This window comes from Lepidothrix coronata, unplaced genomic scaffold, assembly GCF_001604755.1.
Source record: "Lepidothrix coronata isolate B3197 unplaced genomic scaffold, Lepidothrix_coronata-1.0 Scaffold9, whole genome shotgun sequence".
Taxonomy (NCBI): Eukaryota; Metazoa; Chordata; class Aves; order Passeriformes; family Pipridae; genus Lepidothrix; species Lepidothrix coronata.
The window spans coordinates 9,938,597-10,218,784 of NW_016690189.1; the positions used below are offsets into that span (position 1 = coordinate 9,938,597).

General features: G+C 37.4%; 6 protein-coding genes across 29 annotated transcripts in view; 3 read left to right on the top strand and 3 right to left on the bottom strand.

Annotated features, from left to right (window-relative positions):
• Positions 1-105,644, bottom strand: part of ANKS1B (ankyrin repeat and sterile alpha motif domain containing 1B) — a 417,695-nt gene extending 312,051 nt beyond the window's left edge. For 3 of the 13 annotated variants that reach the window (XR_001873050.1, XM_017804295.1, XM_017804296.1), the window contains exons 1-9: positions 105,074-105,637; positions 63,721-63,801; positions 59,432-59,588; positions 50,390-50,686; positions 43,117-43,192; positions 39,965-40,066; positions 31,528-31,638; positions 28,243-28,418; positions 7,180-7,320 (exon numbers count right to left, since the gene is read on the bottom strand). Coding sequence is in view for 12 of the 13 variants with exons in the window: in XM_017804295.1 (XP_017659784.1) it covers positions 7,180-7,320; positions 28,243-28,418; positions 31,528-31,638; positions 39,965-40,066; positions 43,117-43,192; positions 50,390-50,686; positions 59,432-59,588; positions 63,721-63,801; positions 105,074-105,207 (1,275 nt within the window). In the remaining variant the exon portion in view is untranslated. Of the gene's footprint in view, positions 1-7,179; positions 7,321-26,336; positions 26,470-28,242; positions 28,419-31,527; positions 31,639-39,964; positions 40,067-43,116; positions 43,193-50,389; positions 50,687-59,431; positions 59,609-63,720; positions 63,802-105,073 lie in introns of those variants that run through there. The other 10 variants (XM_017804293.1, XM_017804294.1, XM_017804292.1 and 7 more) reach the window with 8 other exon arrangements.
• A 10,976-nt stretch (positions 105,645-116,620) lies between these two features.
• UHRF1BP1L (UHRF1 binding protein 1 like) lies at positions 116,621-175,200 on the bottom strand. 6 transcript variants are annotated; one of them, XM_017804286.1, is made up of 22 exons: positions 174,997-175,200; positions 167,634-167,780; positions 158,551-158,713; positions 157,351-157,389; positions 154,220-154,311; positions 152,512-152,701; positions 149,370-149,510; positions 148,668-148,838; positions 147,237-147,417; positions 145,778-145,861; positions 142,304-142,486; positions 142,080-142,198; positions 140,266-140,407; positions 139,341-139,534; positions 135,879-137,377; positions 135,271-135,446; positions 133,826-133,962; positions 132,371-132,521; positions 128,276-128,532; positions 125,979-126,087; positions 123,201-123,367; positions 116,621-122,503 (listed from the first exon to the last, which is right to left on the bottom strand). In XM_017804286.1, the coding sequence occupies exons 2-22, from the start codon at positions 167,654-167,656 to the stop codon at positions 122,378-122,380; spliced, it is 4,344 nt and encodes a 1,447-aa protein (XP_017659775.1). In that variant the 5' UTR covers positions 167,657-167,780; positions 174,997-175,200; the 3' UTR covers positions 116,621-122,377. The 6 variants fall into 6 exon arrangements, with proteins under 6 accessions (XP_017659775.1, XP_017659774.1, XP_017659776.1 ...); XM_017804285.1 differs by lacking the exon at positions 167,634-167,780; XM_017804287.1 differs by lacking the exons at positions 167,634-167,780; positions 174,997-175,200 and adding an exon at positions 174,439-174,508.
• Positions 175,201-179,973: 4,773 nt separating this feature from the next.
• Positions 179,974-188,369, top strand: ACTR6 (ARP6 actin-related protein 6 homolog). Its single transcript, XM_017804460.1, has 11 exons — positions 179,974-180,197; positions 180,832-180,949; positions 182,637-182,705; positions 183,002-183,125; positions 183,959-184,094; positions 184,184-184,240; positions 184,927-185,025; positions 185,213-185,291; positions 185,951-186,122; positions 187,022-187,160; positions 187,951-188,369. Exons 1-11 carry the CDS (start codon positions 180,130-180,132, stop codon positions 188,078-188,080), a joined length of 1,191 nt encoding a protein of 396 aa, XP_017659949.1. The 5' UTR covers positions 179,974-180,129; the 3' UTR covers positions 188,081-188,369.
• Positions 182,135-201,608, bottom strand: DEPDC4 (DEP domain containing 4). 3 transcript variants are annotated; one of them, XM_017804459.1, is made up of 9 exons: positions 201,475-201,608; positions 200,069-200,495; positions 199,388-199,536; positions 198,687-198,873; positions 198,117-198,343; positions 196,097-196,239; positions 195,751-195,876; positions 194,401-194,479; positions 182,135-182,383 (listed from the first exon to the last, which is right to left on the bottom strand). In XM_017804459.1, the coding sequence occupies exons 1-9, from the start codon at positions 201,605-201,607 to the stop codon at positions 182,265-182,267; spliced, it is 1,590 nt and encodes a 529-aa protein (XP_017659948.1). In that variant the 5' UTR covers position 201,608; the 3' UTR covers positions 182,135-182,264. The 3 variants fall into 3 exon arrangements, with proteins under 3 accessions (XP_017659948.1, XP_017659947.1, XP_017659946.1); XM_017804458.1 differs by lacking the exon at positions 182,135-182,383 and adding an exon at positions 190,867-191,992 and having other exon boundaries at positions 201,480-201,608; XM_017804457.1 differs by lacking the exon at positions 182,135-182,383 and adding an exon at positions 190,867-191,992.
• An 80-nt stretch (positions 201,609-201,688) lies between these two features.
• Positions 201,689-237,264, top strand: SCYL2 (SCY1 like pseudokinase 2). 4 transcript variants are annotated; one of them, XM_017804451.1, is made up of 19 exons: positions 201,689-201,836; positions 206,700-206,904; positions 212,891-213,048; positions 215,700-215,844; positions 216,478-216,627; positions 217,252-217,473; positions 218,341-218,457; positions 219,757-219,882; positions 221,398-221,574; positions 225,052-225,063; positions 225,197-225,319; positions 226,578-226,691; positions 227,184-227,316; positions 227,872-227,990; positions 228,598-228,698; positions 229,374-229,440; positions 229,572-229,661; positions 230,741-230,860; positions 231,412-237,264. In XM_017804451.1, the coding sequence occupies exons 2-19, from the start codon at positions 206,728-206,730 to the stop codon at positions 232,060-232,062; spliced, it is 2,802 nt and encodes a 933-aa protein (XP_017659940.1). In that variant the 5' UTR covers positions 201,689-201,836; positions 206,700-206,727; the 3' UTR covers positions 232,063-237,264. The 4 variants fall into 4 exon arrangements, with proteins under 4 accessions (XP_017659940.1, XP_017659943.1, XP_017659941.1 ...); XM_017804452.1 differs by lacking the exon at positions 201,689-201,836 and adding an exon at positions 202,360-202,473; XM_017804453.1 differs by lacking the exon at positions 201,689-201,836 and adding an exon at positions 202,372-202,389.
• A 10,758-nt stretch (positions 237,265-248,022) lies between these two features.
• SLC17A8 (solute carrier family 17 member 8) lies at positions 248,023-279,230 on the top strand. 2 transcript variants are annotated; one of them, XM_017804265.1, is made up of 12 exons: positions 248,023-248,156; positions 255,274-255,526; positions 259,488-259,606; positions 264,729-264,843; positions 265,436-265,523; positions 268,415-268,501; positions 269,432-269,571; positions 271,142-271,291; positions 274,090-274,222; positions 275,478-275,588; positions 276,999-277,126; positions 277,756-279,230. In XM_017804265.1, exons 1-12 carry the CDS (start codon positions 248,056-248,058, stop codon positions 278,092-278,094), a joined length of 1,764 nt encoding a protein of 587 aa, XP_017659754.1. In that variant the 5' UTR covers positions 248,023-248,055; the 3' UTR covers positions 278,095-279,230. The 2 variants fall into 2 exon arrangements, with proteins under 2 accessions (XP_017659754.1, XP_017659755.1); XM_017804266.1 differs by lacking the exon at positions 271,142-271,291 and having other exon boundaries at positions 248,056-248,156.
• The last annotated feature ends 958 nt before the right edge of the window (positions 279,231-280,188 follow it).

Sequence of the window (280,188 nt, forward strand, 5' to 3'; positions counted from 1 at the left end):
TACTTTTTAAAATTACATAAAAAGAAGTGCAGACAGACAAGATGATCTTCTGGAAGGCAGACATGAAATACATAACCCCATTAACTGATGCATCAGACTCCAAGCTCTAAATATTCCTATCACTGCCTATACTGATAAAGAAACAGTATTATATACAGTTCATCTCCTAAAAATGTAGTTAGGAGTCCACTTTCTCTTCCCTCCCTCTAAAATAAGAGGCATTTTGGTAGGAAATCTCTCTTCCACAGGAGAACATGTGACAAAGTTGCTAGAGTTCCTACCACTAGGAATCCTAGAGTTACATAAGCAGAATGTAGATCAGTCTTAGAAGCAAAATGTGAAGGTCTTCCAGAAGCCATTCCTTCTAAAAAGATGAAAATCTGACATTAAGCTAGAAATGTAACATTTCTTTAAATATTTAAGTAAATATTCCATATCTGGCTATAGTTTTGTAAAGAGCCATGCTTCCTGGCCACTGGCAACACGATAATTTATACTTATGGCTTTTAAATCAAAATCCAATTTTTCCATAGTAACTGCATTGGTCTCTTTACAGACATTATTTTTATTTTGTAATAGTTAGACAAATGAGGTGTTCCTAGTTGTCATCATGTCAAACACTGGGAATAACTGTTAGGATTTTTAAGTTATACATACAACACAATTCAAGACACAGCGTAGTTGAGCTGATCCATCAGCTTCCTAAATGGGACAGAGCTAAACCTGCCTTATCTCACAACTACTTTATATCACAATTAGAAAAACATGTTGGCACGGCTGTCAAGATTAAGATGTGTGAACTGGTTGCTTTAAACTGATAATACTGCAGAGATCATACAGGACTGCAGCACTCATCTCTCTGACACTGCAGACAGCCCTGTATTTGTCCCTGTACATCAGGCCCTGTTTGCCTGTTAGCAGAGAAATATTTAAAGCACACTATTCATGAAAAAGAAAATGTAATGAAAACTACAGTTCCGTATATTTGGAGTATAATGATTTATTCTAAAGTTGTATGTGGGTACTGATACACTTCATAAAATAAATATACTAGGAGTTGAATAGTAAATAAACCTGCACTGCAGAATAGATTATTAAGAACAAGAAATTATTTTATTACTGGCAAACAAGAGTGTTCTACACTTATTTACCACATTCCTTACACTTTCCTAACCTTGCCCTCCTTAACCAATCGATAAAGCAAACAAATGCCCTCAACCAAACTGATGTTTATTCAAATTGCTTCCCACTACTTTACCAAAACCTATGTTCAGGCAAGTAGGAGAGAAAGGACCCATCCCTTGTCCAATCTTCTATGTTTCTGCCATAAGGAGACTTTATGAGAGAAATGGCTGAAGTACTTTAGTCCCTTCACCTCCAGGCCGGAGCTGCTTAATGTTATTTCACATTTAAATATAATAAGTTACATTTCTGTCTTCCCCATAAGGAAGGAGTGAGAAACAGAAGCAGACTGACATGCACAGCACTCTCCATCATTCATGCTGATATGGTTTGAAGCTGGCTCCCTGCCAAGTTTCCAAACCTTACCACAAGAAGTCCCCGTCGTCCCCCCCCAAACCTCAGGGAGAAGAAGGAAAAAACAACCAAGAAAACCGAAATGAGAGACAGCTAAAGCAATATATATAAATACATTTACACTTATGTTACACTTATATACAATTGAAATATATATACAATTTCACAAGGGAAAGGGAAGGGGGAAGGGGAAAAAAGGAACAAAACCAAAATAAAATATATATATATCCTGATCAGTAGCCCGAGATCTAGCAACTAAAAGAATTAGCAAAAGACTATCTTACTACTCTCAGTGGGATAATAGAGAGTCACGCTGGAACGATCGCTGGCAACCTCCGTCTCCCAAGGTCGACAAGGCCTTACCAGGCCTCACTCCCCAACACGACAGACTCAACAGCAGGGAACCTGCACCTCCAAGCCGCCGGAAGGAAAGGGACCGAAGGCCTCTCCTCCTTTCTTCTTACAGCCCGGCTTACATAAAAATCGTAGGGAATACTGGGTAAATATGGGCCCTTCCTTGGTTACAAACTGGTCACCAAGGAAGGCCTAGACCAAACTACCACACATGCCCTACTGTAAGTCTGGTAATGCTTAGCTAGACCATTACAAGACATGTAAACCTTTTTTTTTTCCCCAAACCTGTCTGCTCTTGCATTATGCTCCATTGGGAATATTCCTGTTGGAATACTCTGTCTATACAAATGTCAGCCAAGATATACAGCTAAATGCAGATGAAATACGTTCACGCATATATGGAGAATCTGTATATGAAGTGCATACAAAGCAACCTAGTACATCAGTAAGTGTTCCTTCTTGGTCCTACTCTTTTTTGCTGCAATAACAGGTCAAGTAAGAATCATATTTCAACTCAGCTTCCAGTTTACGTATTTTCTTGCTTTTATCAGTATCTGTCACAGTGCTGAGTGCAGCAATAATTCTTACTGTCCCTGAATAACCTCACCTGGTGCCCTTACCCACATTGTGCACATGGGCCCAAGCAGTCTCATTTTACCTCAGCCTTGGGCCCTCAGTTCCTGGCTGAGACGAGGTGTATGAGAGCTCATCTCTAACTCTGCCTGTGTTGATCCAGGGACCCCAGTGATCCGGACTCTGACTTGCTGACTGGCTTCCCAGCCTACCTCATCACCATAGACATCCTGGTGATCTACTCCCGGTTCCTGATTAACCTTACCAGTCCTGATCCCAACGTCAATATGTGGACTGACTTTCTGGCTTGACATGGGAACTGCCTGAGCATCACAAACTTGCCTGATGTACTGCACTCAGAGTGGCCCTCAGCTGCTCCCCCCACAAGCCTGCCCTGCTCCCTCACAGAAGTGGGACAAGCCCCGGATGGTGAGGAACTGTGTTGCCACCCCAGGCAGCCCCTGTGGGTCCCAACACCGTCACTCCCAGGGCGTTGCCAGCCCTGACAACATCCACTTACTAAACCTTTTTTCCTTTGAATAAAGCAGCAAATGTGAAACTCTGAAGTTTTCATTCTATCTTGTCTTTTGTCCTATGTGCACTGAATGATCCTCTATCAAGGGGCAGAACTTGGTGTAGCTCATCTATACAAATACAAGAATATAAAAGCTTTGCTTGTGCTAGGACAGTTTGGCACCGCCTTCCTTATCTGAGCATTTCTCAAAGTTCTCTTAGTGAATTTTTCTCAATGTTAGTTTGCATTAAAGCAAGGCAGACCAAAATTCCCTGGAACTTTGTGAACTATCTAGATAGAAATATGCTATCTAGACAGAAGTACAATGTCTTCCTTAGGAATTTGTGATCTTCCTGTCCCTAGAAAATACATCACGCCCCTACTGGATGAAGCTTTTTCCAGAATGCAGTGGAAACTGATAGCTAGGTTTTGGTTGGTTGCTATGTTTTTTATTTTTAATCTAGGCTGCTAAATCCCAGAGGGTCATAATCAATGGCACAGTGTGTGGTTGGAGGCCTGTCACTACTGGTGTCCCCCAAGATTCAAAACTGAGTTGAGCATTTTTAACTTATTCATCAATGACCCTTTAAGGTCGATGCCTCCTCAGCAAGTTTGCTGACAACACAAAGCCAGGAGGAGGGGCCGATGCCCCAGCATGGCATGCAGTGCTTCAGAAGGGCCTCAACAGGTTGGAGAGATGGGCAGAGAAGAATTGTCTGAAGTTCAACAAAGGCAAATGTAGGTCCTGCACCTGGGGAGGAATAACCCCATGCACCAGCACAGGCTAGGGGCTGACCTGCTGGAAAGCAGCTCTGTGGAGAAGGACCTGGAGATCCTGGTGCACAACAAGGCTCTCCATGAGCCAGCAGTGTCCCCATGTGGCCAAAAAATGCCAATGGTATCCTGGCCTACATTAGGAAGAGCATTGCTAACAGGTCAAGGGGAGATGATCCTGCCCCGTCTGGAAGCATCCTGCTCTGCATCTGGAGCACTGTGTCCAGTTCTTGTCTCCTCAGTGGAGCTCCTGTAGTGGGTCCAGCAGAGGGCAACAAAGGGCAACAAAGATGATTAAGAGACTGGGAGCATCTCTCTTATGAGGAAAGGCTGAGAGAGTTGGGCCTGTTCAGCATTGAGAAGAAATGACTGAGAGGGGACCGCATCAATGCCAATAAATAATGCACAGAAAGTTCAACCTGAATATGAGGAAGAACTTTACTGTGCAGGTGACCACACACTCAAACAGATTGTCCAGGAGGTTGTGGAGTCTCCCTCACTGGTGGAACTCTGCCCAGAACCAAAGATTAACTGCAGAAAAAAGGCAACAGCCTCCATATTAACCTTAAATCATAAGCTACAAATGGAATTCAACTCTCTGCTAAAATAAGAAGATATGTTTAAACTCCAGTCTCCAAAAATCCAGCTGCGTATCCTTGCTCTCTGGATTTTTTCTTCTACTTTTTTTTTGGGGGGGGAAGATGAAACTAGTTGTTCGGTCCATTTTGATGTAGAATTGAGCACTTTCTAAAACTCTGACATTTTGAAAAGACACAAAGATTTTCCATCAAGCTCTTCCAGAACTTCACCAATTGTGAGACTGTAGAAGAGAGTTGCTTGTTCTGAGAATACGTGTATAACTGCTATGTCAGGTCAGAAATGATATCTGCAGAATAACTTACATAGAATTTTCTATAACAGCCCTTGCTAAAATGACACTTCCCAGCACAGTACAGACAGCAATGACATACTATATGCCAGAAGTACCTCCAGACAAGCTTTTTTCCATGACTGCAATAAAGAAACCAAGTTTGTCAAGGAGATAACTGCCCTGTTTCTTTGTCATATTGAAAACTGTTAGCTCACTATGTCCCAGATGGACATTTTCATAATCTCACCTAAAACTCACTTTCATTTTATCATTGTGCCTGTGTATACAAAGCAAGATTCAATTTTTACGTTTGCTCACCTCTGATGTGCAAACACAGTACATTTATATAACAGTAAAATCTATTTTTAAATAAAGGAAAAGTGTAAAACTGAACTTGTCATTTGTGTTCAAGAGTAATTGACAGACATTCTTCCCTATTCTTGGATCTTAAGGAGAGTATGGATTTTAAGACATAATGTCAAGTACCCTTATCTCATTGCTTCTTCATGATGAAGTCTGCACTTTCTGATATGTTAGTGCACTGGCATGAGTATCAGAAACACATTTTTGTACTTTTACCTAAAACATGCTGTTGTACATCGTATCTTTCATAATTTCTTAGACCAATTCAACATACTGTTCTTAATCCAAAAATTGAAGTATATACTTTGTGTTCTCAATCCCTTAGAACAAGATGTTCTCTGCTGCATTCTGAAGTAAATGTGAAAGATCCAACAGATTAGCTAACAGCTTGAAAGACTGCATACAGTGATGACAACGCTTTATAAACTAAATTCACTGGGTTTTAATTTGGAGATTTTTCACTACCTAATTTCTTTTCTTTCTCTCTTAGAAATAAAATCAATAAAAGACCAAACTATCTCTGTCTTCAATTTTTATGGATAGAAACAACCTAGAAAGGCAATCTGCCATATCATGAATGAACACATAATAAATATCTTTTAAAAAATCTTTTTTTTTACCTATAACTAAAAATCTAATTAGTTCTGAAAGCAAGGAAGATGAGATATCATCAGGTTGAGTTTAAAATTTAAGTACAATGAATAAAACTAATTCAGGAATCACTACCTTACAACTTACATTGTTCTTGAAATTAATCTCTCTTTATATATAGGAAAAAGAAACCAACCAATCAAGCTAGCTTGATTCTATTTTTCAAGGACATTTCTCAGTTTTATAACACCCTTTACATATATCTTACATTAAAAACAAACAAGGAAAACAAAAACATTTTTTAAAATTAGTAAATCACATCAAAATGCATTTTCATCATAAGAAAATTTAGCAATAATTAAACCATAGGTGATACACATTTAAAGACGAAAAGTTCCATTTAGGAAATATATTTTGAAATGAATGCTTAAAAATGAGAAATTACTAACTATAACACTCTTATTGTAAATCAGGATAATTCCAACAGCTCTGCGCTTTGCCAAATGTCTAAAATGATGGATAGTATGAAGTAGAAAACAGCTACTGAAAGGGGAAAGGAATATAAAAGCTCCTTATAAAAAGACAGGGCAGTGCTCATTGTTATTCAAGCACATTAGCTGCCATATCCTGTTTCCATTGACTGCAAGGAAAGCTTTAGCATTGACTTCAAACAGGTGCAAGTCCCATAAGACTTAAAGGGAATAAAACGTACAGTCACGATATGAAAGCAACAGTGTATAAAGTGTGGTGAGACAGGATATGTAATTCCAATCTGGTACACAAGAATCTGACAAAGCTATTTAAATGCAGTGCCAAGTAAGGATGCAACTGAAAAAAAACAGACTGCTAAGCCGAAATTTGGCAGGTCTTCATTCAATACTACAAAAAAAGCGGAGGAAAAATGCTACAGAAAGGAGAGTAGTAAATTATAGTGGAGGGAGAGAACAAGGGAGACCCTAGAAGCAGCAATAAGCATCATCCTGTTCTGTAGCGATACAGTATCACTTGTTCAGGACACAGCTGCTGGAAGGCTTCTGTGGACACTGCAAGCTGGTCTGCTCTGAGAATTGCTACAACGGAGACCCAAGTATATTACCTACTTTTATTTATTCTCTTCTGTATTACCATGAGCATTTGAAAATGTTTGGGGACTTCTTTTTTAATTTATATAATCTTCAAAGAGAAGTCTTGGGCTATATTCTTACATCAGCTGAGTTAAGCACGAAGCCCTCAATTCTATAAAGAAAGTAGCTAAAATGTCATTATATTAATTAGAAGCTGAGTACTTATCCAAAAGGAAACTATATGACTTCAAATTTCTTTTCAGATGGAGAAGAAAGCTATCCAACACAGCAACTAGATATCTAAAATAGGGGAAACAAACAGCAGTCTCAATATTAAACTCATCTGGATAAGTATTACATCAGGATGACCAAACCTCAACATTTAATTTTAGAACCAGATTTTGACATTAAAATGAAGACTGAAGGTAAAAATTTTGAAGGGAATCAGGCAAGACTAGACATGACTGTAAGAGTTAAGGCAAAGATTAAGCAGCTCTTTCATAGTTATAAAGTTTTATGATGAGAAAGTAAATATATACCTGTGTAAGCATGGGAAATCCAAGGTTCCTGCATCCATTACATGGTGTCAATGCCTCCCATAAACCTGAAGGGCCACATGTATTTTCACCTGCATCATCATCATCTTCCTCCCTTGGTGATAAACGCATTGAAGAAGGCCTCTGTGCATTAAAAAACAATACTTTAAAATTAAATATACTCATATATTGTAAAGAAACCTTTTACTTAATGAAAAGAACTTAAGAATGTTCCATTTATAAATTCCAAAAGATAAACTGCTATTTTAATACAAGGTTCCTACTCAACTGTTAAAATGCTGTATGAAAATCACACTTTCTAAGGAAGGTGCATAATGAGCTATCTGCAATTACACTTTAAAGATGAGTGAACATAATACACAGTAAAAGTATGTATTTATTGTCTTTATTATCAAGAAATTGGCAATTTTTATTTCATTTTAGTTTAAAATTTGCTGTAATATCATTAAGTTTAGGATATTCCACAGTGAACAAAAACTAACATTTTAAAAAAATAAAATACAATCCCCAAGAAAGAAAATATAAGATGAGAGGATCTTATTTCAGCCCTTTTATTGTGTTCAGAAAAGTACAGCTGTACTACACTTGCCTGTATGAGTCCAAGGTTTTTGCAGAAAAAAAAAAAAGGACTAAATCAATCAAAATATGAGGGTTTGATTTTTATTTTGTATTTATCAATAATAAATGCATTAGCTTATTTTGTAGGCAAAAAATGTATTTAAAAATGTCTTTGCTTCATTGTCTGAAAGGAATGAAAGGTATCATGAAAAGTCATTCAGATGTGAACATTGTGACTTACATATTGGCCTCAGTGATAAGGGGGAAAATCTTGAGTTTTGCTTAAACCAGTACCCTAATTTTCTAAGACAGAGAAGTAGAAAGATATAACAGTTTCCATATATTTATGTTATTTTGCTACACAGTATAGTCCACCCCAACTGAACTACAGGAGCAACTTTTATTCATTTCAGGAGAAGAAGGAGGAAAGTTAACCCAGCAATAAATGATTTTTAAAATCTCATGTCAATGAAAATTATTACAAGTTAAAAAAAAAGTAAATTTTACATCTTAATTCATTGCCCATACTTAAATTGGAATAGGCAATAGCTGTTCTAGTCTGCTTGACAGCTGCTCGAGCAGCCCACCTGATGTTCAGATACTAAATGCTGTCTTTAGGAATGCTTCTTTCAGAAGTGGTCAGATTTTTGTTCGACCAAAATAACGCAGTTTGAGACAATGGCTGACCACAACTATTAACCTCAACTCTAAAACACTGCTATGAGCCCCATATAAAAATAATTTTCAAAACCCCAACACATAAGTGTGGATTATTTTAGCCAACAGAATAAATAAATGCATGGAGTCTGCTGCCAGGAAGGGAATGGAGAAGTGAAAGAAAAGTAGAGGGGAAAGAAGTACAGAAAAAGCAGCAGTTCTCAAGATGAACACAAGCTGATGGAAACTGTAACAGAAGCAAAGCACCACACAGACAGGCACTGACTTAAATTGTGTGACATCTGAGGATCATTTAACTTTTGACTCTTGCTGTAACTTCTTAACACAGGTGTGGTTGGTATACCATTAACTGAATCATGGAAAACAGTTCTAAATTCTATTTCAGCTTGCTCACCAAAGACGAGAAACACAATATATCCATCTCCACTAGCCTGATTCCCCTTGGTTAGAAAACGGTTGTTCCCTTGCTGCAGATTTCATTAATCTAGCCGTATGTTCTACAGTTAGGTGGCTTTATTTACTTTTTATTTTAAAAGTCAATTTTGAAACATTCTTAGCATGATATTTCATTAGGTTATTTTGACACTCAAGTAGTACCACAGAATGTGTTGCTATAGCAACCAATATTCTCACACTGATTATTAAAAGGATTGGGTTAATTTTGCAGAGTGTGGGTTGTGAAAGACTATTATTGCTATGTATTTGCATAGACAAAGGAAGCAGACTACAAGCCTTTCCTCTCTATTTATGACGCCATCTTTCATGGTGGCTGCCCTACGTTTATATTTTAAATCTCAGAATTGCTGTACCAGAGAATAAAGCACTTCTTGCCCCCTGGAGCAAAAAGCAAAGAACTGCAGCAGTGCTCGGCCCAGGAAAGCAGGTAATAAATATTAGCTGTGACCTTACAAGCCAATGAAACTGAATGAAGACAAAAGTCACAGAAAAATGTCAGTGTACCTTCTAAAGGAAAAAAATACACACTCATCAGTAAGAATTTTTCAACACAACTAAAGGAAGATGAATAATGAAATTCAATATATTTGAATCACTGAAGGGAGAACATATGAGTATTTAGCCATTTCAGGAACAGAGTGAAAAAACCCCATACCAAATAATTACTGAATGATAGGGGAAAAATACACAAGCAGAATGAGACTTCTATTATTTCCATTAGATGTATTCTATATAAATAGACTGAGAATCACAGAAATTTAATGTTGATATGAAAGAGAAGTAGGAAATATTATATAGTCAGAACTCCTTATCACTCAAAAAAAAAATCAGACAGTGTCAGAGTTCATTACACACACTATTGGAATAAACTAACTGGTACTCCCATGCCAGTAGACAATCAAGGTATGAACATGATACAGGCTAATTTACAGACTACTGCAGAGTAGGGTTAGCTCTTGTTATACTGAATTACTTATACTGAATTTTCGTCTTGCTCAGATTTCTGCTACTGATAAAGCACTAAAAAGGAACCATTAGGGAAAATCTATGTGAAGGGTCAAGAAACAGTCATTGCTATCATTTTCTCACCCATCTCCACTATGAGAAGCCCTGTTCTTCCCAGAAAACAGGCACAAAGAGATACGTTGGATTTACTGCGGGGAAAGAGAGCTGCATTTGCAAAGAGCAGGGAAAGAGTTAACAGCTGTATGAGAGAAACAGGAAGCATAAGTCCCCCAAATTTCATAGACCAGGTTTGCACAGCCTGGGGAGAAAAAAGAGATACAGAAAGATCTACAAATCAACTCACAGACCTTAGACTGTCACACAAACCCATAAAACTCCAAACCCAGACCACTCTGTTTTCTGTTATCCTCTCACAGTCTTCATTCCTTTCCCAGAACTCCCTAATTTTTCTGTTCTGTTGCATAATTTAATTTTGCCTCCTTAGAGATCCTTTGAACATGAAAATCTAATTCCGTGTGTGCTGCTGGGAAGCCTTGAAATAGCCCTGAAGGGAAAGTTTTAGTGAAACCGAAGTTATTTATGCCCACTTCTCGGAAAATAAATAAATAAATAGAGAGGAAGATACTTCTGCCAACTAAAGAAAAATAGACACAAATGAGAACCTTTTATTTATGCCTGTTTTGAGGGGAAAAAAAGTAAAAGTTAACGTAGTTAGAAAATGCCCCCTAAATCACAGTTGCTCAATTAATTGAATTAGACATTATGAAATGGCAAAGTCGATATAAACTGCAATACTAACCTTCCAAAAGGCCACTTCTGCCTAAGTTAGAAGAGACATGAGTATAAGCATCATATATCCTCAAACAAAACAGACAGAAAACCCTACATGATATTAGATATGATATGCTAAAGGAAAAATTAGTAGAGAAACTGCAAGATATTAATAGGGAATAAAAGCTTTATTAAAAGTTTTAGTTTTTACTGAAACACTGCTTATAGTAGTAAGAGGCTAACAAAGTAATTTCTCTATGTATACGAGAAAGAGTAATAATAATGATATAGCAGTGAAAGAGTAGAAAGATGTAGTGTAAGGACATTGGACCACTACAATTAATGGCAAATTTTCTTCAGACTCTACTGGGCCTGACCCATTACCTCTCATTTTCATAACTCATGACCATTTAGATTAATTTGAAAATTTAGGTATGGAAGTCTTCCCCTTCGTGTCCCCATCTACATAAAAGGCAAAATTTGCCTAGTAGGATATTTTAGACTGAAGGACTCTTTATTCTATAAAGAGGCTATTTATTCTCTCAGAATATGTATGTACATCAGATTCGCTATCACAATAACTTGACATCTCTCTCCTGATCTAAGAGAGCAAGCCAATATTTATCAACAGAGACAATGATGAATACAGACAGAAAAAGCAGAAAAAGTCTGTTTCACTCTTAAAAGTCAACAAGAAGAGAAGGAGACAGCAGCTTTAATCTTAACCATTACTCACAGCTACCAAGTTCACAGCTCAGGCAGCTGTACACCATGTATAAAACATACATAAAGTTCTGGTCTCTTTTTACAGAGATCAACTACTTCCTGTCTACCATGTGACCTTATTATCTAGACAAGTTTTCTCTAGGAATACAGTAAGAGATAAAAAACCTCTTCTTTCCTTTCAGTCCCTGTTTTTCTCAGCTTTTAATGAAAACTGGTCTGCTTTCTGCCTTGACATTTGTAAGCAGCCACTGCTAGGCAAAACCAGACTCAATTCCCTTGTTTCAGGATATAGAGGAGACTTTCCTGTGTCTAGTAAAACTTAAAACCAAACATCAAAATCTTTACTTCTTGTATCTCTGCTTTTTTCATATTATCATGGATAATCAAATAGATATTTGTAGAAGTATTGCACATAACCTCTCAGACAGTATCCACTAGAGCAAGACAGCAAACTACTGAAGGTACAAAATAATAAGACATTTACCATTTGCTATTGCATCATAGTCCTGGACATTAACTTATTTTTATCTTGTAGCATATTGCATATTAAAAAAACGAGATTTTGAAATGGAGCAGCAAAGACAAAATCAGAATCCTTCCACTTACAGAAGACAGAAAGCAACCAGACACTTGATAAGCCAAATGCTAGCATTCAGTGTGTAACGACGAGGTCAGCAGGTTTCTTCTGAAGAAATAATTTCCCAGACATAGGGCCATGCAAGTATTTACTATGATCCTAACACAGGTATGCCTCTACTCCTCCTTTGCTGGCCCAAAGGACCCTACCTATGTCGTGAAACAAAAGTAAAAAATTAAATTTGTTGTCTCGTATTCTATTTCGACATTATGCTAAGAACTAATAGAGTGGGAAACTGCTCCTGAATGTCTTCTATAAATTAGAATGAACAGGTTGATCTCTGCAGCAGCTGTTTCCAGCAGCTGTGGCAGCAAAGCCAGGGACAGCGGAGCCAGGACAGGGTTCTGTGCTCTCAGTGCTCCCCCTGCTGCTGCCCAGGCTGCTCCCAGGGGAAAATGCCTGAGGTACGCAGAAGAGAAAAAACCACAGCATTTGGGTATGAAGTACAACACCATCGGATACTATTTTTCCACAACAGGATCCCTGCATTAAGCAAAAGTGCCCTTCTGAAATTCAGTAAGGATCCTGACAAGGAGGAGCCTCATTTGCGACTACATCCTGTGTCTCACAGACAAACAACACTGAAATGTTTTGGTGGCCTGGGCACACCTTTTCCACATCCCCCAAGGTGGCCTTCTCCCTGCTTAGTGTTCTTCTGTTTCCCATCCTCATTATCTTGTCCTTCACCTTACACTGCTCATCTGCTGCCATTCTTCCACAAACATGTTCTTAGTTTATATCTGGTTAGAGTTTCACTGTACCTCCTGTATTCTATCAGGGAGCTATCAGGAGGACAAGGCTAGTCTTGTACTTAAAGCAGCTCAATGTTGGAGATATGTATTCTGTACCTGCCCCTGTCATAATCCCTGTGGGATGCTGGGCATGTCATTTAAACTTCTCCAAGATGGTCTCTACATTTCAGGTCCGTGTCTGCTGGCTATATTAAAATGATGAAGGCAAGTTTGCAGACATGCCAGGCTACAGCAGGAATCACCTTGAGAGATTTTGTGACCATTTTCAGTCACATACGAGCCTAAGTGCTCTGAAAGTCCAAGTTCTAGCAGTTTCAGACATGCAGAATCTTGATCTCTACACCACTGCACATCTGCCCCAATGCATGTGATAGTATTTTCTGACTGGGGCTCAAAAAAAACCCACCTCATCTGAAGAAGTCACACACTTTGAACTCAAGAACACTGATGCCTGATTCTGGGAAGAAATTCCTGTAACATGAAGTCAGTAGAGTCAAGGTAATTGACTCTGTGTAAAATGTATTAACTGTAGGCAAACATGAGTCATTCACACACATGATGAAAACTACACAAATGTGTAGTTGCTGCCCCTCAGTGGGCAAGTGCTACTGACACCTATCGTGATGAGCACCCAAGAAATTAATCACTCTGTCTCCAGAGAGCGATCTGACCGTATACAGGAAATACATCCTGAATCAGATGGCAAGTACAATGCAAACTGAATAAGGTCAAAATTTTAAGTAAAAACTAGATTATAAAATGAGTACATCTGAATGTGTATTGAAAGCAGGGAAACGTATTCCATTTTTTTAATTCATTCTTGCATGTAACATAAATAATGACAATTAATAATCTTTGCACTACTCTCATAAAAGGATGCAAACATACATAAAACAAAAGTGTAGGATTTAAGAACCTAACAGGCTATAAATTAATCAGAAAATAACAGGCATAAACTGAAAAAGATACCTTTTCTTCTGCTGATAAAAGAAATTTTATTTTTCAAGTCTAAGATAGCTTTTGATTCGCTAAATAACCATAAAAGAAAAAATGACCCATCAATGGATAGTCACTTACTAATAAAAGGGTTAACTTTCACTAATTACTTTTTCACTAAACATAAAAGTGTCGTGATCTTCATAACAAGAGTATTTCATCTACACATAAAAGCCACTACCAGGACTCTCATATTTCATGATCTAATACTTTGTGAGTATACCTTAAGTGCAAAACAAAAGACACTTCAGTGTATTTCAGTAATGTTCTTTACTCTTTTCTAACTCCTGTTTAATTTTGCCACTTAGGTGAAGATTTTCAAATGACAGAAAATTCAAGGATTCAATAAACTGAAAAATTGCAGAGAATGGATGACTAAGTGGTTTTAGTAGTTATAATCTAACTCTAGTATTTTTTAAGAATTATGAAGTAGTTGGAGCCTATAGAATTTTCATTTTTAAGTATCTTGGGAAGCAAATACTGTGCATTTTTTTCAGTGTGAAATTAACAGCATGAAGTATTAGCTGCCTGAAGCTACAACATGCACTGTCCTGAATCGAAAAAGCACTTCGGGTATCATTCAAACTAGTTTCAACTGTTTCAAAGCAAGCATTTGTTAGAAGGTATTTGTTTAATCTATGGATTAAACTACTTCTCTTTAATGCATGGAAATACAAGCACTTCCATAACTTACTCCACTCTAGTATCTGTGTTTGGAACAGGACTGAACTGCCAAATTAATTTCTCTCTCTTAACATCAGGTAAAATAAAGTGAACTTCCATTTTAAATATTTGTCTAACTTTGAGCATGTACTTAACACTAATAAATCAGACTATTGCACACTTAGTATCGATTTTAAATGATTAGTATCAAAGCACTGCAAGTGCTTTACTTTACCAAGAAAAACAACTTAGCACATGAAGCAGAAAGCATCAAGACAATTCTACCCAGCAAGTCATATGGAGTGCAAGGACACTGTGCTACAGAATGTGTTTCTAGGGATGCCTTTCCATCCCACAGGCATTGTAGATTTGACCTAAGTTGGTATGCAGGAAGAGTATACACAAATATAGGTGGTGCAAAAAGGCAGGAGTTTGTTAATTTTTTTTTTTTTTTACTAATCTTGAAGTTTAAGCACATAAATAGCTCCAATTAAGTTAACAGGATTTCTCATGTTAATGACAGGCTTATGCGTCGCCCTGAAACAATATGCACATGACTCATTCCAAAATGTGACTCACTGAAAAGCTCACGTACCAGTTGAAAAAGAAGAAACTGACAATGAAAGGCATGGGAGCCTACAGAAAAGCAAAATCAAGTGTTAATAATTTCAGAAATATTAAATAGAATTAAAAGCTTCAGCACATTTGCTTTTGCATAAAGAAAAAAAGCATAATTTAAAGTAATGACCAGCATTTTTGGCTTTAAATGTATCAGAAAGAAAATATTGCTTAGAGAATAACTACAGAGGTATCTCTGCATTTAACAGCCCTATACTATCTGAATGTTATCATATAACATTTGAAAAACTCAGTGCAATGTAACTGCTACGCAAATCAGCTGTTAAACATGTATTTTTTCCGTTTTTAAAGTTGTGAAAGAGAGGGTGGATAAGTAGGTGGCAGTATGATGAAACCTATAGAAATTACATTATTTGTCATGAAATAGAGCAGAAGGAAGAGAAATTAAAGTAGGGGGGAAATCAGGTGGTAAGTGAGTAGGCAGAAGTCACCACTTCTCCAGTGCAGTTTTTTATTTAGCATTCCTATTCTCAGTAAAAGCATTTACTGAAAATGCAGTTATTATTCCATTAAGTTGCTGTTGGCTTGTATCATACCTGAACAGACAAATCCAATCTAAAGAAGAACTATATACAGCACTGAGTGAGTCATCTGAAGATGAATGCTGGTTAAGAGTGGATAATCAAAATGGCCTTGAAGAACACTTGCAGTAGAACCTTTACAGATCCATCAGGAACAAATTACTAGTGGTTTGCCGTATTGTCACCCAAATGCTAAACACAATATAAACACAGCACAGTAGAACAGCTGACACTTGAAATCTCTTGACAGGCTATAGAAGTTGAAGGCCTAACTGGAAAAGATCAGTCAAAGGGTAATCTACCTTTTGTTCTCAGTAGCACAAGCAAGAGCTCAGGCTCCTCTAGAGGTATTAAAAAAGGACCACACAGATCACACACACACCCACTCCCCATAAGAGGTGCAGAATAATATCAACTGGACAACAGCTCTTGATGCAGCTTGATTTACACAGTAGGTGGAAGCAGCATTCAAAATTATCTTCACTAGGAAGGCAATGGTTTTGCTATGGCTGGCAGGAAAAGCTGCCAGTGTGAAACTCACATACTGCAAGCTGCTGCTTTTTCCTGTCTTATATAATTAAACCAGTGACGTCACTGCAGTCATCTCAATAACCAGTACTACCAGAAGATTTAGGACAGTAGCTGCTTTTCCTGTGCTAGTTCATCTGTACTGTTCTTTTTGCCTGTGGTAGATTCCACACAAAATGTACAGATCCACCGCAACACAAGCACAGCTTTATGTTGTTTTCCAGACACACTTCTAAGTAGCTGAAGAGCTAATATTTAAATTCTTTCTTCAGCCAGTCATCATATAGTGTCTCAAAGGTCCTGTAAAATACAGACAAACAAGTCAGTCAGTAATACGCTTTCATCTATAACTCCTGTGTAACACTGTATTTCTTATCAAGTATCAATAAGTGATTATGATCTGTTAAAATTATTGAGATTCCTTAAAGGAAATACCATTTTGGACAGAGATAAGGGCAAGGTAGCAAATATTCCAATACTCATAAGTAAGTAACTATTAATAACTAAAAGACCAGGATAGCAATAAAAAAACCTATGTTTTAATATGATTTTTGTCTAAGTTTGACAGGCAGTGCTGAAGCTGCTTCTCTGTAGGCTGTGAACAGTCCATATTTCAGAGATATTGGGCAGAGCACCAATATCAACAGAAATAATCGCAGTATTATTAATGGAAACTGGTTAATCTCAAATAACCACTGAAGCAAATAAAATTGAAGAGTCTCTTCTGAGATTTTCCCTCATGGCACTAAACTGAAATTTATATTAAGTTTAGGGAGCAGAGATGCCAAGAGAAGAGAAATGAAAATAGATTATCAAAAACTGTGTAACTCATTCAACTCTCACATTTCTCTGGAAAAGAAACTGGTGTAAAAACCTATACCTGTATGGTTAAGTAAAATTAGTTTCTGATTCTTATCTCAATTTAAAAACTTATAACATTGAACTAAGTGAAGGATTTCATATAGTGAAGTCACATAAAAGCTAATGGGTGTATTTCCAGCACACTGTTGATATCCATGGGCAAACTTTTCTATATTAGGCAGTTGCCCTTTACTCTGAATTACGCGTGTATTTTATAGAGGTATAGGAATCTGTTTCAATATATTTTGCTGCTATTCATTTTCTACTTGCTGAGCTTATTCATGGGGACTGAAAAAATCTGTTAACAGAATACAATGAAACTCTATGTCACAAGTGGTCAACTACATCAAGACTTAAGGACAAAAATATTGAATCTTTTTTGTATGTGAATTATAAAATAGATCTGCTTGTTGCCATTAGGGTAGAATGAAAATGAAATTAAGCAACTAGTCCAAAGTGGTTACCCAATGTTCTACCCAATGTTCTAATCTCAACTACTAAACAATTGTTTATACAATTGCAATAAAAGGATGTTGTTCCCCTCACTACAGAAAACAACTCAGAGAGGCACCCATATGGGTTTTACTCCTCTCATGTGTTTCCTGTCAGATGGTGATCATCAGGCTTTACTATCAGTTCCAAGCTTAATGAGCTCATTCTTACACTAGTGGAGTAGACATGAAATCAGTGTTGACTTGAGCTATACACAAAAATATTTAATTTTTTTTCCCTCTACTGTTTGTAACTGATATGTAGGTAGAACACTCATTTATTCTGAGCTCACTATGTATTGCAAAACACAATCAAACCTGCATTGGTACCAGCTGACAACAGTGACAGAGTTCTACAAATCTTGCAGAAATTTCTATCTCTTAAACATGGAGAAATATCAAAACCTAAACGGTTCTGGAATTACGTATTCCTTGTTTAGATTTCAGGATAGAAAAAAGTACACTTTCAAGCATTCTTTCTTCTTCTTTCATCATTAACTCAGTTATCTTTTCCCTCAGGTAAATATCTACATATGACTGTGAAAAACAAATCTCCCACATATTCAAGCTCAGTCTTCTTAAAATCTATCAAAATTAACTTTGCAAGAGAGCAAAAATACATTTTCAGAAATTAAAAGCTAACCATACAAAAACATTGGTGAATTCCTTCATATTCCTTCTAGACTTCACACATTGTTACATACTCTATTGCTCAAATGTGATAAATCAAAAAGATTGCTAAAGACCACAAACAATTCTCAATCCTTAATGTTAAAACTCCTAATCTACTGGAGGGGTATTTGGATCTTGATTAAGTTGCCTTTGCGCTGAGGTCCAGTGTCTAACTTTGGGCACCTTGCCTAGCTTTTAACTGCCACTCCAGAACACTGTGACCTTCCAAGTCCTTTGTCACATCTGCCAGCCCCATGTAGATGTCTTGGCTGCTGACCGACCAGAACAGCACTAGATGCATATGCTTATGCAACTACATGAGGGCAACTACTAGTGATTCAGCTGCCAAGCACAGGCATCCAGTATCATTTCAGAAACTACAGGGTAGCTGTTGGCCCTTAATCACTGCTCCTGAAGGTATGACTAAGCCCACGTTAGTCCTATGTAGCAAGGCATCTCCTGCATCCACAGTGATACAACATACTTAATGTTAAGGCAGCTGGATCCCACCTTTGGAGTATCAGCACCCCTACTGGTGATGCCCTCATCAAATAGGGAGAAAATGTATTTTGAGAAAACCAAGCAAGATGAGGATGAAAAGAACTTTTTGTTCTCTTGTGAAAAAGAAGTTGAAATTCTTATTCTGACTGGAGCACTAGCAAACAGTTTGAGGAGAGGAGAAACCCAAGGGAAACGCAGGGCAGGAGTCCATGACAAATTTTTTTGGCAGAGCTCTAGGAAGGGTCAAGGCACAAGGGAAGCACCTCTGGTGACTGATAACTTAGTAATAGAAAAACTCATCAGTCTTCCTAATGATTTGGGTTTATAATATGACAACAAGAGAATTGATGTTAATATTGAAGTTACCAGTTTGGGTGGAAATCTCATGATATTGTCTCTTCATTCTGGTCTCTGAAAGAGACTGAAACTCTCTCAGAAGATCTCAAATGAAGCTGGAGACTGCAGTTTAAAAATGGACATTGTGCTGTACACTACTGAATACTCCCAGGAGGATGGGCACTGAGGGAAGAGACAGGTGTTCTGCCGTGCATGCCTGGCAACAGTGTCCACAATGTCACAGGAAGCTTCAGGGATGTTAAGAACAAAACAATGAAATAATATGGATGAAAAAGAAGGTTCTCTAAATCACTGAATAACACACACAAAAAAGATACTTAATTAAAGTACATATACTTCATATTGGGAAGTTGATTTTAGGATCAGTTCTGAGAGAGTCCTCAGATCTTGGCTAATCCTATTGATATTAGTAGATTTCTTTGGTATCCCTCTAAGTATAATGAAACAGAGATTAGTGTTCAAATTACACATATGCTCAGTATTGAACTAAAAATGTCCTTGTGAAAAAAAAACCAAAAAACTACTGTAGTCAATTAAATAAAACATAGCCATCCAACAGAATTTTTGAGTAGACAAAATATTACTCATCATTTCCAGAGCACCCCACATTTACACACAGCTTTATAACCATAAAGACAAACAAGCTCTTTGATCTGAAAAGCTTATATTTTAATTACTTTATATGGAAAAAATTCTAGACCCATATCCAAGATCCTTATGTAGAAGATTTAGCTGAGATGAAAGAGTCTGCAGCAGGGCAAGCAGAAGTGGTTGGCAGCATGGCAAGATTTACATACAAAATAAACTTGACAATGCTAAGATTACTTACTTAGGAAAAAGAAAGCTTTAAGAAAGAACAAGCCTGAAGTATTACAAGTTATGGATGGGTGCACACAGAGTATTTTTTCTTTTCTACTCTGTCAGATTTTACTATACAAGAATAAATGGAAGCATGTACTCAGCAAATAAAAGAAAATGCCTGTATATACAGCACCTGTTCTGCAAAACCTAGCAATACAGGGTCATGGTGGTAAACAATGTGACAGAGTGGAGCAAAAGGATTAGATTCATTTACGAGTCACCAGCGCAAGCTAAACACATAACAGCATTCAGAGAGATGCATTTGTCTGTAAGCTGTTTTCCTGCAAGCACCTGATAGTCAAGGAATTTGCCACATACAGACGTAATTGCACAGACTGGTTAAATATTCCAGAAAATCATTATAGTGGAAAAAGGAGTAGGTACTTTTTAGTGCGGATCAGATTAACTAGTGGCTTGGCCAGCACCTTCCCCTAGTTATACTTAACTCCACGTAGTTTAAATTATACTAAGTGCTGTCATGTTTTGCGATTTTATATTCTGAAGTAAGTGCTGACTTTCTCACAGGGTAGGTCTCTGCAGCACACTGGAGCATTGTCTAGCAATCCGTCTACCAGAAATCGCAGCAGCAGGGAGCTGCAGGCTAATTTACTCGGCTGTGAAGCATGATACCAGGCAAATTATTCTGCTTAGAGTGCCACATAGCTACTATCAGGACCCCTCTAACACAGAAATTTTTACAACACTGTGCTGAAGCATAACATAACATACAGATACAGAAAATAATCTTTCTTAATAGCTATAGAACACAGATTAGGAAAGCATACATTAAAAACGTTTGAAGTCCTCTCAGCTAGGTAACCTACCCAAAAGAGGGGACAAAATCTTATATCAAGTTGGTATGTTCCCCTCTGCTTCTTTGTAGTAACCACCTCATGTTTAAATAGAATTTAGAAAGCATTTTGTAAAGTAGCTTTCAGAAAATATATCATTCTATATTGACCAAGTGCATGTTTGGCACAGGATGTCACACTATAAATACCTAAGGAAAAAAAATAACAGCAACACCAGTTCTTCTCAGCGGGAAATACCACTGCATGTATTAGAAATTGGGACTAACAGATGGCTTTTAGTTGGATGGTAGCTTTTAAAAACAATTTTTGAAGTTATATAATCTTATCTTCAGAGAGTGGGTAGACCTTTGCAACAAGGGAATTTTAAAAAGTAATGTTTACATATCCTGGGAGAGATGGCCTTCATATCTTTACTTCTTATGGAAATAAGAGTCAGTATATGCTTGAAAAATAAGACTCTTTACTGGACTGGGTGCAAAAGAGCAACTTAATACAAAATTCTTGCAACATCAAAATTTGACAGTACAGAAATTATTTAACTCCATTATAAAAAGGGAATTCAGTAAAGCAACAATATTGCAAACGCTGTGTCTCAGTACAACTCTCTTCCCTTTTTTTAACACATCATAAATACCTGCAAAATACAGTGAAGCTTTATTATTGAGCAAGTATTACTATATTAAATAATTAAAATTTATGTGCTTCTGTCCATGGAGCCCCAAACAATTAGGCCTGATTATTTTACTATTCCTTAATGAATAAGTAACCAAAATTGTTCTTGAATGTGTTTTTAATGTATCCTCATTAGTAAGCAATTGTATATACTTCTTGCTCATCATCGCCATGTGAAATTTCGTATCACTCTCTCAATAATGCATGTATGCAAGTGTGTGATATTTTTAAAGGCTACCACGTTGATCCAAGACAGTAATTATTTTACTTCAGCATGTTTGGCTATTCTTAGCCATTATATTTCAGTCTAGCCATTATTTATTTGTTATATTAAAAGTAAAAACCAAAACAGCGTTCTTGAATAATGCTACTAAATTGTTTACCTCAGTATTCTTCAGTGATTATTATTTTGTAAAGTAAAGCTTTTTATCAAAAATAATTGTTCTTTTCCTTAGAGAAAAAAATTAATCAGAATAACTGACTTCTGAGCAACCATGCATTTTATCAACCTCTAATGTATCTATTCTTCACGCACTTCTTTCAAAACCATGTAATTCTACACTTTCAAATCTCCCATTAGATATAAACCAAACACGATTATATTTTATTGCCTTTATATTGCTTCATCTTCTTGATATTCTGACACGAGAGTAAAAAGTGAATCTTCTCTTTGAATACATACCATTACTGTTTTCAACAATGCTACTATATTTTTAACTGTATTTTTTTCCACTCTCTCTTAATGCGCACAAGTATCAACTTCCCTTTCTGGATGACAGAAGTGAGCAGAAAGTGACATTTATATGCCTGTGATGAAATCCAAATCTTTTTCCTGAGACTACACAGAACCTTTCCACATGTTTAAATTTAAATTACTGCTGCCAGCCTTTATTATCTATTATATAACCACATTAAATTTAATCAGATATACTACTGCCACTTCTGTGAAATATCTCTGTAGTGTAGTCACTACATGTTTTTACTATCTTCAGTTTAAAAAAAAAAATAGGGGCACCTTATAACCAGATTCTCAGTATTCATTCCAGGTAATTAAGTAAAATTCTTTAACATATACTCTACTGTTAAGAACATAAAAGCGTTCTGGAACTGTTTCTTTAATCTAACCTCACGTCACGAATCCAAAGACAGTAAGATATTGCATTTGTACTTGCAAATCAATAACATAAATTTCTGTATTATGCTTCTGAACACAACAGCATAAATGTAAAAGCAAACATTGCAAGCAACCACCAACTACACAAGATTAAAGGGACTGTTCTGAAGAAAATACTTCAATTTGGAGCTCCAGTTTTATTGAAGTGGCAGATTTTAAAATTAGTTTTAGTTCAAAAAAAATCTCAAGACTTCTCAAAAAATATGGAGAATAGTTATGGTTAATGCATGGAAAAAACTTTGAAAAGTAGTTTTCAAAGTAGGGACTGGAATAAATTTCTGAACACAAAGTAAGATGACGCTTTTTTTAAGAGTCAATTTTAAGAAAGTATTATGAAAATAAAAGATCAAGTTTATGAAAGAAAAAGATTAAGATTTATTGTATCCAACATGTACATCTGGCAAATATGTACACACACACACACACAGAGAAATATGGAAGTGCAGAAGTTCTTAATACCCTATTTTTTGCTTTGCAATTAGCAAAGCAAATAAAAAGCAACATATTCTCTGGTATCCACAAGATTTTTTTCTTGCAAGTATAAAAAGCCCATACTTCTCTTTTCTGTGTGTTTTTTTTTTAACATACACAATCTGCAAATACATTGCAATAAAGACAGCATATTTCTTTGTTTAATATCACATTTAGAATAATTTGTTCTCACATGAATACATACACAGGAATGTCACACCTGACAAGAAACTGGTAATGATCTTAGTATTCCAATGACAGAGGAATTTAAAGCAATTTACTTGCCGGAGCTCAGAATTCTCATAATATACACTTCGACATTCTTCTGTTCTTTTTTCTGACACACTTAATTTTTCTGGATCCCTGCTTTGCAAGTTATACCTATTTAAATTTTCTTGCTTGCTGTTCAATTCACAGAGATTGTTTGAATACACACTTGATGTGTAACCTCTTTGCTATGATACACCTCTAAATTTAGCCCTGATGTTTTAGTTTGTAGTTTAAATGGATGTCATGATGTTCCATAATTTTTTCTCCTAGAGAAATTACAGGTGTTCATTTTGAAGCGGTTTGTGCTATCAACCGTGTTAAAACACATGATTTTTACACAGCAATGAAAAAAGTTGGAAAACCCTTATATAAGATGGCTGCTTTTGTTCTTGAAACGACTGAACCAGACTGCCATCTATTGGAAAATAAATATTTTTTTTAATTAAACTTTTTTTAAAAAACTAAAACTGCTATAATTTGTTGTCAAAACTGATTTTGCTAGCAATCATACTTAACTCAGCTTGAAAAGGAAACACCTTAGTTAACTGAACTGTGATAAAATGAAGGCTTTTCCTGTATCTTTTTCCCACTCATGTTTTCTGGAATGTGTTTTGAAGCACAGCTCCTTTTCTGACTTGCTGAACAATTAAATTCTAGTTTTTTCTGGAAGATTTGTATTTAGCAAACATACAACAACTGTAGCACGTCAGTACTGAGCAATACAAAAGTAAAAAGCTTTCCCAGCTTGCCTGTGCAGCAACTGTCAGAGCCTTCCACGTCTTTGCATTCATAGGGGGACTAAAGAGTGTATTCAAGTCACAATGACCGAAATAGGAAAAAACAGAGACAGGAATTGGGAGTAAAAATCTGTAAAGCCACCGTCAAACCCCACCCAGCCTGCACATCTTTGAGAAAAACTAGGAATTCCAACTAAAATGATGCCTAGGTGTACGTAGGCCTTTTTGAGCTCTCTCTGAAGCAGAAACACAAAACTATGTCCAATCTGACCTTTAATTTCACGGAGACAATGAACAGGGAGCCGTTGCCTGGTATGTACTAGTAAACATGGAATTCATATTTTCCATGACAGCACATCAGAAGTACATTTAAACACAGCCAGAGTTGAGAAAGAAAATACTGAAATTATAAAGTTTCCAGTGCAGCTTTAACTTGACTTCCTTTAGTTTATTCCTTATAACGTACTCTTCAAATAAAAGATAACCTTAACTTACTCTCATCTAACTTTGTGCTATTCAGCAAACAAGCATTCAGTTTTCCCTCTCTTCATTAAACATTCTCCCCATTCAGGAAGCTAACACAATCTTCTTTTCCAGAACCCCAATGTTTTCACAGTTTTTCGTTCAATTTTTGGAATGGAAGTGTCCTGTGGGGTCTTTTTTTTCATCTCCAGATCTGTTTCTATTCATGTCTTCACTGTGGTGTCTCCTGCTACTCTCCTTACTTTTACTTACCACTCCACTACAATCTCCTCCCAGATTTTTACGCCTTCCAGTTCATAAGATCCTGACTTTCACTTTTCCTATTCAGCTCTTCCATGTCCTAAGGAAACTTAGGAGTCAGATCTGCCTAGTAATTTGGAACTCAGGAGACTATACCCAAAGTTGTTTTAAATTTTTTAATTTTTCACCTAACCTCAGAGCTGTGCAAACTCTGCTTCCTATTGACTTTAAAATACTGTGAGCACATAAATCTCTAAGGTTTTAATGCCTTATGTCACACATCAGACACCTGGTTAATAGAAACATATAAAGTAATAAAAACATGTAATGTTTTCGATGCAAATTTGATGAAAAGTAGTCCCTTATTCCAATCATTCCAGAACAACTTGTTGTGTGGTTGGATAACTAATTTTCTGATAACACAGCAAACAGAAGTATGGATTCAATTCTGTCCTTGACCTAAAAACTTCCAACCACAGCTTCTTCAAAAGAAAAGGTAGTATTCTACAAGTGCCATATCACTGAGCAACAAACAATGCAAGACACCTGAGACCAGAAAAGGTAAAGACTTTGCCTGTGTATAAGGCATCCAAAGTCCTGCTCTCTGGATTGCACTGGTACTTTTCCAATGGTTATACAGTTCAGAAAGTATACTAGATGGGATCATAGCCTGATAATCAGTACTTTATTTGGGAGACTATAAAACCAATGTTAAAGTTCACTCTTATGCCATGGAAAGAACTGAATGCTACTCTTCCAAATGAAGCTTCTTACTGTCAAGTTATTGTATTAAAAAGCAGGCATCCCCCCTACCCTTACACTAAACAAAAACAGTGAGCCCTGTTCTTTCAAACAAAAGAGTTTGGCACTTGAGACTCCGGAGAGAATTCCAGGCAATGGATCGTGGATAGACAGACACCACTTTCTGCAGTCCTAAACCGACATAAATCTTATTTAGCCAGAGCAGTATCACAGGTGGTTTTGACCCTTTCAAAAGAGCCAATTGCTATAAAAAAATGCTTTAAAATACGCTCTGCTTCCTGTTGCCTTCTCTTTCCCAAGCCCATGCTATGCTCAGGAGCTGGCTCCTGATGCTCATTGCTCCAACTCCCCAAGTTTCTATTCTGATAAAAAATTCCACAGTCTTGGCCTCCTATTTCTCTGAACAATAGCACAATGCAAAAAATACATATGTCTCCTAGCAGCCAGTTCCATTGCAGAATCTCCCTGAGGTCATGAAGTGTTATGGTCACTGGACTACAAGAAGGTGAAAAGCCTGCACCAGTCATCATCTCTGGAACCAACATCTGTTCAGGACATGGCATTATTAACACATTATCAGGAGGGATTTGATTACTACACCTCTTCAGAGCAGATGCTGGCACAGCCAGCAATGAAAGTTGGGGAAAAACTGCTGATTTGAACCTGAAGTAACTGCTCGCTCATGGAGGCACACCAGGTGCAGTTCTCAGCCCTGTGTTGGAGCTGGTAACAGAGAAAGGCAACAATTGGTCCTGCAGGCAAAAAGAGTTTGTGCTCCAGCATTACCACACTCCTGTGCTGCCCCTCCCATAGGGTCTTGGCATGTGCAGCAGAAACAAATGCAAGCTGAACAAATGCAGACATCAGAGAAAAACCCACTTTACCTACTGAGATTTTTACAGAAGATTCCCATGGAGGAGAAAACTAAAGTCAGAATAAGCTGCAAGAATCTTTCTCTTCTTTAATACATATCCAAGAAATCTATTTCTGACTCCCCACATCTATATACAGCTCCACTTCTTTCTCTTCGTATCTTCATGTTCTTATTGAAGAAACCTAAATGAATATTTATGTATTATCACCATACAGTCACATGTCTTCCATGACCATGCTTGCTGGTCCCACCCCCTGAGTAGTTTGGCAGCATTCACCTTTGTAACCATTTTTAGTGCTTCTTCCCAATTACTCTTTCATGGCTCCTTACAGTGCATGTAGGTTTTTGTATTACCCCTGCACTACACAGGGAGCCTAAACATCAAGGGAAGGCAGCACTTCCCCAAAATTAAAAGACATTGTGTCTTCCATTTTTTGATACAAGGCAGCCAACTGGCAACTGAACAGACTGAGTCACCCAAAATACACTTAAAAATTAAATGGATGCTTTAGAACAAACAGGAAAATCCCACATGACAACAAAGAGTCCTCTCCATATAGGCCTGTATAATTGGGTTTACTCTAAGGGAAAATATGTTTTGCCCTCCATCCTGACTTCATGTTGGGAATATGCACCCATCATCCTGATTACAGTTTTCTTAGAAAGAAAAGCTGGATGCATTAGGAGGAGAGCCCATAAAATGCTTTAAACAGTCCCCAATTTTGAAGATTTGTTTTTACATCTAGTTCAGTATAAAATAGATGAAATCTCAAAAAAATGTATTGCCTAATTTACCTTTGTATATCCCTGCTGCACATAAATTACAGATTTAGTGTCTGAATACTTTCTATTCACATTGTATTTCATTTAGGTCTGTATTTCATTCAGGTCTGTAAAAATTTCAGTCAGAGTAGACAGATTTATATGGAATACATTTTCTGCAAAACAGCAGCTGAGCAGATTTAAATAGCAGCTAGCACCTAAATTCAGAGAGACGCTATAAGAGTGTCTAAAATGTTTAAATGGGATTAGTACCTTGTTCAAACTGAGTTCAATATGAGTTATATATCTAAACATTCAAACATCTAGAAGGGCTTTACAAAAGTATCTACTGCCTCTTAGGGCAGCTAACCACCTCTGTACATCTCATTTTTTCTACATATACTGTAATAAATGCTCCAGAACACGAAGTCCATAACTTGCCATGGTTTTCCTCACATAGGAGAGCATAATTTTTCTTAATTTACAAACAACACTAATTGAAATTTAATGCTTAGCATTCTTCCTCTGTTCTTTCCTTTATTTCCTGGGCAATCCCATTTTCTTATTGAGGAAGAGAATTCAATTTAAAAAAAAAAAAAGGCTTATTACAGTAAGAAAAAAAACGCATCCCAGAGCACTTTATTCATTGTATTTGAAAATCACTGAAGTATCACAACCACAACAATTTTCAGTATTAGAGACTCAGTCTTCAATATCATTAGACTACTGAGAAACCTATATAGTAACAAAATATATAAGAATAACAACTGAAGATGCTCAGCTGCTTCTTTTGGGGGCACATCTGATCAGATTCTGCAAACATTTAGTATTCAATACAGTATTGAGCATACTGATTTCCATTTATTTTCAAAAAACACCCTTCCATGTCCTCCCCATGCTCGAAACAAGTAACCCAAATGATTAGTCATATTAGTGGTGTCATAAAAACACATTCTGAGGTGTGGTAAGCATTATCTTTGTAAAATAAGGGGAACATTACAGTCTAAATCTGTAAGAAGCACATGCTATATTATTTTTTCTATTATAATGTTAACCTTGTACTATTCTCACTCTTGCACTATTTTTTTCTTGACTGCATCATAAATAAAGCAGATGTAACTGAATATATTGTCTTTGTATCCAATCTTACTTACTACATTAAGCTTGGTTTGGCTTCCACTGGTCATAAGTTCTTCCTCTGATACTTTACTAAAATTATCCAGATAATGGTCTGATATTGTATGAGACAGATCTTCAAAAGAGTATTCCTTTTCTTGGCACAATTTGATTTCATCTAAGAGCTTTGATAATTCTCCAGTCACAGCTTCACCTTTAAAAACAGACACACCATTAGTCAGTAATTAGAATACCAGGTGTAATTAATGCCTAAAACGGAAATACACATTCCTTAAATTTATTATCTGTTATTTCCATGCCTTATCTTCTAGACAATAATCTTCATGCACAATTCTTCTCTCAAAAATAATGGCATCTGACTCCAGAGTTGGAATTTGCTAGAGGCAATCTACATACTTCTGCATTGCCCTATACCTTGCATTTAATTAGAATGAACTACAATATATACTTACCCTTTCTCTGTTTTCTAATCCTGAAAATTGTCTAGAAATAGCAACTATCCAAGAATGTAAAATTAATCCAGGAATCCAAAGTTTCTACAAACATAGAAAATCAACGTCCCATACTCTGCATCAGGTTCACCTTTGCTGCTGTAATCAATCAATACACTACATAGGTTCCATAAACGGTGACTAGGTTGGAACTCAGTTTCTAAGAATGCACATCTGTCCCATCCAAGTAGTATGCTTTATACACAATTCTTGCTCACTTTCCTAGGATTAAATGGAATCTTGGAAGGATATACTGGACAAACCCACACGTTTAAAACATGCCTCCCTGCAGCAGCCTACCAGAAACCTATGTTTAGTGCATTCTGCATTGTGTTTCACGGCTTCTCCTTTTTTTATCCAATATCTTTAGTTAGGAAATCTAAAAGAATAGTAAGGCAATGGGCTTTATATGTCTACACTAACTGAGGGCCACTATTAGAAACACTAGTAGTAGTAAGTACTAGACTCACACTGAGTGCTAACTATTCTGCAAATAGTCCACCGTCAGCAGCAAGACCTCCACAGACTAAAAAGCTACTCATTATGAACTGTGTTATGTTCTGATTATCTACTGCATGTGTGTTACACAGATACCTTTAGTAAAAGCAATGAAAATACAAATGAAAACCAAGTTTTTCCAGGAGCAAATAGGAAACCCCTTTTCTTGACTCAGTTTCCAACAGTCATACTGTTGGAAACTACAGCACTTAGACTTGATAAAATACAAAGAGTTCCATGTTACTCCATCTTTGGAAATAAAATGCTGAAAAGAAAAAAAGAGTGAGCATATTAAGCTCAGCATACATAAAACAGACAAATATATCCACATAACTAAAGAATCCCCTGATGAGACTGTATCTGGTTGGTCTAGAGCTTTTTTTTTTGTTTTTCTTCATAGTTACTGTTTGCTATGCTTAGTAAACAAAAATACTCAAAAAATATTTTTAAAATTACACCAATGGCCAGTTATAACTGAAATTTTCTGAGCCAAGAACAGTTGTTAATTAAAAGCATTTAATTGCCTTTTAATATCTAATTAACAGAAATTTTGCATTCAGAACTCGTTACTCTTATTCAATGGTAACTTCGCACAAAACAAGTAAATTCAGCAAAAATATAATCAAGTTTATTTATAGTCTGTTTTTTAATTAGAAAATTGAAATTAATCCAGATCAATATTATAACAACTAAAAATTGGAAGTAAAATACCTCAATATTAAAATCTACTCTAAAATCATGATACAGTGCCCTATACAGAAACAGAACTACTGCTTCCTACAGAATTATGTTCATGTTCCCAATCCCATGTTTTCCTACATATGGCCTGCAGTACTTCTTACTGAGCAAGAATGAATTCTGCGTGACAAAACTGGACTGACCTGTAAGTGAGAGTGCACTAACTGACTGGCTGATTGCTGCCAGAATGAATACATAATAGAGACAGTTTGCCTATTTCTTTCAGTGTAGGTACTTATTAAGGTCTCTCTCCTCTATCTAGCTACCTACTTTCATGAAAGTCACAGAAAGTAATTGATACTGCCATTCCTCTTCCAAATTTGGTTTAAATTATTTGAAATTAGATTGTAAGAGAATGGCAGGCAGATGGATGGGAAACACAATCAAGTACAATTTCTTTTCTTTAGTATCAGATTACACAATAGACAAGCAAAACCCAGCTAGCACGTTTTACATTATTTATAATTTGAAAGTGGATATAAAGAATGTGAGATCATGACCTTATCATTAAGAAGTAAAACATATTTTAAAAATATTTACTACTTTATTTCAGGACAAACACTCCTATTGCATATGGCAGTTGAACTAATCTCAAAGGAACTATTTATCTTCATATACCACATATCTGTTAAGTACCCCCATGGGAAATATGACTGGAACTATAGCATTTGTTCACTATCACCATGAAGACCATAATCTGACATGCAGCAGGAAGCTTAGTTTTATCATGAATGAAGAATCATGAAGATCATAATGTGACACACAGCAGGAAGCTTAGCTTTCTCATGAATGAAAACTCTCCCTGCAAACATGTTTAAAAAAGAAAAAAAAAGAAGAACCTAGAAGAACAACAACAAAACATCACCACAACTCACACAACAAAAACAAAGAGAGGCTTAGTTATTTGCCAGCAGTCAATTACATTCACTCTGGATGATTACTGAGGACAGAAGTCAGGTTTGGTTCTACAAGAGGATGATTTTCATGAAAGAGCGGGATGACAGTACACTCAGAAAATGCCCTATTTTAGTGGATGCATGTGTAAATGGTGAATCAGAACATAAAATGAAAGCACGTGCAGACAACAGTGATCACCACAGCGAACAAAAGCTGTGTGAGAAGATGAATGGAAGAACAGTACACGTGATCTTTGAAAGAGGCTTCCAAATGTAACACCATTGGAAGATGTACTCACTGGGAAAGATGAAGTAAATTCCATTTTTAACCCAAATGTGAACGCCTGCAGAGTACTTCTGATATATTTAGCATTTTTGTTTTACTTGAGTATGAAATGTGTAACGTCAGATAAATTAAAAAGATTTAAGATCAAATAATGCAACACATTCATCAGTGACTTGTCCTTTCTGAGAATACAATTCCTTGCTCTTCTATATGACATGGATTACAGTGTATGTAGTCAAGATAGCTAACTGATGCTAGAAAAAAGTTCCTTGATATCAGTAACTTCCTTATTTTTTTCATTTTGCATGTCTGTATCAATGTTTTAGTAATATAATTTTAATACTAAAGAGAAGTGCGGTACAGCTTTTGCATTCACAGAGTACATGTATTTACTTTTAGCCTTTGGAGATGGAGGAGCTTCTGGGGACAAAATGCAAGACTGACGTTCTGCGCATTCCAGTGGGCGTTCCTCTGAAATACTTGCATTTCCTGTTTCCATATATTCTGCAATTTAAAGATACACAAACGCTTAAATGGCTGAATTAAGGGGGTTTATTCCAATCTAAAAATATTTGCTACTTCATTTTTCATTAAAGCCTTTCTAATTTTTCATATTACAACCTTGTAATTATTCATAAACACTGCTGCAAGGCAATCATTTGCTGAAAGTATTGCAAAACACTATAAAGGCCAGGTCTCTAATCTGCTGAAACTGTTACAGAAATCTCATTGTAAGAGTAATGAATTGAGACTACTCCTGTTTTTTTCCTGTCTCCTTGAAATATCAATTGTTCCTTTATATTATTACTGTTGAAAGAGGCTTTTATTCTAAACTTGTGCAGAGTTTTTAGTCAAGATATTCAGGTATTCAGGATGCTCACAATAAGTACAAACATTGATGCTATTTAAAAACCCAAATATTCTGCTTGCATCACAGAAATAATATATGAGAAAAAAAAAAAGAATGCAAATTCAAAAATTTAGTTAAAACTAGCAGGCCAAAAAGCAGTGTGCTAAAATTTCTGTATTTTTCCCCCTTAAAACTTCCCTTGCACCACGTTCACAATAATGTTTATACAAACAGAAAAACATGAAAATATGAACTTCAATTTCATTACTGTTCTTTTCATAAAAATATCTACATTATTTTCATGTGCTTTTGTATACAGGCTACCTCAGTGGAAGACCAAGACCTAATGGAAAACCAAGACCTAATAATTAGAAATTAATTTATGCAATAGTGGCACTTTTTTTCCAGCAGAGTGACTGATTCTCAGTTCTGGCAGTTATTCTGCATCTGCATTTTCTTGGGTTTCTGAAGTTGCTTAAACAATTTCTTTCTGATACCGATAGTAACCACAATAGCACATGTTGCAACACACACAAAACCAAACTACAGCAACTGCTTTCATCAATATCACACTGAAGGACTAAGGAGTTTCTGGGAACTGAAATCTCCCTGATTTAATTTCTACAGTCAACAATGTATTTGTTTAGCTCGCTGTTACTCATGATTAAATAACAAATCCCAAAACCCAAATACAGTCTGTGATAAAACAGACATCCAAGAAATTGAAACTGGAAATGGCATAAAACAGCATGCAGTTTCAGAATGCTGTGCAGGTTGTTGGTTGGGTTTTTTTTTTAATGTATGATTTGAAAGTGCCATATATTAAGTTTGATGGTTGGCCATGGTCCCCTGGATAATGTCATACATTTCTTCATATGAAAATTTCATACTTCAATTTTTTTGTGTGGTACTGAAAGCAAAGAAGCAAAGATGAGCTGTAAGAGACCACGAGAAAACTAGCAGCATGACAAAATGCTCTGGAACGTTTTCCAGCTCTGTCAGCTACAGTATTTGTCAAGATAATAGGCAAGATGGAGAAGAAATAAAAAAAAAAACAGACCCAAAGAAAACAAAAAGAAAAAAGGAATTCAATTTGTGTCTGAAAATATTTGCTTGGTAATTATGCAACTGTCCAAAAGCAAACCTAAAATGAAATTCTATCAGGTGTGAGTGTTACAATTATTAGATCAATACAGCTATTATTAGGAGGGGGAATGAACGAGAGATTGTGAAGGACTTTAACCTTGCTGTCATCATACAAGACTGTGGGTTTAAAATAATTCTCTATTTTTATTCTTTGTCAGGCCCCACTTCCAGACCAATGCACTTACCTGCTGTAGGCTAGTTCCGAGGAGGAAATCGTAAGTTCAACATAAGTCTTAAATACTTACTTTTAAAAATGCAGAGTTCTTTCCAGAAAACCTCCACAAATGTCTCACACTAGATGTGGTGTGGTAAGGTAAGGTTTACAACAGGCCAGCAGCATGCCATCCTTGTAAGAGTGCAACCCTTAAAAATTTGGACACCTGTGGGACTTCTACTCCTAACTTTGTTTTATGCTATTGAAAATTCTACCAGATATGTACGAGACAAAGACAGGGACTCAGTTGTGAGAGGCTTTTAGTCTTGGCAAATGTATACTTACCCACAATATTGGCAGGGAAACAGACACAAAACAGCTGATCTATATTAAGAGCCAAAGACAAAGCACACACGAGCACTAGATGCTTTCACCTGCAGCTGATTAGGAATTCATCTTCAAAGCCTGCCCAAACTTACTGAAAAAAGGTGATTCTGTTACCATCGTTTGCTCTGGCTGCTGTGTGCTTCAGAGACTGCTCAGGTTGTATCACTTTTCCCAAAGCAAGAAAGACAATTCAGAACAAAGCCAAGCTTGGTGAATTATACCACTACATGACCAGAACAGTTTCCCCAGCTGTGCTCTCATAGAGTTTAAAGAAAAGCCTCTCATTCCTACAATACAGGAGAGTAAAGGCTGTTTGGGACACAACCTGTCATATTCATAATGGGAAGAATGGACTATTTTATTTCTGTTTACCCAAACAGCAGATTACAGTTCAGTGAGGATTAATACTAAGAGTTCCAAAAACTTTGCCTGCTTAGTAGAATTCCTTTTGATTAGATTTTGACATAGCCCCACTCAATCTAAATAGGGTCATGTGCACAAAAAGTAATAGCATAAAAAAGCGGCCATAGAGTAGTGGAAATAAGAACAGTGAAGAACACTGGAAATAAGAACATAACCAAAGAAGTTAACAAGCTCTGGAAAGTTCAAACAGTTGGAACTCCAGCTTTCTCAGTTTCTGTAACACTGGTTAGGCCAAAGCCAAGCAGAAGGGAAAGAATTAACATGTAAGCAGAGAAACACAGCTGCCTCTCCACCATGAAGAGAGCCACTCTCTATTGTCCAGAGACAGTAAAAGCAAAACTTGCTTTAATTTCAGCACCTCTTAGATCCCAAGTTCTCTAAGGTGAGAGGGTTAAGACTTTTGTTTTATTTACAAACCCTGGCTTTTAGAGTAATGGCTACATTCACCTCAGAGAAGTTTTTATTTTTAATGGAAAAAAGAAAACAACCAAAATTTTTTTTTATTTTGCTTTAAATGAAGCATGAGCTCCTTTCCCTTTTGTTTCCAAACACTACGTCAGCCATGCCATGGGTGGATTCACATAGAGTTCCTTCTAGAGCAATCTTCTCTAAGAGAGCAAAAGGCTTTTTAAAACTTTAAGAAACCAAAAAAAGGCCAAATTTGATTAGAATAAAAATCTGAACACTCACCTTTTCAAACAGAAGACTCTCCAAGTAACTAGATCAGAGAAATAAAACTTGTTTAGAAACCACTCCCCTCCACAGCTGATGGCCCTGCAGAGGCATCCTTACTCCTCCATCACTCCACATCTTCATGAAGAGCAGCAATCTTCAGAAAACCCTCTGCCCTCCCCAAGGCTCTTCCAGAACCTGGCTAAGGATCCTGCAGCTCCACTGAGTCCTGTCCCAGCCTGGGAGCTGTCAAGAATCTCTGCTCAAAACAGCTCACTTGGTCCCCTGGGAAGGAGCCCACCTGAGGCTTCATGACCCAATTTCCCTTCTCTTTACAGCAGCTGCAGTTACTGATTGGTAACTACTATTGTCAGGTGTGCTAAGGTGACAGACTTGAGCTGAGATGGAAGCTGGTTGACTTCAACCTCCTAAATTTCAGAGGACAATTCTGAATTACTCAAGTTTAATTTAATCCCAGAGAAACCTGAAATCAGTAGCTGGTTTTTGTGCATGTGTTCAGGGAAGTCAAACAGAAACAATCACTGAAGTACCACTATGATTCTGAGACAGTATGATTCGGAGTGCAGCTAAACTTTCAGTCGCCACAACATCAGCAGTTAAATTAATTCATAAGCATAGTTAATACTCTACAGCTGTTGCACAATAGCCCATAAAAGGAGATAAGAAGTCCTCAGGAAAAAAACAAAACAAAAAACCCCAAACCAAAACAAACACATAACTTAAAAAAACCAAAAACAATGAAGGGGGGCTGAGATCTCAATTATTTTCATCCCACACAGCTGTAATTAAATCCTTTACTGAAAACCTATTCCATCCTTCCAGTGAGGCTGGCCTCCTGCACTCAAGGGAATGGAAGATCTACTTGTCCAAAGAGCAAGAGAGAAAGAGTGAATGAGAATACACAAAAGAAAGCCAGTGCTAATGACACCAAAGCTATTTAAGCAGAGAGCAGAAGAAAGGAGTCCTGGTTCTGCAGCTGCTTATACATTTTCTGTTTATGAATAATTCGGTAACAGGTACAAACAACGTTAGGTTTCTAAGCAGCTTCAGCAGAAGAGAGGAAACAGCTTTCCATTGCATCTCCCTCCATAATGTCTATGCAGCGACGCTTACTGTGCCTTCCTGGGGCTCATGCCATTTTTCGTCTGTTTATCTACTATCTCCTCTTTTTTTCCATAACAACAAGAATTCTGCTTCCAGAAATAGTAAAAGAGCAAGATTCTAATAGAAAGCATAGTGGGCTGTGGAGAAAGAGTTGAAAGACAGTATAGCATGCACCTGCGTCACGTTCACATGTGCTAAAACTAAAACACAGCTGGTTGGTTTAATTTTAGGCCTACTAGCCTTGGCAACATCCCTTTTATCTTCAATGCCTAATTATAAAGTCCTAAGTGCCAATACTGTTAACTGCTTCAGCACTGAATGCTGTTGTTTCACTGCACTCATGAAATGCATTCAGTAGCCTGGCCTTACTTGGCACAGTATCCTAATTCTCTGCTCTTTGAGTACACAGTGCCTATACAGCTATTTCTTCCTTATCAAATTAAAAATCTAAACTCTAATAAGTGTTTTTAAGTGAGTTCAATGCAACTCAGACCTGAGCAAGACACTGAAAATGAAGTGACATGTTTGAAAGACATGTTTAGAATTAAAACTTGAACTGTCATTTCTATTAATTCCATCTATAATTAACAGGCAGTAAAAAAAACATTCAGGTGGCATATAGCTTACTCAGCCTTTTTCATGTTGCTCTTTACAGTGATTTTTTAATTTATTTTCTTTCTATCAGATAATGCGTCAACATCTCAAAAAAGATGGTAGACTTTGCAAACACAAAAAAAATATTTTTACAGAAACTTCCATTGCTATTTCCTCAGGATAGTGAGAAAAAATGTAAAATAAAGATCACAAAAACACTAGGATAATTTCTAAAACCTCATTAGCAAAAGGTTTTGTTTCTTTTAAACCCATAACCTGTAAAAAGTAGTTTTCTAAATATTCTTTTAAAAAGAGAGAACAATTTATATCTACAGTTCTTAAATACTGTGAGGGCATTCATTCACAGCTGGCTATCAGCCCTGAAGGTTTCAGGATCAGCTCAATGAATTTTGCATTACTGCTTCCATTAACTGCTTCTAAACATATAAATTACTTTATCTTCTTCAAAGAACTTTCTCATAAATATCCTCAAAACCACATTCTTTCTAAACTTTCCTTACAACTCTGTTAACCCTCTGCATATAGGGGTGAAGAACCTATCAGGCCCACTAGTAATACCAGACACATTATTTCCTTGGTAATTTCTGCCAGCCTGTTCATATGCATCTTTCAGCCTATGTGGAAAGCTAATGTTTTGTGGCAGGGACAAACATTGTGCTGTTAATGCTATAAACTGTGCAGTAACACTCATAACAGTGCAAGGGGTAAACAGTAAAAATTAATGAGAATGCTAGGTGATAAAAATCTTACTCTATCCTGGCAACAAGGTGAAAGAATAAATTCAATGACATTATGTCTGCAAAAAGAACAAAATTAGCAAGAAACTTACAAAATCTGGCCAGTAATTGTCTGACACCATTAATTTAATTTCTTTTTCCTGTAAGTCTACATGAAGGAGATACATAAGCTTCTCTAGACAATCATCTGAAGACAGCAGCTTTAATGGGAACGTATTTGGAAGCCACTGAATCTCTCTTTGTAATTGCCCTTTCTTTGCATGGAATTCATTACCCATCACCAAATTCAATTACAGTACATTCAGGATTGCCAAAATCCCAGTGCTTCACTGACTTTTCAGCTACAATAGGATAAATACCCACACTTTAGTGAAGAGTATACTCAGCTGGCTTTTTAGAGGAGGGAGGGTCAACTGTATCATCAGTAGTGCTAGTACTGAATCCTACCACTCCTGATTTTATTTTTCAACTTCAGTTCACAGTTCAAACTTTATCTTTGATGGACAAAGCTTCAGTGAACATTTTGCTGATGAAAATGAATCTAAGTGGGTTCTAAGGGAGTTCTGAAGGGGCTCCTCAAGTTGTCTTAAGAGTCAGAATGACATCTTTGTAACATTTTTCATCCTTGTACCTCACTTCTGACTATAAGGCAGACAGAGCAAAAATAAACAGCTTAATAAAATAAAAAGCACAGTTTTATCACACTAATATGAGCTGAAACTACTAAGCAGTCATCTTTATACTTTCAAGGCACACATTTGAAAAAGATTCTACATCAATGCATCAAAAAGCCTTGAAATTGATATATTTCTTTTGTGTGTGTGTGTGTGTGTGGTTAAAAACTGAGGGCAGGTACTGATCCATCAACATGAGAAACCCCTGAGAGGGGTCTGGGTGCTTTATTATTCATAGAGAAAGCGTACTTTGAAGAAACTGTTCATCAGTGGGGTTGAGACTGCAAGATTATCACACTAAGGAGAAAATGGAACAATAAAGAGATACTGAAATGAAAATTAGTTTAGTTGGTGATGGAACTGCATGATAAAACCTAGATTAATATCTGAAGGATGACTGATTTGGATGTCTAAGAAAGTGGAAGTTCTGACTGACCCTTTTCCTGCCACTGAAGAAGTTTCAGTATAACATTAACTCTCTTTTCCTCTACACAGTGGTATGTTCATGCTGCAGCTGAGTGAGGACATAAAGGTTGAAGCTTGAGTTTGAGTCCGAGTCTAATGAGGAACTCCCTTCTGCTGACAGGGGGAAGCCCTACATCCCTCACGCACATCCTCCTCCCCACTTTTTGATTCTGCCAGATACGTGGCACAGAGCTAACTCTAGGACCTGAATCACATAGAAGGCAGGTTCATTAAAACAACAAAAAGTATATTTATAATATTATTTCTTAATATTTTATGTACTATTAAATATATTTAATACAATAAATACATTTTTGTATTTTAATGGTTCATGAACTGTATCAGGTCACTGTGAAATCTCCTGTAAGTGGGGAATATGTAAGGGAACTGAGTAGGTGGAAGTAGAGGAGGAAGGGGGAAATGAGGGAAACAGCAAAGGAAAATAGGAAGGAGGGAGACCTCAGGGCAAGCTGTTAATTCAGTTCAGCTATAACATGAATCTGCTTCTTACAGGAATACCTGTCCTCCATCCTGCAAAATTTTCATTATACTTTTAAGAGCTTTGTATCTTCAGTCTATCATCTCACAGGAAAACTTTACTGAAGCTAGTCAACAAGTTTGGAAGCTATTCAGAAAAGAAAGGATGCAGCGTGGCCACATGACCTCATTTTCTCTAGGAAATGCTCTTATAAAATATAGTTATGCAGGAGACTGAAGCATGAGCTAGTTCATATGTAGAACCACCACTGAACTGATTAAAATGGCTTCTTTAAAGGTGGGATAATCAATACAGAGGGAGAGGCAGCAGTGATACCTGCAGGAACTCCTCTGTCAAACACAGTCAATGAAAGACTATTCTGAAGATGCAGGAAAAAAATTTCATAGAGGAGAATAAATTATATTTAACACTGAGTTATGCCCTAATTCATGTTTCATCACTTTACTGCCATCTTCTAGAGTAAAAACCTGAAGTAAACAATGGACTTCCAACAGTCTTACACCATGAAAGAAAGATGAGGAATGACAACAAAGATATGTATGAAAAAAAAAAGCATTATTTCTGCTGTAATAACAAGCAATACTGCCTGGTTTGTTTTTTATTTGTTTTGTTTTGTTTGGGGGTTTTTTGTTTGTTTGGGGTTTTTCGTTGTTGTTTTGTAGTTTGGGGTTTTTATAATTAAGGAAATTTAGAAAAATACAATGAAATGTTTTGGAAAAATATCATCATCTTTCAGTCATATAGTTGTTATTTATGAATGAATCAAGCATTTCAATTGTAGGTTATCACTACAATTTAATAGAAATGAAGTGAAACATTACAGTGGGTAATGAAGAGTAACTATTAAGTGACACACCATGCTAATTTTTATGGTCCACAAAAAAGAAAAGGTTTACTCTGAATTTCAGATACTGAACCACTTATTTTTGTTCAACTAGCAAACAAGAATTTTGTATGTTTAATTGAAAAGACTGTTCTTTTCTATAACAAAGTATTTAAAGACTAGAAATTACTATATGCCTTAATATTTCTCCATGCTATTCTGATTCATCTCTAACAAATGTATAACTGAACATGACTTACCTTGAAGTAGAGCTGCAATTTGAAGTGACTGCTGAGATGGATGTTCTTTAAGTATATCCAAAACCGTTCTACCCAAACTGTCCTTTATGTTGGTATCTATTCCTGAAAAAGAAAATGATCTGTGGTGGAATTTTTAACCCCAAGTGCTTTGGATTAGAAATGTAGTGTATCAGACTCAACTATCTGGCAAATTGAATGCAAGTGTTCTTACAACTGCAGCAGATTAACAGCTGCATTACAGCTGAAGTACACCAGACTCTTTAAAGCTTGAGTAGCCTAAAATTCACATGCTGACATGGATGGGTTTCATGTTTCTGTAACTCATGGGGATATAAAGTAAGCTTCTTAAACCAAATTTGGGATTATTTTAACAATCTGTTTCTCAGAAACAGGCATCCTGAAAAGAATATTTTATAAAACCAAGAAATTCTCTGAATGTTTGTCCTATGTTCCTCTCCAAACTGCTTTAATTCACTGGGACTTTCTAGTTGATAGTACAAATATGTGTTTTGGGAACAATACTGTAAGGTGATAGATAAGGAGAAAAAAAACTCCTGATGGTTTTCTGGAAGACCCCAGCTCCTGGGGAGACATTCCCAGAAACTAATAAGAGGACTAGACAAAGAAAGGAGTGATATGGAGATAGCACGGCCTTCATTTGCAAACCTCCTGCCAGATGGGAACACACAAAAACCCCCCTTGGGCCTGTGTCATTTGTCTATCACTCCAAAAGTAGTTTATTGACTATAGCCACTCAAATGCCTAAGAAAAAAGGTATAAAAAGAGATTGGACATAAGCAAAAATAGGGGAGAAATTCCATCAACACTGCGAGAGATGGCTGACAAGCTGGTCTTTCTCCCTTTAGTTCTGGTGATGCCTGGAAGGTGAGACGTATCTTAGGCATGCCAATTGCTTATACATAGCTAGAGTTTACTTTTGCTTCATAGTACTCTTAGTAAGTTGTTTTGCTTTAAAGTTTTTGCTTATGTTTTGCTTCCTTATTATTACTACATGGTTTAAATGTGTTTTTACAGTTAGACCCTATTCCAGACGAAATGAACCCTATAAATTGTCACAAATTTGTATTAATAAATGTGTTATTTTGCAAACTGTTAGAGTGAGTCTGTTTCTAGGTGCTGACAGTTTCGCTGACAGCGAAATAACTCACAGGAGAAACTTGCTAAGGGGTTTCCCTATCGCTATTAAGTGTAGTCTCTATAAAAAAATGTATCAAATGTCCCGTCTGTCTCAGCCAACCTGTTAAGCAACGGGTCTCACCTAATGAGACACTAACAGACTGTTTCGGACATTAAAAGGCTTTGATCTCCTGGAGGAACACTGATAGACAAAAATAAATTAAGACAGGTTGGACAGAAAATTTTTCTTTTCTGCCCCTTTTTAGCATGACAAATATGAAAAAGTTTTTAACTTTATGTTAATAAAGTTGTACTTCACGGCAACATTTTTGAAATTCATGCTCTGAATAGAGTGAAATACCCATGTGTAGTATGTGGGCATTGGGAACAGCTACAGCATCTCCTCACTGACTGTTCAGACTGCTGACAAACTAATTGACTCGAACTGTGAATGTAACCACTATGTTTAAGGCTTGCCCTGAATCAGAACCTGTTGTATGTGATACTTCATAACTCTCTACCTTTGCCTTGTAGGGTTACCTCAGAAATGTTTGCCTTATGGTAGAAGACTCAAGTTGGCTTTCAGTTTGGATGTACTTTCATAAAAAGTAAAGGCATGAAAAGTCCTAACAAAGCGAAATTCTTCTCAGGACATTGAACAGAGAAGATCAGAGGAAGCAGGATTTATAAGCACATTCTGAAAGCATTCACTGGAAAAGGCTGCAGTTCTAGTAATTTCCTAACCCAGTGGATAGTTTCCTAGTTCGTTTTGTAAGAAAGAGTTTGTTTTTTTCTCATTGAAAATAAAGCCAAAATATTGCTGGGCTAATTTAGCAGTGGCAGCTGACTGTAAGAGGCCAGACACACCAACTTACACCTTTCCTTCGCAGTAGCTACTTAAAACATCATATGAGTCTTTTTGAAGCAGAACTAGAGAAAAGGGCATTGTGAGGTAAAAAAGGAAGAAGGTGGGGAGTGTTGCAGAAGTGCAGAGCATTTGGTGTTGAAAGAATTCACCATGAAAATTCTACTATCCTGTCTTGTACAATTATATGCTGGCAGAGGCTGTAACATGTATTAATCTATAAGAGGTGTTCTTTTTCTGTAGTCTAAAGGGCTTCCTATGTTTCTGTGATGTTCTCCAGTCCTTCCTTTTTTAGGAAATAAAAACGAGAAGATCCCTTTCAGCCTCCTTCTCATTCATCCAAACAGAAAAGCAACTTGGAAGGACTTTTTTTTCTGAAAACAGTTCTCAGATCAGGCTGAGATTCAGATGAGGAGCTGTGATTATGACATACCTTCTTCTGCAATATATAAATAACCCCACAAGCACTGATAAGAAAGACGAATGAGATCCCTCGGGGTAACAAAAGTTCACGTATCAGCGAGAAGCTATTTCTAGATATTTTTATTTTTGTTGATCTCATTTATTTAAGATGGTTGTCTAGATGAGTGATTTACCTGCAAAAAAATTCTGAAACTCTTATTATGTAGTAGATGTGTAGACTTTATATCCCTGTTCTTCTGTCCTTTAAGGACAAATGCAATTCTCAGAGACACAGTGCCTCCCCCTTTCTTCACAGGGACTCAAAGTTTATTCAGGAAATGAAGGAGCAAGCAGGATAGTGTGGTTGTTAGGAATAGCTAACGGAAGGAAATAAATGTGAACATGAGTATTCTGGTCTCTACATCAAAGAATATTCTTGGCTGTCTTTCAGAGTGAATAACAAAATTTTATGTAGCCATTTTGTTCTCAGAATACATTTATTCTTAGAATACAGTGGCATACACTGAGTCATATACGGAATTTATGAGTCTTAGTGCAATCCCCTTTGTTCTCTGCATATAGCAATTTCTTATTCTAAAAGAACTGTGTTTTAAAGAGAAGTACATGTGATAAGATTTGCAAAGGCTGATAAAGATCAAAGTAATTTGTATAACCAAAAGTTGATGAGTCACACAGAGATTAGGAAAATTAAGAGTATTTTTCAGTGTTTCCTGTAAATTAGATTTACCTGTTTCAAGCAAAATGCGTACTACCTCCACCTTTCCAAACAGGGCTGCTTCATGTAGTGCGCTCCCTTTTTCTGTCTAGAAAAAGAAATATTGTGACATTTAAAATGCAAATTAAAATACCAATGAATCTTTTTGTAAAGAATACATTAAGAAAAGAAGTATTTCATTATTTTTTCCTCTCTATTTTATCTATACATAGAAAACACTGAATGGGCAAGAACAAATACTACCACTTTTTATTATTATTAAAGATAACAACATAAATGTTGTCAGTTCTACTATAAAATTAATACCTATATAAGAAAATATAGTAGGAATGTAATACAATTCCCAGTTAACAAGCCTGCATTTGTGTAAAATTTCTAGACTCCAGTGAAAATCTAGTCAATACCATCAGTATCATCAATATATCAGCTGCTCAGCAAAGTCAGACAGTTTACATGTGGATATCTACAATTAGAAGTTTTAATGTGGAAGTGGATCACACCCTAGAAGGTCAATTCAGTTGCACGGTGAGAGATGCCCCAGGATATCCCACCTGGCCCCCAGCTGATGGTCCAGTTGATGCTCACATTTGATCTGCCTCACATCTGCCTCATACAGATGCTCTGCATACCCTAAGGCATCTCCAACAGCATTAGATGCCTATGTTTATAACATTTAAATTCTACCTTAGATGTCTGTGAACTTGATTTTGCAGGTTTCTTTGACCCAAAAAAGACCAGACTCTGCTGAAATAAAATTTACAGTATTGAAAAACAAGATACCTCTCTTAATAAGCTACTTTTCTTAGTATTTTATCCTGATGACTGTAACTGAAAACTCTGAACAACACATCTTTCCATACAATAGCATTAGCACTAGCTAAGGCACTACTAAATCTCACTGAATATCTGGTGTATCTCCTTTTTTGGTAATAAATTTGATTTTGAGATTTATTTATGGGCAAATGTTAAAGGTTTTACTCCTTGAATTTGTTTTTTCTATATTTTATCCAAATGCACCCTTGTCATACTTGCTGTGGTGGAGAAGACTTCAAAGACACACACATACACACACATAAAAACTCGGAAAGAATACAGTGATTCATTATTAATTACTTGTGTCGGAATGCATCAGAATTACAGCAATGCAACTACAGGATATTCAGAAGTAATCAGAGATCCTGAGATAAGCTGTGAGCACACTGTAAGGGTATATATGCCCTACCAATTGAGCCTGAGAAGTGTTTCCTAGGTCCATAATAGGAAGGCTCACTTATTATCTTTCCTCACACTTAGTACATGGACATAACAAGTAGAGGATGCCCAGTGATATCTACATCCCATGCATCAGGTCTAGTGACAGTATAACAGAGGAGAAGGAAGTCAGTAGAGAATGAACATATGAAACACACCTCTCAAAACTATTTCTAATCTTTCCATTTTCAGAAGCAGTCCAGATGAACATTTACAGGCTTATTCTGAACAAGAAGACTAAATATTCAGATATACTTAGACAGAGTTTCAGAATCCTTTACTCAAACAATATCTACAGGATGTTTCCAGTTACTGCAGTTGACTTCAACATGAGCTAACTGCAATGACAGTGCAACCACAAAGGTACACACAGAGACTTAAGTGCAGCTCAGAGATTTATGAGAATAACAACAGTTCTCAGAAAAGTCATTGACCTAAATAGTTCCAATTACAAAAAGAGGCTTGACATCAGCAATCTCGAAAAATACTTTGACACAGCCTATTATTCTCTGTGTGTGATATGGCATTTCCTTTGGAACAGTCACTTATTGACATAAATAAACCTCAAAACTTTTAGCTGGACCTGTAGAGTTCCCTGTCATCAAGGAGGAGTGTTGACAGCAGGTCAAGGGAGGAGACCTTCCCTCCTGTTCACCACTGGTGAGTCCACACCTGAAATACTCTGTCCAGTTCCAGGCACTCCAGTACAAGATAGATGCAGAGCTATCTATGACTAGAGAGAGTCATTAAAATGATTTAGAGACTGGAACACCTCTTTTATGAGGAAAGGTTTAGAAAGTTGGGACTTTTTAGCCTAGACAAATGAAAGCTTACAGAAGGACCTCGTCAATGTGTACAAATTTCTGCAGGGAGGGAGTCAGGCTTGAGCACGTCCAGTGACAGAATAGATAATGGGGAAAAACTGACACACAGTAGGTTCTGTTTGAACGCAAGGAAACATTTTTTTGCTGTGCGGGTGACTGAACGCTGGTACAGGTTGTTCAGGAAGGCTGTAGAGTTTCAATCCTCTACTCAAAAGTTGCTTGGACGTGGTCCTGGGCAACTTATTCCATGGGATTCGGCTTGGACAGGGTGGGTTGGCATAGAAGACTTCCAGAGTTCCCTATCAACCTCAACCATTCTGTGATTCTGCCAGGGATAATAATTAGCGATGTATACACCAACAATGAAGTTCACAGAGGTTGTTACAGAAGGCCTTAGCACTAAATTTTAGTTCTGTGAGGATGAACTGCAGAGATGGAAACCAGCTGCACCTTGACTAAAATTGCAGAGGTCATTCTGTACTAATAAGGAACTTTCTTTAATGGAAGAAGTGGACATACTTTAATGAAAACAGCTATCTAGAATCCATTGCTGTAGCATGATCTGAGACTGAGAAAGATCAATGTTCTGGAATACTAAATCAACAGCTTTGAGGATCAGGAAGAGGATCTATGCTTAGGCTACTCAGTTAAAGGGTGGAAAAGATCCTGATATGATAATTGTCACTGGCAGCAGTCCTTTCTAAATCAAAATTCCCCACTGGAGGAAAGGTAAGCAGTATTTTCCTTGATGAAAGCACATATCTCAAAAGAAATGGAATGAAAACGAACATGAGAAGAGGAAATTTCCTGTAGATGTCTAAGGCAAACAAATCTAACTTGAAAGCCAGAAGACAGCTCTGTAACAATGAACTAAAAGCTCTGCTATGCATAAAGGAGTATAAAACCTTAAGCCACCTCAACATACGTAATTCATAGTGTTGGGAGAGGAATCCAAAGCCAACTGCCAGGTTTTTCCCTTATATACTTTCTTGCTTCTTGGTCTATTCTACCGTGATATTTCCTGTCATATCTGAACACAATCCTCAAATGCTTTACAGGCATTCTGCACTGCCTCGCATTCTGGGGCAGCCTATGCCTTACAACTGAGCTTTCAGACAATGCTAATGAATGTCATATCACAGAAATGAGATACATACTACAAACAGTCTACTCAAAAGAGGAATTCAAAAGGCACACCATATAAGCAGTGCAATGATCTGTATGCTCTAAAGGTGATTCTCTGAACAAGAGGGAAAATATTACCATGAAATTGAACTAAAATCAGTCTGAGAATATGGAGATTGAAAGCATACTTTTAAGATGTAGATGCGTAATCCTGCATAAGATGTCACAAAGATGAATGCTGACATAAATCTTAAAAGCCCTAGGCAGGATTTCACAGTAATAGTTAATAACTAACAACTGAATCAGATCCCTCGACCCAAAAACTATCCAGAAGGCAGAAATGTCCTTGTTACCAGAGAGAGTTCAGTTACCAAACTCCATTTTAACATAGAGAAAATGCTGAGCCTCAGGATGAACAGGGCCATGAGAAATTCTAAGGACCGGCTGAGTAGATATATCTCTCTTTGTAAATGTACATGTGGCTTACTACTTGAAGGTAGAAGTAGTTTGGAATGTTCTCTTCTTGTGCAGCAGAGCATGTTACACAAATCATGAGGATTAAAAATATAGTTGCAAATAATTTCTATATATTATTTCAAATGTGATAGAACTTTTAGGTAGGTCTTTTTCACTTACAATGACATACTTGTGCACTAATATACTCTTCTATACTACAGCAAGCGAGCTTAAGATTTATGGACAATACTCACTGCTTTACTTCCTGAAGCTTTCACTGGCTTGGATCTTATGTTTCTGGCAAAGTGAACACTACCATTATATTTGGAAATTCTTTCCCATTGATACTTAATACAAAAAATGCTGGCATTTTTCCATGAATACACTGAGCTAAAGTCTGCTTGAATTTGCATCAATGGCTTATATATTGATTACCTGCCATAAGTTTTCTGTATATGAAATACAGAGAACTGGAGCACAAACTGTGCTAAGCATATAACAAAACAGTACCTGCCCCAAGTAGCTTACAGCCAAATACAGGTACAGTGTCGCAGCTGGACACACAAAGCAAGCAAGTACAGAAGGACATTGTCAGCAGGAACACTAGGATACATAAATCAACTTTGCATATAATTTGCTCATATAGAAGCATTAAGGGTTTTAGTAATGACAAATTAATTTTTTTTAATCATGCAAATATGCAAAAGCTTTTAATTAGGCCACTTGTTTAGTCCTTATTTATGGGCAGTTTGCTATAGTTTTGATACTGATTTCAGACAGAACCTGAAAGACAGAATGGTGGCTTTGCAAACTGATTCACAGAATATCCTCCATACATAGTGACGTCAAAAAGGAAGAAGGGGCACAGCTTTTTGTAAGAGAACTACAGTGATAAACAATGGAAATTGCCATCCTTACTGTAACAGACAGGGAAGGCAAATAGGGATAGATGAAAGTTGGATAAGCAGAAGGGGACTAGTTTTTAAGGTATTTACAATTATTAAACTACTATTGCATGAAACAGACTGAAACTGTGCAGTACCTTATTTTACTAAGGGCCCAAAATCTATCACTCACCCAAAACCTCTGTATTTTTCAAGTGTTTCAATTTAAATGAAAACTTCAAAACATAAAGAGATGAAGCAGATTTGCCCAATTCTAAATAATTTCAGATTGCAGGATATTGGATAGACCTGGGAAGTAAATAAAACGTGTGATTAATTTATTCAAAAATTAAATGCTGTCTTTTATTAGCCCAAGTATTTTTTAACATTAAAAGTGCTCGGGGAGTACAGAAGAGAAAGATAACGTGGCTAAAGTAAACTTCCCATTTAAATAAATATATCTTTACAATTACAGAGTGATAGGAGACACTCTATACTACTTCTATAATCATCTCTCAACATTCTGAGAGCTCTCTACTGGTGATAAACTGAATTTATTTAACATGTATGAACTGTGTACAATTTTATTTACCACATAAGATGTTACTTTGTATATTATTTTTTCCCAATAAGTGATGCAGATCAATTTAATTAATAACAAAAGTCGAGTTCAGTTTTAAATAACAGGTTCATTGCATGTTCTGCTCAGTTTAATTAGCTGCCAGTAATCATCAACAGAATTTTTCAGAGGCTATAGAAGTAATAAGTCAACAATATGTACAGAGCCAAATTGTCAATATGCTAAGATGCTGAATGAAAAGGAACATATTGATAGAGAATATGTATATCAGTGAGAAAATAAATAAGTGATATTTCCTTACGGCAAGGAGGACAAACATACAAGAAACAAGACAACTGAGTGCAAAAAATAAAACAAAATAAAATAAAATAACTGCCCTGCCTCTAAATAACTACGAAAAAACCCAAGAACATAAATTCCTTAAAAGCAATTAGAATAAAAATAAATAAATAAACCAAGTAAGCCCTGTAATTTTAGTGTAGATGCCAAACATATCACCATTACTAAAAGAATCTCTTATTTCTTAAAAGAAGATTGTAAAAAAAAATTGCAGCCACTGTATTTTTTAAAGGCCAGTGAAAAACTTTTGATATAACTATAGATAAAAATGGCTTAGGAGAATTCACAGTAGTGCTAAAATTATCTAGATTACATAAGAGAAAGAACACATTTCATAAAAGCATTGCGTAATATTTTGCCCTCATGCAACCATCAGTCTGTAAGTTGCCATGACAGAGATTATTTTTCTTCAATTATTCTGTCTTAAATATCAATTCAGGCATCACTTTCTGAATTTTTCCTCATTTGCTAGAGATAGAAATTATACATTCAGAAACATGCATTTGAGAGTTCTGTAGCATTAACCTTTTCTAAATTACTGAAGATGTAGTAAAAGTCAGATAAAAAAAAAAGCTGCTTGTGTTAACCTTTGCAAATGTATCTCTTTCTAGTAAAGAAAATCAAAATCAAATTAAATTGTAAGTATAATGGTAGGCAAATACACAAGCAGGCAAACCACAGGAAAGTGTTTCAGTTTAAAATAGTTTGAAGCAAGTAACAATGCCAACTCAAAACATACTAGAGATAATAAAAGTCATAAAACAATTTTACCACATCTCATCTGCAAGGCACTTAAGAATATCCATTTTTAATCTTAAAATATGCTAATATTTTATGGTTTGCTTTGTTCTTTGTTTTTTCTTTTTTTAGTCTATTTTTTCTTCCCCACTTCACATTCTTTTTCTCAAAAGTTGAAAAACAGCACCTTGATAGAAGAATTCAGAAATGAAAATACATGGAATCCAGGCGCAATCTTTCTGTATAAAAGGGAATTTTATGTACAAAGGTGTTTGATTAAATGCACATAAAGCCTACAGTGGATAGAAAATTTAGTCAAAGTTTAGGCAAAGTTCCCAATATTTATTAATTGGTAGAGAATGCCTGTATGTGACTCTAAACTAGATGTAATTATGTTTGGTTTGTTTGTTTATCTGAAAATAGATATAAACCTGAAACAACCTTAATTCAAAGTATATTTTTATATATACATATATATATGTATATATACATATATATATATACAGTATGGCCAGTCTTCGCGAGCGAAGATTTGGGACCAAGAAATATATATATATATACCAAGAAATACATATAGAATTTTCTTTCAGTTTTAGACAAGTTAGAAATGCAGAAAATCAAAATGGTTATTACCTAGTAACTTTGGGTTTAGCATGGAATCTAATAACCTTAGGAAAAGGAATTCTCAGTCAAGCACTCTTTCAGATTGCTATGAACATGAAAGGTCATAGCTTTAGCAAATCAGTTTGGTGTCATTACAGCCACTGTTGTAGAAAATATAGTTACATACAACGACATGACCAGTTGATATGATTTGTGTATTTACATGTCTCAAGACAATATAAATATATGCACTCAGCTTTGAAGACATGCATCTTTCTTGAGTTACCCCTGTGAACACATCATTTGCAATGTAAAAAATAAATCTGTATTATATTTCACCTTGCAGCATTTCTAACAAAGTAAATGCAAGTGTATTTTAAAGAAAAAAGTAAGAAGTTATTTCATTTGAATCATATTCTAATGATAAAGGAAAGGAAGGAAAGGAAGAAAGTATGAAAGGAAGAAGAAAGAAATTACACACTAACTTGGCAGCTGACATCCATTCCAGCCTCCAGAAGCACCTGTACGACAGCTTTGTGGCCATTACGTGCAGCAAGATGCAAAGGAGTGTGTTTTCTTGTATTACAGTTCATCAGGTTTGGATATGCTTTAATGATCATTTTTACAACACGTAGACGTCCATAAAGTGCTGCCAGATCCAGAGGTGTTTCCAGTTTGTTGTTCCTTATTGTAGGGTCTGTCAGCTCTTCCAACAGAACAGCAACAACTTCTGAATGACCATACTGAGCTGCACAATGCAGTGCTGTTTCATTTTCATTGTTCTGTTAAAGCAAAATAAAAGCTTCAGAAATTCATGTTTAATCATACAATAGAACTGTTCAGCTTCCAGGAGATCACTACAGAAGCAGGGTTTCTAATATAATGTATGGTAATGTATGTTAAATGCTTCAAAATTACTCCACTAAAATTTTACTAATAATACATTATTACTTCAGCTTTGTGGCTCTCAAGCAGATCAGGTCCCTATGTGTCCACATTGCTCCCAATCCATTTTTAACAATGTGCTCCCAAAAACCTTGTAGGCTCATGATACACCAAAATCTGTAACTCTCCTTGATTCAACTGTTCTTGAAATCATGGGTGAGTCCTTCTCTTAGAAACGCTCTACACTGAAGTCTCTCTTCTCATTTTTGCTGGTTTTGTACCCTAGCAGTTTGTTACTAGAGAAGTGAGATTATGGAGAAAAACCGTGCAATGAAAATATATCAGGCACAAGGTTAGTTTCATGTATCACTATAAAAAGCTGCTATCAAGACAACAATTAAAGTTTGGAAGAAGGCAAAACAGCAACTGTAGAAAGACTTAACAAATCACTTAAGCAGTTAAGTCTTCTCAGGGCTCCAGGGACAGATATATGTGTGTGTTTTTTAGGGCACGTGAGTATGTGTATCCTGTGGACTGAATAGGTTTTTCCTTTATAAAGCAATGCCCCCCAAGTCTTTCCCAAAACACTATTCAATAAATTTAATTATAAATATTGAGGCTAAGCAGTACCTTCTTTAATTGTTTTCTTCCAGTTCTGTCTGTATACTTGCAATTCCAAAGAGACAAATAACTTCAGGCAAAGAGGAAGGAAATAATTTATACAGCTCTCTGGATTCTATATGCCATCTATATTACTAATATATTATATATAATCTCTATATAGCCTTAAAATAGGTTAGACTCTATAAATTTTAAAAGTATGTACACCAAATGCCTCTTCTGATACATGATTTATAAAATGTTATGACAGTTTATGAGATGTTGTAAAAGTAGAAAGCCAATAAGCTAACGTGTCATATAAAGAAATAAAAAATTAATCTAAATTCAGAAAAGATACTAAAGAAAGATAGAAATGTAATTCTAAAGAAAGGAGAAGTGATAAATCTGAATCCATAGTTCTATCTCTCAAGGAAACAACTGAAGAAACTTCAGAGGACAGAGAACTGAAAATAGAAAAAAAAAATTGTCTTTTTGAAAGACAGAAACAGTGAGAGATTTAGAGAAATGAGGCTTTGGACTATTACTCATAAGCCAGCGAGCAAAAGAATATCCATCCTGCGCAGTACAAACTAGAAAGATGGAAAGGGGAAAAACTTCTTGGTTATGGTGTTTCTAACTCTATAACCAAGAACTTAATGCTTGGGTTTGGGGTTTTAACTTCATTGCTGTCATTTTCATCTCTTCTTGTAATTTAAAGTGACTCAGATGAACTTGGGAAAGGGAAGAGACAGATAAATACATTTAGGTAAAACAATGTTGCAGTTAAACTTTTCTGGTGTCTGCACCACCACACAAAATCCGAGAGACCGGAATGTGTTTCCTTCTAAACTGCAAGACACAGGCTGGGGAAAAGCCAGGTAGAAAGTGAGAAGCTTCCATTGGCAGACATAGCTTGACGAATAGTAAGTATTTGAATCATTGTGCATTATTCAGACCACCATGTGCTCTTTCTTTATTACAAAGACCATAAATTCAGATTAAAAGACATCACAATACCACATGGCTGCAATGATCTATCAACCACCTGTGATAAGCTTTTTGTGCTCTAATGACTTCTAATGTATCTTTTACACAGGACTAGGCAAAGCAATTTTCTTATGTACAGTGGTATACCCACAAATCACAAGTACAGTTTATTAAAATCTATTTTTAGGTTTTCAACACTTCATGGACAGATAGAGGAACAGGCAATCGCAGCCTAATTTTGTGTACAATTAAGTATGAAAATCAGATAACTGCACATAAAATAGCCAATTATGGTAATTTTTGCCTACAGTTACTCTATATATCCAATGGAAATAGTTACACAAAGAAATTAGATGTATAAGTATATTCATATTCTGTGAGGTGAATAGCAAAATACATGCTTACAACTGTAACTATCTGTCCAATATCTGCTCATGTTTGAATTTTTTTCAAGAATTTATGGATATTACTTAAAGTATTTGGAATCTAATGCCAACGATCCAATATTGTAGCTTAAAAGTGTTCTGATTAAATGTTTAAAGAGACATAAAAATTAAATTTGCTATGGTCTTTTTCTCAAAATGTGGTGACAGATATAGACACATAGAGACCAAACAGTCCAAATCACTGTTGCTGAGTAGCCAACCGAAATTTGCTCCCTCTAGATAAAGAATATCCAGCCGAATTTTCATGCAAGGGCATATTTACAGAAAAGTATATTTTAAAACAGCATGGTGCACAGAGGTAACAAAATGTTACTATTTTCAAATATACATTGTTGAACATTTTTCTATGGTTTGTATTTACCAAATTAAACCTATATTTCACTTAATGATACAAAATTATAAAGAACTAGGTATCAGAGAAATAAAGCAGAAGAATTCAACCTGGGCAAACATGATAATTAAATTACCTACATATATGCTGTCAGAACAGGCATTGTAAATATTGTGTCATCAGAGCTGAGAGGTGTTACCTAATTAGAACTCTAATAAAACATCCTTCCCTCTTCAAAATGTAAATTAATCAAAGACAGAATGATTTTTAACTTTCAAAGAGTAAATTAAAACTTGTTTAACTGCCCTCTAAATTTATCTGCTTTGACAATTTAGTACTACTTATATAAATCACCTTGGAATCATGAGGTTTTTCTGAGGAGGGAGGAGAGAGGTTTTATGTAGGTTTTGACAGAGTCTGCCATCTTCGAATTTAGGAAAGACTAGAGAGACACAGTTGGTTCAGCATTCCCAGAGAGACCCCTAACATAATGGAGGCTCTAATGTGTATTTCCTGGACTGGAAGAAACTATCTTCCTCTTCTCACCCCTCAAGGAAAGATGGCCATGAATGTCTGTCAGCCTTATGAGTTTCCTCCTTAGGAAATTTGTTTAAAAAAGACATACCGTAAGAATAATAATTGAAAAAAACCTCCAACATATGAAGATATTTATTTTAACAATTTAAATGATGTGATTTCCCTGCTCCCACAAATGCTATTAGTTCTGATAGGTCTTTTGTACGGTCAAAGCTAACTCAGGTGTAAATCTATTGATCTGTAGTAGTAGTAGGTAGGTAGTTTGTCTTCATATCTCTAAAGTAACACACTATTTTGAAGCAATATATGAAAGATGTGAAAAAATATTCTTGAAGAAATTACTGATAATTTAGTACTACTGCCTATATTTTCAGTCCCAAGTGTAAACAACTGTTCCTGGAGTACAGAAAGTTTATGTGTTAACAGCCACGGCAGTGAGCATTTAATCTGCTATAAAATGTCTAAATGCAAGTTACCATTCTGTAATTAGAGCTTCAAATCTGATATCCAAGTGCTAAATAATACATAGTGCTGAAGAAAAAGATTAGAATTCTTGTAGGAATTTCAGATGCTTCATTTCATGTTAGAAACTACAAGATAGACCCTACGAATGAGTGATTCTAAGAACAAAAAAATTAAGAAATCAAAACCAAGTGAAGACATACAAAATGTAAGATAAAAAGACTAGACCAACATTATGCAAACACAGTGTAAAACAGAAGTCTCTAATATTCACAATTAATAATATTTTAACCAAGCAGCTACTCTTATGGCCCAGTGGACCTCTTTCAGAAATAAGGAAACCATTCTATGATTCAGCTTTTAATATTTTTTTTAATTTTCTTCTTCATTACTTGTTACATGGGTCTCTTTGTGAGCATGATCCTGACATTTTGTAGTCCTTCTCTAAATCCATTCTCTTCCACATGCAGCCAGAACTCATGCTTGTGTGGCTGAATTGTGCCTTCACAGCACTGCATCTCATCAGTATTGCAGGCTGTACTACAAACTTAGCTACTAAGAATGCATGCCACTGCCAAATGTAGAACATGTCTTGAGGTCTATTCATTAGAGGACAGATTAGCAAATACATTATAGAGACAGTTATTGTAGCTTGGCAGTCTGATAGTGAAGTAGTACAGGACATATCAAGAGAATGAATGGCTATCATGAATATTATATAGGCCCTTGTGAAGCCTCTATTAAACTGTGGGTAAATTTAGGACTTCTGTTGCATAGCTGTGTAGTATGATATTTTTGTCAAGCAAGTTTTAAAGCTCCTGAAGTCCATACAAGTACTGTACAACCAATAATGACTCAAGCAGTGATTTAACAGACCTTCTCAAAGAATGTTCAACTTCTTTATTATCAATGCATTTTGATGATGAACTTGAAAAGGAAGACTTCCTAAATCATGGAGCCATTTCTTTGTCACATAAGCCCAATGTCAAGTAACTAAATGAGACATTTGTTATGAAAAGCTTTTTGCTGTTTTCTCAGTTACAAAACAAGCACTTCAGTTAAAATTAAAGAAGGATGGAACAATGGGAGACTTTGAAAACATCTAACCGTATACTCAGTATACTCAAGAATAGTCAACTAGAGAGGGAAAAAATACAAAAATAAGGCTTTAATGACTAAATAATTAAACAGAGGAGAAAAAAAAAAGAAACAATATATCCAAGACAGAGAGAGGAATGATGTCAGGATGGTCTTACCATATGTATTAAATCAGGAAGACAGTTTCCTGAGAAGTTCCACCAATAAGTTAATCATTCTGAAAAAATAAAGGAAGTTTGCCTGCAAAGTACTCAGGGCGAATCAAAATCAAATCTACTGACTTTCAATTGAAATTCACCTTTACTTATGTAAAGATTGTATAAAACAGTAATCTAGTTGACTACGACGAAAAAATTTTTCTTCCAATTTATTTCTGCAATTGGCTCAAATCAAAAAGATGGCTCCTGCATATTTTGTCTTCTGAATAAAGTAGAGTAAGAGTTGCAAGGGAAATCGAAATTCATCCACATAGTCTCTAATTTTAGGGGAGGGGGTAAAATCAAATGCAGAACTTGAAAAATATTGGTTTTGCAGGCTATTTTGGAAATTAATTGTACTCCTGGAAGTCCTTGAGGTGTCACTGGGAGAAGCACATAATGTCTGTGCTTCATTTTGATGTTTTGAAGAAGTCAGTAAATAAGTTAGATGTTAGGTATTTACATATTATGAATGCATCTTGAACTTTTCTCCATCATATTTCAGAAGTGTCAAACAATATTAAAGAAATGGGAGTGGTTTCTGTGACCATTATGATTTGATGCACCAGTAAATTCTACAGTACACTGAATACATCAATTTAAGATAAAAGACATGCTATGTGCATAAAGAAAAAGAGAGAACATCACCAAGAAATTTCAGAACCATTCACATTTTTTCTGGTAAATTTTTCACTATTCATTTTCCGTACATATATATATACTAAAATCATACTTTGAGCTTTATGTTTATTCCTGATGTCACTCATCTTTTTTTTTTTTCCTGCAAAAAACCACTACCTATTGACCTGTATGTGGCTGTTATTTATTAACCATTTTTCATAGATTAGGATTTGTTATCAGTTATGTTAATTTATGATGAGAATTGCCATAATAAATCTTTGTGCTATCCAGATGTCCTTATATAAATAAACATGTAAGTAGTTTGACTGTGTTTTATTTGGTATTATTTAATAACAAGTCTTGATCTCATACTACATACTTGAAATTAATTCAATTGATAGTTTACATAATTTTAAGTCTTCATCAATGAAGTTAACACTTATATTTTTGTAATTTCACCATATTTTGTAATTTAAAACATACAACATACCTGTCAACTAAGAATCCTGTATTAAACAGTGACAGAATTCTTCTTACATAATTGTTATGCTGTAACCATGTTCTTTGTGTAGTTGCCAGTCTATATTCCACAACCCCCACAAAATAATTGTCCTTTAACTGTTTGACTCTTTACTGGTTTTTTCCAATTTTATGTAATAGAAACAGTAGGGGGCATTCAGAGCTTTAGATGCTGGATATGGCTCGATATGATCCTATGATGCTACTTAACTGCATTTTAGAAGTGTAGAATGCAGTTCAATCAATTTACAGTATACCATATTAAATTCATTATTTCATGTAATATACATTTAACCATCATGAGCTTGTCATTTACTTCATTTGCTGTTCATTACTTTCACTTAAGTTTCTAGAAGGATTTCATTTACACAGAATTTTAGTAAGGTAGATGAAAAGCAAACATTTATTACAAATTGGTTGCAATTATTTTTAAATCATGAAAAAAAATTATTTTCTCAAACTGAAAACAATTACGCTTTTAATGTGATCCTTAAAACAAACAAAACAACCAACCAGGAGAAAAAAAGACTGACTTGGGTACAGTATTTGCTGTGGTGAGAAAGTGTCATGAAAAATGGCTATCCTTCTCTCCAACTTTCAGAAGAAAAAGGAAGGAAGAAAAATAGGCCAGGATTTCTTATAAGCTGTAGCTTCAGTTCCACAGATGTGAGAGAAGTTATGAGAGCTATGAGAGTCACCTGCCTTATAAAGCCTATCTGTAAACAAGCAAAAGCCTCAGAAGCCTACAGGCTCATAAGAATGTACAACAGGTATTAGAGTGAGGATGCCACTTAGGTGTTATTTGAGGACATGTGGGTGGAGGTGGCTCTATATCAAGATGGCACTTCCCTCTTTTCTTGCTACAGATAGTATTCTCCTGCGCAGAGCGCTAATTAGCAGGGGAAAGTAGGTGCCAGCAAAGTAGTCCACATACGAAAGCTGGCCATTGTCCAGAGTGGAATACCAAGGAATTTACAAGGTCAGAAAAACTCTGTATGCTTAACTTCAAAGTTTATTATGATCGAGATTCCCTTAAAAGACTTAAGGTGTAACATTTCTTATGAGGATCACTCATGCATTTTCGATCATAAAGTTTTTGGGTAAAATTAATAGATGGCAGGATGACCTGTTTGAGTCAGTGGGGTACATAATCAGATATATCCCTGCTTATTTGCTCCAGTGATCAAACCAGAGACAGCACATCTAATGAAGTTCAAGAATATTCTAGAAGTCTGGATGTATATGTGAGACTGGGGAGAAGTAGGTTTGAATTTACATTTCTCTTTCTGATCTTACTAAAATATCTTTTTCACTATCCCCCTCTCTGAAGTTCCTACATAGCTTCCAGTTTTCTGTCAGTATACAATCTCTTCAAGAAATGGGTAACATGAAATCAGAAAGTTGCTTTTTGTTTTGTTGCATAAATAAAACTGAAAAAAATTCTCTCCTTGACAAAAAGTAATCCTACAATTCAGCTAGTTTCATCCTACATAAAATAGCTAATGAGAATAAGAAAGTTGAAGAAACTCCTAATCTGCAACTCAAAGCACAGAATGACAAATTTTGGGGTTTATGTTTTTTCTTGGATAAGTCAGAGTATTATAGGATTTCCCAGAAGACTGTCACATGGGCATATTCTATTACATTATTTTCCTATATTTCCTGCACTAATACTTGATATTCATATCATAGTTATTGTATGTATTCAAATGGCTAACTGTATAACCTCAGATATCAAATAGATTATTCAAGGTATGGCATCTCACACTAGTTAAGTGTTTGCAATGTAAGTCTCACATTTCTTATTTTCTAACCATTTGCCTTCTGGCCACACTAATATAGGCACTGAGAGTACAACTCATTTCTCAGATTGCACTTTACCATTTGAGGTGCTGTAGGTTACCAGGTGTTACCCCACCTGGAGTTCAGCACCCACTCCACCAGGACCTGTGTTTGGGCAATTGAATCCTGCCTTACTTTTGGTCACCTGAATAACCCTGTTGGCTCCTGTGATTACTGACCAGACCTCTGTGGAACCAAATGGTGCAATGTAGGCAACTACAGTTTAGATCTGAATCTAGAGCTGACTCCCACCTTTACATTCCAATAACTCCCTGATTACCCTGGCAAATTCAGTAGCTTAATAGTTACTACTTGTACTTCACAGCCTACTTCCAGTCCTTAAGCAGTTCAGCCTACTATAGATGGTGTCAAATTTTAATCACTTTCTTTCTCTTTTTAAATGCTGGCCCTTTGAATGGACCAGATAAAAATATACAGAATAAAAAGAGAAGGTGTGCCATATGTCTGACAACAGAATGCAACATACTTATACTGCCCTTACTCACTGTAATACTCTCATTATTTTTTCTTGGTATATATGTGTCCTTTCTGTTGCACATGCATAGATGCAGTCCATCTGGTTTGTCATTTATCTCTTCATATCTGCTAATTTACAGTACACTTAAAATATACCAAGGATGCTAATTTTATCTCAAAGGTTTTCAGGACTTTAATATTTAATACAGTAAAAAAGATGCAGAGTTTATGCAAATTTACATCCATAATTAAAAGATGCATAGAGTATGTCTTCACACAGTTTTTCAAAAACAAGCAAAAGGTTTTTCCTTACTTTTTAAATCTAATATTCTTTAGGTCAGTGCCTATCCATAATAAAGGTATTTGATATGCTTATAATGGAAGATTTTATCAGTCTTGGAGAAGAAATTACTCAAACAATGGAAAATAGACTTTTTTTTAACTTGGCTATAAATTTGTCAGACCTAAAGAATATTTGCTGCTCTTTTCCGTTGATGTACGCAAATATTTTTTATCACACTTCACCTGTTCATTCACTCGGGAGTGTGATGGTCCGTGATGGATGAGAATCTTCACAATATCTACATCTCCTCTCCAAGCAGCCAAGTGAATAGGAAAATAACCCTTATTATCTGCCACATTAGTTGATGCTTCATACTGAAGTAATTTGAGAACTATATCCCTGGAAAACAGGAGGTAAATCTAAAAATTGACAGAAAGCTTATTTTATTAAGTTTTTACATGAACATACATATTACCAAAATTTTTATCCTGGATAATAGAAAAAAANAGGTAAATCTAAAAATTGACAGAAAGCTTATTTTATTAAGTTTTTACATGAACATACATATTACCAAAATTTTTATCCAGAATAAGTGAAGACCAATAATTTCTAAAAATTAAATAGACAGTAAAACAGCCAAAATGTTATTAATTTTAGTGATTCTTACTTCTTATGAATGCCACCAATATTATCACCAGTTCTCTGAATCTGTTTCTTTCAGTAGGATCACCTGGCCAAAGAATCACTTTTAGAATTTGCCAGTCCAGGCAATGTGCATGTCCCTCAGACATTAAAGGCAGAGAAGTACTCTTGTCCCCAGCATTGCTGAGTTCTGGAGGCAGGAAGACAAGAGGGTAGTTTTATGGACATGATTCTCACAGTAAGGCTTAAGTAACAATTTTTCCTCTTCTTTAAAACATTATCTCAAAAGATAGTTAAAAAACAATGTAATGATGATCTAGCTAGATATATACTATCTTCTATGAAATAACTGCTTCTATTTTCATTTCCCACATGCAGCTTCCTTATAATAGTGAGGGAAGAAGTGACTTATTATCATTTTAATTCTTTTTATATTATTTTTGGTGTGACTTATCATACATTAAATGAAAGACTGGTATAAGTTGGTATGTTCCATCCCTGATTTTTAAGCAGTCTCCTGTACGTAAGTTCACAAGCTAAACATAAAAATTAACTGTGTGGTATGATAATGTTATCGAGTATTTCAGAAAGTAAATGAATTCTGTCTTATTGCTGCACTTGACGTCTCAGAGTTTGATATAGTCAGGCCTCATTAGTTCTTAAGCTAACAGAATCTATGATCCAGTGTGGGCAGTTCTACACACATTTTTTTACTGAATATGGAAACACTGACTTACTGATTTGGCTCAAAAAATCAGTGGGGGGAGGAAGCTCGGTGTAGCCTATGTTATGTCTAAAAATTAAACCTGTGACTACAAATTAGGACAGAAGACATATCTGAGGCATTAGCCCCTCAACCTTGATGGAACCTTATTTAATTTCCTATTGAGAAAAAAACATGGTGAGTTATGAGGGGCTATAACCAGGTCAAAAGAAACTCTCAATTAACTTCAAAAGATATGGAGTCATCATATCTAAGCTTTGAGGAGAATTTAAGCTGGATTTTGGTTATTCCTGACAAGATCAAATAACATGAAAACAACCAAGAAAGAGCAGCTCCACTATAGAAGGACTTTTGCTACACAGAAACTTCCAGGAAAGTGAATCCTGAGGGAAACATTTTAGCACACATAAGGTTTGAGAGACTTCTCATATCATAATAGTTGATGATGTAATAGATGGTCTAATGAAAGCTAGATACACAGTTGTTTGAAAGGGACACAAACCAAAAGAAGCATAAATTGAACTAAGTGGAGGAAAATTAGCAAAAAACCCTCCACAGCTGAAATCTATAGATAACAATACACAGGAACTATTGGGATGAGTCTATTGCAAGATTCAAGCTACAAAATAGAACATACATCTCCTTCATCCTTCAAGAATGCCCTGACCCACCACACTTATCTAGGGTGGTTCTTTTTTAGCACTTTGTCAGAACTTTTTCATTTTGCAGAAATAAATTTCAGAGCAAAGACTGAGAGTCCTTAGCCCAGTAACGTTATTGGGCTAAGTAAAATTATTTAGGGAGACTGAGATTCCAGTGATTGCCCCAGATATGATTTAATTACTTATATAAAGCAGAATAGTTTCTGAAGGAAAGAGAACTACATCAGAATAATGAAGGAAGAGGGAATTCATCACATACAGTGATCAAGCAGGGATTTGAATACTGGTGTCCAATAAGTATCCCAGCCAAAAATTATTGGTTGGGTCATTAGGTCTCGTGTTCTCACTTTTCCTAAAAAACTGAAATATCTCAGGTTCAACCTAATGTAAAGTGGGAAAAATTAAAACCCCAAAGATTTTAAAAGGACAAGAACATGCCCTAAGGGGGAAGATTCTTGTATCAAAAGATTGTACATAGTTTTGATTTTGAATATCAAGCCTGAAATCTGAAATAGAGTGTAAAGTTATTTATTTGTCATTTGTAGTGACTAACAAAATTAGAACCACCAGGTGTCTGTCCAATTCTCTTGCAGCAGGAGCAGTATGATGGCTTGGATAACAGGTCCTGAAACTTCATGATTCATCACGAAATACCTCATGACGTATTTCAGTCTACTTTAATATAACAAGGTATAAATGGGATATCAGTAACTGCTACTTACCCTGCTGTGAGTGTAAGGGGTCATAGCAGCCAGCACTGGACTTTTCAAAAGCTGCAGTTATATATGCAGCTAAACATGTCCATATTTTTAAGTCCTCCCAAACCTCAGGAGAATTTTGGCACACACTGTGTCTGAAATGTTTTGGTATTTTATAGTTTTTTTGTATATTGTATGGTTTGAGATTTTATAGTTTATATTGGTAGAATTCACTTGAAATCTCTGATAGTTTCAGTGTTTATAAAGTAGTATTTTTAGTTTGCTGCGGAGCTATTGGTTTGTTGCCAATATTAAACACACTAAACTCGGTTTTTGTCTATTTAAAACCAGCAATCTTTGCGAGCTAGCACTTCAGCTTTTGTCAGCCAAAAATGAGCAACAGCACAAGAAACAATCCATAAATTATGAACAAAAAGGCTGAGTTTAACAGATCATATTAAGGAGTTAGACCTAATTCCATGGAAGTAGAAATATATTAATGGATGATTCTGATCTTCCTACAGAGCTCAAACTTTGGAAAATGCATGGTATCTAATTTAACAGTATTTTAACTTCACATATTTATTTAGAGGCAGAATATCCTATATTCACCAAAAGATTAATCTTTCCTAAAGAAAATATGCAGGTTTCTAGAATATAATTAAAGACACATCCTAATGTCTCAATTTTTCCATGAAAGAATGCAAAAATGGTGCAATGAGTAAATTAAACACATAATTATTATTTATATCTTATGGACAGTCCAAAATCACATTAAAGTTAGTTCAAATCACTCTTAATTTCAGTTGGTTTTTGGGCAGTTCCTTATCTCCCACAGAGGAATTAACCAAAGCTTTATGTTAGAATTTTCTTTAGTGAAAATCCAGTCAGTGTTAATACCATCACTCTGCAAACAGGATAGTTGGACTGCATTAAGTGGGGCAGCTCTTCCCTTGGTTACAGCAGGGTCCACCCCACTAAAAATTTCTAGACTCCATTAAAACCTTTCTTTCTTGTTCTGCCTTAATAACAACATGCAGCTGGCAGAAAAATACCATGGAGGTAATATGTAGCAGGGGGAAAATGTAACAGCAGAGATAACATAGAACAAATAACAGGGTCTAAAACAAAATGCCTAGCAAGTTTCCAGATTTTTTTCAATGCCTTAAGTAGTTCACCTGTACTGGTGGGCCTGTGCAGTGCCCTTCAGTGGGGATTTTCCATGCCTTCCCCTAAAATTGTTGAGACATGCATGTGGCAGCTTGGATGGACAGCAGCACCTCGAGAAAAGCTGTAAGGTCCCATATGAGGTAATAGCCTTTTTTTTCTCTGCTTCCAAGTGTATAATTACTAAATATTCTTTTCATGCTAATTTGCTTTGATGATGATTAATCTTTACTGTTTTGTTTAACAAAATTGCTTCTTTAAACGTTCAACACACTATACGTGTATACATACACACAAAAGTATACTACAAAATTTTCTGCTGCAATTTCCCAGCAACCAAAAAGCACAAGAGCCACAACTAGTAACAATAATAAATGTACTCAAAATCGAGGAAGAATTTGGAAGAAAGAGTACATAATCAACAGCTTATAAACTGCATTTCCCATTTGTCATTACCACGTGCTGATATTGATGACAGTGTCAAAGCATTCTATATTAATATATCCCATGGGAAAAATGATTATTTCAGTAAGTCAAAGTTTGTCAGCTTTCAGTGAAAACCTCAGTGCGATGTTATATATTTCTATGTTACACAGCTAAATACCATTCTACATAAAAAACAAATGTGAGGCACTTACTTGTGTCCGTTTAAAGCTGCATGATGTAAAGCAGTATAACCTGAACTGTCTGTGCAGTTTATGTTTGGTCCTCGCCAGATGCTGCAAATAAAGCAAAATTGTGAAGTTAATTTTTTGGCTTGGCAAGTACAGACGTGTCAGAAATCTGATGTACAAATACTCAAAAGACCTCTGCAACAAGTGTGATTAAACTTTAAGAGATTAATTACCTTAAAAAGAATATAAAATAGCAAATGTCATCTTGATATCAATATAATTTATTTATAAAAATAATTTTACACATTCATTTTTAAAGTAGTCATGAACTTTATGTAGGGCAGTCTTAAAGACTAATGACTCTTCTGTCATTTCAATTAGATCTGTTCTCCCCCTATTACTCTGGTAATTACACTGAGTTTATAATCTGATTTTGCACTACTTTTTCACAAGTTTTCATTGACTTTAGGTCAGTTAGTCTGGAATCAAACAAACATAAGATTAGTGAGAACCCTTTTAAAGGGGCAGTAAATTTATTCTTTTTGCTTGACTTGATATTTTAGCTCCCACTTTAACTGATTATATTTTTTTAATAAATTAAATATGCCTTTAAAATAAGTTCATTAAATTATGTTTCTTCCTTTTTTTTTCCCTTTTGTTATCTTTCTGTATTTTACAGTCAGCTTCATTATATGTCCAGTGTAAACACTTTCACCACCTATTATGGGCTCTTCAAAAACCACTAAAGGAGATATTTTGTTTCAAAGTTGAAAAACATGGCTGCTAATCTACCAAAACCAACAACAAAACCAAATAGTGGAAATTGAATAACAGAGGCATATTGAATACCCACAGGTGTTTTTCTAACCAACTACATTTGAAACTAACTGTATCCTTTGTAGAAGCAATTTATTCTTCTGCATCACAGTTTCCAATCATTAGTATTAAAATTTCCAGGACACAAAATTATGAGCCCTGAATTACAATTTGTTTTCTTTAGTTTCTAATACAGTGTTAAACAGTCATTGGCAAGCCACATTTTTGCTTCACTTCGTACCTTAGAATCAAGTGCTGTAGTTTAAAGAAAATAAGCTGAAGCTAATAGGGAAAAGGAATTCTTCACATTGACATTTTTCATTATCTACATGAATAAAATGACATGGTATGCTTAACATATGTCTTTTAAGAATTATATACTACAGAATCTGTATTTTACTACCTAGAAAATGGAATATATGCATATACACACACACACTACGGAATACTGATGTAGACTGGTCTCTTTTTCATTGTGTGTGTTTGAATGATTCATTAGCTCATAAACTTAAGCACTTGTTTTTCTGCAAGTAATACTGGGTGCATACAGAATTATTTGGGTGATACACTGTGTTCTGCAGTGAGTGTAATTCTACATAATGCTAGGTATCTCACCTCTCCCTGCAATTTAATTTCTTGGAAGAACACAACTGAATTATTTTCTTGGGTGCAAAGAAGAAAAAAAATAGGTAACTTTTTTAAAAAAATCTGCTCAGACACTTACAGATGTTCTTTTCTACAGAAGGCAACTTCCAGCTAAGAAAAGTCACTCTAATCTTTTCAATTCAAGGAAATTATTTTAACTTCATGAAATAGTAAAAACTGAGTCCTCGAACTGATAGCTTCTCTGTAATAGACAGATGTGATTTATATGCAAAGAAAAACTGTCTTTATCTATTGGAAGGAAAGAAGTCCTTATCTATTGATACTCTATAACCTTTCATACTTTTGCATAATTTTTATTCATTATTTTCTGATCTATTGGATTATATTTTCATCACTTTATTTATACCAAGTAATAGGAGAATGAAGAAAAAAAAGTGGTATAGAAAGTAGCATTTTAAATATTAAAAAAAACCACAAACAACCAGAATAAAATTGACTTGTTTTTTCTAGCTTGCTTGCTTTGGCTTACAGTTGTTAGGACTTGTCTGTTGGTTGTTTTTTCAAAATGCAAGGGATCTATGAGTTCATATATTATTCATGATGCACTGGGCATCACGAATAATATTTTTAAAAAACATTAAAAAAACTCAAAGAAAAACTAAAAAAAAAACCATACCAAAACACTGCCCAAAAATCTGCATTCTTTCTCCCCTATTTTTCTACTTTAATTCATGCATTATTTAAAACATTATTATACTTCCTGAGTCTGGTCTTAGGAAATATTTTTCAACTGAAAGTATACTGATTTAAAAAAAAAAAGTCCTCTGAAACTTTATTAGTGAGTATATAAATGCACCTATGTGAAACTCCTCAGGACACACAGGTTGGGAGGTTGAGAGACAAAGGACAAAAGACAGTGTCACCGATGACTCAGAGACACAAGACAGGATGGACAAACTAATCACTGTCAGCTTCCAAGCGGTACACAAAGACATGCTCAAAATCACAGCTTGGTTAACAAACTAAAGAACGCAGCAAACGAGAGCAGGACTTGGCTACAAGCACCTCTTTTCCCTTGGACCGGTGCAGAAATCCCCTCCTAGGTGGTCTCGTATTCTACAGTATTGCAACATTATTTTCTACAAATGGGATGCAGGTCCAGTATACACAGGGCCTATTTATGCATTAATAACTGAGAATCAAATTCAAATTGGACAGTCTGTGCACGGAAGTTCTTACACTCTAAAAGTTCCGGATTCATCTAAAGCTCTTCTCTTGCAATCAGAATACAGCAGGGCAAATGTCCAGTCGTATATTAGCTCTATAAAAAGCACCTGACTTCAAAGAAAAGTAGAGTGCAGACTGAGAAAAATCCTAAAGAGCCCTTCATTGATATCATAAACATATACCATTCGTGAAGAATTATCAAATATATTGATTTATCTGTGTATTAAAACACCTGCAAAAGTAACTCTAAGGAGAACCTGGCACAAAACAAATACCATTCAACCACCAGAAAAGGATATTTGTTGACAGAAGATTAGCAGCTCTTTAGAATACTGTTAATATTGAATGTTCCCAAAACCATGTTTTTTCTAATTCTTTGATGTGGTCAATAATCAAACTTCTTAAATTGGCATGCATTAGTAAGTTAGGAATTTGTTTTCCTATGTACATCAGTAAGTTAGGAAAATCTTCCTATCACTTCATGAATTTTACTAAAGTAATTGAACCTACTTTTTGTGCAAAAAATCAATTTTTATTCAACAATTAATTAAAACATGATTATCAATTAGTTTCTTCCATTTGATCTTGCCAAAGTAAAGCACAAAGAAACTGAAGTCTGTTATGTTATTTACATTATTGCCAAAAGCAGAGACCTCCTTATTACAGTCTGCTCTCACTGTGGACAAAGAATACTGACCTTTTGAACTGACATCAAATATTAATTGAAAATACTCTTTACTTGGTAAGAAAATTAGTATTTTTTCTTTCTTTTTAATGAGCTGAAGATAATTACATATAAAGAGTAGTATTTCAAAAGAAACATGAAAATAACAGACTAAAGAAAAAGATGGTCAGTTGATTTATTTTTTATTTTGCTACACTTTTTGCCATATGGAAAGAAATAATTATGAAGTGGCTGTTGTTAAGCACATACAGACACAAAAGCAAGGAAATCAAAAGTTAATTCAGCTAATCATCACACAAGCACACTCCCCATCGACAGTGTAAGAACTATGCATGCAAGGGATGCATAATTTTTCCATCGCATTTCCTCTCTGTTCATATATCTTCATCATATTATTTCATTATCATTGTAGTATATCATCACTATTTAGTTATCCATGAACTAATAGTTCTGGTCTTTATATGGTAGTTTTGCTAAGGTGAAAGGAAAATATTTCTGGTAAACGATGATAACAGTCTTTAAAAGCCTTAGAAGGCTGCCTGATGACATGAGTGCCTGATGACATGAGTGTCTGTCTGCCCATTGGTTTCACTAAACCTTCTCTGATAACTGACTTGTAACTCTTTGGAATTTATTTATTCTCTGAAATGAAGCAGCAAGGAGGAGGATGACACTGGATGGAATCAGTTCCTCCAGAGAAGACAGATAAAGTATGGTGTTCAAGCCTGCATACTTTAGGATCTAAACCCTGTTGAGGGCTGAGAGGCTCACACAGCCTAGTCCTCATCCTTCCCACTCCTCTCCTCACCTTCTCTCCTAGGTCCTCAGCATTTCTGGAAGCTCTTCCTAGAGACACCCTGGCTCTTCAGTTCAACAGAAGTAATGAATCTCATCTTGCCAGGTCAGTTTTAATAGCGGGAAATTCTAAGCTTCACCCTCTTTCCATTGATGTTGGTGGCAAACACCAACCAGATATATCTAGTTTCCTTATTGTTCCTCTGTTCCATGGAATAAATACATATTACAGGAACTTGTGTTGTTCTTTATATTACAGGAGAACTTGTGGAACTTGTGTTGGGCCAAAATCTTCCAAAATTTCCATGTTAACTGTTAACCTGGACAGAAACACATTGGCTAAAGTTATTTGAGCACACAGCCAGGCTACTATATTCACTAGTGCTCTGCCTACATTCATACACATGGTCAGTTGTGTAAGGTGAGCTCATACAAAGCACATGGACAATTTTACAGAGAATTTTTGAAAATGCAAACTTTTACACAATAATATGTATCATCATTCAGACACACAACAATAATGGTACTTACTGTGAACATCAGAAAAATAGCTCCCATTCTCTATTTTATGCACAAGTACACCAAATTAACAACTATCTTGCTCTAACCTATATAAACTAGTATTGTTACTTATCGAATATAGAAGAGTATCATTTCAGTAAATGTGGTACAAGATCTACAGGTATGGCCTATGTTCCGTAAGTTTATCACGGGAACATAAAACTACTGTTGGATGAAGGTATTACAGGTAAATGGAGGTAATTAAAGGTAAATGCAGCTTCCACTCTTCTTTGCAATGAAGACTTACAGAGCTAAAGGAAATTCTCCCATGCAGCATATGTGTAAGATACAAAGATTCTGCTCAGATATTTAAATTCCCTTACCATCAAGGAATTATGGACTTCAACTTGGAAACTTGAAGAAATAGTTGGGACAAGTTAACAAAGGAGTATATATATTTGATTCGTATCAAGGAGTATATTTGATCCCTCATTAGGGAGATATAGTAGACATTCACAAAACAGTACTTCTGGGATGGTTCTAAGGTGTCTATCTGTAATTCTATGCATCTCTGAAAGGCAGAGAAGGTTTCTTCCGCTGTTGTGGAAGCGTCCAGTATACATATAGTTCCTTTTGAATGTTAACTGGGAACAGAAATGTGAAGAGAAATTAGATAGTGTCAATCATTTCCATCTAGTATACCTAAGTCATGAGGATCAATAGCTACCTAATAATCTTCACCTTAACAGAACATTCCTGTTATGATCGAATTCAGAATTTCGTTTTGCTTTTGAAAACCTGCCTAAGGAATTACGTGTGCAGTAATAGTAATATCCGTAAAGACAGATATCAAGCAGTAAAAAAAGGAAAAAATTCATAAACTCACGTTATGAATTTAGCTACTATTATTTTTATCTTCTGTGTATCATTCTTCTTTCCTATATGAAAAGCTACAACAACAGTGTGTTAGAAAGAGATCTTTTTCCAAATATACAAACAGCAGGATCAGCACTTGAAGGCATAAGTAAAAAGGGTAACTTAAGTAGTAAGAAAGGGTGATTTAAAAAAGCATGTGGAAGAAAGGGATCATGTCCAACAATGTAAGACTCAAAACCCAGTATCTCACCAGTAATTATTATTTTTCAATTTTTGTAAAATATCACTGCTAAATGAGCACTGATAGATTTAATAGACTACACCCGCCCAGACTAAAATTTGGAGTAGGGTGGAACCATTTAGAACTACACAAATAATCTTAATGTCAAATAGATAGCCTAATATACTTGTCCACTGCCACTCTCACTGTTACTAACCGCATTTTTTGTTGGAGAAGGATGAGACTCGTACAGTCAGTAGTCCAATCTGTCATCCATAGTTTATCCAGTGGAAGGAACTATGAAAAGGCTGATTATAAATTAGAGAAGTTCACCGTGTGGTTGAGGAGAGGAAGAATGCCAGACACAGAGATACCCAAGTCCTGGATATCCAGATATTCAGATGCAATGAGTCTTGCAAAGAGTCATTGTGGCCTTATCCTTTGAATAAGCTCAGGATAAAAGAGCTGCAATTGAAAGAAAAGATCCTACAAAAGCATATTTTGATAGAGTTAGGACTTAAGAAGCAACTTGAAAGGAACTTCTGAGGCAAGAAATTCCAGAACCTTTATATGAGGAAATTACTATTGTGAAGTACCCAAAGAATAAGTCAGAATGGTATTGAGATAATTGGAAACTATACAAATTTTTATACATATGTTATGTGATAGACAGCTCCCGTGTACATCCACAAAGGAACACAAAGAGGTAATAGCAAGGAGGAGAATCAAGTAATACCCTAGTCCAACTACTCTGATGTTCATCACAGAACCATCATCAGTACACTAAAGGGTCATCTCTACGAGTCCAGCAGAGAACAGCAGCACAACAGCAGGCAAAACCACACCTTGCTGGGCTCCCTCTCCGAACTGTACTGTGAGAGCCTCCACCCCACTGTCCAGAGGTGACACACATCAACATGAAGCAATGCTGGGGAACACTTCAGGCTGAGAGAGACCATGGGTCAGAGGACCTGTGTGTGCCCATGGAGCCTGCAGCTGTAGGGCGGGTATGTGAGACAGCATATGATTGCTAATGAAGATCGAGCTGATCAGCCAGCAAGTAGGTGAAGTAGCCTGGGAGCCAGCCTGTGTCTGAGGTTGAGACTGCGCAAGAAGCTCATGTCACATGAGCTCATGTCACATGAAACTAGGGTGAAAGCTAAATTTTGCAAACCAAAAGATAACCAGCAGGCTTCTGTAAAAATACTAGAGAACTAGTGGTCTAGTATGGCTGACATAGGCCACTGGGAAGTGTGTTCTAGAAGTCTGCAGATTAGACAGTCCATGCACATGTAACTACATGCAAATTTAGGTATGTTCAGTTTGGGAAAGAATCTATCTAGAAAAACATGTTGATGAGCACTCAGTTTCCCCATTTAGGTACTCCGTATGGTAAAAACCAAATAAACTAAACCTGAACAAAAGTAAAGTGAACTAGTTTAAATGAATTAGAACTGTGATAACTTGAAGCTAGAATCAATTTCCTTTGAAGGTATATAATTTTATTCTGACAGTCTTAATACTTACATCAGTTTAAATGTTGCAAAAAATCAGTTGATATGCAAATATGCAAAGGAGAAACACATTGACTTCATGATGATGTTACACAAAGGAAAAGGCAATCAATTAGTCGTGGTTTATTTAAAAAATCTGTCATATATAAGGTCACTTTGCATTTGACCTTCATCTAACCAGCTTGGCTTCTTCATTCTTTATGGACTACTCATTTGGAAGTACACTGGCTGAGGATACTACATAACACCGTGGCTATATTCAGAAAGCAATATGTTCCTGACTAGTACTGGTTAGCTTTATTTTTACAGTCAAGACCAATTTGCCTAGATTGGTTAGAAGACAGAAAGCTTTCATCAGCTATGACAGCAGAGTTCCTCTGTATTCCATTTGTCTATAGGGACAAGCTGGGGTTTCACAGAGAACCATAGCAACTCCAGCTTGTCAATGATGAGTCAGACAGATCTTTGGATTCACTCCAGAGTTCTGTCCTTCAGAATCCAGTCATCCCGACTGGAAAAAATGTTACCTCTTATTTGGCATCATCCTGCACAAGAACACTGTAAGAACCGCTACTAAATTATGAAAATATTCAGTCCAAAACCAGATCAGCAGGCAATACCTTTACTGAGTAAAGTCATTCATGTTTAAGCAATGTGAATCATGTTCTAAAATCATTGCCAATGATATCTCCATATATGATCTTATGTGATCTGAGCAATTTACAGGGATGCCATAAGGCTAATGCTGGAAATCAGTGCATCAGATTAACTGTTCCTTTGGAGGGCAACTCCACACTCTTTGTATCATGAGTTTGGTCTCCCTACGTATATGAGGAACATGGGCTTGTTATGAATCAGATCTATCTACTTTGTATAAGATCTGTAGATTATCAAGATCAACCAGGAACACAGCTCCACCTTGTTAGATAATATTAGGCCATAAAATAAAGACAAATAATCAGACATACTTGATTATATCTTTTTTCAGTGTATATATAATACTTATATACATAGGTACATACATATATGGAACTCCTTTTATAAATAAATGCTGGACTCTTTCAGCTCTTCCTAGACAACTACTATTTAGTGACATTATATAAATAATCATTATTTTTCTGTAAGCCCAACAGAAGTGTATCTTCTGAAGTGTTGTGAAAGTCCTTGCATATCTCATGACTATAAGTGCATCATGTCGAGGAAGGTGATTGTCCTGGTCTAACTCTGCACTGGTGTAGCCTCAGCTTGAGTCCTGTGTGCTGTTTTGGGCACCACGATATAAGAAAGATATTAAGCGCTTAGAGTGTGTCCAAAAGAGGGCAATGAAGATGGTGAAGGGACTTGAGGGGAAGCCATGTGAGGAGCAGCTGAGGTCACTTGGTCTGTTCAGCCTGGAGGAGACTGAGGGGAGACCTCATTGCAGTCTACAACTTCCTCATGAGGGGAAGAGGAGGGGCAGGCACTGATCTCTTCTCTGTGGTGACCAGTGATAGGATGTGAGGGAATGGCATGAGGTTGAGTCAAGGGACATGTAGGCTGGACATGAGGAAAAGGTTCTTCACCCAGAGGGTGGTTGGGTACTGGAACAGGCTCCCCAGGGAAGTGGTCACAGCACCAAGCCTGAGAGAGTTCAAGATGCATTTGGATGATAGTCTCAGGCACATGGTGTGATTTTTGGGGATGGTCCTGTGCAGGGCCAGGAGTTGGACTTCGATGATCCTTGAGAGTCCCTTCCAACTCCGCATAATCTACTTTTTTTACGATTTTATGATTCTATACACTTACATGAATATATCTATGAACACTGAAGTATATATACATCAGTATTTTCTTTTTATCAGAAACAAACTGAAGCAAAGTCCTATTTCTCTTTCTCTCAAGAATACAGATATGATGACATATTTTGTTAGGAGAGATATTCCCTTAGCCATTTTTTTCCTAATGTAACTGACCTTGAATCTTCAGTAAGAAAAGTTAAAGAGAGTTTTTTCCACAGTACATTTTTGGAGATCCAACACAGTATTCCCATCCATCATAAATTCATGGTGTTTGCAATTTTAAATACATTCTTATCGCAGACAGGCAAAGTCAATATTTACTATAAAAGGAGATTTTAAAACCTCTAAATGATTAATTATGCATCCTGAAACACTTACTGACATTTGTTTAAGTGGAATAAAAATTCCTGAAGCTCTGGCACTGAAAGCAGCACTGGGAAGCGTAACAATATATATCAAAAAAAAATTAATATGGATGCTGTTAGATCTATGACCTCATTTCAGTATTAAAGATTGTTCATCCTAGAAACCAACCTGAGATGAGACTCTGTTATAGCTCTAGGACATACAGAACAGAGCTTGCTATATATAGAGTCTGCAATTCAGCTGGCTTTAATACCTTGCCCTTCCTCATCTGGGTTTCCTCAAAAGTAGAGTAATTCTATCAGACACCAGCAAAATAGACACTAGAAAAAAAATACATGACTCCATTTCCTCTTGATTCTTGAAGGCCACCTCACATCTCAATTTATGGTGAGAATTGAAAAGGAGATTCAGAAATCAACCTATAGTAGTATTAATTCCTGCATCAATTAAATTAATCACTAGCTATCTTGACATATGAGAATGTAACACATGTAAGAGTCTCACATCTTATGTTTGCATTCACATGGTATCAAATCAGTCATCCACATGATTCCCCATATTCTCAATTCAAAGTTTCCATATCTTCATCTCACAACAGCAACACTATCTTGAGATATTAAGGCTCTTGAAGTCTATCGATGACCTTTAACATATGTAGAACATGTACACAACATTCGTACTTTCTAGTAGAATATTTTCTCAATTATTCAGACTCCGTAGCCCTAAGCAGGCAATGAGCAAGGTAGAGAACATCAGAAGCCTGCAACAGTCCATTTTTGCAAGATATAAGGTAACTGAAAGTAACCTTGATGAAAATGAATTCAAAAAATTATTAAAACCTTTTCCTATCCCTAACATAAAATATTAAACAATTTGAGTCTGCCCTCTGGAGAAACACAGTTTTAAAGCAGAGGTGCATTTATTGTGTTTGCTAGAATGCTAGCATGAAGTATCTGCATGCTGCCTAGCTCCATCCAAGTGCTAACATTCATTCTTTCCATCAGCATCGTATTAACTTTGTTAACAAGAACACAACCTAGAAAAGACATATGAAAGACAAATATTGATATGACAAATATATGATAGAAATTATAGTTACTGCACAGAAAAAAAATTAGCACCTGTTCAGATTACATCAATATTTCTTTCTTCTCTTAAATGGATTAACAAGTTAAATAAGGAAGTCAATCACTGTGAAATTAGCTACTGCAGAAAGTACAACTGGGCAAAACCAATCCACTGATCAAGTTTTCTCAGAGACTTAAAGTGAATGATGGCTGTATCAGACATACTGAAAACCTCAAACAGAATTTTTGCAACACCTAATCTTTAAAACACAGAGCTATTATAATGTGATATGTTCGGATGTTTTTGGCATTGTATAAAAAATCTGATTAAGAAAGATACTGGATGAAGCTGTTGTCTGGTACAAAAATTATCAAATCAGAAAATGTTATTACTTGAGAACAGTTTGAGCATAAATCCTCTATCCTGTGCTCAAGGTAATTGGTACAACAGGACAAAAAAAAAGCTTTCCAACAATAAAAACACATAATTAGTGTCTTAATTTCAGCAACATGTCATGTTTGAAATAAATAATATCAAAACAGAAGTGTGCTACTGAGCACACATTTCATTTGCTGTGCTTTGCCAACAGAGGTCAGAATTACCTCAGCAGCATCCGAAGCATTACTATGATCATGACTGGAAACACTTTTATCACCACAAAATTACTTCTGCAAAGACAAATAACATACTTTAACTAGAGAGGCTGAAGTTTCACAGCTACATATTACAAAGGTCTTCCAAACTTTCTGGGTATGTAACAGCAATTTCACCACTTAAAATTTACAGAACACTGTTACTGAAAAACCTACAAATGTCATATTCATCACATCACTGACAAAATATTTGGTAAGATATAGTAGCAATCACTTGTATCGCTAAGAAAAAAATAAATTCATCATACATAATGCCTTTTATCGGACAAAATAATTTATGACACATAGCTTAGAAGGCAAAATGCTATTACAGTAAGAATATTCAGTAAAACTGCAGTCTATTTATGTTAGAATTCCCTATTTAAATCCATTAGAGGTTATTGTTTCGATTCTATTTAAAAGCCTTATCCAGTGTAGAAAGAAGCTTCTACAATAAAAGGAAGATCTGACTGATGAGAACAATAACCCATCACTTATTTCTAGATGCATCTAAAGTGAACACTGTGTTTTATAATTTTACAAAAACAATTAAACACTAACAAAGAAACATTCATTGTACTTTAAATAGCTTTACTGTTGCATGTTTTCTAAAAAATGAACCTGTCACCTACTCCATAAGCAGAAAATTGCAGTTCTATGGAACATGAACTTTTCAGCAATACTAAAATAAAAATGCTAAATTTGGGGAAAAGTATTTCAAGAACGTTAACTGAATTATCTTGGCATTTTTCTGCTCCTTTAAAAAGAACTGATAGGATACCCCACAAAATCTTTTTTGGCAAATACCTTTATGTAAAATATATTATAGGACTCAGCCATAACAGGAATAATTTAATGTTTTTTCTGAACTGCCTGTTTGGTAAGAGATATCTGGAGAACCCAAAATTGGGTGCAAATAGTGCTCCCAATACCACAGATTTTTAAAAACATTGCAGAGAAAATCCCAGTTCTACAATAAGACACCATCCAAATAATTCATTGCAACTCTCTCTCTCTAATCTACTGTCAGCACTACAGTACCTGCAGGACTCATGAAACAATTACTATGATTTGTTCAGCTGTGTTTAATGCAAATAGTGTTCCTAAACCATTATATAATATAGCAGTAGAAGAACAATCTCTGACTAAACACCTTAGGTACAAAACTAAATGTAACATGCAAGGATAGACTGGCCTACAAGAAAAAAGGGGGAATTGATACACCATGTGTGGATGGCAGATTCCATCTTTCTTTCCTTTACTGGACATATAAATCATATTTATTCAGTTGTTTTACATTAAAAGTCATATATTTTCAGAGAGAAAGGCATTTTTGTTTGTGAAATCTCTAGAAAGATGATGGAGATGGAAGGCCTGTGACACACATATGGGATAGGTTATCTAGAAGCTACTTAATATTAACTATTAAAGGAATCCAGACCCCAAAACCCCTGAAAGAGAGACCTCAATTGAATTTACCTAATACTGAATTCTCATTAAATTTCAATTATCTTTATCTTGGAAAGAAAGATCTTCTACATCTCATTCTAAGGGCACTTTTCACAAGTAGATTTGATAGTTAATTCGATCTTGACAGTAAAATTATTGAGTTAAATGATGAAATGATCATTTCACCAGAGGGTGCACAATCTGATTTCGAGTAGTAAGAAGAGGAACATTTTCCTCCCAGGTGCTCAAGCCTGGCCAAAACTACACTTGTCATATTTAGAGTCATATTAGAAAATACTTATATATCCTTCTAGTGGAATTAAATTTTAAAAGCGGCCAAGGCTTCACCCACAAAAGTATTAAATTGATCTAATACTTTGTTTAGGTCAGCTTTCCTGAGTAGCTGGATACTCATCAAGAACTACAGAAAAAGAGATTCATTCCTCAAACTGCCCTGCTCAGGCCTGACTAGTTGGTGGTTCATGGCTGGCTTCCCTCGGTCCCACTATCGAAGTAAAGAACCTCATACAGATGTGTCTGACATAGCTTAAGTTAGTGCAATTCCAGCAACATTTCTTTCCCAGAGTGAGGGGGTTGTAGTAAAAGATAAACATTTGAAAACCATTTAGTTACTAGAATATCCATCTCCTCTGTATTTTCAAGAAGCCAGCTGAAAAGAGTGCAAAGCAACCTGAAGGAACTTGGCATCTTAAAAGACATGAAAGCTCATCCCAGATTTATATGAAAGACCTCTGTTGACAACACACTTATGTTCTGAAAAAGGACTGTACCACAGCATTACTGATAACTGAATTAATTGGGAGTACATTATTAGCATAGAGATTCTATGCAGCCATGATTCCATACGGACTTTGATCATGCCAGTTCAGACTAGTTTGAATGCACAGAGAATATGTAAATATTTTCAACAGAAGAATAATCAAGCAAAGCTGAAAGGTTAATTTCTCCTTGGGCACAGAAACAGAATACCACGATGCAGTTTCTGGTTGTAGAAATTTTAAAACTATACCAAACTACAAAGCCAGAAACAAAACTTTCGAACATTATTTGTAAAACAGAAAACTTTAATAGTTCAATAACCAATGAAGGAATAGATTCTCATTACAGTGAAATACAAATTTCAACCTAGTTGATACATAGTTCTGCCACATAGAAGAGAAAAACTTAGGAACAGAGCAGGGCATGAAATTATTTCAGAACAGCCTGAGGGCTTTTTTAAATGGCAGAATGAGTTTTACAACTTCAGTTTTTTAGCCACCAGTTACAAAAATCTTCACATAAAGGTAAACTGATACAGGATTGTCTTTTTAAGTTTGACAAGGGAAACTGGTTTTTGGCTTTCCTATATTCCCCAGTGACTGAACAATCTAAAATCCATAACAAATTCTCCAGATAATCATGTTTAGACAATGGAGTTTTGTGTACTTTTCTTCCATGTAACAGAGGCACAATTTTTTCAGTCCTCACTTTGATTTGCAAAATGGCAGCAGACAATCTGGTATCTAGAATGTTTATATACTGTTGAGATCCACGTACAGTCTAGATCATTAAAACTACCTGACTCTGCTTAGCTCCATCATGGGTTGTATGCAGGTTAGGACTCCCCATTCTGCCAGACTCTGAATGACATGTCAGTTCTCTTATCAATAGTCTGAACCACCTAGGAACTCAGGCTGCACGAGCAATAGTAAATAAAACATATTTGGAACTATTTTCTGGCATTGAGGTCCTATTGGCATAGAATGCTCCATGCCTACACAACTCAAACCTCACGAACAGGATAGCTGCATCCAGATTGTCTATGAGGCCCTAGGCACATACTAATTCTTCAGCTGTGCCTGGTAGCTCATTCCCTGGGACAATGCCACATGGCACGTTCCAGTACCCAGAAATGTTCCCTGGCACACTGAAGTTAGATGCAGCTTCATACTCCTGTCATAAGCTTGGCAGAAGACAGTCTCTCAACAACAGCATTTGTAAGCGCAGAGGATACAAGAGCACCACTGTTTGAGTTTGGGTCGAGACAGATGATGATGAGCATCTGTCCACAGTTCATGTCCGTGTTTTTCCCTTTGATTCTCCCAGCAGAGGGAATAGAAGGGGGGAGTGCTGGTACACTGCCCTCACCTCCTTTCTTGCCCTTTGCCTAACTCCAGGATAGAGGGCAAGGGGAAAGAAAGCTGTAGATGTGAATATCCCAAACAATAAGCTGCTACTGTTAAGTTAAATTCTTTGCTTCTTTTCTCCTTCTTCACATGCACACTCACACTGATGGAAATTCCTAGCAGTGCATCCATAATTGCACATACTACCTGCAAGGCAGTCTAGGAGTCTCATTCTGCTAACAAGCTAAGATAGGAATCCACAATGGACTCAGTGACCTTACTCCAGGAAAAGATTGCTAATGGCTACAGCGGCATGAATCTCTTCAACTTTTTCGCAGAAAGAACACCTACCAAAAAAAGCACTGTTTAGAAAATGGTTCAGAAAAGAAAGTAGGCATAGACCTGAAAAATTTTCACATGAAAAATACCTAAATTTAAGTTCTATAAACAGGGGCTCTTGGAAATAAACTCCCAAATTGTATGGGAGGAAGCCCGAAGTGACTAGATGGGAAAAAAGAATTAATCCCACCAGTACAAAATGAGCTGAAATTACAGACAGCCAAAGCCCTTACTAAACTGGCAGATTTTTCATTTCTGACTTCCTAGTCATCTCATATCAAGGAGAAAGAAACCTTCTTAAGTGAAAGGGACCTAGTTAGACACCGGAAAATTGTCCCACTTATCAGAGATGGTATTTTCCGTAATTAATTAAATGGTCTCTCCAGAAAGAAGAACAAGTTTCTTTCTTGTTAGAACAGGTCAAGGATGAAAGTGAGAGTTGGATATCCAGACCCATGATGAAGCATATCCTGGAACTAGGCACTTCCATAGTCCCTGCCTGTCACACTGTCTCTGCAAATCCCTAAAAAAATGGAAAAGAAATGAAAGTATAAATCGGGGCGTTTATATAGAGAAGGAGACCTCAAGGCCTTACCACAGTTAAAGCAGGGTAGGAGACACTTTCTATTGATCTCTGAGACAAAACAGCAGCTTTTGGAAGGCTGAGGTCATAAAATCAAATTACAGAACATTGTCCTAAATCACCCACTCAGAGTTCAGAAGCCTAAAGTAGGTCGAATTGTCTGATCGTGTATTCACAGCTTCTAGGAATTCAAATCTTAGACTGGATATACTGATCTGAAAGATCAGCCAGCTCCCAATATGGCAGGTAGAATTTTGTATCTCCTTGTTTATATATCACATTGTGGTAGAGCTACATTTTCACATCTAATCATCACAGTGAGGATAAAAAGGCACTCCAGTCCCCCTGAGAATGAGAAACTGTCACTGAAGTCACGAAGAGTCTGAACTGTAGAGTTATATACTGGAATTGTTTATAACCAATTTTAAGTAAAGGGTATTTCTCACAGATAAATTAAATTGCGTAAAAAAATTATCTTACAAAACCAAGAGATACAAATTACTCCTGTCAATATAAACATAAAATAGCATTGAATTTTATCATTTGAACTCTTCTTTAAGTTCAAGATGGACTCTGTTTTCTTTCAAACTTGAAAGTGGCTTGTTTACCATTGGTTTCTTATGCAACAAAAATGGAAATGATTTCTTGGCCACTGTCACGCAAAGTTGAAGGAAAATGGGAATGGTTCTGTACAGTAACAGGGCTGGGAGGAGACACTCAAATGGATGTTTTAACCAATGCCACTACGAAGATACACAACAAAAGTAGAGTCCTCCTATTCTAAACGTAACTTTGATAAATTCAAAGTGAATTCTATTATTATTTCTCACTATTTCTGGGGGGGAAAAAAAGGATATGACAGTTTCTTAGTCTACTAGCCATATAGAAGCATTTTATGCTTCAAACATTGTTGGCAGTTTGGCTGTGCACAGAACCACAAGGGAATCTTATTCTTCAGTGTCCTTCCTCATATAGGCAAACTGTCAGCAATGTTTGTAGCACAGATGTGTATTTCCCTGACCCCATGCACTAAAGAGCAACATTTCAGACGTATGAGGTTTTCTTGATATGGCACTTTCCTTGTGCTGATATTCTGTAAATTGTGAGCTTTGTAATTAATGAGACAAGTTTTCATTCATTTAACCTAGGGGATCATCCATTTAATATCATAATTGCCTGAAAAACTCCAGTATTAACATTTTTGGCACCGACAACTAAAAACTGGAAATACTCATACCTCTTCTTGTGGACACAGGTGAGCGCTGTGAGTACATCCTCAGCCTCAGCATTAAGAATTACTATGGTAAGTCCAGAATTCTTACTGCTTTTCCCCAGTATCCTCTATACGCTGCAACTGCTCAGAGTAGCTGATAAGAGATCACTGTCCTGACCACCATGCACATTGGAAACATGCTCCTAAAGACTCCTGATTTCTTTTTCTCAAACTGTGAAGAGTTCACAAAAGTGGTGTCACTACTTGGTTTTAATGAAAGAGATCTAGCAGAAAGAGCTGAAGCTTTTACAGTTCTCCCTTCCCTTCTGATGACTTGAAGCCCTAAAAAATACAGAATGGATACAATCTAAAACAGTTCTAAAAAGTAAATGCAATTAATACTGTGTATTAGAAATAAAAATAAATACAACACAAGAAAAAGGAAGAAAGAAATTTATTTGAACTGAGCTCCTACTAGTTCACTCCCGTAATTACAAGCCTTAAAACACCACAGACTCGCTAGCTGGCTGTACCATCTTTTTTACACTTGTACACAGCAGATGTACTGAACTACAGACACTGCTTGTCAAGGAGTTCTGATTTCAGCTGCGGGGACATACATGTGCAGAAATCAATCAACCACAAACTCGTGGTCCACCACAAGATTAAAAATAATAAGGAGAACTCAGTTACAGTATAAAATTCATATTATTTTGTTATTCTTTTTTTACACTTTCTACACGGTGAAATAAAAGAAGTACACAGTTCTAAACTCAGATTGCAACCCATGGATCTCAAATGAAATATATGAGAACAATGACAATACATATATATACAATCCACAGTTAGAAACTACATATCTCTTGGCACACTGCATAATGTAACCTTATTTTAAATTGAAATAATTTGAAATACAGTTATTGCTATAAGCAAAGACAGATATCTGCAAACACAGGATAAAAATAATCTTCTAAATGCTACACACTGTGAACGGGTTTGTAAATAAAAAATATATACACATACTATGATTATTCACTTCTTCTCAAGGCCATTTCCCTTCTTTGGAAATCATTTTCATACTTAGACATTGAGCTACATCAAGCAGAAAACATATATGTAATGTACCTGAGGAAAAAAGTTTCATATTCTCCAAAAGAAAATATGTGGATTTTATCTTTACAAAGGTGAACCAATGTAGTCTTACTACGCTGAACACAACCTAAGAGTTGAATGAATAAGATATTATACCAAAGTCAACATAGTTACTATCAAATCATCATCAATATTTCAGCATTGTAAAGACAGCAATATAAAATTAGTTTTTACTACAACATTTGCTACTATACTATAAAACATAAATTATGCATAAAATATTTTGAAGTTGAATGAGCGAAGTTACATTGTCAATAATTCAGGCAATACAAGAACAGCAATTCCCCATGTATAAGTGCTTCCAACAGCACTTGGTTCTATTTTTATTGCTTCTATTACTGTTTCTTTATTCATGTAGTTAAGATGAAAACATAAAATGAGGATAAGTTATAGCTGTATAATACATGAATAAAACACTGATTTTTTTTTTCCCTGATATTTTCCTGAATTCTTTTACGTAAAGGGATAAAGCTGCTTTAAATAAAGCTATCTTTACAGGATAAAAGAAATCAAAATAAAAACATTTTACAAATTTAAGTCAAACCATCAGCACAGTTACTTTCCAATTGTTACTGAAAGAAAAAATAATTTAACTTCCAAAACCAAGGGACTGGAGTATCTTTCATAAAAGTAGAAGCTGAGACTTCTGGCACTGTTTAGGCTAGAAAAGGCTTGAGGAGGATCTCATCAGAAAGTATCTGGAGGATGTAGAGAAGACAAAGCCAAACTCCTCAATGGTGCCCTATGACAGGACAAGAGGCAACAGAAATTAAGTTCAACATTCATAACATCTAGGCTGCTTTTGGCTGTCCTAGAGAGAACCACAGGAGATACGTTGAACTACATTCAGTACTGCCATAAAGTACTCCCAGTAATCACTGGGATAAGAATTAGAAGACTGATCAAAAGTTGGTCACGTGACTTGCAATAAAAATAAGACCACAATACATGACAATATCCAAGCAAACTTCCAACATACTTTTCTCCTGAAAATATAAATATTTGGGGTCTGGATGGTAAGCCAATTTGAACAATTTCATCTTTTCAGAGTGGTTGTGACAATGCTGGTAATGGGCTGACTGGGAAAACATAAGCTCCCCCCAAGTAAAAAATAATTTTCAGAGGCTGAAGGAACTTCTAGGTACCAGAACTGCTTTACTGTGAAATAATTTGTGAAGAATGCCACCTTTAACAATGACAGATTTTGCAGCAGAAAACTAAGGGAACACGCATTCACCTTTACCAACTTTCAATGAAAAAAGTAATAGATGAGGAAAGTTACTAAATCAGTACACCTTAAACTAGTTGATAACAAAAAAATACTATCAAAAAGATAGTTAGGGAGGAGAATAACACTCCTGTCCAAGAATCTCACTGCTTAAGAAGCTGAATAACAGTAGCAAGCATGATTGATCATGATCAATCCCATAACCAACATTAAGCATGAAAAGAACTTGGCAGCTGCAGATATTGTTGCCAGAAAAGACAGAAAGCTTACGGAAAGAAAACACATTTTGGAAATCACATGCATAGAATGTAACTGTGAAGACTCACAGAATATACGAAACGGACCTTTGGAATCATCTGATTCAACCACTTTTTCTGAGATGGGAACCAAATATCAAAATGCAGACATCTAAAGAACTTCAGACATATTCTAAATAAATAAGAACTACTTGCCCACACTAATAGATGTGAGAAAAAAATCATAATTTTTGCAGACACTTCTTTTGTAGCCTTGAGAAAAAACTGACACAAAATACTGGGGGAGTTTCTATTACTATGGCTTGCCTGTGCTTTTGTATAGTAAACTGGGATTAGGAGTGTTCTTACTGTATGTTGCTAGAGAATTTAGGTTCCCTGAGCTTTCTTGATCTCTCAATCCTTTTGATAGTATAAACAGAAGTTATCTGTATAGAGTGGTTATCTAAAGTATCTGGTAGCAACTTCTCCTTACTCACTATTCTTTATATACTCTGTCTTTATAATTTTATCTGTGTTCCTAAAAATATTCTTCACTTATCAAAATGTTTAATTGTGTTTAACCCATTCCTGCAGAATTAACAAGGTTTTACTATAGTCTCTGTTTTATAATATATTTTGCAATAGTTTCCAGATTTTTCAGCATCTGTCAATTTGACTAATGCAATTTTAGCTTCTTCCTCTGAAATAAAAATACTCAGCAGAATCAAACTTTGGCGTGTCTCTAAGTGACAACTTATTTCAAGACACTGAACAAAGGAAACAAACAGGTTGGAGGAACATGACAGCTTTCATATCAGACTTTGTTGAGGTTAATTTGGGAATCAGCTACATTTAAATGCATCTTCCTCTTTGTTTTACTCTTAGAGTAACCCTCTAGCTTCTAACCTTAAATTTTGGTAGAATAAGCTACCATTTATAGTCTCTGTGTTTAAAGTCTCTTATCTAGTAAAACTTTAATCCTTTATAACATTCATATTCAAGCCAATGCAATGTTTGCCTTTTTCATAATTAAGGTTTTAAGAATTGCATATAATTTGATTTACTTAAATCCAATTATATATTTAAAGTAAAAATGCTGCATATTCTGTATTCCTTTCACTATCCAACCTTATAATTCTATTTTAGGATGGAACTTAGTTTTTAAGAAATTATGCTTCTAGATAATTAATGGGTTTTTTTCTTTATATTCCACATTATATGATAGTAAAATATTATATTAGACTTATAGAAAGCAATATTTATGATCATATTTTTCTTTCCTGAAAACTACACACCATAATGCGGGATGATTTCAATTTTCAGAATTTCTTTAAAAAAAGAATTCTCAGATGTGGCAAACATTTTCAAGCGAATATTCTTAATAAAATAAAACATCCAGCCTATATAATAAAAAAGTACTTAGGCATCATGTATTCTGAAATTTGCATACTGGGGGGGAAGAAATATTACAAGGTCTTCTCCCACTGCTCATCAATCAAATACTTTGAGAATGTATCTTTCATAGTCAAGGCTGATTTATAAAAGTGTTGAATGTACTGAAATTCTGAAGATAGTTCTCTATCTGAAACATGTCACCAGTGCAGCAGTACTGCTGTAACACAAAGTACCTCTATCAGATATATATATATGCTGGATGGGAGCAAAACAGTGCTTTTAATGGCATAGAGGAATTCTCCCATTCATTCTCCAGAATAACTAGTCAAACCAATAAAATTAACTTCATTTACTGAGGGATTTAATTTTTTCTTTTAGCTATACGTATATATACACACACACATATAAATAAATGCTCTTTCTCACCCTTTCAACCAAAAGCTCTTTGATTCACAGATTTCCTTGCATTTTCACACATGATTTTTTGAAAAGGCTCGGAAATCTCAGTATTATTTTCAGATTTCTAAAACTATTTCCATACTATTTGATTACAGCATTCCCTTCATTCTACTATAACAATCAGATTGTCTTTTATAAACAGTAAGTCCCTTGAGTGTACTATTTACACACTAATGCATTCTAAGACTCTGTTCATCCTACCGTGCACAATTAAATAAATCATGGTCTTCCGTAAAAACCATGCTAAAAAGTTACTGCCTATCAGTAAAAAGCAGTTTCAGACATGTTCTTTCTCTGGCTAACTCTTCTTCTCTGTGGACAGTAAATTTAGTAAGTGCCCTAGTAACACTGCCTCTTCTTACACATTACATCCACTCCCCAGTGTAAAATCACATTTTACTCTGCTTATAACTACAACTGCTTTATTTAAGTTCAAATTTCACGTCAGATATCTACCTCAGACTAAAGAGTTCTAAGAAAGGAGATCCAGAGTTGTAGGAGAAAATATGGCATTTATGAGGGCAGGAAACAAGAGCTAGAATGTGAAGGGAAAGTCCTAGGAAATTAAAATAAAATTAAATGAGAAGACAGAAATGAGGACCCAACTCACACAGGCAAGACCAGAAATTTGGAGAGGGGGCACTGAAATAGTTAAAATAGCTGAGTAAAAAGACTAGAAGCATTAGCCTCCAAGGGTAAGACTAAGAGATGTGAAAGGACACAAAGACACACAAGGTATTTGGAATAAAGGCTGAAGCTAGGAAGACAGCTAGACAGACTAGAAGAGTTGAACTTTCGTCTAGTGACCAGAAACATTTGTTAGAACACATTTTCCTAAAGTGAATCCCATGATAACTGGGCAAATGTGAGCAACACTTTCAACAAAATAATAATTCATATCACCACTGGCTACTCCTACCAAGCATTCTAGTAAAGCACACAGAGTTCTGGGCAGCACATCTTGAAGTGCCGTCTCTTATTGACCTACATCAGGTTCATCCAGTTAGTGACTTACAAGCTTGATCAGGCCTAAAAGCTGCCTTCTTTGGTCATGAACACTTAGGGTCTTAGCCCCAGGAGATGCTACCATGCAGCTGGTCAGCTGTGATGCAAAAATTGCACAGGCCTAATGTATCTGGGTGTTGATATCACAAATATAATGGAATTGCTAATTTATCAGTTCATTCTTAAAAAAGAAAAGAAAAAGGAAATTACAGAGATATAATTATATAAAAATATTATGACAAGTCACACTGAAAAGTAAAAAAATAGCACAAATAAAACTTTATTATCTTAATTCAATTCCTGATTATGCATGTATTTTTTTTCTCAGTAAACCTGCCTCAACCTGTCTCTGTAACCTACTCTAAAGGTAGGTCATGATTCTGTACCAACAGAGCCTGCTAAATGTAAAGTTAAACAGAAAGGGAAATATATTCTGAATTAACTAGATGACTGCAAGGAGAAAAAGAAGAAATCCATATGCAGGGTAGTGCAATGTTGCCCTAGAGATGTAGACTTTTCATACCACAGACGGTTTTTTGACAAGAAGAAAGTTTCTTAAATCTAACTTTGCAAGAATGATCACTGAGCATGTAACTTTCAGGGTGCTCATTTCATAGCCTGAGTTTTAACTGTAAAAGCACTATTTGCAGTTGCCCTGGTAGTCAGGGGAAATTGTGCTTTGCACTTTCAAATGGTTTGTGATGACAAATATGCTGCAAAATTGGAAATCGGGTTTTAAGTGTTTTGCACCAGGCATCTAAAATTACTCAATAATGTTGACCTTAATGTCTCATGGCTTCACATATACATTTGTAAAATGGAGTAATAATACCCTGCCATCAAACGAGGTTGTTTTTGAAAATAAATACATTATATTTGCAAAACTCTGCCGTGAAATATGTGAGAAAAAGAATTCTCTTTACAAAAACACATGCAAACACTGCTATAAAGGCATTAGCTCATCCTAACAATGAGAAAATAAAATACTAAATAACAACTAACTAAGGGAGCATCATCCATCTCATATGATTAAAGAGCAGTGAATTTTATCTGAAGAATGTCATGTGATAATGTGCGACATTCATTGATACATACGACATGCCATCAGCGTGCATCCCACGTGCCCCAGTTCATGGGCAGACTATCTGCACACAAATATGGGTACAGAGACATAGGGCTGTCTGCAAAAGCCAGTTTGGATCTAACAGTGCCTCTTAGCCAACTGCATGCATTTATAATGCTCCAAGCCAGCTGAAGTCTGGAAGAATTGTAGCCACATTTGCATGACACTGAATCTGAGCTACGAAGTCCCGCTAGACTCAAGCTCGCTCTGTGTCATTACTCCATGTTATGTGAATCTAAACAGAACCATGTATAGATTATTAGCTGGCTCTGTTGATCTTGACACAGATAATGTCATCCGAGATAACACTGCTGAATGTTACCTCACCATGCTTTCTAAGTCTTCTAGGTCTAAGAGACTCTAAATCTGCTCTTCCCACTTCTATGGCTCTGTGCCTAGACATAAGATCTTTAAGGAGAAAAATAGGATTATGAAGTGGACTGCAGTACATGACCTCCATCTCTGCAAGACAGCTTTTTCACCCACCTTTTTCACGTGAACTACCTCAAGACTATTGCAAACTGACTGTAAATTACTTCCCTTCCGTATCTTCTTTTTATATCTCCTCTTAATAGAATATGTTTGTTTATGCTTATGTTTTAACTAACAAAATCATCTCCAAAATCTCTCCAGATTTTTATAAACCACAAAACCAGCCAGTCACTGTACTTTTCCATAAAAATCATTACTTTAATTATCTCATTCTTCATGCTTATTCCAAAGCAGACCCATTGTAAATCTGAAGCACTTGAGAGTTAAATCGTTTTGTTTACAATACATTATAAAGGAAGGCCCATCCAACACAATCTAGTAATATCACCAAAATCAATTAAATGTGTGTGAATCTAAAACTTCTTTCTTTACTGCCAGGAATCCCTAGTCACACTTTTTTATCTTTTAATTGTCATCTAAATTATCTGGGAAAATATATCAGACATTCTCATCTTAAGCTCCCTTCTCAAGTGCCTGAAGTACTTCATGTTCCTATAAGGTGTTTCTCCACAGACTTTTATTACTTCATGAACTTATATATAAGTCAAATACTCCAACAGTTCTTTAGGATATTTGCTATTCTTATTATGGTAAGTCTCAGTTCATGGAAGAGCAGATTTCCACATTCTAAGTAAAACTTGTCTTCTCTATTTCACTCTTTTCCTTTTTTAATTTTGGATGGGATTATATGTGCCTTGTCCTGTTTTAGTCTAATCATACTTCCCATTGGCTCATGCTCAGGGAGAAACACTAATTTTTTTCCTAAACAAAGACATCAATTTCTCTCTTTTCAGACTACTTTGTCACTATATCCTTCCCTCTAACTATGGAAGCCCAATAGGCAATGCTTCCTGATTTTTCTTCTTGTATTATTTCATTTCAGGTGATTCTCTTTATGATTTAAACTGGTGGAGAGAGAGAAGAGAGAGATGGGTGAGGTGGAGGGGGTTGGGGAGACATGGTGAGAGAGGACAAATGGAAAGGTAGATAATTGGAGAGAGAGTGACGGAGGAGAGAGAGGCAGAGAGGGGCACACAGTGGGAGAACAGGTGGGCAGTGAAACTAAGGGAAAGAGATGGGAGGAAAGGGAATGAAAGAAAAGGAGACATTAAAGAGAGACCTCTATGTTCCAAATAGATATATTTCAGTAATGTAATACTTTAGTGAATGTATTTTTCTACAACAGTTTAGCTAGAAGTCATATATGAATAGTAATTACTTCAGCAGGTGAAAATTATTGTACAAATATAAAACTTCACCACAGACAAGAATGGACTGATGATACCCATCTAAAAAGGGATCAGTTTTAAATCTTTTTAAGTGCCTAAACAAATCAAACCTACAATCCATACATGAATAACTGCATAGTTCTTGCTAAGTCTCTAAAAATATAGTTATAATACTCTGAGAAGTTCGAAGTTCTGTACTTCGAAGTCCATGTCAAAGAGAAAACTGCAAGTCCGGTTCAAATAGTGTTAACAATTCTGAAGCTATGATCAATGCTGTAACACATTTCAAAATGTCACACAAAAATAATGGAGTTGAGAAGTGTGGTTTAGAAAGGATTCAATACAGAACAAACAGAACACTCCCTTACTTTCCAACATATTGCCTTTAGAATCCAGTAAAGTATTTGACTTCCAAATTTTGAGCTTCTGATAATTCCACTTTCCTATGTGAAACTTAAACCAAGAATCATTCTGAAGTGTCTACTTTTTTGTGTCCACTTTTTCCAAACAGGAAAGAATAGAACGTGAAACTCAACACTGCTGGGAAGATTAAAATTCAAGTAAGACTGCACCATTGTTCTGTTTTCCAAGCAAGTGTCCTGACCAATATCACTTGTATGTTTTGGTTTTAATATCTTTAATCTATTTCAATATTTTTATGTAACTATATACAATCTTTAGACCAGGGAAAAGTGTATGTTGGGTAAACCAGTGATTACAGAACTCTCTTGGGATAATGACAGAGCAGAGGCTTGAACCTGAGTCTCCAATCAGAGGTGAGTGACACAGTTGTCAGCTTTACTTTTTCAGACTCTGTTACACTCCATGCCATTTCTATGCTCAGAAACTTAGATCACTACAACTATCGTAAAAACTAGTGCAGTTCAAGGGGGAAAGCTGGTATTTCTTCGTTAAATCTGGCTTTTTTAAAAAAGAAAAAAATAAGAAAAGAAAAAAATTATCCACTTTAATTTTACTACCTGATTCAGTAGGACTAGCTCCTCTTCACAGCTATGTCAAACATTCATGCACAACTACAGACATACAAACCAACACCTCTACTTTCTGGAAAAAAAAATCATTGAAGGGGAAGAGAACATGTACCTTCACCGTCATTGTATCATTTGAGAATGTGTGCCTCTAGGGAAAGGAACTTGGCTGTTTTCACTGAAGCATTGGTCTATAAAACGGACACATAACTACCTAACTGTGACTGAGCTCTTTTCAAGATTTTTCAAGGTTTCCTCTATAGGCAAAACACCACTCAAATTTATTTGCAATATTTCTTCAGTATGTTTTCTCCCACTTGCATTATTTTCTGGAGGATGGTGATACCCAGGCCTGTCACATCCGTATTTAAGTAACATCCCTCAACAGAAAAAAAAGTGGGAAGATAAGGTAAGCAGTTATTTACATTTAAGTTTTTAAGCTGTAGTGGAAAATACTGACCTACTGAGAAATTGATAGGCTAGCTCGCTATTGATCAACAGTGAAACACATAAACACAACTTGATAGTGTTTCAAATGGAAAAGAGAATCTAATGATCAGAGCACTAACAGAATTTGAGATGTGTCATATTTAGCGCAGTAACACTCAGTTACACGGTACCATTAATATGTTCAGTGTCTAGTTACAGAAGACATTGCTGGTAGCCAAAATACATTTTCTTCAGTGGGAATGTGAACTAACGTTTAGGTGTGCAAGTCTTCAGCTGTTATGTTAAACATAAACGATCACAGTTTAAGCCTGAAAATCCATTTGAAGGGATACAGGCAAAGCTTTCTTTGGATACTGTAATTGCTATTCAGAGCATATGCTTAGTGACCAAAATATCTGCTCAAAAAACAAACCACCACTTGAATATGATGGAAAAAATCAGATACTGTATTACAGACAGCCAACTTCAGCACAGCAATGCAATACCAAATTAAGAGACGTATCATACTTCAAATGAGAAGTTAAAGTCAGGCCATTATTTCCTTTTCTGACAATTTTTAAGGTGTGTTTCAAATCACTAATCTTAGTCTTGTGCTTGTTACCAGGTTTCTCAGCATTTTCAAATCTAGCTAAAAACTCTTTGCAAAATGCCCATGAAAACTAAACCCAAAGCACCTTTGGAAAGAAAGAAATTCTTCATATATTAATGAAAAGTGGTTTAAATAACAACTTTAAATGAAAAGCAACCGTTTTAATCATTCATATTATTGTCGAGTTTTGTATGTGTGGATGTGTAATAATGTGCCCTAACGGAGTTGCAAAGGGAAAGAGATTTGTCATCAAAGCTATAGTGGGTTTACCTGTGATGATCTGAATATTAGGCCATGTGACTAAAACTGCAGATGATTAGAAGCATGCCCTGAACAGTGCTAACACAGTCAGGACAGCCTTCTTTGCTGCTCTGATAAATCTGCTTTCGTTTAAAATAGTTCCTCAAAACACTCCATCTGAGTGTCAATTTAACTGCTTTGAACGGTATCATCTGCCTTTAGTTAGAAAATAAAGCAATCTTTTGCAGAGTTTCATATGCTTTATCTGAGGTTCATCTGATGCCTAGTAAGTTTGGTAGTGCAATACTCTGAAGTGAATCTGGTATATAGATTTCTTTCAATGGAGCTGAGAAAGGAAATCCCCAAAGATCCAACTTTTCGGGAATATAATGAATTTTCAATTTTAGCAAAAGCTTTATTTTCCTCAGGAAGATCTCAACTGTATTCTGGACTTTTCCAAGAATCCCAGAAGACTGTAACAATGCATTCTGCATGACAGCTGCTGAAACTGCTGACAATGCCACAGCCATTCACAAGTGAGATGGGTATTAGGAGCTGACCTTCTGCAATAATTGTTCTTAATTCTTCTTTAGGAATTGTCACACCCAGAAATGGTGACATATCGTGTCATTTAAGAAAATCCTATTTTCAAAGGAGATTGGGTAATTAGGTTCTATGAAGACTACCCAGAGTAGTACACTTTCTTTGAAAGAAGTCTAAACATTCTGGCTCGATCCTTTAAAATGTATCCCCGAGGCCTGCTTTCTCATTCTCTCCTGAGTTGATTTTAACCCAAGAACACATTTAAACAGAAGTACCACAGCAGGACTCAGCTCCTTCCTTCAGCTTTTTTTCAGAGATAGTGGTTTTGGTTTTGGCATTTTCCCAAGCAGCTATTCCATGTGGTATAGGTCTCTTGGGCAAAGACCAGACAACATCCAACTATCTCCATGTATTTTCTTATCATTCTCTAAATAAGTTTATTTGCCACTTCTTAGTTTTCATCAGTCTTGAGGAAGGTTCTGAAAGTGGATCTCTGCCTCTGTCCAGAAATTATCATGCCCCACTTTGCAAATCAGTCTTACGCTCAAAAATCCCTGATCTTACACTTTTGTCCAGCACTGTGTCTGTTCTTTCAAGCTACCCAATGAATTCTGCTCTGATTATGTCCAATTTTTTCCATGCTATTTTCAAACCCAGTGCCTTCTGTATTCTCCAAAAGCATTAACTTAGATCTTCTTTCCCCCCCCCCCATACTGGACTCCCTGGCCTTAGGGTGAGTATCTGCAGCAAGGTTCTCTTTTTCAAGGCTGGCATAAGCAACCTCTGGATTCTTCACATCCTAACTTTTCCCCCCTTTTCAAGCTGGCTATCACAGTTATACTAGAAAAAGGAGGGATGATGATGCGAAAAAATTCTATGGTAACAATATTTAGTTACTGAGAGAAGAGAAAGAAAGCTCTGTTTGTCTTTTACCACCATCATAATTAGCTGATTTATTCCCTGAAGGTTTTCTACTGAAGTAGGCAGCCTAACAAGGGAGGATGCTCCCTTGGCATTTTAAAAAGCAGACATTTCTTAGCAACCTCACTTGCTTTTCCCAAAACTTATCTCCTCAGTCTGTGCCCTGTTACAATCAGGTGAGCTTTAAGGCAAGACAAGGAGAAGCAAATGTTGCAACAGTTCATGTCATAGCAAGAACTATTCCTGCACTGCAGATACATGACAAGATTTCTGTTGCTTTTACTCTTTTTATGCCATTTATACCTATGTAACTGTTTCTTCCTTGAATGACAGAGACGTAAAGGCTCAATGCTGAAACTTCTCTGTTTTGGTTAAACAGAGCATGGTACTGTTGGACCAGGAAAGGCTGCATTTACTCCTGAAGTAACTCATTAATTCCAGTTCACCAGTTTAAGTGGGAAATTATACACATCTCATTTATGCCTCAAACTATTTTTCTAGGGCATAGGAGGAAACATCTTATCACTGGGTAATGACCTTGCTCTTTCCACAATAACTTCTTCCCACAAGAGAAGAGAGGAAAATAACATCCTTCCCCTACACATGGCTGTTTCATTTCATCTTCACACATTACTTTCAACAATTAAATTTTGATTTTTCTTGCCTCATCTTTGCTCTTTCAGGTAATGTAATGGGAATCTTGTTCAAATTCATATCATTACTTGCTGAAAAGAAAAAAAAAAAGGAAAAAATATCCTCCAGCACCTCAAATTCTACATAATTTTTAATAAGGATATTAGATACACATCGGGAGTTGTATTAATTAAAAGTTCTTAGAGGCATCTCCAAATTCTTTATGTTCTGTTCACCACCATACAGGTAGTTTACATTCTCAAAAGAAATGTATTTTTCTGTGGAAAAAAAAAATTCTGTGGAAATACATACAAAACTATATATAGGAAAGTGTATTAAAAAGTGTTGAGATTGCAAAGGCAAGGATTAAAGTTCTGGTGCTAAGTCATCCTTCTTACAAATACGAATTAGCCTTATTAATCACATGATTTCCTATTATTGAGCAATGAATGCTGATCTTGGAACAGTTGAAGGCCTATCCCCTAGAATGGGGATGATAGAATAAGAACTCTATTCTTTTTGAAAATCAAAGGTATTAAAAGGTGCAGTGGTATTTACTAAATCGATTAAACAGCAGTGTAATGCTGCACCACAGAACTGAATTCTATCCATGTCTGTACTTCAGAAACAAATTTCTGAACATCTGAACAGATTTTTATAAATTTAAACGTATAAAATGCTACTTAATTTATAGAGAATGTTCTTCAAATAATACTTCATTAAGAAGTGAAACCCGTGCTGTGAGATGCTATTAATGCTAAACATTTGCATTACTTCAAAGACCAATTGAACAACATGGAAGAAAAATCCACCAGAGGTATTAAATACAAAGACAATACATCTGTCTTGGAGAGCTGCTGTAAATTGTTAAAAGCTGGGAGAGTACACTAGAGAAAGTGTTACTTACTATATGCTTGTTTTGCTATTATATTCTTCTAAGATCAGGCTCTTAACTCCGAGTCAAAACTGGAGAAGAGTACTTTGCTAGACAGATATTCTTTCTGATCAAGAAGAGTCACTCCTGTGATTTTACACTAACTATATTAATACTGTGAAAAATGAAGTCACCAGATAGAAACACCAAGTCAGTGTATACTTGTCATTATCTAACTGTGCTTCAGTCAGCACTTGTGAAGTGAGATATTAAAAACCCCTACCCAGTCACAGAAGTACTGGGACAGTAAACTCATTAATGCTGTGAAGCAGTCAGATACCATAGTGACAAACACCACCAAAAAAAAAAAGCCCAGGAGAAAAATTAATCATTCTTTTTCCAGAGAAGAGTTTGAATTGTGTGCAGTAAAGAAGGCTCAGGGCTAAATATTAAATAGTAAGTAAAAAGTGCTGAATAACTGCTTATTTAATGAGCACTGTATACCCTGGGCCGCAACTGAGGTAAAAGTCTTGTGAAAAAAAAGACTACAGGACTGAGTCATTAAAAAAAACATGCAATGCCTACATTCAAGGGGCTACATAAAAACTGCACTGGCAACCTTATTTTCATAACTAACAAAAAAGCAAACTAGAACTCCTGAAATTTCACCATGTAGTGTCATCTTAAACTAATGGAATGACTAGTGGCACTTTATTAACCACTATTATAGTGGTTTATTTTAACACTGAAAGAAAATGACAGTTTGCAAATGCATTTCACAAATACTTGTTATAGCAAGTAAATATAAAAATGTCAGGCTTTGAATGAAAACTATATTTCAGTGCACATACATGTTCTCTTTATTCTGCTGAATGAATTTGTCTTTATTCTGTCTTGTTTGTTGTAGCTCATCTCCTGAACTTGCTTCACTCTCCTCAGCAGTGCTAACCTCCCTGGTCAATCAGTCTCAGCTCTTATTCCTAGTCTCAATATTTATATCCATTTCCTTTACCAACTATTTCTAGCATTCCAGCCTTTTCAGACTTTTATATACAGCCTACTTGCCAAAACACTCCAAATACCTCGATTCAGATTTCTCTTGCTCCACCCATCTTCTACCCACATCTCCTCACACAGAACACATGCCTATTCCATACTTTTAGAGGCTTCATTTTCTGCTTATGTCATGACTCCTATGCCTCTGAAATCAAGACTTACACAGACTACATGAAAGTAAAAATAGAGGGGATAGATTTAACTGCCATGACAGGCAAATAACAGGATTTGCAACATATACATATACTACATGCTGTATGCTTTATTTCCACAAATTAAATACTTCGTTCTCTGAAATGTTACTTGTGCACACTCTGTGATAAGATCCCTGGCAGATCATTTCCACTCGGTTATACAAGATACTGCTCTGCAACAAATGTGCACAAAACAGGAAGGAGAGTGATTGCAAATCACTTATGAGCATATTCTGACAAATTAACTATACACATGACAAGGAGGATACGGAAGTGGATAAATAATTACTCAAGAAAACTAAAAACTAAAAATAAGTGTAAATTATGTTCTTAGGAAACCTTACCAACGATGTAATTGAGATTATGGGGTCGAACCGCTAATATTAATATGTTGGGGGGGTTAATTTGAAAAAATAACCTAGATATAGAGATCCACTATTCATATCTAGTGACACTTAAAAATAGAAAACAATGACCCTGACAAGTCAGTAAGTAAACACGAAACTCAAGAGTTAATTCTCAGAACTACCAGTAACAACGACACTAGAAAGTTATACAGGGGAGGTTTAGGTTAGATATTAGGAAGAAATTCTTTACAGAAAGGGTAATCAGACATTGGAATGGGCTGCCCAGGGAAGTGGTGGATTCTCCATCCCTGGAGGTTTTTAAGATGAGACTGGATGTGGCACTTAGTGCCATGGTCTAGTAACCGCAGCGGTAGTGGATCAAGGGTTGGACTTGACGACCTCAGAGGTCCCTTCCAACCCAGCTGATTCTATGATTCTATGATCATGAAGGTTTGAAATTCAAGCAATATGCAGAGGGAAAATACCTAGTCCAAAAGATATTCCCAATTCTGATTTATAAAACTCTTTTTTTTTTTTACCTTCTCCAAAAGGCATCTATTTCCTGGACACTTCTCATACTGTGACAACATGAATACTTTACAACTTAACCTATTTCAGCACTTGTCCAGGCTACAAAGGATTAAGAGAAAATCCACGCACCAATCACATCATTCTTATAGGAGAAAGGAGTTACTGATGTGTAAACTCAAAGACTAAATGTGAAATTTGTGGTTTTGTAATGGTAAATGCATCAAAAAAAGAAGTAATACACAAAAAGTTGTCCAACTCCAGCATAAGGGTCTGTGGTGGTGCAAGTGGTTATTCACTTCCTGCTGAAAGGCTACACGACATCTTTGGCTGATTTCATGAGGCTCCAATGAGGCCATTTTTCCAGCCTGTCCCTCCTTATGGACTGCAGCAATTCCTCATATGAATTGTTTCACAACAATTTGGTGTCATCTACAAACCTGCTATACTTGATACATTACAGTCAATACTGGCCCTGAGGAAACCCTCTAGTATACACCAACGGTTGGGTTTTGTACTGTTGATCACAACCCGTCACAGCCATGCAATCCAGCCAGGTTTCAACCCATCTTATCATCCTCTTCTTCAGTCCATAGCTCACCATTTTGACTGAGACTGCTCTAAAGTAAAACACCATTCACAGTTTTCCCCTTGTCCATAGTGGCAGTTACCTCACTGTAGAAAGCAATTAAGGTTGGTCAGGCATGATTTAAGATTAGTAAATCCACACCGGCTGTTCCCAACCACATTCTTATCTTTCATGCAAGCAAAAATTCCATCCATGAAGATATGCTCCGTAACTTTCCCTAGGATGAGCATGATGACACCAAAACGTTCCTTATGCTCTTTCTGAACATGGTGTAGTGGGCTGACCCTGGCCAGATACCAGGTCAGTTGTTGTTTCCGTCACTTCTCAGGGAGAGGAGTCCTTCCCCTGCTCCCGTGGGGTCCCTCCCATGGGAGACAGTCCTTGATGGACCTCTCCAGCATGAGTCCGTCCCTCGGGCAGCAGTTCTTCCCAAACTGCTGTCCCGTGGGTCACTCCTCCATGGGGTGCAGTCCTTCATGAATGAGCTGTACCGACATGGGTCCCCCATAGGGGCCACAAGTCCTACCAGGAAAAAACCTGCTCCAGCGTGGGCTTCCCTCTCCACAGGTCTCTGTCAGGACCCCGCTCCATCCTGGGCCTCCCACGGGGCCACAGCCTCCTTCATGCATCCACCTGCTCCAGCATGGGCTCCTCCATGGGCTGCAGGGGCACAGCTGCTTCACCATGGTCTGCACCACAGGCTGCAGGGGCCACAGCTCCGGGGCCTGGAGCACCTCCTGTCCCTCCTTCTGCACTGACCTTGGTGTCTACATTGTTCTTCCCATGTTCTCACTCTGCTCTTCCCTGGCTGGAATTTCTTCGGCACAACAATCTTCTTTTCTTAAATATGTTATCACAGAGGTGTTACTATCATTCCTAATTGGCTCAGCCTCGGCCAGCAGCAGGAAGCCCGTCCTGGAGCCGGCTGGCATTGGCTCCACGGAACAGGGGAAGCTTCTAGCAGCTTCTAACAGAAGCCACCCCTGTAGGCCCCCACCCCTGCTACCAAAACCCAGCCACAGAAACCCACTACACATGGGCATGACGTTTTCCTTTTTCAGTCATCAGAAACTTGTCATGTTTGACATGATCTTCCAAAAATTGACAGTGGCCTCACAGTAACATTGGCCCCTTGAATTTAAGTGTTCCCCTAATCTTCCTCTACACTGGGCAATGTTTCATTGCCACACAAATTTTCCTAGCAGGCTCAAGAACCTGGCAAGTCAAAGTTTACCACCAAAAAAAACCAAAGCAGAATCCTTGAGAGTTGAAGTTAGGTCAAGAGGCAGAATCCTTGAGAGTTGAAAATACTGTCATCAGGAAAAAGTAACTAAAATTAAAAAAGTCTTCCCACAAAGGCTATAAGGTTCAAAAAAAATTCTATTCCCTATTTCCCAAAAGGGTCCATGTACATGAAAATGTCATATCAGTAGGCAGAAATTAACACTACTTACTATGCCTTACATATTTAACATTAAAAGCTGTCAAAATATTTTACCTTGAAGTATCAGTATAGGATTAGGATGTGTAGTCTGACTGGAAGTGGCCAGCAGAGAAATTCCTTGGCAGAAGGGAATTCCAGCTGTGAAACTCTTGTATAGGTCACCTCTCCAGATGAGCAGGCTAAGCTTGCTGAAGGAAAGGGACTGTAACTGCACTCTACATTACACTGTCCCTTAGGGTTTATATACCAGTAGCATAAATTAAAGCAGTTTACAGATGCTTCAACTAGTGCCTGCATCACGACAATAAGAAAACAGCCAAGAGCTCTAAGCGTTCCTTAACAGTTCATCCATGAATGCCCATATAAACTGAAAATGAGGCAAATAAAAGAATCTACTATAAACTTTTAAAAACATGGCTATGTTCCGGATCACTAGTGCACTGACTATGAAAATGCTTGTCCTAAAAGCATCCATATTTGCTCTTCATAATGTTTTCAACCTTCACAAGATAGCAGACTTTTCAGATAACATCATTCTCCATTTTATTTATTTCCCCTTAGTTCTGCTATAACATTACCACTTAAAACCAGCAATATCATATGTAAATTTTAAGATATATAAAGCAGCATTAATTCTATTGAATTACTGAACTACTAAAATCAGAAATGTTAGACAAGAGGAAAAAGAAGGTGGTGATCACAATGCATTTATAGGGTCCTCTGTGGAGTTAGACAGTAGCCATGTAGTGGCTAAGAATTCTAAAAGAAATGTTTTAAGTTACAGACACTTCAGCTTCCTGAAGGCTTTTCCTTACCTTCTCCTTTTAACGTGTTTGTAAAATTTCTCATACTAGTCTACCTGACTCCATCATAAACTCCAGCAGTCCTCCCAGTGCTGTTACCACATCTTGATCCTATGTATGAGCAGATAAACATGAGCTTGGAAGATTTTAGCCTAGATCTAGCGTTCTTGCTGGTCATTTTTTGCATTTACTCTAACATATCAGAAAATTAATAGAGCATACACTTGAACAATACTCAGGAAAAAAGTTCTGGAGTAAGAAATGAGAAGTTTACCCATAGAGATTAACTACAGAACTGTGAATCCAGCATCACACTCAACTCCTAGGGATGATTCACTACACAGACTTTGCAAATTGCCTTGCCCTTAACAATCTACCAGATGTCCCGGACTCTGCTATGTTGCTACCTTTACATATTGTAAATATTTCAAACTTGCAAAGAAATCTAAGGAATTCCATACATAAAATGTTGTCTTAACTTTGATTGAAAGCATTTATCGAAAATGAGAATAAAAATAAGTCTAAGAAAAGTAGAAAGTAACAAAATGAAGGTTAAGAGAAGCTCATACATTTGAAAGGGCAAACATGCAGAGCAAAGGCAGCAATTAACTATCACTAATACCAAACAGCATAAACTAAGTGTTGTCCTGACCATTAATTTGCATTCCAAACTGAAAGACAAAAGAAGAAAAATTAAACATGTCTCCAAAAAACTTAAGTTTCCTACTCTAAAGAAGGTTAATTGGGGAATCTAGGAATGCTGGTCTCTGCTTAGGACATCACTACAAACCTCTCAATCTATTAAGTAAAAGTAGTGTAACTAAAATTAGAAATAGAGTACCTGAAATAGACTAACCGGATGCCCCACTGAACTCTGTAACAAATACTTTCTGTTTTATTATCTGTGCTGCTTGTCTGAAATAAATACCTTCTAATATAGAAACAAGTGACCTCGGAATTATGTGAGCTCAGAATCCTGCTACTTCAAGTCTCACATAATGCAATCTCCTTATAAAATCAACCTAAGAAAGTTTCCCTTACTTTAAGCAATGCTATTTGTAATGAAGAACAGAACTAGTTGCCTTAATTTTGTTGATAAGGTGACCCGTTTGCTATTTAAATTATAACACGAAAAAAACTTTTTAAAACTGTTAAGTAAAGCTTCATAAAGTATTCCAACATTTTAAATACTTTTTGCTCTACAAGCCATATCCAAGAGTGATCTCTTTTCGCAAAGAAAGCTGAATGAATCAGAGGGCTCTGCACAAGGACAGAAGAGGATCTGTGTGGTTTTCAGCGTGCACTGAGGCCATCAGGCTAAACTGTGGCTTTGCTACAAGCAAGACATTGCTCTGAGAAAACAGATGAGGAAACAGATTGCAACTCGCAGACTGACAATCTGCTTGCCGCATTTCTTATACTTTTAAGGAGAAATAACTTGGGCCAGGCCTAGACATAGTGTAGCTGCACTAAGTAAGGCTAAGCAAAAAATTGAGCCATTCCCTGCCACAGTCTGCCAAATGTAGAAAAGGAAAAAACCAGCTCCAGGCCGGCTGCTCCGCCTTCCCATGCTGTGTAATGGCAGCAGCCAACAAAGAGCAAAAAAGGGCCAATTCAACCTCCCCTACTATGTGTGCCAGTGCACATTAATTAATATTCAATCCCACAGTCCTGTTAAAAATCCAAAGCTCTTTTAACGTGCACAGTTTATAAAAACTAAAAATTAGCATCTAGTCAAGAACTATCCAGTCTTTAGCTTGTAACATATTAGTAAGGTAAACAGGTAAGTACATGACCACACGTGGCAAAATGAGATAAGATCTCTGAGAGACATTAAAACCTTCAAAGTTATTTTTCCTAATAACACTGAAAGAAATGAAACCTGTCTCTATCCAACAATGAAAAACTAGTTGGTCAATAAAAACACGTTATGTATACACAGGTAATCAAATTAAGTAAATCAAAAATACCAGGTTTGTTAGAAACATTTTACTCTTTTTATGTGTTAAATCCTTTAATGTGCATTTAAGAATTTGGGATACAAGAATTGAATGATACATTCTGTTAGAGGGACTGTGGGATTTTACTGTCAAGTTTTTGTGTTTACATTGAAATAATATAAAAGCCAGTGAAATTGTGTAAAAATCTGTGAAAGTTGTCTTTGCAATCTAAAAAAACCCCCCTAATTCTAAACTTAAAAAACTTTTTTTTTTTAATATGAAGCATAGTTAATATACCAATGTATGACAGTTCCAGACAGTGGAATCCCAGAAGAAACAGAGAAAATAAACTTATATTTCAGTCTTCTAAACTCTGAATGTTTTATGAGGCATCTCAAAATATTCTTGTTTCATAGCAAAAGATCCCAGTCCTGCACTAATGTTTGGGGTTGGGGACTGCAGACAACACAGACGTAACAGAGCTTTAGACGTCCTAGTGTATCACACCTGAAACTTAGACAAAACTCCACAGTTCGTGGCTCTTCGTTTAATTCCATCAGTCCAATCACATGCCTCAGAAACTCATGGGCATCTAAAATACCAATAAGTACCCAGGTTTAAGCAACTAAATTACTCTATTCCAAGTGTTTACTTAGGTTTCTTGCTCTAAGAGGTTGCAATGCCTTATGCTGACTTTTGCACCTGAGGAATTCACCTTCAGTATATTCACCCCCAATCTTTATGCTACAAAACAAAGTATGGAAGTAGGGGAGCACAAACTGACCCAGAGCCTTTCAGTGCTTCTCCTGAACTGAAACAAGTTACAGAGTCCACACAGTCAAACATCATTGATTTGTTGTCATTGTTTTAGATAAATCAATTTGGGCATGAGGTATTATACAGTGACTATTGCAGATATCTGTGTGCATATGATGTCTTAATTAAGCATATGTAATTTTTATGCTCTTAGCACATACTCTAAGCATGTGTTTAAATCCTCACAGGAATTCATTCATACGTTTATACATGTGTTTAAATAGCCTTCTGGAACAAAGCTGTTTTCCTGAACTGTTGTAATAATTTAATACAATGACTTAGGAGTTAGAAACCAGCCCTTTAAAAATTAGATAATTTAGCCTGCAATTATCATCAATTAATAGGTCCAACTACAGAACCATACAAAGGTTTGCCCTATTTTCCCCCCAAGGAAATACATTAAGTAAAAAAAAAAAAATGTTATAAAATTGTAAATAGGTCACCAGAGCTCAGGTAGTTTGTTCCTTGGTTCAGATAACAGTCAATGTATATTTGCCAATTCATGAATATTAAATTTCATTCACAAGGCACATCATTACTGCAAAGCCAGTTTCCACCAAAATAGGCATCTTGCCATGGAGAGTTCAGCCACACAAACTGAGTTGCCTCTAGCACTTTGAAGAAATCCAAAGGGAAAATGTACTACTACTATGTAAACCAATGTATAAGGCACAGTATAAGTCCATTTGTTTGCTGAAAAAGTTGGACTTTTCCAACCTAATGCTAGAAACAGCATTGCTAAAAGGAGAAAGAAAAAGCAACATGGACCTTTCTCACCATGATGGGATACATAAAGTTCTGCGGAACCATTTTAGAAACTGAGCATTAATTACAACCACTGAAAGAGCAGGAGATATTATCAAACACAATGACTCCTAAAAATTACATAAAATGAAGAAAAATATGTTCCTGTATTTTTTCTATTGCTTTCTTCTTATTATAACTTTCAAAATCAGTTTTTACTCTAATAAACTGCATGCAAAAATACCAGTTAGCTCTACTAGTAAGCTTATTCAATAGAAGATTGAAGAATCTTCTTCTTCAGATCCCCTCCAACCTCAAATGCAAACTTTTATACTCTACATTTATGGCTCTTCTACAACTTTACTATTTTCAGCAAGTGTTGATTTCCTAAAAAAGATCAAGATGTTAGTATAACTCTCTTTCAGTACCTCATTTTGTTTCCATGTGTCCTGTACCAAGACAGACCCAACCTTAATCTTGCATGTCATTCTGGACTTAATTCATCATTAATGGCATTAGTTAGATCAGGGAACATCTCCAAAATAAAAAGGTATCTTAAAATACCTGGGACATATAATTCTTTCTTGAAAACACTATAATGCATAGTAGTTTCTACTTTGAGCACTCCTGGTGAACCCTCTCAAAGGCGTTATGTTGAATAGTGTGTTAGATTGTGAACATTTATGCATCAATCCATTACTGAATTCTAAATTCTTTCTAAATTAGAAATACTTTAGCATACAGCTGTAAGCAGCACAGCTAAAAGTTCACTTTTAATTTTTGAAGTTACATTAACAGAAGCCATAGACATTCTTTACAACATTTGTAAGAAATATCATAAATTTAACAGTACATGTTTTATTTTGCTTTACTTCTCTTTAAGCCAAGTGCACTTTGGGGTAGGGTGGAAAGCCAGTTGACTTTACAACCTAAAACACTTAAATTCTGAGTAACAAACAATGACTGTCGTGACCCATCTGTATATACAAAACACATGGCTCATGTGTTCCATATACACAATGTAAACCACTGCTGTTTAATAAAGAAAGGAAAGCACAAGCAAATACATTCCCTCTGGATATACGGAACTTACGATACACAACATGAAAGTAACAGAGCAAGAATACAGCACAAGCACCAGCCCTGAAGAGAGTCACTACACAAATCATGCAGTAGAACTGGATTATAAACAGCTAGTCACTGTACTGAAGTGAACTTACTTCTGTACTTAGAAAAATGGGTATCACATTTTAAGAAGACTCATATTTTAAATTCAACCAACTATCTGGCATACTCCTTGCTAAGCAGCCTATTTGGGTACAGTACAAAAAGCGATCACATGGTGTGTTTTGATTTTGGTCAATGGGTTAGTAATTCAACAATGATGCAATACCTAGTTGAACTGGGACACCACAGAACTTTGGTAAACTATGAATATCTGAACTGTTGTTGTTTACAGCACTAAAGCCAGCTTTAAAGTAGCAAGACGACTTTATAATAGAGTTTAAACATGTATACTTCGGACAGTTAACACTAAATTTTCCCTGACAGGGGACACAGAAATAATATAAAAACATTGACAAGAAGGCACTGGCAATAGAATCATAAATATATTTTTGTTTAAATCCATTTCCATTGCACTAGGCCTTTCTTTCTTTACCAAATAAACAACCAAACCAAACCTCCAATTTATTCAAGTTCTAGGTCAACAGTGTTTTGGTTCATTTTGTCTTCTTTTGCTATGCCTAATGTAGTGTTGAACACTAGCACTGGACTGGGTCCTGCAGACCTTCTCTGGCTTGAATACAGTCAAATGTCATAAATGATTGTGACAATGCTCTGACTTAAGAGCATGATGAAACCTAACATCCAAGCTATGCTGTAGATCGCCTGAGATATGACTAATAATGACTAAAGTTAAGCCCTTTCACCCAATATGGCCAGTAACCCAGTTTCACTCCACTAAACCCAGGTACCTTGAAAGTAATGCTGCTCTTACCTAACCTGCTCCATAAGTTTTACATCTTCTCGGCCTCGATGATTTATCTCCCACAAAAAAGAGATCCCCTTTGTTTTGTAGGCTCATTACTATGGCATGCCTAATTTCTTCTGCAAGTGAGGGCTGCAACTATGGGTGAGGGTATGGGGTGAAGCTACGTCTTTTTACACAGACTTCCACAATGCCATGCCTTGTCTGTGATAACATTTTCATCTGTGATTACAAGGAGCAATTTGAAGATGGAAATATCAAAGGAAAGGTAATCAATACATCGTACATATTAGCACAGCAGTCAAAATATAAGTTCTGCACCACAGCTAGTAACAGAATGAACACATGGACCTTTCAGACGCATTGAAGGCAGGAAATTCAGTACCACTATATCAAGAAAATGACTGCCTGTGACTTTAAACACTGGCACGCTTGTACTTGGCGAGAAAGTGAACCATTTATTGTTACTATGAAGGATGCGGGAATGGAAATGAAGATGAGAGGGGCAACGATGATGATGATACAGAAGAAGAGGTTAATATCCCCAGCATCTGATGGGGAACGATGTCCCTACCTCAGTAAGCTGGATAAGGGGATAGCTCCAGATCCACTGCCAAGGATCCCTCCTTTCCTCCCAGAGAGGAGTTTCTCCACCAGAGCCACATTCCCAGTGCGAGCAGCTTCCAGCAGTTCCTGATCCTTCCCCATGGTCGGAAACCAAGCAGCCCCCCGCGAGAGAGCTGTACCCCGGGCCACAGCGGCCCCCTCCCTCCACAGAACGACCTCCCCTCCCCAGACCCTGCCTCAGAGCAGAGCACGGCAGAGATTCCTGCAGTCCCTTCCAGACCAGCAGGAGCAGCAGCAGGAGGGAGGAGGAGAATCACCTCCTCCCGGTTTCACTGGATCATTTCTGGGTGGAGTGTGGAAGGTGAAGGGGGGCGGCGGGAGGGAGGGAAGGAGGACGAGGCCAATAAAGAACCTCCCCCACACTGCCATGCACACACAGCCCCGGCCCGGAGGATGGGGCGGGGGAAGCGGGCAGTGTTAGCCGCCGTGCCGTGTCGGGCTGACGAGGACAACGACCCTCCCGGACGGGCGAGCAGCCGGGCGCACGGAAGCGGAGAGGGGCGGCCGGAGGGAGGGAGGGAGGAGGCGCAGCCCTGCCTTGCCAGGCCCGTTGCTGGGGAGACGCGCCTGGCGCGCTCCCAGTGGCTGCCCGGGCGCGGCGCCCCCTCCGCCCGCTCCGGCGGCCCCGGCGCTCCGCGGGCCCCGCTCCTCCGCCCTGCTGGCCCCGCCCGGCCCGCGCCCCACTGCGGAGCCGGGAGCGCCGCCCGCCCCGCCAGGTGCATCGGCCGCGCCCCCCGCGGCGGCAGCGAGCGCTTGGCGGCGGCGGGGCAGCGCTGCGGAGGTGGCGCCTCCCCGCGCTGCGGAAGGTGACGGGAGGCACCCGGTGCCGGGCCGAGGATGGCTGGGGGCGAGGATGGGGGGCGGCCTCGCCGACGAGCCCCGGGGGCGGAGGGCGGGCGCTGAGGGACACCCGCCCCGGGCCGAATTGGCGGCAGGTGCGGGCGGGGTTGGTGGGGTCACGGGGCTGTGTCCGTGTGTGTGTGTGCGCGAGGAGCTGGCTCGAGCAAGGATTCTTCCCCATCCGGGGACGCGGCGGGACGCTCCGCACGGACACACCGGCCGGCTTCCTTGAGCGAAGCGATGTAGGCAAAAAGGAAAACCCGCGCCCCGCGGAGGTCAGGAGCGAATCGGGCAGGCGGGGCTGCTGGCACCGCCGCAAGCCAGGATCGTGGCTTTTCAGTATTTCCACGGACGGGAGGTATAACTGAATATGTTTGGTATCAGATCCAGTCATCCCTTCTGGAGTTTCTGGTTCTGTTACAGAGACCTTTTAAATTCTATGACTTTTCCAGGCACCAAAATTAATCATTCCTTGTGGATACTGGTTTTTTTCAAGATATGCTGAGAATACTCGGTGCTGGCCAAGCCATAGGCACATCCTTGATAAATGCATCGTTTGACACTGTGCATATGTGAAACCCAAATTACAGCCCCGGGTTCCCGTTTAAGTTTAGTGATTTGAGTAGGTAGGACCATAAGTACAACAGGCAAATAAATTATCATCCCTTACTGTTCCCCCACTGGCATCAGTGGCATTCTCCCATGAACTGTGCTCACAAGAGGTAAAGTCCGACAATGGCAAAATAACAAGGATTTTAATGTTATGTTTTTAGAGAGTGTTTATTACTACAGACCTACTGTACATTTGAGGCAGTGGAAAGATTCTTGTTGATTTCACAAATTATTTGTTTTAATCCCTATCAGTAACACTTCTACAGATGTTTTTGTGTTTTTATTAGCTAATTAAAAATTTTTAGTATCTTATAAGTAGAAATTTCTTTCCGGGATCTGATTTTCTCTTACAAAGGATAAAAAAAATAATCCTTATGGAGACCTATCATTCCAGTACAGTTGTCCACAGTGAAGTATATTTTAGCTACAAAATGTAATTTACATAGTTTGGAATTTTCAAGACATGAAATTATGTCTTCTCTGATATTGTCAGCAGGACACAGAACTGAGCACATGCATAAAGTTATTAGGTGGAGAGATTCTATAACTACAGTCTTTCTGATTGAAAGAGTTTGATATAAATAACTTTAAGTATATAAATTGTATAAATTTATATACTTAAAAAATAAGTATAAAATTACTTGATATAAGTAATTTTAAGGCCTGATTCTGTGATCACAAATGTTTTATTATGGTTTAAATAAACAAACGTATAATCACAGGAATTAGGATTTATAGTTTAAGTCCTTTGTCACAGCAGAGTCACAGTGGAAAACAGTAATTTAAAACTTGACCAAAAGGTTGTATCTTGTTACCAGCCACTTGAGCTTTAACTAGTTCCAAAAAAGTTAGCCTTAAACTAAGAAAACCCCTGCATTCTGAAGCGTCTTGATGTCCTCTGTTAAGGTAGCTGTAATTTTCCTGTATTTCTCACTTGCTTTTGACTTTGTGTGCAATCACATGCATTGCTTGATAAATACCTTCTGACATGCGTGCTCTGCATGAACCGATTTCTTCAAGTTTGCTGAGAGCCTCTGAAGAGGTGCCAGTATTCCATGAAGAGCTAATCATAAGGCAGGAGTATGTGCATAAACCTGCACATTTAGGAAAAATTAGCTTAGAAGCAGATACTAAGGAAAGACTCGGGTCTTTAGGAATTTGTATTGTTGATGTGGTTGGATCAGCAGATGGCAAATATGACTCAGTATAAACGTTACATAATTCTTCTTGGGGAAAACAAAATCTCAAGACTGTGCTCTAACTGAAAAGATCATCCAGAAAGCTGTTGAAGAACAGTATGGAGAATCGGGATAGAAATATCAATGGAGCAGATGCATGCAGTAGCCAGCAAATTGAGGAAGATTTTTATGAATGTAGTGAGGCTCAAAACATACCCCAGTAAACTCATCAGCCTAGTGTCCAACGAAAAACGGCAAAGGCTAAACAGAGGATTTAGTTTCATTAGCAAATAGAGCAGAACACAGTTATTCTATCAATGCGAAAAGGAAAAAGGAATGTAGGCAGCACTGTTTAATGGAAGGATTAAACATGGATAAATTCTAAGGGCTACCAAAGCAAAGAATTCAGAACATGAGTTGGTCTGTTTCCAGAGATGAAATTGATAGTGGACTGTAGTAAGTAAAAAAAAAATCAAGACTGAGTTGAAGGTAAATGGTCAAACCCATTAGATTAAGTAGGCTCCTTTGTGTTTTAAGTGTTTTACATTCTTTGTTCCTGGCAATATCAGGACAACACTGTGGAGAGTTAAAAATTTTTTGTATGATAAATATATGAACTAGACCTAGAAAGTGGAGACATAGCTTTATAATTTGCAGCAGTTACAGATGAGAGAAATAATTTGTAAAACAACCAAGAGATCTTTCAGAACATTGTATGCTTTTTGAACGGTGCTGTTCCATACCATAGCAGAATTTTGATTCTATGATTTTAGTATTTTTGAAGACATTTTAAGTTATGACCACTGCAGCTGTCAGTGTCTAAGTGGCATCACACTTTCAATCTTGAAATTCCTCTTAACACAACATATGCTTTACCTTCTGTTTTCTTCCATTTTCTAAAATACCAGAGAGAGTAGTTAGCCTACCTAGAAATTCTTTAACTGGTTTGTCATTTGAAAGGACTGGAAGTGACTGTAATAAGCAGGGAGTTTCCTTAATGTTTTACAGTGCAACTATCAGTTAGCTTTGTTCTCATACGGGGGTGACAACTTCTTCATTTCTTCCTCCTGCAGTCTCCCAGACATAAAGGCAAATTAACTCCCAGACTTTCTGACATTCTGTGACTTTCCCCTCTCTATTTTCAAGCAGAAGCATAGGAGTATGAAAAACTGAGTTTTCAGTTTTGAAAACTGAGTTTTCAGTATTGAAAAAATCCTAAATTTGTGATATTAAAAAATAGTTGTGTAGAATAGCAAATATACTAACATCTTATTTCAGGACTATCTATTATCAATTCACACTTGTAAAGATTAAGGAAGGTCTAAGATTCCTATTACAAGTTCTGAGGGATATTCTGCAAGAGAGCTCAAAATGCTGGAATACCATCAGTTCTGTTTGATGGTATAAAGTAAATTAGCATTAAATAGGCCTGATTATTATTCTAATTTTTGTACACCCATGGTAAGTCAGGGACAAAGGCTGCAAAGTGCCCAAGAGGAAGTACTATTTTTCATGCACCTAGATGGCAAGAATTTTTCAGTCTTGATATTGCCTTTTGCTCTTTATGGTATATATATATATAGTGTAAAAAAGAAGCTGTGAACTTGAAACAGCCATGACTGTATTTGTGTTTGCACTGCTTGTCTAGGAGATGTCTAAACATCAGTCTCAGAGGCTAAGTCCAAAATGGAGGTCCCAGGAGCACATCTGAGCTCTTGAGGCCAGGTGTGATTGCCCACCATGTCCTGGTTCCCTGCCATGGTGAAACCCAGACACACATCAGCCTTCCTGAAGGCCCTCCTCAGGGATAGGCTCAGAAGGGAGATGGCACAGTGGGCATATCTTCGGTTTAGATAACTGGGACGCACCATAATACTCACATGATGCTTTGTTTAGCTCTCACCACTGAAATATGCAAAAGGACTTGCATCCTCCCCCACTGTAAAAGAAAATTATAGAAACTGAAGGTACTAAGCCTAACTCACGAGGGATATAAAAACATCAAGGGTGCTATGGTCTCAAAAGAGCACGTGGATTCTTGGACTCATGAGGTTAAGTAGAAGCTAAAGTAGCGTGTAAAGAAAAAGCCGTTTTTGATGACTTACCCGCAACAATCCTGTCTCTGACCATACAATTCTGACTAGATCACGTTTTCTCTAAACACTTACTTCCTTTCAGGCATGTTGTAAATTTGCAATGGAAAAGAATATGCCAGGAAATGGTCCCTTAATGACAACAGCAGGATGCTGTCTCAGCATGTGTGCTGACCCCACAACATCATTCTTGTGGGGCTCTGAACACACTAAAAAAGGGCAAGAAATTAAACTGCTATTTTGTCATGCCGCCACTGACCTATAGAGTCATCTGAATATACCATGGGAAGTGTGCTGCATTCCCAAGGGCTGAAATGTCCCACTGCTGGAAAGTCACAAGTACACACAGACTGCAGGTTGGGTCAGCACTGGAGAGCCGAACCTCCAGGATATGTGATGGGATAGTACTGACAGTAAGGCAGATTCATCTGCCGTGCCATTTCCAGTGCGATTGCAATTTTGCTCTGATGGCAGATGCAAAGGTTAACTCGTATATCTATACATATCTTTACATGTATTTCTTGTGTGACAGCAGGTGGGATTAGCAGTATGATTATTCATCCAATCCTTCTGCTCTGTGCTAGGTTTACACCAGTTTGCTATCAAAATATGCCTGAGACTATTTTTCATGCATTAGAGAGAAATGCACAATCAAATGTGAATACAAGTTGAGAAGAGCAGCATGCTGATTAGATGCCCCAATCCAGTGTGTGCTGACAGATATAGAACAGTATTAAAGCTTTGCCTGTGCTGCTTAATGTACAGCTTATTGCATAAAAAAATAACTTGTTTCTACCTTCGATGCGTTGCAACCCCTTTCGGACTTTAAAATATTTTCCCCTTCTTATCTTCCCTTTGAGATGTGTACAACATTGCCTACACATCAGATTTTGACTGCCTGAAAGAAGGATCATAGAGAAGTCTCAGCTGCAACATGCAAGTGATGAGGGACCACAACTGCAAGTACAGACAGCTGTTAGAATTGTGCACAAGTGTTATCCTTGCTCTCTGTCAGCATCCAGGAAAGCACCACCAGGGGACTGGTGCACTGTAAGGCAGTAGCATAGCTGGAGGTATTCTGCCAGGGAGTTCCATTCTGGTTTTGTCTCTTCTAATAGCCATTATGTATTAATATATAGTGGTAAATCACTTCTCATAATTAATATAAACGGTTGAGCAAACACTCATACATCATACATTCTTCGGGTGTTTGTGCTTGTGGATACACATTGTGATGACCGATAAGGCAGGATGTATTTGAAATTTTAACCATGCTACTGTGCAACACAGAGCTTCAGACCTCACTGGGTCCAGAAGAGAACGTGGTGAGTGGAAATGCATGGTGCACGCAGAAAAAAATAAAGTATATATAGGTAACGATCTGGGAAGGCTCATAACTGTCTATATATACTTAAAAGATGTAACTGTCAGACTGAGAGCTGGGCAGTAAGAGGTGTACAACTAGGAAGAATGGGAAGATGTTTGAAAGGAGAAATATATGACAGATAAATTTATGATTAATATCGCAGTGGGAATTAACAGGGAACCAAATGGACACAGCACTCTTTTTTCTCAATATCCAGTGGATATAGCATTGTCAGATATATGAGGAAAAAGAGTCTTCCACTGATTCTCTTACTAGCTTTCATTTACCAAATCCTTGCAAATTCTAGCTTTGATGCTTATTCTTAACACAAATGATGCAGGCAGCTAACTTTGCACTGGATTCTTGGGTCTGGCCAGGTTTTTTTCAGTCAACATAACTATTTGTGGTGGACATTTCAACTACCAGGCCAAGTCCAAGGTGTTAACTGAAGTTACCATCCCATAAGAAAAGGGTTTGTTGAAGCAACTAACTAAAGAAAAATAACTTGCCTGGACCAAATTCAGATCGCCAAATACTCTGCAAAACCTCAAATCTAATACTCATGAAATTAAAATGGTGAGGTGCAAGCTGTTGCTTCAATTGGCCTTGGCACTAGATGAGTGGAAGGTAGCAAATGTGATGCTAATCCCTCTTAAGGAACTTGAAGGGGGAGTTGGAGAACTACTGAGTCTGATTTCCTTGCCTGGCAAATTGGTAGACATCTTCACAATAGTGAAGATTCAGTACAGCTTTTGGAGAATCAAGTCATGTCTCATGTTTCTATTAGAGTTCTTTCATGGAGTCAAAGAACATATGGAAAATTGCAATTCAATCAATAGATTGTATTTAGCTTTCCAAAAAGCTTTTGACAAGGTCCTTACAGAATACTTTTAAAGAAACCAAATTGTTATTAAGAGGGACAATTCTCTTGTGAATGGACAATTGGTTAAAGGAGGGAAAGTAAAAAGGAAGAATAGCCAATTTTCACAATGGTGAGAGGTTGTCAGGACAGCCATGGAGAGGTCTCTCCTAGGACCTGCACTGTCCAGCAGGCTCATAATAACAATTTGCTAGCAAAACAGCAGGTTTCAGAATAGTTTGGACTAAAACTGAGTATGGAAGAGTACATTGTTATAGGAGATAGTAAAACAGAAGGTGGAATTCAATATTGACAAAAGAGGAATAATTCTCTAGTGGAGGGAGATTTTGGATTCCTCTTTTTCAATTCCAAAACTGCTGTTACATCTCCGTCATCTTGACTTATTTGGGACAGTTCTATAACGATGTCCATTTAATGCTATATGGTAATCAAAATGGCAAATAAAATTATTGGGAATTGCTAGGAAAGGACATGAGCATGTATAAAACCACTGAGTTTGTCCCGTATCAAAAACATTACATCCGTACTAGGCAAGGTAGAGTAAAGGAGAAGAGGTATAATCAGATGTATAGTATGTACAGCCTTCATAAAGCCTAAATAGACTGCGCCACTTCAGGTTTACAAAAATTATAACCATAGGAAGATAGAAGTATATAAAATAAGTGATACGAAAAAGTTAAATATAAAACAATTATCCATTATTTTTCCTAAACAAGAACTAAGAAATCACAATGGTGAGGAGACAGACTTAAACCACATTAATGTACTGTTTTCACTGAAATATTTTAATTTAGAATAGGCTTAGGGTTGCTTTGTATTCCACTTGGAAGCGTGTGCTCTTATTTTGATAAATGATATTTTAGCATAGAGACTGTTACGTATGTGTGCACACTGATAGCAACACGGCACAAATAATAGGTATGTAAGCTTTGCTTATAGTCTTGCTAATCTGTCTTATCTCAGGTTACTGCCTTGTATAAGAATGTAGTCTTCATATGTAAGTTAAAATACACAGCACATTTTTTACTGTGCAGTACATGTACAACCACACAGTGACTCTGATGTTAAGAGGACTGCTGCTATCTGCCAAAAGGAACAATTAATATCAAATTTGTCAGAGATGGCTATTTTGTGAAGCTGATACTTTGCTCCTAGCACAAGATTAGGGTCCTTATATATTTTATTCCGTTAGCCCAACAGTAAAAAGGTTCTTCATTCTTAATTACTTCTTCAAGCCCCACAAAACAAAATTCTAGAGTGTTTATTAAAATTTGAAAGCTACTCCTGCACTGCCTAGGGAGAAAAGTTATTGCTTTTTTTTTTTGCATGAGGATGTGGTTATGCAGTGAAATTCTAAATCTCATTTACCTCTTGTGTAACTGGATTACAGAGGAAAATATTAGCATGAGTAATTTGCTTCCTAATATGCAACTCCCTCATTTTGAGCCTTCTAACAATACAATAGATTTTGATCAAAAATAATAATTGGTAAAGTCTATGGCTAAACCAGCCAATTCATTTAACTTATGCTTATTATTTATCTGAACCAAAGGTGACTATCAACCCCAGGCAAAAAGCCCTACTAATTTTAATTCAGCAGCTAAGTTAAAGCTAATATCTCAGAGGCAGAACCATGCACAAAAAAATATTACATGTAAGATTTATGTTTTAAGAACACAATAGCATATTGACCTACCCCAGAGCATCAGTAGCAAAGGTAGCAGAGAGGATTACAGGAAGATCAGCCTATCTGTGACACTCTTCTAACTGGAACCGATTCAGCAAAACACATTTAGACATTAATCTGGATTCTTTTACATTGGAAGAAAACAGCTATGGCTATTCATGATAGATGTTCTATTTCCATATTGCATTAAGAAAATAGAGTACAGAGACACCCTCTGCTGTGGATATGCAAATAGGCTGGCATCATCCTAGAAAAATATGCAATAATTAATGTAAAGTAATTTTTAATCAAATAATTAAGTATAGCACAAATTGGAACTAAAAAGATCCACCTCCAGTAAAGAGGTGCGGGATAAGGGGAGTGTATTAAAGAAGGTTGAATAACTAAGGTAGGATGAATAATTCAAGTAGGAAAATCCTGAAGTTGCATAAATCTGATAACTGCTGTTTTCTTCCATTTGTTTCTCTTTTCACACCTGTGGACCTGCTGCACACTGTAGTTTCTTCAAAACAGATTTTGTGATGGCAAATCAGTGAGCTTCTGTGACACTACAGTTTTATCACATATCCCTTTTTATGTTGAAGATACCATATAACATTTTTAAAATTGAAAAATCAAAATACGGAACTGCCCAGTTTTATTTTGATGTAAGCATTTTATCAAACTAATGCTTCTCTGAGCAATATCCCAGTGAAGACACTACCCTGCATAAGCCTAATCCCTTTTCATAGAAACATTCAGGTTGGAGAAGACCTTTAAGATCATCAAGCCCAACCTCTAGCCCAGCACTGCCAAGTCCACCACTGGACTGTGTCAGATCTACACGTCTTTTAAATACCTTCAGGGATGGTGACTCCACCACTTTCCTGGGCAGTCTGTTCCAGTGCTTGACAACCCTTTTGAAATATTGAAATATTTTTATTGAAATATTTTTCCTAATATACAATCTAAACCTCCCCTAGTGCAACTTGAGACTGTTTCCTCTTCTCCTATCACTTGTTTCTTGGGAGAAGAGACATTTCCCCACCACCACCATTTGAGCAAGGAAAAAATTCAGATTTGCTGTAGAAGCCAAGTCGATTTCTTTTGTTTCAAGTAGGATTGTGTTTACATCAAATCACATTTTACAGTTATTTTGAATGTTTTGATACATTTTGTAATGCACCTGATCTAATGCACAGCGTGTATACAGTACCTAAACATTCATAGCACCTGATTTAGTTAGTATTCAGCTTCTCTTTGTTTATTGCACATTTCTCTCTTGCCACAATTTTTAAACTTCTTTTCTTGGAAATTCTTAGTCTCTCTTTTCTACTTCCTTCTACAATATAATACAATCTTTCTCACAGGGAAGATTACCCTGTTAGGCTGGTTGTAGTGAAAACATACATCATGCCTAGGACATGTTTGTGTTAGAGCTCTGCCTCATCCTTTTTTAAGTATGTGCAGCTTCAGTTAAGTTTTGACAGTAAGTTCACCTCCAGTGCTTCAGTCTCAGACTCTTCTAGCAGGCCCATTTCCAGTGGATATCAGGGATGATACAGTGGGTGAGATCTCATGGTAACTAATATAACTATGTCTCCTGTTATTCATAAATCCCACTTTATCTAGGTTCTCTTGATTGGCATAAGAAGTGTCCAAGTGTCCTTAAAGTGAAGGAACATCAGCAAAGTGGAGATTATGATGGTGTTTGTCAGTTAATAGCCAGCTACTACATACAGTAAGATACTGCTCCACATACAAGTTTTATCACCAGATGGAGAAGAAAAAAATAAATCTGTTACTGCCTATACTGCTGCTAGGTAAAAACATTGCTTTTGACTCCAGCAGCTGCAGATTTAAAGGCAGCCACAATGACATTAAGGATGACAGCTATTCAGCCACACAGGAACACGTTTTCATGAATAAGGTGCCCAGAATTTGTTCTAGTGTATCGTTTTCCCTATGCTTATTTCAAATACTTTCCTTTTTTCCTCCTTTTTGACAGCGGTGACTTACAGTAGCTAAATAAGGGACACGTTTTGCATAATGAGAAGGCAAAAGAGATTAACTCTAGGTTGTCTTTGCCTGCTGAAATATTTTGCCAAGTCCCATTTCAAGGAGTCTTTAAATCTTCTTAACGTTATGACTTTGAAGGAATACTTTCCTGTTGCATAAGCTGAAAATGCTTCTGATAATTGCAAAGGAAGGTTTAAGAACAGCGTTCAGGTCATGACCACTCCCAGATATATCTTCAGATGAGTATGAGTTGGAAATTTAACTTGTAGTTTTCCATGAGTTACATTGCCAACTGTCAGTGATTTGAAAGGATTTAGGATCCAGTTAAAGCAAATAGCTCTGATACTGCTTTAAAGAATTTCTCAGTGACTGTTTGCAACTTACCGTGTTTCTTACATTACTTCTGGATAGGAAATGAAATGCTGGAAGTGATATATTTTATATAAGTTTTTTTTAAAAAGCTGTTGTTTAAATATTTCCACATATGTATATACTCAAAAATCTGAATAGATTTTTTTTTTTGTGAATATTGCAAAAATATCAATCTCATGTTTTAGAAGGAAATGATTCTTCTGGAGTCTTCTTGCTATCTTCCTGCTAAGTTTGAGCAGAGAAGCCTCATTTCTACATCAAAGTCCGTTCAGGTAAGTGGCTGTGATTGTGTTGGTGTCCAGTATATTGTCGTATTCTGCAACATTTTGGTATGTGGCATTGCAAGATGAGACCTTAAAAAACTCTCCATCATACCTATCCTGAGTTGCACTCTCTTGTTAGAAATATAATTAAAAAGTGGAAGGAACAAACCACATCAAGATTCCAGAGGAATGAAGAGACAGCTGCTTTCTGTGCTATTTTCTCTATTTGACAAAAATAAAGCGACCCCATTCCTACAGTAAATTTTATATAGAATGCTTTTCTCTCTGCTTAGTCATTCTGCCTGAAAGTTTTTGAATAACCAAACGGGATATAAAAAGAAGTAACTCCAGATCACTTACCACACACTATAGTGTTAATATAAAGTATCTTGTTAGATTACCATCTGGTGAAGGTAAGCATTTGTAAAGCACTACATTTGTTTATTCCCAAAGAAATACAGAAAACCTCTCTATATGCTCAGTTTATTAAAAATGGGGGGTTTTTCCTAGTTAGCAAGAAAATTGAACAAATAAATTGTTGATATCACGGTGGAGTTGTTCATCTGTACAGTGACAGGAAAACCAGACAAAATAATCCAAACTTTTAACAGATAATGACAAAGAACAACAAATCTGGTAAACATTTTACCATAAAAGGGACAATATGTACAAAAATAAGCTTTTAGAATTTATTTAAAGCTAAAGGGGGGAAGAAACACTAACACTGTTCAGGCAGTTCATGTGATTTGTTTAAAGAGGAAGTGTGCCATAAAGGCGGCAGTAGAAACAGTGATAAGCCATCCATATTAAAAGTGAAAAAAAAAAAAAAAGCCTGGTTTAAAATCATGTTATGAGATTAAGCATCAAAAATTTATAAGAACTCGAGGTTCTCCCCTGCCATTTTCCAGCGCGATGCGGCTGTTGCTGGGCGAAGGCGCCCGGCGCGCTGGTACCCACGGGGACGTGAGGCCGCGAGTGACTCCCGCACTGCCACCGAGCGGCGGCGGCGGGACGAGCGCTCTGCACCAGTCGCGGTTTTAAACGAAAAACTACTAAAAAATTCGCATTCTGAGAACTGGTTAAGCGCGTTTTTTCTTACTAGTAAAACATTAACCATCCTAGACTGCAGTATGGTAATTCTCACTGCAAAAGTATTTTTCCAGTGTTGAGAAACTTCAAGTTACTAGAACAATATAATTGCACTGCTAGAAGTATTTAGGGCAGTTGCACCTTCCGTGGTAATGGTGTACTGAGGCTTGTAGACAATATGAAGATATCCGGATTTGTTCCACAGATAAGCTGCTTAGAGGTTGCTTCTTTATTCAGTGCTTGCTGGCTCAGACTACCACTTCTGAAGTGCTCATTTGTTCATGTCTCTGTCAAATGTTTAAATTACTTACCAATTATCTTAAATTAAATCATGGTGGTTTAATGGTAGGACATACTCTGTCCTAGGAGAACTGCATTAACCAGTTCGAGCATTATGCTCCACACACTCACTACCAGCTTTACTCTCACAGAAGATAAGGCATAAGTGCATCTTATTTTTACTTCCAAAACGATGCTCTCAGAAATTAGACAATGCAAGATTTCATACTGACATTACATGATTGAAAGCTTTAGGAAATACATATATTCCACTTCTCATATGAAAATGGGTGATGGCAACTAAAGGGAAGGCAAGAGATAGTGGAAAAAATAACAAAATACAGATACTGTAATGTAACTGTTTAGGGATGGCTTGGGCAATGGTAGATAAAACCAAAATAACCTTTTAAAAAAGTTAATATTTACCCATTTAAGTAGTGGCAATATGAAAGATTCATCTCTTTGGGATGCAAAATTTACCCCTTATTTTGGGAGAGAACACAGGCTATTAAGAGTACAGGTTGATTTTTGAAAATTCAATTCCTGCAACTTGTTTCAGCTAGCAAGTAGTGTGACACATAGTTGCGAGACATTCTATAATATTTAAAAGCTGTAAGTTGCAAAAGTATTTTTTAAATATTAATTTTAAAGTGTTAAAAATATATTTCATAATTAAAATTGTTCCTGATTTTTAAGTTTTTATATAAGCATGCTAAAAATACCTAGAACTGTAACTACACAGCTTCTATTTACCATTGATCTTATGATTAACACTTTTTCTTAATTTTATCGAGAAATAGAGCTTTGTTCCTTCAGCAAAGACCACTATTCCTATACAAGTTTTGCATCCCTTAATACTGATTAGCGTGATCTTTGTGCTGTTCTTGCTTTCAGGTTCCATACTAAGCAGTACAAGATGAGGAGTGGCACTGCCACAGAACTAAACACAGCATTAGTGCCTGCACCACTCGAAACCACGTGTTAGCCTCAGGACATGAGAGATGTGCTTCAGCACTACAGAGCCTGCCAGTAGGTTACACTGACAGGTATCTTCACCGAGGCAGAGGAAAGGGGGCTGCTATTCAAAAGCTAGTCAGCAAAAGTGAAGTGGCATGGGTTGGAATTAAAAAAAGATAAAGTTGTATTGCAGGGCTGTCAAAAATTCATTTCCCTACTGGGAGGGATGAATTAGTGGATTTCACAGCAAGTGCCCACAATTTCATTGCTACTTAACATACTAGCAAGGTCATGTTCTGTCCCTACAATAGATAAAAAGACATTGAATTGTATCAACAGCTGAATTGGAATCTGAAGTGCTCTTTAAAATTTGCAGATGGCAACAGTGAGCTGAAAATCTGCTTCAAGCATTTTTGAATGAATGTTTTAAGAACTAGACAAGCACTTTTTTTTCATACAGAAACCATTTTCCTCATCATTACTTACGTGAAATCTGGTCACTGTGGAGAGTTTGCTTCTGCAATACCTTACATACATTTTGTACTCTTGGAATTGTAGATGCTTGATAAAGTCTTTTCCTTTATTATCACATTCCCCTTACATTTATTGTAAAATTATTTTGAATAAAGGTAACCATTAGCATGTCAGATTGTAGGAAGTGTTCTATAGCTAGCAGTTATCCTTTAGAGATCAATTGTGATCTCAGTTTAAGACTCCCAAGTAAATTCCTAATCAAGACAGTGTCCAAACAGACATTGCTAATGGGACTGGGAAATAAAGGACTTAGGCAGGAGGGGGGAAAAAAAAGGCAGTTCCCTCCCAGCCAGTGCCATGGTCCCTTGCACCAACAGCCATGGTGGGCTTAATCCAGGGAGCAGGGACATCAGAGAACAGGCATGATCTCCACAAAGCTGCCTCTCCAACAGGCCTTTTATAAGTAATACTGTAAGGCCACATAATTTTGATTTAAAACTGGTGCTTCCCAACAACGCTAAGAGTTAGTGAGAACTGGAACAGGGTGTGCCAGAATGATTCAATGACCGAGCCTGGGAAAGGGCACAGCCTCTTCAGGGTGAGCTAACATGAAAGCTTCGTTAGGCATTAAAACAGTATTTCTAAACAAGCTAACAAGTGTTCAACTGTAGACCAGTTTAAATTTCCATAGAAAATAAAAATAAAACTTGCTAACAGTTTGCCTGCAGGACTTCTGGAGTCAATTTTCAGTATACACTGAGGTTCTCCAAGTTCTTTGCAGAAAAAAAGCAGTGATTCATTCAAGAAGCTCTACTGATTGCACAACATTTCCTATCTAGGAGGTTCCTATTTAAGGAGGTTGTGTACACTGGCAGAGCCTGAGGATGAATTAAGCCTCTTTTTTGTTTTTAATCTGAGTCTTTTCATAGCTATGTTTAGTATAACCTAAATGCACTTTCAAAAGTGAATAAATTGACTTTCCCTCTGCATTTTTTTCAATAGCAAAACTCATTTCAGAGTGACACAGTACTATCACTCTCAGTGTTGTCAAGCTCACAACCAAACACACCTATCTCTTCTGAACTGTGCACATGTGATGCTCATTACTGCAAAACTGCCATGAAGTAGAAATGTATTCAGTTATAACAAAATGCTAGGAAGTGATACCCTGAATTTCAACATCTGAGAAGGGCTGGTTTGGGCTGTTGTTTTGAGTTTGATTTGTGTTTGGCTTTTCTCAAAAGAAGCAGGTACTAGCTTATGCAGTAATAAAGACAGGCATTTGATATTGCTATTTATTTCTTTTTAAAAATTAGACAATTCTCAATGTAATATTCTAGCAACATGCTACTAAGCGCTCTGTACATTCCTTTCTTCAGAATAATTCTAACTAGATCTTGGCAAGGATAAACCAAGTAAGAATTACTTTAATAGTACCAACCAGATTTAAACCAGTGGAGAAATACTCCCCTGAATCTGACATTGCATTTATGTGAAATTGCTGTATTGTCTTAAATAACTGTTGAAATACAAATATTTAATTTCTCTATTAGAAACATTGTATGTATATTTTTTCATCTTATTCAGAATAATAAAATAAAAATTTCCATGGGCATTAAGGGGAGTTTCAATGAGGGTTCATAAGGCAGGCTTTAAAATAGTGCCTGAACCAGTTCTTCCACAGAGTTCTTCATTAAAATCTACACAGTTTCAATAACTATTTTCGGCAGTGCAAATTATGTGTCCTCCAAAAAGTTTTAATGAAAACCATTTTAATTAAAACGAGTTTGACAGCCTGCATATGCAAAGTCAAACCATAGGATACTAAATACTTTAGGAAATTTGCCTGCATATCTACAAATAAAACTTCCCTCCAACATCCAATGGAGCAGAAACAATTGTGGTAGCAATTAAAAGATTTTAAGTTGTCAGATTCAAGGTCACTAGTTAAATTATTCAGTCATTTTTACTTCTAGCAAAGACAATCTCTTACAGGCATCTATAGTTTTATATGTTGTTTCCTAAATTGTTTAAAAGCACACTCTTATATTCTCTATTTTACAGTGTTGTGCTTTTTTACTTATCCATCTGTACCAATTTTTAGCTGAAAGTTATTGTTCAATTTGTACAAATCACCCATGATTTAAACTGTATAATTACATTTCATGTAATCTCACAATTTCATTGGGTAATTAAGTGATTCTCTACAACTTTTTTATCAAAAAAAACAATATACAATTAATAAATCCCTGTAGGATTTTCCCCCCTCACGAGCACTGACACTACATATTTAAATACATTGAACCGAATCCTTGGGCATGTCTGATGAGTTGTGCAGAAATCAGACATGCATGCAAAGTGGCTCCAAGCTCACCTGTCACAAAGGGCTGGATCCTAGTGCAGGGCTATATCCTCATCACAGAGAGAGGAAAAATGAAGTGTGAATGTCTAAGTTACATCAGCTGTACAGATACAGTGGACCTTCATGCAGAAGGAAAGCCCAGTAGTATGCCCTCTTACTTAAATTCTCCAGCATTTACTGTGGTATTTTAGGAGCACATATGGAAACGGTATAGGGAAGTCTATAGCACCAGAGGATTATTCTTAAAATCCTCTCTGGGCAAATTACACTGAATTTAGGGCCAGTTTAGGGGCTGGTATTTTAATTTTCAGTAGCTATACTATTCTAGAGGATCTAGCCCATATCATCATAGTGCAAATGTAACATCTTGTATGGATACCTTCTGGTAACAATCAAACAACAAATCTTTAACAAACAGAGGTACAGTTTGTTAGTGAGGTGTGGTACATGTGGTACACCTTTTTTCACAGCTGAGCCATCCACTTTTCAGAAAACATTTTAAAAATAACATTTCCTTTGATAATATTAAAAGTAGATGATATGACTTTTTCGTTTGTAAATTAATAAAGTACAGTACAAACTGAGTTTTCCCAAGTCAATTCAGTTTAAAATGAGCTGAAAAAAGTTACAATGTTTAATGAAAAATTCAGAATAGTACCTAGTTCACAAACATTTTTTTGTAATGAGAAAACTTTGTCTGTGACCAAAAAAATAACCACATCTTCAAGTGATTTACAGACAGTATTTTAGATGCCACCATCACCTGAAGTTCTGATGTTCTTGCACTGCCAGAACACTGTCCTACTGATGATCAACATTCATCTTCTTCATGTGATGAAGCAGGGCATCTTTTTCCATTTGGACCTCAGCAAGAGCCAGTTTGGCTTTGGCTAGTTCCCGTTTTAGACATTCATTTTCTTCAATAAGCTAAAGTGATCGGTTGAGAAGACAAAGCTGTTAGTATTCCTGCATACTGACAACTTTTTCCATTACAGTAACTTTAAAATACTATATGCTCACATTCATTCCTGGGCGGAGGCTTGCTGGGACTGAGTCAATCGCAACTGATTCCCAGTTAATGAGTGCAGAACACAAGAGAGAGCTGATGCAATTAGCTCAAAAGGCAGGATAGCCAGTGTTTTAGCTATGCCATTTCTATTCTGGAGTGGAGTGGAAATGACCCACGGTTCTGAGCTCCAGGAACGGATTCTTACGCAGTAGAAAAAACAACCAAACTGATGTGTGGATGTGTTCTGTCCTCATCGATTCAAAACCCAGGTATGATTGATAGATTAGTAAGGGTCTGACTAAACAGCCTAGTCCCTTGTGTTTGTACAGGGATGTGTTGTACAAGGATGAGGGAGATGGGGAGAAGAAAACTCCCTTATAAAACTCCCTCTGATGTAAAGGAAAAGAATCAGTGTGCAGTGTATTACTACCCTATTTAGAAAGCAGTATTAAATTGCTGAGCCATACTGTAATATCCGTGATCCATATTTTCCATCTCAAACAGATTTCTAAACAGAAGTATATCCCACCCCCAGATAACCTAACAATTATGATGATTAAGGATTGTAACATAATTTTGAGGGGGCAGAGGGAAGTAAAAATCAATTCTAAATACCTCATTTTTAAGGAAGTCAGCTGAATCTCTGCTTGATTTAGAAGGTCTGGGAATTTCACAAGTAGTCTGTGTGGCTTGGTCCTTTGTTTTACGTTCAACAGGTTCCACTGTTTGCTGCAATGCACTACTTGAATTCATCTTTGACACATCATTTATTTTTTGATTATCTGTATCACAGAAATAGGGCATAGGGGTTTTGTCAAAATTTTTTAAAGGTTGGTTCTTATCAGTACAAAATTAAAAACACCTAAAACAAATATATTTATGATATTAAGTACTTTTATATTAGCCTCTCAAAATCAAATTTAACAATAAAAAAAATTAACACTCATAACCTTTTAGAGAAAAGGAGGGAAGGAGCAATATGTAACTTCCAGCCTGAAGGAAATAAACACATTTTTATACTGACCAATAGCATCACCACAGAATATGCACTCTGAATAATGAGAAGTTTGAGAACCATTAATATTTCTATTAATATACTGTCTACAGGTCTCTCTGAAGACTGCATTTACATTTGAAGACACAGTGAGATAAACCTGCTGGATCAAGTTTTTAAATTAGATAATACCTTTAATTACTTGGCATTAAAGAAGCTTTCTAGCATTTGTAACTGAAGTGCACTATAATATCTGTTAAAATATACTGTTGTACACCAAGAGGAAAAGTGAGAGTCATGGTTCTCAGTAGTCTAAAAAATACTCTGCGACTGTTTTGTTTTTTAAACATTTCCTTCTAAACAAGAGTTTTCTGTTCATTACCCCCTCCTCTCACCACACACACTGAGGACTCTAAAAATGTAGCACTACAAACATGTATCGCTGATGTGCAGATGGCATTTAACCTATGCCTTTGAAGTCACTGTACCTGAGCAGTCCAAGACATATATAGGGATCAAAGCACTTCAGCAAAAAGGGAAAAAAATACAAGCTGAAAGAAACCTTAAAACTATTTTCTAACTATATTACTAAACTTTAAATGTTTAGTATAAAAAGATGACCAAAATACATTGTACATCTTTAAGAACTCACACAATGCATTAGATAACGTGCAAAAATTAAAATACAAGCAAATCATGCCACAGCACACCTCTGAGAAGTCTGGTCCATCCTTGATATACCTTCCCATCAGGTGGATGAAGGGGGCATTAAGATCACCCTGCAGCCTCTCAAGTCATCCAGTCTCAGCCTTCCTCAAGTCATGCAATACATTGCATATTGCTGGATTAACATATTCAGGACCTGGATGAAAGGGTGGGTGCACTCTGCAGTTTTGTGAACTCCACCAAATTGAAGGGTAGGTGACTGACACACTGATGGGCAAAGCTGTTTTGCAGAGGAACCTGGACAGGCTGGAGAGATGGACTAACTGGAGCCTCATGAAGTTGAGCTGAAGCTACTGTGAAGTCCTGCAGTTGAGAGTCAATAACCTCTTGCTCTGCTATAGGTTGGGAACCAACTGAACAGAAAGCAAAATTGCACAAAATGACCTGTAGGCATTGGTCAACAAGCTTTATCATGAGTCAGCAGTGAGCTCTGACAGCAGAAACCAGGGACATTGCAGGCTGTACTAGCAAGGGTATAGATAGCAAGATGAGGGAAGTTATTATTCCCCAATACTCACACCGGTGAGACCACATCTGGAATACTGGATCCAGTTTTGGACTCCCTAGTGTGAGAAAGTATAGATACTGACAGCAGAGGACCACCAAGAGAATTGTGGCCAGGAGCACATGATGTACAAATGAGGGGCCCAGCAACATGCACTCATGAAATTTGAAGAGAAGACTGTGGAGTGATCTTAATGCCACCTTTGCCTGCCTAGTGAAAGGGTATAGAGAAGATGGACCAGATGTCCCTGAGGTGCTTGACAAGTGCTCAAGCACCTCTGTCTGAGAGGGTAGACAGGAGGCAATAGACACAAGCTGCAACAAAGGAAATTCCAATTACACAACACCAAAAAAAATAACCATAAGAGTGGCAAACACTGGGACGGATTACTTATGGTAGGTTGTGGTATCCTTTTTTGATGCTCAAAACTTGCCTGGACAGGGCATTGAGCAACTTGATCTAATCTGCCCCTGCTTTGAGCTAGGAGTAGGACCAGATGACCTCTAGAGGCTCCTTCCAACCTAGATTATGATTCTTTGACATATCTGTGAAAGACAACAGTAAAGTTCCAGCTCTATATGTATTGCCTTGTTGTGAGTATTTAGTATTTGCCCATGCATTTAAAAAAACCCCAATCCTGTAAGCACATACATGCTTCATGAAAAGTAGAATGTTAAATCACTATTCTAAATGCAAATCTCAGTGCAACCTGCTGCCAGGACTGCACTGTGATACACAGAATTGGAAATTGCTACTTGCACTTCTTAAATAGTCTTTTATTTACAAAATAAATATTACACAAAACCACAAAGATGGTAACCATCCTGGTAATCTGTAAAGAAAAGCATTTTTTTTGTTTGGTTTGTACTCAAAGGAACCTTAAAATTACCATGATGAAGTGATAGGCACTGATGAAACATTTCCTGACGATGTTGTATGCATATTTTTATTTCTTTCAGGCCGATTCAGCCGTGGGTTATCACAGCCAGTATACTATTCAAAAAGGTAATTTTCCTCTATGTGACAACACTTAGAATTAAGGCATATGGCAACAACAGCTTCCACAAATTATCATCAGTTATCTTTTCATTATTAGCCACATGTACGCACAAAGGAAATAACAGTAAGATTATAAAACTGAGATATCAAGGTGCAGGATTATACAAACCTCTAATGACAAAAGTGCCATCATCATTTCTTTCTATCCAGAGTATGTCAATATGCAGTTTTATGGGTACCACCTCAGATGCCTTGAGATTTTCACGTGGACTATCATCCTAAAAAATACATGTATTTGAAAATGAGTTTACCAGGAAATCAAAATAGCTAATTAGGATGTTCATTTAAACATAAGTGGATTTAATGAAACTTGAAAGGGAACATTTCAAAGTAGAATTTTCTAACAGGATCTTCACTAAACTTTGCCTCCATTTTTTTCCCCCAGGGATCGTATTAAAGGCTCAAATTTATCTGTGGAATAAGTCTGCTGAACTCAATATATAGTCTGACTAAAATACTTCAAAGTGTTTTCACAGGCATCTCAATAAGATTATATCCCAACTCAAGACATTCTTTAGCTCAGGAGCCTTCCAAGTCAGAGATAAGAAGCCTGCACTACATAGTATCTGATTTTCTCTTGAACTGTTTTAAGGATTGAATGGGTACAGCTATCATTCTTGAGCAGATTTTGTCTTTTTAGAATTTAGCTTGGGATGCCACCAGCTGCATTTTAGTTATATTACTGTACTCAACAGAAGAGGAACTTCACAAATTAGTTCTTTGGGGACTCCTCAGGAAGTCTTTATAGTTCATTACCCCTGTCAAGCAGAGTAATGCAGCCAGTATAATCACAAACTATACATATCAGCATTAAACACATACCAACAAAGATATTGAGATATAACTTCCAAAGTTTCTTGAAACAGCATCGAGATTGCAGTAGAAAATGCAAACAAGAAAATAATCTTTCTTAAATTCTTCCCCTGCCATAAAACACACTGCATCGTATCATTCAGAAACAATAGAAGAACACACTACATCAAATAGGCAATGCAGCAAACATTTAAACCATATCCTCTTGTTCCTTATTACCCAACAACTCTATAGAAATGAAACATTTGTATATCAAATTTGCAGTTTCTCAACCATCATGAATAACTTCACCATGACTTGTGTGCACTGCTGAGCGAGCACTTCAGTGCTTTTGCTGCCAAGGAGACTCTTGTTGCCAGTTTATTAATGTACATTCCCCACCTCAAGCAGCTGCTTTCTCAAGAACATTTTGCTTAAGTCTGCCTTCTTGCCAATAACCCAGCACAATCCTGGTTTTAAATGCAAATGACTATATGTAAAGACTTTCCTATTTGCATTTGGGCATCCACATTTGTGATACACTGAAATCTGAGGAACAGATCCACAGCTCTTACACAAAGTATTTGTGCTAATCCTGTAGTAAAAACAGCTCTACAGGAATGTCTAAGGATCCTCAGGGGATGGAAAGGCTGTATCACTGAGGGAAGGAATACTGATGCAGTTTGAGTAGAACAAGATAGAGATAACAATTGCCCTTCCAATCAAGAATGATCTTGGTAGAATCAAGGCCTTAGCCTCAGATGTAGAACTGGAGCTGCTCTTCCAGTCCTCACTCTTTTCAGACTTTATACGGGTGATTAATAGTTTCCAAAGCAATGGTACAATTATTGTTAAGTTTCTTTGTGTTACTATTGCTCCACACCCCCCAAAAAAGTGTCCTTATCTTTATATTCAATGGTTGTGCAGTACAGGACTCATTATCTCCTTTACATGGCTGAAAGAAAATCCCCAAGGAGAGTTTAGCAGGAGTGTCCTCTTAATGTTACTATTTTAAACTACGGTGGTGAGAAAAGCTTGCATTATTTAGTATCTGTTTCTAGGTGGAGCAGAACATGAAATCTGGGTTGTAAGAAACAGTGTATAAGTGATTTGAACTGGAATTCTATAACCTTTTTCCTTCTTTTGTACTGAACTTTCATTGCATGGCAAGTGCTAAGGATAATTTCAGTTATCCTCCAAGTAGGAGAGAGAAATAACCGTTAAAATCCGTGGTTTGTAATTAGAAAACCATTACTTTGCTAAGCAAAAAAGCCCAACCAGGAAAACCCACATTGTGCCTCTAGAAGCTTGGTATACCTTGCATTTAAAATTACCAGACACTGTCACTCTACAAGAGAGACTCAGGAGAGGAGGAAAAGGTATAAAATGTTAATTCATACAAATAGCTTGGTCATGCAGATAATTCCCCTCTAGGCATACCACAGAGCTAACCAAATCTATGGATTTTTAAATTGTTTTAGTGTTATCTAAAGACCTTCCAGAGTACGATAGCAATTTCTTTGAAGTTAACTGTATCCAGATTAGTAGTTTATCATCAAAGAAACAAGAACACAATTTCTTTTAAAGCAGCCAAATATCTCATTGTTAACGTACTTTTAAATTAATCCTTGCATTAGAAACTTTTATCTTCATAGGCATCACTTCTGCAACAGTTTCATCTTCTAGAAAATGCTGAATGTTTGTGAGGGAAGATGTTAGAAATTCAGCACTGAAGTTCTCCACGTGACACTGAAGAAAACCATTTTTCACAGCTAGCAGTGAATGTACAACAGCACTAGGACCGTTTTCCCATCTCAGACTAATCTCAGGTGATGAATTAAGAGATCCAGTCACAGATTTACAGTCAGAACCTGTTGCAAAAGGAAAACAAATTTGCATTAAAATTTAGCACCGTACAAAAAACCAATTATGATGTAATTTTTTTTGTCTCTATTGTCCAACTGATTGTCCAAAAAGTACCTTAAAAGTATTATCCACAATAGGCAGCATTACAAATACACAACTTCAGAGCAAATTTCCAAGTATATCACTTCAAAGTACAAAAAATAAACTAAGAATACATACAAGGACTAGTACCTCACTGTGACAACAGAAAGGACAATGCAGAAGTATCACCATCCACAAAAAAATTTGTGTTTCCTCGGTGCCTTGACAATGGAAAACCAACTATTTCACATACTTTTCCACTAACTGCTTGGAAAGGCTGAGTTTCCTAACTCAGAAAACATGAATAGCAATGCAGTAAGATGGAGAACGTGGCTGCATAGTGCTTCCATTTTTTGAGTGGCAGTAGATTTGAACCTTAAAAACCCCTGGCAGTTTCTTCTTAATTTCATTAGCTTTTTAATCAGTAAGGATAACTACAACATTCAACTACAAAGTTCTAAAAAACATTTTAAAAAATCTGTTACATTATACGTTAGATAATAATTTAAGGTAACCAGATTGTGGGGGGAGTAGTATCCATTTCTTGTACAAAAAAGCGGGTTCGCTGCCAGACATAACTACACCATGAGATTCTCAAGTCATCTGATCGCTATGATGGCTAACCTGCAGAAATTATCTGTAAGACAAAACTCATAATCGCAGTAACTATACAAAAGCAAGCACTGAAACTTGAAAGACAGCTCAGGAAACTAACCCAAGTAAAATCAACTGAATTATGTCAGTTCAACATGCAGCAGACGCTGCCTGGACCTACCGCAGCCTGACAAAGTAATTAATTTGCTTTCCTATCTGTAGATTAATTGAGTTCCTCTTTCTGTATAGTGCCCAGTTCTCATGGACGACCTGGCACAGCAGTAGAGTCTTATCTACTGGCACTAGAGTGAGAGCAGATAGACACATTGTCAGTCTGGGCTGACAAAAAACCAATGAGAAGAACTGTAAATGAACATGAGAATTTTCAGCCTCTGTTATGAACCAGAATCTTTCCATTTGTTACCTCTGTGAATAGAGGTTTCCACAACACCAGCAGCCATGGCTCCATCCTTCAGTCGTTCCAAAGTTTAAGAACTGCTAAAACTCATCTTCTTCCTCCACACCCCCCCTCCAAAACAACAACAACAAAAAAAACCCAAAAAACAAACAAACAAAACCAAACAAAAAACACAAATAACCAAACAAAAAAATACCTCCACTGCAAGTATTAGCTACCTCTTTTGGCTTTAGTCCAAACAGAAGCAAATAAGCTACCAACAGTCCTGGAGAAAAAGAAGAAGGGCGGCTCTCCAGATGGGAGAACAATGACCACTGTTCAATCTCTGCAATTGGTTTGGGAAAATTTGTTTCCCTCAAGGCTTTATATTCTTCCCACAAATACAGATAAAGAAATAAGCAGTATGTGCATTAAGCATTTCTGCACCAGAAAATGCCTGCATTATTGCTGGAAGAATCCAAAGTGCAGAAAAACAGCAGAGGAAAAGACACACATTCAATCTCAGCCATTAAGTCAATTTTAGTTATCTTGCAGATATTTGAAAGAGGCAGAATCAAGGGAAGATGGAGTAAAAATTTCGTTAAACAATTTGGAAGCTGCTATGAACTGCTGTTTCCTTCTCACAAGCATGTCAAGCATGATAAGGTCTCAGTAAAATCACTGTCCTTCCCACAGAACCTCTGCCATATTCCATCCCCCCTTCTTTTGTTACTCCTGCCAGAAAAGATCTGATAAAGGCATAGTCCTGCATCCAGGCCTGCAGGGAATTGCACAGCTGCCACATTGCCCTCAACTTACTCTAGATTTTAGGCACATTTTTCCCTTTCTACATCTACTGCATTAACAGTATAATAGGTTTTAAATGGTTGTTTTCACCCAGAACACCTTCATAGACTGTAATTATAACTTGAGTATTCGCTGCTTTGCATAGTTCTTCAGTTTACTGGTTACAGCTGTTAATGTAGCACTTAAAGTTTTATTAAAGGTCACGGAGGAAGAGTTGCCTCTAGTGGGATATTATCGTACACGTTTGCTCACTTGTTCTTTTAGTGGTATTTTGTTACTGTTAACTCATTTAAATGGTTTTTTTTGATCCGATTCTCAAGCTTTTCCCCCTTTGTTCTTCTAATAGAATAAATGTAGGAGGTGGGAAGCAGCAGTGGCTGCAGAAGATTTCCTGACTCAGTACAGAAAGCATAGCCCTGCAGTGGAGGGATGTACATTACAGAATCAGAGTGACTAGCAATGTACAAAAAAAGTGGTATGGGCCCACCCATTCAGGTACTCATCAGGAAGAGGAAGGAAGTATTTGAGAATCCCAATCATGTTTTAACCTTTTGTCCACAAAATAATCAACCAGTGCATAAACCTCTCATAATCAGCTAAACCAGAGGAAGCAGGTTCTAGTTGTAGAACACAACGTGAGAGCAGGAAGGTGATATGTTCATACTGTTTACTCCCTCTGGCTTTTACAAAGGATATGGCAGATAACCAGAAATCAATTTGCCTGCTGTAAGAACTGAAGGTCAGCCATGAGTCTTCCCTGCTAGACCTCCTACTTGCCTTGATACTTGAATACAATATGGTGGAACAGCTGCTCCAGGCAGCAGCTGCTGGCAATGGCTCAGCTGACCAGTAAAAAAGTAAAGGGGTTCTTTAGCCTGGGCATCAGAGGCTGTGGCACCTCTGAAGCTGAAGTACAACCTCCTGAACAAAACCCATGCTGCTAGAAGGTTGAAATAAAACATAGCAGCCAACAGCTGTTATAGCTATTTCCCAGGAAAGGAGATGAACCAAAAGCAGGAAGCAGGTGCATCAGGGATCTGCCCAAAAACCCTATGGCACAGCAGAGCTGGCATCCAGCAATCCATGTGGAAGGCTGGCAGAGGGGAGCAAAGAAATGTGACATGAAGTGGCATACCAATACTTCATGCCAAGGAAAGAACCTCACTGTATGAGAAATTGGTTTTCTGGCAAAGAATGTATGTGTTGCACTCATGCCCAAGAAAAGCTCTGACAATACACTAGTTGATCTAGTTGTGCAAATGTCTGGCATGAAACTACACTCTGTTTCTATCAAGCTTTAAAAAACAAACACCACCAACACCACCACCAAAAAAAAGGTGGTCTGTCCTCACAGCTAATCTTTCTTAATAGAGAATAATTTTTAAAGTTTTCTTAAACCAAATATTATAAGTCTGTTTAAACTGTGGGTGTAATTTAATCTAGAAAAACAGATCTTGAAAAAAAAGAACAGCCCTTCAAACAAAGGTACATTAAGCAAAGTGTTATTAGGGACATAAGGGAGTTCCACACAGGGCTCACTCACTCCCCCACCAGCAGGACTGCAGAGAACTGGAAGGGTAAAAGCTAGAAAACTCGTGGGTTGAGATAAAGACAGTTTAATAGGGAAAGCAAAATCCAAAACATAGTCCCATACCAGCAACTACGAAGACAATTAAGTCACCCCAGCCAAAACCAGCACATAATGCAACTAACTTCATTTTTTAAAAAGCAAACTAATGACCAGAATTCAATATAATGCCTTTTTTTACCCACACAATCATAAATGGTTCCATTTATTTGTTATCTTCCCTTTTAATGTACCGTAAGCAGGAAAGAAATCAGAGTTCTAAACCAGCATAAAAACGGATGCTATTGAACTGATATAAAACTGTGTTTGCATCTTTATTTACTTAGAACAAATATTTCCAGCTTCAGTTTCACAACACTGAATTGGTAGTTCTTACCAACAGTTCTGTTGCACAGATAGTGTCGAACACTAATGTTTCCCAACTGATTTGGTATCACTTGGTTGACCTGTAGGCATATTTCTGTGTCTTCACCCCTGATGTCGATTTCACCATTAACACCAAATACTTGAAAAACCACAACAGACATCTGTCAATAAAACCAAGATAAAACAATATAAGATTATAAGATGAATTTATAGTGATTATTGTTTCTAGGATCTGTTTAAACCTTTTCCATACCATAAGCACAACCAAGCATTTGTGGTGCTGAATCAGACCAGGTTAAAGAGCCAGGAGAGGGTACTAAACTTTAGCTATCTGCATAGTAGTCAGCCCTTTTTATCTATTTATTGGGTTGCAGTATTTTTTTAAAAAGAAGTAGAAGCCAGTTTTAAATCAGCTTTGGTATCAGAAGGTGTGTGTCCATCATCATTACTGCTGTTTTGGGCTCATTTTTCTAATGACTTTTAGTTACAGTCTACAAGTAGAAAAATATGCTAAAATGTATTTGCATAAAAATCCGAATGAATTATGTTTTTCCATATTACCTATATGCATAGGTGATTGAGAATTTACTTAAAAGGAATCAATAATTCAAGTGAGCTGCTTTTTTTTTTTTTAAAAAATGAAGGCGATCCACAAATATTTTAAAGCAAAGGTAGGATTACATGACTAACATTACTGAAAAGGAAAATACATCAGCAAGCACACAAGATATTTCAGTAAATTCACTGTCTTCTTTGGGCCCATATTGTCCTAGGTTTCCAGTTCATGACCTTAACTGACAGAACACAATTTGAGAAGCATTGATTAGGACCAGGATCAGCATGGAGTAAGTACACAGGCAGATGAAAAAACTGGACCCTGCATCGTGTCTCAGGCAAGGAGTCTCCTTCTACATGTGCTAGTCTTATAACCTTCTCTAAACACTGGGCATGGTCCTGACATAATCCTGGACAAGAGGCATCTCTGATCTGACCCCGCAGCACACTTATTACAGTGTATTTGAAAATTCTACAAAATGCTACCAGTGCTTAGGAAATATCTTCATATTAGAGATGTCAGAGTTATGGTGCTTTCTCTTAGCTATATGTGATAATGATGATGAAAAGCTCATTTTAAATATCAGATTCAACAGAGTATAAAAGAATGTGATGGTATTAAAAAAATATTGTTATATACTAAAGCATAAATATTTTCTGACATTTTTAAGTGGCTGCTGTCATTTCTCAACAGTGGCTATAGAGAAGATAACAAAGAGAATGCTCAGCGGAACTTGGATTGTAATCTTCATTTGTACTTAACACAAGTGCACTAGATCTGTAAGCTTACATAATGCACTAACAAAAGCTGCCAAAATTAGTTGAAAAATCACCTCTAAAAACAATCATTTTAGTTCTATTTTAAGGTTTAATTTACTGAAGCATGTATTCTCATGGACTACAATATTACCATTTCTTCACTGGTCTCATGGGCATTCTCTGAAGCAGCGCTCATGGCATCTGGAGATGACCCATCACAATTTTCAATCACTGTGCCTCCTTCATGGGCATTTTCTGATGGACTTTGATAGTTTGTGGCTGTAATACCTTCCATATACACATCAGAAAAAATGCAAAGTTAGCATTTGCACTCCTACATTAAGAATAAAGTCAGTGTTTGTTACTGTATGCATACATAAATTAATTTTTTAAGATGAGCTGAATGGTTTATTAAACAAATATTTGTGATTGAACTGCCAAATCCATTCCTCTTACAGAGTTCAAAGTTCTAGATGCTATACAAGTAAAGCAGAATATAGTGACAAAACCAAAACAGCAGTCTACATGCATTGTTAAAAAATTGTGAAGGGCGGTTTTTAATCTTCCAAATCAAATATAAACCTGATCAAGCAGAAAAAAAAAGGTTACAGATTCCAAGTTGTGTATCTAAAATACTGCACAGTGCCTTTAGAGCAAATGTTTGTGGTTTTATGTTTAGAGAAATAAGCTACATATATTTTCATTAGAGCAATCATGATATTGTTTCCTTGACAACTAGAAAGCATAGAGACTTAACCTGCAGTTAAATACTGTTTAACAAGCCAAAAAGACATATAAAGTTATTTAAAATGAAAAATATATTTTATGGCATACTCCCACATAAGCACATACAGGAATACTCCTACAATTCAAATATATAACAGGTTTGCAAGTGAAGCAGTCTTCTCATTATTGCTCTAGACTGAAGAGAAATCCTACAGAAAAAAAGTAGTCATTATTTATTCAAAGTAGAATTTATCAGAAAACAGCTACCAATAAGGTCTTCTTACTCTATTTCCTGACATTAGAAAATTATTTAATCAGTATATGCACAGATGAGCAAAAATTGGACAAATACATGCTGTTAGACAGTCAACAGCTAGGAACTGCTCCTTAAGGAACAAACTGCAAGAAGACTACCAAATCTATCTGCCTGGTAACTAGCACAGTGAGTATTAGTGAAAATCCATTTCTTTTTCATCTACTTTTAAACTGAAAGCTTCTTTACCACTTCAAGCATAATACTGATTCAGGGTACAACCTGTAAATACTTGCAGCCAAAACAACAGGTTTTAAGTAAAGCAGGGAACAAGTTCTGCTTAATTCAAAGTTGCAACACAGCACTTCAATGCTCTTACTTTCCTCAAGAGAGGAAAAAAGTAAGTAGTGTTAAGTACCACTGTTTAAGTAGCACACCTTATTTTCCCTTGAAACGATGTTTGGTGAATATACTTAGTATTACTGACTGGTGAAGGCAAGAGAAATAGTCTCATAAAGTATCCAGGTTTTGCTGGACTAGAATCCTTTTGAGTATTATTTTAGTTATAAACAACATTTTCATGTATTGCTTAAAAATATTTTGTTAAACCTACTTACCTTTCTCCAGAAAGCTTTGGCTGTCACTTCCATCACTCTCTATCAAATGATCCTCTAGCATCATACTATCAATAGAGATGGTATCCAGAGAGACTTGTGATGGACTTCTCTTCATATTTTTGTAAGAAACAGAGAATGCAGGGAGGTTGGATGAGCAGCGTTCCTTAGGCTTAGCACTTTAAAATTAAAGATATTAGGAAATTATTATTTCAAATTAAAGGAAAGACATAGAAGTTACTTTAAAAACTTGCTCTAAACTAGGCAAGATATAAAAAAAACCCCTCTGATTATTCAATAATCCTTTGATAAGTAAAAGAACTAAATGTAGAAACGACATGCATTCCTCTGGGTATTTGTGTCAACACTTTTCTCAATACATATTTTATAACATTTGAACTGAAAGTAAATAGTTTAAATCAATTAACTAACACTTCCTTTTAGCTTTCACTGAATGCTGGATACTGCTTATCTTTCCATATACTTTAAAAATTTTCATCTACTAGATGTTCACTTCCAGACTGCTAAAAATACTAGAAGTATGTGGCCAACAAGATTGCTAAATATTTTCAAAGAGTAGGAAAACTGATTTAGTATTAAATCTTCTATACCTTGATGAAGACTGGGATGCAAACATTTTAACTGAAGTCACTTTGTCTTTGTTGATTTCAAGCTCTTCAGATTCTAAGGCAGTTTCTGTTTCCAAGTCATTGACTTGGTTAGGACAGCCTTCAGTTGTGCCTTCCTGTTCATTTAACTTATTTGAGAATATATTTCTGTCATCCTCTTTATCAATGAAAAATTCAGTAGAATCTTCTCTCTTATTCAGAATAGACACTGAATCCCTAGGATTCAAGCTACTTTTCTCACTTAGAGGTCCACAGACCTCTTCTGAATCACTTCTACTAAAGAGTCCACTGCTTCCTCCTTCACTTGTATCTCCCAAACCTTTATCTGATGCATCATCTGAAAATGACATTCCTTTCTGAAAATCCGTATCACTGTCTGATTTAAACAAAAGAGGATCTATTAAAATTCCTTTATTAACTTCAGCATTCAGAGGCTTGCAGTCATTTACATAATTAAAATTAGTAATACCAGCTTCCACTATCTTACTAGCAACTAATTTACTCTCTGAAGTAAGAGCTTCCCCATTTCCCACAGGGGAGAGTTCTGATGCCACGGGACTTCCTTCTTCCACAACAGGAGACTTACAAGGGTTTCCCTGAGTCACTGGATGGAGTAGTAAGGCTATTTCTGCACTTTTCAGTAGGATCCCAATGCAGACATCTGTTTGCTTTGCAGGTTTTCCTGTCACTGCTTCTACGTCATTCCTTAAGTTTTCCAGGAGCAATACAAGAGATTCATGCAGAAAGAGCAAAAAAAGATACTGGTAGTGATTGATCTGCACGCTTACATGTTTTTGAACATGGACAAGAACATGTACATCTGCATCAGAAGAAGAGCTTTCAGAAAGCGCTCCTGAAGTCTCAGACATTTGAATGCCATTGGTCAAGGGCTCTGTCTCAGTGCTGTAATATTCCTTTAGAAGTTTTTTACGTTGCAATCTATTAGCAAGATCACTAGATTCACTTCTTGGAATGTTCAAAGCTGTCTGATTATGCGATAAAAGCTCTTTTTGTGACTTCGCAAATCTTACAGGCTGGCAAATCCAAAGTGAAAGCGGGAATGAGTCCACAAAGCTTATTGGTCGGCCTTTCCCACTTTTCGTTCCTTCATAATCTATCCAAAACTGGGAAAAATGCAAAGCCCAAACATCAGTAGCTGCAGATGTCTTTAATGCATATTTATTCAATTTTGGGATGATATAACCTTTATAAACATCATGCATTTTAGTGTCTTGTTCATGAGCATGTCTCTGGAAGATTGGATGCAAAAGATTAAAATTTTTCTGGGACTTAGGAAAACTGGTGAAAGTTCTACTAAAAAATTCAGAGTCTTTGAAGTTCTGAAACAAAGCTTCTAGATCAGAGTGTCTGCAGTTTGGTGAGCATCTGGTGTTCGTAGCAATCATCTCTGAACTTTGAATGGAAAGTGCACGAGGTTGATCTTTATGAATTTCAGATTTGTTTTCAAATGGGATGATGATCTGCAAGGGAGAAATATATTTGTCTAGTTAGAAATATGTAGCTTAAGAAGGTATACAATTAAAGAAACAATAGCCACGACAACTAAAACGAAGTAATATAATTTTATGAGAGCAGGGATAAGTCAGGCTCACAGTCTATGATTTATGTTTCCTCTAATTTTCAAGAAGGATGCTGTGGCATCTAAACCTGAATGTTTGTACAGAATGTAGGGGTCTCAGGCTTTTCTTATCTGAAGGTCTTAAATTTAGTTCAGCTACATTAGGCTGAAGTGTCTCATTTCTTCAACTCAGAAACAGCTTGGTAGAAAGTTTCTTCAAGTGTTTCAAAAATTTATAACTTTGAAAAACAGAGAATTATAATTTGGAGTTCAATTTGATTTGTCAAATAAGGTTTTTCACTACACTGAATACTACAATATTTTATGTCTATATTAAGGTAAAAGCAAACACTTAAATGTGCTAATGCAGCTAATGTTCCTAATATTGCAGAATACAGAATAGGTATTTCTGACAATTATCTGATAATAATAATACATTTTTTCATCATGAAAATAACAATATACTCCAACTCCTAAAAGCCATCAAAAGAGTTCGGTAAACTGTATTTTATTTAACTTGAGTATTTTTAGTGCCAGTTTTAACAGTAACACATTTTATGCCACATCCTGTATCTGATGTTGTTAACATGGACCTTGGCCACACTAGTTTGGGTACTATCAGTGATACTACCTTCTGTCACATCTCCATGCTGAATCTAGAAAGCAGGAGTAAAAAAAAAAGTCATCTTAATGACACTTAAAGACGGGAGTAATGAAGTTTCTTCAAGTCCATACAAGGACTCAGAACAAAATAAAAAAATGAAATAATTACTATATGATATATACACGTCGAGCACACATTAAAATAGTAATCATTTGCTAGATTAAAAATAATGCTCTTAATACAAGGATGATATAAATAATTTGAATCAAGGGGTGAGGAATTTAAGAATACTTTAACTTCTCTTAGTTTAGTAGGCTATTCATAACTAATAATTCAATATCAGATCAATCTATATTTGCAGTTGTCCAGCTGTTAACTCTTAATAACTACTTTTATTCAGTACAAACCATGTCCTTTTAAAGTTCCATTAAGTATGTACCAAGAGCCTTAAGAAGATAAAGATCTCTCCATAAACCAACTTTTTAGAACCTTTGAAACCTCTCCTGTGAACACCATTGAAAAAACTCGTTTTGTTCACCTCTGAACCTTGGAAACCATGCAGTGAAATGCCCAATGCAAACGGGGGATGAGGGAGGGTGGGAAGTTTATCTGCTCAATGATTCTTTTTCTACAAAGAAGGAAAATACAAGGGAAGCAAAAATTTGATGTTCAGTTGCATTAACAAGCATCACTCCTCTGGAATACAGAGAACTTGTGTACCTGAACTACAGCCAACAGCCAGCATGAAACAGAAAACAGTGAGAATGGGTTTTGGAGAAGGAAATAAACCTTCAGATGAACTGCTTTCTTTGCTCCAGGCTCTTGTTCTTTTACTCTTTACTCTTGTTCACTAACAAGATGAAAGAGATGTACTACAAGCAGAGGAACAAGAGAGGGCCCTTGCATTAATATGGAGTAAAAATACGACTTTTTTCACCAGTTACTTTTACTTTAGTGCTCAATATTTTTTTCTTCTGCTATGTCAGGTTCACCAAACACAGGGAAATATTTTGTTAATACTCCCATTCAGGTCTTCAAATACAAAACCAAAATACCCCTAGGACATAGATGAAGTAGTACAGATGTCTGTCTTCAAACCATCATATTCTGGATAGTTTTTGAGAGCAGCGTGGCTTATTGCATGGGCTGTTTGTTCATTCATTGGTGTATTTATTCCTTAAGTTGTTGCTAATAGCTTTTTAGAATAAGAGAAAAAACATTTTTCCAAGAAACCACAAAACCTTCCTCAACGACAGCGTACCTTTAACATGAGTCCATCCACTCTAACATCAACATGTTCATCTGATTTTGAATTGTCATTTAGCTTGTACATGGCCATGAACTGAATAAGACTCTGTTTCAAATCCAACACAAACTGATTTAGCCAAAGAATACTTCTCTCATCCAGGGTGAACTGTAAAGCATTCAGCTGGCCATACAAATTCGGACATGGAACTAAAAGAGAAGAGAAAACAAAACTATAAGAATAAGTAAAATGTTTCTGGGTCAGGTTTGTTTGCTTTTTAAATGGGTGCGGACTTACATTTTCACCAGTATTTTTCATCAGAGAAAGAACACAAACCCACTCCTTTAGTCTCACGGAAGAATAAATTGTTAGGGGAGACCTGAAGTGATGCTTCTTTCTCTCACTTCCAGCAAGTGACTGAATTTTTGAATGTAAAAACTAATATTAGAATAGAATCAAGTCTGAGAAGAGGGAGAGAATGTCCTCATTACAGAGGAAGGGCAAGACCACAGAGATTTGTTGTCCTCAAGTCCCATTCCCAGGAAATCCACTGACATTTCTGTATATAAAACAGGGCCAGCCCCAGAACACATTCCTACAAATAACTCCAGCAGATCTTTGTTGCATCTTAGATACTACTGCAACAGTTTGAGTTATTTTATGTAGGCAGACAGTGAAACTGTAGAAACAGTATGTGGATGTTGGAGAATGAATAATTAATGTGCCAGTAAAAATGCTGTGTTTCCACACTTACAAACCATGTTTATAAAAAAGAGTATTACTAGGAGTCTGCCAGGAGCAAGCACTGAGGAAATGGAACAGTGTTGTGGGGTTTTTTCCATTTTAGAAAGCTACTACTTATTTCCAAGCTTTAAGCTTCAAAAAGGTGAAAGTAACACACAAAATTTATGCTTCAGTACAAAAAAAAGAGAAGTCTTACTAGGAAAGTCCTTTCCATCTGGATAGTAATATTCAGTAAATTCAATATGAATAGCTGGCATTTCTGGTGGAAGATAAAGGGACTTTTTATTGCAAGAGATCAGAGCTTTAGGGGAAGAACGACACTGGTCTGCTGTCGAAACCTGTAAAAGATAAAAGATTAATTTCATTAATATATTACATTTTTATGAATCATTAGGCATTTGTAGTTGCAAGGTACTGTCCCTAACAGGGTCATATTCCACTGCTCTCAGCTGTAGATCCCCAACTACAACACACAGTGCAAAACACCTAGTTGCCTTGTAGCAGAAGCAATCCACACAGAACACTTTCACAAGAAAACTATATAGTTTTAAAGGTATCAGATCCCCTTCCTTCATAGGAGGCAGGAGGTAGCAGGTCACTTTCAAAGGTGTTCAGTAGAAGCCTAGAATGATCTGATTATCTTTACTGCAAACACTACAGCTCCTGTTTAAGCAGTTACGCTCGGATTTAGTGTGTTTGCACACAGTCTGTCCCAAAGGATCCCATAACTAGATAAGGGATAGATAAGCTAGATAAGTTTATTACACACATATTAGGAAGTCCTTGTACTGTTGTAAGGACAGATTCCAGTACACAGGCCAACTCTCAAATATGTGCTAGGCAAGGTGTTCAGCATGCACCTGGCAGAGATATGTGTGCTTCGATATGCCTGAAGGGCTACTTCACAGGAGAATCAAAACACCATGGAACAGTAATCCTCCATTCCTGTCTCCTTACAATGTAAATTATGGGACATGGAAAAAATCACAATTTGATATGTATTAAATTTCTTTGAATGCATCCCAGTTTAAAAAGAATGTTGTCAAAACAAAGCTCTTTCATTCAACAGTTAGTAGGTCAAACTGCTACTTTGAAATTACCCAGCATATTAATATTGAATATATGATGATGCCTACTTGAATGTTTTCACTGGAAATTGCATAGAAATAATGACAATTAAAAAAATTGAAAATGTGTTTCTGTAGAGGAGGAGGAGATAAGCATCTGAAGAGTAGAAGGCAAATGGAAACACCAACAGTACAAAACAATATTATAAAACCACTTCAAACCCAGATGAAGGCTCCTAGTAGCAAGCTGCAACCCCTCACAATACCAGAAGTGATATGGAAAAAATGTGTTGAAAACTGGAACAAGAGCAAGTAGAAATCACAATTACAAAGGGCACACACTAAGCATTTTTGTTAGGACCTGAGACTTAAAAGTAGATCCTCCCATATCCCTACCATTCTGCCTAACAAATATAGTCCTTCTCTACTCCACTCGCCTCAAAAGAGTGAATCTGGACCACAACCAGCAACTCAAACTACCCCCTCTAACAAAGGGGAGGGGATGGAAATGGTTAAAGTGTCTACTCAAGATATCACAGGGGAGGGAGGGGCTGAAGAAAAATTTTAAAAATTTAAAAATCCTCAACATTTTTCAATGTACTTTGAAAAATATAACAGTAAAGCCTGGTATACAAAACTGCATATTAAAATATTGGGTACCTAACATAGTACAATGAAAAGATCAATTTTTAAATTTCAAATTCATAATTTGGGGAACAGTAGAACTAGGATCCAACACATCACTGTGATAGTGCCACAATATAAAGTCAATGAGAAAATATCCACCAATTTTAACAAAGCAGAAACAGGTCCATAAAGGTCTAATCCAATAATGAATGCATAGTCTCATTAATTTCAATGGGCTTCATAATTGTCCCTTAAAAAACACAGATAACAGTGAAGGGTGAAGTAGCCCAAGTTTTACTAACTGTAAGAAATGTACCTGATATATATTGAAATCTGCAAGTCTAACCACAATAGGACTAGACATCAGTTTGCCCTTTGGTTGTTGGGAAGATACAGAGGAAGCCCTAGATGCTCCTTTTGGTATCTGTTCTTTGCCTGTAGGAAAGAATAGTGATGGAATCATTGAAAAGAACACTTTTTTTTTTTTTAATAGTTTTAACATTTCATGGAATTAGAGCATTAGTGATGTAAACAAAGTACCTGTTTGTAGGTTCTGGGGAGATACATCGGGTGGTGATTTGGGAGGAGAATCTACAACCTGATCCTTCACAGCCTGCTTAAGCAATTCAACATTGCTTTTGAATTCATTTAATAATTCTTCAGCCCATCCACTTCTGGTTTTAGTGGCATCACTATAATGCATCCAGTGGTCACAGCTGTCTCCTGCAAATAAGAGGAATGGTGAAAATATTAACTCATTTGAAAGTTTGCTTCTAACAGGATAACAAGTTTGCACTATTTCACAATTCTTCAAAATATAAGCTCATTGCATGCTGTAATTATAGAACAGAAGTCATAACAGACTTTAAAACAGAAGTTACATATTACATAAACACAAGTCTCAGTACTTCACAAAATCACTCAGAATATAATATTACCACCTGCCTTTTAACACCACTAACACTCAAAACATCATCAAATATTTGCAGTTCAGAGAAATTTGATGACACACTAATGTCATATGTGAGAACATGCAAAAAATGTTTAATAAAAAAAAATAAATGAGAGCAAGTAATCACGGTCACTTTTTCCAAGCTTATCTTTCCTGCCAGAACTATGTCCTAAGAAGTTCCTGGTCCCTTTCCAGAAATGTATTCTTTTTGTCTTAGTTCTCTAGCACCTTTATGGCACACAAACAAGAAGGTAAGTTCAAGCAGTGCTGCAGCACACACAGCCTTAAAAATCAAGCCAAATGGAATTTTTTTTATTCCTTTTTCCAATTCCTGTTCCAATTCCAGCATGTCTGTTGGTCAAGCATTCAAACCTCTGAAAGAAATTGAGATATCTTCAGTCTCTGTAAAGACATTCTACTAACCTGTTCAATAATAAGGATGCAATACAAGTAACTTGTACCAGCTGGTACATCACTCTTTAAATACCACCATGTGAAAATTTACTTTATTTGGGACTTAATGAGCCTTTGGATACTTACACTGAGGATGAGTAGATATGGTTGCTATTAAAATAGGAAAATGTTTTCAGAAAAAAATGTGACGTCAAGTCTAAATGCAAATATTTCAGCATGGAAGAAACTTTTAGGGAGGGGCCTATCACAAGACATGATATTTTTCCCCACCCTACTACCTCACAGATATCTTTGGTGGTTATTCACATCTTTATAGCTAAGGAAGAAGAGAAAGGAACAGGGAAGAAACCAGAAAGAACAAAAGGGTGAAGATGCATTAAACTGAAGCCCATGAAGCTGGGATTCCCCAAAACAGGACTAAAGTGGGGTCACCCCAAGTTTATGCACACAAACTCTGAAGTACCTACAGGACTTCAGTACAGCAACACCACATACCACTCTCATACCGCTTCTCGGAAGTCAGTTTGGGCAGCTGCCTCTTTGAAGTGCTTGCACACTAACACGTGCAGCATGAGCTACACGTGGGAGCAGGGGGAATTACAAATCTGTATGCAGTTGCAGGGCTGTGATCTCACTGGGGTCACAGACATGTGGCAAGACAGCACACACACAACTGAAGTGCTGCAAATGATGAATACAGGCTTTTGGGAAGCACAAGTCAAGAGAGAAAGGAGGGCAAGATCAGTGGAAACTGAGCTCAACCTTGGGATGGCTTATCAGCCAGCTGAGTGCTTACAGGTTGGGATTAAAGGACAGACCAACAAGGATGATGATTTGATGGATTTCTGCTCCAGACCATCTGATTAGAAAGATGATGAGGCCCTTTTCACACAACTGAAAGAAGTATGATGTTCACAGACTCTGGTCTTCGTTAGGAACTTCAGGCACACCACCATCTACTGCAGGGACAACACACCAAGACAAGCAATCCATGCGATTTCTGAAAGTGCATTGATGACCACCTCCTAACACAGGTAATCAAGGAGCCAAAGAGAGCACAAAAAAAGAAAGAACTGGTCAGGGATATGAAGGTCAGGGGCAGCCTTGGCTGCAGTTACCATGACATGATGGAGTTCAGGATTCTGAGGTGAAGGAATGAGACAAATGACAGCCCAGACCTTCAAGAGAGCAGCCTCTGATCTCCTGAAAGAATATGCGATATAAACATGGACAGAAGCAGAGTTCAGGAGAGCTGGGTGAAGAATTGCCTCCAAGCCAAAGAATGGAAAAGCAGGAAGTCTAGAAAATGTTCAAGGAGGCCCATGTGGATGAACTAGGAGCTGTACAACACGTGGAAGCGGCATCAGGTTACCCAAAAAGAATATGGTGGATGGTGGTTAGGAAAGCCTACCTGGAGTTCAGTCTAATAAGAAGCATTACAGGTGTATCACAAGCAAAAGGAAGAGCAGTGAAAGCTTGGACTTGCTGCTGAATGGACGGGGGACCTGGTGAAAAACAACGTGGGGAAGGCTGAGACAGTCAATGCCTTCTTTGGTGACGCTTGCCTTCAAGATTCCCAGGCCTTGAAAACTTTGGCAGTCTTCCCCTCAGCAGAAGAGCATTAACTTAGGAAACATTTGATCTGTTGATCAGACATCCACCAGTCCCTAGAAACAAGTGCTGAGAGATGTCAAGTGCTGGCCAATGTCATGAGGAGGCCAGTCTGAATTATCTTTGAAAGGAAATGTTTCTGAGGACTGGAAGAAAGCGAACATTATTGCTATCTTCAAGAAGGAGGATAAAAAGAACAACAGACCGGTCAGCCTCACCTCAAAGAAGGTAATGGAAGAAGGTAAAGAGGGCAACAGACCAAATAATCCTGGAAACCATTTCAAAATACACTAGTGACAGGCAGGTAATTGGAAGTACACGTGCATGGCTTTATGAAGAAGTCATCCCTGGGGAACTTTTACAGCCTTCCACTATGAGACAAGTGGCTTGATGGATAGATAGGGTAGAGCATTGTTTACCTCAGCTTTAGCAAGACTTTCTCCACTTTCTTGTCACGTGCTTTGTAACATGTATCTTGTCTCTTCTAAATTTTTTAGATTTATACTAGAAATTATTTGTAAGAAATGCTTCTTTGGAAATTGCTAACATTTGTTTAATGACATTTCTTAACAAAAGGACAAAAACCTCTACCACACTAGGATTCTTGTTTAGCAAAATAAAAAGAAAAACACTGCTCAGTTATGGATGTAAAATAATAGACTTGTTTATGTGAAAAAATCTAGCAGATGGACTCTTGCAAATATGCAGTTAGTGAATTCTCAATATGACATACTGCCTTCCTCTGTCAACACACAATTCTTTTCATGTCAGAAATGTGTAAACACCATTTTGCTGACCAAACAGAACAGTGAAAAGTGTGTGGCCTCAAACAGCTCATTCACAGAAATTAAATTGGTTCCCAGGTTGTTGCTTTTGTTGTTTGTTTTTGCATACAGAAGGAAATAAAAAGGTGTGCATTTCAAATGCTTTAAGCATTATTATCCAAGCTGAATATATACAGACAAACACAATTTTTTTTAGTATTCAAGCAAGACAGTTACATTCAGAGGTAATGCACAAAATGTTCACTTTCATACCTGCTTTGTGAAATGGATAATAGTCCACTGTTAAATAGCTGAAGGAAAGCTGCATGGCCCCTCCTGTAACACGTCTATTTGGGTCTGTAAAATAAAGCAATGACTGACTCTGCAGGTTGCAGTTAGCATGCTAGTTCTCAATTGCTGCAATCCTTTAAACACTCAACAGCTACTTCTTCCTCCCCTTTACTGTCTCTCCTTACAACCTCATTATCTTCCCTCAAAATTTTCGTTCAGCTAGTCTTCACTGATTTCTAAAGATCAACTCACAGAACTCTGTGCTCAGGCACTACTAGCAAATTGCGTATTGTTCTAAATGTTATTAAAAAGACAACATGTTCAACACGTATCACTGTGGTTTTTCTGAAACAAAACTTTTTACACTGAATACGACTATGATCAGTCATTTGAAGTCAACATTTACATTAAAGAATACTGTAAATATAATATATTTTTTTTGACAAATATTGCAGTGAAGAGATCTTCTGAGAGTCTTCTGTTCTGATTTTTCCACTGTTCAATTTAAGCATCATGGCCAGAAATAAAGGACCAATAAAGAGACCTCACTAGGAATGATAAATTCCAACTGTAGTGGATAAACAGCTTGTAAGGAAGTAAGTCTCTAGCCAGTGAACCTTATGCTCTGCTGCTCTGCAAGTGCCTTCCCTAATCAAGGAAACATTTGCTAAAACTTCAGTTTTTCACACTCTTCTTCAGCAGACCTTGTATGTTTCCATAATTTTTTCAGTAACTAGCCAGTTCCTTGGATATACACCAGTATGTCACTCTCTTCTGATGACTTTTAAAACACATGAAAGAAGTGTCATTTGCCTTCAGTTTTTCTGATTCTAAATATGGCTACATGCAATAGCCTTTTGTTAAAAAAACCCACAACATATCAAATTTACAGACAAAATTTTAAGGTCATGGGACACTTGTTCTATTCTTTCCATGTCCTGCAGACCATACCAAATTGTCTAAATTAGTAACACAAAGAGGACTGCTCTTTTATTAGTCTGTATTTATATGAGTATTACAGAAGTAGATTGTATAGTGACCCTTTCAAGCCATGGTAACGTTGCCACTGCATTCTTCATAACCCAGTTAACTTAAAAGAAAAAAACCCCAGCAGTAACAATCAGACTGAGAGGATCAGTTTCTAGAAGACAGAAAAAACACAGAAGCTACTAGCGCTCTTAGCACAGTTACTGCATTTATTCTAAAATAATTACATTCAATAATGACAAATTGTCCTGGTAGAGCCATCTAGATAATTTTACATGTGTCCACAGACACTGGAGACAATTCTGACTATTCCACTAAAATAAAGACTCTTGATTAACATTACTGTATTCCTCAAAATGTCTTCTAAAGATGATTATAATTTGCCATTTTTTTCACAACATCAAGTCACTTTTGGCTTGTGTGTTTAGGTATGATTCTTAAAAAAAAAAATTACCTTTTTCTTTAGAATGGATATCATCACATATATGTAGGTCCAAATGGGAAATTACTAAGTGATGAGAAGTTTCCTTAACATCAAAATCATTAAATAATTTTACTATTGCATCATTTTGATCAGACGCTGCTGTTGTCTGGTGCATTTTCACCTGTTGAGAGCTGGGTGCAGGGGCAGAGCTCTGAAAAAATATTTAGTTGTATCAATTTATGATGGTTATAATTTCTTTCAAGCATAAGTATCCAGTTACTTATACAAAACAAGCCTTTGAAATAAGGAAAAATCTGCATGATGTACATTCACCTTGGATCATTACTGAGGTTTAAGTGTACTGTTTTAGAATAAAGCTAAGTTGAACTAATGGGTGTGCATCATAAAGAGGAAGTGCCAGTGCATCCCCATTCTCCCTGTCCTCCCTACTTCCTTACACATCTGTCACTTGCAGCACTGGTATTTTTCTAACTTTTGTTGCAAGCTGTTCAGGGAACTAAACCAAGAGTGGGCTCCCTTCTGCTACTTTAGCTCCTCAAACTAAATCACAATAGGATCAAACATAAGTTGGTACCAGTACCAGAGAACTGGCAAGTACAGGGCACTGAAGCATTGGAACCTCCCTGCTCAAGAACAGCTAACCATTAGATTGCTGTGGCTAAACCATCAAACCACATTGTAAGGCATTGGGACCATCACAAGAACTGAACTCTCCATTACAGTACATAACTGACGGTAATCAGTCTTAGTAATAAATCATGTTTTATTTTTATAGCAGTGTCTTTGACCAGTGTATTTGTCCTGCTTCTTCACAGACAAGAAATGCCTCCCCTCAACACTCACAAAGCCCAGTTGGTCTAGTCTGCTGCATTTGCTGAAGACCACCAAGGTTTATATGCAGCATCAGTAGCACGGATATGCCAGCAGAAATATGTTTAAAGTAGAATCATTTTTCGCTATATATTCCAACGAGAGCTGCATGAGAGTAAGCTCTTACCAAAAGCTAATTTTTCAGTACCATGAGAACAAACTGGACAAGAAATTTAAATAATTATAGTAAGCATATCTACCCACACACTAAGGTTACCTTAGTGTGTCTTAATTATTTAAATTCATAACCAGAAAATATTCAGAGAACATTCATTCTTAATTATTTAAATTCATAACCAGAAAATATTCAGAGAACAAATTTACTAAATGGTTAAACAAGGGTTAAGTAAATACAGAAATCTAAATACTCTGTACATGAATAAAGAAAGAAAATATTTTTTTATTTTCTGCAACTAAAATCAATACGCAAAATCTTGTAAAATAATTTTATACTACGATTCATTCCCAGGGTAATTCAAGATGTATAGCTGAATGAAAATTAGTAACTGAACATTCTCTAAAATAAATTACCACTTGATAATGATATAGTGAGACACTCAATTCTCATACCTGGGCTGTTTCAGAAGCCAAGCTTTTCCTCTGTTCCGTTGATTTCTCTATAGCTTCACTAAGAGATTTGGCATACTGCACCATGGCTTTCAATTGGGAATCAGTCAAAACCCACAGCAAATCATCCAGAATCAGAACCAGTTTGGATGCCACTACATTACAATCTTTTAACTGTAGAATAAAAATTTAAAGAAGTTGAATGGGCTCATTAAGTACTTAAGTTTCTTATATACATGGGGGGGGAAAAAAGCAGAATGCAAAAAGCAATAACATTTTTTAATTTAAATTGTATTGCTCTCATTAACTAAGAATTACCTAAGACACAGTATATTTATGCCTCACTTTATGTGTTTGGCATGCACTGGATATTAAACTGCTGCATTTCTCTAAATATAAGCAATGTAAATATTACCTGAATCTAGAGAGGTAAAACAACGGGCATCATCATAAACAAAGTTCTGCAGAGCAAACAGTTTCATTGGTAGGACCTGTACAAGGTCTTCATTTTCAAAATCTGCCTGCAGTATTTCTCATAAACTCTACAGTCTTACCAATCATATGTTATTAAAAATTTAGTTCAGGGAATTCTACATTTTGTACAGTCTAAATTTAAAACCTTTACAATGTGTGTGTATGCATTAAGGGCATGAGTTACAAATTAATTAATAAAATAATAAAAGATTTCAAACTTTTCAAGTTTACCCTTCTTTTAAGCGTGACCCTAATTTTGGATTGGTTCGTAATGAGTCGAACTGGAGCACTCATGATTTCATGCTTAGAACTCTGGATTGCATCAGCTTCTATTCTGATCATCTGCCAGTTGATTTCTTTAAAAGTCAAAACCTTTAGAGAGAGAAAAAGAGAAAGAAACGATCTTCATGCAATGTGATGGTTTACTTGCACCTAACCATGTGCATGTATATATCTGTATATATATATACACAAACTCACATGAGCTATATGAACAGAATAAATACAAGTCACTTGTTATTCCACTTACAGGTGTTGGGAAGCAAAGCCCTGACCCTTTCTCACTACCTCCAAAATGTCACAGAAACGTTTAGCTACTTCCAAGCAGGCCAAGGTAACAAGTAGCATTTAAAATATTCGGAAGAAAATACAGGTCACAACTATCGCATACTAGGCTGCCTTTGGGAGAGGAAAAAAAGACTGTGTAGTTTAGTTTCAAAATGTTAAATCATAGTATATAGAAAAAGAGCAGGGAGGGAAGCAAAGCTACAGGATGGGAGAGGGTTTTTTGGAGTGTTTTATTTCAATTAAAAGAGAAACTTAAACATTGAGCACACTGCATGCCATGTAGATTCCCACAAGCTTTGAATCTACTACATGGATTTCTAGAAGACACAGCAAACAAATGTAAGATTAATGATAGAAGAGCAGCAAGTACAGCTGGACACTGAAAATCAAACAGGGAAAAAACAGTGACTGTCCAGCAGCAACATGATGGAGAATATCAAATGAACAGGAGGACATCAATAGGAAGAAACAGTAATTCTAGTCCTTCCTACATGGTTTGGATGAGGGGATCGAGTTTACCCTCAGTAAGTTTGCAGACAACACAAAGCTGGTACGGAGTGTTGATTTGCTGGAGGGTAGGAAGGCTCTGAAGAGGGATATGGACAGGCTGGATTGATGGGCCAAGGAAAACTTTATGAGGCTCAAAAAGGCCAAGTGCCAGTCCTGCACTTGGGTCACAACAACCCCAGGCAGCGCTATAGGCTGTGGGAAGAGTGACTGTCCAGTTCGGGGCCCCTCACTTCGAGTCAGACATTGAGGTGCTGGAGCAGGTCCAGAGAAGGGCAACAGAGCTGGTGAAGGGTCTGGAGCACAAGTCTTATGAGGAGCAGCTGAGGGAGCTGAGGGTGTTTAACCTGGAGAAAAGGAGGCTCGGGGAGACCTTATCACTCTTTACAACTACCTGAAAGGAGGCTGTATCAAGGTGGGAATCAGCCTCTTCTCCCAGGTACCTAGTGACAGGATGAGAGGACAGAGCTTCCAGCTGCACCAGGGGACGTTCAGGTTGGACATCAGGAAGAATTTTTTCACTAAAAGGGTGGTTAAGCATTGGAATAGGCTGCCCAGGGAAGTGGTGGAGTCACCATCCCTGGAGAAGTTCAGGAAATGACTGGACATGGCATTTAATACTACGGACTAGTGGGCATGGTGGTGTTTGGTGAAAAGTTTGACTCAGTCTTGGCGGTCTTTTCCAACCTTAGTGATTCTGTGATAACTCTCTGAAGAAAAAAAGATCAGCCATAAGAAAAGCACAAGAAGGAAGAGTTTGTTTGGTATGCGTCTTATTTTTCATCAGCCATTCTTTTCTTGTTAATTTGAAAATCTTAAGGCATACGTCCTGAGAATATAAGCAGAGACTTAAGTAAAAAATTCCCAATATATCTGGGAAGGAGACACACACAATCAAGTGAGCAAGATGGAAAGGCCCAGTGCAAAGTATCCTGAAACACTATTTGAAGAAAAGCAGAGTACCTACCCTTCTCATACAGGAGATGCAGTGTGATTGAAAGCTTCTAGAAAAATTCTAAGGAAATTCCTTTTCACATTAAGAGTATAGCTACAGTGCAAAGCTACAGCACAAGTTATCTTCGTAGTACAGCACTTCATTTGTTTTTTCACCTTCTCATGTAATTTACTGCTAACAAATCATTCACTGTAATTTCTAAGAATTTATGTTTACAGAATTCATTGCCCTAAAAGGAACATTCCCCAGGGAAAGCTCTGTTGTGTATGGGGCAACTGTTCGGAACCAAATTCTTCCTAAAAAGCAAAAAATATGCCAATTCAAAATTCCATCTGGTCAAACTTTAATTCTTCCTCTTTAGACTTCATTAACACAAACAGCTGAGCTATAGGAAAGGCAAACTGTTAGAAAAACACTTTTCAACTTCTTATTTTTGTGATATTTTTAACTGATATTGTCTTGGGCTTTCTTTTGCTATATAAAAACAACTACCAGACTTCTTGACTCTGAGTAAACTCTATTTCTTCTGGAATAATCATCTCTAAATAGGCAATCATGGGCAAAACTTAAAACACCCTTTTATCCAAGGCCAGATGTATGATGCTAAAGAAAGTCTCTCTGAACACAGTATTTAGAATCAACCTTGCACTCAGCATACATTTTACTTTGGTTACCTGGGAGAAAGCCAGGTAACCAATGGTGTACATCACTCTCAGACTTCCACATTAAATTCTCCCAGACAGTAGAAATGTATGCACTTTACTGCTATTACTTTTTTGCATACATATGATTTAGCTATTCCAAGAAAATTATTTAATTCTTGCACAAGAACTTACCAAAATTCATTTCAAACTGCTTTAGGAAACAAAATCCTCACCAGGCAAACCTTCACAAGCAAATAACCAGTTGAGTCTTTAAAAATAATAAAATAATACCAATACCAATAATAATAATAATAATAAAACCCAGCACAACACCTTATCCTTCCACATTTAATATACTATTCTTTTTTCTTTCAGTACTTTTCAAGTCTGGCCCAGTTTGAATTTTAAAATAGTCATGAACTCGGGGAACGTAAGAGCGACACAACAGTACACCTGCTTTCCTCGGCCTTTGTTCTTCCCTAAGCATCCACTTCGGTCACTGCTAGAAACATGACATTTGATCTGACTCACATCCACCATTTTTACATCTTTGGCTTCCTAGAGGACAGCTGAAACTATTGAGCACAGAATGCCTCCATTTCTAGTAATGGCATGTTTCCTACACTGTATAAGGCTGCAATTCAACTTACTCCTTTATGACAAAAACAAGGGAAAAAAGTTAGTAAAAGGTGTTCTTTACCTCTCCGCGCTGAGTTTCTTGTATTCTGGTAAATCTGAGGTCAGCATGTTCCCAGTTTGCATTTACACTATATATTCTCAGCTGGGAAAGTTCAAATGAGGCATTAAAGGCTTTTGCACCAATCCTTATTATAATGGAGTTCACAGAAACTGAAATGCCTTCTACCACTTTTTCAGCAAAGCCATATTCACTAAAAAGTGAAATGCCAACATATTAAATACATACCCAGGGAAAGGGACCAAAATTAAGCATATTAAACATGTGAAATAAATAATGAAACAGATGTTAAAATAAATTAAGTTCCTAGCGTATTCTCCAGTGAGCAATTTTTACTCAATATACTTGATCTAGTTTGTAATAATTTCCACCCTATGATCCTAATCTCTACATAGTGATTAGAGAACATATACTTGACTAAGATCAATCTACACGAAGTATAACAGTTAATGCGATCCTTCTATGTTAAATATTTTATACATACATATAAATGTATAAAAATATATATAATACCTATATAAGAATAGCAGTCTACAGCATTATGTAGAAATTTTACTCTTTATGTATACATAAGGAGTAATTGACAGCAAATTAATTACTTGACAATTCCAGTCTGGTTAGTATTTATCTCTATAAGTCAAGTTGTTCCATCCATTAAAAATAATACCTTTCATATATTCAAAATAGTATAAAGTATTTGCTTTGTTTCATTCTATAAAACAGTAGTGGTTATGCTCTTACAGCAAATCACATGCATTCCAGCATTAAAAAAGATAAAGCAGTTGCAAGTACTTTTTTAAAGAAAATCTTATATGTTCTGAATGTTTTAGATTAGTGAATGGAAAATTATATTTTAAATATTATTTTAACATCTAAAATTTTTCGCCTTTTGTTGTTTTGGGTTCTTTTCCGCTTGTTTTAAAAGTACAGTTTGTGTGGTTTGTCATTCCTTCTCCTTTTCATAACTTGCATTCTACACAGAATCTCTATGGCAATGGTTTTCAAGCTATACCCCAGGAGACACAGAGGTCCATGGACTACTTCTACACATTACACAGAAGTTAAAACAAGAAAAGCAATTGTATCACCACATTCATTTCTCTGTATATGGGTCACTGTGACCACTGAAAAATGTTTTGTGTCCATATAAAGGAAATGACTGGGGGTGTGGCGAGATGGAAATCACTGATGTAATGCTATATTGTCCTAGCAAATTACTTGAGTTTTGGGATATACAGTGTGCATGAAATCTCTCAGTAAGATTTGGCCAATACAATAAAGGAAAGAGAACTTGAAAACACCACACTAACAAATAACCCTTAAAACTGCTTTTTAGACAAAATAAATAAAAAATAAAAAATTTTAAAAGCCACATCAACATTATATATGTTTTCTAAAAAGGCTGAAGGCAAGATATTGTTAATTTTAAAAAAACTTAACAATTACACTTGGTAAATATCTGATACAGCAGTTGCCCCTACATGAAACATGCCTAGGAAGCTCCATACCTAGTTCACACATTCTCTAGGCTTGGGTCTGGATAGTTGCATTAACACTAAACCACTACATGCACAAGTACTAAAATAAAATTTTGCAGAGATGGACATGGCAAGCTGGAACCCTATATACTTCTGCAAATTTGCAGTTGATCAAACTGTTTTATAGTAATCCGTTTTTTTTTGACCGATCACATGTAGGTATCATCACTGACCTCTGTCCAGATGCAGTTGCTATAGGAGAGGGTCCATTAGGGGCACGTGGCTCTTCACATGTGCTCATTTCCATTATGACTTTATCCAAGGACTTGAAAAACAAAACAAAACAAAAAAAATTGGACATCTAAGAGGTAACAAAGTAAATAGACAACATATGAAGAATAGAAATTGAAACAAAAAAAAAATCACTTGAGAATTTTTTCTGAAATATACATAAAACATTTCTTACCATGTTGTTTTTTCCATAAACTTTTGTAATGTACCAGAATTATCTTTTTTAACTTTTTTCATGTTTTTTAATTTTGTGAATTCTAGCAGACATCTCCAGACAAATAGTGTATCACAAAATTCTTGATCCCTGAGTATTATTTATCCATCACACTCATTTTCAAAAAATTGCATTTCAAAATGGACTTTATTGTAGTCATCTGAGTTTTCTTTCCATATGGCTGTGTTTATAGTGGGATACTTATACTTCCTGAGTTTCCTGAATGGTTCAGTAAGTTCAGAAAATTTTAACAGAAAATATTTGAAACTAGTCCACTGAAATTCATGACAGTCCACGAAGTTTTGTGCTGCATCTCTGAAATAAAACCTGAATAGAATACACACTCACGTATATATATATGAATCTTCAGTACATCTAGTAAAACAAGTAATTTCTAAACAGATATATTGTAGTATAATTTGCAACACGTTATATTGTAGTAAAATTGTATTCTATTTTTGCATTCTTTGTACTTGAAGAGTAGCTGTTACAAATGGAGCTGACAATTAAGGGAATGAGACATCTAAATCCTGCTTTAACTAAAGGCCCTATTTAAGTAGCAGAACCATAACATGCATATTAACAGAGGTTGAACAGAATGGGAACAAACCAAATGCAAAACCATATTCCTAGCAATTGAATTAATACAAGAATCTCCAAACTTATATTGCAATATTTGTGACCTAAATTTACTATTACAACCTGGGAAGGCTCGTAGGTTAAAGCTTATAGTCCTGAAATTTTGTCCCATTGGATGCCCATTCAAAACACAGCAGTTAAGATTATGTCCCTGTCTAATTCTACTTTCTACTACCCCTTCTGAATTCCTGCATTTATGCTCTTAGGTCAGACAAAACATAATAAAAACCTTTGTCCTCAGTTTTAGATTTTTCATGATTCAATCTGCCCTAGCTACTAGACTTTATTATTATATTGGGTTAATTGTGCCTGTCTTCATAATCTGCTTGCTTCACAAACATTTTCCTGTACTATTCTTATCCATGAAAACCTAACTACAATTAAAAATCCTAAACTCTCTAGTCTGGATTTACTTATACTTCACTATATTTTGATGGTTAAAGGGAAGCATTAGCTGTTAAAAGTAAATGTGGACATTTTAAAATTATTTTCTCAGTTGTCTCAATGATTATCTTGCCTCACAAAACAATAACAGAGGAAAAAACAAGAAAAACCTAATCCCATAGTTTGAGGATGGGGGGGAAACCAAGATTTCTCCTGTTATCCTAACATTGTTGGGTGTTTGACCATTCTTTTTAAGGTTTTAAGAATTTCCTTCACTATGTGACTAGTGTAAAGAGCAGTAGGAAGGACAGTGATTCAAGGAGTTCGCAGACTATAAATAAGAGGTAACGAAGATGCAGATATATGACTTTTCTCACTGGTAACTACTGTACTTTGATAGAGCAAAAACTTCTGCATAGCATCCTCAGAGCCCAGATCACTCCTCTAAAGTATCTTGTTCATCAATTATATAAAACCAGAAATTGATTATTACAAAGATAACAGTATGTGCCACTATGTTAACAGACAGATTCTCACAAAGGGCAACTCAGCTCAATGAAAGGACCTTTGGCTAAACACGTGGGTTCTAGTCACCTCCTAAGCTATGCAAACAGAGGATGCTATTCCAACTTAATTAAACTCCCAGTAGCAAAAATATGCCCCCATGCCCCCACAAATTAGTGGACGTTCAGTGATGTAATGAAGGGCTGAAGTTTGACACTTAGGCCACTGAATTCACTTTCCTTTAGAAATCAAGAGGTGTTGTATATTCTACCATTGAAGAATGAAATGAACTTTTGTTACCAATTTAATGAACTTGTTCAAGGAAACCTTTAGGTAAAAAAGGTTACCCTGAAAATTATGTTAGCCTCAAAGATTTCTAATTTAAGTTCAACAGGAACAAAGGAAACGATGCCTTGCTACCACAGATCAAAGTGTGTAATCTTTAAGAATAGCACAGCTTAAACCGATTTCCTAATTTGGCAGTTGCATCATAGAGCCAAGAGGTGGAATCATCCCACCTCGGCATTACCAGATTAAGTTCTGGGTGTCAAGAAGAAGCAGTACAGACATTAGTACATTACAACTGGGTCACCAGCAAATGCTGCAAATATTTAAAACAACACGTCTTTTCTAAATCTGATTCAGAACTAAGGAATTACAAGCACATTCAGAAATCCACTGCAAGACTGGGAAGCATGACAGTTAAGGGAATATTCACTCTTAAGCAAATACAGCTAAGGAAGTTTAGTCATCATCAAGTAAAGTACTTCAAATGCTACAAAATTCTTAGTGTACTTAAAGAACAAAATTAAAGAAATGCAATAATTACCGTTACTTATAATTGTTGTTGAGTTCTATTTACACATTTTCATCCTATTTATATCCAGGCTGAATCCTAAGGTGTTACAGAAGCCCTGTAAATGCTATCTGTATCAAACCTGCTGAGGCTGAGAACATCAGGTAGAGTACAGATGTAGAATAAAGAAGTCCTTAGAAAAGACAGCTCCAACAGACAGGCAGGAACTTTTAAAAGGGATTAACTGGACAAATAACTACCCTTCAGGTGAACCCAAATTAACATGTAATGACTGAAAACTTGACAGAAGTAGCTAAGGGTCAAATATTATAGTGACGGCATCCAAGCCACAGATTAAGAAAACAAACATACCAAGAAAACATAAAGGCATTTTGTCTTGATCTGCTGCTACCCAGAGGACATTAAGTAAAGGCCTACTGATGTTTTAATTATTTCTAGCATCAAGTCAAGAGAACTATATAAATATTTAAGATTCTGCTACACACGGTATATTTAGAAGTTATTTCAGAACTCACCAAAGAGATGGGATGTGTTTTCAATTTTGTCCATGGTATCTGCAAGAGAAAACAGTATTCTAAAGCAAAGTAAATATTTAAAATACAGTAAAATTAAGCATTTGTTTAGAATGCATTTTATGTATAAAAATTATATTTCTAACTTTTGAACTTGGAATAATATTACTTTCAAAATATCAAGTCTATCTGAAAATACCATATAGTAACTCTACACACATGCTAGGTCTTAAAAAACCCAGAACTTCCAAATCTACTTATCACTGATCAGAAAAACAGAGGAACAAAATAGAATCTGTCTCTTTAATACTGGTTGTCAAGTATCACAAAAAGCAGCACTTTGTTACTCATTCTGTTCTTTCAAAGGAAGGAAATTCCACATTCCCTTTATTGACCTTCAGCTAATTGGGTGCCTGCAACAAGGTACCAAGTTCACTACCTTGAGAAAAATCAGGACAATGTCCCACCAGGCGTAAACAAAAAAAAACCCCACAATAACAACAAAACAAAACAAACCCAAACAAAACAAAACAAACAAAAAAAAACCCCACACCACAAAAAAGCCACAAACAAACTTCTCCAAAAGACTGAGGAGGTGTCAATGTTTGACCACACTGTAACTTCTGTCAAGAACAAGCCACCGCTTAGTTTCTTACTCCCACATCAGTAAAATGTGGGAGGTAATGATATACATTGTTTCAATTATTAGCAGCCACACTGACCAAAAAGCAATGTCTACTAGCTTTAGAGTGTTTCCACATTTCCCAAAGACCAGAATCCCTCAGAAAGGTATTTTTGGAAATGAGAACACAACACAAGGGAAGGAAAGCAATAAGCAGAGAGGAGCAAAGAAAGAACACAGAAAAAAGAGAGGAGTAAATATGATACATTAATTACCAAGGACAAATACAAGCTTTTACCTCTACCTGGTTTTCAGAACATGCAAGAATAAATTCTACTCAGAAATAAAAAATAATAATTAAAAAAATGCTGCTTATTTTCATCATTTCCATATGTATTTCATATCATCACGTGAGAAACAAAAATTAGTACAAAATTATTGCTGGTAACATCTTTGTCTTTAAAATTTTATCAAGCACTTCTCACAATTTTCTATTAATACAAAGTTGCTTGAAAGTTTACAGAGACAGAAGGAAAAGAAACATTTGGTGAAATACCATTCCAGTAAAATAAAATACTCACCCTAATGGATGCTTTATTGCAAAACACCTTGTTTATAGCCAGCCATGTTGGAAGATCCAGCATATTCTGAAGTACCTCTTGATCCAGCTCTAAATTGGTCAGCTGACCTTCCCCCTTTAATGTGCTCAAGTTGATCTTGTCAGGGGACAGATTTTTGGTGAACCTAAAAACAAAGACACACCTTAAGTAAACACATATAAAGCAATCAAAGCTGTCCTATCTGTCGGTGACAACTTAAAGCAGAGGTCTGGAGCTGAGGAAATCATCTTAGATGCAATCGTTCTTAAATACAATTTCATCCTAAAAAGAAAATGGTATGATGGAAATTATTTGTTCCTCTAAATTTTTTCATCTCGTTAACTCAATTTACAAATACATAAGCAAAAATATATTACGAGATATCTTCTAATTTTTGCATCATCCACAATAACAAATCCTTGATTCAAATTATTGAACTACTTATTTTAAGCTATATAAGGTAAAATTGCATCTATTTCAGTCTTCTTTCATTTTTCAAAAGGAGAAAAAAATCCAAAACCTCTGCAACTCACTGTCATAAACAGTACCTTTCTACATACATTTAGTTAAAATCTTAAAAAGTTTTATTTACAATATTAATTAGGTTTACTCATAGATTTTAATGACATAAATTAGAAGTACACATACACATACATAGCAGCATGAGGTACATAAAATATTGGGTGAAAACCTGAAAGTTCAATGATATCCACGGGCTAAAAAATGTGACTATTTAAAGGAGTACATATGCAATAAATTTCATTCAGTATGATTTGCTGATACAATAGAACAATCTATGTGACTGTTTCAAATGGTTCACATCTTTGTGAGACCATGTGACAGAACCCATAAAACTCTACCCTAAAACCAACAGCTGCAGCATTTTATCTACCACAGGGTAAGAACAGGATATACTTAACCACACTTTTAATCTGCCATGGAAAATTGTTTCTGCTCACGAATTGAGTCTAATTTTACAAGATTAGGTAACAGAAAATACTACGATTGGCATTATGTTTTGTGACTTTTCCCATCGGAATCTTCCGGTGCTGCCATTCTGCAGTCAGAGACATTAGAATGTCCCATTAGTAACCGCAAAATATAAAGCTTCCTATCTCAGAAATCATTGAGAAGTCTCATATGACTCAGCTCATTCAAATTTCTAGAAGAAAAAAGCAGCCATTGTGTGTTCACAGTTGCATGATAGTATCTCTCATTCTTGACTTTCTAGATGAGAGTCAACATAAGAATTACAAATTGGTGTTATTTTATAGTCACATTTATAGAGCAAATGCCAAAACATTCTGCCATTACATACACACATATACATACAAGTCTGCTAAGACTCATGTTCTGTGAAAGAAGTCCCCCTCAGAGTTCCCTGTTGCTCTGCCATATCAGAAATGCCACTCAGCATGGAGAGAGATCTAAGCGTTACCTTGGTCCCAAATGCAGACACAGCACAGTGGAACACAGAGGATCTACAGGAACAGGTTTTCAAACTTCACAGCAAGAAAGACACCAAAATACCATTAAGGAAGAAAGTGCAAAGCCAGTTCTGAGCTACTTCCAATATCCTTCAATCAGACAAAATATGAGCCAGTCTCTCCCAACAGGGAACAGAAGAACAGGGAAAGAAATTTCAAAAAGGACCATCGCTTTTCTATATATATTTTTTAAAAAATTCTTCCAAGAGGGTTGCTTTGAATTTATTTCGTCTCCTGCAGTCAGCAAAAGTAAAAATGCTCAAAGTGCTGCTTCATTCAGAACAGACCGACATAAGAGGATCTCCACCTATTAAGACTGTACCCTTCACGTCAAGAGCCGCAGAAACAAACTCTCAACAGGTGAGCTGTGAGAAGCTATTTCAGGCATAGGGACCTCTAGCAGGTCTCTTCATTCCACTTCCACAGCTGGAATGCTACTGATGAGCGGATGCTGAGGAGACTGTGGTGTTTCCCCAAAACCCATAGTAACTTCATAATACACGACAACCACATCTGCTTTATCCATCTGCTTTGTCCAGAGCCAATTTTCCACTGAGGATGCCAACACTTTACTCATCTGTGCCAATTGTCTGCTCCTTCTAAATTCATCTGTTCCACAGAACATACTCTTGTTTGTCTGTTGGATAATTTCAGCTCTTTAGAATTGTTTCATACTGCTTGATATAGTAGGAAAACCTTTTACTTTTATACAGTGGCCTTTGACAGAAAAAAAACCCCAAACAAAACAGAAGTTGGTCTATTTGTTGCAAACACAAGGCAACCATACCTGTTAGTTAGACTTTGTAAGAATTCTGATCTTTGTGCATAAAACTGAAAGCACAGCCAGATGACAAGTACAACAGTGTTTTGAATTAAAAATTTAACAAGTCCTTAGGGCAACCACTAGTCTTCAAATGGTACTGCTCCAGGACCCCATGGTACACCAGACCAGGACATGCTCCACTGAGCCAATGTGCTTTGACTTTTTCTTCTGGTGTGCTTCACATTCAGCTAACAGACTCAGGGAGATGTACCACAGACACACTGCTGTGAGTCAACTGCAAGTTCCAGTGAACTTGCCATGAGCTGGAATAATCATCACTGTTACCCATTGAAATTGTTACTCAGATAAAATCTGCAATTTAATATTTTAATATTATTAACTCCTAATTTTTTTATTAAATTAAATGTTAATATTATTCTAAATATTATGGTGTTGGAGACTTTTTCAAATATTTATTGTTAAGCAAAATCTAAGGAGGAGGCTTTGGAGGTTGGCAAGCTATCTCTGTATCTAAAGAACTACTGTGTCTCTTACTACTGTAACCTACAATGCTTAACTGCTTAAACTTGGAGAACTTATTAGGCTATCATATTTACCATACAATTTTTATGTAAAGCAGAGAGGTGATTCCCATAAAGTTAGTGTAGAATCATATAATTCTGAATATAAAGTAATTAGAAATCTTTGGTTGTGTCATGATGTTTCACAATTAGAAGTCCTTGATTGGGCAAAACCATTTAAAAATTTTTTACAAGCTTTTCATGTAACTACTCAGAACTAAAAATGTCACCAACTTCATGACATGCACAAACTCTTCTCTCCGACCAGGCACACCCAAACAGCTTCCACACAGCTTGCCATTTGTTTTTTACCCTGGTGTTCATTCCTTAGAATGAGTTAATTACTCCTCAAAAACTGGGTCAAGCTGGGAGCAGAGGCCTTGACAACACAGCCATTTATTTCCCTGCACAACATCCCATGAACTTGTCACTGATGCTTCTTTTCTAGGGAACAGACTAAGTATTAATATCCACTACTCAGTACAAAAAGTGAATAAAGCAGAACAGAGAAAAGTAAAAGGCAAGGGCAAGAAAAAAGGAAATAAAGGCCATGGTTGAGTTCACCAAAGCTTTCCATCACTCTGTTTTGCTGTGTCAGTAAGACATCACTGTTACTGAGGCAATACCCACTTGGTTTGCTAATACCATAAAATATCCTTAGCAAAACCGTTTTCATAAATAGAGCTTCAATTTCACAAACCACCCTTCCTTTCTCAAAACATATTTGAGGTTTGAATTACTGTGGGATAGCATGAACTTCAAATACCGTTTTCATACTGCATTCTGTAAGTAGAATAGTGCTGCAGATATTTCACTCTAAATGCAACAACCCAGAAATAGGAAGTTACAAATATAACCAGCAGCCTGACATAGCTCCCTTGAGTACATACACACACATGCACTAATTATTACTATGCAGTTATAGATAGATGGTTCAACTTCAATTTACAAAGTACAGACTAAGAGTTTAGTGAAAAGTGTAAAAGACTGCACAGTAAGAGCAGAGTATTAAGAATCATAGAGCAAAATGTTACAATCATTATATTTTGTCAAGACCACAACAGTTCTTTTAATTCTTTTCCTTCTAAAATAACTAAAAATCTACATAGAAGATTCATTTTTTTTGCCTGAAGTATTTATTTTCTAAAGGCTTGTTTGTGACACTACAGGCTTAGAGCTCTGAACAGAGCACTCCACCATGCCTGCAGAGAAGACAGCCAAGAAGTGAAAACAGAAACAAAAATCAACCAAGAATGAGTAGAGAAGACAGGGGGAAACAATTCCCTGAAGTCACAAGCTTATGGGTTGTATAATGAAGGCCACAGACCACAGGAAGCTTACAGCAGCGCTCCATAAAGGTATGGAGTGAATACCAGATGCCTTGTCAAGTTTAACAACAGAAACTTCAACCTCTGGATTTATAAGAAAAATAAGACAAGTTTGGATCACATTTGGACACAGGAATCTCAGCTGTTTTGCAAATCTCCTGAACATGCAATTGCTTACCCCAGCTCTACCATGTGTCTTCCCTGCTTTTTAAATAAAATTCCCTCAACTATATGATCCTACATGTGTGCTCTAATCATGACAGACTATTAAATCATAATATGCCACATGTTTTTCTCATCTCCTTGTTATGAACTCAAACTGCTTAAAAAAATGTATGATTGAAAACAACAGGCTCTGAAAAAGGGAAACATGACCTACCAAGCACTGGCAACTGTATCAATAACAAAACAACAGAAATGGAACACACAAAGATAACTGGCTTCATTTATTTTACTGTCTCACCTGGATGAATCATGCTATTAGATCACTAAGGAACAGTATATGATTTCTGAAGCAAGAAAAATGGTCTTTTTCAACCTAGTTTCACAGGAAGATATTTGCTTCCCATGACTCCAGGTAACAGAGAGAAGGAGGCCTACTATCACTCTGCTCGCTGCACCACTTCAAATTTTAAGATTTCAAGTTTAAGTAGAAGAGGAACAAAACTAAGTCTTTGTCAAATTTGCCACAGAAACAAAGCATTGGGATCAACAGTGTGTACTGTTATAAGCAAGTTCCTCTCATCCAGTGTAACACCACAAACCAAAGCTGATTTTCAATAAATCTAAATCCCTCCCAGCTTTAAATAAGAAAATGAAAAGTTACAGCAAATAGCATGCTGCAGGCAACATAACAATTTCCTCTCTCATATTTTCTCTCCTGTAGCCAAAAGAAATATCAGTGTCTCAGGGAAAAAAATACCACCTGCACATTGTGAGTTCAGGAGTATTGCTATACTTTTTCCCATGGTAGCACTTCATCATTCAAGTCCCAAGTACCAAGATCCTTAGACCTATTTAGAAGGCAGCAAGTTTTATATGAGAAAAAGACAGACTCCCCAGATTAAAATACAGCTCTATGTACCAGTAACATTACATACAATGACATTCAGAAGAGTTCTTGGTAGCATCCCTTCTTGATCCAAGTATGACAGGACAGAAAGGGTGAGATCCACTACAGCCACGCAGAATTAAAGATTTGGCTGCCACTAAATAAATGGCAGACTGGCTAGACAGTCTTTACAGATGCAACATATGCTTGACCTGTATTTAAAACGTAAGGCACTAACAAAAATTTTGCAAGGACATGATAGACCAGGGAAAAAAAACCCAAACAAATTTAAAAAAACAAACTTCTGTAAAAGATGTCTATTTTAATCCTTAAGACAGAAGAAATAAGATTAGAATCAGGCAACTGATATTTTCCCTTGGTATTTTAAAATATTTCAACCAAAAAGCATCATAAAAGATGCTATAAAAATAACAAAACAGTAAAGGCTTAACGTTAGTATTTGTCAGAAGACTGCAAGAGCAACATTATCTCACACCTCACTGTCCAAAGGATATGCAGAAAGCCAAAGGCTCTGAATATATTTAGTAATGCCCTAGAAAAAGTTGGTGAAGTACCAGAAACCTTTGAGTGAATCCTGGCTGTCCTAGGGATGTTCTAATTTTTATGAAGTGCATTAAAGTAGTATTTCCCCCAGCAAAAAAACATTAGCTGTGCTGTATCTAAGTTTTGGAATAAAAAACTTTTAGCTCCACAGGTTGAGTTAAGTAGCATAAAAGTTACATTCATCAAGTCCCCAGAAAACTGTCCTTCTGAGGAACACAAGACAGCAGCAAATGGCTTTGCAGCAACAGCTGACTCATCGCTGACGCAAGATACTGAACATCCAAAGATATAATTCATGGAAACTACTGGGTTCCAAGTGAAAGGTACATTTTTAGGCAATAAAGCTGGAAGATAAGAGACAATTGATGAAAAACTGCCTGAGATACATAAAGTATCTGAGTACTTCTATGTATAAAAAAAATGAATGGTAAGTAGTACTAAATATCACCACAAAATATGATGGCACGTCCCCATCTTGGACACTATTTCTGTTTCTTAAAATATTAATATTTAGAAATAAAAATTACAATTTTTACTATAAAAATTAGCAATTGATGGGGGTTTTTTAGCACAAAGAGTTAATTGGATGCTCATTTACGTTAATATAAGAACACATGAAACTAATGAGAACACTTTGAACGCAAGCAAAAAGAAACTAATTGCAGAACATTGTAATGCCCATGAAAACATCAGGACAGAATACAGTACCAAAATCAAAAGCTCAAAAGAATTTTAAAAAAAATTAAAACTTAAGGCACTTGGGGTAGGGTTTGTGGGGAGAGGCATCACCTTTTATGTTTACAATATAGTAGGATTAATTAGACACACTCTGACACATAAACGCTTAAGTTCTTTATTTATGAATATACATTAAGTTGAAAATAAACACTTGTGAGGATAAATTTTATTATTTTTGGACAAAAAGTCCTCCCACAAACAGTGGCACTCTCACTTTCTGCACCAGGAAGAGAGCATTGCCACAGCAGCACTGTAAAATCTCACCACAGTGTGAGCCAGTGAGTGAGCAGTACGCAAGGCAAGAGTGGACACAACTCCGGTGGTGTGAGAGGCCATCCTCCAGCCCGTATCCAGAAGTCGTGTGTATCAGCCATGTTGTGTCCTACATGGATTCCCAAATACCATGCCATTTTCTCCCAAGAAGCCCTGTCAGAAGATGAACTGCAAGGACTACCCTTCCCTCATTCTGCAAGCTACAGGGAGTCACAGGGGACTCCTAAGTGACAATACCAACTGCAGAAATGCACCTCCACCAGACCTTTCAAGTACACCCCTCACCATCTATGATACCCAACTGGCACCCTCTTATAACCTCCAACATCAGTTTGTACAAGAGAAGGGTATCACCCCTTTACCCAAATGCACACAAATGCATGTATGCTCTGTTTAATCACACCTTGAACTTCTGCAGCATTGTCAGGTGTGTATTTGTTGGCTGAGTGCAAGATGGAGAACCCTCCTTGGCCTGTTGGATGCCCAGCATGGAGAGGATCTGCATCATTTGCTACAAAGCACCTTGTGAAGGTGCTCACAGCCCAACCCTCTGTAGCAGGACAGGGCATTCCCCTGTTCACACACCCAGCCTGGACCTACTACTCTCATCTGGCCATGAGTTATTGCACAACAAACAAGTACAAAACACTACCTACACCCCTGCAGATTCAGGTGGGACTTTTAAGGCTACTATACAGAACCTAAACCATCTAACACTCATCAGGCTTTTTGAGTTATCATAGTCTAAAGATAGGTCTTCCTTTCCAGGAAAATTACTTATTAGGACCCTGGCTCAACAACCAACCCATACTTGTGTAACACCTCTGGTGCAGTTTCACACACACCCCCCTTATCTCTCCCATCCTAGGAGGTGGAGGGCTGAATAGTACATCTGTTTGCTGACACTTTCCAAGTAATTGCTTCCATTTCATCACAACACAGAAGGACTTCAGCATGGACTTCTACTCCAGGTGACTTCCTAAAGGCATCTTAGTACACTCCTACTTTCTCAAATACTGACATCCCTACCAAGTCTCTTGACAGTATATAAAGCTTCCCCTAGTTAATCTTGTAATAACACATATAGGAAGTTATTTTCTTCCTATTTGGAAAACCTGTATTGCTTGCCTTTTGGGTACAGGCAGAACTGAGACAGCTGCTGTCATCAATGATTATTATCTAATTATGTGTCATGCAGCAGATCTGCACAGACACGGCCAAGCCCTGTGCATAAATGAAGAGCTTGCACTGCATGAATGATAATCATCTTGCAAGCAAAATATTGCTCAAGCAATTTATCTTTCATTTATGATGTATCCTCACACAGACCAGTATTAGCTTTTGTATTCCATGAGTCTTTTCACATCAAGCGTAGAAATGGTCAATATGACCAAACCCAAAGAACTTTTTTCAAATGTGTCAATCCTATACGTGTCAGGCCTTAATGATATGTTGAGGACAAGAAAACATAAAATCCTTAATATATTAAACCACATGTGGCAACGTATATGCAACTTGCACACTGCAGGCAGGGAAAAACCACTTCACATTTTGAGAATTTGCTAATACTTGATAATTATTAAATTCCACTTAAAATACAACATTCTGTAACTAATGCAAAGAAAAGCCATTTGATAAAAAATAATTTTAGAAATTTAAAATCAAGAAATAATGATACAGAGTAAAAGCATGACAACATCTGCCTTTTGGAAACTGCATCCTTTATTTATGTGACATTAGGAGGTATCTTTTTTAATGCTAACTGATCAGATCTCACACGAAAATAAGATCTTTTGATAGGACATTAGCTATAAGAACTATTTTAATTTTAAAAAATGAAATAAAATCAGCTGTTTTCTTTTGTAAACTAGGTAAAAAGCTGACCGATCCTTCAAATATATCATTACAGAGGTAATAAACATTGAGTTATGAAAAGGAATTAAGTAGATACAGATGATAAACATCAAATGTCAAATAGCCTAAAGATACTGAGAAACACCTAGATTACATTTAGAAAATACACATTAAGGTATTTTTATGATGGGATGGCTGATTTACTTCATAAATCAGTTTTGCAAAGTTAGTTTAGGACTTATAAAAACCCCAAAGAAATCAGAATACATAGCTGCATGGCAAACAATTACTTTTTGCAGAACTGTAAGTTACAAAAAGAAGGGAAAATCCAAGTAATATTTTACAGAGCTCATTTCACTCCCAAATTTATATAAATGCATACCACCTCTTACATTTACTCTACAAAGGTGGGAGAGGGGAAGTTACCTGAGGGCAAGGTATTCAGACATAAGGCCCCTACTCCTGGTGAAAGTAAGTGGTCAGTTGCCATGGCTTCTGAGAAGCTTCTGGTACTCATTTTGGTAGTAAGGATATTCACAGCAAACCAATCTCCACCAGAGCCATCTGGGATCGCTGCAGGGAATGGGACACAGGGAACACACAAGGGATCAAGTTCAAAGGGAAAAAGGAGTGATACAATAATGTAAGAGAGTTTTAGCTGAAGATAACTACAGTTACAACAGTTTGTTACACATCATGACATTACAGAACTCAAAAGGAAACAGACCTATGTAAAATACTAAATTCCCATAAGAATATCCCTTGCTGTTTGATACTGCAATACTGCAGCCCCATTAAATGAACAGCTTATGGAGAAAATTGTAACTATGTAGAAAAGAGCTATATAATATAACCAAGTGGTTTCAGAGGTATATTTTCAGTAAGTATATTTGGAAGATGAGAAGGAAGATAGCCCAGAGATGCAGCATAAGAGGGTTTTATTTTATTTTTAAATGGGATGCAACTTTTCAGTTTTGTTTTGCCTATCCTAAGATTTCTCATCCCACATTATTTGTTCCTATTCACAGTGTCTCAACCTCAGCTATACAAAATTCACACTAAGAAACCTCATCTTGCAGGGACTTCTGGATTTGTTTTTGTATTTGGGGTGGCGCTACAAAAACCTGCACACATCTGACATTCTGATTTTGCAGGCTACGAAATTTTAGCAAATATGTTTCTCAAAAAAAAAAGTTTTCTGTTAACTGTCTTCACTTTGAAGAGATGTCTCAGCCTAAATATAATTAATTCCAACACTTTTGGGTGCAATAAAATCCAAGCATTTGGACAGTGCCCTTGGTAGGCAGTTTTCTGGGATACTTGAACAGCATTTAAGAGATTTATCACTAAAGTGAATTACAGACACTTAGCTACAAATTATTATTTTTCTCAGGTTTCCAGATCTCCAGCAACGGGAGAAACTACAACATGAAAACTGCCCTAGAAGTAAGCAACCACATAACTTTCACATTCCTGAGTAGCTGTATCCCAAGGTTGCTTCTTAACAGAAGCAGCAAACAACTCTGAGGAAAAAAAAGCTCTGGTAATCTCAAGCTATATGGTATAGCTGCATGGCAGACCTGCCACGAAATCCATGCTGGGGACATGCTTCCTACAGCAAGGCTCATACATCCACCCAGGGGAGGCTGGAAAAGCCACAGCCTCAGCTGAAGCTCTTTCCTCTCCTGTTTTTTCTCATGAAAAAAAGGGACAAAGAAAAGATCTGAATCCTGGTTAGCACCAGCTCCACAAAGGTACACAGAACTCCCACATAAATTCCTGGATTGAGAAACCCGGGTTGCCTCGCAAGAAGCCAAACCTGAGATATGTTAAGCAGTTACTTGTTAGCAGTTATTCTCGTGATTTGCAAAAAATCTGTGAAGTAAATCACTTTGTGTAGGCCTTTATAATTCCATTAATGTTTCACCAGAAATTATCTAATCTCCTCTATCCAACCTGCTTGTAGGAAAAAAAAAGCAAAAAATAAAACAAGACACTTTAACAAGCACATCTCACTCTGCAAGTTTAGTACATAATTTTATCTTCCTTTGATATTAAAAAAACCAAAAACAAAACCCAAAAACAAACGCACCAAGGCTTTGGCAGGAGAAATAACACATTTCAACAAAATGTAACTGTGGCCTTTGTTTTGATTCTTACATACTCAATAATCACTTGAACTTAAGAGACAATTTTATTCCTCACAGGCTTATTCAAATATCTTTTTTTTCCCTGAGAATGCTTCATACTACCATGTCAGCTACTTGAATACAGTGATCTTCAACATTATTTTTGATGTGAAACTTATTTCCCACTAAAACTATTCTGAGAATTGTTTAAAAAAAATGATTACAGACATGTAAAATGCTGCTGATTAATTCCGTTGATTGTGCAAATGCACTAATTTGTATTACGTGTACACAGGAGTTGTCCAACTTCAACAAAGCTTCAGCAGAACTTTAGTTGTACAAATACAATGTCTGTAGACTCAGCATCCAGATTTATAATACATTTGCAAAAATAATCTAAAACAAACTGAAAAGTAGAAGTCAAATTCTGTCAAATACTGAAAGCTTGAGATCTATCTGAGATGTAACAAAAGATTCAGTATCAACTCTCAATAAATGTAATGATTAAGAATTCTACCAGAAAATACATTATTGCCTGTTTACCTCCAAAATACCTTCATAATTTCATAAAGCACCATGGCAATTTCAGTTTAGATCATGGAAGATATTCTGTCACAGAAGCTTAAAACACAATATGATGCATGAAGCTACCAACAAAAACAGAAGAAAGTGAAAGTTTTCTATTTCTCTTGAAAAAAAAAAAAAAATTTACTGATTCCTTTACACTCATCAAAACATTACCAACACATTCACACAGACGAAACTGTTGGTATGAAATCTCCACTTAAATACTAATAGTATTGAATTTCAAACATACGGAAATTTAAGAGATACAGGATAATAATGAAACTTTAAATTGCTCTTCCTCCTCGTTCTCTTCTGCTGTCTCAAGCAGTTCTGCTTTACCACCTGTTGTTTTTCAGGCTTGTTCTTTCATTAAGTGCAGCACTTGTTTAAGACAGACATAATGCTAACACTCTCCATAAGCATTCAGATTCAATACAGATTCATTCAGGACAACATAGGTTGTTATGCCTACATTGTGTTCTGCAATTTTCCCACATACTACACAAGCCAGTAAAGTCAGTCACGTAGAATACACTCTGTAAAATCACTACAAGCAAAGAGAGAAGTGGCAAAGTACACATTTTGTGTTCTTTGGCTCCTAAATGAAGTAGATAACTTCCACAAAACTAAAGTGACATAGAGGTGGAATACACAAAACTGAAAATAAGCAAAAAACCCCTCTTATTTTGCTACTAGCAGAAGCTTCAAAGTTCATCCAAACAACTTCGGTAATTTACTTACAGGAAGGATTCTAGCCAAATACACTCTACGTTCTAGCCAAATAAAGGTGTTACACCGGCATATTCTAAAAGGAGTCACCTCAGATCTCTTGAGATGGCAACATCCCTCACCAATCAGGCATGTCTTACTGGTATAAAAGCAGGGAAATATGCAGGGCAAATATTTAGGTAAGACATATATCAGTGGAGCTGTACCAAATCATGTAGGATATCACTGCTTATATCAGGATCAGATGATCCTGATATCCACATAATTAGTATGCTATTCTTTGTAAACCCAACATTCATATGAGCTTTACAATGATTTCCTGACTATGAAGTGAAAACAATTGTCACAAAATTCATGCAATTTTTTTCTATTGAAATCTCAGTATGCTCACATCCTTTGCTTCAGGTGAGCAAAAGCAAAGGTCTAAGTTCACACAGAACATTAACTAATGACACAACTGAAAACAATTTGGGTTTCTGCCATACCAAAGAGTTTTAAAGGTCTTACTGTTTTCTTTGTGAAAATAGTAAGTAAGACACAAAGAAAGAATGGAATTTTAAGTTGAACTATGTGCTACCATCGATAAACTTAAGAGTTAATATCTAATTGAGGTGAAGAATGTCATATTCAGTGAGGCTACTTAACATAGAGGCAAAGTTTGTAAGCTGAACTCCATGGTTCTTAGACATATTTTGATAAACTAAACTGTTTTTCACAGAAAGGCATGGATAACATGGATAATGCAGATACACAGAAGAGTCAGACTGCTCATTAACTAGAGAGTAAATTTCAGTGATACTAAAAGTCAAAACCAAAAAACCACTTGGAAATACCCTCATACAAGTCTGTATTAATAACACCTGATCTCTGTCTATATCCTGGATACACACAACTCAAGATTCAAAGCCCTAACATAGAGATAATCCCCTTATAACCACAGACAGTATAACAGTAACACCACAGTGAGCTTGTGTAGGGCAATCTAGATTCCTATTGGAAATCTTTAACACCATTGTTTCATACAGTTGTCCACAAAGTCTAACTTTGTGGAAAAAAGAAGGAATGCCGAAGGATATCTGCTATCATCATAACAGATGATATCATCATAACAGAAAAACTTGCAAGAAAAGGTGCTGAAATCTCTCACCCATTGAAAATATGTAACAGCATACATGAAGATTCAACACAAGTTTCAGTTCACTGGGAACTCTTCACAAAGTAATGATCCCAACGCTACAGAGAAGACTTTTCCTAGGCACAGTGTGTCTTTCCTACCTTTGTAAAGGATGATGCCATTATCCAGACACTTGTTTCATTTTAGGGCACATATATTACGAAACAAAGACACTCCATCATCCGCATTCACCAAAACCTCACCTAACACAATATGGAGCTGACAAAAATTCAAGCCTCCTAATGACAAACTCATCTCTACAGTTTAGCTGCTAAATTTAGTTTCATATTCCACAGCATGCACCACGTAATCTGAAGAGCAACAAAAAAACATGTATTTTATTCCTACCCCTACCCTCCTTCTCATTTTCTACCACAGCCTTGGAAAAGAGCAGTGCATGTCAAAGATAGAGGACATTTTAAAAAATTTTGAAAGGCTGAGAAAGCAAAAAACTCATCACCAGATCCTGACATAAGTTTGTTACAAGTTGAGTAAAACAAGCTTTATTACCTTCACTGTTCTTAAGATGTAACATAGCAATAAGTAAAACCCTTTATAAAGATTAAAAGTAATTTAGAAATCAAAACTGTTTCAAAATGCAGTTTGGGTTGTCTTCCTCTTCTTGTTCTCAGATCCTAAAGACTCATACCTATGCAAAATTTTTCCTGGCTAACAAATGTAGAATGATAAGGCTCCTTCACAACACCAGAGACCATTATCAGTTCATCTAAAAGCACTGTGAGCTGCTAAATGGAAACTGCACTACTAAATGACACAATGCTTTTAAATTTGCAAATACAGTATCTAGATATTAAAAAAGCTGCAAATTGTTAACATGTGATTAACTGATATTGCAGCAATCTTCATGGGAAACATTGCAAAATCAATGATGATTTTGGGGGAGCTGGACAAGACCTCTAGAGAGCCCTTCCAACCTCAACTGGTCTGTGATTCGTGGCATAAAATGAAAGTACTTCTCTGTAACTGAAGGAACAAGTTCTTATCTTCTACTTGTTCTTCGAAGTACATATTAGATTTGTCTTTGTTCAAACATAAAGAGAAATACAATCATTAAAAATTAAAGTAAATTGAGGTAACAGGGTAATTCTTTCCACTATTCCTTCTTTCAATAGATTGTAATCCTGTCACTAATACCTGCTTTGTTGAAGATGACAAACAGGCAGCAGTTTCAAGGAACTATGACAATTGCAGAACAGAAACCAATAGTAACAGAGTAAAAAGTGAAAGTGTCTCTGTATTGCAGGAAATTCCTTATGCATTTGGCTCCATAATCCTGTTCTTACAAAACATATTAAAGAAAATCCTGAAATAATATTATCATTTTTGTTGAAATACTGAACTCCTGAAATTTAAAAAGCCACCAGATTTACAGGTGCTTGTGTCACTTGAATTCTGTTTTTCTGAGCAACCCACTTCTGCAACCACTGAAGCACAGTGAAAGAAAGCAGAAAGAAAACATTATCTGATCATGTGATTAAGAACACTCATAACAAGGGGCTTAACAATGCTGTCCGTATTTTAGGTAGCAAACACACTCTTTCAATGTCAACACAGTATGGATCATGAGCCTCAACTTCAACTTGGAAACCTCAGATCATCTGTCATATTCTGTAAGCTCCCTAAAAGTGATGAAATGTGTCATAATCACTTGACATAGCCTTGTTGCATAAGCATTACCACAACACATGAGAAAGCAAACACAGATTTATCAACACAAAAAAGTACTTAGTTCTAATCTACTCAGCTGTTTATTTGAAAAACTAGACAAAAAACAGCTCATCTTACTGCTGCCTAGGTCCCAGGCACATTTCAGAGTCTAACCTGTAGTGCAGAGTCTAGAGTTCACTCCTCTTTCCATACAGCTTGCTATACAGCACTATAGGACACAAACTTAAAGTCAGCTATTCTGTGCACACTTCTGATTAGAAAGCTGACTCAAGGCTGATGACATCTTCACACTGCACTTCCATTCACACAGTGCTCAGCTATTTTCATGTGAGGACAAGATTTCTTTATCAGCATTCCCAGCTACATAACTCACGAATAGGATGAAGAAGAAAAATTATTCTACTACTGCTTCATACATCATGTTTAGCAGACAGATATCAAAGGATTTGGAATGAGAATTGTGTTTTTCCATGTGCATCAACAACAGATTAGTCAAATGACAATCTGTCAATTCATTTGGTTTGATTTCCTCTATAAACATTTTCAGAAATACCACACAAAAGTAGAATAAAACATTTCAGAAAAAAATAAGCAAAAAATGGAACAATATTTCAGGTTATATGTTTTAAGATACAAAAGTAAGCTCTGAAGAATTAGCAACGCTGTGGTATCATGATATATCAAGTACCTAACAGGTTTTTGCCTCTCTTTAGAAAACCTTGAGAAAAATGTGATGTGGCTTTTCAAAACTGTATCAGTCAGATTGTGTACTTTCTGCAGTTTCTCCATCTTTCAAACACACGACATTGACAGCCACATAATTTTACCGCAGGTTTGTTTGGTTGGTTTTTTTGCTTTAACCCGCGAGGCACGTTAGACATGATTTCAGTCACACAGAAAACGACGAACTTATTTTCATCCCTCTGCGTGCACCCGGACGCACCTTTATTGTCGCCCGGCTTCACCTGTGCCTGCAAGAGCTCAGATGTCGCGACCTGAGCTGCAAGGACACAGGCCGATCTCCCTCAGCCCCCGCCAGACAGTGCACGGGGGCAGCTGCTGTAACCTCCCCCGCCTCGGAACCACGGCGAGGTTCGGGGTGTTCCCCGCTCCTCTCCCTCTGCACACCTCGAGCAGCGGGGGCGGGCACCGTCTGCCCGGCGGGGAGGCGGCCGGAGCCCGGCGGTGACTCACTCGATGACTCCCTCCTGCGCCAGGCACACCGACCCCCTCCCCGCTCGCCCGCCGGGCACCGGCTGAGGGGGCCACGGGACACCCAAGCGGCTGTCGCCGCCGGACAGTCCCACACGAGCACACGGCCACCCCCTCCGCCTCCAAATCACTGCGAGGAGGCGGCTCCAGCTCCACCCTCCGCGGGCAGAATGAAGCCCGGTCCCTCCGCCCCGCACTGGCCCCGGGAGCCGCTCTCTGGGATAGGGACCCGCCGCCACCCACGCCCTGCACACCTCTCAGCCTGCCCAGGGCATGGCGCCCCACTGACCTGGAGAGATGCTTCAGGATCTGCTTCTTGATAATCCCCGCCATGGTGTCTCTCTGCCCGCGCCCCTCACGACAACCAGCCGGGACCAGGAACGCGCCTCATCCCTCTGCGCGCCCCTGCCCGAGGCGGGGAGAGCGCCGGGAGCGGAGCCGCTGTCCCCGCTGGCGCTCACTCAGTGCCCGCCGCCATCTTGGCTGCAGCATCGCCCGGTGACGGGGGCGGGACGGGCCCGCAGCCCCCGCCCCGCGCGGGGAGAGGCGGCCCCGGCGGGCGGAGCGGGGCAGGGTCGGGGCAGCGGGAGCGGCGCCTCCTCCCCTTGCTCGCTCGCAGAGCTTGGGCAGTGCCGCCGTCCGGGCTCAGCGCCCACAGCCTGTGCCCGCCCCAGTGCCAGTGCCAGTGCCAGTGCCCGCCCCAGTGCCAGCGCCCCCCTTTTCCCCGCTCTCCTCCGCCAGCTGTTTCTTTCATCCCTCTTCAGCCTTCCCATCTCCAAAACTCTGAAAGCGTCTCTTTGCGTCCCCGCCTGTGGCTCTATCCTTCCTCCGGCCTGTGGAGCGTGTCCCAACAGCCGCACACCTTTGCATGGGCCTGATCTTGGCCGAGCTAAAAGACAGGATGGCAGCAGCTTCTACAGCACCAGACAAATGGAACATGGCAAGGTGAAGAGCTTACTGTCAGAAACTTATAAGGCTTTGGCAATAAATTCTTATATATACACACACATATATTTCCCTTAAGCTGAATTTCTCAAACCCAGAGACTTGTAAAATCGTGTTTCTCCGATGCTTATATTTCACTGGGTATCTGTGGCAAGTATAAAAACTATGAGTTATTTTACTTCTGAAAGAACAGCTTATCATGCTGTAGCAAAATCTCCAACTTAGTTAAAAAATAATTGCCTTGTATTAGTTTTGTTCATCCAGTAACCCTCTTGTGTGGTGGTCCCTCATTCAGAAAAGGTATCTTGAAGAGTTTCAGTGGTAGGTAACCAAGGACTCTAAAAAGTAGTATTAACTGGGAAAAAAAAAAAATTATCAGTTAGAAAACTAAGAAGCTTTTCAGATGTGACCTCCATATGAAGGATGGCTTGCTGCCTCTGTAATAGTCTAGAGCTGCAAAGGAAAGACATCAGATAGTATTTTCTCTGCTTCTCATATGCATAACATTAATAATTTACAAGCAATGAACCAAAACCCCAAGGACCTTTAAGTCGGAAATATGAAGCAGTAATAGAAAAAACAGGTCAGGAGATGAACATTTTCAATTGATTTTTCCAGACATTTAAAAAACAGTCAGTTGTGCAATACTGACCTCATTATATTCTTAAAAGAGATTTATAAAGTAGAAATGAGCTGTGTATGAAAGCTAACACTTTATGCCTGTTTTAAGTTCAATTTTCTCAGCTAGGAAAAAATCTACCAGTATCATGGAGAAACAATGCTCATCATCATGATGGATCAGCTTCTTATCAAGAGAGAAAATATGAGGGGCAAGGAAAGCAGGACCCATGCTGCGTGTTCTCTTTCAAATGTCTTGCAAGCATAGCACTGACAGAACGGGGGAAGTCCTGAGGCTCTTCACCAATGTCAGAACCGAAAACCAGAAATATTTCTGTGCAGCAGGGCTAATCTGAATTGTAACCTCATGTTATCCCTCCCATCTCCTGGAGCACACTGAATGGAGGAACAGAGGAAAATGCACAGATCAACACAAACCACATACCACATTCTCCCCACCGCCTAGGGAATTAGAAGGGCACCAGCTTTCCATGTTGATTTCAGACCTACCCAGTCACCATGGACCTGCCTGATGATCTCTGGACTATGTCTGATTCTTACTCATCCCACTAGTCCTGATCCTGGCCCTGACTTGAGGATTGACTTAACTTGATGTTGGACCTGCTTTATCATCAGCTTGATGACCTGGGCTCTGGGCTTCGCTCCCACCCTTGCCAGCCTTGTTCCCTGGTGGTGGGACAGGCCCTTTCTAGCAAGGTCCTACCCTGCTGGCCACAGTATCCCTCCCAGCTCCTGGCTTTCCTCCCTTATCTAGCAGCTGGCACTCATGTTACCAAGAAAGAACCCCACTTGTGAGTGTGTCCAGGATACTAAAATGATCTCAAAGAAAAAAATTGTCTTATGCTTCCCATAGGTATTTTCAGGGCCAAATTGCGAACACTTTTAATTTAACAGAAAACCCAAGAAGGTGCGGATGTAGAGTTTTCCATCAGGTAGTCACCTCACCCATCAACCTGCCCCTCACTGTCACCTAAATAAAGGTAGAAGGATTCGAAGTCCTGGATAACGCCCTCTCTGTCAAAGGCTGCAATAACTTCTTCCTCAAGGGCAACTTCCTTTGGATGTTCTAAACAACCTGCAAATTCTGTACGTGGCACCATTCAGTCATTCTGAGGCTGCATGTTCCCACAGAGCAGAGCCAATAAGCACCTGTGGTTTGTATAGGGTGTGCAGAGGGAGTTTGACTTTTCATGTGGTCATAGGGATTTCTGAATGGAATTGAGAGGAAAAAAACCACAAAACCAAGTAGAACTCAAGCAACTTCAGAAACATGAAGGTCACAGAATTAGCAAAAAAAAATTTGTTTTTTCCCCTAATAAAGGAGATGTGGTTAAAAAAAAAAACCAAAAAACAATAAAATACAGCAAATTAAATGTTACCTAAGTTTCAGTGAATGCTTTGTACCATACTTGCAGAATGAGAAATTTGGCATGGCTTCATATGGATAATGCAAAAGATAATGGTCTGTTTTCAAATGCAGATGTGCAAGGCTTAGGTAGTCTGACAGACCATTATTCAAAGAGCATCACAAAATATCAATTCTCACTGTTGTAAGGGGCAAGGTACAAGGTTTGCTGCTGCATGGACTTTTGAAAGTCCTATTTATGTGTCCTTCCTGTGTGGCTGACTTTGTTACGTACTCTAACAACAACAACAGAAAGTATTATCAGAAGTGCCATTGCAATATATGAGTGAATGTGTAAACAAACTCAATAAATATGTATGAATTGCCCTCAGGTAGCAGTGACAGTAAATATACCAACTTTAGTTCCAAGAGATTTTAAATATTTATGTATATCAACCACTACACATAAATCTAAGTGAACTCTTAATAGCCTGGCACTTGTCCTGTAGGTCCTGAAAAAAAAAAAGAAAGAAAAAAGTGAAACTAACTCTGAATCCAGCATAAGTCATTGAATGATAACAGATGAAGTTTCATAGAACTGGAGCTAGTATCTAGAAGGGAAAAAGTAATTTACAGAATTCTGGCTTTCACCTTTCTTTTTACAAGGCAAAAGTTAGCAATAGGTATTATTTTTTGAGTCTAAACTATTCTTCTAAGAAGTTTCTATGAGTAAAGGGATGAAGTAAAAGTTATGTAATTTTAACAGTAATATTGTATGTTTCTCTCTAACACTGAATACTTAAATAATTTGTTACTATTCTGCTTTATGTATTTTGGATTTTAATTACAACCCCCAAATTTACTATTACTATACCTGTCAGTAGGCAAAGAAGGAGAACTAACAACACTTTACAGTGTTCTTTAAATGCACCCAGAAACTCCAGAACTGGAAAAACAGGCTTTTGATAATTCCTCTGACCTCTCCTCAAGAACCAAATAATGTGTCTGCTAGAGTGAGGATTAAGGATGCTGTCCTTAAGATACACTTCCTTTACAAGCACATAAAGAGGATTTGTCTAAAATCAGATTGCTGTGCGTTCCAATAAGCATCCTGGCTCACAGAAAGACATTTGATATTTGTTAGGGTAAAGAGTCATCACAGAGAGCAGCAGTTATTTTTAAGTTCTCATATTTACAGGAGAGTCAATTATACACAGATACAAAGCAGTAGTGCGCTTTTTTAACTGGATAAGAAAAAAGATAGTAGTGATGGTAAGTAAAACATATAAAGACAGGAAAATTCATCAAGAGAAGTGCAAGGTACTGCACTTGAGACAACATACACACAGAGCCCAGTGCAGGCTCAGACCTGTGTAGCAGGAGGAACAGCCTTGTGGAAAAGGATCTGGGGGTCCAGGTGGACAGTAGGCTGAACAGGAGTCAATAGTACACTGCTGCAGCAGCAAAGGCAAAACAGATCCTGGGCTGCATCCACAGAGAACTCCAACACTGCTTTTAATATTATTTATAATAAAATAGTGTTAATCACAGCATGCTTAGAACACCTCCTTTCTACTGAAAGGCAGTTGTAGCCAGGTGGGGGTTGGCCCCTTCTCCCAGACAACCAGCTACAGGGCAAGAGCACATAGTCTTAAGCTGTGCCCGAGGAGGTTTAGGTTGAGCAGTAAGAAGAGTTTCTTCACAGGACAGGTGATTAGGCATTGGAAATGACTGTCCAGGGAGGTGGTGGAGTCACTGTCCCTAGAGGTGTTTAAGGACTGGATATGGCACTTGGTGCCGTGGTCTACATTATATGGTGGTGTTCTTTCACAGGTTGGACCTGATGATCTCAGGTCTTTTTCAAGATAACTGATTCTGTGATTCTGTAACATTAAAATAATGACGGTGGGATTTAAAGAGTCGTCTCTCTTTTCATTTTGTCACACTTTTACAGAGCGCAACCCCGTGTTGCTGCTCACTTCCCACATAACGTGATTATCGAACCCTTCTCCCCGAGGCGCGAGTTTCCCGTACGGCAGCACCCCGAACTGCCAGGAACACCCGAGGGCACAGCATTCCCTCGACCGCGCGGTAACTGTAACACACCCCCGACCTCAGCTCTCGCCGTGACGGCCCCGCCCGGTCCCCAGCGGTCGCTGCCGCCCCCGCGGGGCTGACGGCGGCCGGGGCAGGGTCTGTGCGCGCAGGCAGGCGCGGTGGGCGGCAGTGACGGGCGCTGTCCGCGGTGACGCCGTGTCACCGCCCCGCCCGCCCCTTTGCCGAGCGCTGCCGGGTCACGCCCGGCCAATGGCGCCGCAGCCCCGCGAGCGTCACCGGCACGGCGGGCGGCCCCAGGCGGAGGCGGAGCGCTGCCGCCACCTCCGCGTCCCGACGGGCCACGCGCGCTGCTCTTCCGCTCTATGGTCACCATAGAGATCCACGGCGGTGGCGGATCAATACTGGGACGGCGGCGGCCGTGGCGCCGTGGGGAACATGGCGACGCTGGTGCTGGATAACGGCGCCTACAACGCCAAGATCGGCTACAGCCACGCGAACGTCAGGTGAGGGCCCGGGGCGGGACCGGGGGGGCGTTGCGCGTCCCCTCATGGCTCCCGCCGGCCCCAGCGCGGATCCGACCCGCCTCTCGGCCCCTCAGCGGCCCGCGCCTGCGCCCGCCGCCGAGAGGCGCGGCCTGGCCCCGCCTCCCCCCTGCGGCGGCTGCGGGCCCCGCCCCTGCGGCGCGCGAGGGTCTGTTAGCGGGGCTGTCCTGGTGTGTCCCGCCGTGTCATGTTGTACCCCAGCGTGTCACACTGTACCACGGTGTGCTGCACTGTGTCACACCATGTCCTGGCGTGCCCCGCCGTGTCACACCATGTTCCTTCGTGTCACACCATGCCCCACCGGCCAGGGTGGGAGAAGAGCCCCTGGCACTTTTCTGATTGTACTGATGGCCGGGGGATGGTGGTTGCAGCTCAGCGCAGTGGCTGGGGGGGTTTGTTTTTCGAAAAGGTGTCTTGTCTGCACTGGAGGTGTCAGAAATTGGAGATTTCCCTCGTAACTAGCTCCAGTAAATGGACTAAACCCAAAATACAGCAGCAAAAACATTATTGAACGTATACTATTTATGCAAGTGGCATAAAGACAATGAATGTGTCTCATACCATGTTGAATAGGAAACTTCCCAATCTTTTCCAGTGTTATTCCCAACTGTCAGTTCAGATCAAAGACTGCACGTTTGAAAACCTTTACAGCAAATCAACTGGATGAAATTAAGGATCCTTCTGGTCTTTTTTATATTCTTCCCTTTCAGAAAGTAAGTAAGTAATCCTCAGTTTAACATGAAAGCTAAACGTAAATTTTTGTAAGGAATAGTTTTCATACAATATACCACAGCTGCAGGGTTGTGAGTGGTATTATCCAAGAATCCAAGTCAATAGTGTGAAGTTTAAGAGTCATGGAATTGTTTAGGTTGAAAAAGACCTTTAAGATCATCAAATCCAACTGTTAAACCTGCACTGTCCAGTCCATCATTAAGCCATGTCCCTAAGTGCCACATCTTCTGAATACCTCCAGGGATGGTGACTCAAACAATTCCCTAGGCAGCCTGTTCCAGTGCTTGACAGCCTTGTTGGTGAGAAAATGTTTCCTAATAGCCAATCTAAACCTCCCAGGGGCAACTTGAGGCCATGTCTTCTTGTACTGTTGCTTGTTACTTGGGAGAAGAGGCCAGCCCCCACCTCACTACAGCCTCCTTTCAGGTAGTGGTAGAGAGCAATAAGTCCCCCCTGAACCTCCTTTTCTCCAGGTTAAACAGCCTCCTTCAGCTGTTCCTCATAAGATTTGTTCTCTGAACCTTTCACCAGCTCTGTTGTCCTTCTCTGGACTCATGTCAGCCCCTCAATGTCTTGTAGTGAGGGGCCCAAAGCTGAACACAGGATTTGAGGTGCAGCCTCACCAGTGCAGAGCACAGGAGGACAATCACTTCCCTGGTCCTGCTGGCCACACTATTTCTGATAAAAGCCAGGATGCCATTGGCCTTCTTGACCACCTCGTCACAATGCTGGCTCATGTTCAGCTGCTGTCAACCAGCACCCCCAGGTCCTTTTCCACTGGGCAGCTTTTCAGCCACGCTGCCCCCAGCCTGAAGCCCTGCATGGGGTTGTTGTGACCCAAGTGCAGGACCCAATACTTGGCCTCATTGAACCTCACACAACCGGCCTCGGCCCATCAATCCAGCCTGTCCAGATCCCTCTGCATAGACTTCCTGCCCTCCAACAAATCAACACTTCCATCCAACTTTGTGCTTTCTGTGAACTTACTGAGGGTACACCCAACCCTCTTGTCCAGGTTGACAATAGAGATAATAAACAGGACTGGCCCCAATACTGAGCCCTGGGGAACACCACTGGTGACTGGATGCCAACTGGATGTGGCACCATTCACCACCAGTCTGGGCCCAGCCTTCCAGCCAGTTTTTTACCCAGCAAAGAGCACACCCATCCAACCCATGAGCAGCCAGCTCAGACTTGACTGACTTTACTAAAGTCCAGGTAGACAACATCCACATCCATTCCTTCCTCCACTCAACAGGTCACCTTGTCAAAGAAAGAGGTCAGGTTAGTCAAGCTTTAATAAACCCGTGCTGACTGGACCTGGTTGCTTGTTTGTTCTGTACATGCTGTGTGATGGCACTCCAGATAATCTGCTCCATAACCACTTCTGGCACCGTGGGCAGACTGACAGGCTTCTGCCAAAGAGAATAATGCATACAGAAAACACAGTTTACATTGGTTTTGTAGTGTAATAATTAACATATCAATGAGGAATATTTATAACATACTTTATGCTATATAACATTTACTCCTTAGCCTAGAAATGCAAATTTAAACATTTTAACTCTCCAAACCTTTTATATTACCAGTCTATCAACCATTTGACCTTTTTTTAAGTATGATTTTATTTTTTCTAAATAGTGAAAGTTTTTTTCTAAATTCCTACAGGGTTACTTGGTGAACTGGGATGTCCAGAGACAGGTTTGGGATTATCTTTTTGGAAAAGAAATGTATCAAGTAAGAGCCTTTTCTTGATTACTTATTTTGTGTAGATTAAATACTGACTAATGAAATTAACATAAGTACCTCAAATATTAAAATAGAACTGGAGAGCTTACTGTTCTCTTTGAAAGTGTCTTCAATTAGAAATCACAGGGATTTATGTTTTTGCAAACTGAAGAAAAACAATAATCACAGACAGATACAGTGTGGTTTAGAGATCAAGAAATATTTAATATACAAGAGATGAACTAGGTCAGTAGGCCAAAATATATTGGTTTTATGTAATGACAATCTTAATATATTTTTCATAGGTGGATTTTGTAGATACCAATATTATTATTACCGAACCTTATTTTAACTTCAGTTCAATACAAGAATCTATGAATGAAATTCTATTTGAAGAATATCAATTTCAAGCAGTTCTTAGAGTAAATGGTGAGTCTGTCTCCTTCTAGTTTGCATTTATATATCTTGAAGCTTAACCCTTTTAAAATAAATAAATAAATACATACATAAAAAGCATGCATGCGTACGCAAATACATATATATATATTTACATAAAGATAGCATAAAAATTCCTTAATTTCCTTCCTGGCTCTTGAGTAATATACTTGTACATGTACTCTTAACTGTATTAAAATTTTTATAGTTATTTATTTTATAAATTCCAGCTGTACTATTGTACTATTTTCTGAAGAGAGTGTCATGGTATGGAATTACAAGAAATTTGAGGAGAGTAAGGATGACAGAAATATCAGATGGATTTTAAAACAGGATAACATTTGAAAAAGTCTACCAAAAATTTGCATGAAGTCTTTGGTAGCTTTCTATTTTTGGGGGCCTGAGGTTGGTTTTTTGTTTGGTTTTGTTTTGTATTAGCAAATCAAATGCAGCATTACAATCATGAAATATATTGTATCTCACAGGGAATATGTAAATAACATCGCCACCCTTCTGAAAGGTATCAGGACATGAGATACTCCTTTATATATATTTGATAAGTTGTGACGTGAGCAGTGTGCTTGGACTTTAGGAGGGGAAACCGAATGTGGACCAGAATTCCTGAAAAAGATTAAATGGGGCCATATACAAAACTTAATTTTATCCACTGTCAAAATGAATTCATGTGTTGACTGTAGTATTATGTATTGAGGTCTTAGAAGTCTGTCAAAGGCATTTAAAATATGAAGCAAGTACACTTTCATATCACTGTAAATTCTGAAAGTGTATATTCACATAAAAATTGAATTAAATTTTCTGTATTTCAGCTGGAGCTCTTAGTGCACACAGGTATTTCCGAGATAATCCATCTGAGCTGTGTTGTATCATTGTGGATAGTGGATACTCTTTTACACACATTGTACCTTATTGTAGAAGTAAAAAGAAGAAAGAGGCAATCATAAGGTAAACTGCAGTATGTATTTTCTAGAAGAATCGTTTTCATGCCTGAAGTTAATAATGACAGAATGCCTTGTGTTACTCCTTTTCTGTAGGATTAATGTTGGAGGGAAACTCTTAACCAACCATTTAAAGGAGATCATCTCTTACAGGTAAAGCATGCTGATCTTCACTATGAAACTTGGTATGAAATGAGCTAAAAGTTCATGGGGTAGTCTTCCTGGTTCTATGAATTTTAGATTAAATGCTGTTTAAAGGAGAAGGGAATTTTTGTCTGTTATAATCTGCTAGCTGCCATCTTGACCTTCAGCTCAGGATGAATTAAGATGAGCTTAAACTCTTTGAAGAATTAGGCTGTTATTTTTCAAAGTGCCCTCGCTTTTGAAGTTGATGAGGTTAGCTGTGTGTTCACAATTATACAGGTCTTTACATATTTTCTGAGGTGTCTCAGTAGATCATCAGTCAGTTTGCCAATTATCAATAACACAAATAAAATTCAATAGGGTCAACTTTTCACTGGGATGCTTTAGCTTAGAACTTTATCTAGGTCAAGGTCTTTGCTAAGAGAGCTAATTGCAGTATTATGGCTATGCTTGTTAGGAAGACAATGGGCAAATGCAGATTAATATTTGTATTTACTGAACTGTGAAATAGGAAAATACTAAACTCCAGTAGGCCAGGAATGCATTTGTAAATTGAATACGAGTTTTAGGTACTGAGGCACTAGTTTTCTGTGACATGAAAATGATGGTTACTCATCTCCAGTGGAAAACTGGACAGGAAATGGAAGACTTGATTATTCTCAAACTTCAGTGTTTTTGGTTTTTGGTTTTGTCAGACAGCTACATGTTATGGATGAAACGCATGTAATTAATCAAGTGAAAGAAGATGTGTGCTATGTTTCTCAAGACTTTTACAAGGACATGGACATTGCCAAGTATGTATGCAGCAGTACTAAATGTAAATGTTGGTACTTCTGAATAATCTATTTGTACAAACAAATTAAAATATACTCTTAATCAGAAAATTTTCCAGTTAAATGAAAAAAAGTCTTGTTAGTATAAAATAGTTGGAATTTAGAACTTGTTCTTTATTCTGTTGAATTTTTCATTCTTCTCTTTCAGATTGAAAGGAGAGGAAAACACTGTAATGGTAGATTATGTTTTGCCAGACTTCAGCACAATCAAAAAAGGATTTTGTAAGGTAATAATAGTTTTGAAATTTTTTTGGGACTGTTCCCCTGCACAAGTCTAGTAGGGAGGTTAAAAATACTCTATTTTTTCTAATGCTGTAACATCTTTCATTGCTATGCATTAATTGGTAAAGCTTTTCTGTAGTAAGTTGAGATGAAAATGAAATATTGTTTTTTCAGCATAGCATTTTATGTTCTATTATTTAACAGTTGTAGCTTTCTATGCTTGTGCTCTGTCATACAGCCTATCCATATGATTATTGTTGGGGGTTTTTAACATTAAGTTAAAAACGCTCTTACGCTTTTTTGTCAGTCTCTCTGAATTTCATTTAAATACCCTAATAGGTAGAAAGTTCAAAGTCATTTTATAGAAGAGCCTGAAGACAATTTAACAGTTTTATCTCATTTACTGTGTTGGACATAATTTTGAAAGTAGTCCCAATATTTTAAGGCCATTCTCATGCATACCCGTTCTGTTTTCCTTCCGACAAAACTGCGGTTAATAAGAGCAAAGTCACTTCAGATTTAATACCAGAGTATGTATTATTCTTAAAAGATTTGTTGATAATATGACTGCCTACCTCTGCAGTACATGAAATAGATTAGCTGAATACTCTAGAATGTGATTGCTTTTCTTAAGCAGTGGGTACTATTCATGTCTTTAATGTAGCCGAGGGAAGAGATGGTGTTAAGTGGAAAATACAAGACTGGGGAACAAATACTTCGTCTAACGAATGAAAGATTTGCAGTTCCAGAAATACTCTTCCATCCTTCGGATATTGGTATTCAAGAGATGGGAATTCCTGAAGCCATTGTTTATTCTATTCAGAATTTACCTGAAGGTATAACCTAAAAATATTATGAAAAGGATGGGAGGTGGGGGAAGGAGGGATGTTGTGTTGGGTTTTGTTGTTGGTTTGGTTTTGTATTTCTTTGTTGTTTTGTTTTGTTTTTAAGGATCCAAATAGTCTTAGAGAAGCTGAAACTCTCAATATGCCAGTTAAACAGTTTGGTGAACTGTTCTGTCTTTTGATGCATTTTGTATACTCTAGAACTGATTGTCTGCAAAAGTCTGTGTTAGGCTAGCCCTGATTTTTGGTGATTTATTGATAGGTTTCTACTCTTGAATCAGCTAATCTCTGTAGACTTAATTCTTCTTAACATCCTTTTCTAACATAACCTGTCTGTCTTTGACACTAATGGTGGAATAAACTTGAAATTAGTTTTACTTATCTTTTAAAATATCTTTCTTTACTGGAGGAAGAGAAAAATCAAACCGATGAGAAAAATGAAAGTGGCCAAATTTAGTAATTTAAGCATCAAAGTATAGAACCTTCCTGACTGCTGTTTGTCAGAAGTAATACTAAAGCTTTCATTTTATACATGATGTACAGCTGATTACTGTTATCATACCACATAAGTATGGCAGCATTTAGGCTATTAATGTATACTCTTTAAAAATTGTGTTATTTAAAACCCCTTTTGAATGGGGAATTGTGTTGGCAAACATGAAATTTAACAGACAGTGTAAGAAAACAGTAGTTATCAAAGCCAAATTCTACAATCAGGAAGAACATAGGGTGATGGATCACTTTCTTGTATTTAACTGGTTAGATGATCATAAAATTCTTCTATGCATATTTCCTACTTCTGTTCCAATTCATAACAAAATTGGAAAAAAAACCCCTTTAATCTTTAACTACACAGTCTCTGACTACAGATTTACTTATTTATTTTACAGAAATGCAGCCTCATTTCTTCAAGAACATAGTTCTGACTGGAGGAAACACCCTTTTTCCAGGCTTTAGAGATAGAGTTTATTCGGAAGTTCGATGTCTTACTCCAACTGATTACGATGTTTCTGTTGTTCTTCCTGAAAAGTAAGTTCTAAACTTCTAAACAGAAGGCTTTATCTTTCTAGTAGAACAAACTATAAAGTAGGATTTCTTTTGCTGATTAAAAAGATAGACTGAGTAAAGGTGTTAATTTAAATATTAAGTGAACAAAAATTGTACAAAAAGAATATTTTAAATCAGTGTATTTTCAGACAAACCAAATAAATTAGATACCACCTGCTTGCTCTGTACTTTGGCTAATAAAGTTAAGTGTTTTTAGGATCAGCCTTTTTATTGTAAACAGATAAATAAGACTATTTTCATTAAATGGATATGCAAGTATGCAAGATTAATGAATTTAGACTTTCACTTAGAAGAATTTTCAGCATCTGAATGCTGTCATGTCATTATTAATGTAGCTACTTCAGGGATTTGGAAGGGGTAACATCTTTGCAGAGAGAGCTGAGACAAAACAAATATACCTTGAAAGTACAAAAAAATCTCTACTTTTTAAAAAGTATTATGAAAGAGTATTTTTAAATATTATTAAAGCATCATTATCTGTGCATAGTAAATACAAAGACACGTCCGTGCCATTCCCTCTTCACACATGCTTCCAAAGAGGCACTTTTTTAAAAAGGAAAGTCAGCTAGCCCTGCTAAAATTTCAGACTTTGTCTCATAACTTCTCAGAAGCTGGATGGTTTGATTTAGCAATCAAAAATGTATTTCTAAATAGATATGATTAAATGAAAGTCTTGGAAATCATCACTGCATACTTCTATTCTAAATGAACTTACAGATGATGAGTAACAATAACTTTGTTCATTTTTCAGCCCTATTACTTATTCTTGGGAAGGTGGGAAGCTCATTTCTGAAAATGACGATTTTGAAGACATGATAGTAACTAGAGAAGATTATGAAGAACATGGACACAACATCTGTGAAGAGAAATTTGATATATAGGTAGCATAGTTGGATATGTTGTTATTCCATTGTTTTACTCAGAATGGAATTCTTTGAACTACAACCTGTTTTCCATCAGCTAGGATTGTGTTTTAGCTTTCCTGTATTTAATTGGGTTGGGAAAAAATCATTTCAGAGTTTAAAAATAAAGTTTTACAAGCCTAATACTATGAAATAATATGTTACTTGTCATTTCATAATGTTCTCATCTTTTACTGATGAGCTTCATTGTATTCTTTATTGCAGAAAACCTCAATCCCTGAGATAATAAAAATACCAATTGCTTGTACCAGTGTGACACTAATACATAGTGAGAAGAAATGGTTTGGTTTTTTTTTTTAAACTGAATATCATTCTAAATCATGCATGCAATTAAATAGATGTTAAACACATCTCAAAAAGAGTCTTTGAGATTGCCTATCTTGAAAAGAAATACATGAGCTTTATTTTTCGTTATTTTAATGAATAGTTATGAGAGGAATATACTTCTAGTGTGACCACTCCTATTGAAACTATGCTTAGGCTTTGAGAAAAGAGTGATTTGAACAATTCCTTTTTTTAAAGGGATTTTAGGTTGTGGGGTTTTTTTGTTTGGTTTTTGTTTTGAACAATGGCTCGGCAAATAAGCTTTGTGTCACTCCTCTCACCTTTTTGAAAAGGTGACATCAGAAGCAGCCACAAAGGTGAGAAAAGCTTGCAGCTGTGTCCTAGCTGATAACCCATCTGTGTCCTCTCCATGCATTCTAGATAAACACAAACACCCCCTACTTTTTATTTCTGGCATCAGAAGCTCCGTCACTGTGCCATCAGTCTGTGCAGCGTGGCTTGCAGGAGGAGAAAGAGCACAGCATGGGCTAATAGCCAGATAGAAACCTGGGAGGGCCACGCTAGTTGGGGGTGTCCCACCTGGCTTGCTTGCTTGCCAAGACTGAGATGGTCACTTGGACAGGGTGGATAATAGATACATGGTGCTGACACTGACCTTGAGCTGATACAGCTCACTGCAGCAGGGAAATGGCCTCTTTATTAGGTCTGGTGGTACTCAGTGCTCTCAGATTTGCAGAGGAGTACCCTGCTCTGTCTCATTCCCTCTGCTCTCTGCCCTGACATAATACCAGTAGGTATACTCACACAGTACACTTACCTGGCTGCCTTGCATAAGGGCAACACAGAAGAGAAGCCAATGCTTCAGAGAATGAGAGATGATCATTCTTCTTGAATATGATCTTTATTACTTTGGACTGCCAGCTCGTGTTGGCTTTCCTCTAGTCTCACCTACTGAAAGGAATGAAAGAGGTACCCTCCTCCTGCTGCTAACAGGTATATGAGCCACAGAGGAGGCAGCTGGGGTATGAAGGTGTGAGACCAACACCTACAAACTGTTGGACACAGCTTGTATTACATTGTGTAGGATGTGAATAAGTCTAGTCCACTATTATTTTGATAGCTGTATGTAGAGGCCCAAGCTCTATTTTTTTAACTAACTGCTCCACGCAGTTGTGAGCATACTTTAGCTAGGACTTTAAGGAAATGTACACATTGTTCCCATGAAAGTACTAATGAACCTTTTCCTTGGTAGGAGCAAACATGAATGCTCTATAAATAGAAGTCTTCTCACTTTGAAGGTGGCATCACTTGCGCTTTGGTAAGACTGTACTGAGAAGTACCTATAGACTAAACTTTCTGCTCTGGAAATTTTCTACTTCAAACAAACTTATACTGGCAATTAATTTGATAGCTCTATGCTAGAAATCATAAACAGAAATGAATGAGATGTCCCAAGTTTCTCTACCAGGTGACTCTGTGTCAAATATTGTTAAAAATATGTCACAAAACTTTCTGAAGTCCAATAACATTTTTCTAATTTTGGAATTTAACTGAAAGCGTTACAACGAAAACCAATAGTCTATAGTTCACCAAACTTGTTCTGTTCAGCAGGCCCTCACAATTAAATGTAAAATATCACATTTCTTTCAACGCAAGATTAATGGTAAGTAAATTCTCCTGTCAGGATATATGAATAAAACAGGGCTTTCAAAAGCTCTTCCTTCTCTTCCCAGAACTAGATCAATCTCGACTTCTTGTCCCATGAACTGATGGGAACCACGTGGCAGCTATAAATGCCTGTTTGGAACATCTCCTTACTACTTGATACCTGGATCTACACCCCCTTAGCTGCCTCTTCTGTACAAATGGACTATGAAATGATAGATTTGTCACTTTTTATACAGTTCTTTATTATCTTCTTTAGATTAGCACAAAAAAATTCAAGTCACAAAGTGCAAGAGTTTGTTTTTTAAAAATACAGTTTTCCTTGAAGCAGTTCACCACTCATCTAGCCCACAAATCACCATGTTATCACCCCTCCCTGTTACCAGGTTTAGTATTTTGAGTAAGACCCAGTAAAAGGACTGAAGACAGAGAGAGAGAAGAGAGGAAAAAAAAAAGCAACTAAAATCCCTTTCTCCCACTACTCAACACCAAAAGCACTTAACTGGGAAATACTTTCCTTTTTAAAATTCTCAATAACCTGCTTTGTACATGCTCCCTCTTCTGGGAGAATGACATAGGGCTAGAAATCCCACAGAAGGCTAGGAAAACAACACATGGGCCTGTAGTCTAGGATTTAGGGCATTCACCTCTGGAAGGTGAAATGTGGTCTTTTTTCCTCTGGAAATTATTTATTTCACACTGTGAGGGTAGTGAGGCACTGGAACATGTTGCCCAGAGAAGTTGTGGATGCCCTATCCCTGAAAGTGTTTAAGGCCAGGTTGGATGGAGCTCTGAGGAACCTGGTCTAGTGAAAGGTGTCCTTGTCCATGGCAGGGGGGTTGGAATAAGATGATCTTTAAGGTTCCTTCCAATCCAAACCATTCTATGATTGTATGACTTGTATCAACATTTTCTTGTTAATGTACAGTTAACCATCAATGTGTCAAGACGGGCCAACATGCTTTCTAGCTTTGCTGTAGAAATTCATAAACATTATCAAAAGTATTTATGATAAATAACTAGACACTCTCAAAATGTCCTCATGTTAAAATAAATTACTTAAGTATACCAAGAGATCTAAACCCAGATTATTATTTCTAAGGTTTCTTCAAAATGTAATTTTTTACTTGCTTTTGCATAATTGCTGAATTAGCAGCAGCTCAGACTGCCATAGTGGAGAGGGAGTAACAACAGGATTTAATTAATGCCTGCAAGCACACACAGTTTCCCTGCCTAATAAATTTTGCCTGCTAGATTCAAAACCCAGTTACCTGCTTCTAACGTTTTTGACACACTTTGTACTCTTTTACAACACCCGCAGGAGTCATAATCTACAGTTTCAATTATTATTAATTACAGATAGAAAAGATTAAAATCCCCTACTGATTATCAACCCAAACATGGCTCTGAATGTAGACTTGGCTCAGATAGAGTGCCATGGGGTTGTGGAACAGAAGGAAAAAAGTGCCAAACCCTGAACTCAAAGCAGCACAAGCAGTGTTGTATTAACTTATGAGTAATTAAGTACATTTTGCTTAAAAGAATAATTAGATTTAATGCTTTTTAGCACCATAGTAATTTTGATAGTTGTATTTCCTGAAACTGAAGATGTAAAGACATAAGAAGAAAACATTTTTTTATGATGAACAATTTTCACGTGCATCCTCCACTTTTTTTAAAAGAGATAAAAAAAGGCTGTATTGGTGTCAAACCATTTGGAATACAGAATTCACATGCAGTTTTACAACCACTACAATAGACAATGATATTTTTTGAATTCTTTGATTAATTTCTTCTTTTGCTTCAAAGGAACAGTAGGGTCATTGTCCATCTCTTGAATCAATGCTAGAAGATGCTGATTGGTTTGTTGTTTTTGATCTTCATACTCTTGAGTTGTAATGCGCTGACAGAAGGTGAAGCCTTTGTAAGAAATGAGAGGTTCAGAGTAAGTTTCACATATCGTGTAAAAGCTTTGTTAAAAAATATGATCAGAAACATAGATATACAGATATTCCACTTCAGATGTGATTCCATCTCCAAACAATGTGAAAGCCCTCCACTGAGCACAGAGGGACATCTAAACTTAATTGCAAAAATAAAATTGAAAAACAGTGTTGCAAATGCAGTATCACAGATGATTCTATACTGCAAACAGGCATGCAAGACAAAGAGCAAATACAGTTCTCACAAACAGAAACCATAATGAAGAACATCACACAACAAGAATGGCACTTTACATTGTCATGATCCAATGATTCTCTGTGAATGAATCAGATCTGTACCAAGGTCCAGTACTTAATACAAGTGAATAAATACTGTGGAGAAACAGTTGCCTCTGAACCATACTTCAGAAATCAGGAATAGAATTTAAGAGTTTCTAAACGAGTAGACAGCTAAGCATAGTTTGGGCACCAGAAGCAGAGGTGATGCAAGAGGCAGTGATTCAGAGTGAGGGCAGAGCCAGGAACAACCCCAAGAAATATGAAACTCAAGCACGACTTAGCCATAAAAAGATTGGGAATCTATGCAACACTGCCCTGCAAGAATTCAAGCCCCATCACTGGGCAGGTGAGTTCTGGCTTGAGGAAAGACTGGCATTCAGCTACTCCACAGACACTTTTTCCTCCTATACATGTTAGAAAGTGATTTGGTTGAACAACTGTCAGTTGCCTAAAGGGGAAAAAATTCTTAGTAATCCTTCTGTACAAACACCATCATCTTAAGACTTCACATAGAGAGCAGTTATTAACCTGAGCTGTCAGAGTTTTCACACGGACGTGTCCTTCCCACCTTTTACAACGAGTCTGTCAAACACCAGTACCTTTTATGGTGTCACAGGGTCAAATGAAGAAAAAGATAGTTCTTCAAAAGGGAAAGCTTCTGGCAAAGTTATTAACTCTTAAACCTTCAGCATGTATCCTTTAGTCTGGTGGTATAAGTGGCTCACTAGATTAAAACCAACCCCAGGATTTTCTCAGTGGTTTTAGTGTTCTGTATTTCCAGCAGACCTAAGGTTTACCCTCCTGCAATAGACAGACTCCTTATCAGGGTCCCCCAGCCTTCCCTCCTGCTCCCACCCACACCTGAGAAATTCCCCAGCTAAGCACGCTCAATAGCTCCCAAGAAAGATTTTCCTGATGTCTCCTGTATGAGAAAAGGGAAAATGACACCAGAATATGAGGCACACAGGAAAACAGGAATATGCCATGCCAGAGAGCTTACAATCAGATCAAACTAGGTATTTCAGCAAGTAGATGGAACCTATATGCATTTGCAGATTGAAACTCTAAAGCTTAGTAGGAAGAATATGGTATGGGGCTTGTATTTCCAGTTGTCTGTTCAATGTGCTGATGGAGACGACACAGGCTCCAAGAATACTGCAGACAAGCAGCTCTTTCCTCTATTGCTCATCTCTGAATTTTTTGGCTACACAATGTGATTCTCAGAACACTGAATGGGAGGGAATTTGGATACATTCCAGAACTCACCACAGATGGTAAGAGATTCTTACCAAAGAAGTACTAAACTACTTCTCAGGCAGATGCTGTATTAAATGTAGTATTACACAGCAAAATAACTTAGTGTTATCAGTACCCAACTCAATTTTTCTTCAATGTTTAAGCACATAAACACTAGCAATACAGAAGTCAAAAAAAAAAAAACGTAGTCAGAGAGAAATTCAATTATTTAAGCCAACCCTTTTAATCAGTGCTGCAAGACATTTCTGGCAGCAAAGACAGATGGAATCTTAGCTCATAAAAGAAATAAGCTGAAAAACACTAATCCCACATTCACAAAGGTAGTGTAGCTTAAAAAAAGGCATTTGACACTTGGTGTGTAAATTCTAAGCTCTTAATAAACTTTGTGCTTACCCAAAAGAAGAAGAGAGTTCTTCAAAACACTGAACAATCAAAGTCTGTGCTCAAGACATCTATCAGAACCTGTAACTACTGAGCTCTACGAGAATTTGTAGGTGTCTTGTGGAAGAAATAAAAGAATACTGTTCCTAAATACAAAATCACATCACATTCACAAACCAAATAATAAGCAAGTCACTTCAGGAAGCACATTTTGCACTGTTATCTCCAGAAATAATAAAAAAAAATTGTAATGTATTCAAACGAGGTAATTACTAGAACCCTTGTTCTCTAATATTCAGACAAGAGGTTTGCTGATAGCCTATAATTCAATTATTTATTGCATTAGCTGCTAATCACTAACCCTTCACTTCCAACAAAGGAACACAGTCTATGCAGAATTATAGTCAACTAATGATGAACCAGTTTGTATAGAATAGTTTCTATAAAAATGTGTATCACGTCATCTACCTGAATTGATATCTGGATCTTGTCCTTCTAGCAAACTCTCAAGTCTCCTACTTGTTAGTTCCAAAAGAGTTAAAGGAGTCTGAAAATAGAACCCAATAAGGGAAAAATTACAAAAGCAATACTTCTTTGTTTTGATAATCTAAAGCTTTCAGATGACCAATTAAAAAAAAAAACCCACAGTTAACTGCAGAAGAATCTATGCCTACATTTATTTAGGTACACATTCAAAATCTCTCATACAATTAGACTAAAACACATAGTTTTACTAAGATACCTATGTTTATTTCTGGTATTTCTGGCCAAAGAAATAGGAAGCAAAAATCTCTAGATGCTGTTTTCCAGTGATACGTCAAAAACTGTAGCGTAAAACAAACTGATTTCAGCTTAGGCTCTCAACTGCAGCTGTGAAAGAGCAAACCACCATCTCCTCTGCTGTCATTGCTCTGCAGTTCTGGCTCCATCTCCAATCGGGAATCAAAGCCCTAACGTTTATATCAGAACTTTTGATACAAGAGTATCAAGAAAAAGAAAAAAAAAAATTTAAGAAAATAAAATGGGGTTTGGCTGTGTATTAACACATACAAAACTCTCACTAACCACTCGATACTTTCAAACTAAACTGGAGCTAATTTAAACAAAAGTAAAATCTCCCATGTCTCTTGACCCAAAGTCAGAATTGGAAATGCATATGTTGCATAAGAATTAAAACCAATATTTTACTGAAACCAAATCAATGTTTCTGTGAATCTTATTTGTATAGAGTATGGGAAAGTTCCATCTTTTCACATTTGTGACAATATGATGGAACATAAACAAAAGAGACTATAAAGCACATCTGTATATTTACATAGCTGATCAAGCTTAATAGAAAGGTCATTTCATTTTGTGGTTCTGTTTATTAATTTACAAGTTAACATTTCAAAATACCAAAGGAACTTTAGAGCTATCAGAGCTGTACACATACACTGGGGCACCAGAGCACACCATCTTATATACAACTCAGAGTATGTCAGCGAGCTTCTAAAAGAGAAAGACAATAAGATACCTAAAGATTTAGGAGGCAGCCATTACAAACAAGGTGCCAAAAGGCCTCTACAAACATTGATACTTTAAATATTTTCTGAATACACACGATGCAGATAAAGAGAAAGGACATAATTTATAAAGGATTGCAAAGCTCTCAAAAATCTGTCCTTCATAGTCTAGAATAGCTTCTCACCCTGCTCGGCTGTACTGTTAAACTGTAACAGATAAAACATTAAACACTGCTCCTCAGACCTGTCCTACTTGAAAAAACGCAGTTCATGGCATTTAACATTTAAAATGCCAATGATGTAAGGAAAATGATACCTTGAAGAGCTCAGAGTGATTGTCCATCAGAAACTGAGTCAGCAGTTCTGCCTGTGGTTTTGACAGTGTTCTATTTTGCAAGATGAACTTTGTGCAAGTCTTGATGATCACCAATCTGTTCTCAAACTAGAAAAAGAAGTACCCAGATTTGGCATTAGACTGACTTGCAACGTGCTAGTAAAGACTACGTAGAACAGGATGCTATCAGTGGGAAAACATCTTGATATTTGTTTTAAAACAGATCATGTTGAAAGGCAGTAAATAGAATACTTCTACCTTTGGACTAAAACATTAGCTTTGCTATAGAAAAGTGCTATTTTCTACATTAAATGTAGCAGATACTTACTTGTTTTTGTAATCTGTAGCCCTCAGATTCAGATGCAATGGCTAGGAATGTCAGGAGCCTGTGTAGTTCTTCTCTGATATTTGGTGCTAATAATTTTAAATAAAGTTGTAATGCCTCTAGAGCTTGATCTGTTTTTCCTTTTTCTGCAATGGAGTAAAGCAGCGTATTCAATGCAATTGTTCATTTTCAGAGTCACAAACACATATTTTAATCTCAATAATAATCCCACTTTTGGGGGGCTTTCCTTCCAAGGAAAACAGGTTATCTCAGTAAATTCTAAAACCTTGTAAGACTCTATACATCATTTAATCAATAAAAGCTTAAAGTCTTTGTCCCATAGCCAGTCAGGGAACAGTTGTGCTTGAACAATGTATACAGGACATTACTGTAGTCTGTCTACAATGTGCAAACACTGAAGTGATGTTTGCACTGTTGGTGTTTACACATCTTCATATTATTTCTAGGATTCATCTCTAAGTAATTAATGAGCTGAACAATTTCAACACTCTTATTGCTTTGACAGTTCTTTTTTAGTTTGTTGTTTTCCTTTTGTTTTGTTGGGGGTTTTGTTCGTTTGATTTGGTTTCTTTTTGCTGTTGTTGGGGTTTTTCTTTTTTTGTTTGTTTGGGGTTTTTTTGTTACTGTTGGTTGGTGAGGAGTCATGTCTCTGTGTTCCCCCCTCCTCCTTTAAGCCATTAGGCTGTGAGAGTCTCAAAGAAACATCATACAGTGGAAATAATCTCCAAACCCTTTAGATGACAATTCTAGTTATCTTCACTTTGAAAGTGAGAAGCTATGAAAAAGTTTAACTTTCTTAAAGCAAAAGTAAGACAAAGGCAGATACATGAATACAACCTACGCACGATTTTCTGGCCTCTGTCCTACTTCTAAGACAGAGTTTGTATTTTACAAGGAATAATCCAGGACTTTCAGGAGTGTGCCACCAGCCATTTGAAACCACCTTTGTTTAAAAAGAACATCAAAAGCGTAAGCAAGTGAGGAGTAGCTGAGGAAGCTAGGGTTGAGTGGACAGCTGATCCAAACTGGCCAAAGGGATATTCCATACTATGGAACATCATGCCCAGTACATAAACTCGGGGGAATTGGCCAAGAGACACTTACTGCTGCTCAGGAACGGGCTGGGCACTGGTGGTGAACAATTGTATTGTGCATCGCTTGTTTCTCTTGGGTTTTATTCCACTCTATCTTGTTATTATTGTAATAATTACAGTTATTATTACTGCTATTACTATAATTAGTATTATTATATTTCATTTTGTTCCAATTATTAAAGCATTCTTTTCTCAACTCACAAGTTTTACTTTTTACCTCCACCAGGAGTGGGGTAGTGGCAGGTAGCCAGTGAGTGGCTCTGTGGAACTTAGTTGGCAGCTGGGGTTAAGCCACAACAACTCTATAGAACTGAAGAAGTAACAAAGCCTATTTAGGGTAAGATTTATCTTAAACTTGTATTTAACTTAAACTGTTCTGGTTTACTTGTAAGCCTATGATAGGAGGGTTTTGCAGGGGGGATCACAGCCTGAATCACAATCTCAACAGTCCCTTTAATAATTTTAAATAACTTCTATTACTAAAAAGTGCCCTAAATCCAGAATTTACAAAACTTTTTTCCAGTTAACACGAAAACATAAAACTAAAATCATTGCCACAAAGTTATTAGTTACAAGTAACTATAAGGGAAATTCTGACTTGGGGTAAGAAATTTTTGCAATGAGAGTAGTTACTAATTGAAACTACCCACAGAGGTCAGTGTACCTCTATCCTTGCAGATTTTCAAAATTCAGCTGGCCCAGGCCCTAAGCAAACTTGTTCTAACTTTGAAATTTGTCCTTGTCTTGAGCAGAGGTTCTTAATAGTGATCTTGAACATTTCCTTCCAAGCTATACAGTGCATCTGCAATAGCATTGCAAACGGTGTCACGATTCAGTCAATTGACGCTTAGCAAGTTACATCCTCTACATAGCTTTCACCCGTATTTTTTGTTCCAGGTTGCTCTTACCTATAAGTTCTATAATTCCTGAATAAATATGGGGATCCTGAGCAGCAAGAAGAGACTCCTTCTTTTGACTATAATACTTCATTATAATGTCAAAAAGAATCTTCTTGTATGTATTCAGATTGCTGGGTTCGTCAGTGCTCTGAGGTAACTGCTGACTAATCATCACTATGAATTGGTCAGGAAAATACTCCAAGCATTCAATTGCAGCATAGAGCCATCTGTCAAGCCTGTAGAAGGAAAAGTCAGTTTTAGTGCTTACTTTAAAATGCTCCGCCTACTCTTATTCATTCTTTTAAATAAAACTAGATAGAAACAACCATGAGGGTATAGTCATGTATTTCAATCACAACATTAAGCTTGTTTTTACGCAGTTGATGTAATTTATTTCGCTACAGCAGTTCAAGGACCTGCTCAAAATAAGCAACTTGCATTGTTTTCCTATGCTACAGGCAATACACCTGAGGTACACTCAAATCAAAACAAGCTGTATTTATGCTAGACTGTCACTGACCCCAGGAATTCAGCTAGTATTTAAAACCAAACACCAACCCACTATGTGTACAAACTTACTCAGGCAAGTTTAAGCTACATGTAACCTCTCTGTCCAGGAAAGTATTTGAGATAACTAGGTCTTCTTCTTTGCCAAAACAGTCTGGTTTTGTCTTCACTGAAGACACCAAGATATCTTCTAGAAGAGGAATATCAATTAACTGCAGCAATCGCAACAGAGTTTGCTGTTTCCAAACATCTTCTATTACTGAAACCATAAACAAACAAAAAATCCTCAGAAACAAGATCTTATGTAAACCACTAACCTTTGTTTTTACCTCACTCAAGAATGTTTTAAGTCTTCAAAGCAAACACGCCAACAGCACAGTGTGAAGTTTCTCTGTTGGGGAAGAAGGGACCAAAATAGGAATGCTAAAAAAATATCTCTCCCATCATATTAGAATTCATAATAATCTATTCTAATTAGTAGAAGCGAATAGCAAAGGAATCATATAATAAAAAAGTTCTTAGTCTTAAACCTACTTCCTTCTGAAGTAGTATTTGCATAAACAGCACCATTCTGCAAAAACATACTCCTGTTGTGTTTCCTTAAATTTACTTACTACAAGCATTTACCCATTTAGCATTCATTTAGATATTCTGTCATTAGTGACATGTTAAATTTAGGACTCCGAGGGGCATTGTTTAACAGAAATGGGATACTCACTCCAAGATGCAGTGAAGAACAATCAAGTTTTAAAATGAAAAATTTCAATCCTCACCTCTTTTTGAAAGCAGATGAATTGGTTCATTAACCATGATCTTTGGAGGTAAAGATGCATGAACATAGATTGATCGGAGAAGCTCCTCTACCCTCTTTTTATCAGCTGCTTCTAATGCTGAGGGGTTTGAAAGTGTGTCACACTTGGTTCTGCTCAGGGAGGAAAAAAAAACTTAGTTGTAAAACAAATATGATTAGGACATGTGTCTGTTACTTCCTAAATTGCTCTTAAATCAGAACTTTAGGACTTCATTGTTTCTGGGGTTTGTTATGCTGCTAGAATTCCAGTCATCCACATCTGCTTTGTGGAAAGGGTAAGGATATTGATTCCAAATACTGTTTATTAGTTCCATTTCCTTAACCAGCGTTCAGTACCTACCTCATTCATGCTAATTCTCAGATTTCAGCACGATCGACTGCAAAACCAAATTATACCTAGGCTTATACTACTGTGCCAGACTCTATTCTAAATAACAAAAGGCAAATCAAAGCACTTTAACATTACCAAGAAATTCCCGGTAGCTTCTCCAATTTAAGCATGACATTCTCAAAACTGACACATAGCTTTGAAAAGTCTCCAACACATGAGTTAGACAGACATAACTTCACCTACAGGTAACCCACCTTAACATATTAAAAAAAAAAAGAAAAAGAAAAATTAGAATAGTTTGGAGTAACTCACTTGGAACATCTTATTGTTTTTTGTTTGCAGATTTGCTCAGGAGACAAGCTTTCATTGTTCTCATTCATTCCTTGAAGAGGAGGATCAAGACTGCTATTTACAAATCTATAGAGACTAGTGTCTGTGTCTTCAAACTCTGTTTCTTTCCCGTTCTTGAATAAGTAAAGCTTTGCTCCAACTGGCTCAAACACCTTGTGATCCATCAATGCTTGACATACACGGACTCCCTTCAGTCGAGAAATATCATTACAGCTTAGGTACATGCTTTGCATAAGATGGCTCAGTACCACATCGACAGCATTTGAGCCAGTGAAACAGTTTTTATATGTTTTCAGATGTTGTCTACGTCTTTTGATTTCCAGTTGATTGTGGAGGGCACGTATAATACCATTCCACAGCTGAGTTGCTTGAAAAGGACCACTGCAATCTGCAAGACATTTATATGAGAGTTTTACAGATTTATAAACCTTTAACATTTAAACCCCCATATTTTAACACTCTGAATTTAGTTATATCTATATATTATAAAAAATATTCAAAAATCAGCTGAATTTTACAAAGACAGAGAAAGACTGCTTCATGAATCAGTCCATCTTGTAAGCTAACTCACACCCATTAGAGCCAAGATAACAAAATGACACTAAAAACAGGAGAGGAAGCTTTTTTTTCATTGTTATGACCACACATACTATATGAATAGGCTGTGTACATATACATTAAAACACCAGAGAATCACAGAATGGCCAGGACTTTCAGGGGCCTCTGGGGTCCATCTGGTCCAACCTCTCTGCTCACGCAGGGCCACCCAGAGCTGGTCGCCCAGGACCATGTCCAGACAAGTTTTGAATATTTCCAGAAGCGGAAAGAGCCACGTAAGATATCACAGCCTCTCTAGGCACTACTGAAAAGAGTCTGGCTCTATCATCTTTGCACTCTCCCTTCAGATACTTGCAGGTGACAGACAGCTACGGGCTGAGTAGTCCCAGCGCTCCCACCTTCACCTGGGGGAGGTGTTCTCCAGTCCCCAGTTTAACCTCACGCATAGCTACGAGCTCAGCAGATGACAAACCAGCGCTTGCAATGCATTAATCCCAACTGCCTCCCGGTCGGAACATCTGGCCACAGCTCCACGCCGAGCCGTACCAGCGGCGGCCGCCGCAACCCCGGCGCCGGGGCATAAGGCCAGAGGAAGCTCTTCTGTTTCCTGCTCAGCTGCCAGCCCCCCGCTAGCCCTGTCCCGCCCGCCGACCGGCCATGGGTCCCTCCCGCAGCACCAGCAGCCGGGGCTGCCCGTACGGACGCCGGCCCTGGGAGCCCGCTCCGCTCCCGGCGAGGCGCGAAGCCGCCGCCAGCCCCCCAGACACTGCGGGAGAAAAGCTGCGGAGAGGCGGGGACGACGCTCTTACCCCACCTTGTCGCCGCCGCCCGCTCCCCCGCCGCGGCTCCAACTCGCTCCGACTCCGGATCCTCCTGAAGCGCGGAGTCAAATACCCCGCCATGGCCTCGGCCGGGCCGCTGGCGGAAGCCGGCGGAGCGCATCACTTCCCGCCCGCCGCCCCCGGCCGCGCCCAGCACCGCCCCTGCGGGTCGGAAGTGAGCCGCGCTCCGGCCGCCCCCGCCCCGCCGCTCTGGCCGCCGCTGTCGCTATGGAGTAGCTGCAGCGGGACGGGGCCGGAGCGGGAGACGGAGCCGGCGTGACAGGCGGCCCGCCGGGCCTACAGGGCGACGGGCAGCCGGACGCCGTGTTGGCAGCTTCCCGCGGGCTCAGGTGAGAGGCCGCGGCCCGGGGCAGGAGCGGCTGCCTGTGGCCTGGTAGTACTGCGCGGGCCGGGCCGGGCCGGCCGGCTCCTGGGGCGGGGGGTGGTGGGCTCGGGTCCCGGGTGCCCGGCTCCGAAGGGTGGAGGGGAAGGGCCGCTCTGGAGGCGCGATCGCTGCGCGGGCAGGGCCCGGCGGGGAGCGCTGAGCTGCCCGAGCCGGCGGGTCGCGGGTCACCTGCCGCCTGTGGCCGCGGCCGCCCCGGCCCCGAGCGCGCTGCCTCCGGCCTGCCCCGCGGAGCCGAGCCCGGGCACCGGCCCCGCGGGGGCGAGCGGAGTCCCCGCGGCGCTGGCGGAGCGGTGCGAGCCCGGGCTCGCTGTAAATACAGTACATACTTTGCCCGGAGGACTGGCCCTCATGAGGCTGTCCTGGGGTTTGTGCAGCGTATAGGCTGAGTTTCGCCTGTCGGCAGGTGGCAGATCCCCGTTCGTGGATCTCGTACCGTGAGTGTTCGTTAGGGATTCAGCCGCAGCTCAGTACCGGAATGGGGAATAAAAGTCACGAAGGTGATTTGCAGTGAGGGCAGTTAGCCCGTGCACAGTGCTTCATTGCATTTGGTCTTCCCGTTGTTTTTATAACAAATGCAAAAGGTTGGTTGTGCCTGAAAAATGTTGGGGTTTTCTCCTTTTGTTTGGTGTGACTCAGTTTTTCCAGCATTTATTTTTTCTATGAATTCATCCTGATTTGGGACAGATGGATAGGATGGGGTTGGGTGGCATGAAGTACCCATGCACCTGCCTGTTGCCTTGGTTCCCAAAGAGGAATCCAGGCTTATTATAGTCAAAATAGTGGTAGAATGTACATTGCAGTGCTGTACGGTATGCACCCATATCCATACATCAGATAAAGCTATGAATTAGTTCAAACATAAATTAATGGATTTACATCTTGCAGTTAATTGTTTTAGATGAGTGAGAATTAAAGAATGGTGGGGAATCTTTGTTTTGGATTTCAACAGCCTTTATTTCAACATTTTGGATATTTTGCCTCATTTCTTAGTGCAGTGTTGGTTGTTGCTTACTACCTTGCTAAGTAATTGTCCTCATCATGCTGACATATCATTGCTGATGTACATCAAGATAAAACCCTTTTTCAATTGTGAGGGGCATTCATGAAAAGGACACATTGATCATCCAGATTTTTTTAGGATTAGTTCCAGGTTTCATGGACTTAGTATCAGTAGCATTAATATTACCCATGAAATATAAAGAGGAAGAAATCAGAGTTCTTAATCATTTGTTGCATGTCCTGTGTTGCTTGTCCAAACACTGTTACTCTTCAGATTTTGTACTTGTCTCATTTATTATCTTTTAATTTTAAATGAAAATTTCATTGTGGATGACTGACTTTATTGCCATTTGGATATTAATTTTTCTAGAATTAGCAGACCAGTCTTAAAAGAACCGAACAAACCAGTTTTCCTGCAGTAGAGAACTAAAATTGCATATTTCTCATCTGCTTAAATTATCATGATTTGTGGTATCATAGATACTACACAAAACAGATATTTGGGGGGATGCATGGATTTTCTAGGTGCATTGTTCTTGTTGGCATAATATAGAGCTTTTACTGAAGTTGGTAATAGCAATCATTTTTATGGAGCAAAATGTACTATTTTAGCTTATAGTCAAGTGTTGACATGAGAATTTCTACAAATTTGCAGTTTGATGGATGTAAACATTAAACCACGCTATTTTGAGAAGTAAGTTTCGTGGTACTCCTTGCTCAGTAGCTGAATTAAACAATAGTTTGCATACTGTCAAGTTGGAGAGGAACAGGTTGGACAGGGTCTACCAGGCTTGAATTTCAGATTCTAACGCTTCAAACACTGGAATGCTGTTAACATTCTCACCTAGTGGCTTTTCCAGGCTACTCACTGCAGTTAGTCTGTCACCCATAGCAGAGGGCACTTCTGATTTAATGAATACTACACCTTTTTTCCACCACCTGTGTAGAGAAGCTCCCTTTCAGAATTACACAAAGAAATCTGAACATGCACGCACAGGCATTTTCTTCATAATATATCCGCAGTTAATATTGCAGAGCCTTTTATAGTTTTGAGAATCCTAGCACAAGATGGTGTTTCATTGGTACTAGGGAAGGTTCGATGGCTGGGAGTGAATGAAACAATGGAAAAAGCACAAGATCTAAAACCAAATAAATTAGATTTGTGATTATCTTAAACTCCTTAGGGTTGATTTTATAGTCCTTTAGCATATAGAGTATGCCCACAGAGTAGCTGCAGAATAAAATCTCTGAGAGCTGGACATGACTATAGCTCCTTTTTAGAATACTCCATCATCCTTTTTTCTACCATTTATCAGGCTAATGAACAGTTCCTTTATACAGGGACATTAGCTTGTGTCTAATAACTGTTTGGTCTGGGGCTGCAAAGTTAGGAGTTTCAGGTGCTTTTCCATAGCACAATTTATAAAGTAAACTGTAATAATAAAATGTCACATGCTGTAATGAAACTACTTAATAAAGGAATTCTGTGTTTTGGTAATTTATTTCCAGGTATGTTCTCAACCAAACATCAGATACCAAACAAGTATGTAGTTATTCTGGAGATTATTTTGTTGATTTCAGACACAGTTTCTTTTATCTACAAGTCACAGTCCCCGCAATTAAGACTAACTCCACCCTTAACGTGCTTGCAGTCATATCTGTTTCTGCTCCTGAGTTGGCCTATTGAAGTCATAACTACTGTTTCTGATTTAAATTTGAGTATTTGCAAGATTGAGGTCTCTGCAGCTGGATTTCCTGTCTTTTTTTATAATATATTTTCTTAAAACTCCTAGTCTGATTTCTTCAAACAAAGTTATGCCACTTCAGCTGACATGAAAATTGGAGAAGTACCTATGGAGCCACAGCACTGGTGTATTTCTGCATTTCCCTATGGGGGAATAGTGAAGGTGGAATATAACTGCAGCAATAGTTAAGGCAGAGCAGCGTAACTGTGCTGCTTCCAGCACTGTGCTGAAGTTTGCTTAGGGCTTGGCTTATGCTGTTGCACACAACTGCACTGGAGTGAATTATTCCATAACACACGTAACTTTTTAAGGAGTTTTATTTAGTAGGTTTATTGCCTTTTTTGTAAAAAAAAAGCCTATATTTGCATTTTAAAACTAATCTGATTATTTGTCCAGATTTCTAATGCCATCAAATTAATAGTACCAGGAGCGAAGGCGTGCATGTCCAAATAATGTCAGTGTGGTTGATTTTAATCAAGTTTGACTGAGGTGTACAGGTGTCAAAAGAAAGTTGCTACGGGTTTTTTGGGACTAAGGAGCTGTGAAGAGGAAACAAACTCCATCTGTGTCTTGAATGGGGAAAAAGCTGTGGTGTAAATGCACATATTGATAGACACCAGATAACCTATGTAGACTAATATATTGCCTTTTAAATGTGTGTAATACCATGGAAAGAGTTTTAAGTCATACAAGCAAGCACCTCGTATCTGATCAGAAGGACATTTGGGCTGATTTGTCTGTGCTCACTGGATTATTTGTTATGCCTTTTGCTTCTTTTGTTGTTGTTACCTTGACTTGGTAGACATCATCTTTATCACAACAGAATCTTGTTGCTTCCATTTAGATAGCAATAACATTCTCTATTTTTCAAAGAAGCAGTTTTACACAATAGTATGCCAATGAGTAGAGTGTAAGACAAATAAGGCCATAATTGAAAAAAGTATTTCTGCAGATTTCAGTATATTTGCTGATGTGCTATTTTAGGTTTATTTTACCTTTAAGAAATAGTGCTTTTTACACCTTATTTGAAAGAGAGACTGAAGAAATATCCTTGAATGTTGCTTTTGAATATACTGCATGATACTGACTCCTGGAAATAATTTCTTCTTGCATTCTCTCTTCATCTTTGCTCACACTGATAAGGAAGATGAGTGTCTATCTCATTTTTTCATGGTTTCTTTGCTGCCTTTGTTCCTTCTTGTGTATACATTATCAGAGAGACAATTGTATAAATGCGACTTAGGCTTCAGAACTTCTGTCTCGCAGAATAGGCAAGTCAGACTTTTTTTTATGACCATTTAGGAAACTCTGGAAGTATACACTGCAGGCGAAGATGAACTAAATTGGAAGCTGCCAGAGTCTTTTAGCTCTTAAATTTGAAAGGTGATGTAAAAAAAACTTCCTTGTGCAATTTTGATAAAGTATAAAAAGATGGTTTCTTGTTTCCTTCTCCTGCATTAATACTTAAGTTCATTAATAGTTAGATCATACAAATAGTAATGCCAGCAATCTCATGGGTAAAATACTGAATTTTGAGCCTGTATTTTGAAAAGCACACTGTAGTAAAGAACACTTTTTTTTTGCTTGTCATCTCTATAATACACATCTATTATTTTGCTAGTCTGGGATCTTAAGTAATCCTTCCCTTCAGAAAATGTGTAGTTCCATGAGCACTGGAAATAAAGGAGTCTGGTTTCCTTCAGATTTGTTTCTCCGTTGATTTATACTGATACACAAGGTGTGGACGTTTCCTGTCAGGGGGACGGTATATAGATTCTCTGCTTTATTCAGTTACCCATTTTCAAGAAATGATTGAATTTCTTTGTTAGATCTAACAAAGAACAATCAAGAGATTCAGAAGTTTCTGAGGAGGAGTAGAAACAATGACATATAATCCCATAGGATGCAGTGTGAATGGTTCCTGGAAGTTATATTTCACTATTCTTTTTGTGGCTTGCTCCTATATCCTGTTGGATCCTTAGAAGTTGTAGTGTTCAACATGTACCTTTCGTTAGCAGAAATTGAGAGGACTGTAAACCCTTGTTTTTTTCTTGTCTTTGTAGGATAATACATTGGTACACAGTGGAAACCATGGAGTCCATGCTGAATAAATTGAAGAGTACCGTTACAAAGGTAACGGCTGATGTCACCAGTGCGGTCATGGGAAACCCTGTCACCAGGGAATTTGATGTGGGCCGTCATATTGCCAGTGGAGGTAATGGTCTTGCATGGAAGATATTTAATGGAACTAAAAAATCAACAAAACAGGTGAGTTATCAAGTAAAGACATGCATTCATAGGCATTAGATAACAGATTGATAGATAGCAGTTGGTAAGTGGCAGTTAAAACCAAAATCCAACTGGGCAAAGTAAGGTTAAGAGTAGCAAAGGGGAACAAAAACCTCAACACTATTTAAATACAGTGTTCTCAGCTATGTAGGTGATATTTGCTTTAAGCTTTCACTGCTGGAGAAAGAAGTGGTTCTGCATTCATAACATAGAATTTGTGACCAAGATCAAGAATTCATCTGAGTTAAAAGTGATCTGACAAAAAGGAAGAGGTTTTTTTTAAACATGGATGGGCTCCCCAGTTGGTTGTACCTTGCAACATTTTTTTGGCAGCAATACTGGCTTTTTAAGTTTAAAATAATTGTGAAGTATATCATCATTTGTTGTCAGCAAACGACACTGTAGTTTTTTTGCTCAGCTGCCATACAGAAATTGAAACCTTAGAAATGTTAAGTCATGAGATACTGTAACAGGAAGGCATGGAATAGCGGAGGAGGTTGTGGAGGAAGTTGGTTGTGCCTTCTCTGTGCTGGTTTCAGATCAGTATTGTTCCCTTTTAGTTTCCTTAAAGTATTAGGGTTTAGAGCACTAATACACGAACTTCTGACTCACTTGAAGTCACATGTGTAAATGAGTATGGGATTGTGGCTTTAGAAGAAGGTTTGCCAAAAACAGAGTTTAAGAATTGTTATTATAGAAAATTATTTTGTTGTACTGGAGAAATGTGAAAAGTCTTTTTTCAAACTTGGAGAGGAAGTAGAATTTTCAACATGTAAATGGAAGTGTTAATAAATTGTGGCCTTCAGTTAAACTTGATGCTGAAGTGATGTGAAGTCACTTAGACAATGAATCAACTTGCTTCAGATGTACCAAAAAGAAATGGACACAAAGGAATCACTTTGGAAAATGTATATACAATCCATTAGATGATGGAAAAATAAACTGTAGCAAATAGAGGAGAGATATAATATGCAGAATAAATAATCTATGAAGAATGTATGATCTGATTGTGACAGTGTTGAAATAATGTTTAATCAGGTACTTTTGCCATATCTTGAAGCATCTGTTTAGCTGTTACAGAGCTCTGTGCATCTAGTATTTATGGAGTTTACCCAACATACCAATTGGTTAGGGCTTTTTTTTGGTCTTACTCATCTATACAAATAAGTGGTAACATTAGAAGTATGGTGGTTTTGATAGGTTTTATACAATCTATGTGTCCAGTAAGCATTTGACCTGTAGCAGGTGTAACTTTAAGTTCTGGAGAGTTGTAGCAGGTTTCTTCCCTTGTGTATGTACAGAATATATGTAATTGGGTACCTGTTGATCATGTTTTTCAAGCTTTGAATGGGTGTTCTGACCAATTATTTTACGGAACTTTAGTTCAGTTGTTACCACATGTGATCCTACAGCATCTCTGTAAACCCTGACTAACATCTGTACATTTGTGTGCCATCGTTGGTCATGAAAAATACAACAGCAGTTGTACTGCTGGGAATTTTAGGTGGCTGCTGATTTGACATGAAGTTACCATTCATTATTAATATTACCAGTTAGGTAACATCATGACAACATTCTGTTTGCCATTGCACAACAAAACTGTGCAGCAATGCAAACAGTTTATGGTGTGTTGTAATGCGGTATATCTGTTCTTTAATATTAACTTTTTATTTCTTCCACGTGTACCTTTTGAATGTTTGCTGGGCAGTATGGAAGTGGCTGGCTGTCACTCTCCAAGTGGTAGCAGTCACTTTTGTGAAGTGATGCACATATTTGCTGTATTGCAAGTGTGTATATCTACCTTGAAGCTACAAGCGTTTAGCTTTTTTTGCAGTAAATGTGTATTGTATTCAGAGAAGCAGGATATAAGGGCTTAATTGCCCATGTTGTTGTGACTTTTAAACAACACAAGTAATAGTTTAAGTCATTGTAGCCAGATAAAACAGCTAAATTTGGAGTTTGTAGCTGTACAGCAGATCCCATCAGAAATCTTTGTTTTCAGGATGAATTTGTCAGTGGACAGTTACAAATATTCCATCTCTGGTGAGAGTGGATATCTATGATTGTATTCTTTTTTTCTGAGTTCATCCTGGTTCCTGCCTAGTTGTTTCTCCAGGATTTCTGAATGTTTGTGTGGGGTTTTTTTAATGTACCTTGTCTTTTCTTGCTTACTTTGTAGGTGACTGAACCTAACAGAATGTGAGGATATTACTTACTTGTGTGCATATGTTTATCTGGTTCTATACTGTAGCTGGTTTGCTGCTGTTTGTTTGAAAGATTTATGACTCTCTGGTTATATATAGGTGTATAATTTTACAGTATGCATTTCAGCTCATCTTGGATTAATTAACTTAGTCTTTATATGTTTTCTGGCATAATATGGCACTTGTTTCTTCTACTTCTGTGTCTGAAAGTGCACTCATGAGTAGATGGGGTGAGGTCACCAAGTTCTTGTTGGCAGCTCGATTGTAAAACTAGCAGAATTCATTAAATAATGATTTGCACTTCAAGACTACTGTAGTTGTGTTTAACTTTTATTGTGGTAGTACTAATGTATTATGGTAGGTAGGTAAGTCAACTTTCTGTTGTTTTGCCTGTGCATATAGTAACTTTGAACTTAAAGCTTCCTGTTGTTCAAACTTTAAAGGCTGATAAATTTTAAAATTGAAATAGTTGTATTGCATACCTTATGACTGAAAGAAACTAGGGGGAAAGTAGGGTTATAAAAAACATTGACAAGCCTATAGAAAATAAAGCCCCCAAAAGAGAGAGGAAAATCTTTTTCTGGCAAAAGACCAGAGTAATACTGGAATGCTTTCCAGTGCTTTAGTTCAGAGACTGTTTTGCTTATCTCAGTGGGAGGCTTTAGTAAAATATCATGTGTTTGCATGTTGAGTTACATTTAATTTTTCATTTAAAAAATGTGTGAGTGCATATGAGTAAAATAGAGGACAAAAATGAAAGAGAAAGCAAACATAAAATTTCTAAAATCAAGCACCTTGACTGCTACCTTTAAATTTCCTTTACTTTTGTGTTTACAATTTAGTTTTTAACATGATCAAATTTGGTTTTTTTCCACAAGAGTGCTACATTAATTCAGTTCACAGGATAGATGGTGAACTGTATTTATTAAACATTTTGTGGAGTTGGTTTTTTTGCTTCCATGTTCTGTGCTTAGATGCTGTCATTATTACTCCATGCTATTTAAAATTTCAGGATTTGAGTTTCTGTAATATATAGTGCTTGAATATTTTACATGTTTTATTAACATGCTTCCTCAATATCCAGTGGGATCAATAGGAAGAGATATTGTTCCGATATCATTACATTTCTGTAATGATATCTTTACTTCAGAAATAATTTCTCGTTTTGTTTGCATCTCTTTTGACACACAAACCCATTGTCTTTTTGAATGTTTGCCTTCCTCTTGGGGTCAGGAGGGAAAGGGGCACACGCCTTGGTTGCCTGGTTGCCTTTTTTTGATTGGAAAAAATTATTTCTCTCTCTTTCCCCCTTTCTTTCTCTTTTTGTAGTAGTTGCATTGGCTAAGATAGGAGCAGGAGTTTTGCAATCTCTTTAGTTTGAAAGGTGTTTATGTGGGTAAATAAGGACACGTATTTTAAACTGTCAATGTGTGTTTCAAACTGGTGAATGTTTCATTAAGATTTCAGGATTGCAAATAGTCTGGGAGGATGTCGCAGGTTAACCCTAGCCAGCAACCAAGCGCCCACACAGCTACTCACTCACTTCCCTATCCCCAGCAGGCTGAGGACAGAAAATACGAAGAAAAACAAGAAAATTTGTGCTGCTCTTGGAGGGCAACAAAGAGAACAGCTGCGTGAGGTGCAGTCAAGTCAACAATCTGCTCAGCCTAGTGGTGGAGCTGAGATCAAGTAGAAAGACTAAGGATTAGGGACTCTGAGGAAGAGATTGACTAGTGGAGCCACACCCTGCCATACTTTAGACAAATGAACCTGCCTTCTACTTCACAAGAAGTAATGAATCCCCTACTCTCTCACCACTGGGCAGAAGGAGGGGACCTTAGAGACTGAGGGGAGTGGAAACGGGTTTCTGCTCAGCGTGGCAGGTGAATTCCCTGCCAACCTACCTTAGCTTTCCTGATGCACTTATACAATTGATATGAGGCTCTGGAATCTGAGGGTCAGGGAAATGAGAATGTAGATGAAGGTTCTTCTGGCATGGAGGAGTTGCCTAGGGCAAGGCAACCAACCCCCCCCCATCACTTCCTCAATTAAGAAAAAAAGAAGTATAGTAGTCATTGGTGACTTCCTTTTGAGAGGAATTGACAGCCCAAATGTCAACCAGACCCAACCCACAGGGAGATGTGTTGCCTCCCTGGGGCCTGGGTAAGAGACATCATGAAGAAACTTCCCAGTCTGGTACGGCCCACTGGTTACTCCCCGCTACTGGTTTCCAGGTGGGTACCGGCGAAGTCTCAACAAGAAGGCTATGGATAGTCAAGGGGAACCAAAGGGCCTTGGGTCAACTGGTCAGGGGATCTGGAGCACAAATTGTGTTCTCTTCTGTCCTCCCAGCTGCAGGGAATGATGAGTTCAAACAAGCCATGTAGGATTGCATCAAGCACCAATAGAACTTAGAGCCATCATAAAGTCTTCAAACCATAGCTGATGTCTTATGCTGTCCAATTTAAATACTCACTTTCTGATTCTTTTAACTTGCCATCAAACAGAAGTGCTTTCAGAAGTGCCATCTCGGTTTGAAATTTTGTTATTGGTCATGCACTACTCAATGTATGTCTTTCATCCCCATCATTGGTTCCTCTCTGCCTTGTGTCAATGTAAATATCTCATCCATCACACTTAGAGCTGGAGCAGGGAACCAGTATGGATAGAAGCAGGAAAAGTGTACTTAGTTCACTTAGTTATAGGTGTTCACCTGCTAATAGCTTAATGAAACCAGCTAAAAAACAACTTTTTGTGTATTGGGCTGAATTTCTTATTTTATATAGACTATTTCTAGAAGTTTTTAGGGTTTTTAAATTAATAATGTAACTTCTGTGAGATTTTAATTAGAGTAATGGTTATAAAATGTGCAGTAGAAGAGCATAGAGTTCTTCTTGGGACTGAAAACTGTGTTTTCATTTTTTTTGTTGTTTCTAACATTTATTATTATTCATAATGCTGTTGTAGCAGCGTATAAAAGTCACTGTTTCATGATAGAGATTTTAATTCCTTTTTTTTGTCAATCGATATACTTCTCCTTAATGACTTCCAAGATGGTGATGTAATGTAGTTTTTAATTTCACATCGACCTCTGTAATTTCAAGGTTTCATATAAATATAAACTTGATTTTCTCTCACTCCATTGCAGAGGTTGGAGAGGTTTTCTCTGGTTTAACATTTCTGTGACTTCTTTTCACACATCTTTAAGCATTAAAAAATTCTTAATGTTCTATCATGTGAATGGTCTGATCAGATTAATAGATTACTGTGACTATAAATTATTTCTCATGAAAGTTTAGTTTAATATAGATTGTACTGGTTTGTGGCAGAACACTGAGACAGGATCTGGTTTAATAAAGCACCACTTGATATATTTAATGCCAAATGACTGCATATATACTCAGAATATTTTAACTGTTCATAGTTGATGTAAATGCTTTCATGTACTTAAAATCAAGCTGATTTCTGTCCTATGGATCTGCTGCTTTGTCGCTGTGTAGGTAGTGGGTATAGTTTACGTATTACTATTTGCAAAATCAGGAGCATTAGTACCTTAACTCTTAAAGTACATACTTTAGAGGTTATGTACAGTAACCTGTCCCATGACTAGGACAAAGTAAGGACAATAAGTTTTTTTGTTTGTTTATTGTATTTGTGGCATTGTACCGTTGAATCAAAAAATTTGTGTGTGTGTGAAATTGTGTATAGGCTTGGGTTTTGGCTATGTTATATACTGATTAACTTTTGTTGATTATTTCTAGGAAGTGGCTGTTTTTGTCTTTGATAAGAAGCTAATAGACAAGTATCAAAAATTTGAAAAAGATCAGATTATTGAGTCTTTAAAACGAGGTGTTCAACAGCTGACCAGGCTTCGACACCCTCGACTACTTACTGTTCAACATCCATTGGAAGAATCTAGGTAAGCTCTAGTAAAGTTGAGAAGAGACATTTTTAATCATTGTTTTGGTATTGGATGTAAAATATCTGGAACACTGAACCCACACATGTGATGAGATTCAAGTTTACTGTATTTATTCATAGGAGAATTGTTCTTTCTATACTCAGCACACTCAGCTACTGGTAGAAACACCAGAAGCACAAAACCCGTCCAGTTGCTTGCTGTGGTAGAAAGTGATGTAACGGTTTTTGAAGGGGATTCATAAAAGAAAGGTTTGCTTAGAATATTCGTATGTGTAACGTTGTGCAAGCATGCTACAAGATTTATTTAGAATTTCAGGTCTTCCCAGAGCACCTATTCTTGAAGAAATCCGTCATGGGCTCCTTCTGGAGACACTGTACCTGGTCTTTTTCTTTTGTGTCTCCCAAGTAACATACAGTTGTGTTGAACTGTTGAACACTTTATTCCTCCTTTATGGGGCAAATGGATACTTGATCTACCTGCACAGTTGAAGTAGAGAAAGAAAGAAAGACCATATCTTTCTGACCCTAGTGTGTGGGTAGTTTTCCCACTGTTAATAGCATGTGTCTACTACAAATTATTGGTATTCAATATAATTATATTTATATAATATATATAATGATGTATAGATCTTTACATGCATTTATATAATGAATAGCTCCTTATTTATACTAAATATTTAATATGAATATGTTTACTTGCAACTTGTCAGTTAATTCCATTAACAAAACTGGTAACCAATATTCATCTATATTTAACTTGTTATTGGAGAAAAGGATTAAACAAACAAGTTGAAAGTTAACTCATAATATCATTGCTACCCATTAAAAATAGTAGTGTGAGGAGTCCCAGATAATTTACGAGACATTCAATTTGTTACATTGTTTCCCTGTATGTGGTTTTGGGCATCATTTTTATTTTTAAAGTGTTTTCTTTTTTTTTATCCTACTATTAATTTCATTCTGATATTATTCAGGAACCGTTAGAGAAGCTACACTGTATGGCAGACATCAGCTTTTGCAATATTCAGTTACTTTAATTAGATTTACTGCAGTTACTTTAATTAGATTTACTGCATCCTTCCAAAACGTTGGTTTGGACCCTTTAATTAGCTTCTAAAGCAGAAAATAAACACTCGTCTTTTTATTCCCTCAAAACAACAGTAATCACAGAGTTTATGCTATGAAAACCACTGAATAGTTCCCTAGGTATTTTCTATCATCTATGCCCTCAACCATAACTAAATGTATAAGCTCTGTGGTAAAGTTGAAGTCAGATTGAAAATGAAAGACATTGTCTTTCTGTGCTCTGATTCTTCCTTGTGATTTCAACAGAAACAACTTTTATAGCCCTGGTTGTGCTAATAGACATGTGAAAGGTATGTCATTAACAGAGTGGTAGGGAGGAAACCAAGCAAAGAAGTTCTATCAGGTTGGCTGACACCTATGATTTAGTATATTTTAATTTTCAGTTGTTTTTCCTTTAGAGAAGCAGTAGATAAAACTAAAATCTGATGAGTAATAGGAGGTTTGCATGTTTCAGCAGCCTTATTTTACCTCAAAGGCCAAGCTTGTTAATTATTAAAATACTTTAAAAGTATGTGGGAGATCCATGCTGAGACATTGTGATATTTTTATGGAAAGAACAAAAATTTAGGTTCTGTCTTCTTGCCTGCAACTTTATATTCAAAACTATATCTTTGTTACTGTTACTTGGTGTCTGTTCTCTCTATTCATACTGATGCAGTATTTAGTGTTCTCATGAATTAATCGTCCTTAAAGCATGTATGTGTGCTACCATCCATGTAATGCTTTCTCCAAAAAGAACTTTAAAACAATTAGGAAGTGATTTGTAATGACTGTCCAGGGCCTCCACCACTGTGCAGACCAGTATAAAGAATGTGGATATAAAGAATGACTTTGTGTTGGAGTTTGGGAAACTAAGACATATATTGGTTTCAGGATCAATTTAGAAATTTGGAATTTTGAAGCACAGTGTTATGTGTGCAGAAGTTTGCTTCAAACACAGTTGGCACAAAAATGCATTAACAAGACCAGTAGTTTTACATGAAGAAAAGAATCGATAAAACAACTTAGAAAACAGTCACTTCAGATGCAAACTGCAGTTCATACAACAAGTGTATTTGTGTTTGTAGCTCTTCTTTTCTACTACTTTGCAAAGAAAAAGAATATTCAGGTGCTACTTTATATTGTATTAATTTTGTTTCTGATCACTGACCACATTAAGTATTGCTTCAATCAGGGACATGTCAATTTTAGGCACGGGTAAAAGCCTGATTTTACAAGTCTTAATAGTAGTAAAACTTATTTGATTGATCTTCTTGGATCAGGACAAGAATATCTTTTTTTTGTTAAAACTTTTTATGAAGCACTGTGTGTATCATTAGTGATTTATGTTAATATTAGAGAATAAAATAACTTAATTCTAGTATTTTTTTAATACTTCAGGTATTGATATATTTCTCTTTAGTATAATATTATAAGAATTCAAAACCTGAAATACAATATGGTTTTTGGTAGCACCAAGTGCACTGGTAATATATAATATAATGTTTGTGTGGTTCTTTATTCACAATCAGGGGACTTACTACATTTACTTACAAGAAATTCTTTAATGCATTTCCTATACAGGGATTGCTTGGCATTTTGTACAGAACCAGTCTGTGCAAGTTTAGCTAATGTTCTTGGCAACTGGGACAACCTACCTTCTCCTTTACCATCTGATATTAAAGAATACAAACTTTATGATGTGGAGACCAAATATGGTTTGCTTCAGGTATGACAGGTTGCCCGTACAATTTTCATGTGCATTTAGTATTAATATTTTTTTATGAAGTCCGTAAACTGACAAAGTTTTGCCTACCTCTAGTAAATCAAATAATTGCAAAGTGAGAGATAATAGTGCCCTGATCACTCTTAGTGGGAGAGAGGATTAACGCTGGAGGCTCTAAGTTACTACTCTTTTTTGCTTAGTTTGACATGTAAAACACAAAATTCAATTAATTTTTATTTTCCGTATAAATGTCCATGCTACAGCTGTCTCTCCTCTATATGAAACTTTATCTTCTGTGGAGGACCAGTAGCTCCTAGGTTTTGTTTGGTGAATATACTGATCAACTTTGTAAAGCATTTTTGTTCTTCTGAGATCATAGTGCGGCCTGAGGGGAGGGGGGAATGCACCACCACACTTATGCTGTGATGGATGTTAGTAATCTCATCTGCTAGTTACCCATCTGTGTTTAATTTTCTCCATGCATAGTTTCCAAGGCATAGGCTAAAATAGTGGTGAAAAATTGTTTCTTAGTTAATTTATTAATTTAATTGTGACCGTAGGAACAGAATTTTTATAAATGTCTTACAGGATGTCTGGGGAAATACTTAACCTGAAATAACCATCTTTTATTAACAGGTTTCTGAAGGCTTGTCATTTTTGCATAGTAGTGTGAAAATGGTCCATGGAAATATTACTCCTGAAAATATAATTTTGAATAAGAGTGGAGCATGGAAAATTATGGGCTTTGATTTTTGCATCCAATCAACAAATCCATCTGAACAGGAGGTAATAATCTTTATATTTATCATCATTAAATTTCAAATTCAGATCTTTGTCTGAAACCAGTTTCATGACTTTGCGTTCCAGTACAGAATCATTTATTTAATATTCACCTCTGTATTTTGTTGGCAGGAATTTTGAACATATGGCACAGGTCTGGATTTAATTGCTGCATTTGGTCATCACAGAAAAAGAGTCTGCGTTGGCTCACTGGAGTCAAAATAGACTAGTGGTGTTTTCAGACAGAGGCTGAAGCCTGTGCCACTTGTGCTCACCTGCATGTTGGATGACATGCAAAGCTACCTAATTTAATCTGTTGCATCCACTCAGTGCCTGATTACTACCTCTTGCAATGAATTTCCATCATAGCTTATGTTTCTCTCTTGCAGAGGTGCTTTGATTTTTACATTACAGTTTCCAGCTCTAATATTCAGACTTAAATGCATCAGCTAATCACTCTAAGCTACAGACAGAGATTCTTAACAGTTTTGCCTTACTCTGATTCTGTTTGATTCACAATTGGATTTGAGTCGCTTAGTTATTTTTTGTTGCTTGAGTTTCTTATTGAAAATAGTCTTTAAAAATCCCTAATAAATGTACTTTCTTTTACTTTTCTTCCTTCTCTTGTAGCCAAAGTTCCCTTGTAAGGAATGGGATCCAAATTTGCCATCCTTGTGTCTTCCAAATCCTGAGTATCTGGCACCGGAATATATTCTGTCTGTGAGCTGTGAGACAGCCAGTGATATGTACTCTCTAGGAGCTGTTATGTATGCAGTGTTTAATAAAGGGAAACCAATTTTTGAGGTCAACAAGCAAGATATTTATAAAAGCTTTAGTAGACAGCTGGATCAGGTATTCTATTTGTGACTATTATTCATTGATTTTCATATTTGAAAAGTTATTGTTTTAAAATAGATTTAAATATGTAGAACACTGTATCAGTGCTTCAACATAAACCATCTGATAATGGTATCTTGCCTTGCATACTGTCGTTATAACAAGAAAAAAAGAATCCTAGAAAAACATGTCTAGAGAAGGTTACATGTACCAACTTTATAAACTACAGATTGCATTTTTCATCTGAATTCTCTGTAAACCTGTTGAATACTGGTCTTGTGGAATAATGTTTACTTGTTGGAGTGAACAGTATGAAACATATGGCAGTGAATTACCTATGTAGGACCATTGAAAGAGGGCTGAGTTTGGAGTGATTTGATCACTTGACGTTGTAATTGGTATCCACATAGTCCACTATTTTGCATTCTTTGTGGACTGTGCACATTAACAGAAGACAGTGTCATGGTTTAAGCAGTTAATTGGATCAGCTGACATAATGTCCATTCATATGCAGCCTGCCTTTGTCATAACTTCTTTGGGTGCCCATTGCCATAGCTATGTGCCCTGTGTTTTAATGTGCGCAGACAACACCTCATGTAATGACATTTGCCTGTTTAAAAATACCATGTTTGTGTTCTCTGATAACCTGAACTACAATGGGAAGTTGAAAATAGTGGAATGGGACCTGAAACAGCTAGACTGTTGGGAAACAGAGAGAAGACTATGAGGACTCAGAAACAAATGGGTTATAGAAGGGGAGATGGGAGGGATATCAAAGGTGTGGGTAGAAAAACCATCAAGTATAGTCCTGTTGTATACTGGAAATAGTTATATACAGGATTTTGTGACTTCATGGTGCATGTGCTTAAATTACTTACGCAGCTGAGCCGTTTAAGCTCCACTACTCTTCAGAATATACCAGAGGAGGTGCGTGAACATGTAAAGCTACTCTTAAATGTAGCTCCAGCAGTCAGACCAGACGCAGATCAAATGACTAAGGTCAGTTCATGGAAAATAAAGTAGCCATAGGATAGAGGGGAAATAGTGTTGGATGTGTAGATCTATTTTAAAGTGTTTTTTGTTAATCATTTTAGTTGAAATGTTAAATGTTTTTGAACTATTTCGGAAATAATGTTTGTTGATGCCAGAAGTTGTCCTTATGCTGACCTTTGTTTATATAGAAAAAGTGGGTGCTGAGACAGAATTTAGAATAATTATTCAGTGCAACACTATTTTACTCCTTTCCAGTACAGTTAGAAGCTTCTCTGCTATGTTTTTATACAATTCAGTATTTAAAACTGTATTGGAAGGATTTTGAAACGATAAAATGATCAAGGGCTATAAATGTAAGGATTAACTTTTGTCTTATGATTTAAGTATGCAGAAGAAGAAAGTATATTCAGAAATTAATTGCAAGTAGGATAATGTAAGTTTTCATTTGACAAACTGTTGCTCTGCTTTCCTATCTGAAAGTAGAACTTTAAAGCCTGGTTCTTCCTTTACCTTATACTCCTTTTTCTTATATCTGATAGCCTTTCAGGTTTCTGTTTATAGATTTGCTTTGCTAAATAATTTTATTCTTTTGCTGTCATATAAAAAGACTGTACACAGAGAGAGAAATCAGTGTTTTAACAGTTGGAAGAAATAGTGAGTGAAGAAGAGAGGGGGAGCAGGTAATGACTTCTGTCAGCATATATGCTGAAAGATGGCAAGTGAGGGAATTGGCAGATATTTCTCCAGTATCAACTCACTTGTCTGAAGGAATAAAACAAATCTGTAAATGGTTGTATTAAGCAGTATGGTTTTATAAAGATGTTAAGTCTCTTTTGCCACAGGTACACTGCACACTGAAGTGTAGAGTAGAGATATTAGAGCTTCCAGGGTTTCCTGGAGTTTCCAGGGGTGGTAGCCAGATCTCTGTGACCTAATAGGTAATCCCTTATTGTAATATTAAGTAGCATGATTATTCCTAGGAGAACTTTTAATCGAAGTTTTTACTTTTCATTACATTTTTCTGTAGACAAAACATTATTTCATATACAATAAGTTAACTTAGGTGCACATAACATACATGGGTTTTTGAAAAATACCAGGAAAATTCTGTCTGAATCAACCTGTATCTGTGAATATTGTACTACTTGGTGTCTAAAAATGTTCTCATTTTTAGTTGCAGATGTGTCATTGTAAAGGTTTCCTATAGGGCATTGAAAATGTAAATAGATGATTATATTTTGGAATTATTGTAGCAGTGTCAGTGTCGTCTCCCTCCAGATCACAAACTTCTAATCTTATCTTTAGATACCATTCTTCGATGATGTAGGAGCAATGACACTTCAATATTTTGATTCATTATTTCAAAGGGATAACCTGCAGAAATCACAGTTTTTTAAAGGACTACCAAAGGTTCTGCCAAAACTACCCAAGGTATGTTTGAACGATGTCTTGAAATAGCAAGTTAGAAAATATGTGAACATCTGTTACTATTCTGATTTTTGGAAGCTGGAATTTCTTTAGTATTGTACCATAGTAGACTGTAACGAGACTGTCAGAATAGAGCAGTAGGAAAGAAAGGGAGATCAGAAAACAACTAGTTTGGAAATACTCCTCAGCTTTAAATAATACTTTAAATGGAAAATGGCAAATTGTGCTATCAATATGTGTAAGGAACCATCATTTGCGTGTCCTGTTGTAGTTCACCCCAGTTTAAAGGCAAGTTGTCTTCACTTACAAGGCTTTCCCTTTGTTTCCAGGTACTATCATAGCTCTTGGAAGTCATCTTGCTGCCTTTTCTCCCAATAAGATTGCTTCAAGTTTTTTTCATAGCAAGGCAGTACTTTAATGTTGAATAGTCTAAAGCTTCCTTCCCTTAATAGACTAAGTGCTTTATTGTGCTGACAGTGCCCAGAAATCTCAAAGGCAAATGCCTGTCATTACAGATTTCTTCTGTGTGCTGTTAGACACTATGTCTAGACTTGCTCCTTTTCCTTTTATAGTATACTTTAATTTATATAAGCCATAATGCATATGTGATAGAAAAATAGTGTTAGTTTAATACCTAATGGAATAAGGGAGCTTCTCAACCGTTGCATTAAATTTCTTTAATTCTGTTTTGCACTACACAGTGCAAAATTCAGACTTCATGTTTAATACTCTCTTCTTTTTAATTTAGTAATTTTCTCCTTTGATCAGAAATGGTTGCTGCTTTGAATTTGAAAATAGATGGCATGTATTTCACTTAACTTTAGACAGCCACAGACTGACCTAATCATCTTCAGGGCATTCTTTTTTTTCTTTTCCTGTCTTGAAAGTATGTTCTATGAGGGAAGTGACTGTGCCCTTGAACTGTATATTTCTGTTTATTGACTTGAAAAGCATTTAAGGATGTCTGACTCTGCAGTAGACATCCACAGTGCAAATACCTGTTTCATCAACAAAATCCTATTTAGGGAATGTACCTGGAGTTTTACTGGGAAGTATAGTATCATTATGTGTTTGATGAGTGAATGATGGGGAACAGAAAAAGGGATTATTTTCTGGGGGTGGTAGGGTCTTTTTTAAGTGTCTTTTTAAAGAAAGCATATAGAATAAAGTTTTCTTAATTCATGTATGTGGTTGAAAGTCCTTTTTTCTGTATAGTTTATTACTTTGTTGAGTTTGTTGTACAGTTTGTTGTACAGTTTGTTGCTTTGTTGAGCTTCATAGTTGTTAAAGTCTCCAGTTATGTTTTGAGTGCTAACAGAAAAGTAACCAGGGTAGCACAGTATAAATTAGCTGCAGTATACTGTGAAAATAAGACTTCAAAACTGAAAATTGTCTGTCTGCTTTTTTGTAAATATTGGGTTAATACAGAAGCTGCTGAGCTGGCACAGTGGTGACTTATTGCAGTGCAGTGCAACATGAGGCATACTTGTTTTTTTATTGTATTTTTTTTTCTTTTAGCGTGTTATAATTCAGCGAATTTTGCCTTGCTTGACTTCTGAATTTGTGAATCCTGATATGGTACCCTTTGTCTTGCCTAATGTTCTCTTAATTGCTGAGGAATGTACCAAAGAGGAATATATCAGGCTCATACTGCCTGATCTTGGTCCTGTTTTTAAGCAGCAAGAACCAATCCAGGTATGTTAATATTGTTATGATTACAATTTTTCCCTTTGGTGTTTTTTTCTTCTGAAAAATGACTAATTGTTCTATTTGCCTTTTCCAGCTTCACACATATTGCCCAACCTGTCTGTAGTTGTCCAAGCAGTCAGTCTTGATTCATGCAAAATAGATTTTTCCAGGAAATATACAAAGCCTCTGCTTTTTCAGATGAATTTTTTGAGGGTATATTTGTTCAAGAGATTAGAGAAGCAGAAAAGGAAACATTTAATATACCACTCAATTCTTGGGTTTGGTTGATTGTAGAAGGTGTACTTATAAGCATTTCATCAGTTATCTAGCCAATCTGAGCAAACTGTACCCATGATTTTTTTTTTTTTGTGTATGTCCAGATTGCTGACATTAGGATCATGGCGTGAAAAAATTGTAACTCTAGCACTCTCTTAGAATTGCTGTTTATCCATGATAATAAGAACAGTGTTTATTTGAGGGTTGTGCACAAATTTGTGAAATTTGTTTAATTCTGTATGTCAAATGTGATATGTAAGATAATTACGCTCTTTTCACTGTAGTTTAAATGCATAAAAGTAGTAAGACACCATTGTTACTGTAAAGGAGCAAAAATTTACAGCCTTTTATCATCACCATGTGCCTGATGATTCCTGAGAATTCTGTCACTGTTAGGCATTGTGCCTCCACAGATGAAAGGCATGTATGCATTCCTTCCAGCTCACCTTGGTTTATTGCTTTATGCCATTATTTCCTGGTAGAGCACCTAAAGGGCAAGGTAAACATAGAAATGAACAAGTAGACTTTTTATTTCTGGTTTTCAGAAAACTGGACCAAAGAATTCTCATTATACTGAGGAGGGGGAGAAAGGGAACAACTGTGTAACTGAGAATACCTTGGAAAATTTGAGCTGCTTAATACTGTTTACTTTTGGTACACTGAGGCTTTATGTTAGCTTTGTTGTTGTCTTGAAAAAAGTAAACATTTAACCAACCAAAAGTCAGTGAACATCTCATTTGTGCTGTGTCATCCTAAAAGGTAACACTATGTTTTGCTGCCTTTAACATTAGATTTGTGAGAAAGATCTTCACTGCAAGAAGTTTGTAGCAAAGTTTTATCAGGAGCATAATGGACACAAAAGCTGGTTTATGTCTTGAGAAATGAGAGAAGCAAAATAGAAGCTTGGCAAAGCTCACTCTTTATGAGCTGACCACAAGTTTTTCTGTAGCTATCTAGATACTATGTATTAAATTCTTACATTGATATTTTCAATGCTAAGTTCTACATGGCTTATTCAACTATTATTTCCGTGGTCTTTTTAATATGGTAAAATTTCTTTAAGTAATCTAGGTCATGTTTTCAAAATTAATTTACCAGGAATTTGAGAAAAAATACAAAGGTTCAGAGTGCTAGAGGGTAGAATTCTAGGTCTGACCATCTTTGTGCAAGACAAAAACGTTTCTGTGTGTTTGCTCCTAGAGAGGGGCAGACAGGGAATGTGCCAGTGTTTCTTCCAAATGCTGTCTTGAGATGTAGATTTGTGTGAGGGGCCTGTTGCTTGACTTTCATAGGATACTTGGGTTAGGAAATAAACGTATCATAGGGAAGCTACTGTAATTCAGTATGAAGACATTGTTAGTGTTCACAATGAGGAAATTTATAATATGAAAATTAAATATTTAGTTAAACTGCTCATTTATATCATACTCTTGGGGTTAGTGTGGAGTAACATGTGCTGTAAATTAACATAGTAGCTTACTCTGGCATAGCTGCCCAGGCAAACCCTTAATTTATATTTACAGGAATCCATGGAGAGTTAGCATAGGATGTGCTGTAAATCCATATTCTAATTCAGTCCCCCGCAGTGTACCCTGAGAAGTACTGGGCTCTGCACTAATAAAAGATGCATTTTTGTTTAGAGTGCAACTGCTACTACTTGCTTGTTAGATGGTGTGTGTGAATCTGTGACTGTAGAATCTTCGTTTCTACCTAAATAGATAAAAAGTAATGAATATGACCATAGAAGCTAAAAATAAAAGGTGTTCTTTGGAACAACATGAACTACATTCTAGTTAAACCCAGGTAGAGGGAGATAGAAATGATTCAGCTTTATCTTAGATGAAAAGCATTGACAGGCAGTGGAAAAGAGCTGAACTGCTTCTGTAAAGTCTAAATTACTGTATAGTACTTGGTTCTTATTTTAGAGGAGATTTACTAGTTGTTAAATAAGAGGTTTCATTCATATTCTTTTCAAATTTGCAAAAACAATTGAATTATATTTTTCCAAAGCTATAGATGTAACTAACATAGAAACTAATTCCACAGCATTACAGAGCTGTTAGAGAAGAACATGTGTTATGAGCACATGTAGGTTTCAAAAAGCCAAGTTTAGGACAAACAAAAATTCTATATTGAAGAAAATTATAAAATCTAACTTTAAAACTGGTCTTGTCCATCTTAACCTCTTTGTCCCAAACATGGGGATATTTCATCAGAAGCAATTTTCTTGGAATGAATGAATGATTTTGTGTGTGTGTGCAATTTAGGAAATTATAAATATACAATGAGAAAACACATATTAGCTGCAGTTTAAAAATCTATTTTTCTTCCCTGTAAAGGAAGGCAAATAAATGGGGGAAGTTTGTAATTTGCTCTTGGTATACTTCTATTTCTACATTTTGACACTTCTGTTTGTTTGACATATAGGCACTGATTGCTATGTATTTTTAGACTTAAAATTAAGTCTAATTTCCTCCTATAAAATACTTGACATTTTGTTATTAATATGTTTACAGTCAACATAATTTATCTATCTAGTCTAACCTATTTTCTAAAATGGGTCCATATATCAGTGGATACTCAGTGTCACCTCTAGCAAGTTGTCTTGCCTGTCTGAGCTGAGATATGAACCTTATGTGTTAGAGACACTCTCTGTATTTGAGACTGAGCCTGGATGAGTGACTTAGAATAGTGGCTAATTTTTAAATGGCTGAGCCTGAGCAAGGTGAATTGCACTATATATATGTGCTATTCTAGTGTTATTTTTTAGGTTAATGCAATGTGAGGGGTTTTTGTTTGAGATTTTTTATTTTATGATATACAATTTCCATGTGAAATAAAATAAAGGCATTTTATGGCCATCTAGTAGTTGCAATATTGTTTTCATTACATCCCTATTTATTCTAGACATGTGGAATACAGCTTTTGTATGTGGAATTGTAATCAAGTGCTTTGAGGTCAGAATTTGAGTCATAGGTTTTTGAAAGTTTAGCTTTTTCAATAGTGATGTATGTATAAAGATTTTTATGTGGGTGAATTTTAACAAAAGACCATGGAGTAAACAGAAACACGAACTACTTGCTTAGCTATTTGGATTTGTTATTTTAGAGAGGTCAGTCCAGAACATGTATATTTTGTTTGATTTGTATTTGCTCTTTTTAAAATGCAGTAATATGTCAAAGTGTTTTTTGTCTTCCATGCCTTCAGGCAAGCAACATGGTAAGTGATTGCATTTACTGAGTTCTAAGAAAACTTGTGAAGTTTTTATGATATGTTACAATACACTTTAAGTTGTAAATATGTGCTTCTGGAGTTAAAACTTTTGGCTTCTGAATTGTCCTTCTTTTAATAGATATTGTTAATCTTCCTGCAAAAAATGGACTTACTTCTGACCAAAACTCCACCAGATGAAATAAAGAACAGCGTTCTACCAATGGTTTATAGAGCTTTGGAAGCACCTTCAATTCAGATCCAGGTATAGTAATTGCAGCATTTATTTAAAACATTTTTTTCTCTTTTCTTTCAGCTGATGTGCCAACTTTTTGTATACTCATGTATTTGTTCACTTGGGAAAAAAAAAAGAAGATAAAGCTGTGAATTATTCCTGAATATTGAAAGAGATGAGTGTTTTATTAAAGAAAATTTGGTTTTAATAAAATAAAATTTAGTTCCCTTATTTTCCAGGGGGTAACCACTTGACTGGTGTTCTAATGCTCCTATCTTAAAATCTTACTAGCCACCAAAGCAAAAAGTAGGATATGCATTTATACTCCATTGCCTGTGCAGCAGAAACTATGCAGGCATGCATGCTCTTACCTGTCAGTGAGAGGGGGCTTATACTGAGGTCCTTCTGGTAAGAACATCTGTGCTGACAGTTACCTTGGAAGACATGATTTGCTGTAAAATCATATTAATATACCTTCTGGTGACATTTTTATGTATCTGTATTTTAATTTTTCTCTTTGTTCTTTCTCTACCTTTCTCAAGTTTGTCTGTTTGTTGTGTTTGTTTTTTTTCCTAATCATTCTACTGGAATTAACTTTCAGTTACCCAAAAACATTCAGGGGTGGGAGGGGGAGATAAAGAAACCTAAAAATATTTCCTAAAGAACGATTTGGATAATCAGATTTGACTTCTGCCTTTGCAAAGCCTTTGCAATATTATAGAGAAAGATTTTTGGTTTTTAAGTACCTGGCATGAGTTTTTTCTGCGTCAGTAGTTTAGTTACTCAGGTATTTACTTGCAACCTACTTAATATTACTGTCTCTTGTTTTTTTCTTTGGGCTGAAATTGTGTGTTTATTTTTTCTCTGTTGCTAAAATATGTTTAATGCTCTTTTATCTTTCACCCTATCATTGTATTGCTGTTGATAGTACTCATTCAAATTTGCTTGCTTTATATTAGCTTGATGTAATAAAAGCTAGTTTTTATGTAAAGTTGTTTTGTGAAAATACAAGATATTCTTGCTATCCAAATATTTTATTATGACTTTATGAATGCTCTCTTTTCTAAAGACTGTTTCCAAGGTTCTGTATACATACAATGATGCTTTATTATTCTAGCTATTTTTAAGTGAGTCTGATAGATTAAGGTCAGCTTAGTTGAACATATTTCCTTAAAAGGAAAGCTTAAGAAGGCATTTCAAACTGACTTTGATATTGAGTAAAATTAGTACTAATTTTGTAATAAATGTACATGTTTCTTTTTAAACTTGTATGGAATTTTTTTTGTAGGAGCTTTGCCTAAACATAATTCCCACGTTTGCCAATTTAATAGATTACCCATCAATGAAAAATTCATTAATTCCAAGAATTAAAAATGCATGTTTGCAGACTTCTTCTCTTGCTGTGAGTATCCTAGTAATTTTATCTCTCAGTCCTCAGAATATGTTGTTACCTTTAATTACCTTGGCTTTTCTGCTGTTGTGTCTTTAAAGAAAATCCAATCAGTGTGCTCTGATTTCTTTTTTTAAATTTTGTAAAATACTTTTTACCAATGCAAAAGTGCCATTTACTTTTTTAACAATTTTTAAAGTTGTTATCTTATTGTGTTAATAATACTGTGAAAAATTTTTGAAGTGTGCTCCACAATAATATACACTGACAGTGTTTGTCATGCAGAAAAGCCAAGATTTTGTGAGCATTATGTAACTATGCATAATGTACAAGTGTTTTACTTTCATGACACAAAAGGATTTTTTTAAACTTCTCTTGAATTTTCAGATATAAAGGTGGTAGTTTCAGTAGCACCTGTTTTCTTCTGGGTTTTGTAAGGTTGGGGTTTTATTCTTGGACAAAAATATAATGAAGAGTTTGTTTAATTCTTATCATACTTCACAGGTCCGGGTAAACTCACTAGTGTGCTTAGGCAAGATTTTGGAGTACTTGGATAAATGGTTTGTGCTTGATGATATTTTACCTTTTCTACAACAAATTCCATCAAAGGAACCTGCAGTGCTCATGGGAATTCTAGGTAATTAATGCTTCCCACTTTCTCGTCTTATGTTCTTTCATGTTGTAAATCTGAGAGCTTCCTCATCATTGATCATGTTTACATAGTGTATTTCTAAAATGACTATTTAAAACTTCCTGTTTCTGGTTCTTTCTTCTATGATAGTTAATCCTAGCCACTTCAGTGTGCCAGGAGAGAACATCTCCTTAGTTAACATAGCTTGATTTCTCAGTGGCAATTTGTCACTTTGTGGTAACTCAGTTGCACGAGATCTATTCAAAGATGCATATTCTCAGATAATTGGATAGAATAATACCTTGACTAATAACAGGTTTCATAACTGCTAAGTATGACTTTGGACATCCTCTTGTTCTGAACTGTAGCAAAGCCTCTTGCTGTTATAAGTTTCTGTTGTGAAGGAGTACTTAGTTTTTATGATTCTCTTGGTCATGTTTGTCCCTGCTCGCGCAGAGTGATCATTCAGATGATCAGTACATACATGAGCGTGTTACTTGGAGTTTGTTCACAGTGCTTACGAAGCTTAACAATTTTTGCTATTTTGCTGTTGTATGTTAGGTATTTACAAATGTACATTTACTCACAAGAAGTTGGGAATTACCAAAGAACAGCTTGCAGGAAAAGTATTGCCCCATCTGATTCCTCTTAGTATCGAGAACAATCTTAATCTCAATCAGGTAGGAACATGACTGTTTTGCTTGCTTTTTCTTCATAATTATCAAAGAATAAATTTAAACTGTTGTCATGAGAAATTCATACATTACTGGATGTCTGTATCTGTTGTAAAAACAAACAGTACCAAAAACCTTTCAAGTTTTACTGCATTTGTGTGTTTAAAGCGTGTTATTTTTCAGTGTGCTTAACGGATCTGGTATAAAATTTCAAAATTAATGCTATCACCTTCCAAATATCCTGCAAAAGCAGTTAGCTACTAACATAATAAGAATTCAAATTAAAATACTATGTCACTATGAAATATTTGGAAAGGGAATACCTAGTAGGTTTGTTTGTTTGTTTGAAAATTAATCTGGTAATACTCATATGTGAGGGGTTTTTTCTGGATTGTCCCTTTTTTTTTTATTTAGTGGAATGTATTTTTCCCTGTTCCAGTATGCACTCTGCTTGTAGTTTTGTATCTAATGCATGATAGCGAAGGTGATAATTTAAAAACCTGCAGCTTATCTGACATTATATATTGTAGGTTTTATAACTTAACCTGTTAAGTTATATCTGTCTGAATTCCATCTCTCCAAAATCCAAACTTCTTATATATTTCTTTTCCAGTTCAATTCTTTTATTTGTGTTATAAAAGATATGCTTAACAGATTGGAGGCAGAACATAAAACAAAACTGGAACAACTTCATGTCATGCAAGAGCAACAGAAGTAAGTGTTTATGTTTACGTTAAAGAAGTAGTCAGATTTTTTGGCAAATGTTAGAAAACTCTAGCCATAACAATAAAAAGATTAGGCAATTCTTAGTTCAGTAGTTGAGAATTACCTCAAATAAGCACAGTTGTCAAGATTTACTAGTCCTAAAATGATGATAATATTGTGATATTAGTGGATTTATAGAAAAAAATCCCTCTATACAGTTCAGGTACAGTTTATTATTTTAAGTCAATAATTTTTAATTCATTAAATTTGAAAGTTCGTATTGAGCTCTACTAGTATTGTTTGATGCCTTGCTTCTATATGCTAACTTGCTTTCCTCTAGTTGCTGAGAAATAAATCATGCTGGAGAAACATAAACATTGCAGCCTTTTAGAAGACTGTGATATTTTAAGATACTTAGAGCTATTTTATGGAGACTGATATGAGGTGAGATTTCTGAGACAAATTAACTTGGACTATCTCAAGTCTGGGTCATTCTGTTCAAAAGGAGGGACTAAGAACCACGTGAAATGGTTAGGAAACCTTTACTATTCATCATAGTAACATTTCCCAGTCTCTTAAAGGCATTATATAAAAATGGCAGTGGTCTCATAATGAAATTTTTTTATATTAGTGATGGATGTGGTTTCAAAGTTATCTTTTTGTAATATACTCTACACTATGTAGATCTTTGGATATAGCTAACCAAATGAGTGTGTCTGAAGAGGCAAGATCTAGTGGTACAAGCAATCAGGTAAGCAACAATATTTTATTATGTAACTTACACCTAGAAATTTGAAATTTAAAATTACTTGGTTGATATTTCTGTTACCTTTATTTGCAACATTTCAAATAATGAAGTTTTGTTTCTTTGAACTTAAACAGATCGACAAGGTATTTAATAGTAGTGGAACTGACCTTCTGACTAGTGGATCTGACAGTAAAGAGAATGAGGTGTCATCAGTACAGAAGAAGGTGGGCTTTAGTTTGTTTTGCAATTCAGTTATGTCCAACTATCTAATATAAGACTGATATGGTTGCATAAAAGATTGTGTGTAAATATTTACCTTTTTTAAAGCTTTAATAGAAAAACTAACTACTTTTGTATGGCACATACATAGTCACATGTGCAGGTCCATTGAAAAATGTTCAAATTATATCCTTGAATTTCCATGGAAGCCTTTCCTTGGAAATAGCTGTATACAAAGTAGGCAGCAGTTAGGATTATAAATCTGTGGTCATTTTCTTTCTTCTTAATTATAGATTTCAATGAAACTTCAGCACTGGATTTAGGTAGGAAAACAAACTAGGGACCTTTCTGGTAAAATTACAAAGGGAAATGAAGATAAAATGTAGAATTTCATGTAGTAGCAGAGATTAACATTCACTGTAGAGTTCAAAGTTAAGTGAAAATAAGCAGTCAGTATGGGGTTAAATACAAGAAGCAGAGAAAAACAACATGAGATAGAACAGTAAACATAAGCATAAACTATTGTAAAATTCTTTTCATACTTATAATTATGGAAGTGGCTTCCCAGAATCTTTATATTTTATAATTTTCATTTCTAGTTATCTGAATCCTCTCACTAATTTTAGACTAAGGGGGAATGATTTCATTATTTTATCCTTCATTATTAACAAAAGTAGAGTTAAAATCCTGAAAAGGCTCTTGAGCAATCTTAAAATAAAATTCCCTTTCCAACTTCATGGTCAATTGCAGCTCTATATCAAGTTAGTAACCATATAAAACCAAAAACTATGAAGAACACTTTTTCTTATGGCCAATATTAAGAAGACAAAGCTAAAGTGGTTTTGTTGATATATCTCTTTTATTTCTGACTGCCCAAATTTCTTATATTTATTTGCTTTAAGTACTTTTTAGTAATGCAGTAAATGTTATAATAGATTTTGTGCTTATTCACTTTCTCTTTTATGTGTTTTTCTAAATAATTGTATTTTTCTACCATGTATTGAAATAACAGTGCTATTTATGCAATACAAATATGAATGTACAAATCACCATTTCTTGCAACTTAGTACCTTTCCTTTTAAAGGCATCACTTACACTGGAAGAGAAGCAAAAGTTAGCTAAAGAACAAGAACAGGCACAGAAACTGAAAAGCCAGCAACCTCTTAAGCCACAAGCAACTGCAATAACACCTCCAGTGAAGCAGGTGAGAAGGAACAAACTACTGCACTGCTTCCATTGGATCTCTGATGCTTTTAGCATTTTTTCCTTCTCTGAGTCACTTCTGTTTTCTCTGGTAGTACAATGGCACAGCTGAGAAAAACTAAATTAAATTTTTGTGTCTGACGTTTGCTTCATTAGCAATATTCCAAGAGTTTCCAAGGGTATCATTATTATCAGAAGGCCATTGTTCTAGATAAGGAAAAAGGACATATTAAAATGATTTTGCTCTGAAGAGTTTATTAAGTAAATATGTAAAGGAATTGGGGATAGAAATGGGGCATGAAAGCAGATAGTCACAGTAGTACTTTGTGTGTAGTCTTAGTTGTCAAATTAAAGCTGCATAACAATTAGTTCTAAGTAGCAAAGAAAAAAACCTCATTTCTCTTGTGTATAATTACATTTTCTGCCCAATTCCATGCAGTAAATTCTAATTTCTGAAAAATTAATGCCAGTTCTACTGGAGCAATGCTAAAAGTGTTGCAAGAGAAGTGTTGTACAGGAAGACCATTTAACTGTATTTTATATATTTTGCAGACAAAAGACTTGACAGATACCTTGATAGATAACATGTCATCTTTGACTAGCCATCCTATCAACAAAGCTCAAGTTGCATCTGCAAACAGCTTCTCTTCTGTTCCTCCTATGGGTGTTGGAATGGGATTTTCATCACCCGTTGACAACACAAAGCGAAATATGGCAAATGGACTAAATACAAATATGGGTTTTCAGACTGCTGGATTCACTATGGGAGCAGGTCTTGCCACTCCGAATTTCTTCAGTGGTCCAAGTGCAACAGGAGCAACCAAGATGAACATGGTACCAACTGCCAGTATGCCAAATTACAGTCCTATGAATGCTGCATCTGCAGTCTCTCCACTGACACAACAAAACAGACCCCCAGATATGTCTGCTTTAGATAATCTTTTTGGTCCTCAAAAACCCAAAGTTAGCATGAAACAGTTGGCTCAACAGAAATCAAGCCAGTGGGTTAATCAGTTTGTACCACCACCAGGGTCCCCGAATGCGAGCAGTTCAGTCTTGGGACCTCAGATGAACATGATGGGACAGCCTGGCTTTGGTATACAGGGTAATCCTTTCTTTTCTCCTCAGAACTTTGCACAGCCAGCAAACACAATGACAAACAGCAGCTCAGCTAATAATGACTTAAAAGATCTTTTTGGGTAAAATGTTTTGTTTTCTTCTTTCAAAGACTGATGAAATTTGGATCATGGGTAAGCTGATTAACATCTTTTTTTGATTAGTAAAAGCACGATTTGGGGAAACTTTTAGCCCAGCAAAGTAAAGACTTCTGCACTGGAAAAAAGGCTGATGTTGCATTCAGCTGGTACTGCAGTGGAATTGTGCAAGTGCAAAGTCATCTTACATGCTAAAGATTTCCTGTCTCTTTACCGAAAATGAGAATGATGAATGTAGGATGTATATACACAACTGAAAAAGAAGTATATCAGAATTGTTCAGAGGTGTACTCAATCAACTCCTATGAAGTTTCATACAAAGTTTTGTTTCTTAGGCTCACCAAAAATGCTTTGGGTATAATGATTCTAGTGAATGCAACCCTCCACAATTATTCGTGTTGCCTGCATTTGGCACAAACTGTCATTTTGCCATATGACAGTTTGAAAAAAGGAAATTCTTATGCTAGCCCAAAAATTTCAATAGCCATGTCATATAGAAAGAGCTCTAAACAATAAATGTGAAAGAGGCTAAGAGAGCATATTTTGACTTTCTTTTCTATCCATATAGGATAATTATAATTAATATGGTGGTAAACTACAACAAGATTCATCAGGCATAAGAAGTTTTAAAATTTTGTACAAGTTTGGGACAGGGTAAGAACACTGCTTCAAAGGTCATGCTTGTTTACAATCTCTTTTATAATGCCAGGTCCTTGTTACAAGCCCCGTAGCAAAAGCAACGTACCACTTAAGCAGGATTTTAAAATACATGTGGTGACTTCATCACATTTATTATATATTTCAGTGTTTTGGCTTATTGGATACTGCTTCTAACTGATGTGTAAAAAAGAGTAATGGTAGATATGAAACCTCACAAAATGAATGTTCTCTGTAAAATTCACATATTGATTGCCACAACTGTGTAGCTAAACAGTTCTGTGTAACCAAACACACATCATATAGTTACACAGAAATATCTTGAATTAATTCATTATTTTTGGCTCAGTTGAGAAGATGGAAAAGGATTGCCTTGTACAAGTTGCACATGATTGTGTGAAAAAGCAGACTGCCGTAAATTGCCTTGACGAGAATGAACTATTTAATTTTGTTTTAACTCAAGTCGTTATGAAGGATAGATTGGCATAAAGTGAGTTCTCAAATATGGATTTGTAAGCTCTAGAATATATGGTAAATACACAGGTATTTCAGATCCTTTTTATTGTATTGCTCTAAAGTCAATAAAGCTCTCCAGAAATCCAAATAGTAGTTTCTTCTACTTCCCAGAAGGTGTATGTTCAGCTTGCCCATGATGGAACGAATCTCTGCTCTGTCAGATACTACTGTTGAGGTTTAACTTTTTCTTTCCTAAGAATTTCAAGAGCTTTCTTACATAATATTTTGAAGACTACAGATGGCTATTTTGAGAAGGAAAGAACTAGTTACCTTTTTTATGGAAAGCCTACCTGCTTTATTTTTCAAAGCCTTTCACTGAAGAACCTGTTCATTCATTTGCTGCTTAAGAAACCAAAGGGCCTTATGCTGTAAATGTGACTTGTATTTTATTAGATTTCCACAGTTCCAAGCAGTAATAGCATTTAAGCATATTTCTTAAAGAATCATTTATGTATTACAGCTGCTGCCTTAGTCCTGTTATTTTACAACACCTGGGACCAATGAAGTTCTGAACTAGAAAACAATCCCTGACACATTGTAATACTTATGTGGTGTTAATATTCATGGTAAACATTGTAGGTTATGTTAAGAGATCTGTGTAAATTTAAGTACAATACTAGAACTGTTAAACTATATAAGTTCATTTGCTGTTACTAGTGCTCTATACTCTCAGTTACACTAATGTATTCTTTTATGTCAACTCTTGAAAGCTGCGTTTTGTTAAGATAACTTAAAGCAAGCCTTTGAAGAATTACTTGAATCTGTAATTCTCTAAATTATTTGGAAAATGCGTTTATATTAAAAGCAACATCTCATAGGACTCTACAATATATTAGATTAATACATCTATGGCAGAGGTAGTCTTAAATGTCAGTCTCTAGATCTAGGGTTTCAGTCACTGAGCTCCCTGGACTGTGGGTTTTTCAGAACTGGATTTTAATTTTACTTTTTTGAGGGGATATTAACTGAAAATATTTGGTAAGATTTCATATAGTAGACCTCCTAAACTGTGGGCTTGGGGTATGTGCTTTTGGGTGTGGACTACACAAGAACATAATCTATTTTGTAAGAATAAAGTCAAAAAATCCTACAAGTTCAAATTAAAAGAGGCTCTTGTATGAAGTGGTAGTACAATGGAATAAGGTCTTTATCTGTCTCAAGCAATAGGATTTTTTCCATTTATATTTGAAACATAATCTCAATTTCTTGTTTGCTGCAATTTTCAGAATGAGCAAAACAGAATAGCAACAACAAAGAAAACTGAAAAGGGTGCTTTATGAAAGTCATAACAAAATCTTCCAATTACTTAAAAATAAAAGGTAACTAGTTAAAATGAGAGAGTCAAATCCCTCTCTCATGTAGATGCTTCCTGCTCAGTGTGTCAGGAAACTGTGTGTATGTGAGGTTCTCTAATTATTTCTTCTTTACGTAGAGGAAAGAGGACTTGCAAGAGGTAAGTCACTGCAGCCCTGTAGTAGTAGCAGTACTGTACTGCTACAGTAGTTTTTAGGAAGCCTTGTCCAGTTAATCTCTCCACTTGCAAGTGATTGTCCTGAGGCCCTGCAAGAGGCTGGAAGACTCATATTGTGTCCAGAGGGAATACCGTTGTTTGAGAGCAGCAGTTATACTTCACATCCAAGTTGTTGTTTGGGAAAGAGTGTGGATATTCCAGGAGCCTTCTGTGTCTGGACTTGGACGGAAAGCAGTGTTACATCTAGCTTGGCCGGAAGCAGAGGGTCTACCTAGCCCTAATGTAAAATAAAATGGAGAACACAGGTTTGAAATAGGTATCTGATTAAGAAATTACAAATGCTGTTACTGAAATAGTAACCTGATAAAAAATAAGTTCTTTTTTACAATGCCTTGAACAAGACTGTAAAGTACACTAAGTTTCTGCCCTTTTTAGTCAACCTAATTTTAAGGAAAAATTGTGGAAGCCCAGCAAGTTATGAGCGTATCTTTATTCTACTGTGGAAATTAGAGCAGAGTCTGGGCTGAAGTGCCCAGCCCAGATAGTTTACTTTACCTTAATTTTAAAGGGGAGGTAAATAGAAGGGAGTGAGTTCCTATTCTTTAATTGATTTATCTATATTGTATTCACCACAAAAGGAGAAAAGAAGTGAAAACAACTGTGCATCTTACATATGTGCATCAGTTGTGCTTTAGCTGCTCTGGTGTATGCTAAATGAACATGACTGCACCAAGACAGCAGTGTTTGCTGTATTAGAACTGTTGGTTCCATTTGGTTTTAAGTATGAAAGTCTCTGAAGTACCCTCTGAAAACTCAGAAAGCAAACTATTTTACTAGAGGGAAAGATTGTATTAAAGAGGCTTGAAAAACCTTCTCTGCTTGGGCTGGCGGAGAGGAATGTTAAAACTACTGAGTTACGGATTAGTTTATAAGCCCCTAGTTCTGACTCTTTCAGGAGGTGTCATTTCAAGGATGGAGGAGGGAGCAGATTTTCTGTTCCTTTTCATCATGCAGGTGGTGTGAATAAGGCACAGAACAGCCCATGGAACCTGCTCATGCAGGAAGACAGCAGTACCAGAGTCTTTTGAAAGGTAAAAGAGTCCACATTTGGGAGATGTGGAGAAAAATTTTTTTACTGGGAACATGGGTAGTATGCCCTAGTTTGTTTTAATGAAGATACTGTGATCTCTCTGTGAGTAAGAAGTGTTGTGGGGTAGTTGTAGCCTACACAGGTGCTGAGTAGAAGGCTGGATTTTTGGATGTGTAGGTACACAACATTTCAAGCCTTATCCTTTAAAACTTTTCTGTTAAGTTTTGTCTTTTTAGCAACGACTGTTTCACGTTTACGTGGAACCTTAATAAATACCCTGATGGCCTTTTAAAGTAAGGAAAACATATGTTAACTTTTGTATTATAATCCCTGTTGTAATGTTATTGGTGTCTGTAGATAGACAAGTCTGTGTGTAGATTATATGATTTTAGATTTTTCAGCTCAACTGCACCAAAAAACCCCAAAAATTAAATGAGAAGTTAGATTTTAATCAAATTCCATAAAGCTTCCATACAGGTTAAGAATTACATGATACTTGTGTTATCTATTATAAATGTACGTGCTTAATCTGCCTATGTCTGTGTACTTAAGCATAAAAAAGTTTTTAAAACATAAGTTTATGAACACTGGATCTTGCATTGCAATGAAGTTTTTGGACTTTAGAGTGACCTTTGTTTATTGATTAGGAGTTTTCTATTGGGGATGGGTGGGGATGCTGATTTGTGCCATTTCCAATGAAAGAAATATAGGGAGGGAGAATACAGAAAAAGTACCTTGTTGTATATGTGACCCCTTTTTTGTTCTTTGTTAAGAGATATGCTGCATTTTATATACTCATTGTTAACTTTTACTCTGAAATAGCTGTGAGGAAACCTATCTGGAGAATTTCAGATGAGTTAGCTTATTTTCAAGTGAGGTCCTGCCTTGTACCTTACTTTCCATTAGGTTTTGACTGCTTTGCAAGGAGGTTACACAAGGCAGTAAAACCTTGGATTCATACAACAAAATCCTCTTGCCTTCCAGGCCTCACACTTATATCAACAGGACAAATAAGCTCTGAAGTTGTATTGTCTTTAAGTTCTCTGAAACAGTTCTAACTGCTGTACAGATTTCTGAGATGAAGTTGTAAATCAAAATATGTTACAGTGAACTCAGGCCATGTGCAAAATATTTAATATTTGTTTATTTGTCTAATTGTACAATCTCTGTATGAGTGGCAGTTTTATGTTTTGATTGTAAAGTATTAAAGTTCTCATGAGATTTATAAAGTGATGTTACTGTAGTGTCGGCTGTGATTCATAAATAGAACTGTCATAGCATGGCATTAGTGTATATCCAGTTTATTGGACAGCTCTTCCAAAACAAATTTATTCTTGTATCAACTTTTAGATCAGTTACTTTAAAAATATGTAAAAGATATGGTGGCAGTTTTGAGAAGTTCACATCACTTTTTACTCTGAATTAGGTTGCCTATGGAAATAAATGAACTTTTCATATCTTCATGTTGAAGGATATTTTTATTTAAAATTTCCATTAAATTAACTAATGGTAACTTCTGCGGAAGACTCTCACTGTATATTTAGTTTGAAATGCATCTTATCCTGCATACTTTTGAGTTCATTTCTTAGAGTCATTGCTGTCCAGACATTTGTAAAATGTCATCACATATTGCCTTCATGCAAAGAACAAAAGTCCTGGGGAAAAACTGATGCGCTAGATGTCTCTAAAATTACTTTTTCTGAAGGCACGCTAAGCCCAGGCTGAAATCTGGGGTCCTCGTGCCACATAGTAATCTCAATTGGCATTTTCACTGCTCATTGACCCAGAAACCAGCCCTTTTTCTAAACCTGGGTTTCAAAATACACTGCTTTGTCAGGTTAGTTTTCCAGCACTCTGAGGGAAGATAGTTCTCAGCTCTTTATATGGTATAAATTGATAAAGTATGAGACATCTGATCTGCTTAGAAGTATCCTTGTTGGCTGGAGATGGTGTGGGAGGAGAGAGTAAAAAAGGAAAAAGATAGTTTAGGTGAAAATGTGAAGGTAGCATCAGGTGGCTTCAGTTCTCTCTTCGCTTGCTGAGGATGACAGTAGCCCCATTCCTTCTGCAGCTGTATCCGTCAAGTGACTACAGCCTTGTCACTGCTGAGAAAAGACCTGCCTTAATTTGCTCAACAGATCACAGTCCCGATCTGACTTGTATGTCCTATACTGTGGTAATGTTCTCTTTGTCCCTCTATTTCTGGATATTGGCAGGATCCATAACTTACCTGTTTCTTTTGGAGGAAGGTCCCAGGTGCTGAAATCCAGATATTTTGGGTTGGTTTGTTATGGCTTAAGGTTGAAATTTTCATAAACTCTTTCATGAAATTCTTTCATCTCTGCTTCATCACTTAAGTATCTCTAGTCCCACCTTTTAGATTTGTCATATACCAGAGCTTTATGTTAATCTTTTTTATATTGGTGTTTATAGGGCTGTGTTATCCTATGGAGTTTGCAGCTGTGAGGAATGCAGCTCAGTAGATGTAGGAAATTGGCTCTTTGTGAGGAGTTATGCAAACAGAAATGATTCATTCAATGTTATCTTCCTGTTGCCAGACACAAATGCACTTTTATCTTGCATCTCAGAAATTCCCTGTGCTCATGTCACCTACTGGAGGCCACTTGCACTTGCTCAGTAGATTGAAAAACTGGCTCTTGAGAGTGACAAAGGGGATTCTGATTTCTTGTGCCAAACTTACAAAGAAGGAACTGAGTTTATACTCCTACTTGTGCACAAACCTAAGAGCAGCTAAATAAGTACTAGTTATTCAAGCTCTAAAAAAACTTACTAAGTATTCCAGACATAAATTTTAAACTGTAAAATGCTAAAAAAAAAAATCTTTTTTTTTCCTCTATAGGACACCTGCCTATGAACTATACTGTTATGGCTCTAGTGCAGTTTCTTACTGCAAATTAAGGGACTTGTGGATGTGAAGCAGCTGGAAACTTAGAAATTATAGAGATTTAATGACCTGCCTACATCTGCATACTGATTTTTGAAGGGTTTTTTGTTTGTGCCATAGTTATTATTTGGCCTTTATTTAATGAAATTTCTTAAAATGCTTCACCTTTTGGACAACATTCAAAAGACTAAATTTTACACTCTTCTGCAGTAATTAGCCATTCAAATCAAGGATAATGAAAGAAGCAGCTCCATTTGAAACCACATCAATGAAAACATTGTTATCTTTGACCTGAAAACCAAGGACTGGGAGCTGAAGTTACTATACTGGCACCATTTGTTCGTGTCTGTCTCCATGTATCCCTAATGCTAGCTTAGGACTATGGTTTGTAAGAGTAAACAAAAGCAAAACTTTTTAGAGCTTTCTTTCCAGCAGGTTACTTAAGAACCAAGCACCACAAGGCAGAATAACTGCTGATTTTCTGAACAGAAAAATCAAACATTAGAGCAGAGAACTAAAAAACTAGAAATAAAAATCTTGCCCCTGCCATGCTGTTGAAATAAACACTTACCTAATAGCACCAAAGCTGTGAGTGTTTAGCTGATGTCACAGAAGTGACTTCAAATACTGCAAATAAACAAAAATGCTAATGAAGCAATCAGATGAGACTGTTACTACAGCAGTAAATTTCATCTGAAGAATCTATCGTAACATGGCACCAGATTTTTTAATTATTTTTATTTTTTTTAAATTTCTAGAAACAATCATGTCTTACAGTGATTGCTCAAAGCTTTCATCTGTTGGATAAAACTAGGAAGAGAAGTAGTTTTTTGTGTGGATTTCTGACTTGATAGATACTAAATGTCATGTTGCAATTGAAGTGATTTCAATATTAAGTACTATTGTATTTTCATCATTATCCTGTGCAGGATTAAATTAATATTTAATCTGTTCTTTTTTTATTATCTGGCAAGCAGGAAACTGTTAAATTAGTTGAGTTTTTTTTCAGTTTGATTGTGCATATATGCTTTATTTCCTAAAGAATTAATTTGTGGATTGTTACTGATTGACAACCATTATGAGAGAAGGATTTACAGTGAAATAACACCTTTGCAATATCCTCACTGCCACATTTTGCAAACCACAACCATACAGTTGAAGCTCTTTGCTTAAACAAGCACTATAAACATTTCTTAAGCTAATCGGATCGTTATCTGGCTGCTGGGTAGGAGCTGTTTCCTTATTCTTTTCATGTCATAGATAGTGTAAAGCCTTGATTTTTTGCACGTTGGAGAGATTAAATAAGTGGAGGTCTCTTCACACATAATTGCCAACTTAACTGAGCTCAATCATGTATAGCAATTCTTTTGTCAGAATTTTCCTTTGGGCCATGTGCCTGTTACTTTTCCAGACCCTTTCTGATGCAGCCATCTCTTGCATGTCCTTTCTCTTGCATTTTTTTTCTCGCATCCATGCTCCCAAGCAGCGCATGGCTGTGTAAAGTAATAGAAGGGCAACAAAAATCAGGAGGCTTTGACAATTTTGTTTTTCTGGTGATCCTTGGTAAGGGAATGCTGAATTTATAACAGTGACAGTCTGAATTTTGTGCCTGATACCTTTTATCTGGAGGTTTTTGTTTTGCCATCAGGGGCTGAAGAAGGGAACCTAACATGAGGCTCTGCATCTCGGCTTGATGGTCTAGCTCTGGCAAGCTGAGGGAGAGGGCAGATGAGTAGGCATCTGTTTCCCTTGCTAGCTCTTTTACAGGCAGCATGAGACCAAAGGAGAAATGATAAAAGCAGCTGCAGGTAAGTGATCCACAGGATTACTGAATCCAGATCCCAGAGTAATACAGCAACCCTTCAGAGTAGAGAGGCAGATTTCAGGGAATGCCTGAAAAAAAAAGAAAAAAGAGGAGGAAAGACAGTAGAAAATGTCATCTCCAAAATGTCAGAATATCTAGTGCCAACTCCGTAGGCTTGGACCTATTTTCTTTGAAACAGTGCCCCCTGCCAAAGTGCTCTGCTCAAATTCCTGGTGCCTGTGCAGAAGTGCTGGTTGATGCTGTCTCATGGAAGAGTTTAACTGGTCCTGACAACTACTGCTGCTGCTGCTGCTGGGCTGCTGCTTGAGCTCAGATTTAATTTAATCTTAACACCCTTATTGGAATGTTTCATTGTGATTATTTTTGTTGGAAAAGGTTACTTTGTTAAATTGAATGACTGTGATTAGGAAGTTGAAAAAAATCCCTTTTTTCCACTCTTTGTTTTGCTGTAGCAGACATTTTCTGGAGAAAGGTAGGTAAAATATTCAATAGCTAAAATATGTATACATACGGATTAGAGTTATTAAAAAGCAACTTTATTAAAGCTGTGCATTTTAAAACAAATTTATTTGAACTAAAAGCACTGGGCTGAACTGTGCATTACTGGTCACCATGTCTTTCAAGACACCATTGTTGTTTAATTTCATTTTTGTTCAGTTCCTTTTAATGCATGCATTGTAAGGGAAGAGAAGATTTTTCTTTGTCAGCGTTTCTCAGTTTCTTAACTTGGAAAAACTAGTGGGTTTAAATTGAAATAGAACTGTTTTCCTTTCCACTCTTTCAAAAAAAATCTCAGGCAGTGCTGGGTATTTAGTCAGTGATTTTGCCTTGCTTAGCAATGGGAATATCTTTAAAAGTCTGGCAAAAGCATGCTTTTTTTTTTTAATTTCTAGATTGTAAGAGATAACATATGTAAACACTGACATCTGTCATCAGAACTTAAAATATTAAATTTAAACAGAACTATTTTGCTCGATGAAACAAAATGTTGATTATAATTTTAAACAGCATCTCTCTCTATGTAATAATTTTTAAACAAGAAAGGGTTACACAAAAGGTATTCTGGAGCTTATTTTTAACATAAATAAGCCCTAACTGCAGTTCAACCTAAGTGCAACTCCCCCTTCAAGTAAACTATAGCATATGTAGATTTTCAGCTGTTTTTTTAAGATTAATGTGACTGCTCAGTCATCCTTCTCCCCCATTCCTTCTCAGCCCTTTGCAACTTCAAACCTGTTGCCCACTTTCAACCCTTGTTTGATGAAAGTGTTATTAAAATACTAAAGGTAAAGAATTAATGTAGGTTTTAAGGTAACTGTTACCTCACTAGAGGGACCAACTTTGCCCTTCAAGTGAGGGAAGGGCTGTAGATAGGGATAACTCTGGTTAGACACTAGAAAGTTTGTGTAAGGGAGAGCTCTGGGAAGGCAGATTTTGTACATTCTGATCTTCATGTAGAAGCCGGTTTTATTTACATATCCCACAGTTTTGTTTTCCAACAGTATTTAAAAGAGAAGAATTTTTTCATTAGCTTTTATTACAATGCTTTCTTTTAAAGAGTTCAGATCTAGGATTAGAGGAACACAATGAGCTATGCGATATAATTTGGTAAATCAATCAAGCAAGAGGCTATTTACAAGCAGGGTATCACTACAGGTATTTATAATTACTATGATATGTATATACTACCTGGCATAGATTATCTGTTAAACATGAAGAGAAGACAATACCAAAGACTATTCCCCTCTAAAATGTATTTTCCTAGAAAGAGCAAAAGGGAAACCACAAATTTGAAGTGATGGAATCATCTTTTGAGTAACTTGTAACAAAAAGATTTCTAAAAACATCAAAGCAGTTTCTTGCTGATAGTGACAGGCTGTATATAAAAGGTTATAAGAGATGTTAATTTTCAAAATGACCTGTAAGATGTAATAAAACTGCCATAAGGTGTCACTATAACCCAAGAAACATTCAAATAAATTGCAAACATTATAGAAATGTTCTTATCCAGCTACAAGGCTTTCCTTAAACTGCTTTGTGAAAGTAAAAAAGGACCCATTTTTAAAAAACATACTGTATTCCTGTATGCACAGAAATTAGCATCAATGTATCTTGTATTTGTTAGTGCAATGATGTGGAAACTTTGTCTTTTTTTTTTGGTGGAGAAAGACACATACTTCTCACAGGAACTTTCCACACAGAAATGCTTTAAAACCCTCTTACTTACTGTGTAAGGTGTAGGAAATTACTTCTTAATTAGCAGTTTCCAGTAATGAAAATTATAAATAAGAATTCTCATTTCCATTATTGTTTTACCTGTTGCTAGATCCCGGGAACCTCTATTTTTATTTTGTGTCCAACTGTGATCAAATACCTTTCCTATCAGTGATCTGATCAGGAAGCAGAAACTAGAAACCAAAGATGAGTTTTTTTAACCATTTGAAATTAGTGCTGATTTTGCTAAAGTCATTAGGGAATCAAACATAGCATCTGAAAATTTAATTTGAGCAGACTCAACACAAAGCATTTTCAGCCATCAGGAAAGCACTCAGTTCTCATATATGGTAAAATAGAAATCAGGATCCTGAAGTCTTTGAATCCATCTTCATTTATGGAGGAAAACTATAGATGTAAAGCCATAGGTTTCAAAACCTGAAGAACCATATTGATCATTTATTCCTAACCCTAACCCCATGGTATCCCAGGTCACCCCTTTCATCTTTGACATCAGATGCTGTAGATCTTGAAGGCTGAGAGACTCTTACAGATTCCAATAGAAATACAGTCTCCAGTACACCAGTCACTATACAAAGGGATAATTGATTTCACCCCAAAGTTTCATGCCTAATGATAAAATATGCTTGTCATCTGAGTGGACCTTTAAGGCACCACTTAGAGACATGGCTCAGTGGTGAACTTGGCAGTGCTGGATTAACAGGGGAATGCGATGATCTTAAAGGTCTTTTCCTGAAGGAATGATTCTACGATTCTATGAAATCTACCAGACAACTTTTTCACAGAATCACAGAAAATTCTGAGTTCGGTCTTGTCCATAGGCAAAGCATTGTCAAACTCACACTGCTGTAAATATTAAAGTCTACCAACTGTAAGGCCCACATGCAGATGAAACCAACATTCATCACTTCTGCTTCATTACTTTGCTCCATTTGGAAGAAAAGGAAGTATTTAAAACTTCCGAAGAGACTTAATTTTGAAACATTGAAATGTTTTAATTCAATTTAATTTTAAGAAATCTTCACTTAGGAAGACAGGTCACCAGGATTTTCTAGCCTTTGAGCTCTTGGTAAGAGCTAAAAAGACAAACTCATCTCGCTTTACCAAAGGAAGGTTCCTCCAAATAAACAAGAACAAACTGTGATCCAACAAGCAGCCCACAAGCACCAGGGATGTGATCACATGGCCTTGAACTGAAAAGAAACTGATTAAAAATTAACAAAGTTATTCTAGTCTGACCTTGACTGCCCAGGCTGTGACAATGCTCTGCACTTGTGTGTGTTTCCACTGGAGGACCCCAGCAGCCTTTGGTTGCTGTTAGGGTTGATCACACAGCATGAAGTGAAGCATCTCTATGTTAATTCAGTGGAGACACCAAAAGGTTAAATTGACTTTCTCAGGATGTTAGTGTCAGGGTGTCAATTACTACGATAATTAAATATTTGTAAAGAGTTCAAAATTTTATGTTTTACAAGCATTGGGAAAAGTGGCTGCTTACAAGGCTGTATCAGGAATCATATTAATGAGAAGCACACTTGTCTGAATAACACCTGCATATGAAATGTGTATGCTATCCAGTCTGCACTGAAACCAATAGCAAAAGTCCTTTAAATGTGGCTAAGACTTTACCCCAACCATTATTTTGAGGAATCATTGGTAGGAGTAGCATAAAGATGATTTTTTTGAGGCCTTTCAACAGAAGAAATAACTAACAAATTCGATAGCCTCTGGGTGTACTTTTACCTGTAGAAACTACTCTTCCACATAAGAGTTATGTTTATTGCTAACTCTGATGTTTGATTGCTTAGTTTTCTTAAGGGGCTGCTGCAACCCTGAATCAAGCCCTGTGTCTGCAAGGCGCAGTTATTTTTGGGGCATATCTCCTATATGTGCACTTGACCAGTTCCAAGTTTTCTTACAACTCATTTTGTTTCTGAAAATTATCCTGAGGTAAGTAAGTAAGTAAGTAATGGCCAGTCTTCGCGAGCGAAGATTTGGGAAAGGTCATTAACCCTTCGAGCCTGCGCAGTGGATTTTTTAGGTGAGACACAGCGTGCGCTGAACTGAGCCCACCCTTTAATCCTGAGGTTCATCTGCCGGGGCCAAGCAAACTTGGACAGTGGCAGTGAGGGCCCCAGGACGTAGGTTTGTTTAGAGTGACCTTCTATTAGATGGATTGCATTACAGGGCTGATGAGCTCCATCTGCCCGGGGGGCTGGGAATCGAACCCGGGTCGCAGCGGTGAGAGTCCTGCACCCTAACCACTAGACCACTAGAGGCCCCGGATAAATGAATAAAGCCCTGAATTTTAAGCATATCTTCTTTCTTATGTCTACTCTGTGATCTCTTTATCTGAAGCGGGACCAGAACCCTGGAAAGAAGGGCAAGCTAAAACCCTCTGTTCCACAGCTGCTGGGAGGTATGGGTTTTGAACACCACTTTCCAACCTGAGCTCTAGTCTTCCAAAGTGAATTCCTTGCACTAGACTTTGCACCATTTTCAGTTCAGAGCTGGGTTCTTACATGGTTTCAGGTGTTCAGCTGCCATAAGAACATCCAGGAAAATCTCTCAAATGCTAGCAAATTAATGTTTGTTTAAATGGAAGACAATTTTATTATATATTATTTTTGATATGTATATATACCTAAAACCATACATACCTCTGATGTCTGGCAGTTGACCTGCTAGGGTTCATTTTCTGTGTGCCTTGTGGGGCCTTTCCACAGTGGTGACCTGGCTGCTCAGGCTGTCTGCAGGCCCCAATGAGCCAGGGTAAACCAGGGCCAGGGATCTGGAGTGAGAAATTAGGAGGATTTACTTCCTTTTGCTCAGTTTGGAGATGGCCAGATTCAAGCTTGAGCAGTGCGAGGAGGAGGCAGAGGAGTTGCAGCTGCTCCCAGGGCAGCAGGATGTGCTGCAGGGAGAGTCATTGGGCAGTCCTTGGGTTGGCAGTGAGAGCAGTTGCTGTTCCACCAAACTAGATAGAAATACACCCAGAGAAGCTCTGCTACAGGCATGTGGGTAGGTAATGTTGGGAGCTGGTGGTCCCATGTTCCTACTGCTCACTATGGGAGGACTGTCTGCAAGGACAGAGGCTGGAGGAGGCTTCTCTACATCATATGAATTATTCAAAGAGAAGAAAGAAACTGTAACCAGTTCTGCAATAGCAGAGCCAGTTTTGCTCCAGCTAAGCAAAACTTTCTCTGCTCCTAGGTATATTCTCTCTCGTCCTTCTCTCTTCTCTCTCTCTCCTCTCTCCTTTCCCTCTCTTCTCTGTTCCTGATTTGTACCAGGAGTAAAGGATTTCAGTGAAAGCTACTCGCCTGCCTGACATAACCATGAGGAAGTGTATTTTCCAACATCCCCTTCCTCAAAGTGGAGCTGGGACAATCCAGACATTTGGTATTTGTATTATGGAGACATCTAAAACCCAGAGACTGAGGGCCTGTGCAAGGAGCCAGGAGAGGAATGGATGGGTGGATGTATAGTCCTTGCACGGCTTTGGCCCATATTTACGTCCCATTCAATCCTACGCACTCAGTTCAAACATCCAAATGAGGAGTTTGTAAGTGAAAACAACTCAGATACAGTTTATTTCTCTGGAGGAATCACTTTCTTGCTTTCTTTTTTTCTTCTCTCTGTCTGTAGAGTTTAGATAGACCAAGCTCTGAACAGAAGTTACAGGGAAAGTGAGGCCACTGTGCCTGGAAGGATAATATCAGTGTAGGTCAGGAGGAGGATTACCAGAACCATGGCAGCTTGCTTAGGGACAGATGGCCAGAGGCAGAACAGGAGCTGGGGTTTATGGTTGGGCAGCAGCCTGCCCATCTGCCCTCCACATGGCAACTCTCAGCTGGGGACTTCCAGGGGAAACCAATTCTTATCCTGCTAGTGGCCTGATGAGGCACTGGTGGGTTCTTATTTTAACTTTTCTTGGGAGAGTAAGGTAATATGCCAAACACAAAGCTCTCCCTTTTTCTAACAACCTGTGAGGTTTCTGCCTTCCCCGTCACCCAAAGAACAGGGAAGGGCTGACAGGGAAGGGAGTATATGAAATAGTTTGGTTTTTTGGTTTTGGGGCTTTGAGGTTTTTTGTTGATTGGTGGTGTTTGGGGTTTTTGTGTTTGGTTGTTTGTTGTTTGTTTGTTGTTTTTTGGTTTGGTTTGGTTTTGGTTGATTGTTCTGTTTTTTGGGGTTTTTTTTGTTGTTTTTTTTTTGTTTGTTTTTTTATTCTTTACTTGTTGTCTATAACCCACATCCAATAACTGAAGCCTTGCCAAAAGCAGAAATTCTTCATTTGACTCCAACCAATGTGCAGGCATGATGAGCATACTGGTGGGCTGCATTTCCATGCAAGTTTTCATTAAGTACTTTCTGCCGTGCTAGGAGAAGCATTGCCATCATGAAGTCACATGGAGTTGAACTGATTCACCTCTTTGAGCCACACTGTGTTTAAAAAATGTAATTGATTTAATTTATAGCTAGAATTCCATTGCTTATTGAAACAGCTTTGCACCAATGCACCTCTGCATCTGTCTGCCCAAGGGCGCAGCAACATCAATAATAAATGACCAGGCTGGGGAAGGCAAGTTTGGGTTCAAACCAGCAGGTGCATTGGGGTGAGGGGGCTCCTCTGGGTGGGGGGTACATGGTGAATGGGAACTGTAGCTTGCAATAATTCCCTCCCTGCAGAAAGGACTCATAAATGTTTAATAAACTTCTGGCCCTTGCCATAGATGAGGTCTTATTAATGAACTGGAGTGGCTTGAGGACAGGTATTGTGTCCGTTACTATAGCACCACCTTGCACAGGATCTCGGCATGAAAGAGGCAGGGGAGGGAGGGAAGGAGAGAGGGAGGGATGCACTGAGGATGAGCCCCAGCCAGCCAGCCTGAGGTTTGCCTGTGGAGCAGGCAGCTCATCCTGCCCAGGGACACTGGCCCTCAGCAGCACCTCCAGCTCCCCATCTGCAGCCCACCGACGAACTGACCCCGTACAGGTACCGAGTGTGCACAGATGCACAGCCGAGCTGCTGCAAGTGCAACGCCGAGTCCCTGAGTGCTTCTGAGGGGGCTTCGCTCCAGAGCTTTGCCCTTCTGGATTTGGAAGATCTGGTTTGATTTTTTATTTTTTTTTCTTCCATGCTCCTTTCTTGAGCAACTGGTTGGTATTGCAGAGGTCACCAAGGGGACCTGTGGAGGCTCCTGAATCTGGCATCGGGAAATATGACAGCAGAAGTGAATGCTTGTTGACATAAGGGATTTACTGAAGAAGAAAGACAAAATGCCTTTCAAAGGGCTCGGTTCACTGAAAGAAAGATTTTTTAACCCAGGAAAGGAAAAGGTGAAGAACACCATTAGTGACTCGCTGGGGAATCTGAGAAGGTAAAATCCAACAGAAAATTCCCAGATGGATCCATTGCATCAATCTATTAAGGAAAATGCAGTATAGAAAAACGTATAAACATGAAACAGAATTTAGAGTTGTAAAATTAATATCTGAGTTTAGAGGGTGAGACACCTTACTGTAAGACAGAAGATGTAGAAGGAACACTGTTACAACAGCATATGACTATAGATCATAGAATATTTATATTAAACAAAAAAAGGTGAAAATAAGTTATGAAATAATGTTGTAATATTACAATGAGCTTGAAAAACTGTTTAATTAAAAACTTTTAAATAATTACATATGAATAATTCTGTAGTTTAGCATGCATGAGAAAAAGTAATGATTTAATGGGAATTAACACTCCCAAATGATGCCACTCCTGAATGGCATTTTCAGTTAATGTTCCTAAATTACAGGTTTTGGAGTTTTTTAAATCTTGTTCTGAGTCAGTAAGAGAAAATATATTAAATAGAGATGTGTATGTGTGTGTTTATTGAGACTAGCAAATTAGAGAGAGAAAAAGGAGAAGCAGCTGTTTGCTAGTAAAAAGATAGAAAAGATTAAAGATTTTCATCTTAATCTGACAGTTTTATGAAACAAGAAATGGAGGATTTTTATTTTTAGATAGATGAAAATCTGTTGTAACAAATGACCAGTTTCATAAAGGGAAAGAGATTTCTCATTTAAATGGAAGATTATTTCTCTTAGTAATGGCCACTGACAACACTTATTTAATCAATAAATGAGAGCCAGAGGGTTCAGTGGCATTTCTTGCATGCTTGATGTTAAGTGTTTTAAATCTTTGTGTGGATAAGGACAACATTTGAACTGAAGGTGTTTCTAGTGACTGAATTGAATTTGCTTTCATATCCGTCCCTTTACTTTCTTTTAGGAATGCTATTTTGATTCCAGATACAGTTCTTGGCACATATAAACATGCTTCTGATAACAAGAAAATGTGTAATAATTTACATATACTATGCTGCAGAACATATATGCAAGAGAATAAGAATGTACACTTTTAAGAGATACGTAATAAGAACTGGTAGATAACCAGTTACTCCACTTCTGTATTATGTGAACAAAGTATTTGTGTTCTACACAGTTTCTACTTAACTTTTTTTTTTCATTTATGATGTTACAGATGAAGTCTGACATTTTGCTTTTTTTACCTTTACAATACTCTACAGTAATTCCAGGGAATCAGTTTTTCTTTAGGAATGTTAGATTAAGTCACTTACTCAATGATAAATTTTCTTTGCTGTGGACTTTGCTGGCCAAATTTAACCAAAACCATGTAGGGTTTCTATCTAATGAGTATGTGATGTGGCAGTACACTGAGTTCACTTTAAATTATCCAGATTACTCTCCTCTTGTAACCATGTATCAAGGATATCGTGCTGGTTTCCTACACAGTTGATAAGTACTGTCATCCAACTTCAGCAGTACTGCTACTGAATCAAATTAAATCAAATACCAATTGAGATACAAGACAGTTTGTAAGCTTAATTATTTTCTGTTTTAAACATACATATCCTAATGCCTTCCTTAGATGTACTAGCCAGCAGAGGAAATAATCCAAACTATAAAGTCTTTTTTACTGTGTTTGCAGTCAGATCTAAGTAATAATTGCTGCAACTTTAGCAATCTTGAAGGAAATACGCAGTCATATTTGAAGGTTTCTGTAAACAAATGAAACAGGCATGTTTTTAACTTGAACTCCATTCTCTACAGCTTAGTCTACAAATGAGAGCATACCCTTGTGTTTTTACATGGTGGTGCCTGTACATATGTATCAGCTGCAACCTTGACTTTGCTCTTTATCCAATCCAATTTACTTTAATTTGGCGTAAATCAGCAAAGAATTTGGTTTCTCTTCTATCATTTGATAGATGACGAATTATATTAATGCGTATTCTTGATTAGGCTGTGCGGTGTGATTTCACTGACTGCAGTGCGTTGATGTGGGGTCAAAACTAGCAAAGTGGATAGAAAAATACTTTTTAGCTTTGGTAAATATGACTATTCTGTACCTTCCCACCACATTTCCTCTGTCTTGCAAACAACAGAGCAGACCCAGAAGCTGGTACCTGGCAAAAGCAGCTGCCAGACACTGGCTGCTGCATAGTGATTGTCCGCAGTCGAGCTCAAGTGCTAAAGTGCAGGCAGCGTAAAGTGACTCACTGGCCTCCTCACGGGTGTGCAACAACCTCAAATTATTTTGTGAGTGCTGCAAAATAAGTCTGTTCACAGGAGGTGACTTTAGGGTGTCTGGATCCTGGAAGGGAGCAGGGGGGACTGAACTGGGAGACTCAAGAGACATCCTTTCTTTAGGCCTTTGGCAGCAGTTTCATTTTGTGAGGTCTTAGAAGATGATCTAGAAAATGTTTTAAGTGTTTTGTATAAAATATTTTTAACACAAAAAATTTTTTGTTGTTGATTAAGTATATACAGCGAGGAAGCAAAAAAAGAATAAAATTAGAGGATTCAAGGCTTGGCTGGATGAATATCAGAGCTGTGACTCTGTAAACCTTATGTTCCCCAGAAAAGAAATCCTTTCATGCAGAGCTTCTTGGCAGGCACAAACACTTTGGTCCTTCTGTGAACTTAGTGCAGTCAAAGAAAAAGTTATGAACTGAAGTAAAATCTTAGGCTCTCCCTGCTTAAGGATTTCAGGAGTCTTGGACAAGCTAAAGGCAACCGTGGGGTTACTGAAGTGGGAAGTGACTAAGTGGGTTTACAGCTAAATAATATCACTTTTGATGTGAAAAGTCATATAGACCATGTCACGGCTGCTGTATGAAGTCTGGGCCCTGATAGGTGTAGCTCTGGCTGCTGCAGATGTCGCTTGGTGAATTAGCCTAAATTACTAAAAGCTGCAACTTGAAGGTGAATGATACACCCTTGCATCAGGCAAGGCTTCTCTGGCTGCACTGGACTCTCAAATTTTCCTTTTGCATACAAGTAGAGAGAGAATTTAGTGCCTTCCAGACCACTGTGAGCACAATGTGGGGGGTCCAGATTCAGCTGATTTATGAGCTGTGTGAGGTGTCTTGTGCAACGGGGTTAGAGCAAGGGCACAATGCACACGTGCGGCGCTGCGGCACCCAAAGGGCATCCATCCCTTCAGTGCACTGAGACTGTGCTGAGCAGAAACTGCAAGGTTGCCCTGCAGCCAGGGAGATGCAGTCCCTCGGTGTTTGAGACATGCCATGAGTTTCATGGAAATACTACACAGAAACCAGCAAGAGAGGTCCCATGGACTGAGTTAAAAGAGTTTGCCTGTCTGTACTGGGATTTGGTACCAGTGCATCAATTCCAGGATTTGGTATGGAAAATTATCACCTGGGCAAATCCCTGACGAGTAAATAAGGTCTCAGAAGTTTTGTATCTGCTTTTGAATAAATGACTTTTTTCAGTAATCAGTGTATGGGTTTCTGAAGTTATGCAGGGATCATCATAATTACTGAATTTGTAGATGTGAGGTTTGAGTATTGTGTAGGATGGTGCTCCAGCTGCCTGTGAAAGACTACAATATCTGATGAAATTCGTTCTCGAGTCTGTTTATATCGCAAATATTAATATTTGCCTGTTATTGTAGAATTGATGAGGTTTTAATCCAATTAAATTAAATTGTATGATTCTAATCTACCTACTTTATCAATTGAAGAAAGAACTAACACCTAGGCTGAAAATCCCATAAGTACAGGTTGCCAAATCTAAATGAGCTCTAGGGATTTTATTTATTACTCATAAGAATTTTTGAAATGTCTTTAATTCTTTCAAAATTCTGTATATGCCAGAGTAGCCATTCAATAAAGAAAATAAATGTTGCATACAGTAATTTATGATGTTTGGGCACAGAACATGGAAGCAGATATCTTCAAATAGCTTAGCTCTTCTTACTTGCCAAGTATTGTATGTTTGATGAAAAAGGGAAAAACATACATCTAAGGAGTGAACATTTCCTGCGCAGCACAGTGCTCTTCTGCATGAGGCAGGTAATTATAGAACAGCACTGGTCCTGAAGCAGTATTCTTCTAAATCACTGGTGAAAGTTTTCAGTGACGCTACCAAAATATATGGATCAATTGGAAGATATATTATTCATCTTTTCGTGGGGTTGCCATATCTTCATTATATACCTGTTCAATACAATAAAACCAAAAGCTAGGTCAGACACTGGCTCTGTGAGTGTCTGCACTGCTCCAATGCCTATGTTTTTGGAGTGCTATTGCAAAATAGTTTTCTCCAAAACAAACCTACTATAAAGGGCTTAGCATTAATCTTTGGGGGTATAAAATATATTGTATAGATTTGGTATCATGGATCAGTGCTCAACTTGCTTCCATTATTAATTAGTCAAATACAACAGCAAAGCAATTAATTTTCCTGTAGAGACAATATTGGTCCACAGTGTTAGTCTTAGCTCACCACTTTCAGCAGTGAATTTGGAGCAGAAGGATGTTTTCATGCCTATCTGAATTGACAGCCAGCTGAAAACATCCAGTTCAGAACAGATGTTTTGTCTTTGCATGATGTGTCTATTCTTTGCCAGCTGCCCAAAATAATGAACCAATTAAAGTCAAACATCTCTCTTATAAATAGAGCCCAGTAAAGGTACAAAAATTTTAAAATTTTGCTTTGATTTTATTCAATTAATATCTTAGATTATTTTAGGGGAAGACAACTAATTTATTTCTTTCAGTTTGTTAATAACACTTTTGAGATGACAGCAGCTCTAAAAAATATTTATTAAATTGTCTTTTCACTTCCAGATGTCTTTATTTTTGATATTTCGTTCTGTTTACATCTACCTATATTAACACATAGAGCATGGAATATATGGTGTCTCCTTTTTAAAGTGCCTGACTGCATTACTCTCTGTACTCTCATTTCACTAACAAATGCTGTTTCCCTGCCACTGAATCATAAGTTCTCAATCACCCTCAATAACACCACAGCAATATCATGTTTCCTGTGTTATCTTGCATTAATGCAAAGTCTGCTCCAGCCTCACCATGAGCTAATGATTACTTTGCAGTGAGCACTGGTTTGAGAAAAGGATCAAATCAAATAATTATGGGAGTTCCTTTTTGACCCCAAACACTGGGATTCTAGTGTTTCTTGAAAATGTGAGCTGACAGCCTGTAACATGCTTTTTTCTTTTTGCTAAGACTAAGGCTGAAGTAATGGGTTTATGATATGTAAAAGGGGATAATGTAGCAAATGATGCACCAGTTAGCTCTAAAGTCTAAAAATGACGAGATTTTTAAGTGGAACTTTATATTGGAAAGATATATTTAGGTCCACAAGAAGCTCCTCGGGAAGCTATACTCACCACCTATATTTGCAAACCCTTTAGTACAGAGTACTATTAGATTATGAGTAGTACCTTAGACAGCAACTGGACAAAGCTGTGATTAAACCAACCCAAAAAACCCAACCAGCTACCTTGTAGATAAGTCAGGTGTAACCCATCCATGTATGTTCTGTCAATATTTCTTTATAGTCTATTTTTATATGGAAAACCAAAGTGCCTTAGATTTAAAATGCACTCAGCTGGATGTGTGAAAGAAGGAAGTTATTCCTTATCAGAAAAGAGCGAATGAAATAATTTCCTCATTTTATATGAGAAGCTGGGCTTCCTTTGGATTAACTAACTGTTCCTGTTTTCACAGTACTCCATGTAATTTCATGGCAGACACGAAAGGAGCTGGATTCCGAGCTCACTTCTTCAAAGTGATGCCAAAACTGAAAGGCTTTATAATGTAGCTACTGATCAAGGCCTCCCTTAGCAAACACTTAACATTAAGATAGTGGATAGTGGGCTAGTCATGTATTCATGGCCAGTCATGTCCTTAAGAGTTTTAGCATGTCAGAAAACCCATATCCTGTATTTAAAACAAGAAAGTTAATGTTAGGAAAGGAATTATCTAGCTCTGATCTGGGAGGGTGTGTTCAGTTCTTTCGCACCTCACCTTTTCTACTAGAGATTTTCCACATTCCCTGCAGCATGATGTTAATAACCCTAATTAGACTGGGAGACCAAATTAATTTTTAATTGCACTATCATGCAATTCCAGATTCCATGGAAATGCCATTTTTTTTAATATTAATCTCTCAGCTACATTGCTTGTAGGACTAGTAAAGGCTGGGTATGCAAAGTTGGAGGAGCTGCACTCCTATGTTAGCAACTGGTGGGAAACCTCTCACAGGCTGATATAGCTGGGTGCCATTTGCTCCTATTCCGAGTAAATGGGGGAGCTTCCATCCCTGGCACCTTCCTTCCCAGTTCCTCCCAGCTGCACTGCAGTTGCTGCACCAAATTTGATCCCAGGCAAAACTGTTTCAGCCTCCACTGATGAGAAATGGTGAATCAACAACCCAGAAAGTTCCTGTCTTCCTTCAGGTCTCATTTAACAGTGAGTGTTTTACACAAAGGGCAATATGTTCAACAATAGGAGTTGCACTGATTCACTGTACAGTGGCCTACGTCCTTGTGGTGAGAGCGATGTTTCAGAGAAGGGGGAACATGTGGCTTCAAATCCCTTTGAGAAGAGAAAGTCTGGGCCTGTCTCTTCCACGTCTTTAGTGGGAGCTCTGATACCAGAGACTTTTTTCCTCTGCAGTACAGCCTTGGTTTTCGTCTCACAGGAGAAAACAAATTCCAAGATATTTTGGGCTGAGCAAAACCATTATTTGTGTTGTATTTACCCTTTTCTTGAAATCTAGTGGTACCTCTTATTAGTAGATCTAGTTAGAACTTATGGTTAATTTTGTCATATGTATACTTGTCTAAGAACTGGTGGAATTCATCACAACAGACCTCCATTTAGTTCTCATAGTTATGCTCATGAATAGCCTGTGAACATTTCTGCAGCTAGCTGTCTGGCTAGATGGCTCAGATTTACAAACTTCAGAGGTCATTCATGGAGAAGTGTAGTCTCAGCACTAGCCCAGCACTAACTCATCATACCACCAAGACACAAGTGCCTCACAAGGAGATGAGTTAGCAGGTGACTGGAGCACGTAACTGTCAATCCACATTTCAGCAAATTTTACTGAGACAATAAAGCATTTTCAATTTTTCTTTCTTCATCCATTTAGGAAAATCGATGGCATCAATGTAGAGGAGGATCACATTGAGCTGACAGAAGAGGGGCAGCCCGTGCAGGCAAGCACCCGCAAGCCAGCGCTGTGTGAATGCTATTGCTGTGGGCTGCCCAAGCGCTACATCATCGCCATCATGAGCGGTCTGGGCTTTTGCATCTCCTTTGGAATTAGGTGCAACCTAGGTGTTGCCATTGTAGAAATGGTGAACAACAGCACTGTTTATGTCAATGGGAAACCAGAGCTGCAGGTGAGAAAGCATCTTTCTTTCACTTTTCTGAGCAGATCCCACTGCAAAATCATAGGGCCACATAGTGAAGTAGTGTGGCAAAAATCTGAGGGAGGGAGACACATGAGTCTCAATTCATGTAGATGTGCAAGTACTTAATTCCTATTTATGTGATGAAGTCACATTAAAAATCTGTAAAATTATAGAATCATAGAATCAGCTGGGTTGGAAGGGACCCCTGAGGTCATCAAGTCCAACCCTTCCACTATCACTGTGGTTACTAGACCATGGCACTAAGTGCCACATTCAGTCTCATCTTAAAAACCTCCAGGGATGGAGAATCCACCACTTCCCTGGGGAGCCCATTCCAATACCTGATTACCCTCTCTGTAAAGAATTTCTTCCTAATATCTAACCTAAACCTCCCCTGGCACAACTTAAGACCGTGCCCCCTTGTCCTACTGATAGCTGCCTGGGAGAAGAGACCAACCCCCACCTGGCTACAATCTCCTGTCAGGGAGCTGTAGAGAGTGATGAGGTCTCCCCTGAAGCTCTTCCAGGCTAAACAACCCCAGCTCCCTCAGCCTCTCCTCATAGGACTTGTGCTCAAGTCCCTTCACCAGCCTCGCTGCTCTTCTCTGGACCCGCTCCAGCAGCTCAGTGTCCTTACTGAATGGAGGGGCCCAGAACTGCACACAGTACTTCAGGTGTGGCCTCACCAGTGCTGAGTACAGGGCAAGAATCACTTCCTTGGACCTGTTGGCCACACTGTTCCTGATTCAGGCCAGGATGCCATTGGCTTTCTTGGCCACCTGGGCACACTGCTGGCTCATGGTCAGCTTCTTGTCAATCCACAATTCCCAGGTGCCTTTCTGCCTGGCTGCTCTCCAGCCCCTCTGTCCCCAGCCTGTAGTGCTGCAGGGGGTTGTTGTGGCCAAAGTAGAGAACCTGGCACTTGGCCTTGTTGAACCTCATCTCACTGGAATCAGGCCAACTCTCCAACCTATCCAGGTCCCTCTGCAGAGCCCTCCTGCCTTCCAGCTGATTGACATTCCCCTCCAACTTAGTGTAATTTGCAAATTTGCTGATCTGAGGATTTGCAATGTCATAGAGAGGATGTAAGTAGCAGAAAGGAGAACTGAATTGGCTTGCATGTCTACCAGGTCCCTGATTTTTCAGTTGTAGACAGATTTTGCTGTGGTGGCAGAAGCTTTTACTATTTAGTATCTCTCACGGAAACATGCTCTGATGCTGCTACTGGAGGAATTATTAGTTGTTTTATGTAGGGCTGCACCCACTCTATTCAGATCAGTGGATCGCTTTCCAGATCTTAAAGCAGTCACAGGCAATAAGGCATTGGGTTATCAACAGTGTGGACTGCTGCCTAGAGGTGATTCAGAGCTAGGTACCAAGCTATTTTCAAATTTGCAGTAGATGGCATGTGGTCCACAGCTGGGTTGCATGAGCAAGATCATCACCAGCATAGATAAAAAAGTCATTATCCCACTACTCAGTATTCTTCAGGCCACACCTGGAATACTGTGTTCAGTTTGGTCCCCCCTGCACAAAATAGTTGTAGACAGGCTAGAGAGCATCCAGAGAAGGGCCACAAAGATTAATAAAGGACTGGGAAGCCTGCCATGTGAGGAAAGGCTGAGGGGGCTGGGTTTGGTCACCTTGAGAAAAGAAGGCATAGAGGAGGCCTTATCATCACACTCCAGTATTTATTATTGTGTTTCTTTTGCCAAGAAAGAACGAAACAGACAGTCCTTGAGATCTACCTTCCAACCTGGTATTCCATGGTTCTACAATCCTAGTTCTTCCTCAGCTGCAATTTCCTCTGACCAGCTCCTGCTTAGACTTGCTGCTCAATTCGTATTTATTCTTTATAATCCCTGCTCCCTGTGATCCTGCTGGGATTTCACAGTTCTATACTTAACCCTGAAGCAAGAGAAAGGATGTGCCTGCATAGGTTGGGAGGCTCAGAAGAGGTAGTTTCAGGAAATTGGGATAAATTCCTTTCACAAGTCTAAACTTATACTGTTTGTGCATGAGCATCTCCTGAATCAGAAACTTTTTCAATGTCACATGGTGTTTCTGCCTTCAGAAATTAACACTACCTAGAAACTCATCTGGAAATCACCAGCAGAAAATTAGGTATTTATACAGAAGTGTAGCTCAACACAGGAAAGTGGGTCTCTTGTCAAAATGCATGTTGATGAGGAGGGAAAACATTTAGCCCTCTGTAAACATGTCTGGCTAATTAATGCCATCTTTCTCCCTGCAGGTCAAACAATGAGCTGTTTTTTAGTTTGTTTGGGAGAAAAAAGCAACTTACTGGGAAAAACTGTTCTTTTTACACGCAGAAAGTAATACCAAAAAATGAGATGTTAAGGTTTATCACTATAGTTGTCATTTCTCTGTGGCATTTTAGTGACAGTTTTAATCCTGAATCCAAAGGACATTTGTGCTGCTTCCTCAAATCATACTTAGCCACCTTTCCCTGCCATGTGATTAGCATGAAAATGACCATGAAGCAAAACACAGTGGTTTTTTATTGCTTGAAAAGAGTTCTTCAGAACTGAGGGCTCATTGAGAAAAACTTGACACTGACCTTACAGTAGTGTGTTTATACTGAGCCAGGCCCTTTCTGACCTCACAGAATGGAGGCCAGTAAGAGCACCTTGGATCCACCTTCCTTTTCTTCACTTTCTTTATGTTTTGCCCTGGAATTTGGCTATCCCTCTTCTGAACAAGGTATGTCAAACAAGGTCATCAGAAAACAGGGAAATCCTTATGCAGGAAGAGCTTTGAGAAGACTGAAACTGCTTAGTATTCAAGAATGAGGAAAGCTCTTCTCTTGGCTGCAGGCATTTTTGTCTAGGAACCACCTATGACCAGCCTGTGGCTGGCCTTTTGCATCCAAATCCAGCGCTACAACTGGCATCACTTTTAATAAAAAATAAACTAGTCAGTAGCTAGTGTTACCTAGTTTTATTTTCAGATTTCCTTGTCTTCAGGTCTTATGTCCTTCATCCCCCACCTTCTCTGCTCCCATGCCACTTAGTGCTGATTGTGGATGGTCTGAGTTTGGCCTGACAGGCAGAACTATGGATAAGTCTGACCATGAGTTGAGTCCAAAGAACGCAAGCAACCTTGATAATCTTGGGAAAATAGATTGAAATCTAGCAATAACATCAGGCTGGAAATAAGGAAGGGTTTGTATTGATTACTGGACAATAGGTATTGGATGAATCACTGACACACAGGGATAATGGTCTGACTTACATTCCCAATACGATCAGTCCACCAGAAGAATTGCTCAAGACCACCAGTGTTGGACATACTCTCAGTCTCCTGCTCTGATTTGCCATTGGAATGTGACTTGAGTCACCAAGAAAGGCAAGTCATCCTAAGGCTGAGAGATTCTGTGATAAGGTGTTGGAGCACAAGGCAGGTCACTAGAGGGAAAGAAGTGAAGAAGAACAAGCTGGGGAGCTTATGTGCCAGAACAGTGGAAACATGACTTACCAGTTTGCAGCACCTGGTCACTGTTATTTTCATCTTAAAAGCAGGGAGTGTGAATGGCACTATAACACCTAGTCAGGTACCATCGAAAGGCTTCAGGTCCTTCTTACAACTCTGAGCAGGCTCAAAAGGAAAGGTTTCAGGATGAAGCAGCCCAGGGGGAAGCAGTGGCAAGTGGCAAAGATGAAGGTCCAGTGTTAACCACAATCTGGCTGAACCCTTTCCCCCTCTTATCCACTCAACTGAAAGCTAAGAAAAAAAGCAGCAATCTCACATGGAAATCAGATATCCTTCTGCCTTAACTGGGGGTTTCAAGCTCAGCAACCCCAAGCAGCCAGTGTAAAGAGGCTGCCTTTATTTGGAGGATGGTGTGACTTCTGTGTGACTTCCAAACAACAGTTATCTTCCAGTGAGTATGCTTCATTTTACAGCATTTTTCCCATTTCCTTTAAAGACAGCCCAATTCAGCTGGGATCCAGAGACCGTGGGACTCATTCATGGCTCTTTTTTCTGGGGTTACATTGTGACACAAATCCCAGGAGGGTTCATTGCAAACAAACTGGCTGCTAACAGGTAAGAAAAAAATAAGCAAAAGAATTAAGCTTTAGAGCCTGATGACTGTTTTACACTTCTGTTTAATTCCCTATTTTGCTAATCATAATTTAGTGTGTTTCAGAAATGCACATTTGAAACTGAACATGCAGTATTTATGCCTATAATTAAAAATGGGACTCAATTTCCATTATAGGCCTATTGGTGATTCTTCCAATTTAGTTGGTTCATCTCAAATATTTATACGTTTCTTCTCTAAACAATAATGCTATCTGGAGAGTGTTAGGAAAATCACATCTAGTGCTTCAGATAATGATTGTAGCATTTGTCTTTCAGAAATTGCCTTAGTGCCTTTTAGCTCGACTTAGCACCAAACAAGAATTTTCCAACAAAATCTGACCTTTCTGCTTTAAAAATTCCATGTGGACTGAAGCATGAAGGAACTGTGGAGCTATTTGTCTTCTGAAGCCACGAATCTATCCTAGTGCACACAAACATCCTGGACATGGCTGGATCCAGTACTGACTGTAATTAGGATTGCATAGAACTTGTAATAGAGCATCATGATTTCTGTTTGGTGACCTTTGAGCATCTATACAGATTTCTTTTACAATCAATGTGTTTGCCAGCTGATTTTATTTTATTTTATTTAAATTCAACTGCTTTAGAAAATGTGAGTAAGAAAAGTGGTTAATTTTGTCAACAGTAACTTTGGGTTTGGGCTTCACTTCAAAAAGTCTTAAGAACTTGGAACATGGTCTCTCAGAAGAGAGAGGGAGGTTGTCTGAAGACAGCTGGTTATGAAAGAGCTCATGAGATGTGCATGTTTGGGGCATTTTTGATTTTTAGATTAAAAAACCAAGATGATTGGTACTAATTTCATTCTCTGCAAACAAGATGTGATTTAGCTAAAAACACAGTCAGAATTGGAAAAGTCTTTAGCACCATTTATATGTTGTTTTTCCCCAAATCAAAGTAGTTTGCTCTGCCTTCTGCAAAGAGCTATAGGGGTTACAAGACTGCCTGGATGTTCTTCCCACCATATATCCTTGCAGAAATTACTCCAGAACAGAGTCATCCCATAGAATTGCCCAAACTGTTCAGTTCCAAATCCCCTCTGTCCATAACCAAAAGTTACTCAGAGTTCAGTTTGCACTGCTTCTTCAACACTCTTAGCATCCTCAATTATTAATTTCTCCACCATGTAACAGTGCCTAAGCAGAGTATTTTTCCATCTGACAAATAAGACAAACAAATTAGCTAAGCTGAATAATTTCCCCAGCCTTTCTAGTCTTGCCACCAGCTTCTGCAGCAGAAGGGCTTCAAAACACAGATGTGCACACTGTGGTTGAATAATTCAGCATATTATTAGTTTGGCTTTTGTTTCCTTAATTTACTTGCAAACAGTAAAATCAACCACATTTACACTGTAACTCAATGTATTCTGTCAGCAGACTACTTCCTTAAGTGCTTGTTTCCAACTCAATCTAATGCTCCACTACAACTGGATTTAGGAGTAGAATTTGCTGAGGAACAAAAATGGCTCAAAAGCTGAGCTCGAAGAGAATTTCTGCTTGCAGTAATAGGATTCACAGGTCTGGCTAAGTCCATGTTTTTCCTTTATTCCTTGTTTACCCAACCAATTTCAACTTAGGTAGATTCACCAGTGGTGCCAAGTTGTTGTTTCAGAGGGGTTATTTGCTAAGACACGGGATAGGAAAACAGCAGTTCTGGGACCAGTGAACCCACCATCCCTAGAAAGACAAATGCTGTCTTTTGTCTCATCTGTACTCTGGAACTGAGATTGTATCCTACTAGTGACACTGCAGATTTAGGCAAAGGCTCTTTTGCCACCATGGATGCCTCCACCCCAGGCAATTCTCTATTGGACATAATTATCTGTAATAATGTAGGATTCAAATGGATCTCAGAATAGCTGAAAATATTGAGTGCTTTATGGTTTTGCAACAAAACCGTCTAACACCATATAATTTGCTCTATACATTGATCCAAATTGATGTAGGTCAGCATTCCACCAAAAAGTTCATGAATCATTTAGTGACACCATCCCTTTGACTTGTTGCTTATCCTCAAACATGCAACTAAATGTAATTTCATCATTGTTTGGTGTATACATGAAAGACAAGGCATCTCTTGATGTTGGTGTTTGGTAAGAGCACCCTGCTGGGCAGAGGAGTGTGTTGCTGAAGAAGTCCGTTTTGATCCCAAAGAGGCCTGAGGATCATGGTAGTCAGGAGAGAAGAATATGTGAATGAAGTGAAAAGAAACTGGAATATTTTTAATCAAGGTGGAGACAAACTTCTTTGGGATAAATGGCAGTGAAGTGCTGAAAAGGTGCTGCCTCTTTGTGGAAACAATACTCAGCTTTTTAAATAGTAGCAGAAGAGTGACTGGTTCTAACTCAGTATAAATGATGCATTTATAACCCAGGCATATTAACAGCTGGTGTTAAAAGAAGTAGCAGAGTTCAAAAACTCAGTCTTCAGAGCTACCTGTTTGGATAATTAAACACATTCTCTTTCTCACAGTTTATTCTTTCACATGTGTATTAATTTACATGATTTGCTGTAGTTCCATGAGTCAACAGCGTTATGATAACCGACCTGATATTTCTATTAGTGGTAAGAAAGCAAGGTGCAAAAGTCTTTTCTTCACTGATCATAATAGATAAGTAATACTTATTTCTCAGTTAAACGTTTACTTGGCTTTGAAAGCAATCTTCTCAATGTCAAGATATGACTGTGGCCTTTTTATTCTAGTTCATATTTTCAGATTGGTTTCTATATAGTTCCCTTGTCACTTCTCTCTGCCAGCCTGCTCAGCCTCTTTGCTATTGTGCTCATCTGTTTAGTGCTTTCTTGTCACTGAGGTAGCGAGTTGGTTTTGTCAATAGGTGTAGAGAATTTAGATAAAACACTGTTGATCTCTGACTGTAGATTCCTCACACTATAATACTACCATTAATCCTACAGCAAAAACTAAGACCAGAAAAAAAAAATGAAATCACGTATATTTCCTGTGAATAAGTTTTCAAAAAGAGACTGAAAGTCAAACAATTGAAATCCTTATTAAAAAAAATAAAAGAGGAATTGAAACAAAAAGTTTTAAAAATTTATAAATATTTTGAAGTGGAACATGATAAAGAGCTATCTGTAATAATATTTTTTTTATGTCTTTGCCAGAAAAAATCAAAATGGAGAGAAATACTGCTGTTGTCCAAGTCACAAAATTTCTGATCAAATATCTGTCTAATATGATTCATGTGTCAGAATGAAGCTTAACTCATCTTCCTGAAACGCCACACACATAACAAGACAATTCAAAGCTTATTAAATGTCACTGAATTTGAGTGGTTTGAAAAATAAACATGAATTACAGTTCACAAACAGCAGCACGCTGGTAGCTAATAGTGTTGCTAGGAATTGAGGGCCCTGAACAAAACAGGCTGCTTTATTCCCAGGGTGTCACCTTGAGTCTTGGAGCAAGGCAGGGCAGCTCTGTGTTGATGTCCCATGTCCTTGTGCTGTGGTCTGCAGGGCCACCAACTGCTGCAACTTTCTAGCTGCAGAATAAAAGGCCTCCCATACAAAGGCTGTCCACAGGGAGCCAGGCATGGCTGCTTGCAACTGCAGACAACACAAAGAAGACAGTAAACTACTGAAGATTGGTAGTAATCCATTCAATTTAAATGGTGCTTGGCAATTGTGGAGAACTCTGACTGCCAGTTCTGATATTTTTCAGTGCTGTAACAGGATCTCAGAGGGGATCCTCGTGTATATCAACTTCCACAGATGCTATAGTAATGAACTCCTAATGTTCAGAGCACTCATGACGCGGCTATTGAATGAACCCCATTCATTGCACAGAAAGGAAACCTGAGGCTTCACTCAGCCAGATGTGAAGATATATGAAATCTAATCAAGCAAGTACAGCTCATTCCTACTAATGGTAGTCATTTCAGTGATGGTTCCAGCTGGTTTTTCCCAGCCTCTTTCTTGGTTTCCAATGATTTTTTTCATGATGCAGCAGTCTCATTTTTCAAATGAACTTCCCAGATATCCTTTCTGGGCACAAGCTGGGAACCCAGGGATACTCTTCCCTGGCATTGCAGCATCAGTGCCTGGCAAACCCAGAGCCTCTGCCATACTGAAATGACTGCCTTGTAGTCCAGCTGTCTTCCATGTCTAGTGTCACTGTTGTTTATTATTGACACTGGGCACTAAGTGTGCACCACTCTTCAGTTAAATACAGGAAAGCCCATGTCCATGTCGGGAAAAGCTCCCACAGACTGTGGTGAGTGCAGCAGACACGGCTTTGAGTGCTACCCTAGGGACCTCTGCGTAGCCTGCACTTTCAGGACTGCTGCTTGCATTCATTACCATTACACAGAGGTTTCTGCTGCCTGTTTCTCTAACAGGTGCTAACCTTTGGGAGGCTGCAAATGATTTCCCAAAGGTGCTGAGCCCCAGGTACCTTTAGATCCTCAACTGACTCAATGCCCAGCTGCAGCAAGTGCTCTTCCCAAGCAGGGTAACAAAATATTTATATCACATTTTTCCCAGAATTTGTCTTGTAGAAATGTCCCTTCTATGTCATAGTCATAAAGGACATTTGTAGCTGTTATTTAGAGAAGTGATGTTGGAAAGGAATTGATCTTAAGCAACCCTGTTACCCATTCTAGCAGCAGCAAGTGGAACTAACCAGCACATGGGAGCATATTCACAGAGGCACTTAAACTAGGCCTTACCTAATTTAAGTTAAACCCTCTTGTTATAACAGAATTTAAGTACCTCCTGGGATAGCAATACTTCTCTCAGGTCAGGATTCATATAAACAGTACCTCCGGGCCTCCAGTACCTACATCCATATCTAATACTCTTGATACAAATAGAAGTCCAGCACCTTTATTTAAGCATGTACAAAAATCTGTTCCATTCAGAGAAGAAAATGTATAGACCACCTGAATATTTATCCCCTTTTAACAATAAGGGGACTTTATAAGTGTTTGGGTTGTTGAGATGGTGGTTAAGTGTAATTGTCTCTGCAACTGTAACTGACAACAGTGTCACTTCTGAAAAATAGACAATAATTGTATTCCCTTTCATGGTACTTTTCTCCACAGGGTATTTGGAGCAGCTATCTTTCTAACATCTACACTGAACATGATCATCCCTTCTGCAGCAAGAGTGCATTATGGCTGTGTGATGTTTGTAAGGATTCTTCAAGGTCTGGTGGAGGTAGGAGCACTCACTATTTTGGTCCTTTCAAACATAGTTTGTTTTTTGAGATTTGGTTCTAAAACACTGTAAGATCTTTTTGATCAAGCTTTCTGATCAATCTACAGTTTAACTTGTTACTTATTTTTAGATGATAACTCTTTAATCATGCTGATTTATATTTTTAAGTTTACTTACAAGTAAAGAAAAAATTATATTTCTGGTGCAGCAGTTTGAGCTGTTTTAGTTTACTTGTGCCATCCACTGCATATACTAAACAGCATTTTTACCTCAGAATGTATTACTATTGACGTAAAAAGTAATCAAGATCGGTTTGACATTTTCAAACCCAAACAATTGAGCTCTTCCAAACTTAACTAACCCTTCCTACATCATTCCATGATGACAAACAGCTAGACAGTATGGATAGTATGAGCAACTACAATACCCTCAGGTACATGGTGTAACTCTTGGGAATGGTCCTGTGCAGGACCAGGAGTTGGACTTGATGATCCTTGTGGGTCCCTTCCAACTCAGCATATTCTGTGATTCTGTAATACTTTAAGTGGAATGCAGTGCAAGCAAATCATATGATGTGTGAAATGTCTGCCAGGGCGTCACCTACCCAGCCTGCCATGGGATGTGGAGTAAATGGGCTCCGCCACTGGAGAGGAGCAGGTTGGCTACCACATCATTCTGTGGTAAGTTGATAGTTTATGTGGTTTATGTAAGTACATATTCCTACTGGATTTATTTTATTAATTTCATTATTTGAAAGAGAAATACGAACCCTCTGCCCTTTGCTACAATCAACTTGTACTCTAAGCTCAGGAACCTGAGAGTCCTTTTTTTGTTTAATATGTCACCATTTTATCATTTGAAGCCAACACTCATAATGGCTCTCATAGTAAACTAAAATGGGTCTAAAGGTGTCACATGAAAGAAATTACATTGTATTTTTTTATCTGCTCCATCCTTAGTGATTCCATTTATTATGCATACTGAATGGATGCTCCTAAACAAACACATACTCAGAAATTATCTTAAAAGGGCTTTAGGCTGGCTTCTCAATATACTGCAGTGGAGATGATGTAACTTCTCACCAGTAGCTGTTCTGCTTCATTCTGAGTTATGATCAAACACGTACTTTGGCCTTTTCTCTGAGTCCCTTTCCAATGCTGACAGCTGAAGATGAATGTCTGTAGGAGAAAATGTTCAATAGAAAATGTAAAAATTGTAGAAAAATATTCTGTTCATCAGCGGTGGAGTTGTAAGGCTAGGGAAAATACAGCACTAAAATATGAGGTAAGGGATAAAAGGAGGAGTGAAGCAAGAGGAAAAATCCCATGTTTGCATATTATGGGAATTTTATTTTTATTACAGATTACTTCAGGATTTAGTGATTATTTAAGTGTTTCCATTTTCTGCAGAAGAACAGATCAAAAGAAAAGTCTCTCCACACTCAGTACTCTCTTTGAAACCCTAACACTGGATATAGAAAGATCATAGAATCATAGAATCATAGAATCATAGAATCAGCTGGGTTGGAAGGGACCTCCGAGATCATCAAGTCCAAACCTTGATCCACTACCGCTACAGTTGCTAGACCATGGCACTAAGTGCCACATCCAGTCTCATCTTGAAAACCTCCAGAGACGGAGAAGCCACTACTTCCCTGGGCAGCCCATTCCAATGTCTGATTACCCTCTCTGTAAAGAAATTCTTTCTAATATCTAACCTAAACCTCCCCTGGCACAACTTAAGACCACGCTCCCTTGTCTTGCCTGGGAAAAGAGACCAACCCCCACCTGGCTACAACCTCCTTTCAGGGAGTTGTAGAGAGTGATGAGGTCTCCCCTGAGCCTCCTCTTCTCCAGGCTGAACAACCCCAGCTCCCTCAGCCTCTCCTCATAGGACTTGTGCTCCAGTCCCTTCACCAGCCTTGTTGCTCTTCTCTGGACCTGCTCCAGCAGCTCAGTGTCCTTACTGAATGGAGGGGCCCAGAACTGCACACAGTACTTCAGGTGTGGCCTCATCAGTGCTGAGTACAGGGGAAGAATCACTTCCTTGGACCTGTTGGCCACACTGTTCCTGATCCAGGCCAGGATGCCATTGGCCTTCTTGGCCACCTGGGCACACTGCTGGCTCATGTTCAGCTTCTTGTCAATCCACAATTCCCAGGTGCCTTTCTGCCTGGCTGCTCTCCAGCCCCTCTGTCCCCAGCCTGTAGCACTGCAGGGGGTTGTTGTGGCCAAAGTAGAGAACCTGGCACTTGGCCTTGTTGAACCTCATCTCACTGGAATCAGGCCAACTCTCCAACCTATCCAGGTCCCTCTGCAGAGCCCTCCTGCCTTCCAGCTGATCGACACTCCCCCTCAGCTTAGTGTCGTCTGCAAATTTGCTGATGATGGACTCAATCCCCTCATCTAAATCATCAATAAAGATATTTAACAGAACTGAACCCAACACTGATCCCTGGGGGACACCACTAGTGACTGGCCGCCAACTGGATGCAGCACCATTCACTACCACTCCTTCAGCTCAACACCAATTTTAGTGGCTACAGATCACTGAGTCTTGCACTTGTAAGATGCATAGGAACAATGGAAAAATTAGGAAATCCCATATTAACCAGGTTCCTGGTTTCTCTATCTGCATTCTGGCCTAGGGCTTTTCTATTGCTGTAGGAAAAATGAATTACATGGAGATGAAGAGAAGGATCACTGTGAACCATTGCAGAGGAATATTTGCTAATGAGTAGATTATTAACAAGTGTTTATTAGTGAAGTATGTAATACTCTCAAAACCACAAGTATCTCATTTCTTAGAATAATTCAAAGCAACACTCTTCACATGTGAAGCCACTGGCACTGTCTTGCACTGAAACCTGCTGTCCAGATTGCACTTAAATACTCATCTCTTTCTACAAGTCACTTGGAAATATATTTCACCACTATTATATATTTCACAATCAAAAACCTTGGCACAGACCATGTTTTTATCCTTTCTTTTCCCATCAATATTTGCCTATTTATTCCAGCTCTTTGTTTATGCCACTGATATGAACTAAACATGGCTACACAGACACAGGTTTGGTTTGAACACTCTCTCCACCGCTAGCCCTTGCGTGGTCACGAATCTAGAGCCATGACAAGAGCCTCCCCGAATATCTGCAATCATCAGGATTCCTTGGCACCAAGGAAGACTTCCAAAAGTTGGGTCATTAGCTTCTCCAAAACTCACCTCATATACCATCGGGTTAGGTGAGATTTCCCACTCGAGTGCATACATACAGCTTATGCCTCTGTGATGGTTTGTCATCAGTCTTGGATTTGCAGATCCTATTTACCTACAGGGCACAACCCTTCTAACTGCAAAATGAGACTGGTGATCTCACACCAACAAGGGTCAGTCCTTCCCACCACCCCAAGCAAAATTTTGGAGCTTCCATCCAATTTTCCACGTTCATAAAACATCAGCCAAACATGTCCCTCTGGTTCTTCCCCCATGACCATCTGTCTGGATCATCTGTTCTGAAAGCTGGGCACACCTATCATGACTGATACGTTTCACTAATCCATTTTCTCCTCAGGGTCTTATGCAGGGGCGGTGGTCGCCATGCCACTGGCAGGTGTGCTGGTACAGTATATAGGATGGTCATCTGTCTTCTACATTTATGGTGAGTTGCTTAACACGAAGGACCTCTGCCACTAGACTGGTACTGCCAGCTATTCACTTAAACCTGTCTAACAAGTATGGATCAAAGTTGTTTTGATGAATGAAGAGGTTGCAAATGGGTATTCCAATTTATTCTCTAGTAATTGCAGATTCTGAGAGCTTTCATTTTGTAATCATCTGTTACAAAAGATTGTAAAATTGTCATGACCAGGCTACAGCCCATGGTTACCCAGTGACAGGGCTGGATAGAGTTGCAAAGGTTCCTCTGTAGCACAAACACTTGTGTGGTATCTGCCCCAGATGCACACTAACAGTGAATGCCACAGCATATGCTGCCAAGGGGGAGCCCAATGCCTCTGAAAACTTCTGCCCCGACAAATCTTCCCCATGCTGCCCATCTTCAATAAAGCAATGCCACCCCTACAAAGTGGTCCCACTACACAGGTATGGCCTTGTTGCTGATCTGTGGTGCCTCATTCTTCCCCCCTCCAGTATGTGGAAGAGCTGGCTCCAACCTAGCCTTGCATATCAGCGACCCAGTTAAGACAGGTTTTCTCTGTTTTCTCTGGAGATACAGGACACACCACAAGATTTGCCAACGCCATCTGATTGTGAAATCCCTTTATGCAGATTTTGATCATGTTATGGCCTGTCTGCTTTTTTCCTTTCCCAGGTTCTACACAGAGCTTTCCTTCTGCCTTTTCTCTGCCCTGTGCATAACATGTAATACAAGCAATAAAATGCTCAAATACTTTGCCAGCAGGTATACAATATACATAGAGTTAGTTACAGTACTTTGTTACTTCCCTGGGCATAATTTCTGTGCAGGTTTGGTTTAACTGGCACTTGAAACAAACTTCAAGACTTGCAGACACTGAAGTGTAGCTTTACTGGCTTTTAAAATCAAGCTTTGCTATTCTGGCCTCTGCAGGAATGTTTGGGGTTGTTTGGTACATGTTCTGGTTGCTTCATGCCTATGAGAGTCCTGCTGCGCATCCAACAATAACCAATGAAGAAAGAATATATATAGAAACAAGTATAGGAGAAGGAGCTAGCCTGGCTAATGCAAGTGTAAGTAAAAAAAAGGCCTTTCTTGTTATAATTTGTGAGCACTTTGCACAAGATGAGCGTAAGACTGGATGGATACTGTTAGCTGTATAAGAGTGACAGAACTAGTTTCTGTTGATGTTTAGGGGTTTTTCCTTTTATGAAAATTACAGGATCAGGTTCATGCAGCTGGAGAGGATGAGTACAGCAACAGGAAAACACATAATGCTGTTTCAGCCCACGGCTTATAGAGCTTCCCAGATCTAGGGAGGGAAGGGATGGGGTGCAAGGGAGAACAACACATTCTGGTCTCCTGCTCTTGAGTAACTGTCATGCTTGTTCTGAAAAACATTAATGTATTTAACTAAATAAGAAACCTGGCTGCAGATGTTAATTTATCCATCTGCCTTTTGATCTCCTATTAAGGATGATTGCAAATCTGAAAGTTTATAGACAGGTTTTCTGCCCTGCTCACTCTCACAGCAGCTCAGGTCCTTCCTTAAGGCTCCTTATCCTCTCTCTGAGAAGATCCTGGAAGATCCTGGAAACTTTGAGCTAAAATCTATTTTGCCATCGAACTTCTCTCCATTCCCTTAGGTAACTTATTTTTGCTAGTAGTAAAAACCAAAGATGTTTCTTGTTAAACTGCTCTTTCTTGGCTTTTAGTCTTGAACATTTTGGAACAAAGTAACTCCAAGCTTTTTCCTCTCCTATTTTGGGTAATAATACCCTTGCTGAGAGTGTAAAATACAAGGCTCTGCTTTTGAGCATGCTCCTGAGACTTGGCTGAAGCCAATGAGGTCTTGGCTGGAAACACACATCCTTTTTCCACATCATGGATTTTCCTTGCTGTATGGTGGTTTTAAAGCAAAGGACACTAGTACCACTTTCATGTGTTCGCGCACAACTGCAGGCATACGGCTGCCTGTAAAACACAGATAACTTTTTTTTTTTAAAAAAGGAGAATGTCAATGCATGTTGCCATAGCTACATATTTCACCTTCTGATTTGAATCCTATTACAAATGAATAGGTCTCTGAAGTGCGTTTTATTCCTCATGTATGGAGTACTGGAGCACAAATAGAAATTGAAAACGCCAAAAGCAAGTTACAGAAATTAAATTCTCTACCACAGGCTTTTTTTTCTTAACTAAATTAATTAATTTGAAGCAGGTAGCTGCTTGTTGCTGTGCTACTTATGTCTCTTAGCTTGGATAATGCTTTTTTCACACTCCTTTCAGAAGAAAGTGTCAAACTGCATCATGCCAAAAGGTGGGGAATGACACAAGATTTTCTCTAGTTTTCTTTGCTTCTGTTACTGATCCTGTTATCCCAACAGCAGGACTCCGAAGACCTCGTGTAATGTCAGTAAGCAGGGCAATATTAGTGCAGTATTCATCTTAAAAATCTTAACTATTCTAAGAAAATGTCTCTACCTGGTTTTTGCCATTAATTCAAGAGGTATATTTCACTTGCATTCTTAGTGATCTGCAATGTAAGTTGCATGCAATGTTCTGGATAGGCTTGATAATAACAAAAACACTGATCCTTTATTCTGCCTCTGTCTACTCAATTTTTGTGGCTTTTTTCCCTAGAAATTTAGTACTCCCTGGAAGAGATTTTTCACTTCAATGCCAGTTTACGCAATCATTGTGGCAAACTTCTGCAGAAGCTGGACCTTCTATTTGCTCCTTATAAGTCAGCCTGCTTACTTTGAAGAAGTCTTTGGATTTGCAATAAGCAAGGTAAATGTCTGGGATGAAGCGGTGACCTTCAGACCTCACCCCTGGAGATGCACCAGGGGAGGCTCAAGTTGAAAGTCAGGAAGAATTCTTCACTGAAAGGGTGGTTAAGCATTGGAATGAGCTGCCCAGGGAGGAGGTGGAATCATCACCCCGGAAGTGTTCAAGAAATGAATGGGCATGGCACTTAAAATATAGAGCTATGGTTTGGTTGGCATGGTGATGTTTGGTCAAAAGCTGGACTCGATTATCTTGGAGGTCTTTTCCAACCATAATGTTTCTATGATTCTATGCAGAGTATTTGAGGAGAAATCAGATAATTCCAGTAGATTATTCCCAGAATGTTTTGCCACCACCATTTCATTAAAATCAGTATTGTTACAGTCCCTCTTCAGAGCATGAATGAGGAATTCAGAATAATTGTTTCAGAAAAGTTTTCCCTTTCAAAAAAACATTCCTTTAACAAACTTACTTGCTATGTGTTAAATATTTTCAAGCAACTCTATGGCTGATAATGATAACAAAGTTAATCATTATTTATGTGTTCTGGGAGCACAGTTTGTCCAAGTTACAACATGGTAGCGATGACACTCTGAATGGCCAAGTACAACATACAGATGAAGATTATGGATATAAGAAAAATTAGATTTGTTTATTTGAGCTGCTTTTCATTAATGCTGGAGTTGCACCCCTCTGTACCTCACTAACTTAAAACCAACATAAAACTGATTGACTGTCAATGTAATGAGGTTGTGCATTCTAGAAAGTAAACTCAAACTTATCACTAAATTACTGCTTCAAAGAAAGGCTTCTAGATGTCATGCTGATCACTAAAATTTAGTAGCCCGAGGGATGTACTGAGTCTTATCCTGTTTGACATCTTCATTAATGATCTGGATGATGGGGCAGAGTGTACCCTCAGCAAGTCTGCAAATGACATAAAACTAGGAGGAGTGTCTGATAGGTTATACAAGGTTGTGCTGCCATACAGAGGAACCTTGGCAGACTGGGGAAATGGGCTGACAGGAACCTCATGAAGTATAATAAGGGAAAGTTCAAAATCCTGCACCTGGGGAGAAACAGTTCCATGCTGGGATCTGCCCAGCTGGAAAGTAGCTTAGCAGAAAAGGACCTGGGAGTCCTACTGGACACCAAATTAGATATGAGCCAGCAGTGTCCCCTTGCAGTAAAGACTAATGCTATCCTGAGCTGCATTATGGAAAGGTCAGCAGGAAAAGGGAGGTGATCTTTACCCTCTACACAGCACTGGTGAGGCCACACCTGAAGTACTGTGTCCGGTTCTGAGCTCCCCAGTACAAGGGAGACATGGACATATGGAGAAAATTCAATGAAGAGCCATGAAGATGATTAAGGAATGGGAACATTTCTCCTATGAAGAAAGGCTGAGAGAGCTGGGACTATTTAACCTGGAGAAGAAAAGGCTCAGCAGGATTCTCATCAATATGTGAAAATATCTGAAGAGACAGTGTAAAGAAGATGAAACCAGGCTCTTTCAGTAATGCCTAGTCACAGGTCAAGAGGCAATGGACACAAATTGAAACATGGGAGTTTCCCTCTGAACATCAGGAAATGCTTTTATAATATGAGGGTGACAACACTGGCACGGGTTGCCCAGAGAAGTTGTGGAATCTCCATCCTTGGAGACATTCAGAAGCTGTCTGGACACATTCCTAGGCAACCTTCTCTGGGTGATCCTACTTGAGCAGAGAGATTGAAGATGATGACCTCCTGAGGCTCCTTCCAACCTCAACCACTCTGTGATTCTGGGATGCTATGGAAATCTAAAGAAGATGAACATCAGTTTGTAGGCTGTAATCCCACAAGAATAAAAATGCATGCATACCTTTACACATATGCTTATTTAATAATTTGCAAAATTATTAAATTATTGCCAGGTTTTATGCTGCACCGTCTTCAGTCCATATACAATGTGCAGGCGTTTCCTTCCTTTACATAGTGGCAGGTGGTGGGGATAGACTGTTTATTCAGAAAGGAGCTCCTTGAGAACCTGAATAACAAAAATATATAAAAGCATTTGAAAACCAAGATAGAGCACTCCAATATCAGGGCACATAAGACAGGACTTTGTGATATCTACAGATAAATTAGAGCAGTTTTCTTGTGCTTCTTTGTTGGTTATTGGAGAGAAGAAAAACTCCATCAGAGCATAAGCATCAGAGTTTTTAGTTAGAGTTCTCTTTTTAATCTTTATTATAGCTTGTGTCTCTTCCCCCTGCCTCTCGAATATGTACAAATATGCACAAATATGCAGCACTCTTTCTACTGTCAGGAAATAAATAGGAACAGAGAAAAACCCTACCTGCCCTTCTCTCCTTCAGGGAGGGATGGAGGGAGAAAGGCAGGAAGGGAGGAAGGAAGGAAAACCACCAGGTTAGTCCCAAAAAAATTAAGGAAGGTGCCCAGGCTCTTTCCACTTCCCTGATGCCTTAGGCACTGGTCAACCATGCTGTGGCTCATATACTGCCATTACTGAGAAGGTCTGGGATGAAAGCTTCTATTAACTGGACAAAAGTTTGCTGGAGTCTCTCAAGCTTCTACAAATCCCTAAAGATAGGATAAAGGTAGCTTAAGGTCACACAGGTCTTAGCTGCAGTTCCTGTTGGACCTGTCTGCAAACCTCCCACACAAGAGTCTAGGATAGAAAAGTGTCTAGTGGTAATAAGGTGGAAAGAGATGAAGGAAAGTTATGGTTCCTGATTTCTTCCCCCTAAGTCTTGAAGGAGGATGTGAGCAGTAAGCAGTCATTTGTCTAATTGCAGGTTGGCCTTTTGTCAGCTGTTCCTCACATGGTCATGACAATCATTGTACCCATCGGAGGGCAGCTAGCTGACTTCCTACGGAGCAGGAAGATCCTAACCACCACCACTGTAAGGAAGGTCATGAACTGTGGAGGTACTATTGGACTCTGAAAATATGATATTTCAATTGTATGTTACAAATATAATAGTTAATTCATGTTTAATTTTAACGAAACGATTTATTCAAGATTGCGTTTACAGCTGATTAATCTGAAACATTAAATGGAGAGCTGATGTCTCATGGCATAAATCCTTATTCATATGAACATGCTTTTAAAAACGGAGGAGGCAAGAAGTCTGGTTAATAATTGAAAGGGCAGTAGAGTAGTATGGTCAAATAGGCCTCATACTGCAAACTCATACAGACAAAGTTAATCCAGTACCATGGCGCTGGAGAGACCCTTTCTCAGTGGATACAGTCTTGTGAAAACTGGTGATGTTCCCATTTGATACTTCCAGCAGAACTCACTGGCAAGTTTAAGCTGGAAACTTTGGGACAAAAAAAAGTTGAAGGATGGACAGGCTCATTTTTACTCAGCACAAAGTAATTTGTTTCCAGTTCAGTCACTGAACTGCAAAATCAGTGGCATCTACCTGTAAGGTTGATACTAAGTTAGAGAAAAGATTTCAAGCCAGATAGCCTGTGGTGCAGTTAGTTGTCCACTGCCAATTGCTGGCTTACATTATTTATGGATGGTAGGGGCTGCTAGAAACAGAGATGCCTGCAATTAGAGATACCACACAACTTGCTATGCATCTTCACAAAAGATGCTCAAATTCGTTGTATTTTCAGGGCATATTAGTAGTGTCATTAAAAAAACAAACCAGAAGGATTGTACTGTTACATATTAGAAAATGTGAATTCACAGTAAAGACTGGAAGTGTCCTGTGATGCCCAGGGATGTCACATGGTGTTGGTAGCACACTTGTATGTAAAACACTCTTTTGTTCCATTTACCAAGAGCATCTTGCATCACTACAACCCTGAGAAATTGAAGGTAAGTGTTTTTCTCCTTTACCTATGATGGTTTTGTGTTTGTGAATTTTCTGCCCTTTGCACAGTCACTTTCTCATTGTTTTCCTGTACTGTTCAGTGAATTAACTTCACCAACTGCTTGGGTCGTTTACACAGCAATGAATGAGGAGTAAAAAACCCCAACATAATCTCAAACAATAAATATACAAATATTTGTGCAAAAATCCACAAAGTTCCCAAGTATGTTTAAGAATAGCTATAAGATACAAAAGAATTTTGTCTCATTTTAAGCTTCTAATCTGGATAGTCCTTATTAGCATCTCCATGACCAATAGTAATTTAAATAATTCATTCTTATGTGTTTCATTTGAAGGCTTTGGGATGGAAGCAACCTTGCTTTTGGTGGTTGGTTACTCTCATACAAAAGGAGTGGCCATTTCCTTTCTTGTGTTAGCAGTAGGCTTCAGTGGCTTTGCCATTTCAGGTAAGAATTACTCTTATACTTGGTTTTACTGTTCCTGATAAAAGTGATGTTATTATCCTTGCTGTTCTTACTGTCATAATTTCTATTATTATGTTTGCACTTAATGTGGCTACTTATGGGTTGTTCTCTATTTCTTCCCATATCAGAAATAATTTACTTCAGAATCTATAAAACATATTGCACACAGAACATGAAATTTTGGGAGAACCTGCTTTTTATTGATTCCGGTTTACATCAGCATTCTGCTATTTTCTAATATAATTTTACAGAGTCAGTTGCCATTTTCTTCTTGTTTAAACTGTATCCCTAAAAGGAGAAAGAGAGAGAGAGAGAGAAGGAAAGAATTACTCTGCAATGAATAGCTGCACAAGAGCTATCAGTTCCAATTCTGCAACAAGCCCTAGTGGCTGGTTTCTGCTTTCTAGGTCAGCCCTCTCTCTCTTGTGTCCTACAACCAGCCCTTCTCCAGAACAGCTGTTTCGAACACTTTCATGGGTCTCACCAATCTCAGGCTGTTTTGTAGCATCAACAGTATCATCATTCCTAAAAAAATCCAAAACCTTCTGTTGTGAAAACGGAAGGACAACATCTTCTAAGAAGACTGCCAGGAAGACAGATCTATTGAACCAAATTAATCAGAAAAATAACTGCTGGGGTTCAGTTATTTCAGGATTATGCAGATGGGAAGTGGTTTTATAACTCAGTTATTAGATCGTTGCATAGCAGGTCATTTCTCTTAATCAATTTTTATTGCAGGATTTAGCCAGTAGCTCACTTCTTACTGTATTTAATACCATGCACTTGGAATTCACCATCATTTCTTGTGATCAACCTTACTTCATATGACTAATTTTTGTTATCTAAGGCATGACAATTCTCTGAGTATTTAGTATTTGATTTTTAGTATTTGTTTTTATTTCTTAATAAAATATGTACCCAGAAGACACACTAGTAAGGGTAATTGTATTTTTCCTACTGGTTTATATTGTGCTTTTTGTCATGTTGTTAAACTGCTACTTAAAATACCAAAAAGCATGTGTTAAAAACCACTACTACCTAAGTAAAAAAGGTAGAAGATATTTTACTAATATGAGGTATTGATTTCTTTATTAAAAATATTTTCTGGGAGTGCTGTTTCAGGATGAGAAGATGTGAGGTACAAGCAGTTAAAACCTTAAATTATATACAACATAATCTCCAGAGGTGGGGGAAAAAGGGAGCTTTGAGAAAGAATAGAGTTGCAATGTCTTCCATATTTATCACCAAGAAAATACTATTCTTCTTTCTAATACATATAGTAGTAGGGTTCCTACCTTTTTCAGGCTCCTTCAGCCATAATGGCTGTAGAAAGCCCTGTGGGCCTGGTAGAGCAACACTGCATAGCTGACCACTGTCTCTCATTTTTTGTAGGATTCAACGTGAATCACTTGGACATAGCCCCACGTTATGCCAGCATTCTGATGGGGATCTCAAACGGCGTGGGGACACTGTCAGGAATGGTGTGCCCACTCATTGTTGGTGCAATGACAAAACATAAGGTAACATTCCTCCATGTTTTCTAGGAGAAGCGTTGGGTAGTGCAACGAAAGTTAAGACTTTTCAAAGACTGCTGGGTATTCCATTTTATCACTGGTCTCTGTAGCTGTTTTCTGTTGTTGTTTGTCTTAAACATTCACTTTTATAGTACCATGGTGACCTGATTCTTAGGTATTATAAACTACTTATCTGTGTAGGGAGATACTATTTTATACCCCTGAGGCTGAGTCTCTGCAATATCTCCATACAACTGGGCAATGCTTATAGGGCTTGGGAAACTCCTCTACAATGCATCCCTGGTAGGGTTCCTAAGTAATCATTGATCTACAATAAGATTAACTTAGTTGTTAGAGAAATCCCTGTATTTCTAACTCCATGAATATTTCACATGCAAGAGAGAAACTTCAACAGGAGAAAAAAACCCAAAGAAACCCAAGTTTTATTATTTTAGCTGTTGTTATGGAAAGAAAAAAAGTTCTTCACAGTGATTGTTATAAATTGTTTTATCCACAACATCAGAAATGAAACAGTGATCACAATCTTTGTTCAATATACGCTAATTCATGGTGTAATTCAGAGAGTAATATTTCTTTTTACTGGAAACTTAATGAGACCTGCATCATTCTTTCAGACCCGTGAAGAATGGCAGAATGTCTTTCTGATCGCAGCCCTGGTGCATTACAGTGGTGTGATATTCTATGCCATCTTTGCTTCTGGGGAGAAGCAGGAATGGGCTGACCCTGAAAACCTCAATGAAGAGAAATGTGGCATAATTGATCAGGATGAACTGGCTGAAGAAACGGAGATGAACAATGAAACTTTTGTAAGTCCAAAGAAAATGTACGGTGCTACCAGTCAAAATAGTGAAGTACAGAGAAGGGAATGGAGGAAGCAAAAGCAAGTAACTCAAGACATGGAAGAACAGACTTCTTACCATTATGAAAATGGAAATTTTCAAGATTTGTCTTAATACTTGAAACTGTAAGATTTGTATAGCATCTACTCCCACGACTCCTTCTGCCTAGCTGCCCCAAATCATCAGGTATCCATGTTTATTCTCTTATTCAATTATGTAACATCTGACCACTTGGCCAGATTCAAGGGGTAATAGTTCCCTCCTAATAGCATGGAAGAGGGCTCATGGCAATGCAACTGGGAGAATTGATACTAAATCCTCTCCCAGCCATCATATGCCCTTGGAAGTGTTTCTGTGCCCATTAGCTGACCAGCCAGTAGGGCTCCTGCCTGATGCAAGCTGTAAGACTGACTGCAGGAGCAAGGAGTTCCCTCTTCTTCTCATCTGAACAGAGAAAGGACAATTCATATCAGATGGATCCACGGTGATCTGTGTAATCACTGGGGCTCCAGTGGTGTGACAGTCTGCTGTGAGTGACCCTGCTTTGCCTTTTTAGGATTCCTCTAGATTGACATTTGAACTGCTTATTCCATGTCAAAACACTAGCCCATGCTAAAAGATCAGAGTAGATTTATAACAGTCAGCTGTAATTAATTACTAATGGTCACTCAACAAGAGGGAGTGGAATATGTAGCAAAAGTGGCATAGTGTTGCTTCAATTGTTCGTACAAATTGATTGAAAATCTTCTTTATACGCATAACCCACAGAGTCTGGATAAGGCAATAAAATGGATACTTGTAGAATTTCACCCTCTGCAAAGATTTTGTGCTGGCATGAAATAATTTTGAATACAAAATCATCGTTAGTGATGCAATATTATTACTCCTTATGAAAGGAAATCTTAGTCCTGTTTGGACTAGGATTCTCACTCAATTCATTATTGTGAAGTAATTTAAATATATTTTTCTAGTATTATACTGATAGAGTTCCTGGTCTCAACACCAACAGTCCTCATCTAGGTGAATGAGCTTCCTTACAGGAGTAAAGTCTTTAGTTCTGGGTCTGTAACTTTTCAATGCCTCAGTGTTGTTTTTGCTGCAAATGAAGCACTGTACCATTTGAGAGTTATGAGGGTACCTATGTCCAGAAGTAATTCTCTTTTGTCACTGGTATATGTTTGAGTGTATAAAGTGGCTTTAGCCTTTTTCTACCATTTTTAGAATCAACCAGTGGAGTATGCTGTGTCATCTCAAGCAGTTAGCTGCAGCTCAGACACTCATTGTAACATCAAAACTCTTTTCAGAATGGATAACTTCAGTAAGCTGTATTTTAATTTGTCTCTCATCATGACTGTTGCCTCATTAAACTCAAGTGAAAGCTATGATGTCTAGCCTATGCTGTGCTTTGTGATGTTTCAGCATTATTGTTCTCATGTACCATATATAGCCACTGTGATGCACACGAGTTTTTGAATATTTCTCATAAGCATTTTTTTATTTTTTTGAAGTGCAATTGAATACCAGGAGTGAAATTACACTTGTACATTAATTTGAATCCACAGATTATTTATCTTCCCTACAAATGTAATTAAAAAGGGAGACTGGGAAGTTAGTTGATTCTCTGTTCTTGTCTCTTATTTCTTTTCTACTCAGCAAAATCCAATCTCCAACTGTACATAAATAAGATGGAAAGTGAGTTGCACGCCAAATTTGAACGAAAGAATGAATGCATGCCAAATTTGACTACATTGAAGACTTTAGTTGGTATGAGCAGATAATTTAATGTAGGGGTATTGTTATGGTACAGCTCAGTCCTACTTTGACAAAAATGCAGTTTATTAATGAGCCAGTTCAAAAAAATCTGTTAACTTTATTCTGTTAAGACAGAAAAGAATATTTTTTTTCCAAAATTCTAAACTTTAGTTTAGACTAGAGTTGCTTATTTCACTACTGATATTCAGAGTAGGTATAAGAAAATATCTTATTTCTTGCAGCTTACAGTCAACATTTGGGGGTTTAATTGGCAGGAACTTGAGTCAAATATTTTCATCAGTCTATCACACAGTAGCTGGTGCAGCTACTGTCAAGATATTTTGCAATGCCTACCACAATTTACAAAGGAAAGAGGGTCATTGCATTACATATGTGCAGAGCAAATAGATTCTTTCTCCCTCCCCAGTGATGTAACATACATATAGTTACTACAGG

Coding starts and splice junctions, on each gene's coding strand:
- UHRF1BP1L (XM_017804285.1), bottom strand. CDS start 175,040: ATGGCGGGGATTATCAAGAAGCAGATCCTGAAGCATCTCTCCAG. Junction 142,199..142,303: donor TCCCCAGAACCTACAAACAG/GTACTTTGTTTA, acceptor TCTTTCCTACAG/GCAAAGAACAGATACCAAAA. Junction 123,368..125,978: donor TGGCACTTTTGTCATTAGAG/GTTTGTATAATC, acceptor TCTGTGATACAG/ATAATCAAAAAATAAATGAT.
- ACTR6 (XM_017804460.1), top strand. CDS start 180,130: ATGGCGACGCTGGTGCTGGATAACGGCGCCTACAACGCCAAGATCGGC. Junction 180,950..182,636: donor ATATTCTTCCCTTTCAGAAA/GTAAGTAAGTAA, acceptor AAATTCCTACAG/GGTTACTTGGTGAACTGGGA. Junction 185,026..185,212: donor AAGGACATGGACATTGCCAA/GTATGTATGCAG, acceptor CTTCTCTTTCAG/ATTGAAAGGAGAGGAAAACA.
- DEPDC4 (XM_017804457.1), bottom strand. CDS start 201,607: ATGCGCTCCGCCGGCTTCCGCCAGCGGCCCGGCCGAGGCCATGGCGGG. Junction 199,537..200,068: donor AAAACAATAAGATGTTCCAA/GTGAGTTACTCC, acceptor CTCCCTGAGCAG/AACCAAGTGTGACACACTTT. Junction 198,344..198,686: donor TGTAGCTTAAACTTGCCTGA/GTAAGTTTGTAC, acceptor TTCCTTCTACAG/GCTTGACAGATGGCTCTATG.
- SCYL2 (XM_017804451.1), top strand. CDS start 206,728: ATGGAGTCCATGCTGAATAAATTGAAGAGTACCGTTACAAAGGTAACG. Junction 225,320..226,577: donor CACCTTCAATTCAGATCCAG/GTATAGTAATTG, acceptor TTTTTTTTGTAG/GAGCTTTGCCTAAACATAAT. Junction 229,662..230,740: donor TGTCATCAGTACAGAAGAAG/GTGGGCTTTAGT, acceptor TTCCTTTTAAAG/GCATCACTTACACTGGAAGA.
- SLC17A8 (XM_017804265.1), top strand. CDS start 248,056: ATGCCTTTCAAAGGGCTCGGTTCACTGAAAGAAAGATTTTTTAACCCA. Junction 255,527..259,487: donor ATGGGAAACCAGAGCTGCAG/GTGAGAAAGCAT, acceptor TTTCCTTTAAAG/ACAGCCCAATTCAGCTGGGA. Junction 277,127..277,755: donor GTGCAATGACAAAACATAAG/GTAACATTCCTC, acceptor TCATTCTTTCAG/ACCCGTGAAGAATGGCAGAA.